Source organism: Cervus canadensis, chromosome 5, assembly GCF_019320065.1.
Source record: "Cervus canadensis isolate Bull #8, Minnesota chromosome 5, ASM1932006v1, whole genome shotgun sequence".
In the NCBI taxonomy this organism is placed as follows: domain Eukaryota; kingdom Metazoa; phylum Chordata; class Mammalia; order Artiodactyla; family Cervidae; genus Cervus; species Cervus canadensis.
Window position 1 is genome coordinate 99091398 of NC_057390.1, and position 216060 is coordinate 99307457.

Below are 216060 nucleotides of genomic sequence, written 5' to 3' on the forward strand. Positions count from 1 at the left end.
GGATGAGGCCTCTGATGGTCAGCGTGGGCTCGGTGGAGGTGAAGAGCAATGGTCTGAGTCCCCCCATCACAGCTGGCCTTGGGCACTTAGAGCTGAATGACCTTGAGTGATGGGGCCGCTGTTCATCTACAAGGTGGGGTGAAATCACTGAGCACCCAGAAGGCACCCTAATAACAGGAACTGCCTCTCAACCCTCACCCATAAGGGTGGTGGGCCCCCTCCTCCATGGGTCCTTCCAGGAAGACAGGGGGCCAGGACAGGGCCTAGACGAGGAGGGGTAGGGGCGGCCTGTCCTTTCTCTTGGAGTAGACATCCACTGCCGCTCCGGGTCCCCGGGCCGGCCACGCGCTGAGCTGGACCCCGGGATGGAGTCTGGCTGCCAGGACAGAGGGGTCGGGGGTGGTTATTAGGCGACTTTCCTCTCCCGACGATGGCAACCCAGCGCGCCAGCACCCTGCGGCCGGCCTGGCTGGGCCGGGGTGGTCCCAGGGCTCGGGAGACGCGGGGGCCGCAGAGCCGTTGGCTGGACTAGCTGCGCGGAGAGCCGTTGGCGTTGCGCAGGTGCAGCTGCGCGCGCGGCCCTCGGGCCGGTGTGCGCGCCCGGCCGTCGACACGAGGCCCGGCTGCCCGGCAGGCCGGCGGCGCGCGCGCCTCAGAGTGGGTCCCGCCACAGTCACCCAGGATGGAGACCCGGGACCGCGACCAGGCTGGGCTGGACTCACGCATTCTCATACCCAGACCCTCATGGGTCCGTGGGTCACTGCGGCCGCGAGAGGCAGGACTGGCCCCAGCCCAGGAGGTGGGCAGAGGGATTACTGCCCCCATTTCACTGATGGGGAAACTGAGGCTTAGAGAGAGACTTGCCCCCGTGCGCCCTACAGAATGACGGAGGCAGGATTTGACCCCAGTGCCTGTTAGACCCCTCGGGGCCCACCTGACATTCAAGCTGCATCCAGATGCTACAGGAGGGACCTCTGGGCTCTGCTGTCCCCTGAGCCGTTGGTCCTGGTGCCCAGAGAGGGAACCTCGTCCTCCGGTGGGGATGGGCTGGTCCGGGTACTGGGAGAGCCCGCAGAGCCCAGGACTGGTGGCCATTCCGCAGCGGTCACTGCCAGCCCCAGATAGAGGCGTGGCTCTGACCCCCGATTTCACAGGAAGCTCAAGGCTAGGAGGGTGTGGCCCCCAGGGAAGCCAGGACCCCTGAGCGCCAGGAGGCCCCCAGTGTGGGACCGCGGTCAGGAATGATACAAGTCGGGTAGGCGGAGTCCTGACTCCAGCTCAGCCTCTTTGTAGCTGGTGCCCCGGGCAAGGCTGAGCCTCAGTTGCCCTGTCTGTGAAATGGGGAAGTCACTGGGCCAGCCTGATGGGTTGTTGGGAGAACCATCCGAGAAATGATGTGTCGGGGCTCTTGCTCGGTGCCTGGAATGCAAGAGCCACCTGCAGGTGGCGCTAGTGGTCAAGAACTGCCTGACAATGCAGGCGTCATTAAGAGAGGCGGTCGGTCCACGGGTGGGGAAGATGCCCTGGAGGAGGGAATGGCAACCCACTCCAGTGTTCTTGCCTGCAGAATCTCACGGACGAGGAGCGTGGCGGGCTACAGTCCACGGGGTTGCACAGAGTCAGACACGCGCTCACGGTGGTCCCACAGGACACAGGGTCCAGGAAGCTCCTCCTCAGGGACCCCTCCTTGCAGCCCTGCCTCCAGGAACAGGCAGCATCACATGAAGAAGGTCCAGCAGGTCAGGACAGCGCAGGTGAAGGGGGCTCAGTGCTGGAAGGACAGCTGGAAGGCCTCCATGCCACCATCCAGGCCTGGCGCTGTGACCGCCCCCGCCTTGCCGGTCCTCACCTGGAGTAAAGGCTCCTTTAGGGTAGACTCCTGCCTCTGCGGCTTCACTCTCTCTCTTTCCTTCACTGAGCACATGTTACCTCGTCCCTGTCATGTTCCAGGCTTCATCAGTGAAGACCACCCTCCAGAATGGGGCTGGGCCGCATCCGGTCAGCTGAAGGCCGTTGAGAAAGCAGACAGAGGCCCCCTAGGAGGCGGGAGCTGTGCACCCAGAATGCCTTCAGACTCAAGCTGCAGCGTCAGCTCTTCTTGGGCTCCAGCCCGCTGGCCCACCTGCAGATTTGGGACCTGCCAGCCTCGAAAATCACATCACCTGATTCCTAAGAATGAATCTCTGTCCATAAATATGCATACCTTACTGGGTCTGTTTGTCTAGAGAACCCAAGTTAATACACACTTTCTACTTGGGTGGCTCTAGAGGAAGAGAATCTTAAGGGCGAGTTTACGGATTTGCTCTGGGATTTCAGGTAAGGTTCCTGAATCTGATTCGATGGAAATGCTCTGATGATTCCATTTCCAATAGTGAAGAAGCTCTGGCACGGTGATGGGCAAGCATGATGTACAAAACAGCCCACTGGGGCCCCAGTCATATCTGTGTAAGAGGCAAGTTCTGGATGATCATGCATTTGATCCTCTGGACATTTCTGTCAAACTATCAAGCATAATGAGGTTGGCCGGTGGCTCCTAATGGTGCTGGACAATGTGGGGAACACACGATGCGATCAGGGATCAGTGATCCTGGCTCACACGCTGCGTAAGTGACTGTGAGTGTCTATATTTGCACAGTCCTGCTGACTCCATGACTTCCAGACTTTACCCTTCAGAACTGTGAGGACGAATTTCTGTTGTTTTGGTGGTGGCTTAGTCACTAAGTCGAGTCCGACTCTTGTGATCCCACGGACTTTAGCTCACCAGGCTCCTCTGTCCGTGGAATTTCCCAGGCAAGAATACTGGAGTGGGTTGCCATTTCCTTCTCCATTGTTTTAAGGCACCCAATTGGTAGCACTTTGTTATGAAGTCCAGGGAACCGAATGGAATCCAAACATGTGGGATGCTCTAGCTGACAAACAGGAATTGTTTCCGTATTTTAATGACTATATAACTTACATACACCAAACACACCAAACGTGTTTGGCAATTGCAGCACACGCTTTAATCACCTATAATAGGATGAGAATGTGTCTGTCACCCCCCATATCTCCGCCGGCCCGTTTTCCAGGCAGCCACTGCCAGCTCGCTCGGGGCAGCCTCTGTCTGACGTCAGTCACCACACTGTGGGGCGCCATGTCCGAGAGCGGGGAAAACCACTCTGCGTTTCATTACCCACACAAAGTGTCAGGACCGCAAAGTGAGAACTGTGCTGCTCATTTCGTTCTTACTGTAAAACTATGAATCCAGAAGGGATTCCCCGCTGTCTCAGTGATCAAGAATCCCCTGCCAAGCAGGAGACGTGGGTTCGATCCCTGGGTTGGAAAGATCCCCTGGAGAAGGCAATGGTAACCTACTCCAGTGTTCTGGCCTGGAGAATCCTATGGACAGAGGAGCCTGGTGGGGCTAGTCCGTGGGGTCACAAAGAGTCAGACAGGAGTAAACAGCAACAATATATTGAGAAACAAAGAACTAAAGAGCAATGACAGGAAACAAGACTCCATACTTAACTCACAAATTTTTAATGAGTCTTCTAAATAACTTTAAATTACAATGGGAAAAAAAATCAGACTATTTCAAAGTGTGTGGTGTTTTGAACATTCTTTGTCATTGCCCTTCTTTGGGGTTGGAATGAAAACTGACATTTTCGAGGCATGTGGCCACTGCTGAGTGTTCCAGATTTGCTGGCATATTGATGCAGCACTTTAACAGCATCATCTTTTAGGAGTTTAAATAGCTCAGCTGGAATTCCATCACCTCGTCTATCTTTGTTTGCAGCAATGCTTCCTAAGGCCCACTTGACTTCACATTCTAGGATCTCTGGCTCTACGTGAGTGACCACACCATTATGACTATTTGGGTCACTAAGACCTATTTTTTATAGTTTTGTGTGTTCTTGCCACCCCTTCTTACTCTTCTCCTTCTGTTAGGTCCTTGCCACGTCTGTCCTTTTTTGTGCTCATTTTTGCATGAAATGTTCTCTTTTGAAATGAGTGACAATGCAGACCCTGGCTATAAAGGTCCCAGAGACAGAATTTATGCTCTCCTCAAATGGAAAGTTGAAACCATATGCTTTTCTTAGAAACAAGTATCATTCAAAATAAAGGACCCTGGTAACCAAGCACCCTACTCAAGAAGGGTACTAAAAAAAAAATAAAAATAAAGTTAAAGGAACAGATAAGCATAAAATCAAAACCACATGAAAGGTTTTCCAAGAAAATATAAAAGATCAAAATTGACTTGAGGTGGAAAACTTGAATAAATTACAACAGAAGGAATTGTAACCTAGAAGGAAATATAAAAGCTCATCAAATATTTGCCACCATACATCATACAAGCAAATACAAAGTCCCAGATTATTCAGATATCTCTGAGCCTAAAAATAATGAAGAGTCCTCAGTTCAGTCTACTAGGCTGTCTGGGGCTTCCCTGGTGGCTCAGACAGTGAAGAATCTGCCTGCGATGCGGGAGACCTGGCTTTGATTCCTGGGTCGGGAAGACCCCCCTGGAGAAGGGAATGGCAACCCACTTCAGTGTTCTTGCCTGGAGAATCCTGTGGACAGAGGAGCCTGGCGGGCTACAGTCCTTGGGGTCACAAAGAGTCAGACGTGACTGAGCAACTAACACTTTCACTTTCAGACTATATAGATCACAATAACAATCTTACTGGGACGATTCCAAAAGGGGACCACAAGTCAATCTTACTGGTGAATATGATATGAATAATAAATCAGTATGCTGAAATAATATACCATGGCCAAGTACAATTTACTTCACGTTTGTGAGGATAATTAAATTCAGAAATAATCTTTGGAATTCACTTATATTAATGCTATGAGAGAGAGAGAGAAATTATATATCACAGTAGATTACAAAACAACTTGACAAAACTCAAAATCCGTTATTAGGTTGGGCGGGGGGGAACCTGCAGTTAAGGAATTCTAAATTTAATAAAGAGAAGTTATCTTGAAACAACAACAGACTCTGGTTCCTATGATGAATCACCACTAACACCCCAGTTACAGTAAGAAATATGAGAAGGATGCCCCCGACCTGCACCCCAGCAGGGAAGTCCCGGAATTTCCCCACAGCAAACTCTTGTGGGTGACAGTCTGGTTGAAAGCAGTCTGAGGAGGTTGTTTTGAATCACAGTTTTATTTTTATTTAAGACCACGGGAAGGTACATTTTGCACATCAGAGCATGACAGACCCTTGGGACAATGTACTTCAAGGTATGTTGCTTAATTGCTAAGTTGTGTCTGACTTGTTTGTGACCCCGTGGACTGTAGCCTGCCAGGCTCCTCTGACCATGGGATTTACCAGGCAAGAGTACTAGAGTGGGTTGCCATTTCTTTCTCCTGGAGATCTTCTTGACCCAGGGATCAAACACGTGTCTCCCACATTGGTAGGTGGATTCTTTACCCTTGTGCCACCTAAGAAGCCCACTTCAAGGTACCAGAATAATGGAAAGAAAGAGGGAAACCACACTAAAAATGAAGGAAATGGTGAAGCTCAGATTTTTTTTTAAATCTCAAGAGAGGATTTGTTCATCAGGCTATTTTTTAAATTAATTTATTTATCTGGCTGCCCTAGGTTTTAGCAGTGGCACACAGGATCTTTGATCTTCATTACAGCATGCAGGATCTAGTTCCCTGACCAGGGATCGAACCCAGGACCCTTGCATTGGGCTCATGGAGTCTTAGCCACTGGACCACCAGGGAAGTCTCCATTGAGCTATTTTTGATAAAAGACTCTTCTGTGCTATAGTCCATGAATTCTTTCATGCTTGAGAAGGGGCGGACATGCACACAGTGAGGATACCACGCAAGGATGAAGGCAAAGGTGGGGGGGGGGGGGCGGTTCAACATCTGCAATCCAAGGAACCCCAAAGATCAGCAGCAAAACACTAGAAGCCAGGGAGAGGAATGGAGCAGAACTTGCTTGGTGGCCTCAGAGGGAACCAAACCACCCAACCAACAGTTCAATCTCAGAAGTCTAGCTTCCCAAGGTGATGAAACAATCTCGCTATTGTTTAAGCAACAGCAAAGCAGAGGGGGATACTTGAAGGATAGGGAGTCTTCCTCTCTTTTAGAATATGTTTATCTATTTTTGGCTGTGCTAGGACCCTGTTGCTACGCGGGCTTTTCTTTACTTGTGTTGGTCGGGGATTACTCTCTAGTTGCGGTGCGCGAGCCTCTCATTGCTGTGACTTCTCGTGGCGCGCGGGCTCTGTGCGCGCGGGCTCTACGCACGGTGGGTTCTGTGTGCGCGGCGGGCTCTGTGCGCGCGGGCTCTATGTGCGCGCAGGCTCTATGTGTGCGGCGGGCTCTATGTGCGCGGGCTTCAGGGACCGAGGCACGTGGGCTCAGTACTTGTGGCACACGGGCTTAGTCGCTCTGCTGCCCATGGGATCTTCCCGGGTCAGGGATCGAACCCGAGTCTCCCGCGTTGGCAGGAAGATTCTTTACCACTGAACCACCCGGGAAGCCCTGGGGAGTATTTCTTCTAACAGTCACTGCTCCGTGTTGCTCTGGACTTCCTGCAAGAACTAGGAAAAGGAAAAAGGAGGAGCAAAAGAAAAATAAACACTTGTGGGGAGTAAAATAAAGAATAACAGCAAGTACAATAGTAACTTAGAAATAAGTCGACTTAGTGTAAGTAAACTGAGGCTTATACACAGACACACACACACACACACACCAGAATCAACAGGTCAGGGACAATGAATAAATAGTTTAATCTGTTTATCACCAACTGGCTGGCGGGAGATGTCACCAAAGTGAACATAGAGCTCCTTACGTGATTCTGATCTCAGAGACACGCTGTTGTGTGTACACACCTCCTAGGAAACCAACCAGCGTGAGGACTCATGGTGCTGAACAAGCGATTAGACTAAAATGCAGCAAATCCAGAAATGAACAAGTGAAGGACTGCACCACAGTGAAACCAAACCACACCCCCCAAAATGGGGGAAAATCACTGTTCTGAATACCTTTGGGTCAAAGGAGGAAATAAAACCAGCCTGGTCAGAGATGTGGACCCTGGACACAGAAGCTTCGAGACGTGGCCCAGGACACCAAGCCCTTTCCCGTGGGGTGATGACGTGGTCACCCCACAGGAGGTGCTGCTGCCCAGGGAGGTCTTGGTGGAGGCAACACTGCGGGACCACCCAGAGATGGTACATGGGCGGATGTCCTGCGCAGAGAGGTGTGTGGAATCCAAGGAAGAGCGGCTTGGGGGCTGCACAAATCCCAGCATTCCTGTCGGAGGACGTCTGCGGAACAGCTGACCTGAGGACACATTTCTACCAACTTGTTACCAAACGGAGGAAACCAAGAAGAGGGAGTAAGAAGAAGCTCAGGGCCACGTGCCCTAAATGAGCCGGTCTCGCAGCACCGAGATCCAGATGGGGCGGACTGGTCTTCCTGTTTATCATGACCCTGAGAGCTGGCCAGGCGTCAGAAAGGAGTGAAAAGAGAAAGTCAACAGCACTACTAGAAGAAATAAAAGTATTATTTTTATTATTATTAACCACTGATGTGATGATCTGCCTAGAAAATTCAAGAGAATCAATTAGAAGAAAGCCTGCTAAGACTCAAAAAAAATTCAAATAATATAACCGGATGCATGATATAGACACCATATAATCATGAGTAGCTTTCTCACACACTGCACACCAGTAATAACTAACTGACAGATGTGATAGCAGAGACCAGCAAATTACGGCGTGTGGACTAAATGTATCCCACTGCCTGTTTTTAGAAATAAATTTTAATTTGAACACAGTGGCTCTCATTTATTTATGTACTTATGGATGCCTTTGCACTAAGTGCAGAGTTAAATTAGTTATGACAGGGGCTGAATGGCCCATAAGCCCTAAAACATTCACTATTTGGCCCTTCAGAGAAAAAGCTTGCTGACCCTGGCAATAGGAATAAAACCATTCACCAATAGGAACAAAACCACTTACCATTCACCATAGCCATAAAAACCATTAAATGCCTAGAAATGAAACTTACTAACCATGGGCAATATATATAAGAGAAAATTATGAGGTTCTGCTTTTAGTAGTGGGTGAGTAGTTCATAGACAACTCACCTTCTTGGACATGATAACTATAAACTTTGGCCAAAATATACATTTTTTACAAAACTACCTGAAGCCTTTAAAAAGTGATGAAAAGTGAAGATTTGGAAGGAAAATCTTCACTTGGAAAAAGAGATAACAGTTGGAGAGATTCCTTTAACTACAGCTGTTAGTCTGAAGCCACAAGCCCATCAGCAAAATACAGCTAAAACTCAATAAAGAAAAAAATTCACATCTTACTTGTTTGAAGAACAAGGAGACAAATCTGGGCTGACCACAGCAGCTGGAAACTACAAGGGAAAATACCAGAAATGAGAGAGTCACAGAGAAGGAGCCCTGAATTCTGTGTGTAACCTCAGCCCGAGTCTTTGGCTGATCTGTGAACAGGTCATGTGTAGGGTAGACATCACGCCACCAAGCTGACTCTAGAAGAGTAATCAAAGAATTGAGCTGTGGCCCACCCACCACAGAGGAGAGAGAGCCGGAAATTTGGAGACACCCAAGTTCCTATCTCCTACAACAAAAGTCCTTTTTGCTAAGGACTCTAAAAGAAACTCCACAATAAATGATCACAATGTCTAGGAGACAATGAAGAATGAGTAGACACATGAAGAAACAGGAAATGTATCTTCCTGAGTGGATGGGTGGATGAGGCATGAATAAACAGATGGATGACATATGTGAGTGGTACAATCACAGTACACAGCCAAACGTTAATGGTAGTATTTAGGCGATAGGTATGTGAATATTCACTGTACAATTTCTTACAATTTTTTGTGTGCTTAAAATTTTTCAAAATAAAATGTTGAGAAAAACAGATTTTAAAAACCTTGAAGTCTTTAAAGATTTTTAAATCTTTAAAAAAAAGATTTGGAAGACATTTATGGGGAAACCTATGAAATCATTGAAAGATATTAAAGAAGACCTAAATTAATGGAGAGATTTGTTCTTAGTTTGGGATATCCCAATTATTGAAAAGATATCAAATATCTTCAACATAATTCTGATTTTTAAAAAAAACCCAGAAGGCTCCTTTGTACAATTTGACAAAAGAGTTTAAAATTTAGATGGTAATGCAACAGGCCAAGAGCAGCCAAGATATTCTTGAGAAACCAGGTGGGAAGACTTGCCAAGTCACATACCAACATCTACATATAAACCTAGAGTGACTAAGATGATGTGTTTTTGACATAAGGACAGGCAAACAGACCAATGACACACAGACTAGAGAGCCTGCAAAAAACCCAGGCACATACGCGCACTTGATATCATGTGACCAATGATACTGCGAATCAGTAGGGAAGAGAGCTTTTCAATAAGTGGTGTTCAGATAATGATTACCCAGAGGAAGAAAAGTTAAAATGGGCCCTTACATTAAGATCACACACAAGTCAATTCCAGTAGATTAAGGACCTACGTCTTTAATCTTAGGTCTTCCCTGGTGGCTCAGCTGGTAAAGGGTTTGCCTGCAATGCGGGAGACCTGGGTTCGATCCCTGGGTTGGGAAGATGCCCTGGAGAAGGGACAGGCTACCCACTCCAGTATTCTGGCCTGGAGAATTCCATCATGGGTTCGCAAAGAGTCGGACACTGAGTGACTTTCACTTTCACTTTCAAAGACCTAAGTATGAGGCAAGAACATAAAAGCTTTTGGAGAATAACTAGAAGGCTATTTGGATGATTTCAAAGCAGGGGATGATTTCTCAAATTTACCTACATTAAAAGAGTTGAAATGGCAACCTAAACACTGGAAGAAGCTATTTTTAACATGTGTCTACTAAAAGTGCTAACATCCAAAATACTAACAGACACCTACAGATCAATAAGAAAAAGACAGACAGCCCAAAGCGACAAGCTACCAACACAAGCAAACCAAACCCAGAGGTGGTTTCAGGCTGGGTCTCTCTCACTGTCAGACAGCATGGCGAACTAGGCTTTCAGGAGTCCCTGACATTTAGGGAATTCCCCGGTGGTCCCGAAGTTAGGACTCCAAACTCTCACTGCCAAGGAATTGGAGTCAAGCCCTGATGGGAAGCTAAGATCCTGCAAACAGCAAAGTACAGCACTGCCCGCTCCCCCCCGCAAATTAGTTAAAAAAAAAAAAGAAGAGTTGCTCTGCTCAGGGTTATGTGGCAGCCTGGATGGGAGGAGGGTCTGGGGGGAAACAGATACATGTGTGTGTACCGCCGAGTCCCTTCCTTTTCACCTGAAACTACAACATCGTTAATCTGCTATACCCCAAACAAAATAAAAAATTTAAATAAAGTTTGGGGGGAAACAAGAAACTGCAAAACAAAGAGTTCCTTACATTTATGCATTCACTTTTAATTTAATTTTTTAATTAGTTTTTTGTTTTTTTAATTTATTGATTTATTTTTGACTGCACTGGGTCTTCCTTGTGGCACACAGACTCTTCCTTGCGGCACGTGGTCTTTGGGTCTTTCTCTAGTTGCAGCAAGTAGGGGTTACTCCTTTAGGCGGCTTCTCTTGTTAGCTCTGGAGCTGGCTCTAGCTGGCTCTAGAGCGCCAGCTCAGCAGTCGTGGCCCCACAAACATGTGGGATCTTAGCTTCTGGATCAGGGATCCAACTTGTGTCCGCAGCACTGGCAGGCAGCCTCTTAAACCACTGGGTGGGCACCCAGGAAGTCCTTTCCTTAAATTTAAATGTGAACAGTTTGGAAAGTCCCTGGGCATCAGGCACTGAGGTGCATACTGATGGACAGAAAGATGAAGACATCTTGACCTCCGAGCTCAGGATCTCACATTATAATGGGCAAGACCAATGGGTAAGGTAGGCAGAAAGGCAGACACAGCCAAAGGAGTACCCTTAGTGCTTTATGCAAATACAGTCGTTTCTGTTGTTGTTTTGTCAGAGGGAGGAGCAATTCCCTTCAAGGACTGGAAGAAGAGAGAACCAAAGAATGTGTCCTAGGAAGCTGACCTTGTCAAGTCCTTGGAGGACGAGTCACATTGGAAGAGAAGGCGGGATGAGGCGGGAATGAAGACTGCAGGGCTGGCTTTGTCCACTGAGTGGAGTTCCCTCCAGAAGAGGAAATAAGGCGATGGCATCACCCGCGCCAGCAAACCTTCGGCCAATCCCTTACCAAGACGGTAGAACCGCTGACACGCGCTGCGGCCTGACGCCCACGGCCTTTCTCGGGCAATAGTTCTCATCGGTTCCGAATCTCTGCGTGGTTCTTGGGCACGGCCACGTAGCGCAGCCTGCGGAGTAGGGGCGGCCTCTGCAGCATCCGCTCGTCCCACAGGTACTCGGGGGACAGCACCTTGCTGGGCTTGTGTGACAGCAGGTACCGATTCAGGTGGCTCTCGTCATGCCACACGGCCTCGATGCCCCGCGCCCGGTCGGCCGTCATGGCCTGGTGACAGGCCGTGGTGAGCCGGTAAACCTCGGGGACCGACCCCCCGAAAAAGCCTCCTGCGTAGTAAAAGTCACCCTCGTCTCTCGGGATGTAGGCTCGGGACAAGGGCCGGCGCTCGTAGGTGAAGGACTGGCGGTCGGCTGCGTAGAAACCAGGGTGCAGGGTCCCGAAGAGCGGCGCCAGGATCTCCACGCCCACGTGGTCGCTGAACTTCATGTCCACGTCCAGGCACACCAGGTAATCCACCTCGCGCAGGAAGCGCTGCCGGGAGAAATTGCTGATCATCTCCATCCGGTGCATGGAGACGTCCTGCCAGCGCCTGTAGCTCCCCACGTGGAGCACCACCACCTGCCTCCCGGCCTGCAGGGCGATCTGCGGCACGTCCGCCGGCCGGTCGGTGAAGACGTAGAAGGTGACCCTGTGTCCCACCATGAAGTACTTCTCCGCCGTCTCCAGGAAGAGCCGCAGGAAGACCACGTATCTAAATCCAGCAGGAAAGAGAGGGTGGGAGTTAACAGAACCAAACAGCCGGCGGAAGAATCCACTTGGGCAAAAACAGTTTATGAAACCTTAGCCATACCTTGAGGATGTTACCCTAAGTTGAAATAAACCAACCACAAAAAGTCAAGTATTCTAGATTCCACTTAGATGAGGTACCTAGAACAGGCAACCTCTTAGACACAGAAATAGAATGGCGTTTGCCAGACACTGGGGGAATGGGGAACCTGGAGCCAGTGTTTAATGGGCACAGAAATTTTAGTTTTGCAAGATGAGAACCGTTCTGGGGAGGGACAGTGGTGATGGTCGTACCACACCTTGAGTCTGTAACACTGCTGAAGTGTACACTTAAAAATAGTTAAGATGGTAAATTTTATATTATGTGCATTTTGTGAGTTATTATGTGAGTTGTGTGTGCTCAGTTGTGTCTTGACTCTTTGCAACCCCATGGACTGTAGCCCACCAGGCTTCTCTGTCCATGGAATTTTCCAGGTGAGAATACTGGAGTGGGTTGCCGTTTCCTCTTCCAAGGGATCTTCTCAATCCAGGGATCGAACCCAAGTCCTCGAGGCTCCTGCTCTTGAGGCTCCATTGATAAGTAGATTCTCTATCACTGCATCGCCTGGGAAGCCCTATGTGCATTTTACCAAAATGAAAAATCAGAAACAAAACCACAGCCATTCCACTAGCTAAACATAACAGTACCAGACCCTGACTGGCTAGTGAGAGGAGGGGTTCAGATTACTTGGTGTTGAGCAAATATTCACAACCATAAGATATTTGATTAATCCACAAGTTTGGCAAAAATTCAAATGATTGATAGTATCCAAATGACGGATGTCTCCCAGCTCAGGACCATCCAATGGCTTCTTGTCTTTTTTTTTTTAATTGAGATATAGTTGATTTACAATATTATATTAGTTTCAGGAGTACAAAATAGTCATTCCAAATTTATATAGATTATACTCCTTTTAAAGGTATTGTAAAATATTGGCTGTAAAATTGGATCATAAAAAAGGCTCAGCACCGAAGAACTGATGCTTTCAAATTGTGGTGCTGGAGAAGACTCTTGAGAGTTCCTTGGACAGCAAGGAGATCAAACCAATCAATCCTAAAGGAAATCAACTCTGAATATTCATTGGAAGGACTGATGCTGAAGCTCCAATACTTTGGCCACCTGATATGAAGAGCTGACTCATTGGAAAAGACCCTGATGCTGGGAAAGACTGAAGGCAGGAGGAGAAGGGCATCACTGACTCAATGGACATGAGCTTGAGCAAGCTCTAGGAGACAGTGAAGGACAGGGAAGCCTGGTGTGCTGCAGTCCACGGGGTCACAAAGAATCGGGCAAGACTTAGCAACTGAAGAACAACAACTTCCCTGTGGTGTTCAATATAAATAAAGCAAACAGATGAATATAAGACAACAGAGGCAGACTCACAGGTTCACACAACAAACGTGCTTCCAGTGGGGAGAGTGGTGAGGGGAAGGGCAAAACAGGGGCGGGGGCTAAGAGCTACAAACCACTAGGTATAAATAAATGGCTTCTGAGGCGCCCCTGGTGGTCCAGTGGTTAGAAATCCTCCTTCCAATGAAGGGCCCACGGGCTTGATCCCTGCCTGGGGAGCTAAGATTCCACATGCCACTCAGCCCGAGCCCTCTGGAGCCCACCCACCAAAGCAAGGAGCCTGCATGCCTCAACCTGGGCCTGACACAGCCAAACAAATAAATATTTTCCATCAAATACCATGGGGCTTTTTAAAAATAAATAAAATAAATGGCTTCTTCTCTTAAAAAAAGGCAATTCAAGATCCTGCAATGGTCTACCAGGCCCTACAAGATCTGCTCTGATTTGTCTTCTTCTCTCTCCTCCATCCTCTGTAGGGCAGGCCAGCTCCTTGATGTTCCTGACACATGCCATCCATCCTCCTCCAGGCGTCTGCACCTTCTTCTGCCTGGAATCCTTCCCCTGCAGAGTTCACCCTAGAGGGGCATTCCCTCCTCTGACTAATGCCCAGACTGGACACGCCCCGGGCTCATTCTGCTGACACTTACACCAGCACAGCCAGAGGTAAACTCCAGCAGGCTGTGCGCTTGAACATGCCCATCTGACCATGCGCAAATTATAGCTCAGGAAAAAGGGGCAGTGGTGGAATACTACTCAGCCATAAAAAGGAACGCATTTGAGTCAGTTCTAATGAGGTGGAGGGACCCAGAGCCTATTATACAGAGTGAAGCAAGTCAGAAAGAGAAAGATAAATATCGTGTTCTAATGCATATATACAGAATCTAGAAAAACGGTACTGAAGAATTTATTTACAGGACAGCAGTAGAGAAACAGACGTAGAGAATAGACTTATGGACATGGGGAGAGGGGAGGAGAGGGTGAGATGTGTGGAAAGAGTAACGTGGAAACTTACATTACCATATGGAAAGTAGAGAGCCAACGGGAATTTGCTCTATGTCTCAGGAAACTCAAACAGGGGCTCTGGGTCAACCCAGAGGGGTGGGGTGGGGAGGGAGATGGGAGGGAGCTTCAAAAGGGAGGGGACAGATGTGTACCTATGGCTGATTCATGTTGAGGTTTGACAGAAAACAACAAAATTCTGTAAAGCAATTACCCTTCAAGTAAAAAATAAATAAAAATAAAATAAATAAAAAGGAGCAAAAAACCATGAAAACAGATTACTCTCTATCCCCTTGCCCAAACTCAGTCATTTTCTAGAGCTCACATTGTCATCTGACATATTTTTTTTTTACACTCACACAATCTTTTTTTAAATATGTATGTATATGGTTGCTCCAGGTCTTAGAGGCAGCACACAGGATATTCACCACCTCATACTGGATCTTAGCTGCAGCACATGGGAAAATCGAATATTGACACACAGAAGAATGAAAACAGACCCCTGTCTTACACTACTCAGAAAGATTAACTTGAAATGGATTGAAGACTGACATGTAAGACCGAGACCATAAGATACTTAGTAGAAAACAGTGGGGAAGCTCTTGCATGTTGATCTTTGCAGTGACTTATTGGACATGACACCTAAACCACAAGTAACAAAAAATATGAGTGTCGCTACATCAAACTGGAAAGTTTCTGCCCAGCAAGAGAAATGATCAGCAGAATGAAAAGCTGACCTAGAAGATGGGAGAAGATAGCTACATGCAGCTGGCCTCCCAGGGTGACAGACTGGGGTAACGGGGCACCAGGGTCTGCGCTGTGGTGGGGTTGAGCCCCTGGCACAGTGGCTGGTACTGGAAGTGGTGAAGTGAGCTGCCCATCTCTAAAAGGTGGACAGTGACCTCTGGGGTGATGACTCTCAGCTGTGGGACTGCTGTCTTGAGCAGGCGTTCCCAGGTGGCGCCAGTGGTAAAGAACCTGCCTGCCGATGCAGAAGAAATAAGAGACAGGGGTTTGATCCCTGGGTGGGGAAGATCCCCTGGAGGAGGAAATGGCAACCCACTCCAGTATTCTTGCCTGGAGAATCCCAACACCCAAAGTCACTGGTGCCTCTGCACCCCCACCCACCCTGTGAGCTGAGCCCCTTGTCCGGGAAAACAGAGAGGAGCGCTGCCCTGCAGCTCAGGCCGGCTCCCTGGCTCACCCTGGGCGAGTGTCCCTCACTTACTTTTTAATGGCAAACACAGTCAGCCCAATGGTGGTGTTTCTGAATTGCGCATCCAAGATGGCAGAGTTGAAGGTCCCGTCCCAGATGATGGGAGCAAACCAGGGGGTCATGACCAGCACGTTCACTCTCCTGGGGAGAAGAGTCACAGCGCGTGAGAGCAGGTCATAGGGATGTGGGCCACAGAGAAGGATTTGTCCAAAGCTGCACAGTCCGCGAGCTGCAGAGCTAGGAGCAGACAGGACTCAGGACTCCCAACCCAGTGCTTTTGTCAGCATAAGCTTAGCACCCAGCACTCAACACTTCCATCCCTTCACTGCCCTCACTCAGAGTATCTCCTGAGTCCCAGCCATATGCTAGATCCCCTGAGACATCCTTTTATGAGGCCCCCTGTTTGCAGGAGGAGCACAGTCTCGAGGGAGGGCAAGCGCTAAGCCCTCCCTCAGCACGCGGGAGCTTTGCCGTAACAAGAAATAGACATTTGGTCTCTGGGACAGCCCTCCCTTTACCTGGCACTAGGCTTCTAGGACCCTTGGGAGGTCCTGGATTGTAGGAGCATCTTTTGTTCTGATGAGGTGACTCTGGGTGGGCTTGCGGGTAGTTCAGGATGGGGGCTGGTCACCAGAAAGACCAAGCCAGGATTAGAAACTTGGAACTTAGAACTTTCTGCCTCACATCCCTTCCTCCTGGGAAGGCAGTGGGGCTGAAGGTCAAGTTAACAATCAATCACGCCAGGGAGCTGAAGCCTCCATAAATATCCCTTCACTGTGGGGTTCGGAGTGCTTCCTGGTTGGTGAACACAGGGAGGTACTGGGAGGGAGGTGCTTGGGCGCTCCGTCCCTTCCCCATCCTGCCCTATTTACCTCTTCATCTGACTGTCCCTGAGCTGCATCCTTTATAACAAGCCAAGGATCTAGTAAGTAAACTGTCTTCTTGAGTTCTGGGACCATCCCAGCAAACCATCAAACCCAAGGAGCGGGTGGTGAGAAATGATTTACAGCCCGTCGGTCAGAAGCACAGATGACAACCTGGAGACTGCGACAAGGGTCTGAGTGGGGGCAGGCTGCGGGGCTGACCGTCCACCTGCGGCGTCTGTGCTGACTGCAGGGAGTGTCAGAATCGCCTGGTGTGGATAGCCCACATGCTTGCTGTGAGTAGACGGAACGAGGCTTGTTTTCAGAGGCAGAGCTGAGTTTCAAGCCCCCTCCCCTCACAGGGGCTCTTCGTGTCCTGTGATCTCTGCCCCTTCTCCATTCTCCAGCCGGCACGGACCCCTCTCACCTCCCCCCGACTCCTATTTCATGAGTGTTCATTCACTCGTTCATCACCCTGCCAGGACCCACCAAAAAAGTTCATGCCAACCTGCCCCTCCAGATGTGTGCTGACCCCTGGAAATGTATGCCACTAAAAATTGTCTGGGAGTCACAGAAAAGTAAGAGGAACCAGGCAAGATGACTGTTAATATGATAGACTTGGTTCAACTCAACATATCCAAAATATTATCATTTCAGTATGTAACTGATGTATTTATTGACGTCTAGTCAACTGACAATGCTGTGTTAGTTTCAAGTGTACAACAAAGTGGTTCAGTTACACATCTATACACATATATTCTTTTTCAAGTTCTTTTCCCATATAGGATATTACAAGATATTGAGTAGAGTCCCTGGGCTCTTCAGTGGGTCCTTGTTGTTTATCTATTTTATATACAGTAGTGTGTCTATGTTAATCCCAAGCTCCTAGCACACTTTTCATGTACTAAGTATTTGGCGTCCACGGTGCACCTCACACTGACAGCACAACTCATTCTGGAGCAGTCCTGTTTCAAGTGTTCAAGGCCACACGTGGCTGGCGGCTCTGGAAATTCAAGGAGGTGTGTGTGGGGGTTTCAGAAATGACAGTGAGCACCTCCAGGTCTCCTGGCAGGGACGTGGCAGGATGTGACAGAGGCCACTCAGCTTGCGTCCTGACCTGTCGCTCTGCAGTCGAGGGGCCTCAAGCAACCTCCTTCACTTCTCTGAGCCTCAGTTTCCCTGCCCATAAAACGGGGCTGATCGAAGTGGTCTCTGGGCGACTTCCTGTCCCGAAGCTCGGGGATCCAGGGCCTCAGTGACAGGCTGCCAGCACTCTCTCTCGGGCAGTGGGAGCAGGAGGTGTGGGCACAGGCAAGGAGACCCAGATTAGGAGACAGGCACTGGTATGTGGGGGGCAAGTTGGGACCATCAGCCCTCAGACATTCACACTCATGGAAAGGCCTCAGGCAGAACCCAGTCCAGACCCCAGCTTCCTTCCCTGAGCAGAAACTAGAGAAGTTTCCATGCCTGGGGTGGACCTCTGCACAGCTCCTGGTGACCACAAATTAGAGGCATCTTCCATTGGTCCTTCAACGTGTACCAAACCCACTGAAAACTAGCCCAGCCTCCCATAGAACAGACAGAAAGGAAAGCAAAAGGGCAAAAGAAAGACTGGAACCAGGGAGTGAGTGAGAGAAAGGCAACCACAGGGTAGGTGGTGGCAGGGAACCCACCGGTCGCAGCCACGGCAGAAACTCGTCTACTTACGAGGGCTTGAGCAGCTGGGCCTTGGGGTAAAGCAACCTGCGGACAAGACACGCGTGTGAGCAGACACTGACATCACCAACACCAGAGCTGCTAGGAGCCTCTTCCTGGTTCAGTGGGCAGCTCTGCCAGGAGGTGGCACTCAGCCACAGGGAATTCCTTCCTTCCATCCTCCCATCTTCCTTCATCCAGCTACCTCCCAACCCCTCCCCCAGCCCAGGGATGCCAGGGGCTTCCCCAGGGATAAACTGGCAGATAAACTGATGGGGTAGAAATGCGACGACGGGCTAGGAGGCTCTTTCCCATCTCATGCTCGGCTGAGGTTAGAGACCCTCCTGTGCTTTGTAAGTCCTCCTTGTGGTCTGTTTATGAGGAAGGTCTTCGTGTCCTGCTTTATTCAGGAGTGGGAAGCACAGGGGTGGCCTCTCCGACCCTGTCCACCGGCGGCATCCCGCCTGGAGCCACCTCATCGCCCCCCTCCGCTCTCCTGCTGACTCCTTCACCCTCTATGCCCTCCCTGGCAACCCTGTCAGTTTTCAACAAAGCTGAGAGCTTAGAAGCTACAGCTAGTCTGCCCCGGGTAAGACCGCTGAGCTGGGGCAGCCGAGAGTCCGAGGTCACAGGGGGCTCACCCGTGACCTCACCATCTGACGCCTGCTCCCCCTGCTCCCATCCTCTTCTGCCCCTCGGTACCCTCCTTCCCGCTTCCCTTGCTCCTTCCCTCCTGATAAATCTCACAATCAGGCTCAAAGGGGGTGTGACGGGGACAGTGGAGCGGGGAGACAGCAAGCTGACTTGCTTGGAAACAGGCCCAAAGATGTGGTCTCCAGTACCTGGGGACTTCAGGTATCCTGCAGGTGTCCGGGTGGCCATCACCTTCACTGAGGGAGGAAAACAGGGCGTTCAGAGCTGATGGCACTGGGAGAAGCACTGCTGTGTGGCCCGGCCAGGGCTCCTGAGGGCCACCCCGTTACAGCCCCGACTGAGGAGAGCTCCCCGTGGCTGCAGACCTCGGCCTTGTGGCCAGGTGAGAGGACCGGGGGCGGGAAGCTGGGCGAAGACACCTCGGACACGATGGCCGTGTCTGGGCGCCTGGTGCCCAGTCTGCCCGAAGCGATGCCACGCCCGATGGTGACAAACCAGCCTGGGGAGAGCCCCGCTCCGGAGGGGAGGAGCCATGGACGCCCAGGCCGGCCCTGCGATCCGAAGGGAAGCTCTGGCAACGGCCCCCTCAGCCCTGGGAGCCCAGCTGCCGCCCTACCTGGACTCCTTCTTCTCCAGCAGCATCCTCTGCAGAACCAGCCGTTTTCATCCTGGCTGCTGAGGGGACAGGCTCCCAGTCACTTCAGGAAAAAGGAGCGCCTTGCTAACTAAGCGCCCCTTTAAGAGGGGAGGGGGCTAACTAGGCAAAGACTAGGACTGCGTTCACTTCCCACAGCCCGGCCCTCCCTGCTAGCCCCGCCCTTTTCTACCAACCCCGCCTCTTTCTGCCAGCCCCGCCCTCCCCACACATCCCCGCCCTCTCTACCAACCCAGTCCCTCTCCAGAAACCCCGCCCCTTTCCACCAGCCCCGCCCTCTCAAGCCCCGCCCCTCACACCAGTCCCGCCCTCCTCACCTGCCCCGCCCTCTCCACCAGCCCCGCCCCTCATCAGCCCTGCCCCTTCCCACCAGGCCTGTCTCCTCCCCACCAATGAAGCTCGGAGGAGCCCAGCCGTCCCAGTCCAGAAGACCAAGCAAAGTCTCCAGCTGCTGGCAAGGCTCAGGAATGCCAACTTTTGTGGATAAAAAGGAGGTGAAAGTCATTACCTCAAAGGCAGGCTCTCCCGTTGGCCCTGCAGGTGGTGGGCCTCAGGGCTGCTGAGACAGAAAAGCCCGGTCAGCTCAACCCATTCATCCACCCTTCTACCCAGCAAGGATTTGCTGGGCCCCAAGGCCTCAACAGGGGAGGAGGCTGGGCCGGACTTGACTTCGAGGTCCTGCCTTGCGGGCTCCTTCAGGAGGCTGGTCAGGAGGGCTCACCTTATCTGTGGTCGGTCAGCCAGAGACTGACGATCGCGGAAGAATTAGCTCTGGGAGGAAAAATGAGCCTTTTCCCCTCTGGGTGCTAATGGGGTCAGAGGGCACCCTGTCACAGACTGGCCACTGGGGATGGCTTTACATGGAATCAACACTGGTCATTGGACTATAAAGAAAGCTGAGCACCGAAGAATTGATGCTTTTGAACTGTGGTGTTGGAGAAGACTCTTGAGAGTCCCTTGGACTGCAAGGAGATCCAACCAGTCCATCCTAAAGGAGATCAGTCCTGAATATTCATTGGAAGGACTGATGCTGAAACTGAAACTCCAATACTTTGGCCACCTGATGTGAAGAACTGACTCACTAGAAAAAACCCTGATGCTGGGAAAGATTGAGGGCAGGAGGAGAAGGGGATGGCAGAGGATGAGATGGTTGGATGGCATCACCGACTCAATGGACATGGGTTTGGGTAGACTCCGGCATTTGGTGATGGACAGGGAGGCCTGGCATGCTGCAGTCCATGGGGTCGCAAAGAGTCGGACATGACTGAGCAACTGAACTGAACTGAACTGAACGCTGGTCACTACTCATCCCCAATCTGGGCCTGGAGCTGCCGCCAGCCATAAAGGGGTCCTCTCCAACAAACAACAGGATTCTGTCTTTGTAGTTTTTTAGGTTTGAGAAAACATGGTAGAGAGAGGAACTCGGAATCAGCCAGGAACTGAGTGCCTCTTTCATTATAAGGACCTCCAATTCACTGCACATTCTATTTTTATTTCTGTTCTAGATCTTTCTATAAGGAACCACCTTGACTCCAAAGACCCATCCATTACCTTTGAGACTCTTCTGTCTGTCTTCTGGGGATCAGGCTGAACACGTTGCTGGGGGGACAAAAGAATGTGGAGTTGAGTCCTCACCAGACAGAGGAGAGCAGACAGGGTGGTTTCAAGGCTGAGACTTCAACACAGCATTCTGACCGTTTGGTCTCTGGCTCCTGAGAAAATAGATGTGGGGCCTGAGCGGAGCCAGTGGGACATCTCACAGGGGTGAAAGGAGAGAATGGGGTGCACAGGCAGATCCCCCTGGTGGTGCCCTAGTCCTCCCTTCCCCCATTCCACCCTATTTTAACCCCATGTCATCACCCTAACTAATAACTTGAGAAATATCAACAACCTCAGATATGCAGATGACACCTCCTTTATGGCAGAAAGCAAAGAACTAAAGAGCCTCTTGATGAAAGTGAAAGAGGAGAGTGAAAAAGCTGGCTTAAAACTCAACATTCATAAAATGAAGATCATGGCATCTGGCCCCATCACTTCATGGCAAGTTGATGGGGAAACAATGGAAACAGTGAGAGACTTTTTCTTGGGCTCTAAAATCACTGCAGATGGTGACTGCAGCCATGAAATTAAAAGACGCTTGCTCCTTGGAAGAAAAGCTGTGACAAACCTAGACAGCATATTCAAAAGCAGAGACATTACTTTGCCAACAAAGGTCCGTCTACTCAAAGCTACGGTTTTTTCCAGTAGTTGGGTATGGATGTGAGAGTTGGACCATAAAGAAAGCTAAGCACTGAAGAATGGATGCTTTTGAACTGTGGTGTTGGAGAAGAATTTTGAGAGTCCCTTGGACTGCAAGGAGACCAAACCAGTCCATCCTAAAGGAAATCAGTCCTAAATATTCTTTGGAAGGAATGATGCTGAAGCTGAAGTTCCAATACTTTGGCCACCTGATGCAAAGAACTGACTCATTTGAAAAGACCCTGATGCTGGGAAAGATTGAAGGTGGGAGGAGAAGGGGACGACAGGATGAGATGGTTGGATGGCATCACCGCCTCGATAGACTTGAGTTTGAGCAAGCTCCGGGAATTGGTGATGGACAGGGAAGCCTGGCGTGCTGCAGTCCACTGGGTTGCAAAGAGCTGAACACAACTGAGTGACTGAACTGAACTGAATAGCTTGTAAGTGCTCATGGCCTTGCTCTCTGTGGATAGGGGACCCCAGCATCAGAATCATCTGGGGAATTGTTTTTAGAGGCAAATCCAGACTTCCTGAATCCAAACCTGAGCAGTTAGGAGGTGTGTGTGTGTGTGTGTGTGTGTGGCAGGGGTGTGTATGTGTAGCAATCTCCATTTTTAACAGGTTCTCTAAGTGATCTGCATACACCCTAAAGTTGAGAGCCAGCCTCCTTTCTGTTTTACAGTGACCCTGCCACATAGAGTGCCACGCAGCATGTGGGGACCTTAGTTCCTTAACCAGGGATTGAACCTGCGCCCCTTGCATTGGAAGTCTGGAATCTTAACCACCGGAGTGCCAGGGATGTCCCTGGGAGCTTTTGAAGCTTGCTGGAAAGTGTTCATATTCAAACCAGGATTGAATTTTAAATTATATGCAAACAAAAAATGTAAAAATTCTACATCCATAAAAAATTATGAAAGGAATCTCTGAGGCAAAGTCCAATCTTTTAAAAACTTTGCTCTAGAAGAAAACTTATTTCAGAAGTCAGATGACTCTTTTCAGTCAATCAGTATCAGTTTAGTCACTCAGTTGTGTCCGACTCTGCGACCCCATGGACTGCAGCATGTCAGGCCTCCCGTCCATCACCAACTCGGGGTTTATTCAAACTCATGTCCATTGAATTGGTGATGCCATCCAACCATCTCATCCTCTGTCATCCCCTTCTCCTCCTGCCCTCAATCTTTCCCAGCATCAGGGTCTTTTCTAGTGAGTCAGTTCTTCACATCAGGGGGCCAAAGTATTGGAGTTTCAGTTTCAGCATCAGTCCTTCCAATGAATAGTCAGGACTGATTTCTTTTAGGATGGACTGGTTGGATCTCCTTGCAGTCCAAGGAACTCTCAAGAGTCTTCTCCAACACCACAGTTCAAGATGACTCTTTTGGATGTCAATATTTATCAGGTTTGTTTTTTCTTTTTTAAAAATAAAAGAGAAGATAAAACCTGCCAAAAATGAGGGGGTGGGGAGAAGATGAAATGAAATCTAACACATGATGAGCTTCCCCGATGACTCAGCAGGCAAAGAATCCGCCTGCAATGCAGGAGACACAGGAGACTTGGGTTTGATCCCTCCCCTGGAGAAGGAAATGGCAACCCACTCCAGTACTCTTGCCTGGGAAATCCCAGGGACAGAAGAGCTGGATAGTCTACAGTCCATGGGTCGCAAAGAGTCAGACACAACTGAAAACAAACACGAATAATATAGAAGAGGAGGCTGCTAGATGAAGAATCTAAAAAGGCTGCATAAAGATAAAGATAAAGAGGAGCAGTCAGGGACTTCTGTGGCAGTCCAGTGGTTAGGACTCGGAGCACCCACTAAAGGGACTTGAGTTCAATCCCTTGTCGGGGAAATAAGATCCTGTGTGCAACGCAGTTTGGCCAAAAACAACAAAAAAGAAGAGAGGTCAGACCCCAGACTCAACAGGCTGCCATAAAGTGCTGGGCGCTTTATGGTAATAGAGGGAGCCCAGTGGGAATGCGCCGTTTCAGACCTGAGTCACAGCGGGAAGCTGCAAGACACGGCCACGGGTGTCTCCAGACTCTTGAAGGCACCACCCGGAATGTGCCACACGGCTCTCCCAGAATCATCTCCCTGGGGTCCTTGTGTTATAAGGAAGACTATTTTTAGGCAATTCCAGCACTTGTTCTGGATGGGGAAACAGTGGCTGACTTTATTTTTGGGCACTCCAAAATCACTGCAGATGGTGATTGCAGCCATGAAATTAAAAGACGCTTACTCCTTGGAAGAAAAGTTATGACCAACCTAGATAGCATATTAAAAAGCAGAGACAGTACTTTACCAACAAAGGTCCATCTAGTCAAGGCTATGGTTCTTCCAGTAGTCATGTATGGATGTGAGAGTTGGACTATAAAGAAAGCTGAGCGCTGAAGAATTGATGCTTTTGAACTGTGGTGTTGGAGAAGACTCTTGAGAGTCACTTGGACTACAAGGAGATCCAACCAGTCCATCCAAAAGGAAATCAGTCCTGAATATTCGTTTGAAGGACTGATGTTGAAGCTGAAACTCCAATACTTTGGCCACCTGATGCGAAGAGCTGACTCATTTGAAAAGACCCTGACGTTGGGAAAGATTGAAGGCAGGAGGAGAAGGGGACAACAGAGGATGAGATGGTTAGATGATATCACTGACTCAATGGACATGAGTTTGGGTGAACTCCAAGAGTTGGTGATGGACAGGGAGGCCTGGCGTGCTGCAGTTCGTGGGGTCGCAGAGAGTCAGACACGACTGAGCGACTGAACTGAGCGCTTGTTCTAAGAATCAGATATGGGGACAGGCTGCTTGCAGAGAACTGAGCGCTCCTGCTGAGGGAAGATCAGATGGAGACTTGGTCACCTGCCAGTTGCGCTGCGGGACCAGCACGGCCCCGAGACCCACAGCACAACAGAGGCGGCTCTGGGACAGAGATGGGTACCCAGGGGGGCGCTGCAGCAATTCAGGAGGGACCCTGTGCATGCCAACAGCCCCCACACAAGGAATGTCACACCCTTCCCGACCCTGCACCAAATGTGTATGTGATGAACTTGTTTTGCTGCTCAGACAAGACTTGCTCCAGGAAACCCCAGTAAGTCCAATGCTGGCAGACCAAGGAAGGGTGGTCTCCCTCCCAGGAGTGCCAGGAAATCCTGTACCCACTCCTGTGATAGCCGGTCACCCGTAACTGCCTGGCACCTGTGTACTCCTCCTAACAGACCTGACATCCTTCAGAACGGGGAGCCATCTCGTGGACACTGGCATCCCAGTGCCCTCCAAACCACCAGGCTCAAAGCAGGTGCTCAGTAAACGCTCACGGAGGTGAACGTGTGGGCGTGTCCCACTGCGTGTGCGCTCCATTTTCCAAAGCCTGCAATGCCGAGGCCATCAGCCCTGAGACTGGATGCTCATCCTAGAGGACACTTTCCCTGAGGGACTTGGAAACCCTGGTTTGGAGTCTGGTGGAGGGGCTGGCACCCTGGCCTTGCCACTTCCCACCTTATGACTTTGGTCTCATTCCTTAACTTCTGGAGCCTCCTTTCCTGGGGTATAAAATGGGAATAGTAATGCCTGTCCTGGGCTTTCCTGGTGGCTCAGTGGTAAAGAATCTGCCTGCCAATGCAGGAGACTCGGGTTTGATCCCTGGGTCAGGAAGATCCCCTGGAGAAGGGAATGGCAACCCACTCCAGTATTCTTGCCTGGGAAATCCCATGGAATGGGGAGGCTGGTGGGCTACAGTCCATGGGGTCACAAAGGCGTTGGACATGACTGACTAAACAACAACAATAATGATTATCTTACAGGTTGGGGAGAGAGTCTAGAACACCCACCATGTGTTCCCCTCAAGGCATCACACAGAATACATATCCCACAAATGGAGGCTCTTTCTAACACATTTCTTTGCAAAAGCCATCAGTGACAAAGCGTATAGCTCTAACAACACAACTAAATGCATATGCAATCTGTAGTCTGAAATGGTAAATAAACATTTGGCACCCACTGCACAACTGAGTCTAGGGTTAATTGCACCCTCTTGTGGAATAAGAACCGAGTCCTGAGAGAGTATGACTAGCTTCTTTGAAGGGAATACAGTTTTAGAGCTGCCAGGTTTGTTTTAAAACATAAAATAACGTATCACAATGCAGTGAAAAGGTGTCATCTGTTCTCCATAAATCTGTGCAAATTGCGATGCGAGCCCCATGCACGCCTGTGTGCTCAGTCACTCCAGTCGCGTCCGACTCTTTGTGAACACGTGGACTGCAGCCCTCCAGGCTCCTCTGCCCATGGGGTTCTCCAGGCAAGAGTCCTGGAGTGGCTTGCCATGCCCTCCTCCAGGGGATCTTCCCAACCCAGGGGTCGAAACTGCATCTCTCACGTCTCCTGCTTTGGGAGGCAGGTTCTATACTGTGAGTGCCACCGGGGAAGCCCTGTGAGCCCCATATGTGGATGTAATTGGTGTTTCTAAAAAGCCGTAAGCACTGCCTTCTGAAGCTCCCCCCATCCACGTTCATGTTTACACTCACCTCCGGGATGAGCCCGTCACCTGCAGTTACATTAACGCCTGTAAATCACCTGGGAGCAGGGCAAGGTGCTGGCAGGGAACCGGCGTCTCAGCACAGTGGGAATTCTGACGTCATCACAGCGGCTCTGGTCACTCAGGTCATAAGTCCCCAGCTCCACAGGGCCCGGGCCGTCCCCTCCTCCTTACCTGTAGAAGCCCAGAAGTACGACGAAGAGCAGGATCAGACCCAGCCAGGACTTGGCGCTCTTCCCCCGGATCTCTGTGAAGAGGAGGCCTGGGTCACCTGGTGCCTGTCGAGGCCAAAGTCGGGCACTGGCCGGGGACGGCCTCTCCCTCCTTTCCGCTCGCGGGGAAGGGGGCTGGAACCTCTCCTGGAGCCGTAGTCCCACTGAGCCTCGCCCTGCAGTCCCTGGGCACCTGCCTGGGTGCCCCTGCTCACTGGCAGGCCCCAGGGGGCCAGGACCACTCCTACGCTCCGGAGAAGCAGGTGCAATGGCATGAACTGACCAGCAGGGTGTGTGACAAGACAGAGGACTGTGAGAGACAAAGGTCGCGCGGCCCCCTTGCCGAGGGGATTCCCAGCCTCCTAAACACCCGAATCCCCAGTGCGGTAGGAGCGCGCACCAGGGTTACCTGCAACAGAAACAGTCAGGCCTGGGAGGCCCTGCAAGGAGGCTGCACTCCAGGGAACTGCACGTTTGAAGGAAGCTGCCTCACGTGTGCTGACAAAACCTTGGCTGGAGGCTGTGGGTTTAGCAAGCCCCACGCTGGCGTGCTGCAGTCCATGGGGTTGCAAAGAGTCGGACACAACTGTGTGAGTGAACCACAGCATCCTGAATGAGCCCCCACCCACAGCCACCACACTGCTGGGTCTCAGACGCCCAAGTCTCACGTTGCAGCGGCCTGAGGGGCTCCCAAGTGTTGGACTAAGAAAACTATACACATCGGGTGCAGTCCAGAAACATTCACCAAAGAACTGCATTTGGTCAAGGATAGACACCTCTGTTTTCTTTGACTAGGTATGAAGATGGAAATGGTATGAAGATGAAAATTCTAGTCACACACATATAGCCAAGACACGGAAGCAACCTAAATGACCATCAAGAGATGAATGGAAAAAGAAGGTGTGGTGTGTAAAAATCAATATATACAGTGGAGCGTTACTCAACCATAAAAAGGAGTGAAGTAATGCCACTTGCCGCAACGTGGATACCTAGATATTATCATACTAAGTGAAGTACAGGACAGAAAAAGACAAATATCATATGGTATCACTTATATGTGGAATCTTAAAAAAAAAAAGGTCCACATGAGTAGAAATAGATCCACAGACAGAAAACAAGCTGATGGTTATCAAAAGGAAAAAGGGGGGAGAGGGATAAATTAGAAGTTTGGGATTAACATATACACACTATTATATATAAGATAGATAACCAACAAGAACTGGTTGTATAGCACAGAGATTTACTCAATATTATATAATAACCTATAAGGAAAAGGAATCTGAAAAAGAATATATATATATATGTATAAATATATAAAATAACGAATCACTTTCCTATACACCTGAAACAGCACAATATTGTAAATCAACTAAACCTCAATAAAAAAATAAAAATCAAAAACAAAACAAAAACTTGAGCTTATACAAGTTTACAATGAATTTGGTAACACTGTATTATATAACTTTGTATAAACTCTATGTGTCCCACATTTTAAATGCTTAAGGGAACTTGATATGCCCAATTTGGGTTTGATTTAATGGATGGACAAGATTTTCAAGTGGATAGGAACATTTTGTTGTACTTGAGAGTCTTCTGTTCCGTCTTGTGTGTCTGATTAATTCAGCTTACAGTCATAGTTTAAAACAAATCATGTGGCGTGGAAAAATCCAGATAGAAGCAAGTACTTCCTGGAAGATTCCATTTACATATGATTCTAGGAAATGCAAATCGATCTGTAGTGCCAGAAGCCAGAACAGCGGTTGCCTGGGGATGGTGGTGGGGAGAGCACGGCGGAGAGAAGTTGCGAATGGGCACAGGACTCTCTGGGGGTGAGAGTGACATTCATTTTCATAATTGTCATGATGGGTTTTGCAGGTGTACACATCAAAAGTTGTTAAATTCTATACTTTCTAAATTAATGTGTCATTTGTTACATGTCTGCTTTACCTCTATAAAGCTGCTTTAAAAAAAAAAGAAAAAGAAAAGAAATGCATCCAGATTGGAAAGGAAAAAGCAGATCTGTCTTTATTCCCATACTACATGTTCATCTCTGTAGAAAATCTGATGGAATCTATTTAAAAAAAAAACGAAACGTGTTAGAACTAACAAGTGAGCAGGTGAGTTTAGCAAAACTGCAGGATACAAGGTCAATATACAAAAATCAATTGTTATTATCAACAACCTCAGATATGTAGATGATACCACTCTAATGGCAGAAAGCAAAGAGAAGCTAAAGAGCCTCTTGATGAGGATGACAGAGGAGAGTGGAAAGCTAGCTTGAAACTCAACACTCAAAAAACTAAGATCTCGGCATGTGGTCCCACCACCTCATGGCAAAAAGGAGGGGAAAAAATGGAAGCCGTGACAGACTTTATTTTCTTGTGTACAGATTGGCAATCTGTACACAGAAATAATGAACTTCATTCCACATACAAACATTAACTGCAATGGATCATAGACAAAGCTATAAGGGCTGAAACTATAAAACATTTAGAAAAAAAAATACAACTTTTATGGCCTTGGATTAGGTAAAGATTTCTTAGATACAACACCAAAAGCCATATCCAGAGAAATTCATAAATTGGATTTAATCAAAATGAGTAACTTCTGCTCTGTTAATGACAGTTAGGAGAATAAAAAAGACAAATCAGCCAGGAAAAAATTATTTCCAAGTCACATATCTGATAAAGGAGCTGCATATAAAACCCAATTGTATGAAAATACACACATTTATATTGTTGCTGTTCAGTCCCCCAGTCGTGTCCAACTCTTTGTGACCCCAAGGACTGCAGCACACCAGGCCTCCCTGCCCCTCACCATCTCCCAAAGTTTGCCCAAGTTCATGTCCATTGCCTTGGTGGTGCCATCCAGCCATCTCATCCTCTGACACCCTCTTCCTTCTGCCCTCAATCTTTCCCAGGACTGAGGACTTTTCTAAAGAGTCAGCTTTTCACATCAGATGACCAAAACACTGGAGTTTCAACTTTAGCATCAGTCCTTCCAACGAGTATTCATGGTTGATTTCCCTTAAGATTGATGATTTTGATCTCCTTGCTGTCCAAGAGACTCTCAGGAGTCTTCTCCAGCACCACAGTTTGAAGGCATCAATTCTATACATAGGGTTAGCCAAAAAGCTCATTCAGGTTTTTTTTTTTTCATTCAGGTTTTGCAGTAAAATCTTACAGAAAAACCTTTGGCCAACCCAATACACATATGTATGATCTGAACACACTTGATTTCATTAAAGAAGATATAGAGATGGCAAAAAAAAGTTTATGAAAAATGTTCCTCATTCGTCATCAGAGAAATGTCCATTAAAATCACAGTGAAAGGCGAAAGATTTATACGATCTGAAGAGAAACCAGAGTATAGGATCTGAAGAGAAACCAGAGTATAAGATACTGTTATATATCCATTAGAATTTAAAAGGTCAATAATACCAGATGATGGAGAGGATATGAAGCAACCGAAACTCTCTGTGATAACCTAGAGGGTGGGAGATGGGAGAGAGGTTCAAGAGGGAAGGGACAAGCGTATACCTGTGGTTGATTCATGTTGGCGTATGGAAGGAACCAACACAATACTGGAAAGCAATTATCCTTCAATTAAAAATAAATACATTAAAAAAAAATTTTTAAAGAAATTCTCATATGCTTGTGTGGGGGGTTGTAGTATTACACAACCACTCTGAAAAACAGTTAGGCATTTCCTCCCAGATGACCCAGCCTTTTCAGGAGAAATGAAAGAGTGTCCACACAAAGATTCGCAGGACTGGTACAGCAGGTTCATTTGTCATAGCTAAGAATTCAAATATCCATCAACAGAGGAAAGGATAAGCAAACTGAGGTGTGGCCGCACCATAGCAGAAAGAATGAATTGGACACACAGGTCTGCGTTGAGGATTTGCAAAATACTGAGAGGCCAGATGAAAAGGAGTCATTACTGCAGTTTCCTTTATATGAAATTCTGGAAAACGCACAGTAGTCTATAGGGACAGAAAGGGTGTCTGCCCTCTGTGGCAGGGGTGGGGAAGGTGGGACGGGTCACAGAAGGGCAAGAGGAAGCTTTGAGGGTGACAGATTTGTTTGTTGTCCTGACTGTGGTGATAGCTTCATGGAGGTACACAGATGTTAACATTTACCCAACAGCACACTTTGAGTACGTGTAGCTTGTTGTTGCTGGCTTTTAGTCGCTAAGTCATGTCCGACTCTTTGGGACCCCATGGACTGTAGCCCGCCAGGCTCTTCTGTCCACAGAATTCTCCAGGCAAGAAAACTGGAGTGGGTTGCCATTTCCTTCTCTGGGGGATCTTCCGACGCAGGGATCGAACGCTCAATTATATGTCAATTATTCCTGAAGCTGTTTTAAAAATAAAAAACAATGAAGCCACAGGGAGATCCCATTTCTCACCAACAGATGGTGAAAGGGCCAGCGATGCTCTGCGGAGGGAGGGAGTGGACTGTGTGGACCGCGCCCGCCCACGCCTTGGGGTGGCTCTTTCTCAAGGCGGGGAACTGGCCGGGCGGGCGAGGAGGCATATCACCCCTAAGAGGGTGGAAACTGATCCTTGGGGTGCAAACCAACCTTGGACGTCAGTGATTGTGGCCTTCCAAAGCTTAACCTGACTCAGTAAGGTCTTCTAAAAGATCTCCCTTCACAGTGTCACAGGTGTGTGTGTGGGGGGGAGGGGGGTTAGCGAGAAACACCGCTGTAGAGAGTAGAAGAGGGTAGGACCCAAAACGAAGGACGATCAGACAGTGTCTACCCAGAGGCAGACTCAGCATCGGACCTTGCAGATTCACTGCGGAGCATCTACAGGGCAGAGGAAGCTACACACAAGTAGAATGACTGGTAGGCTTTGTATGTGAGAGCAAAAGACCGGTAACAACCCATGGGTTCGTCTGTGGCAGGGTTGGCGGGGGTGTGCCGATTAAATTGACTTTGGTGTGTCCAATAAAGCGTACTATACAGCCATTAAAAAAAATGCTGTTGGAATTTAAGAGTCATGTTTCAAGCAAAGTACAGAACAGTACAAGTAATATTCTACCCATGTGTGAGAAAAGAGGGTGGAAAGGACATATATTCATTTACTTTTACATTTTTTAAAAAACCTAAAAGGCAGCAGCAGAAGTAAATGCAAAGGTTGTGAATAAAGAGCAGGGGAGCAGTATTGGCAGTGACCAGTGGGCTTGACATGCAGTTTATCTCCTGAAGAGTCATTTTTATTTTTGAACCAGGTAATGTACAATGTGTTAGTCGCTCAGCCGTGTCGACTCTGCAATCCTATGGACTGCAGCCCGCCAGGCTTCCCTGTCTGTGGGATTCTCCAGGCAAGAATACTGGAGTGGGTTGCCATCTCCTTCTCCAAATGTACAATAATGACATTAAATAAATATGTAAATAAACCAGAATAACATGTCTCTTTTTAAATCTTGGAGAGAAGAAAAGCCTAAGTTTGACAAAAGGTTTTCTTAATAGTCCTAAATGGAGGCAAATAAATATGACCCAATGAAGTGCTATGCATGGCTAAAAAGAACAACAGACAAAGTCAAAAGAAACGAAAACAGGGAAAAAATGTTTACAACTCATGTCACAGAAAAACCCTAAGTCCCTTAATAATACCTCGTATGACTTAATAAATATGAACAGTTGTTGAATTTTTCTTAAGGGCAAAGTGTGTGAGATGACAATGCATGCTGAAAGGCATTCAACCTCAGGATAGGAAGGGTGGGCAGACAGAGATTGTTTGAGACTCCAGTTCTCACCCACCGGGCGGGCAGTGGGTTATTGGCCGTGCCCTGGTAATGAGGTGTGTGCGGGACCAGGTGAGCAGGAACATGGCCGTGACCAGAGCAGGGGTGCGGCAGAATGTGACGTCTGTACATCACTCACGTTCTTGCGACTTGTCTGCCTCCAGCGCCCCTCCCTTTTTGTCTGAGCATCCCTTTAGAGAAAATCTTGGAAAAGAAAATCCTCTATACCTGAGCCCTCCAACCCTTCTCCAGAGCCTTCTTAACCCTCACTAGCCAGCCTCTCACCCTGCGCCTCGCTGAAGCTTCCCTACGCAGAGCCTCCAAGAGTCTCAGCACCCCCAAGAGTCTCTGCACCCCCAAGAGTCTCCGCACCCTGACCCGATGTCTTTGTCCTTGTCTGAGTTGGCGCAGCAGCTGCAGTTGAACTCTTTGGGTTATTTCCCCTGGCTCTTCCTCCTGATGTAGCATGAGAACCGGAGGCTCCAGGCGTGGTCCTGGGCCCCCTCCTGCACCCGCACTCACCACCCGGGGGCTCCTAGCTTGTACTGGAGCATTAAATACCGTATCTATGCTGCTGACCCTCTGGTCACATCTGCAGCCTTCACCTCTCGTGGCCCTGCAGACCCGGAAACTGGAGTGGCCATCCCCACGGAGGGCACATCAGTTTTATCACGGCCAAACACGATGTGGGTCCCCATGACCACACCTTCAAGGGGCACTCTTCCTGTCTGAGGATAGGGCATCACCATGCACCTGAAGGTCCGAGGCTGAGACTTCCCTGGTGGTCTAGGGGTTCAGAATCCACCTTCCGATGCAGGGGACGGGGGTTCAGTCCGTGGCTGCAGAACTAAGGTCCCAGAGGTCATCATTGCTGTTTAGTCGCTAAGCTGTGTCTGACTCTTCTGCAACCCCAGGGACTGTAGCCCTCCAGGCTCCTCTGTCCATGGGATTTCCCAGGCAAGAATACTGGAGTGGATTGCCATTTCCTTCTGCAAGGGGTCTTCCCGATCGAGGGATTAAACCCACATCTCCCGCATTGGCAGGAAGATTCTTTACCACTGAGCCCCAGGGAAGCGCAAGACCCCACATGCTACAGGGCAGTTAAACCCATGAGTCCCAACTAGAGAGAAGCCCGCGCACCACAACGAAAGATCCCGCAGGCCACAAGGAAGACCCTGTGTGTCACAACTAAGACTCAACACAGCCAAAAATAAAATAAATAAACATTAAAAAAAAAATCTGAGGCTGGAAATTCCCCAACAATCCAGTGGTTAAGACTTGGAGCTATCACTGCTGGCACCAAGTACAAGCTCTGGTTGGCGGCCATAAAACAAAACAAAACAAAAAACTCCGAGGCATCTTTAACACTTCCTTTTCCTGAATTCAGTTCACCACCACACCGTGTCAGCTCCAACTCCCAAGATGTATTCCTGGTCACGAGGGAAAAGGTACGGCAGTTCTTCAAAAAATCAAACATATAATTCTTTATCATCCAGCAATTCTGCTCAGGGGCATACACCCAAAAAGAGGTAAAAGTAGAGACTCAAACAGATATTTGGACACTGGTGTGCACAGCAGAATTATTCACAAGAGCCAAAAAGAAGCAGCACCCCAACATCCATTGATGGATGATGGATAAAGAAATTGTGGGGCATCGTTACTGTGGAGTGTGAGTCAGCCTTATAAAGGCTTGTTGTGAGATGCAACAGGGTCTTCCCTGGTGGCTCAGATGGTAAAGAATCTGCCTGCAATGCAGGGGTCCCAGGTTCAATCCCAGGGTTGGGAAGATGCCCTGGAGATGGAAATGGCAACCCACTCCAGTATTCTTGCCTGGAAAATCCCATGGACAGAGGAGCCTGGTGGGCTATAGTGTGGGGTGGCAAAGAGTCGGACACGACTGAGCAACTAACACTTTCCCTTTCATGAGATACAACACGGATGGGCTTCAAGGACATCATGCCAAGGGGAGTAAGCCGGTCACCACGGGCAAATCCTGTAGTCTTCCACTTCTCTGAGGTCCCTAGAGGAGTCAAATCCTTAGAGGCAGAAAGCAGATGGTGGGGGTCAGGGGCTGGGGCTGGGACGGAGCACAGAGTTTCCACTTGGGAAGATGAACCGTTCTGGAGACGGTGGTGGTGATAGGTGCATAATGTACTCAACGCCGCTGGAATGTACACTGAAACGAGGTTTAGATGGTGAGTTTCTTGTTATGTATATTTTACTACAATAATTCTTAAAAAAAAAAAAGTAGGCCGACAAATGGGGTGGGCTTGCAGGCTCATTTCCAGCTGCTGATGGGGCTGACGGGAGAGTGGGCTGAAGGTGGGTTCCATCCAGCAAAGCCACATCCCGACCTTGAGGATCCCCGTTGGCAGCTCCCCCAGCCCCGTGCGGGATGGCTGGGGGCATCAGTACACGTTCCTGACTCTCCTCTGGCCCCCTCGCTCGATGGCGTTCAGCACACACATCTGGATGGAGTCTTCTTGGCCCACACTGTGTACTGCACAGCCGCCCCGTGGCTCAGAGCTGGAGGCTGGTCTGGGTTCCTGGCGCTTCCCAGCTGACTTCTGAGCCCCCCGACTCCTCACCCACCTCTGAAACAGAGCGGGCTGCACAGGTGAACCTCAAAAGACTGTTTGGAGGCAAAGTGCAAGGAGCTCTCCTGTATTCCCCCAAAGGCGCAGGGATAGCGGCCCAGGACGGGAAGTGAGCCCCGGGTGGGGAGCAGCGAGGTGAGCTGGACCAGAGAGAGGAGGGAGAGACAGGATGATGGAAGAGATCATGGAAAACTCCTGGCGTTGGAGGATCCAGGGAGACTGGAAGCTGGGCCGCCGGGCCCCAGGGTTGGACTGGACGTGGCAGTTGGGCACGACAAGCAGGTGCCATGGTGTTTGTCCTGAGTCAGCGTCCAGGGAGGGAGGGTGTGGGGATGGAGCAGGGAAGGGGTCACGAAGGCGGCACTTCCCTGACAGGTTCTTGAAATCTGTGTGCCCTGACACCACCAAACCACACCCAAAGGTGTCCCGGGGCTGCTGCTGACAGGTCGAGTGAAATGAACAGAGAACACTTTATCAACCACTAACCAAGGAAGTGACTTAAGCCAGGGATTTTTAATTTCAAATATTCAAAGCAAGATCAAACCAGTCAATCCTAAAGGAAAGCAATCCTGAATGTTCATTGGAAGGACTGATGCTCCAATACTTTGGAGCTGACTCATTGGAAAAGACCTCGATGCTAGGCAAGATTGAGGACAAGAGAAGGGGACAACAGAGAATGAGATGGTTGGATGGCATCACCGACTCGATGGACATGAGTTTGAGCAAGCTCCAGGAGGTGGTGAGGGACAGGGAGGCCTGGCAGGCTGCCATCCATGGGATCAAGAAGTCAGAAATGACTTAGTGACTGAACAACGACAACAATTCAAAGGGCCTCGGGTGTCTCCTAGGCCACCCTGATCTTCCTCCTTGGAAACAGTGCTCCTCTTTTCTTAGTGCTCAGGGGAGGGGAGGAAATAGAGGGCTCTGCAGAGGAGAGTGTGGGCATCATCGTCCCACAGGAATTCATTAGAGGAGCCCCAGCCAGGGAGGAACTTTGCATAGAAGGAACAGCTTTGCGCAAAGTCATGTAGAACCCACGGCAATGTCAGGGCTCAGATCCAGGCCAGGGTGACCACCTGCCTGGCTTGCATGAGACCAGTGGAGTCCCTGTTTAGGACTAAATGCCTAAGCCAGGAGTGAAAGAAAGTGAAAGTGTTAGTCACTCTGTTGTGTCGGACTCTTTGGGACCCCATGGACTGTAGCCCACCAGGCTCCTCCATCCATGGGCTTTTCCAGGCAAGAATACTGGAGCGGGTTGCCATTTCCTTCTCCAGGGGATCTTCCTGACCCAGGGATAGAACCCGGGCCTCCCGCACTGAGGGCAGACTCTTTACTGTCTGAGGCACCAGGGAATCCAAGGGAGAGTAGACGATGCCCCAAGTCTCACTAGGTAAGAAGGGAATTCAGAGGACACCCCGACCCTCTTCTGATAATAGCCTCCTGGTAAATGTCTCCAGGATGGATTTCATTTCTAGAAGCGTTCTTAGTTGCAGGTTAATCAACATGGAAGGATCCTCTTCTAAGTCAGAAGAAACAGGCCCTAACTCTGGCCTTTAACTTGGAAGAGTGCCCAAATAGTCTTATCTACTTGCTGTACCCTTGAGGAAAAACAGAGAATTTGGGCAGCAGCCCAGGGGCACACGGACCAGGCACCAACCCGAACGCTTTGTTATGGACGGAGACGCAGTCTCAAATCAGGAATCCCGAGGGTATTATAATTCCCAGGAGGGAACAAGAAGCCAGGGAGCACACTACAGTGTGTATTAGAAGGGGTGAGCAAGTGCATCAAGAAGCCAGTTAACTCTGAAAAGGTCAAAGGAGCAACCCAAGAAGAAAAAAGAAAATCCAGCCCTCTTTCAGGGATGGCTTGTGGTTTTTAAAAAAACCTACTGACCTCAATCCATCCATTCCTGAGGGTCAGTCCCTGCTGGGACAACATTTAATCAGCCATTCTGCCCCTGACAGCAGGCAGAAACTCCAAAAGTTACAATTCGGCCCAGAGACCCCAATGCCCCAACTCCTAGAGGAGACCTCTGGGGTATTTAATAATCCAGATCAAACCGAGGAGGAAGAGAGAAACTGACGTGCAAACAGGCTGGCCAGGGCTCAAGCTAAAGAGGACCATGGCTGTTAGCTATGCCTTGCAACCTCAGGACAACCCAAAGGGGCCATGGAAGTTTAACCATCCTCCTGGAGGTAAAACCAGCAGGGGGGAATGCTTCAAATATAAGTCAACCGGCCACTGGTCAAAAGTGCCAAAAAGAAGCCCCTGGTCCATGCCCAGTCTGCATACGGTCACTGGAGGTGGGACTATCCCCAGTCCCAAAGGGGAAGGGGGCTCCCACTCCCGAGGCAGCCGTGCTGGATGACTCAGGCTGCCTGGGGATTCTGGTGACCCCCCTCAGCGAGCTGTCCATCTCCATCAAGAAGCCCTGGGTGGTCCTTGACGTGGCAGGTAAGAAGACTGACTTATTAAATCAATACGGGAGCCACTTACTCTGTCCTTATTTCTCCCTCTGGACCTCTTTCCTCTAAAACCTGCACAGTAACTGCTGTTGATGGAAAAACCTGAAGCTGTTCCTTCCCCGGGCCTCTCACTTGCCAGCTGAACACACACCTCTGGAGCTGTGCCTGAGCTTCCTGCCCACTACCAGGACGTTTACTTGCTCAGTCGTGTCCGGCTCTCTGCGACCCCATGGACTGTAGCCCACCAGGCTCCTCCGTCCACGGGATTCTCCAGGCAAGAGCACTGGAGTGGGTTGCCACTTCCTTTCCCAGAGGATCTTCCCGACCCAGGGATCGAACCTGGGTCTCCCACATTGTAGGCAGACACTTTGCCATCTGAGCCACCAGGGAAGTTCTCACCACTACGGGGGAGAGACCATAATACGGCTCCCTCTCAGCCATATGACAATTAGGAGACCCCAGGCAGCCCCTGTTCTTGACTCTGAATGAGCAAGGTCCTATTCCCTGAAGTTTGGGGCAAAAGAATCCTTAGGAAGTCTATAAATATCCAACCTGTAAAAATTAACCTTAAGCCAGAAGCCACTTATCCTAACAAAACATAAAGTTGGGAGCAAAAAAAGTTTGCAAAACCCATCACAGATAAATTCTTAAAACAGGGCCTCTCAGTACCCCATCAGTCTCCATAGTGAACAAGTGTTAGTCTCTCAGTTGTGTCTGACTCTGCGACTCCATGGACGGTAGCCTGCCAGGCTCCTCTGTCCATGGAATTCTCCAGGCAAGAATGCTGGAGTGGGTAACCGCTCCCTTCTCCAGGGGATCTTCCCAACCCAGGGATCGAACTGGGGTCTCCTGCATTGCAGGCAGATTCTTCACTGTCTGAGCCACCAGGAAAGCCCCACGCAGTATCCTAATTCTGCCAGTTGTTAAGTCAATGGGGGAATATCGAATCACACAAGGCCTTAGAACTGTACCCAAGGTGGGGGTCCCTGTAAGTCCCCACGTGGCAAGTCCTTGCATTAGTCCAGATTCCTGGAGAAGCCAAGCGGTTTACTGTGCTTGCCCTCAGGAGTGCCCTCTTTTGAATCCCATTTTTCCCTCCTCTTAGGATCTGTTTGCCTTTGAGTGAACTAACCCCCAGTGGAGTCGAATGCGACAATATACCTGGACAGCACAGCCTCAGGGTTTTCAAGGCAGCCCACACTTGTTTGCCCAGGCCCTAGGAAGAGAACTGAGGGAAACACATCTAAAAGAAGAGGCTATTCTACACTATGTATTCAGCATATTAATATGTAATCCCACCATGGAGGCCTCAGATCAGAATACCACTGAAGTCCTTAATTTCCTTGAGACCTGGGTTCACAAGTTCTCCCAAATGAAGGCACAACTCTCAAAACAACAAGTCAAATATCTGAGATATGTTATAAACCCTGGAAGTAGACGGCTATCTCCAGATTGAAAACAAGCTATTTTAGGCCTAAGCCATGGGCAGCAAAACGAAAATTCTCAATTTATCCAAGGGAACAGCAAGGCAGATTGGGAGGCGAAAAAAACAGCTCTGAGGCCCATACCAGGGAGAAACCAACACTGGGAAAAGCCATTTGGCCTCAGCAGACAATCAATCACCAATCCTGTTACTCAATACAGGTGGGGAAACTGAAAACTGGTCTGCTTGTTTGTTCTCCTGGATCCTACAAGGTATAAAAAGCTTTCTGCCAGGAGGTTTTCATGTTTTCATAACCCTTTTCTTTTCAGTCAATGTTGATTTGTGCCATATTTCCTCTAGTGCTCCCTTGTCTTCCCAAGTGTCGAAAACTTGTGACTTTTCAGTCCAAGAAGGAGACCTGGAACCAACAGGGCCAGATCTCCCATTCTAAAAGTAGAGAAACATGTTCAATTTTAATCCTGATATAAACAAAAATATACACCCAAGCAGAATGACTTCATGGCACGGGTGACGTCATCCACCGACTGGTCAACAGTCAAGGGAGCCCTCTCAAAGTTCACCTGATTCCTTCCCCGTCCAGGCCCTTTTATTGTTGTTCTTCTTTCTAGCCCTTGTTTGTTTAGCCTTTTGATTAAGTTTGTGTCTACTAGGCTCCAAAGTTTGCAGTAAGGCTCATGATGACTCAAGGAGTTCAACCCATTCCCGTGGAGGGTGGTTCAGGTCCCTACAGGTCCTTGGAACAGTCAGCAAGGGACTTCTACACCTCTAGGGAAACCTAGGGTCTCCGGGAAGACCAGCAGGATGAAGTTTCAGAAGAAACCGTCAGTCCCTTACCCCTTAAGGATAAGGGTGTAGAGTCTCTCAGTGGCAAGTGAGACAGGCTGGGACTCTGGACCCTTTTCTGCAATACTTGCACCTGGACACACCTCTCCCCCAGCAACAAAACACAAAGAAACTCTATGGCACTAAAAATAACTCCATGCATGCACAGTTGGGGTAAATTCTGGACAAAAGATACAAAAAAAAAAAAAACCCACCAAACCACCCCTTAGTTATCACCTCGGAAAAGCCAGGAACAAAAGCAGGGGATTGGGAGCAAAAGCAGGGTAGCCCGCATGCGCACTGCTCACAATAGCACCTGAGGGGTGGGCAAACCACCCCTGCAGTCCCACGCCTGGACAACCCTACTCTCACCCCACATAAGGAACAAGCTTGCCCACCTCCCACCCTCCCAGTAAGCGAGCAAGCAGGGGAACCTGTTACTTCTCACTGCCCTCTGCTGCCGCAGAGCCCCAGTAAAACCTTGCCTGAACTGCTCCTCTGGCCTCTGGCCAGTCTCTGCTGTCGGGGCTCTGGTCAATTTCTGTTGGCTGGGAAAGGCCAAGAGTCCCGGGCCCCTGGCCCCCACGCAGCGCCCTCACAAGCGCCTCTCTGCTTTGGTCATGAAGAGCAGACTCTGAGGACACACGGCTTTAGGGAACCAGTACAAACTTGAACCAGTTGAGCTGGGAACACCCAGCATGTCCTTCCCAGTCTGTTTGGGAAAAGGATTTCTTCCGGGAGCCCTGCCCTGAGACCCAGCTGGAGCCAAGAGAACTTCTGTGTCAACTGTCAGAAAAAAGAGCCTGCCATGCACCCTGGTCTTCCGAGAGATGTGCGCCCCCAGGCACCCAGGGGCTCCCGTGAGCAGGCAGAGGGCTGGGTCCTGATCCCATGACCCCCTGAAGGGCGGCGGGAGTCCGTCTCCCGCTGCCGCCTCCTTGCCGGTGGTGGCAGGCACCCCCTACGGCCAGTCCCCCCACTCCCGTCCCTGGAGCCAGGAGGGCGCAGAGCAAGGGATCCAGGTGGGTGCTGGTCGCCTCTCCGACCCTCCCAGCTTCCTACCAGGGCCGCCTCCTCCTGCTCTGGGTTGGCGGGTGCCTGGGAGGGCAGGGGAGACTTCCTAGTTGTTTGGAAAGCCCAGAGCCCCCCGGGGCCCTCCTTACATTTCTCCACCGGTCAAGTAAGGGTAGGGTCCAGGGGCTGGGGTCTGACCTCAGCCCCGGCTGGTCCCTGGGAGGAGGGGACCGCAGAGCCGCCTTCCCATTCAGGCCTCCGACTGCCGCTCTGGCAGGTTCATCACCAGCGGGCCCCAGATGAGGTGCAGGAACGGTGCCTGGGCTGGCCCGGGACTCACGCACAGAGGGGTCAGGGCCTGGTGTCCTGGCCCGCCCCCAGGAGCGGCCCCGGCCGCAGGGTGCCCCCCGCTCCCCGCCCCAGCGCCCCGCCACCCCGCCTCGCACTGCGGGCGCTCGCTGAGCTGGGCTCTGTGAGGGGGGCACACGAATGCCCCCGTGCGGGGTCCTGAGGAGTCCAGGTGCCCGGCAGTCCACTTGCCCGCAGAGCCTGTGTTTCGCATGGGCAGTCACAGGGGCTGGGAGGGTGGGGGTGAGAGCAGGCGGTTCCCCCAGGGAGAGGAGTGGTTGCCAGGAAGCCACAAGGTGGGGCGGGAGGGGCCAGGCTGAGCCTCCACCCCCCACCCCGGAGCAACCCTTTCCTCCTCCGCTGCCCGCTCTTGTCCGCTCCCCTCTGCCTCTCCACCCCCAGCCTCACGGGTGACCTTGGTTGACGGTGGATGGGGTTCCGGCTGGGCTGGGTTCTGCCATCCAGGACGCAGCCTCTTTGCCCCTTGACCAGTTCCTCCTTCCCTCCCTCCCGGCTTCCTGCTCTGTCCCCGCCCCCACCAACCCCCCACTCCCCAGATGTCCTGGGTTCCAACTTCCCACACTGGCACTGGGACAGACTTTGACCCGGGAGGGGCTTTGACCAGGCAGTCTTCATAGCAGAAGGAAGTCCTTCAGTGACCACCTGCTCCCTCCTCCGGGGCCCAGACAAGTGGAGGAAAGAGAGAGCTCCAGAGATGTGGCTGTTGGGGATGATTCTACCTGGGGGAGACTTGGCCGTCGAATCAGGACAGCTGCCCTCAAGGGTCTGCCCTCCACCCTCCACCAACCTGGGCATGTCCAGGCTCCTCTGTCCATGGAGTTCCCCAGGCAAGCATACTGGAGTGGGTAGCCATTCCCTTCTCTAGGGGATCTTTCCTACCCAGGTACGGAACCCCGGTCTCCTGCAGGGCAGGTGGGTTTTTTATCGTCTGAGCCGCCAGGGAAGACCTCCTTCCCTGGGAGCCATCACCATTCTTGCCGGCGACCACCCACCACACATGCAAGGCCTTCTCTGAGCCCGTCTCCTGGTTCAGGACCACCGGCTCTAACCCCGCTGGGCACGCTGAGCCAGATGGTCAGATCCCTCAAGAGGTGCCCACAGCCCTGCTCCTGGAGCCCTTGGCCCTCCCCACTCACCTCTGGGATCCATGGCTCCTGAGAGGACCTGCAAGCCAGGTGCCTGGAGGCAGAGGCCGGGGATGGGAGGCTGAGGTCTGCGCAGCAGAAGCTGAAGGCAGCTCTGGCCTCAGGCTCAGAGCCAGAGCTGAGGACTTAGGGCCAGCCCCTTGCCCAGGGCCAATCCTGTCTGTCTGTTTGGGGTGGGAGGAGCCTCAGCAGCTCACCTGTTTGCCCAGATCTGCCCAGGGCCGCCAGCTGGGTCAGTCCCACGACTGGGTCAACCCAGACTTGTTGGCTGGATGCCCAAAGCTTGCTGCCCCCCGCAGCTCGGGGGCAGCGTCTTGCCCACACCTCGGATCACAGAGGGGCCCAGTGGGCTGCTCCGCCTGCTCACAAGGCCAAGCCCTGCCCCGCGCTCTGGCCCTCAAGCCCGGTGAGGGGGGCGGGTGGTAGACCCTGGCTTGCCCCCCTCTCCCCCCACCTACCCCCTGGGCCGTCTCTCCACCCTGTGGACTGCTTTTCTCAAACACCTGCCTCACCTGCCTGACTGCTGAACAGACCGGAGACCTGGACACTCGCTGGGCCCCGTCATTCTCTCTGGAAGGAAGCTTCTGGTCCCAGAGAATTCCAGCATTCGCGGGTAAAGAGCAGCTTTAGTGAAGTTGTCTCCCGTGTCTTCTGGGGAGGTCCATCTGGGGAGCGGGAACCTCAGGCTGGTGGGCCTCATTCAGAAATCCAACATGGCCCAGCTCACCAGCTCAGAGCGACAGAGGAGATGGCAGCCCTCTCTCTGCCCCCCTCCCCCAGCTCATGCTTCGTGCGCTGATCCTCCCCCACCCCCGCCCCCCACCGAGGGAGCAGGACGAGGGAACCAGGCTGGATGGGGAGCCGCCTCCTGAGCAGGGGCTCACGGGCTCATCCTACGACCTGGACGCTCTCTCCTCTCGAGCTTCCATCTCTGGGTGCCGGCCACTGGGGAAGGAGGAGGGGTCCTTCCACCCGCATCCCAAGGGCAGGTCCTCGCCTTTGCCACTGGGGAAGGGGGAGAGGGTCCTTCCACCCGCATCCCAAGGGCAGATCCTTGCCTTTGCCGAGCTGGGGCTGGGAGAGCCGCAGGACAAGAATGAAATCGTGCCATTTGCAGCAATGTAGATGGACCCAGAGATGATCATACTCAGTGAAGTAAGTCAGAGAAGGACAAATATCATATGATCTCACTTATATGTGGAATCTAAAAAACTGATACAGATGAACTTCTTTACAAAGCAGAAATAGACTCACAGACATAGAAAATAAATTTATGGTTACCAAAGGGGAAAGGATGGGAGAGGGATAAATTAGGAGTCTGAGACTAACATATACACACTACTGTACATAAAACAGAACCAACAAGGACTTCCTGTATCACAGGGAACTTGACTCAGTATCTTGTAGTAACCTATAATAGAAAAGAATCTAACATATATATACTGAATCCTAAAGATACCTGAAACTAACACATTGTAAATCAATTATATTTCAGTAAAAAAAAATTTTAAAGAGTTGAATGAAAATCAACTGCCACCTTTACCTCATACCATATACAAAAAAATTAAATCCATTTTTAGTTAATTTTTGTGAACCTAAATATAAGAGCTTATAATTAAAGCTCTTAGGGGAAAACAGAGGTTTCTTGACTTGGATTCAGTGATGGACTCTTAGATATGACTCCAGAAGCATAAGAAACAAAATTAAAAAAAAGTAAGTTGAGCTTTATCTGAATTTTAAACTTTTGTGCATCAAAGAACATTATTGAGAAAGGAACAGCAACCACAGGATCAAGGGGGGGATATTTGCAAATTGTATATCTGGTAAGTATCCAGCGTCCAGAACGTACAAGGAAACTTTAGGATGCAACAAACAACACTCAATTTCAAAATGGACGTTTCTCAAAATACACATCGCCAATAAGCACACGAAGAGATGCTTAGCCCCACTAGCCATCAAGGATACTTATACACATCAAAGTCACAATGAGACAACCCTTCACACCAAACAAAAAAAAAAAGGAAAATGACAAGCGATGTGAGGGTGTGGAGAAATTGGAACCCTCACGCTTTGCGTGGGAATGTAAAATGGTGCAGTTGCCATGGTGAACTGTTTGGCAGTTCCCTCAAAATGTAAACATAGAATTATTCTATGACCCTGCAATTCCACTCCTGGGTATAGACCAAAAGGAATTGAAAACAGATACAAAAATAAGTACACGCACCCAAACGTTCATAGCAACACTGTTCACAATAGCCGAAAGGTAGAAAGAACCCCAATGTCCATCAACAGATGAATGGTTAAATACAGTGTGGTCTGTTCACACCATGGAATGTTGTTCAGCCATAAAAAAGAATGAAGTATTGATACCTGCCACCTCGTGGATGGACCTCTAAAACAATGTGATCAGTTAAAGAAACGAGACGCAAAGGCCCAGATCACGTAATTCCGTTATACGAAGTATCCAGAAGAGGGGAATCTGTAGAGATGAACCCAGACTGGTGGTTGGCGGGGGGAGGAGGAGGAGGGAGTGGGGAGTGACTGTTCGCTGGGTCCTGGATCTTTTTAGGGCTCGATGAAAATGTTCTGGACAAAATTCAGATGGCTCCATAGGACTGTGAATGGACTAGGTGCCACTGGATCACACATTTTAAAATTATTAATGTTGTATGTGAACTTCCTCTTTTTTTTTTTCATTTATTTTTATTAGTTGGAGGCTAATTACTTTACAATATTGTAGTGGTTTTTGTCATACATTGACATGAATCAGCCATGGATTTACATGTATTCCCCATCCCGATTGTGAACTTCCTCTTAACACTTCTTTAAAAATCGACCGTGTTGTATTTTCTACCACAGGCTCATGATGAATAAATAAGGATATTTGCTTTTCCAGCAACTACGTCTCCCAGTTCCTGGGACTGGGTATTTCTTACCTGGAGAAGTTTGGGCTTTGCTGGGTCTGGCGGGGGCCGTGGGGAGAGGCAGAGGGAGGGTCTCCAGTGCTCGCCAAGCCTGGGATGGCCGGACATCTGCTGGGGGCACGTGCAAGAGTACCCGTGGGGCTGGACACTGCGATCGAGGCCTGGGGAACAGAGCACGGGACCCCTGCAGGCCCAGCCCGAGGTCAGGGCCGAGGATGACCATGTGGCCTCATATGGCTGAAGGAGCAGTGGTCACCACGCGGCCAGGAGAGAGAGGAGCGGGGCGCGCTCATGGGGTAATGACTCAAATTGGGTCGAAGTTCCAAATGCTAAGCACACAGGTGGGGCAGAGCCTGACTCAAGGGAAATTAAGGAAAAATAAAGGTGATGTTGCTCAAGCCCGGCTGGCAAGGAGCCCATCTGGCCAGGCTACAACCTCCCTACAGCTCCGGCTCTTTCCTCAAACATCCTTCCGCCCTGCCTTACCAAAGGGGGCACCCTGTGGGTCTTCTCTGCCTCTGTGCCCGGCCTGCAGGGCCCCTGCCCTCGGGGCTCTGTGGCCGTGCTCCCCGCGGCTGGCCCCAGCCTTGCCCCGAGCTGGTCTGGTCAATCCAATCTCCCCCGGCCGGGGCTCCTGGCACCTTATCTCCAGATTCTCGATACCCAGGACCATTTCCTTCTCGGCCGAGTAAACACCCCGCACCCCTCAGCCACCCAGCACCTGTGCGGCCAGGTCACCTTAGAGGGAAAGGCTTTGAACACAGGCCCACAGATCCAACGCGCCCCCCGCGTGCCCCACCCGCCCACCTTGGCTCCCCTGCTGCCTGAAGCCCACCAGAGCCAACTCCCTGTGGCCCCCCAGCAATCCTTCATCTCTCCCCCACCCCCACACCTGCCCCAGCACCCCTCCCCTCCGACTAGTTCTCCAGGCCCCGCTTAGGCACGCCCCCGCCCTGGGGCTCTCCCAGACTCCCCAGGCCTGCGAGCATCGGGCACTGCCCCAGGGAAGGCCTGCCCACACCACTGAACGGTGCTTCCTGTCCCCTGCAGAATGCGAGCCCCGAGGGCAGGCTGGCACGCATTTTATCACCGTGTCCCCAACAAGATGTTGCATGAAGGTTCATGTACTAGGTGGCTGCGGTTGTGGCCGGCTGCGCGGCAGACGCTGTCGGAGGTACCAGGTTCGGAGGCCTGGTGAAGAAAGGAGGGCAAGGACCCCCGCCCCTCTCTCTCCCCAGCACCGCAGTCTCCACCCAGCGCAGTGGCCTCGACCCCCTCCACCCCATCATAAGCTAGGTGCCCCCCAGATGTCTGCCTCCCCGTCCCTGCCTCCAGGAGCGCTGTGGGTGGAATCACCGGCTTGGACCGCGTGGCTTCAGCACGGGCACAGGCGTCCACCCTCCAAGGAGCCTCAGGGCTGCTCACAGGCCTGTCCCTCGTCCCTGCCCCTCCCCTGGCTGCCTTCATCTGTGCAGCTCTCTTTGCCCCCAGCGGACGATCCCGTCTCCTGGGGCACCCCAGGCTCGCCATGACTCCGTCTTGTCTCCTCCACAGGATCTGCAGGGACCCTCCACTCCAGCCAGTGACCCCTCCTCTTGCCTCCCATCTCCCACCCAAGCCTTGCTCCCTCTCCTCCCCCTGGCTGGACACAAGCTCTCCGACATCCGGTGTGTCTGCAGTGGCCCCTGCACCTAGCTATTTGTTTGATTTTTTTAAAATAAGGGAAATGCCTGTAACAGGTTCACAATGTTAAGAAGCAATAATAGTCAGATTCTGCTCCAAACTTTCTCCATCCCCAAGCTCCCCAGCCCCCAGAGGCCATTTCCATGTTGTTCCTGATCTTTCTTGACTTTGCATCCATATTTTAATAACTTGCATCTACATATTTTTTTATGAATCTATTTTGGGGTGTTTTTTATTTTCTCTTCCAGTTTTATGGAGATATAATTGACACACATCACTGTCTAAGTCCAAGATGTGCAGCATAATGAACTGATCATCACAGTAAGTTTCCTGAACATCCATCATCTTATATAAATACAATATTATTTTTATTTATTTATTTTTTAAATACAATATTAAAGAAGTAGAAAAAATTGTTCCTTGTGATGAGAACTATTAGGGTTTACTCATAACAATTTTCATATATAACATACAGCCATGTTAATTGTATTTATTATGTTGTGCATCAGATCCCCAGTATTTATCTTAGAACTGGAAGTCTGTACCTTTTCAATGCCTTCCTCCAATTCCCCCCTCCCTCCACCCTCTTCCTTCGGCAAACACAAGTCTGATCTCTTTTTCTATTAGCCTCTTTGTTTTTGACGTATAATTGACATCCAACACAGTTAGTTCCTATTACACAACATAATGATTTGGAATTTCTATGTATTTCAAAATGATTGCCATAAGTCTAGTTACAGCATCAGTTCAGTTCAGTCGCTCAGTTGTGTCTGACTCTTTGCAGCTTCATGGACTGTAGCCCGCCAGGCCTCCCTGTCCATCACCAACTCCCAGAGCTTATTCAAACTCATTTCCATCGAGTCAGTGATGCCATCCAACCATCTCATCCTCTTTCGTCCCCTTCTCCTCCTGCCTTCAATCTTTCCCAGCATCAGGGTCTTTTCTAGTGAGTCAGTTCTTCACATCAGGTGGCCAAACAATTGGAGTTTCAGTTTCAGCATCAGTCCTTCCAACGAATATTCAGGACTGATTTACTTTAGGATGGACTGGTTGGATCTCCATGCAATCCAAGTGACTCTCAAGAGTCTTCTCCAAGACCACAGTTAAAAGCATCAATTTTTCAGTGCTCAGCTTTCTTTATAGTCCAACTCTCACATTCATACATGACTACTGGAAAAAACATAGCTTTGAGTAGACGGACCTTTGTTGGCAAAGTAATGTCTCTGCTTTTTAATATGCTGTCTAGGTTGGTCATAGCTTTACTTCCAAGGAACAAGAGTCTTTTAATTTCATGGCTGCAGTCACCATCTGCAGTGATTTTGGAGCCCCAAAATAAAGTCTGTCACTGTTTCCACTGTTTACCCATCTGTTTGCCATGAAGTGATGGGACCAGATGCCATGATCTTAGTTTTCTGAATGTTGAGTTTTAAGCCAACTTTTTTACTCTCCTCTCTCACTTTCATCAAGAGGCTCTTTAGTTCCTTTTCTCTTTCTGCCATAAGGGTGGTGTTATCTGCATATATGAGATTATTGATATTTCTCCCAGCAATCTTGATTCCAGCTTGTGCTTCATCCAGCCTGGCATTTTGAAAGATGTACTCTGCATATAAGTAAAATAAGCAGGGTGACAATATGCAACCTTGACGTACTCCTTTCCCAATTTTGAACCAGTCTGTTGTTCCATATCCAGTTCTAACTGTTGCTTCTTGAGGAGCATACAGATTTCTCAGGAGGCAGGTCAGGTGGTCTGATATTTCCATTCAGAATTTTCCACAGTTTGTTGTGATCCACACAGTTAAAGGCTTTAGCGTAGTCAATGGAGCAGAAATATATATGTTTTTCTGGAATTCTCTTGCTTTTTCTCTGATCCAGTGGATGTTGGCAATTTGATCTCTGGTTCCTCTGCCTTTTCTAAATCCAGCTTGAACATCTGGAACTTGTCAGTTTATGTCCTGTTGAAGCCTGGCTTGGAGAATTTTGAGCATTACTTTGCTAGCATGTGAGATGAGTGCAATTTTGTGGTAGTTTGAACATTCTTTGGCATTACCTTTCTTTGGGATTGGAATGAAAACTGACCTTTTCCAGTCCTCTGGCCACTGCTGTTTTCCAAATTTGCTGGCATATTGAGCGCAGCACTTTCACAGAGTTATCTTTTAGGATTTGAAATAGCTCAACTGGAAGTCCATCACCTCCACTAGCTTTGTTTGTAGTGATGCTTCCTAAGGCCCACTTGACTTCTCACTCCAGGATGTCGGCTCTAGGTGAGTTATCACACCATCGTGGTTATCTGGATCTTTTTTGTATAGTTCTTCTGTGTATTCTTGCCACCTCTTCTTAATATCTTCTGCTTCTGTTGGGTCCACACCATTTCTGTTCTTTATTATGCCCATCTTTGCATGAAATGTTCCCTTGGTATCTCTAATTTTCTTTTTTTTTTTCCTTCAGGGAGGTTTATTCAGTTACAGTATATATATATATATATTTTTCCTTCAGGGAGGTTTATTCAGTTACAGTATATATATGTATATATATATATATTTTTTTTCCTTCAGGGAGGTTTATTCAGTTACAGTATATTTTTTTTTTCTCTAATTTTCTTGAAGAGATCTTTAGTCTTTCCCATTCTATTGTTTTCCTCTATTTCTCTGCATTGGTCACTGAGGAAGACTTTCTTATCTCTCCTTGCTATTCTTTGGAACTCTGTATTCAAATGGGAATATCTTTCCTTTTCTCCTTTGCTTTTCTCTTCTCTTCTCAGCTATTTGTAAGGCCTCCTCAGACAACCATTTTGCCTTTTTGCATTTCTTTTTCTTGGGGATGGTCTTAATCACTGCCTCCTGTACAATGTCACGAACCTCCGTCCATAGTTCTTCAGGCACTCTGTCTATCAGATCTAATCCCTTGAATCTATTTGTCACTTCCACTGTACAATCATAAGGGATTTGATTTAGGTCATACCTGAATGGTCTGGTGGTTTTCCCTACTTTCTTCAGTTTAATCTGAATTTGTCAATAAGGAGTTCGTGATCTGAGCCACAGTCAGCTCCCGGTCTTGTTTTTGCTGACTGTATAGAGCTTCTCCATCTTTGGCTGTAAAGAACAGAAACAATCTGATTTCAGTATTGACCATCTGGTGATGTCCATGTGTAGAGTCTTCTCTTGTGTTATTGGAAAAGGGTGTCAGCTATGACCAGTGCGTTCTCTTGGCAAAACCCTATTAGCCTTAGCCCTGCTTCATTCTGTACTCCAAGGCCAAATTTGCCTGTTACTCCAGGTGTTTCTTGACTTCCTACTTTTGCATTCCAGTCCCCCATAATGAAAAGGACATCTTTTTGGGGTGTTAGTTCTAGAAGGTCTTGTAGGTCTTCATAGAACCGTTCAACTTCAGCTTCTTCAGCGTTACTGGTTGGGGCATAGGCTTGGATTACTGTGATATTGAATGGTTTGCCTTTGAAAAGAACAGAGATCATTCTGTCATTTTTGAGATTGCATCCAAGTACTGCATTTCAGACTCTTTTGTTGACCATGATGGCTACTCCATTTCTTCTAAGGGATTCCTGCCCACAGTAGTAGATATAATGTTCATCTGAGTTAAATTCACCCATTCCAGTCCATTTTAGTTCGCTGATTCCTAAAATGTCTGTGTTTACTCTTGCCATCTCCTGTTTGACCACTTCCAATTTGTCTTGATTCATGGACCTAACATTCCAGGTTCCTATGCAATATTGCTCTTTACAGCATCAGACTTTACTTCCATCACCAGTCACATCCACAGCTGGGTGTTGTTTTTGCTTTGGCTCCGTCTCTTCATTCTTTCTGGAGTTATTTCTTCACTGATCTCCAGTAGCGTATTGGGCACCTCCTGACCTGAGGAGTTTATCTTTCAGTGTCCTGTCTTTTGCCTTTTCATACTGTTCATGGGATTCTCAAGGCAAGAATCCTGAAGTGGTTTGCCATTCCCTTCTCCAGTGGACCTCGTTCTGTCAGAACTCTCCACCATGACCCAATCTGTCTTGGGTGGCCTTACAAGGCATGGCTCATAGTTTCGTTGAGTTAGACAAGGCTGTGGTCCATGTGATCAGTTTGGTTAGTTTTCTGTGACTGTGGTTTTCATTCCGTCTGCCCTCTCATGGATAAGGATAAGAGGTTTATGGAAGCTTCCTGATGGGAGAGACTGACTGAGGGGAAAACTGGGTCTTGTTCTGACGGGTGGGGCCATGCTCAGTAAATCTTTAATCCAGATTCCTGTTGATAGATGGGGCTGTGTTCCCTCCCTGTTGTTTGACCTGAGGCCAAACTCTGGTGGAGGTGATGAAGATAATGGGACCTCCTTCCAAAGGCCCCATGCATGCGCTGCCTCACTCAGTGCCCCTAACCCTGCAGCAGGCCACCGCCGACCCACGCCTCCACCAGAGGCTCCTAGACACTCACGGCAAGTCTGGGTCAGTCTCTTGTGGGGCCACTGCTCCTTTCTCCTGGGTCCTGGGGTGCACAAGTTCTGTTTGTGCCCTCTAAGAGTCTGTTTCCACAGTCCTGTGTAAGTTCTGGTGGCTGTATGGTGGGGTTAATGGCAACCTCCTCCAAGAGGGCTTATGGCATACCCAGGTCTGCTGCACCCAGATCTGCCCCAGCGGCAGGCCACTGCTGACCTGTTCCCCTACAGGAGACACTCAGACACAGCTCTGGCTCAGTCTCTGTGGGGTCCTGGTGCGCACGAGGTTTGTCTGAGCCCTCCGAGCGTCTCTGGCGGGTATGGGGTTTGATTCTAAATGTGATTTCACCCCTCCTACCATCTTACTGGGGCTTCTCCTCTGCCCTTGGACATGGGGTATCTTTTTTTTGGTGGGACCCAACATTCTCCTGTCAATGGTTGTTCAGCAGCTAGTTGTAATTTTGGAGTTCTAGCAGGAGAAGATGAGAGTGAAGAAGGAATTCATAGGGCCTGGACTCCATCTCAGGCCTGTCTGTGCTGATCGTTCGTGGCCACCTCTCCAGTGGACTCTGAACTCTGTGCTTAGCGCCTGTGGGAATGACAATGGAAGGATAAGACCCCCCTCTGGGCAGGGGAATCTTAAAGAAGAGAAAACAGACACTAATCACCCCTGCCTCCGGACACTATCTATCAGAATGTAAGCATAGGCTTATCGGTTATTAACTATTTGGAATGTAACTGCGGGCTTATTGATTATTGACTGTTTGAACACATAACACGTGAATGATGGGGTTATTGTGGTTGTATTTACCCTTCCTTTGTTTATGTAAGTCTCAAGGGAATTGGGATAGTGGGTTTGGACACATACACATGGGGTATAAAAGATTTTCACAAATGCTGGTCGGGGTCCTTGGCTAAGAGGAGACTCTGCCTTGGGCCCACCGGTGTAATAAACTGCACTTCACTATCTGCATTGTCCTTCTGAGTGAGTCTGTTTCCCGGAAAGCGTGGCTATAACAAGAGCATGTCCTACTTTGCCATTTTGTAGCCCCATCAACATGCCACCATAAAAAAGATATTCCACAGTTATTTACTACATTCCCCCCCCCCCACACACACACATACATATATATACATTTGTTGTTGCTATTGTTGTTCAGTCACTAAGTCCTGTCCAATTCTTTGTGCACACATGGACTGCAGCACACCAGGCTTCCCTGTCCTTCATTATCACCCAGAGTTTGCTCAAACTCATGTCCATTGAGTTGGTGATGCCATCCAACCATCTCATCCTCTGTCCCCTTCTCCTCCTGCCCTCAATCTTTCTCAGCATCAGGGTCTTTTCCAACTAGTCAGCTCTTTGCATCAAGTGGGCAAAGTATTGGCGCTTCAGCATCAGTATTTCCAATGAATATTCAGGGTTGATTTCCTTTAGGATTGACTGATTTGATCTCCTTGCAGTCCAAGGGACTCTAAAGAGTCCTCTCTAACACCACAGTTCAAAAGCATCAATCCTTCAGGGCTCAGCCTTCTTTGTGATCCAACTCTCATATCTGTATATGACTACTGGAAAGACCATAGCTTTGTCTATACAGACTTTTGTTGGCAAAGTGACATCTCTGTTTTTTAATACACTGTCTAGGTTTGTCATAGCTTTTCTTCCAAGGAGCAAGCATCTTTTAATTTCATGGCTGCAGTCACTGTCTCAGTGATTTTGGAGCTCAAAAGAAGAAAATCTGTCACTGCTTCCATGTTTTCCCCTTCGATTTGCCATGAAGTGATGGGGCTGGATCCCATGATCTTACTTTTTTGAATGGTGAGTTTTAAGCCAGCTTTTTCACTCTCCTCTTTCACCCTCATCAAGAAGCTCTTTAGTTCCTCTCTGCTTTTTGCCATTAGAGTGGTATTATCTGCATATCTGAGGTTGTTGATTTCTCCCAGCAATCTTGATTCCAGCTTGTGAGAGGTCCAGCCTAGCATTTTGCATGATGTACTCTGCATATAAGTTACACAAGCAAGGTTCCAACATACAGCCTTGATGTACTCCTTTCCCAGTTTTGAACCAGTCTGTTGTTCCATACCCAGTTCTAACTGTTGTTTCTTGTTCTGCATACAGGTTTCTCAGGAGGCAGGTGAGGTGGTCTGGTGTTCCCTCCTCTTTAAGAGTTTTCCAGTTTGTTGTGATCCACACAGTCACAGGCTTTCATGTAGTCAGTGAAGCAGAAGTAAGTGTTTTCCTGGAAATCCCCTTGCTTTCTCTATGATCCAACAGATGTTGGCAATTTGATCTCTGGTTCCCCTGCCTTTTCTAAACCAGCTTGAACATCTGGAAGTTCTCAGTTCACATACTGCTGAAGCCTGGCTTGAAGGATTTTGAACATAACCTTACTAGCATTTTAACAACTCTTCCTTTTTACTATACCCACCCTCAGCATTTAGTTTTTGACATCTTTTGTGTGTGTGTGTGTATCCCTTAACTACTTATTTTGGATATAGATGAGTTTACTACTTTTATCTTTTAACCTTCCTACTATTGTTGACATATGTTTGCCTTTACCAAGGGGCTTTAGCTGTGGCCTTCTCTTTTCAACTTGGAGAAGTTCCTTTAACACTTCTTGTAAAGCTGGTTTGGTGGTGCTGACTCTTTCAGCTTTTGTCTGTAAAACTTTCAATCTTTCCATGAAATGTGAATAAAAGCCTTGCTGAGTATTCTTGGTTGTAGGTTTTTCCTTTTGATCACTTTAAGTATATCACACCACTCACTCTCTTCTGGCTTACAGAGTTTTTGCTGAAAAGTTAGCCTAATGGGAGTTACCTTGTATGTTGCTTTTCCCTTGCTGATTATAATATTCTCTCCTTATCTTTAATCTTTGCCCTTTTAATTACCATGTGTCTTGGTGTGACCTTCTTTGGGTTGATTCCCTTTGAGATTGTCTTTGCTTCCTGGACTGGATGTCTACTTCCATTCCCAGGTTAGGGGAGTTTTCAGCTATTATGTCTTCAAATATGCTCTCAGCCTCTTTCTTTCTGCCTTCTTCTTCTGGGAACCCTATAATCATGGCTTTTTTTTCCCCCTATGTCCCTTTCAGTGTTTTTAGCAGTGTTTATTCTTTCTCATATAGGCTTCCCTGGTGGCTCAGATGGTAAAGAATCTGCCTGCGATGTGGGAGACCTGGGTTCGATCCCTGGGTCAGGGAGATCCTCTGGAGAAGGGAATGGCAACCCACTCCAGAGTTCTTGCCTGGAGAATCCCATGGACAGAGGAGCCTGGGGGCTACAGTCCCCGGGGTCACAGAGAGTCGGACACGGCTGAGTGACTGACACGACGCAGCCAGCCAGCCTTTCGTGCGCTAGTTCTCATTTCACGTCACTTCTGTGGTTTCTCTTTTCCACTCCCTGACTTCGTCTCACTCGGGTTTTAAACCTTTTCCGTCGGCTGTTCCCTCCATAGGCTCATGTTTCTCTGGTTTGTGCTTTAGGGAGGAGGTTGCTTCACTGTTTGAAAATTCATCAGACAAAATTCCATCTCTTCTATAATTTTTTTTTTTTTTTTGGTGTGGCTTCTTCATTCTCCACAAGTTTCACCTTTTCTTCTTTTTAATCCTGTAATCTTATTACATAGGTCCTCTGCTGTTTCCATTTTGAAACTCATCCACAAATGAGGTATTTCCTGGCATAGATATTTGCACAAGTGTCATTGTGGGAGGGAACAAGATCATAATTAAGGGCAATAAGGATTTTTCCTTAATGTGGAAGTTCCTTTAGCCTTTACATCCCTGAGTCAGAGAGAAAAGGAAGCTTTAAGCTTGTTCCCAGTATATCGTCTCTCTAATCCTAGCCTCCAACACAGACAGTCCTGCAAATCAACCTTATCATGTAGGTCTTCATTCAATGCCCCACCCTCTGCTTCTCAGAAGCAAACATCCACGCATGCTCTTGACTGCTGCATTGCCCATGCCATCCTCATTGCTAGAGCAGGATTTTGTGTTTGCACCTTGGAGAAGGGGACTCAGCAATGCTTCCAGAGATTTGGAGCCAAGCACCACCCCTCCTCCCTTCATTTGGCTCTCCTGATGTATCTCTACTACTTTCCACACCCTATCCACTTCTTTATGGTCCAGGATATTAAACGCATCTTTACTTACCTCTAGGAGGTGGTTTCTTGTTTTTTTTTTTCTTTCTGAGTTGCTCTGTGGCACTTTCTGAAAGGAGAATAGAGGAATCTTCAAATTGGACTTGCCCTAATATCTTTTTAATAAATCCCCTTTCTGCTTAAATTAATTAATGCAATTAAATTAATTGCTTCTAAGAGTCCTGATTGACATAAAAATGTGTGCTGAGAGTGGCGGCAGGTGACATTTGCTCAGGAGGCATCAGGGCTCTTAAGAACATCCTTGCTCTCTCTCCAGGCCCTGGGAAGAGCTGCAGCCATGTGACTTGCTTCAGGCAGTGAAGAGTGACCAGAAGTGACACATCACACTTGCAGAGAAAAGCGTTCCATTTCAATGATCACTCTGTTTTTTTCAACCAATAAACTTTATTATTACTACTTTTTTGGCCATGGCAAGCAGCATGTGGGATCTTAATTCACTGACCAGGGACTGAAACCATGCCTCTTGCAGTGGAGGCATGAAGTCTTAACCACTGGACTGCAGGGCAGTCCCTAATTTTTTTTAAGAGCAGTTTTAGGTTCACGGCAAAATTGAGTGGAAAGCACAAACAGTTCCCATAAAACCTCTTGTCTCCACACACACAGCCTCCCCCACTACTGACATCGTGCACCACAGATGATGATCAGTGAACCTACACTGACACGGCATTATCACCCAGGTCCCGCTTACGTTAAGATTCACTCTCGGTGCTGTACATCCTTCAAAAGTGAAAAGTGAAAGCATTAGTTACTCAGTCGTGTCTGCCTCTTTGTGACCCCAAGGACTGTAGCCCGCCAGGCCCCTCTGCCCATGGAATTCTCCAGCCAAGAATACTGGAATGGGTATCCATTCCCTTCTCCAGGGGATCTTCCTGACCCAGGGATTGAACCCTGGTCTCACACATTGCAGGTGGGTTCTTTACCATCTGAGCCACCAGGGAAACCCCTGTATATCCTATGGGTTTTGACAAATGTATAATGACGTGTATCCACCATTACAGTATCATCCAGAGTTGTTTCACTGCCCTAAACCTCCTCTGTGCTCTGCCTTTTCATCCCTCCATCCCCCCTTCATCCATGCATCCACTGATCTTTCTACTGTCTGCATAGTTTTGCCTTTTCCAGCCTGTCATAAATAGTTGGAATCATTCAGTTTGTAGCCTTTTCAGATTGGGTTCTTTCACTTTGGTCTGAATGGACCAATATTTATTTATCTATTGGCCTCCTGAAGGACATCTTTTTTTTTTTTTTCTTTTTGAGGATAATTGCTTTCCAATATTGTGTTGGTTTCTGCCGTACATCAGCATGAATCAGTCCCAGGTACACCCATGTCGGCTCCCTCGTGAACGCCCCTCCCATCTCCCACCCCATCCCGCCCCTCTAGGTTGTCACAGGGCACCGGCTGACCTCCCGGGTCACACAGCTAACTCCCACATGCCTCTGTTTTACATACGGTAACGTGTACGTTCCCATACTACTCTCTCAGCTCACCCCACCCTCTCCTTCCCCTACTGTGTCCACAAGTCCACTCTCTCTGCATCTCCACTGCTGCCCTGCAAACAGGTTCATCAATACCATCTTTCTAGATTCCATACACGTGTGTTAATATACAGTATTTGTCTTTCTCTTTCTTACTTACTTCAATCTGTATAATAGGCTCTAGGTTCATCCACCTCATTAAGGCTGACTTGAATACATTCTTTTTTATAGTTGTGTGTGGATACTTGTGTGAATCACAACAAACTGTGGGAAATTCTTAAAGAGGTGGGAATATCAGCCCACCTTACTTGCCTCCTGAGAAATCTGTATGCAGGTCAAGAAGCAACAGTTAGAACCGGAAATGGAACAACAGACTGGTTTCAAGTCGGGAAAGGAGTACATCAAGGCTGTATATTGTCACCCTGCTTATTTAATGTATTTAACTTTCACAGAGTACACCATGTGAAACGCTGGGCTGGATGAAGCACAAGCTGGAATCAAGACTGCCAGGAGAAGTATCAATAACCTCAGATATGCAGATGACACCACCCTTATGGCAGAAAGTGAAGAAGAACTAAAGAGCCTCTTGATGAAAGTGAAAGAGGAGAGTGAAAAAGTTGGCTTAAAGTTCAACATTCAGAAAACTAAGATCACGACATCTGGTCCCGTTACTTCACAGCAAATACATGGGGAAACAGTGAGAGACTTTGTTTTGGGGGCTCCAAAATCATTGCAGATGGTGACTGCAGCCATGAAATTAAAACATGCTTGCTCCTTGGAAGAAAAGCTATGACCAATCTAGACAGCATATTCAAGCAGAGACATTACTTTGCCAACAAAGGTCCATCTACTCAAAGCTATGGTTTTTCCAGTAGTCATGTATGGATGTGAGAGTTGGACTATAAAGAAAGCTGACCACCGAAGAATTGATGCTTTTGAACTGTGGTGTTGGAGAAGACCCTTGAGAGTCCCTTGGACTGCAAGGAGATCAAGCCAGTCAATCCTAAAGGAAATCTGTCCTCAATAATCATTGGAAGGACTGATGCTGAAGCTGAAACTCCAATACTTTGGCCACCTGATGCGAAGAACTGATTCATTGGAAAAGACCCTGATGTTGGGAAAGACTGAAGGCAGGAGAAGGGGCCAAAAGAGGACAAGATGGTTGGATGGCATCACCGACTTAGTGGACATGGGTTTGAGCAAGCTCCGGGAGTTGGTGATGGACAGGGAAGCCTGGCGTGCTGCAGTTCATGGGGTCACAAAGAGTCACATGACTAAGCAACTGAACTTCTGACCTACTTCACTCTGTGTAATAGACTCTAGGTTCATCCACCTCATTAGGACTGACTTGAACATATTCTTTTTTATAGTTGAGTAACATTCCATTGTATATATGTACCACAATTTTTTTCTCTACTCATCTGTCAATGAACATCTAGGTTGCTCTGAAGGACATCTTGATTGCTTCTAAGTTTTGGCAATTGTAAATAAAGCTGTGATAAACATCCTTCTGCAGGATTTTGTATGGACATAAATTTTCACTTTATTTGGGTGAATACTAAGGAGTATGATTGCTGGGTCATATGGTAAGAGTTTGTTCCATTTCATAAAAAACTGCCAGTGTTTTTAACACAGCTGTATCATTTTGCATTCTGGCAGTGAATGAAACTGTACTGCTCCATTTTCTCACCAGAATTCAGCATTGTCAGTGTTCTGCATTTTGGCCATTTCTAACAGGTGTGTTAGTGATATCTAGTTGTTCTTTTGATTTGCCTTGCTCTAATGACATATATTGAGCATCTTTTCATGTGCTTATTTGCCACCTGAATCTCTTCCCTGTTATCTGTTCTTGTCTTTTGCCCATTTTGAATCACGTTCACTTTGTGATTGCTGAGTTTAAAGAGGGTTTTGTTTTTGTTTTGAATATTTTTGATAATGGTCCTTTATCAGTTGCATCCTTTGCAAATATTTCCTTCTAGTCTATCTTATGTCTATGGCTTAGAAGAATAAGTCTCTTCTTATTCCCTTGGTATTGTATTCCACAGAGCACAAGTGTTTAATGAAGTCATTCATATCAATTACTTCTTTCATGTATAATGCCTTTGATTTTGTCTCTAAAAAGTCATAACCAGGGTCACTTAGCTTTCTTAGTCATTGTCACTTTCAGTTTTATAGTTTTGCACTTTATGTTTAGAGCTATAATCCACTTTGAGTTAAGTTTTGTGTAAGGTGTAAGGTCTAGGCTGTTTGTCTGCAGGTTGACGTCCAGTTTTTCCTGCACCATCTGTTCAGGAGACGATCTTCACTCCACTGTATTCCTTTACTCTCTTTTCAGAGATCAGTTGACTACGTGTTTGTGGGTCTGTTTCTGGGTCCTCTTTTGCCAATACCATGCTGTCTTGATTACTGTAGCTTTATTACAGTCTTGAAGGTAGGTAGGGTCAGTCCTCCACCTGCATCCTTCTGAACCTTTAATATTGAGTCAGCAGTTCTGGGTCTTTTGTCTCTCCACATAAAGTTTAGAATAAGTCTGTCAATATCCAGAAACTAACTTGCTGGAAATGCAAGTAGATCAAGTTGGGGAGAAGTGACATCTTGACAACATCGAGTCTCCCTGTCCGTGAGCATAGAATCTCTCTCCATTTATTTAGTTCTTCTTTTGGTCTCTTTCATCAGAGTTTTGGTATATAGATCAAATATATAGCTTGTTAGACTTATTCCTAGTTACTTCATTTTGGGGAAGCTAATTGCTAACCTAAAGCAATAAGATAGCCAGTTATTTCACCACCAACAAAAAGGCGTATTCAGGAGCAGCAAATAATTGCAATTCAGGACATGCAACTATGGTGAACTGCATGCAAGTTCAGTAAAGAAAAGGAGACTTTTTTTTTTTTTTTTCCTGGCTCTTTCTGGGACTTTTATTTCTTTAAAATAATTCATACAAATGTTTTTTTTTTTTTTTTTGAAAAGGAGACTTTTTAAAAAACCTATTGGCTGCATCAGGTCTTAGTTGCAGCATGTAGGGTCTTCCTTGGATCTACGGGACCTTTTCCTCGCAGCACATGGACTCTCTAGCTGTGGTGCATGGGCTTGGGCATTCTTCCTTGTGGACTAAGGTGCCCTGTGGCATATGGAATCTCAGTTCCCTGACCAACGTTTGAACCCACTGACCCTGCATTGCAAGGCAGATTCTTTACCACTGGGCCACCACGGAAGTTGCAAGGAAACTCGTTTATAGAGCAGAAGGGGGAGTTGGGAAGGGCTACTAGAAATTAAGTGTCCATGTGAGTAAGCTAGGGTTTGACGCACAGTGGACTTCATTAGCTGAGCTGTGACAGCCAGACACTGAGCTATCACCAGGCAACGAGAAAGTCTCTCTTCCTCCTGCTGGCAGTAGTGGCGTCGTTCCTGCCCGAGAGGCAAGGCCCATCTCCTATGGACACTGTATTGAGTGATATGTGCGTGAGCGCGTCTGCTTCTGTCCTTTCAGCTCCACTTTAGCAAGGTTTCCTTTTACAGGCACACCTCCTCTTACTGCACATTGCCTTACTGAACATCAAAGATACTGCTTTTTTAAAAATTGAAGGTTGGTGCACCAAGCCTGCATCAAGCAAGTCTGTCAGCACCATTTTCCCAACAGCGTTTTCTTACTTCACGTCTCTATGTCCTATTTTGGCAACTCTCACAATACTGAAAGAAAACTTTACACTATTATTGTCTTTGTTCTAGTGATCTGTGATCTTTGATTTTAATACAACTCACTGAAGGTTCAGATGACAGCATTTTTCGGTAATATTTTCAAAATTAAAGTATGGGTATCTGCATTTTTTTAGACATGTTATTGCACACTTAATAACTGACCACAATATAGTGTAAACATAACTTTTACATGCTCTGGGAAACAAAAGAAAAAGGTGTGACTTTACTGCAATATTCACTTTATTGTGGTGGTCTGGCTATCTGCAATATCGGGACATTGCAATAAACTGCAATATATGTGGGGTATGCTTGTATCAATTTTCACATAGTGTAAATGATAATACATTATTGATTTCAAAGTCCACTTGTTCATTACTGGTATACAGGAAAGCAGCTGACTTTCACATGTTTACTTTGTACCCTGCAACCCTGATATAATCACTTATTAGTTTCAGGTTTTGTTGTCTTTTGGATGTTCATATAGATGATCATGTCATTTGCAAAGACAGGTTGACTTCTTCCTTCCCAGTCTGCGTGTTTTATTTTTCTTGTCTTGTTGCATGTGCTAGGACTTCTCGTGTGGCACTGAAAAGCAGCTGTGAGAAGCGACATTCTTGCCGTGCTCTTGATCTTGGCAAGAAAGCTCTGATGATGGTATTAAGGGTGATGGTATTTTTACACTTTTGGTAAACTTTTATCCAGTTGAGGACACTTTCCTCTATTCATAGTTGCTAAGACATATCCAGTTATCAGTGTGGCTTTAAACTACTAGTTTTGTTAAGAAGCACTTTTGTGAATGCAACATAACATGACCTGTCATGAATGAACTAGGGAAAATCTGGGATTTGTTATCTGGCTGGATTTTAGCTGTGTATGCTAAGGTGCTTCTGTCGTATTGACTCTTAGCAACGCTATCGACTGTAGCCCACCAGGCTCCTCTGCCCGTGGGATTCTCCAGGCAAGAATACCAGAGTGGGTTGCCATGCACTCCTCCAGAGGACCTTCCCAACCCAGGAACTGAACCCACATTTCTTACGTCTTCTGCATCGGCATGTGGAATCTTTACCACTAGTGCCACCTGGGAAGCCTATGATTTTAGCAGAGGGTAAATCTAGATGGCACCAAGGGAGGGGACCCTGGATATATTGACACACAGCTATAAAACAACTCATCTGGAGATGTGGACACCAGAGACAAATATCTTTTGAAGGCAAGACTTTGAGACTAGCTGACACCACCTTAAAAACAATGAGAAAGACTTGAGAAATTCAAGGACTACTCAAGGCAGTGGGTGGGGGGTGTGGAGGTCTCCTCTAACAGTGCTGGGTAGTCAGTAGACAATGACAGGCTCAAAGCCCTAAAGTTTTAGGCTAAGACAAGGGCTGAGGATCAGGAACTTTCTCTTACTTTGTAGAAGTATCTCTGAGTTTGCAACTGCCAAGACTGAATTAACGGAAAACCAAAGTTTTAGCTAGTTCACCAGCAAATCCTACCAACAGGTGAATTCACAACCTTACCAGAAGCTGGAGCACTCATCAGTCCTGGGAATTGAATTGGGGTATTTGGACAATCCTGGGTACCTCACGCACTCTGAATATCCAACCTACCAAGGACCACCTTGAGAAATCAGTCCCTGCCCTATCTAAAAACTCTCATCTGAGGCAGTTACTTCCAAGGTGAAGCCAGTTTCCTCCATTTCACCCCCATCTCACCTTGTCTCTACTGATACGTGAGTGAGATCTCAGTAGGACCCATGTGGTCAATTACCAAGTCAAAGTCAGAAGAGTTTGAGGGGCTTCCCTGGTGGCTCAGTGGTAGAGAATTTGCCTGGCAGTGCAGATGACATGGGTTCGGTCCCTGATCTGGGAGGATACCACATAGCAAAGAGCAACTAAGTCAGTGTCTCCCAACTACTGAGCCTGTGCTCCACAAGAGGACATTGAAATAAAGCCAATTTATTTATAGAGAGGTGCCCCCACTCACCACTAGAGAAAAGCCTGAGCAGTAACGAATACTCAGCACAGCCAAAAATAAATAAAATTGTTTTTTTTTTAAAGTTGAAGAGCTCCCTTAAAAAAAAAAAAAAAAAGTTTGAAAAAAAAAAATCAGAGAACTATGTGGGAACTGATTCTAGAAGTGCTTGGCCAAGTAAGGAGTGGTGGTTTCAGACGTGGTTCCTTCCAGAAGCAGGATCTAGTGGGCTGGCTAGGGAACTGGAAAGGATCCCATTACTTCCTTTGCTGCTCAGCCAAAACCTGGAACCCACAGTGGCCCATGCTAAGGTTAAGTGAACCTTACAGAAATCTCTAGGAATAACTTACAAGAGCTAAGAATTCTCAGTAGAGGGGCAGGCTTGTTGGAGGGTCTGAACTGTGTTACCTGCTCACCCACCTCATAGGTTGGGGAGCCTACAGAAGACTCATCCTCTCCCAAGGTCCTGGGAAAAGCATCAGAGAAGCACCACAGTGACTCTGAAGGCTGGATGGAATGCCACGGGAGACGCAGGGGTAGAACCAAGCTCCCAGGCCAGTGCAGACCCGGGGATCTGAGGGCAGCAGGGAACACACTGTGACATCGTTGTGTGCAGTTCAACTGCTGGCCAAGCCAGTGCGCGGTGCCGTGACCCAAACAAGCCCACTCGGGGGCCTGGGGGCGCTCTCTGCCCTCCGCACCTGGAGGCAGCTCTGGTGAACAGAAGCTTCACGTGAGCTACTCAGTCGCTTACAGCCCCTCGCTGAATTTCTAACCATGAGTTCACCCAAGTCCTGGAGCCCCCAAGTAGAAGGAAAGGCTGGCTGGGAGCTTCTTCCCAGCTTCACCCAAAGGGGGCCAGTGGGCTAAGACTACCCTGTCTTTGCAGGACTGTTGGAACCCCAGGTCCTGGTGAACCATAGCCCACGAACCTATCCTGGTTAGGGCTATTTTTATCCAACTCACTGGACAGACCCAGAGGGGGGCCTTCCCACCTGGAGACTCTTGCCATTTGGTTCTGAAAATGAGATAGGAGGCCTGTTGAGAGTTCTCTTTACTCTGCATTTCAGTTTCTGCACTCGAGGCACACAGCACCCGAGAAGTGGGCAGCAGGCTTCCTAGACTCAACCAGTAACGTTCTCTTCCCTGCAAGTGAGATGCTTCTGCTGCCCCAAATCCTGTGTGGCACGTCCTTGCTTCTGTGCACCATCAGCCCCCAGCCGTGGGTCGGGGAGGGGCGCAGGTGGCCCAGCCCGGGGCCACCAGCATTGTCCTCTGCACCAGGGCTGCAGCACTGTCCGCGTTTATACTTGGACACAGATGGTCTCCCACCAGGTGAATGCTCCATATTTCCTCACCCTTTCTTCCAATTCCTATCGTCCAAGGCAGCTTGATGCCACCTGCCACCAAAATGCACCATTTGCTGGCTTCGCACACCAGCTACATGAAACTAAGGCCACAGCAGCACTCTAGGTTGGAGGGGCATGCTCCTGGCAGTCCAGGCTTCAGGGGAAGGAGCGGAACACCCAATGACACACATCTGAGGCGCTGAGATGCTCCTGGCCGTCCAGGCCTCAGGGGAAGGAGCAGAACACCCAATGATACACATCCACCAGGCGCTGAGATGCTCCTGGCCGTCCAGGCCTCAGGGGAAGGAGTGGAACACCCAATGATACACATCCACCAGGCGCTGAGATGCTCCTGGCCGTCCAGGCCTCAGGGGAAGGAGCAGAACACCCAATGATACACATCCACCAGGCGCTGAGATGCTCCTGCGACTGCCACAGGGGGTTAAACTCTCCCAACTCTCCTGACTGCAACGTGTGGACATTAATTCGGAAGCAACTGCCAGGGGCAGAGTGGGTCAACGGAACCCAGGAATGAGGCTCTAGGTCAAGCAGGGAATTGTACTGCATGATGGAATCGCTTCCTAACATTTATAACCAAGGATACATAGAAGCACAGCTTTACGGCTATGAAGTGCTTTTTGCACTGCCTCAGCTGTGGCCCACAAATTTTAATGCACACCACTTCCATTATCTTCCAATCCTAAACAGTCTCTCACATCTATGAGGATTCTTTGACAGGTAGTTTAGAAGTGTGTTTTTAAATTTTCAAGTATGTAACAGTTACCTCTGAAATTTTAAAAATGTTTTATGGCACAATAACACACTTTGTACGATGCTGAAGTTTGAAATACGACTGGCTTTGTGGACTAGGTGATGGTCAGTTTTCACCACTGTCCCATGTGTGCTTGAGGTTGTTTTTTTTTAATTTCTTAAAAAAAAATGTTGGCTGCACCCTGCAGCATCTGGAATCTTAGTTTCCCAACCAGGGATTGAACCCATACCTCTGCACTGGAACAGAGTTCATCACCGACTTGATGGACATGAGTTTGAGCAAGCTCCAGGAGTTGGTGATGGACAGGAAAGCCTGGTGTGCTGCAGTCCACGGGATCGCCAAGAGTTGGCCGTGACTGAGTGACTGGACGGAACGGAACCACTGGACTGCTGGGGAAATCCCACACGCTTTTCTCAGAACGGCGGCTGCTGTGTGTCCATCAGACCGAGCTTATAAACACTCTAGGCTGAATCTTCCGTATCCATCTGATCTTGCCTACTTGATCATCAGTCCCCAGTACAGATGTTAAACATCTCCCACTGGGTTTGTGAACTGACTTCTCCTTGCAGTTGTGTCAGCTTCTGTTAGACAGATCTGAAGCTGTTTCTGGCGCAAGGCTGTTTTACCTTCCAGGTGATCTGAACCCGTTTCATTATTCAGTGACATCTTTTCTCTCTAGCAGTACCTTTTAAATTCTAGTAACACATCATCATCTAATGATACAGTCGTACCAGTTTTGTTTTGGTTGCCATCTGTTTCTTAACTGGAATTTAGTCTAAAGAATTTTACTAAGTCTTCCTGAAATACAATCCACATACCGTACAATTCATCTGCGTGCCTTCACTGTGACGGCCTGTGGGCCTGGACTTACCTCTCTCTGTCACTGTGTACCTTCCATTCACCCCACGTAGTTCTCCAGGTTTTACCCCTTCTCTCCCGCCTCCCCCTAGACTGATACTATTCATCCAGCTCCATTTTCTTTTCCCTCCTACTCCAATAACACTGTTTCTATCTTTTAGTAGTTAGAATTTTTAATAACCATCTTCACCTTAAATTCTCTTTACCCCCTTTACACATCAACTTGGTGTAACTCAGTTACAGGCAGCCTGGGGCCACCTGCTTTCTCCATTATCAAGCCCATCAACTCCACGTCAGCTCTGCTGCAGGAGCTGGTTTCCACCCTTTCCAAGTGAGCCTGGGGCTAACACCGCAGTCACAGAGGCCATGCCCTTCCTGCTCCTGTGACAATGAGGGGAAGAGGTGGCCAGCAAAGCCCTCCCTAGATGCCCACTCCCTCCTCACAGCTCCCTGGTCCACTGCCCCACAACCTGCAGGGAGCCTCTGGCCTAATAAGAGGCGGGTGGAGCTGGAGCTGGATCACCCCCTTCCCCGGATCTGAAGGCTCTTCTGCACGTGGGGCCTGAACCTGGGACAAGCCGGCAAGGGACACGTGGCAGAGTCCGCTTTCCGCCGGAGCCTGGCCCACCGGGGATGGGGTCGGGCAGCCCGAGCCTCAGGCCAGGCCGGCGCGCTCCAGGTCTTGGGGCAGGATGCGGCCCTTCTTGCGGGCCTTCTCCAGGCGCCGCTCGGCCCTGGCCACCTTCTTCTTGCGCAGGTTCTGCCGCCGCCGGTCCTGCCGCTGCTGCATCTTGCCCACCACGTGCGCCGTGCGCTTCTCCCAGGCGCGCAGGCGCTGTGCGCGCCGCCTCTCCTTGCGCTTCAGGGCCTCCTGCAGCAGGCGCTCGTCGTCGCGGATCCTCACGCCCTCGGCCTTGTACAGCAGGTTGGTCCAGCGCATCTTGGCCTCGAGCTCCTGGGCCTGCCCGGCGTCCCGGTCCCGCAGTTCCTCCAGCCGGGCCTGCCGCGCCTGCAGGCGCTCCAGCAGCTGCCGGTAGTTTCTGCCCGTCAGGGGTGTCAGGTTCCCCTTCAGCTTCTGCCTCTTCTCCTTCCGGCGCTGGGCCTTGCTGGCCGGCTCCTCCTCGGTCACCTCCACCTCGGGGGAGAGGGCGGCGCGAGCTGAGGGCTGCTCCCCGCCTGCCCCAGGGGCCCACTTCCGCCCGCCCGGCGGCAGCGCAGGGCACTCACCTTGTTTTTTTTTTTTTTTTTTGCACTCACCTTGTTGAAGAGCAGCCCCAGCTGGGCCTGCGTCTCCGCCCCAGGCACCCGAGGGCCCGGCTCGGCGGCCTCTGCCGCCTCCGGTGCCGCCGCAGCCTTCTCCTTTGCTCTCAGCTCCCTCCGCTTCCTCTTTTTCCGGTCGCGCTCCTGCTTCCTCCGGCGTCTTTTCTCCAAAACAGCGGCAGACAGCTCCTTGACGCTACCCTGCAAGGCAATCCCGCGCTCACTCACAAAGTTCTGGTAACGGGGCCCCAGCTTAGCACGTGCAATCAGGTCAGGAGAAGGGCCGGCGGAGCGCGGCGTTCCACCCCAAGATGACCTGGCCCCAGAGTGCACCCGAAACAAGGACGAGGGGACGCCGTGAGAACCACACCCTCCGGATTCCAGGCAGAGGCCACCTGCCAGGGCTCTTCCCCAGAAAGGGCCACTGTGTCTACCCAACGACCCGACAAGGGGCACACCGCCCCCATCCGGTCAGCCGGGCTCAGGGCAGGGCCGAGGCACCCCACCAGGCAGGGAGGCGGTCAGGAGGAGGCAGCGCTGCCTGTGCAGACCCCGGCGCTACTCTGAGCTCGCCCGGCAGACAAGCGTCAGGACCGCCGCAGGAAGGCAGGGCCCCCGGGCCTGTCCCCACAAGGCGAGAGGCCTGGGGAGGTCCCCAGGGAAAGGAGGGGGCGGCGACCCCATTCAGCGCTCCGCACTGAGGCTGGTTCACATCCTGGAGCGTCGGGCCTGTGGCGGTCCCCTCGGCCAGGTCGCCTCACCTCAGGCCCTGGCTCACCTCAGGGGCCGTCAGGACAATCAGAACAAACGCCTAGGAAATGCTGAGGGAGGGGCCCGAGCCTCTCAAAGGCCACAGCAGAGAAGAGCCAGCAGCTCCACAGGCGGGCTTAGCCTGCACCGCCCCCCCAGATGACGAGAGTGGCACCTGACCTCCCGCAGAACAGAGCTGCCAAGGCCCTCCTGGCAGGCCCGTGACGGCCGGCAGAGCAGGGAGCCGAGCTCGGAGAGCCCCGGGGTGGGGAAAGCCCTGCAGCACCAAGACCCCTGCCCGCCCCCCGCCCCCCACCTACCTGGCCCCGCGCCTCCTCAATCTTCTCATGCAGGCGCTGCCGCAGAACATCCAAGGCGAATAACGAGTCAGGCTCTGTGGCCAGGCCATCTGCAAAGGAGGATCAGAAATCCGAAAGGAGAGCCCCTCTCGACTTTCCTGTCCTGATTCAAAGCCTGAGCCTCTGTGTGCGGCCGCCGCCTCACACCCAGTGGCCACCCGCGGACCTGCAGGGCAGGCCCAGTGAGCTCTTCACCTCGTCACGCTGCACTGGCCCCCGGGTAGGGCTTGCTCGCGTAGCACAGGCCAAACCCATCTCTGGGTGCCGCCAACGCCTGAGGCACCCCGTGTACCTGATCGTGCTGCTACAACCAGAGAGGGCCGCATTTGCACCTATCCCAGATCCCGGGGGGCCCTGCCTGCCTGCCTGCCCCCCTCACCTGCCGGGGCCCTGGTGGAGCAGGCGGCTTCCTCCTCCTCCTCGGCTGCCACTGGCTTCCTGGCCTCAGACTTCTCCGCAGGGGCCTGGGCCTTGGGCTTTGCAGTCTTCTCCCGCTCCCGGGATTTCTTCTGCGCTTTCTTCCTCTTCTTTCTGGGGGGTGCAGCAGCTTCTGAGACTTGAGTTTTGCCAGCTGAAACAAGAAACAAGAAAGGGCTGCCACTTCAATCCCTGTGACCCAGTGAGTAGGTAAGAAGGTCCTGCAAAGATTTTGATTCCAGAAGGATGCCAAAAGCCAGTTGAGATGGGAGTTGTGGGGACCCTCATCCACTGAGCTCAGAACCACACACCTCCTGGAAAGCAGACTGGTCACACTCATCAATCCCTGAAAAACACCCACACGCTGACCCAGCGGTCTACTTGTGAAATTCATTCCTGGTGAGCAGATAGATCTGGCCTCAAAGATGTTCATCATAGTATCCTTTTTTGAGTGAAAAAGGAAAACCTAAATACCCATCCACAGGGACAATGATAGCACCTCCCACAACAAACTATGTAGCCATAAAAAATAACAACGTAAGCTTTCATTTTGGGCTTCCCAGGTGGTGCTAGTGGTAAAGAATCCACTTGCCAAAGAGATGCGGGTTTGATCCTTGTGCCAGCAAGATGCCCTGGAGTAGGAAATGGCAACCTACTCCGGTACTCTTGCCTGGAAAAATCCCATGGACAGGGGAGCCTGGCGGGCTATAGTACACAGGGCCTGCAGAATGGGACACAACTAAGCGACTGAACACACACACACACACACACACACACACACACACACACACTTCCATATTAACAGGTGGAAAGGGAATTCCCTGACAGTCCAGGCAAAATGACTGTCTGAGGAGGCCTTACAAACGGCTGAGAAAAGAAGAGAAGCAAAAGGCAAAGGAGATAAGGAAAGATATACCCACTTGAACGCAGAGTTCCAAAGAATGGCAAAGAAAGCCTTCCTAAGTGACCAATGCAAAGACATAGAGGAAAACAATAGAATGGGAAAGACTAGAGATCTCTTCAAGAAAATTAAGAGACACCACGGGAACATTTCATGCAAAGATGGGCATAATAAAGGACAGAAACAGTATGGACCTAACAGAAGCAGGAAATATTAAAAGAAGTGGTAGCACGGATACACAGAAAAACTATACCAAAAAGATCTTCAGGATCCAGATAACCACGATGGTGTGATCACTCACCTAGCGCCAGGCATCCCGGAGTACAAAGTCTAAGTGGGCCTTAGGAAGCATCATTACAAACAAAGCTAGGGGAGGTGATGGAATTCCAGCTGAGCTATTTCAAATCCTAAAAGATGATGCTGTGAAAGTGCTGCACTCAATATGCCAGCAAATTTGGAAAACTCAGCAGTGGCCAGAGGACTGGAAAAGGTCAATTTTCATTCTAATCCCAAAGAAAGGCAATGCCAAAGAATGTTCAAACTACCACACAATTGCACTCATCTCACCCACTAGTAAAGAAATGCTCAAAATTCTCAAAGCTAGGCTTCAACAGTACATAATAAGTTGACAAGTTTCAGATGTTCAAGTTGGTTTTAGAAAAGGCAGAGGAACCAGAGATCAAATTGCCAACATCAGCTGGATCACAGAGAAAGCAAGGTGATTTCCAGGTAAACACCTACATCTGCTTCATTGACTACACTAAAGTCTCTGACTGTGTGGATCACAACAAACTGTGGAAAATTTTTAAAGAGATGGGAATACCAGATCACCTTACCTGCCTCCTGAGAAATCTGTATGCAGGTCAAGAAGCAACAGTTAGAAACGGACATGGAAAAATGAACTGGTTCAAAATTGGGATACGTCAAGGCTGTATATTGTCACTCTGCTTATTTAACTTCTATGCAGAGTACATCATGCAAAATGCTGGACTGGATGAAGCACAAGCTGGAATCAAGATTGCCGGCAGAAATATCAATAACCTCAGATATGCAGGTGATACCACCCTTATGGCAGAAAGCGAAGAGGAACTAAAGAGCTTCTTGATGAAAGGGAAAGAGGAGAGTGAAAAAGCTGGCTTAAAACTCAACATTCAAAAAATGAAGACCATGGCTCCAGTCCCATCACTTCATGGCAAACAGATGGGGAAACAGTGGAAACAGTGACAGACTATTTTCTTGGGCTCCAAAATGACTGCAGCCATGAAATTAAAAGACACTCCTTGGAAGAAAAGTTATGACCAACCTAGACAGCCTATTAAAAAGCAGAGACATCACTTTGCAAACAAAGGTCCATATAGTCAAAGCTATGGTTTTTCCAGTAGTCATGTATGGATGTGAGATTTGGACCATAAAGCAGGCTGAGCAACAAAGAATTCACGTTTTTGAACTATGGTGTTGGAGAAGACTCCTGAGGGTCCCTTGGATTGTAAGGAGATCAAACCAGTCCGTCCTAAAGGAAATCAGTCCTGAATATTCATTGGGAAGACTAATGCTGAAGCTGAAACTCCAATAGTTTGGCCACCTGATGTGAAGAACTGACTCACTGAAAAAGACTCTGGGGCTGGGAAAGACTGAAGGCAGGAGAAGGAGACAGCAGAGGATGAGATGGTTGAATGGCATCACCAATCCGATGGACAGAAGTTTGAGTAAGCTCTTGGAGTTGGTGTCCCTTGGTCTGCAAGATCAAACTAGTCAGTCCTAAAGGAAATCAACACCAAATATTCATTGGAGATCCTGATTCTGGGAAAGAATGAAGGCAGGAGTAGAAGGAGTCAGGATGAGATGGGAGGGCTGACAGATGACGGGATGGCTGGATGGCATCATGGACTTGATGGACATGAGTTTGAGCAAACTCTGGGAGCTGGTGATGGACAGGGAAGCCTGGGGTGCCACAGTCCATGGGGTGGAAAAGACTCAGACACAACTGAACAACTGAACTGAACGGAATCAGTGGTTAGGACTCCATACTCCCACTGCCAAGGACCTGAGTTCAATGTGTGGTTGGGAAACTAAGATCCCATAAATGATGTGGAAAAGAAAAGATGGAGAAAATGTTTACATTTTAAAAGGAAAATGAGAAATGAGTGCACCAAGCAGGGACCTAATTGGTTCAGGGAGAAATACACAGGAACAGAACTAGAAAGACACATCTAACTTTTCACTGAGTGATGAGAAACTAACTTAACCTCTAGAGTGAACAGGTTTTCCTGGTATAAAGAAAGTCCGTTTCTCCTCTGGAAGGTCCACGCCCATCTCTGCCGCTCTCCCTCTCCTCCAAGGCTGGACAGGACTTACAAGCCCCGGCTCCCCACAAGGCAGTTTTTGTCTGCTTCGCCTATTTCTGTATATGAGGGGGCCCTGTGATCCCTGCCGTGTACGCTCCCATTGGCAGGAGCCATCTTCTTCCTCCCTTCTCCCCACAATACCCACAGTAATGGGCTGAACAAGTCATTTTTCTCATCAACGCTCACACCAGTCTTTCCACCCAATGTGGAGAGCTGGCCGAGCCTGTTCCACAGAGTCACCTCCACCAAACCCCGGCCGAGCTTCCTGCCTGCTGGGGCGCACGGCTGAGCCCCCTCGGACTCCGAGACAGGGGCCCCCAACGGGCCAGGGCAGTAGCGCGGCCCCGAAGCGTCTCTCACGGTATCTCCCCCTGGTACTTCGCAGACCTGCTTCACGCATCTGCGCCTCTACCCCGCCCGAAAACGGCTCAGGGGCGCTGCAGCGGAGTGGGGACGCGAGCGCCGCAAGGATGGACGGGGTCCCCCTTCCGAAGCCCTTTCCGCCCCGGCCCCACGGGCTGCGCTTTTACCCGATTTGCGCTTCTGCGGCTCGGCGCTGGGCTGGGAGCAGATCTTTTTGGCCAGGCCCTGCAGGTAAGCGTCCTTCGCTAGCAGAGAAGTCATGGCTGGAGGCTAGGGGATCGGCCGGGGTTCGCTCACCGTCCTGCTCGGGGCGAGGAAGGCCGGGGTACAGTGTTCCGGGCCGCCACCGGGCCGGCAGGACCCTCACCACAAGATAAGACCCTCACCACAAAATCCCGTCATGAGACCCTCTCACAAGACCCTCACCCGCCCAGCAACGGTCGCCGGAAATCACCACGTGCGCAGGCGCGGCTGGCCGAGCGCCGAGCCGCCAGCGCGCCGCGGCTCGATTAACCGGGCCTAGGTGCCGCCGGAAGAAGCCTTTGGGGCGGGAAACGCAAAGCACTGTGGGGCGAGACGCAAAGCATTGTGGGGCAGAGGCGGCTCCCCGTACACGGCGGGCCCCTGGTTACCTGGGGGCGGGGTCGGGGGAGGGCGACTGTAATAGACCCGCAGTAATTGGGGCCTGTTTGGAGCTCAGACCCCCAAGGGGAAGCTGGCGAGACCGCGTTCGTCCGGAAAGGACTTGCGTGCCAGGCAGGTTCTAAACCCCGGGCATGCAAGCGATGAAGAAAACACGCGGCGGTGGCCCCGTCGAGTGTGTGGTTCTTGGTGACTAGTGATAAATTCCGAGTATCGGAGGTGTCGGGTCGTGGGCTATCGTTTCCTCCGTACACTGGGACGCTGACCTCCCTCTTGGAAGGAGACAGGGCGCAGGGTTGACGTCCCGGCTCTTCTGGGTAACAGCCTCTGGGTAACAGTACCTGGCTCCAGGTACGGGGCCTCGTTCCACCTGGGTTGAGTCCTGACCCCTCTCAGGGTCACGGGGCACAACACTTCACCCCCTTTGGAGCCCACGGTCGGTCCTCCCTGACATGCCGGTAACCACAGCCCCGACTTGGGGGGGCAACCGGAGGTTCAAACTTCCGGGCCACATGACATGCAGTAACGGTAGCAGTTTCTGAATACATTCACTAAGTATTACTATCAAGGCCCTTCTAGATCCTAGCCAGCTGTCTCCAGGCAATGGAAATGCATCCATGATCCCCAGGCCGTTAGAGCCCCCCAGGGCCAGAAGGCTGACCTGAAGGCCAAGGTTGACTAGGCAGAGCCCAGGGGCTCTTTTCCGACAGCCACTGGGAGACTGAGTGGTCCAAAAACAAAAAAAGGAACCAACCGATGCAAAAGGGCAGAGGTGGTTTTATTCAACAGTCTTTTATTACAAAAATAACCAAATGTATGCAGCAACAGAATTAGGAAGCACTCTGCCTGACTTCCATGAGAGTGGGCAGTCCCCTTTCCCCACAGCCCTGCAGGGGCAGTCAGCTAGCAGAGGAGCCTCAGGATGAGGTAGTGGGCAGAGCTGTGCACGTCCCCCCTCCCCCCATGGTAAACAGCACGCACAGGTTAGGTTTCCCAACACTGGGCATCCTCCTGCCCTGCTGCCAGGTCCTCAGTGGGACAAACTCTCCTGGAAACTCCCTTCTAGCCAGCCCAGAAAGCAGCAAATAGGAAGGATGGGCCACCCTGGAATGGTGGGGGGCACTCCTTCCCCCCAACACTCCTAGGTGGGCTGTCCCTGGGCTGACAAGGTTCCCAAAGAAGCCACAGTGGCTCCCCAAGTGGGCACCAGGGCTGAAGGGAGTGGAGGCTGGGGTGGGCCCAGAGGGGAGGACTGGATTTCGTTCCTAAAATCCTAGGGGTCCGGGGCGGGGGGGGGGGAGCCCCAGGAGGCTCAGGTGTGCTCCGTGGGGCCGGGGCCACTAGTGTGGGAGTGGGCAGGGGCTGCAGCCTGCAGGGGGCCGCCAGCACTGGGCTCCGGGGATGCGAGCAGAGGGGCTGAGAGGCAGTCAGCGGAGTCTGTGTCCGGGTCCAGCCTCCAGTAAGCTTCGCACAGAGGCAGATCATTAGCTTCACATAGACTTGAGCTTTTCCACCACCAGAAACCAAGGGAGAGACAGGAGCAGGCAGAGATGAAGCCAGGGAAGGAAAGCAAGATAGAAGCAGTTAAGGAAACACAGATCACACCCCAGACCTGCATTCCCCTCCTCCCGTGTGCACGGGGAGCTGCGCCTGCTTCCGGGTCCTCCAGGGGCTCCTACAGGGACCCATTTGGGACCAGCCACTGGCAGGCTGTGTGACCTCGGCAGGTCCCTTCCACTGACCCATCCGTGTCCCTCCTGGCTCCGGCTGCCTTCCTCCTGCAGGGAGCTGCCAGCTCCACTCTCTAGCTGCAGGAACCAGCGTCCAGAGGTGGTCTCCACGGTCCCTGCACTTCTCAAGGGCCCTGGGGGCAGAGACCCTGTCTACTCTCTGGGCCTGGGACTCAGCCTGAATGGGGTGGCGGTTAGAAGCAGAGGCCCTGGCGTTCTGTCCTGCAGCCCTGCACCAGCTGTGTGACCTCAAACAGGACCCCAGCACCTTGAACTCAGGCTCCCGTCTCTAACACGGGGACAGTCTACGGCCACGCCACGCTGAACGCACCAGATCTTGTCTAGTGTGGGGACAGCACGGCTGGCCTCTTAGGGCAGGGATGCAGGTGAACAGAGCATGGCTCGTGGAGGCCGTCCAGGGGGCGAGTGGGGCATACGCCCATCCCCACACTTGTCCCACGGGCTTCCTCCCGAATCCTGCCTCTCGCTCCCGCCCCCAGCATCCAGCCTCAGAACCATCCTGGACACAGAGCAGAGTTTTGCGGAGAGTGGAGGGCGAGAGGCAGAGAAAGCAAATCGTGAGCAGAAAGCGGGGAAGCGAGCGTGTGGGCAGCGGAGACGCACACGGAGAACGGGCTGAGCGCTGGTGGCTGGGGCGGGGACACGCCGCCTGTGTAGGGGACAAGCAGGGAGGGGCCCACAGCCGGCTAGCCCTGACTCAGCTGAGCCCCGGCCACCACAGGCATTTACAGACGGAGGGCCTCAGCCTCTCGAAGACCCCAGGCTGGACTAGAAACCCCCCTGAGCCAGACTGACAGCCTGGAGCCAGGACAGGAGGAGCCTGGCTCTCAGGCGTTCCCCTTCAGCCCCCATTGCCCTCAATCTCAAGAGGCAGGGCTAAGCTCTCTCCTGCAGACATTCAGTCCATGGCCCTGGCCCATGGGGGCCACAAGGGGGCAAACACAAGGACATAAGGAGCAATGCCCCCAGCAGGGTCTGAACCCCCCCAGGGACCACTCTGGACCCCTCCCTGAAGGCTACTATGCAGGAGGCACTTGCTGTGTGTCTGCTGAGCCAGTAGGCATCAGGGATGAGAGGTGGCCGCAGAACCCTCTGGAAGAGTTTAAACCACTCCAACCGAGCAGTGACACTCGTCCCTTCCCACGAAGGTAAAGGCAGGAGGGACCGTGAGGGGTGGCACTGGAACGCACACAGAAATCAAGCCTCAGGCCACAGACACGCTGGCTCTGGGCATCTTTGGCCCCAGCCTGGCCACCACGGGACAGAAAGGAGCAATGAAAATTCATGACAGGAAAGACACGTTTATCCAGCAAGGGCGAGGGGGTGCCAACCCCGCGTCTGCTGGAGTGAGTCTTGATTTTTCCAAGCTAACGACGGATGTGCGAGGCCTCTCCAGCCTCAGCTTCCCCGTAAGTAAATTACACCTGGATTCTGATTTCCTGGGGTCCCTCCAGCTCAAACTGCCTTGGTTTCGGAATTGTAAGCAGGCCACGAGGGCTGGCGTCACACGCCTTGCCTATTGCTGTGATTGGGCCTAGAGCGCAGGAGGGCTGTGATCTGTGAATAATGCTGAGCTGAATGGGAACTCTGGTCCAAGTGCCCAGGCCTGGCGTTCAAGGCCACACTCCACTTGGATTTTCTCCTCCTCCTTCCCAGGAACCCCCACCCCGACACACACAGAGTGGGTGTTCGGTGACACCCATGGCGAATCACAACCCTGGGCAAGCACTGGGGTCCTGGACAGGGGCTGGGTAGCCAAGAGCGCTGGCCCCGCATGGCTGGGATGTTTAGACCTGGATTAGACGATTAAGACAGACAGATGGGCCCCCAGACAGAAACGCTGGCCTGGCCCTCCCAACCCTTGAGGCTCTGATTTTCATTCTGATGCCCGGGCCCCGGGAGGCAGCATCAGCTGTCTGTTGATCAGATGTTCTGACTCTGAGGTCTGCTCTGAAACCCAGACAAAGGGTTCTGTTGCCGAGACCAGGAAGGGTTTGGAAGCAAGGACCTTCGGGCTGCCGGGTGGGGCTGGGCCACCCCTGCTGGCCGGGCCCGGGTCCGCAGGTCCGCTGTGCACGGGGTCCAGCCCTATTTGTACCTGGACGAGTAATACTCCTCCTCCAGCTCGTACAGGTCGATGGAGACCTCGTCCCGCAGCGTGACGAGCTTCCGGTCACACTCCTCCTGCAGGGCACGCAGCTGCTGGCGGCGCTGGTCGATGGCCTCATTCACCGACGGGAAGTCATTGAGGATGAGGAACTGCTTGAGGTCAGACACCAGCTTCATCAGGGACTCGCCGGCTCGGACCTGCGGCCGTGGGGATCAAGCGGCATGGTGAGGGGCCGCCTGCCTCCGTGTGCCTGACGCTGGGTAGGCAATGGCAGCGGTGGCCTCACCCGCGAAGTGGGGCCGCGGCACTCACACAGGGCCATCGCCAGGAGTGAGGGTCTAGGAGGTGAGCGAGGGGAGGGCAGGGTCCCCGGCAGCCGCCGCAGGCACGTGAACTGCTGCCATGGCAGGTGCCAGCGGGCCTCTGGCTTCCACTCCTGCAGGTATGATGGCCGGTCGCACACTTTATTCAATCACGTATCCTGCTTCTGAAAACCTCAAACCCCAGACAAAACTGCCGTCCATTTAACCTGCCCTGTTCTTCCTCAGTCAGGGCCATCATACCTGCCAGTTGTGGGTCCTACCGTTTAGGACCCTGTGCTATGCATTTCCATCCTGGGTGTGTGGACCCATGGAAACGCTTGGTGGCTTTGCTTGTTCCGTGGCATTGAAAGGGATCAAGATGCCTGTCCTGTTTCATCTGGCCGTTTGCTTTTTGCATTTATAAAACCTTTACTTATAAGAAACCTTCGTGTATAGAGAACCTGCACTTACAGAGAATCTTCAGAGAGGAAGGGCTGACCTCTTTGTAACCCTGCCCAGCACTGGACAGAGTGGCCGCACCCACTACCTGCCAGCCCCTCCCTCAGCTGCCGAGGAAAGCCCTCCTCTCGAAGGGAGGTTTGCCCCTCTGCCCCCGGGAACCCCAGTAGACCACAGGCTTCTGGCGCCTGGACTGTCCCCTCCACCTGGTGACTCACGATGTTGGCGGCTCTCACGTGCATCTCGTAGTTGTCCTGCTCGCCCTGAGTGGCCCTCGACACCTGCGTCTCGTCCTCAACCTGGAGGGCAAGTGGGAAAGTCCGGCGTGGGCAGATGCCCCGGCCCACAGGTGCCCAGTGGCGGCGCTGGTGCACCCATACTCGTCACACCCTGTGGCCTGTCTTGCCCTCTGCACCAGGTGCTGCCCCCAGGCCTCAGGCCGCGTGCCCCAGCGCCCCCACCCCCCGCCCCATTCTAAGGAGGTGAGGGGCACCCTCACAGGACCAACAGATGCCCAAGTACAGGGCTGCTGGGCCAGGGCCAAGGAGGGGTTGGCCCCATCTTTTCAGCTCGTGCACTCAGCGACCTCCTGAATGGATGAAGAAAAGGACAGTGTATTTTTTTAAGTGACCATTTTCTAAGGATTTTCTGGATGCCAGGCACTGTGTAAAGCACTTGACCATCATCTTAGGAAACTCTCACTGAAGCCTGGACAATCTTCCCGGGGGGCAGACCTGAAGCCGGGACAGACCTGAGTGCACTCCAGGTGTCTCAGACGGTCAATGGAGGACCCAGGAGTCCTGCCCCACCTGTCCTGTCCAAGGTCCGGGCTATTAACTGTTCCAACCCACCCACCAGGCCAGGATGCAGGCAGGGGTCAGGGCACTCTAAGTGGTAGGGACCCCGATTTCCCAGGTCCCAATCCCAGCCCTGTTGGATATTCACAAAATATCCTGACTTGGGGCAGGATGCTAAAGCTTCTGAGTCTCTGTTCCCTCCTCTGAAAAGGAATTGGAGAGCAATGACCTGCCCTATAACATTCTCGTGACGATTGAATGGGACGGGACACACAGGGCCCTCACAGCTCAGCCTGACACTACGTGAGCACTAGATGTCACTGACAGCACTGACTGCCATCGTCACTACTACGGTTCAAGTGAGTTACAGGACTGGACAGTCATGCAGAGATGCATCCCACTGGTCAGTGGGCTTGCCTGCCCAGAACCGGCTGCTGACCCTCTCTCTGCCCACATGAGGGGCTTTCCCCAGCTTCTCTCCTGACCACATGCGCTCACAATAGTCCCAAGTGACTGCTTTAGGCCGATAAACTCATCCAGCCAGACAAGGACGCCATGCTGCAGGGGACACTGAGGCACTGAGAAGTGAAGACCTCATCCAACCCCCTGCTGCTAGTAAGTGACGCTGGATCCCGGCACTGTGGCTGGAGTCCCATACAAATGCCTCCCCAGGGCCTGTGATTGGCCGGGTGATTTACCTGTCTCCCTGTTTGCTGCGGTCACCCCCCTCCCCCACACCCCCACCCCCGGCCCTCTCAAACGTTCTCCCCATGGGGACGAGGGCCCTGCCTGGGGGCTCACTGCAGGATGGCCACCACCCGGCTGGGCGCACCCACGTGCAGTGGGTGCTGTTGAAAGCGGACGCCCCGACTCAGCTCTGCTCACTACTGTACTGGTCTTCAAGGGAGCCGGAGACCGGCGGCCCCACCCACCTTGGCGGTCTTGATGATCTCGGTGAAGTTGTCCATGATAGACTTGACGTCGTCCTTAAGCCGCTTGTTGTAAGACTGCAGCAGAGTCTCCTTGCTCTGCGGCAGGGCTCTCTGCTGGGCCATGGCGGGGCCTCAGGCAGCGCAGGACGGGGTGGGGGGCACCTGGAAGCGAGTCTGGGTGTGAGCAGGCCAGCTCCGGCCTCTCTCTCCGCTGCAGGCGCCAGCCTGGGTAGGCCCCTCGGGCAGGCTCTCCGGAGATGCCCTTTCCGCCAAACGCGCGCTACGGGCTCTCCTCTGGTCCGCGCCCCCTCGGCCGGACCCCGACGACCACTCGGCCGGCGCCGGCGTAGCCCTCTCGGAGGCCAGGCTGACGCACGTCCCCGCCGGCCCGCGCGGACCCGAGGAGCCGCTTGGGTCCTATCCCGACTCTGACTCCCCCGTCTCCACGCCGGGGGCCCTGGAGGGCCGCCCCACGAGGCGTCGGGGCTCCTCCGTCCCGGGACCGACAGCCCTCCCGCCCCGCGCCAGGTGCCTCCGGGCTGCGCGCGCGCTCCCGCGCGGCGAGGCTCCCCGACCGAACTCGCGGGGGAGTAAACCCCACCAGAAGGACGCCGACCGAGCCACGCCGCCCCAGCTCCCGCAGTGGGTCCGCAGAGCCGGGGCCCGCTGGGTACCTCGCTGGGGGCGGAGTGGGGGGGACAAGCGCGCGCCCCTCCGGGTCAGTCTCCGCGGTCCTTCCCTGGGGCTCCCACGGTTCTTCCTGCTCTAGGTACCGCCCCCGACCGAGCGGGAGGGAAAACGAAGTTCTTTCTCTTTAAATCCGAAATCTCGCGCCGGCACCAGTTCTCGCGATCTCCGAGGGCGCCTACAAATTACCCACAATTCCCCGTCCTTTCTCTCTACGCCAGCCCTTCAAGATGGTGAGTCTGTTTTCTGTTCGTCGTGCCGGTTCGGCTGCCTGAGCTCTATCCGCCGCCATCCTCCTCGGAGCGCGACCGCGCTTGGGTGCCTCCACTGCCCAGAGCGAGGGGCACCCTGCAGGGCCTCGCTCAGCGGCCTTGGGGCTGGATAAGACTCCCCGCCTTCGTCTGGCAGGGAGGGATGATGATCCGGGGAGAGCAGCGCCGCAGTGCGGGGCTCGGGGACGGACGGGGTCGGGGGTTGGGGGGGCTTCTCCATTTCTTAGGGGCCCGCTCAGGGGGTCTCGGCCCGCGCGGTGTCTTCTCTCGCCTCTACTGTTTGGAGCCTGCCTGTCCCCGAAGAGGGGGTCCGCTGTCCCCGTCGCGGGGAAGGGGCGGCGCCGCGGGTTCGCGGACCCGCCGCGCTCGTGCAGATGATGTGAAAGAATATTTGCTATCTGAGTGATGGTGAGGACCTTCCTGACCACCAAGATCGCTGATGTACGAGCCGGGGGCGGCCTCTGGGCCCGCGCGGCGCCTGACACACGAGGGGTCGGGCTCGCCCTCGGGGGTGGCTGGGTCGCCCGCCGTCCGCGCTCGTCTTCGGGGGGCGAGGCCCCCAGGACCCGCCCCTCTACAGAGAAACCGGCAGAGGCGAGGCGGTGGTGGCGAAAGCTAGTGTTTTTTCTCGCCCAGCCGAAGGGAAAGAAGGCCAAGGGGAAGAAGGTAGCCCCGGCCCCGGCCGTGGTGAAGAAGCAGGAGGCCAAGAAGGTGGTCAACCCCCTGTTTGAGAAGAGGCCCAAGAATTTTGGTATTGGTGAGTCAGAAACGGGAGATGTTGTGTTTTCACGTTATCCTCGATGGAGAAAAATAATAGTTCGTTGAACAGAAGGTCGTATCTTGTCCTAGATTTCACTGGGTTCGGAGTCGAGGCTTACTTGGATTGGAATTCTCACGTTTTGTCACTTTCTAACTAAATTGTGCTCGGCTCTTAATCTCTCGCTTTGCGAGGTGGGACAGTGACGGTCCTTTCTCAGTGGCCTCACTGTAAGCCCGAACATGAGTCACCGTGGAGCCCAGGTGCTGGCCTTTGGGGTTCTGCTTGGCCATCAAGAAACGGGCACTCCCAGCGCAGGGGTGATGGGGCTGACTGCACCTTGGCTGCTTGTGGAACCGGAGGTGGCGCTATAGTCTTCCCCTGTGTTCTTTGGTGTTTGTGTGCAAATGATGTAAAAATATCTGTTACCTGGAATCTGGTGATGACATTTTAAACCACCAAGATCGCTGATGCACCTACGTCCTTAAGTGTGTTTCTATACCTGAACTTGACAAGGAGTTTGAGCCTCACCTCATTACTTTTTACTTAACAGGACAGGACATCCAACCCAAGAGGGACCTCACCCGCTTTGTCAAATGGCCCCGCTACATCCGGCTGCAGCGGCAAAGGGCTATTCTCTATAAGCGGCTGAAGGTGCCTCCTGCAATTAACCAATTCACCCAGGCCTTGGACCGACAAACAGGTGAGGTTCTGTGGTCTAAAAACACCATTGGGAAGGGATTTCTTGGGCATGGTTGCCACCCTTTCTTGGACCTGCTAGAACTCAGGCTTTTGAAGGGGCAGTGTGTGTTTTTAATAGGCTGATTTATTAAAACTTAAAGATTCCTTGTCTGGTTCCAAAACATGACATACTGATGGGTTTATGAAGTGGGTCTGAGATCTCTTGGACTGTGGTTGTATCCAGGACTGATCTAGCATTTATTGTTAAGTGATAAATATTGCAACTTCAGATCTGAATTTTTTTTTTTTTTTTTTGGTCAGCTACTCAACTGCTTAAGCTGGCCCACAAGTACAGACCAGAGACAAAGCAGGAGAAGAAGCAGAGGCTGCTGGCCCGCGCTGAGAAGAAAGCCGCCGGCAAAGGCGACGTCCCCACCAAGAGGCCACCTGTCCTTAGAGCAGGTGAGTGCACCTTTCCTTGAAGGGGAGTTGTGGGGCAGGCTGCTGGCAGTGATGCGTGAATTTCTTCGCCTGGAATCGCTGTGGAGAGTAAAATCCGAGCTTTTTAACCCTGAGTCACAGCCAGGCTGCGTGGAACTGCTTTTGTGAGAACAGCAGCCCCACCCCGCCCTCATGCAAACTGGCTGTGTGTTCTAGGGGTCAACACTGTCACCACCCTGGTGGAGAACAAGAAGGCTCAGCTGGTGGTGATCGCTCACGATGTGGATCCCATCGAGGTATGTGTGGCTTGTTTGCCTGTGTCGACTGCTGGACTTAGATTGGTGGGTCCTTGTCTGTACCAGGAAGATAGTGCCGAACTAGATGCTGTGTCTGACAGGCCCTGGTGGAGTGACAAGAATTGTCAGCTTTTCATATAAGGAAGTCCTGACAAGGGATCCAGTTCCTGGCTTTTGCGATGATGTGAATTTCTGACTGATTTAAACCTTGAAGTGCAAACACATGAGCTTTTTAACCCTGAGCAATTGCTATCACATTAGCCTTTTTAAGTTACTGCTTTTGCTCCAGATAACTCTTAGAGCTAACGCTGTCTTCCAGCTCGTGGTCTTCCTGCCTGCCCTGTGCCGCAAGATGGGGGTTCCCTACTGCATCATCAAGGGCAAGGCCCGGCTGGGGCGCCTGGTCCACAGGAAGACATGCACCACCGTGGCCTTCACACAAGTCAACTCGTAAGTGCAGCGGAGCCCAGCATTCCCAAGTCATTAAGGGACCACCCTGCCCCCACTCCAAGGTCACATAATTTCTCAGGGTCTTACTTTAAAAAGTACATTTTCTGAATCTTTGCCAATGATGGTTATGAATTTCTTCACCTGAATAAGCCATGTGGTCATGCTATATCTGAGGCAAGAGGCTTCTGTTGGAGCTAAATTGATGTCATGTCTGCTTTGAGGGAGGTGGGTAACTTGACAGGCCAGTGACCTTAATTTCCCTCTCTGCCTTGTTAGGGAGGACAAGAGTGCTCTGGCTAAGCTGGTGGAAGCCATCAGAACCAATTACAACGACAGATACGATGAGGTAAGAAACACATTCATACAAAATATTGTCTTTGAAGCCTTTAGTCAAAGACTGGCTGCTCTTGGCTCTGAGCAGTTGTATATGCCAGTGAACTTGGAACAATGAAATAGAATTGCATGAACCAGCGTGGTTTGAAAGCCTTAGAAAATGACACAGCAGGCTGACTGTCTCTTCTCCCACAGATCCGTCGTCACTGGGGAGGCAATGTCCTGGGGCCGAAGTCAGTGGCTCGCATCGCCAAGCTGGAAAAGGCTAAGGCCAAAGAACTGGCCACCAAGCTGGGCTGAGTGTACACTATTGAGTTTTCTGTACTGTACATAAAAGTAATAAAAAGGCTGCTTCAGCTGGTATCAAGCATTCTGGGATGGTGACAAGTACTTTCATCAGTGTGCGTCCAGTTATGTGTGCCGGCGGGGGGCACCGTGCTTGGTTTTCATTTACTGCACAGGATTTCTTCCCTCATTTGTGGTGAGCAGGGGCTACTCTCAAGTTGTGCGTGGGCTTCTCATTGCCACCACGGAAGCCCTGTGTGTGTGTCCAGTTTCTTAAAAGGCTGTCTTAGGTGGTACATTGGAGTTTAGGTGGAAAGAAAGGCACTTTGTGTGGTGCAGAGATTTATTTATACCAAGAGCACATGATCAGCATAAAACCAAATCTCTTGAAGTGGCTTCAGTTGTTCAGGGACAGGGTGACTTCTGCTAACCTCACACACCAGGAGTCCAACTTAGGAACTTCTTGCACCACAGGTATGAGGTAGCCGCACAGAGTCCGTACCTCGGGTTGAAAGCAGGGAACACTGTCAGGGGGTGGGTGGGGGGAGGGAGCGGGCGAGGCCAGGCCCCGGCTTACCAGGTGATGATGTACTGCAGGTGCTCGTTCCGCAGGGAGACTCTGGTCTGCCCTCCAATGGGCCCACCAGGGACTGTGCTCTCTGCAGGGACATGGAAGTGTCCTCATGGTGTCTGGGGGGCACTCAGCCAAGTCGGGCACACTCCCACCCACCGACATACACGCTGGGGTGTAAAGGACAGGAGGAGAGGTGTATGGCCAGGGCTAAGAGGGAGGTATTGGGGTGTGCTGCTCGTAACATACTGAAGTCCGCATCGATGAAGATGGGCTCTGCGCCTGTGAGCCTGGCCATGGCCTCCAGGTCCCTGTAATGCCAGTGGTTCCGCTCCGGATTGTTCTCGGGGACAAAAGGCTTCCTGGTCTCTGTGAGCCTCACCATCCCCACCAGGTCCACCTCTCCCTCGATCTGTGAGGGAAGGTGAGAGATTCCGTGTCTCTGCAGAGCTGGGACAGCTCCTCCCAGAGGGGACAGTCCACGGCCCTCACCTGGCCTTTATGCCGCGTGTCTGGATTCACTTTCCTCCTGGGCACAAACCCTCTGTTCACCAGAATGGTGATTCTAGAGTAGCAAGAACATGCTATTTCAGGCAGGGAAGAGGTTCTGAATGCAGGTGATGAGTGGTCACTGGGTGCCTCAGGCAAAGACAGCACAAGGGAAAGACTGAAGTAGAGCGAGCTGGGGGTGGGGGCGCTCCAACCCCGGGAGTGTGGTGGGTTCATGCCCCCCCCACCGCCAACCTCTGCTGTTTCACCTGCTGCAACACAGCCAGTGGCGGACGTCTCCCCACTGCCTCTCCCTTCAACTCCTGCTTTCAGTTCCCTATCCTAGCCTAGCTGCAGCACAGGGGCCCATCCGCAGAAAACCAGAAGGCGAAGGCTGAGGCCCTGGGGTTTCCTCTCAGACTGATGCTCCAGTTTTGGGTCTTGGTGGTGGTGGGGGAAGCGGTGCTGCAGGGCTGGCACTGACTACATACCACGTCCTACTCAAACAGCCTCTTGGGAAGGCTCCCCTGACCCGAAACCCTCCACGCAAGGCTGGGGCTCCTCTGCTGGCCCTCCTGTTGCCCCATAATCACTAAGTGTCAGCCGCTGAATGGTTTCTCCAAAGAGGTCTATTTCATGCTCCTTCGCCTTCGGAGCTCAACAACGGAGACGAAGTTCAGTACTTAGCTGTCTTAATGACACCAGGATGACATTTCAAACTCTCCAAGGAGTTGAGCTGTCTGGGCAGCTTGGATTCCCCAGGGTTTGGGGCTGAGAAGGAACATGGGAACCAGTACCTCTGCCAGGCCACTCAGCACCCCTTCCCTGACATGCCACTCACCCCAGTTCAGTGCAGTGGAAGGGAGTGACCACGTAGGCACCGATCTCAGCCGCCGATGAGAGTTGGCCGGCTTCCCGGGCCTCCCGGGCAGGGTCTACCATTGTCCGCGGCATCATGTACAGCTCCTTGGAGTGGTCGAAGTGCCCCTTGACCTTCACGGGCCTGTACTCCAAGTTCTTCAGTTCCATTGGGCTATACAGGGCGGGAGAAGGGGAGCCGAGACCCACTTGAGGGTCTGCAGACCACGCCACCCACCGTGGCCTGAGCAGAAGATGCACGAGCACCATGGGGGCTACAGGGCTGCATGCTGTGCCCTCAAAGCGGGGCTGGGTCCCTGGGAAGCACGCAGAACGAGGATCTGTGCTGCCAAACGGTCCTAGTTTTCAAGAAAAGCTTAACGCTGTGGACTCCTGTGTGAACTCAGTAAAATACAGGGGCGAAAGCGACCATCTACAAGGCAAACATGACCCACTGTCTGCTCCCTTGAATGGGAAGGGTCATGACAACAGCTGTCCTTGTAGGCGAGTGCTTTTAAAGGAGGGAAGAAGGCAGGAGAATCACTAGGCACATTTTCAAAACACCACTCATGTCCAGACACGACAGACGTCTGCACTCCCGCCACCTAAGAACTACTGCTACGGGAGGCCGTCAGCACTGCGGGAGCCCTCATTACACTGGGCCTGGAAACGGGTGAAGCCCAAAGGCCTTTCTACACGTGTGTGTCAGGCAGCAGCTGCGTGTCAACAAGAAGCCGAGCAGGCCCATTGAGGAGTCAGGAAGGCAAGCTGCAGCCAGGCCCCACTGCTGACCGTGAGCGAGCCCAGCCCCAGCTGGGCAGCCGCACAAACTCACTCTGCGGGCAGTGGGATGGGCTCAGCCATAACTCTCGACTCTAGCTCTGCGATCAGCTGTAGCTTCCACTTCCGACGCTGGACCTGTGGGCGCAGGGTGTGAGCCCAAGTGGGCGGCAGCACAGTCAGGGGCTCAGGGCTAGGAGAGCCATGTCAGCCTTTACCTGCCACGTCCCCAGGCCAAAAGCAGTCACAGGAATAAGAAGCAGAAACCAGCGGAGGAAGGACTCATCTTCGCTTTTTGTGGCAGTTGCTTCGGCTGAAGAGCTGCCACACCTGCGGGGCCTCCAGGCCAACCCTAGGAGATGTCACAGCACGGGCATGGGGCCGGAAGCCCTGGAAAGAAGAACTGGAGCGGCCAATTCCTTGAAGCTGCCCTGACTGCCTGAGAGAACGTGGAACACAAGGAGGGCGGAGACCACGGGCAGTCGGAGCTAACCAGCAGCCCCTGCGCCCGGCCCAGCTCCTAACCCAGCGCAGGACCCCCACTCAACAGTCACCGGCTGAATGAGATCCAGCGATTAGGGCCTGGCTCTGCCACGCGCCATGACCCTGGGTAACTCATGGAACCACCTCATGGCTTTCCTGCAAAAACATGCTGACCTATCCTGTCACTTACACGCACGGACTGCCCATGCTCTGCAGAGACAGAATGTGATACACTTCAGGACAGTGGTTTACAGAGCTCTCAGAACGACTTTTCTTTTGAATCGCTCACAAATTTAAAGTTGGAAAAACGTACACAGGAGGTACCTTTAAGTTCTCAGAGCGTGAGTTCCATCAATGGAAAGCAACCTAGGTCTTAGGGACGGTTAAAAAAAGGCAGGCCGGGAGCAAACTTACAGCCGCCTTTCCAGGGCGCACAGCGCTCTATACACAAACACCCTTTGCTGAACCGCGGGGACCACACGAAAACTGTACAGACAAGCCATGCTTTCCTTTAGGATCCCAGACGGCTTCGGTCTCGGGTCGGCCCCGCCTCAGCTTGAGGCGGCCTCGGGCAGTGGCTGCACTTGTCTGCCAGGTGGAAACACGGAGAATAGCCCGCGCGCACCCAGGGCCCGACTCCCGAGGCTGGGGCGGCAGTTTCAGAGATTATCGCGACACTCTCGTCCCCCGGCAAAGTGAACGCACGGACTGAAAGGCTTTCCCGGGGCGCCTGGGGCGTCCCTGCAGGAGAACTCACCTGCGCGCGGGGCGATCCCCAGGACGCTCCTCCAGACGACGCTGGCTGAGGTCTGCGGAGACGCGAGAGGCCGGCTGAGCTCACCCACTCCGAGGGCGCGCCCGCCCGGCCGCACCCCCGCCCGGCCGCACCGCTCCGGTCCGCTCACCGTCCCCGCGCCCGCCGCGCACAGGAGAGGCCGCAGCCCCGCCGCGCGCAGCCCCAGCTGCAGCACCGCCGCCGCCATCGCCCCGCCCGCTCACTTCCGGGCCCTGGAGGCGTTTGCTTCCGGGACGTCGTTCGGCCCCGCCTCCGGCCCGACCCCCGACCCACGTGGTTCCGGCGAAGGTCGGCGCCCAGCTCCGCGCGCCGAGCCATGAACGAGCTGCCGGCCGACGTGCGCGCCTTTCTGCGCGAGCACCCGAGCCTGCGGCTGGAGCCCGGCGCCTGCAAGGTGGGAGCGGGGCGGGGGTGGGGTGCGGGAACCCCACGGTGGGCCCCGAGACCCCCAGCGCCCGGACCCCGTGACCGCGCCGCGCCCCCGCCCGCAGGTGCGGTGCGCTCTGACCGGCCACGAGCTGCCCTGTCGCCTGCCGGAGCTCCAGGTCTACACCCGCGGCAAGAAGTACCGGCGGCTGGTCCGCGCCTCCCCGGCCTTCGACTACGCCGAGTTCGAGCCGCACATCGTGCCCAGCACCAAGAACCCGTACGTGGCCGGGCCAGGGCGGGGCGGCCGGGCACTTCCCGGGGAGACCCGGGGAGGGACAGTTTCTAGTGCCGAGTCTGGCCGGGACGGGGTAGACTCCGGAGCCCCGAACCCTCTCCGCAGAGTGAGCGCTCTTCAGAGATGCGGCCAGTTTGGCAGCGCCCACCCTCCCGTCTGATAGGAGACCTGAGATGCAGGTGGGAGTTCTGGAGCTGTGAGTCACCTGGGACCCCAAGTGAGGCCCCCATCTCGCTCGTGTCTGTATGTGTGTGTGTTCAGTCGCTCAGTCGTGTCCGACTCTTTGCGACCCGGTGGGCTGTAGTGCACCAGGCCTTTCTGTCCTTCACCATCTCCTGGAGCTTGCTCAAATTCATGTCCATTGAGTCGGTGTTGCTAGCTAACCATCTCATCCTCTGTCGTCCCCTTCTCCCCTTGCTCTGAATCTTTCCCAACCTAAGGATCTTTTCCACTGAGTCGGCTCTTTGCATTAGGTAGCCAAAGTATTGGAGCTTCAGCTTCAGCATAAGTCCTTCCAGTGAACATTCAGGGTTGATTTCCTTTAGAAGTGATTGGTTTGATTTTGCTGAAGAAGGGATTCTCAAAGGTCTTCTCCAGCATCACAATTCAAAATCATCAGTTCTTCCGCACTCAGCTTTCTTTATGGTCCAGCTCTCACATTCATACATGACTACTGGATGGTAGTGCATTACAGTGGTACCGTCTGCATATCTGAAGTTAATATTTCGTTTTCTTTTTGTAAACACGAGGTTTGCCACCTGGCCTGTGTGCTTCGTAGAGTGTTGGCGCAATTGTGGTCTGTCACCTGAGGTTCTGAAGGCGGTCCTTTTCCTTCTTTAGTTTAAAGGAGAGCTTTGATTTAGCCGAGAGGGCATGGTTGACAGTAATAGTCAAGATGAAGGGGGAGGGGGGTGGCAGACAGTCCCACTGTCCAGCACTTTGTGAAGCGGTGGTTCACATGCCTCTCCTGCTGGAGCAGTCTGGGGAGGCTGGCCAGGCTGTCTAGGCCTGTTTTCTGGGTGGACGGTGAGGCTCTCTGGAGGAGTGGCAGGCTGCAGTTGCTTGGAAGAATCCTGATGCCTAAGCCACACGGCAGACCTCCCTCATCAGACTCTCTAGGGGTGATTCTAAGATGTGGCCGTGGTGGAGAGCTGTGGGTCTGGACCCTGGGTTGTGAACTGTCCCTTAGGCACCAGCTGTTCTGCAGACTCACCCTGCGACACATCAACAAGTCCCCGGAACACGTCCTGAGACACGCCCAGGGCCGGCGGTACCGGAGGGCGCTGCAGAAGTGTGAGTAGCCTCGGGGGACGTGGGTGTCTGGGTGCTTGTGTGCTCTCCCCAGGACCAGCACCCCTAGAAGGCAGAAGCGGCAGCCCAGTCAGCCTTTGGTGGCCCTTGGTGGATGCACCAGGCCCGGTCCCAGCACGGTGAGGAGAGGGTGATGGTAGAGACGGCCCAGAGCGAGCAGCAGACTCGGAGTGACGCGGGTTGGGTTAAGTGCTGTGAAGGAGATGGTGCTAAAGCATCCCCAGGTGGGCCTGCCTCACACAGGGGGCTCTCTGAGGGTTTCTCTTCAGACAGGACTTGAGGGGCTGCTGGGAGAGTGCTTGGCTTGGCCGTGGGGGGGCGGTTCTGTAGGATGGCTATTGTGCCACCATGCTAGTGGACTTGGAAAGGCAGGTGGGGACGAGACCACAGAGGGTCTTGGCAGCTGTGGATGGGAGTGCGCTGGAGGGCTAGAGCCGGGACTTCATGGAGCCCACCATCCAGGGAGGGTCCCAGCTGCTGTGCCTGAGCGGACCTCAGTCTCCGGGCGGCAGGCTGGCGTGGCTTCCTGGAAACCGGCTGGAGCCGAAGGAACGAGTGCTCCAGGCCTGTTTGGTCTCCGCTGGCCCACCCCTGGCCCGCACCCCCACACACCTGGCTGCTCTCCCCAGAGGAGCTGAGCTGAAGGCTCTCCTGCTGTTTCCCTGGGGAGGAGGGTGGCAGGGCCCGGGCCAAGCCCAGCTGTGTGCCGGAGGACGGTGGGGAGACACGAGGGAGCCAGGCAGCGTAGTGGTCTGTCTCACAGATGAGGAGTGTCAGGAGCGGGGCGTGGAGTTTGTGCCGGCCTGCCTCCTGCACAAGAGGAGGAGGGAAGACCAGCAGGACGGTGACGGGCCGCCTCGCCCTAGAGAAGCCTTCTGGGAGCCCCCGTCCAGCAATGACGGCGCTGCCTCAAGTGACAGTGATGACAGCATGACAGACCTGTACCCGCGTAAGCTCGAGTGCCCGGGATCCGGGTCACAGCTGTCCCCGCGGATTCCATCAGCGAGCCGCGAGCTGCTCCTGCATGTCCGCCTCTGGTCCTGGGCCTGGCTGACCCCTCAGCATAGGCGGTGCACTTGACCTGAGACAGCGCAAACCTCTACCCCTTGCAGCTGAGCTGTTCACCAAGAAGGACCTGGAAGCGACCGGGCCTGGGGACAGCACCGACGACTTTCTGACCGAGGATGAGGACGAGAGGCCGAGGGGCCCCCGAGAGACGGGCCCTGAAGACAGTGGGGCCCTGGGAGTGGGCCGGGAGCGCGTCCTCAAGCGCAGGAAGGTAGTGCTGTCTCCCAGGGTGCCAGCGCGGCAGCCGTTTCCTGTAGCCGTGGGTTTCAGCTTCTTTAGAAAAAATCAGATAGCTTTTTTTTTTTTACAACTGAAATTTCAAGCCAGCAGTGTACAAGACAGGTGCTGGCGGGGCTGCCTCCTGGTCTGCGCCTTCACAGAAGGGGCTGCATGGAGCAGGCTCAGGGCCCCAGCTCTAAGGCAGGGCGGCCCGGGCGCAGCACAGGAACCTTGAGAGGACTCGATCAGAGCCCCCGGAACCTCTGAGACTGGGGCAGGAAAGACGGTCCGTCAGTGATGCAGCACTGGGCTGGTAGAGGGCGGGGCAGGGCTGTGCGGTTGGGGTCCGAGTGCTGCCTTTAACTGCCCGCCGAGTCATCAGGGAAGCCGCAGGCAGAAAGCTGCCCAGGGGTTCCCACTGAAGTCCCTTCCTCCCTGCGGGCTGGGGTTGGGGGGCAGGCTCACAACACCCCGGCATCGCATCAGAATGCCCCTGCTGATGGGAGTTCTCTGTTTGTGCCACAGAAACGGTCCAGCTCCTTGAAAAAGAAGTCCAAAAGTCACCACCGCAAACCTAAGAGCTTCAGCTCTTTTAAACAGTCGGGTTAATGAAAGGTCGCTGGGGAAAATGCATCTTGAGAGAATTCTGAAAGTCCTCGGAAGTAGCCCGCCAGGGTCCCCACTGGTCCAGCCGGTGTCCCAAGACCTGCTCCACGCACTCCTCGCTTGCTGCCCCTGCACAGCTGAGGTCTGACCCCCACACCCAGGGAGCAGCGCGAACCCCAAAGGAAGACCTCCGTCTGGACACGGCCTCGGGCGACGCCTGGCGGGGGCACCCAGAGATCGCCCTGGCCAGGCCCCACCTGGCTGGCGGACACCAGAGGACCACACTGCGTACAACAAATGCCATTATTTATTTTGACGTGTCTCCAAAAATCAAAATGTTTTCAAACACAACTAAGATATAAAATACAGCATGAGATTTATACCTATTTCCCACAGAGAGCAAAAAAAAGTTTTTTGTTTTTTCTTCAGAAATTGTTTTTGCTCAAATCAATTCAGTAGGTCCTTTTTCCTCTCACATAAGCATCTACCCTGCCCTGAGTGTGGCCCACTCAGCGGCAGGGGCGGTGGAATGGTGACCACCAGGGGTCAGTCTGCTTTTACAAACCAAAACCTGCCACAGAGCAGCTGCAGCCTGGCCAAGCGCGCTGCTCCCTGGGGCCGGGAGGCTGGGTGACCGGGTGGTGTGCACAGAGGCCACCCTGCCCAGACTGACACCAAGTCTGACCCCCTGCGTGTGGGAGCGCCTGCGGGACGGAAGTAGAAAGTCCTCCATCCTTATAAATACTTGGGGAGCAGGGAAGTGGGCTCCTGGGGGTGGATGTAAGGAGCCTCTGCAGTGGTGGGGCTCGGGGGAGGGGGGGACACACGGGTGGTGCTGGAAAAGTGGCGATGCTCCCCTCGGGTTAGCTGGGTCCAGACCGTGGGAAAGGTTCTAGCAGCTCTGGTGGGTAAGAGCCAGCCTCCCCCTGCCCTGTGAAGCTGGCCAGGGGCTCGAGTGGGTCGGGGTCCGTGTGGATCCGGGCTCGGGACTGACCCCGGAAGCCCCAGGGAAGGCCCTCGGGTCAGGCTCGCACCCCCAGCAGACGAATCCAAAGAAGACGGGGCCTGCTCCAAGGCAAGGCTGTGAGACCGCGGAGGGCCTGGCCCCCAGGAGGGCCTGGGGGGGGCCCGGGGGTGGCGCAGGGCTGGTGGTCACCTCGTGGCCTCTGCTACCTGGTGGATGAGTGAAGAGCAGCGAGGAGAGCTCCCGGCCCCGCCCCCAAGAAGAGAAACACAGTATAAGGCAATGTTAGAAAACTTTAAATACAGGATCAAGATCCAATCGGTAAGGCATCACAAATCGTAAAAAGTAATTGGGGCTGCATTCAGCATAGCAAATAGACAATCTGAGCAAGCAGCGGCCTCATGAGGGCGGGGAGCGAGCGGGGCCGGGGGGTGCCAGGCCGGCTGCGGCTATGACTCTGGGACGGTCGGCCTGAGGTAACTGGTCTGAGTGCCCGCTCCGGCCCGGCCCAGCCCGCAGTGGCAGCTGCTCCCTGGCTGGGCACGCAGGTGCCGACGAGGCCCACGTGCTGCCAGGCCTGGGCTCCAGCCCCTGCGGGCTCCGGGCGGCCTTTCTGAGGGCCTTGTCCCCACCGTGAGCCCCTCGCACTCCCAGGCATCGCCCCGCGGAAACCGTACTGGCCCCAGCCGCTTCTCCGAGGAACGCCCTGGCCGCGAACCGCAGCCTCGGCTGCCGCTCCAATACTGCCTTATTCTTTGGGTCTGGGGTTTCTCCGAACGCTCTCACCAGCCCTTAAGAGGCTCACAGCGCAGGGCGGAGACCACGGGGAAGGCACTGGTGCGGGTCTGAACCAGTGTGTTGGTGTTGGGCTGGGCTACCCTGATCATTGAGTAGTTTTAGCAAAAAAGGTAAACTTCAAAAAAAAAAAAATAAGAGGGAGACTGCTCTGAATGATACACAAATGTATCTGCTCACAGTACGGCTTCCAGGTCCCCACCCCAAAAATGAAACAAAAAAACCGGGCTGACAGGCCACAGCCAAGCAAGATGCCCACTCCAAGAAGCCACAGCCCTGCCCTGGGGTGGGGGGCGCTGACCTCGGCCGGCCGGCTCCACGCGGTCAGATACCAGGCTGTGGGTCCATAGCAGGTTTAGCCATTAATTATCAGGTGTCTGCAAATAAAGTTCTCAAAACATCTGTGCCTTTACCAAGGGAGGGAAGGGAAGGGGGTACAGGAGATGCTGGCAGTTACTCGAATCCACCCTGAACCAGTCCTCGACGGCCGCGGGCCCCAGCCAGGCAGGGAGGACTCTGTTACCATTCTTTCTTCTTCTCGTCCATGGACACGCCCCCGGGGCCCAGGGCCACCACCAGGAGCAAGCCTCCAATCACCGACATGGTCTGGAAGAAGTCGTACTTGAGGAAGTCGTGCATGGGCTTATAGACGGGAATGGTCCAGAAGGCGTTGAAGTACACGTTGATGGCAAACAGCCAGACGACAAGAGTCAAGGCGGCCAGCTTGGTTTTAAAGCCGATGGCCACCAAAATCATCAGAGCCGTGCCCACGATGTTCTGGAGGATCTGCGTAGGTTGAAACGTTATGGAATGAGAATGCATGTGAAGAAGAGATGTGTCCCATTTGATATGAAGGCGAGTTCCAGCTGCCCGCATCCCCGCAGGCCCCACGCCAAGGTGGAGTACCTCAGCGTGTGCCGAGAGCCTCACAAGCAGGGAAGGAAAAGAGGTGCTTCCAAGGCGAGGGCAGCAGAGGCCGCCCCGGAGGGAGCGAGGTCTGCAGTTCACAGGCAGGGTTATTAGCGGGCTCACTCACGGCTGACCCTAGGAGCCCTGTTAGCTGGACCACACTCCCCGGGGCTGCTCAGGACCAACCGCCCCCTGCCCCCAGCGCCAGGAGCCCCTCCTGGGGACCCTGCCCAGACAGGGCCCCGGCTCTATAAGCTCCTAGGAGCCAAGGATGAAGCCTTCGACTCTGCAGCCCCAACCCCTGGCCTGCAAACAGGACACGCTGCAGGCGGGCATGCCCGGAAGGAGAGAGAAGCAGGTGTGCGTGCTGTGATCCTGCTTCCCCCACTGGAGGGGCCCTGTGATGAGGTCAGGGCAGGACGGCCCCTCGGCGGTGCACAGCGCGCAGAGAGGAGGGGGCAGTGCCTTCCAGAAGGCCGGGGGTCAGCCGGGAGACGTACCGAGAAGAAGCTGGCGTCGAAGTGGAGCAGCGTCATGAACATCAGCACCAGCAGGACGCGGCCCCCGAGCTGCATGTACTGCCGGGGGGAGCTCTCGCGCACGGTGGGCACGCCCGCGAACATGCTCTTGCCCTCGGAGCGGGACTCAGCCAGCAGCAGCAGCAAGCCGCCTCCCAGGGCCAGGTTCCTGCGGGGCACACCCCGCGGCGGTCACTCAGGGCCCCCAGGCCCCGCCCGTGCTGGGCGGGCCGGGTTGGAGGGCCCAGCAGGAAGGGGACTCCGCTGACCAGTGCCCCCCGGACCCTCAGCCCTCATGAGACGTGGGGTTCTCACCTGTGTTCTCGGGGTTCAGGGATGGGGAGGAAAAGGCCTCACCAACGTCCACTACAGAGTCTAAGCAGCACAGTTTTGACCCAGAGAAACTCACTTCACCCAGTCGCTACTGACTTCACAGACAGGAGGAGATACACTAGCCACCAACCAGGAGACACCTACCTCATCAAAAACTTCAAGTCCCACAAAATGCTGTAGGCGATCGTCTGAGGAACAGAGGAAAAAGAAACTGGAGTCTCAGCATTTCCAGACAAATTTGTGTTTCTACAGAATTAACAGCATCAGGCAACTCTTCCAACATACGTGAGAAATCTAAATACAAGACAGACGAAACCCTTTCGGGACACCAACAGCCCCAAACTCAGCGAGGGGCTCAGCGTCCCTCAGGGCGGGTGGTGGCCCAGACCTGTCAACGAGCCCCTGCTTCCTCAGAGCTGGGCCCAGTTTTGGAGGACATGGCGGTTCCAGGAACCGATCCGGATGAAATGTGAGCTAAACATTTCATGAGTAGCTATGTGTTCTCTGTGAAGTAGAGAACCCTGTGACCTGCTGCCTTGTCAGGAGGAACTCGGGGAAGTGGCCAACGGTGGAAGCCCGGAGCTTGGCCCCAGGCAGTTCCAGGCAGACACACGTGGCTGAAAGGGGAGTGGGGCTGAGTCCTCGGCTCTAAGCAGGGCGACAGGAGGGAGACCCGCTCACCTGCAGTGCGATGATGCCAAAGAGCCCGAAGCAGGCGTACTGCACGAAGTTCCTGCTCAGCACCAGGATGCAGCCGGCTGCAAGGAGGCTGAGGTCAGGGCTGCGGCCCCCCCACCCCGGCCGCTGGCACTGCGGCAGCCCAGCCACCCACCCCAAGCAGAAAGCAGTCTCTGGCGGGGGGCGGTCTCTACCTATCAAAAGCCCTGGTCCAGAAAGCAGACTCCTGGCTAGAGTCGCGTGTGTTAGAGGCAGCTCTGCTGGGAGCCGCAGTCCTGTCCTGTCCCTGACGGGCGGGCGGCGGGAGCTGGGCCCAAGGCCCACGCGGCCGCACTGGCGTCCGAGGCCCGCCCTTCTCCGTTTGCCGCTGTTTTCTTCTCCAGACCCCAGGTTCAGGGTTCCTTGGCTCCTCACTGGCCGCCCCCAGTCCCTTGAACCTCCTGCTCTGGGCACTGAACCCAGGGCCTCAAAGCAACGCAGCCAGGACTGTACACAGAGCAGCCAGCCAGGGGCCAGCAGGGCTCGCTCCCAGGCCCGCCCGGCGCCCTGGTGGGGGGAGCGGGGCGCAGGCCGCCGCCCGGGAGGCCCGCGGGGGCCCAGGCGCCACTCACTCAGCTGCCCGAGCAGGTTGAGGAAGACGAAGGAGGAGGCCAGCAGGTAGCCGCAGCCCCAGGTGGTGTCGATGTAGTCCCGCTGCTCGCCCCACTGGAACCACATGCGGATGCCGTCCTCCAGGAACGTGCTGATCAGGCAGAGGCGCGCCACGTGCGGCAGGTACTGCTTCGTGACGCGCAGGAACTGCGGGCCGGGAGAGCTGCGGTGAGGGGCGGCGGGGCGGAGCGGGGAGGCCGGCGCCCGCTCCCAGCACCGCCCAGGCGTCGGAGGGCAGGGGGCGTCCGGGCACCCTGCCTGGAGGCGAGGGAGACCTCAGTCCAGCCCCCGACCTCCTCCTCTGTCGTTTCAGCCGGCGCGTGCGTGTCAACTACGGTCATCACCCGTGGAACTGCTGCAGGACACCACGTCCACCCTCAGCCAAGGGCGTGAGAAGCCAGACGCCCACCACAGACTCAGCGGGCCCTCGGCGACGCCCTGGCCCAGGGTCTCCCTGCCGCAGCACTGCTGCCCCGGCACGCGCTGTGTCCATCACGGGCGTCCACGAAGGCCGTGAGAGCTGCCTGGCCTCGCTGCCCTTGTGCTGCTGGGGCAGCCCCGCCCCGCGCCGCCAGCTGGGGACACCTGCAGACAAGCTTCCTCCTGCCCTGTGCCCGCCAGGCCGTTCACGACAGCCGACCAGGAGACACACACGCACCTTGAAACCGAGGGACAAATGTCATTCGGGTGAACCACACGCACTCGAAGCGGAGGGACAAAGGGAAAGACACCCTGTGACACACGATAACAGCAGGAACCGGGGAGAAAGATCGGGTACCCGCCCACGTGACTGGTGTGTCAGCAGCCAGAGTCCAAAGGGCACCCGTGAGTCTGACCCCTCGAAGGGACATCGAGTGAGCGTCACAACCTCTGAGGCTGGCTAACCTGCTGCTGGAATAAACGAAGGTGTGCCTGGGACCGTTTTTGCCATTTCGGTGTTTTGAAAAGCTGACTGGAAGTCCTAGGCACTGCTAGAGCTGTCCACCATGGTTAGCAGGCTGCCAGCCGTTTAGACCAAGTTTTGGTTTCAGTTCTGGCTTAGCTGGCACAGAGACGCCTCCCCTCCCCCGGGCTCTGGGCCACAGCAGCCTGCCCTGAAGACAGAGGGGTGAAAGGCCAGGCATCCACGCTCTCCACGTCCCAGAGCCTAGACCCCGAGGTGTCGCTTGTGCGCGCGTCTGCTTGGCCTCTGACCCCCATGGAATCACGCCGGAGCCCCAGGGAGAGAGGGAGATGTGCAGACAGGCGAGTGGGCGGCCCAGGGCAGGAAGCCAGGGCTGGGGCTGACGGCTGGTGCTGTCACCCTGGCTCTGACCCCCTGACGGCCAGCGCACCGTGGATAAGCCGAGTGAATGCTTTGGTGGGGGCGGGGGGTCTCCACTATCCTACAAAGCGCGGACCAGTGGGTTAATAGTCGTGAAGATTCTTTCCAACCTTAATGAGCAGAGGAAAAAAGCGAAGGACAATGAACCTTGTCTTTAAAAGGAAAAAAAAAAAGAGGCCCCCAATACACCTACATGAAGTCTGGAGGCCACGTAGGTAGAAGCACTTCAGATCAGGAGCTGTGGGGACAGCGGACGCCACACACCCTCCCATTTCTGCCTCAGTGCCTGAATCAAAACGCCCAGCAGCAGGGTAATCACCCAGCCCGGGAGGCCCCGCCACCAGCCAAGAAGCCCTGGCGACAACACAGGCCTCAGCAGGGTGTCGACACCTGGGGAAAGCCGTATGAGGCTGGCACAGCCCACCAGGAGGGCAGTGTGGACTGAGAGTCCCAGGCAGGGGCCAACTCGCCTTCACTGGCCCCTAAACCGCAAGACGGAGGCAGTGTTTAAAGCCTCCATGACACGTCTGCACTCTTAATTTGAGTGTCTGGGTCAAGGGGATTAGAGAGCGGCGGAGAGAAGTTCTCTTCGGACAGGTAATTCACTCCTTCCAAGTGCAGACATGCCAAGACAGACATCTCTCTGCATTAGAAAAAACTGCAAACATTCAGGTATCTGCGCTCTAAACTAAGCACATCTCAGTGATAAAGAATCCGCCTGCCAATGCAGGAGACGTGGGTTTGATTCCTGGGTCATGAAGATCCTCTGGAGAAGGAAATGGCAACCCACTTCAGTATTCTTGCCTGGGAAATCCCATGGACAGAGGAGCCTGGCAGGCTACAGCCCATGGGGTCACAAAGAGTTGGACATGACCTAGCAGCTAAACAGCAATGTGGGCCAGGTTTCGGGCTATTTTACAAATCAGGCCACAGAGCCTCTCTGTAACCAGCCACGTCTAATGAGCACCTGTTTGGACTGAACACGGAGGAGGACGGCTAGGTGTGACAGCGTGAGACCAGCCCCAGTCTGAACCTCGCCTGCACACATCGCGGCCTCAGCGTCTGGCCCCTGGTCCCACACCGTGCTGCAGACAGCGAGCCCTCGGCGCAGCAGGGGAGCCCCTGAGGCAGCACCCAGAGGCCACTGGGCCAGCGCTCACACCAAGCTGGCCTCCTGCACACACCATGGGTCCCGAGGCCGGGGCTGCCTGCGGCCCATGCACTCAGAGTGGTCACCCATGCCGTGTGCCGGGCAGAGGGTCACAATGGGAAGGCCGGAGGGAGACGCTGAGTGGGCAGGGCCTGCAAGACAAGGGACAGGGTCTGTCACCCTCTGGGGGGCAGGCCTTTCGCAGGAAGCTCACGGTCAAGTGTAGCATATGGGTCCTAAGCAGGACCCCATCTGAGGGCTTACCTACAGAGCTGAAGTTTCTGTACAAGGGGCTGTGGTTTCTGAGTGGCAGGGATTTAAGCGGCAGCTGTACCCAAGCTGGGACGTGGCTCTGTGACACGGCCATCACATCACACAGCCACCTGCAGCTCCCAGAGAACACGGGGAAACCTACTCTCTCCGAGTGTTCAGGACAAAAGGGACTTGAGGAAAACAGGCTACAATTCTTGGTTCATGAGAACTTGCAGGCAGAGGCAAGAGGTGGGTCAGGCTTCCGTGCACCCTGAGAACTGGGGCTGCCCTTCTCCAGGGCCGCTCCGAGCCTGCACACCCCAGAAGATTAGAGCCTGCAGCCAGGGACCTCCGGCCCATCAGGCTGAGTCAGGGCTGGTACCTGAGGCCAGTGACTCACAGGGGCACATCCACCAGGACCCCGGACCCCCAGCGAGTCTCCCTGGGAGCTCTGTAAGGCCACGCAGCACCTGGAGATCCAGAAAGAGGTGGCGGTCGGCCCTGGGCTGGAGAGAGGGCCTGGCTTCCCTACTGAAAGCCCACACGGGACACAGCACCAGGAGAGAGGAGCAGGGCCAGGCTGCTCCTGACCTTCCGGGAGAAGCCCCGCCGCCGCCGCCGCCCCTGCCACCGCCCCCACCCCGCGCTCCACCCGCTACCCAAGAGGCAGGGAGGCAGGGCGCCTTCTCAGAACCGCCTGTCTGAGGTCGGAGCAGGGGAGAGTGAGTCAGCCGGCTCCTCTCTGCCCTCTCCCCGCTCTTTTGGTGTGAGGCCGGAAGCCCCTGTGGGGGAGGGATGACAAAGGAACGGAACACGAAGCCACCCAGCACCGTCCCAAACCCGACCCACACCGGGGCTCCACACGGGCTAAGGCACAGCCCGAGACCTGGGGGCTGCGGGGCCTGGCTCAGCGTCCCGCCAGGGCCGTCCCTGCTCCCCAGCGCTTGACCAGAGGCCAAAGGGAGCTCCTGGAGGTGAGAGCGCCCAGGACTGGCTCTGTCCTGCCAGAGGACAGGTGGAAATACCAAAGGCCACACGGACAGCAAGGCCTCATGCAGCTTATCTGTCACCTTGGTGACACAACCCATTAAGTGCTAATATTATTTACTGGGGCAAATGTGCTTGGGAGTCACAGCCTGCAGCCTGGCCGTGAGTCCCAGCGGCAGGGGATGGGCGTCATTTTGGATTGCCGAGTTGATGAGTCTCTGGCCCCTTCAGACCCAGGCTCAGATGGCTTCCGGATGCCAGCTTCCGCAGACAGCTCTCTCAGCACTTTCTCCAGCAGGAGGACGCTGTCCCTGCCACCCAGGGCAAGGAGCCTGATGCCAAAGAGGCAGCTGAGCCTGCTGGCCGCAAGCAGCCGGACCACTCACCCACACTCATGCCTCTGCAGGCCTAAAGGAAGGTTGCAGCTTGCCGACTCAATGTGGCGGCCCACCACGAGCCGTGCGAGACCACACAGACCTCCCTCTCTGCATCTGAAGAGGGAAGCACTGTGGCCCAAGCTCCCGGGACCCTGGGGCAACACAACGAGTGTGCACGGACAACTTGGCCCCATGCCGGAGCACTGGAGATTCCGGATTACCATCGTAGCTCTCAGGGGACACACAGCCCTTCTGAGACCCCGCTCACTTCTGGCCGACTTTCTGTCCCTTCATTTTTGCTTTTGTTTTCTGAAGATGAGGTTAGAAAAGACAGATATGTCATGTTTATATTTATCAGTCACATCAGTGACTTTCATGACATTTCCCCAATCCCTTCAAGGGAGATCATTTTCATCTTAAAAGCCCAGACTTTCTGCACCTTTACTGTTGGCAGCTGGTTTAGCACCATGTGGATCAACGTCAAAAAATAAAACCGCCAGCCCAGCTGGGCCAGACTCTGTCCATAGGAAGCCATCGCTTTTGCTCTGTGCCCCATCACCCATCCACGTCTTTCTCTCACACCAGGCCAGGTGGCAGAAGCAGCTCCTAACTTCGGTGGTGACAGCACAGCCTGGCCCCGCCCTCCCAAGTCGCCCACGGAAGGGCACGGAGGTGTCTGCGGACAGCTGTCACCACCAAGGTGGGCTCTGGCCCTCAAAAACTGACCGCAGGAGCCTGCCCTGCCCGGCAGATGCAGCCTTGTTTTCCCAGATTTTAGGCGGCGTGCTCTCTTATAGAAAAACACCAGGCATGAGAAGCATCTTGCGTGTGACACTGGGCTTTGCCCAGGGCCGTGGCCCCAGGAGCCTCAGCAGTGAAACCGGTACAGGTTGATCCTGTGCGCCCCTCGAGGGCCTTTTGGTTCCAAGATTCTGCTGCTTTCATTTAAAGCAAACAAAATGCATGGAGAAAAAAAAGAAAGGATTACGTAAAGAGAGTCTGATTTTTTTTTTTGGCAGGAGGAGGGTTTATCATTTGATAGTTGGCAGCAACTTGAGTGGAGACATTTTATCTAGATTCAGTTATGAAATTCACTTGCAAAACCAGGGTTTTTCCGGGCTGCAGAGAGAGTGTACGAGGCTCTTACGGCTACCATGGCTGCACGGAGCCGTCTCCTTAGGTGGCGGCTACTTGGGGAAACAAAACTGGGTCACTAAAATCATGTCAATGAAAGCGGACAAAGCCGGCTGGCTTGGTTTTTGAGAGCTTTCTATACAAATTGCTTTTGCAAGAAATACAATTTTTAGATTGTAAACACAAAATCATGACCTGAGGGAAAAACATTTCTTCAAGTTGACTGTTTTAGCCCCACACTGTTTGGTAACATAGGCAGCTCACAGGAAAGTGGGGCTGGGAGAACCCAAAGGGGAGGCCACGCTAGAGAGATCTCATCCGTCAGGGGAACGACAGGAAATCTTGTTCACCAATAACTGATTAGAAAACAGCTCACTTAACTATTGTTTAAAAATCTCTCTCTCACACACATACACACACACACACACACACCCCTTCCAGTGAGCCCAGCCTTGGAGTACGATGAATTATAACCACCCCCATAAAAACAGAAACTTAAACCTCACTACTTTTAACTCCGACGAAGCCACACACCCATGAAGTAACCAAAGACAGCATGGCGGTTGGGCCGGCCGCGGCTCTTCCTACAGGTCTGTAGACATAACGGGACACTTTCAGAAGTAAAAGGTGCACGGCTAAAGAACCACCGCCATGGTCTCCGGGCCAAGCTTGGTCGAAGGAGACGGTGGGAGGACCCTTTGCAGGACCTGGTTCTGTCCGTCTAGATTCCGAGCACCTTTAGCAGTGACTCAGTGGCCTGTTCCAAGGGCCCGCTTCCCTGTTGCTAGGAATGCCACCTGGACACTCCTGGTCTCCTCAAACAGGAAGGTAGGCGTCCCCCTCCCCCCAGCTGTGTGTACAGACAGATACCCATTCATTTCAACGCGGGGCAGAGTCCAGACAGGGAAGGAAGATGGAAGGGAAGGGTCAAAGGGACCCCGTGAACCCAACACGTCTGGGACAGAGCAAAGAAACAGTGCCGTGACTTTCTGCAGTGGGGGTGCCTACCAGGGCGCCCCCCTTTCCACCGGGAGGACCCCCTCAGGCCTCCAATCTGACCAACCCCCCTGCTCAGGATCCGCCCCCTAAGAATGCCCAGTGGAAGGACACGCGTGCAGGGACGACCCAGCGGTGCAGAAAGGCGAGGACGCTCCCCAAGCATCCCCCATCCCACCCCGGGGCCTCAGGCCCCTTCTCGGGAGGCGCGGAGACAGCCGCTGGCGCCCCTCGGCGTCTAGGACGAGCCGGGCCGATCAGGCAGGGAGGACAGGCCCACAGAGCTGGGCGCCCGAAGCCCGGGCCCGGCGAACACACCCAGGGCGCCCCGGCGCGCAGGCGGCGCAAGGGCGGGCTGGGCCCCCGAGGACGAGTTTGGGGGTGCCCCCGGCCCGGGCAGGCGGCGAGCCCGGGAAGCAGGGCCCCGGCTGGGGGAGGGGGAGCGAGCCCGGCGGGGTATCGAGGCGGGGGGGGCGCCCGGCCCAGGCCTCGGGGCGGCCCGGGGGCCGGCTCCGCGGGGCACGGGCGGGGCCCCGGGGGCACCCAGGCCGGGGGCCCGACAGGAGGGCCGGGGTTAGGGGGCGCCCCGGGCCGACGGGCCCGCAGGCCGCACCTGGTCGGCGAAGTCCTCGGCCGTGCCCATCAGGTCGTTCTGGCCCATGGCGGCGGCAGGAGGCTCGGCTCGCTCGGTCGCTCGCTCGCTCCCTCGGCGCTCGGCCCGTCGGCGCCCGCGCCCGCTGCGGCCTCCACAGGAAGTGCCCGGCGGCCGGCCTCGCTCCGCGTCCGCGGCTCCAGCGGCTGCCACGTAGGCCAACCCTTAAAGGGGCCGCGCCGCGGGGCCCGCCCCGGCCGCGCCTTAAAGGGGCCGCGCGCGGCCCGCCACACTCAGGCCCCGCCCTCCCCGCGCGAGGCCCCGCCCCTGAGGGCCGGCCTGCTGAAAGGACGCAGCAGCGGGCGCAGTTCATGCAGGGAGGGCCCGGGTCGGCAGGCAAGCTCCCGGGGGCTGATGGGTTACCCCCGAGTGGGGGATGGGCGCACACCGGACGCGGACCACACTGCGCATGCTCAGTCCGGGGTCCGACTGCGGCCTTGGCCAGAGGTGCACCCCAGCGCCCCGCAGAGGGACAGGGAGGCCGAGTCTTCCCCTCAAGACCCTATGGAAAAGTACCAGGTGCCGAGCGGTCCCCTGGCGAGGAGGTGGGGACGACGAGGGGCCGATGGTCAGGGCCGAGCCCAGGACCCGATCCTGCTGCCACTACCGCCCTCCCCACCGGTTTAACGGTCACAGTCCCTGTGGCCCCCAGGGCTTCCCTGGTGGCTCAGCTGGTCAAGAATCCGCCCCGCAGTGCGACAAACCCGGGTTCGATCCCTGGGTGGGGACGATCCCCTGGAGGAGGGCATGGACCCACTCCAGTATCCTTGCCTGGAGAATCCCATGGACAGAGGAGCCTGGCGGGCTACGGTCCATGGGGGCTGCAAAATGTCCGACACAACTGAGCGAGTAAGCACAGCACACCTGAAAAGCCGCCCTGCTTCCACGTCTGACCCCGGGGGAGGCAAGGTGCCCATGTTGGGCCAGCATTTGCCTCTAGCTCATAGGTGACCTCCTGGGTGTCCTTTGCCCCTTGGCATTGGATTTCCCCCTCTCTAAAATGAGGGATGAAATTAAGGCCTCTCCAGTCTGAATACAGGATGCTGGAAAACAACCTCATCCTTTTCCCCCCACAGGTCCATGTGCTTCAGCTCCTGCAACCCATAGAACATTCAGAATTCAACATCTGCAGCCCTCACGCTCCCAGACACTCCATCACTAGTCCCTAGCTGGGGGAAACTGGGCCTTTTCCAGGGCTTGTGAAAATGTTTAGGGCCTAAAAAATTCACAAAACAAAAGGAAGTTTGGAAAATAAAGAGAAATGACTGTTTCAGTTCAGTTCAGTTGCTCAGTCGTGTCCACCTCTTTGCGACCCCACGGACTGCAGCATGCCAGGCCTCCCTGTCCATCACCAACTTCCGGAGCTTGCTCAAACTCATGTCCATCGAGTTGGTGATGCCATCCAACCAACTCATCCTCTGTCGTCCACTTCTCCTGCCTTCAATCTTTCCCAGCATCAGGTCAGTTCTTCACATCAGGTGGCCAAAGTATTAGAGCTTCAGCTTCAGCTTCAGCATCAGTCCTTTCAATGAATATTCGGGACTGATCTCCTTTAGGATGGACTGGTTGGATCTCCTTTCAGTCCAAAGGACTCTCAAGAGTCTTCTCCAACATCACGGTTCAAAAGCATCACATCTTCGGTACTCAGCTTTCTTTAAGGTCCAACTCTCACATCCATACATGACTACTGGAAAAACCGTAGCTTTGACTAGATGGGGACTTCCCTGGTAGCTCAGCTGGTAAAGAATCTGCCTGCAATGAAGGAGACCCCGGTTCAATTCCTGGGTTGGAAAGATCTGCTGAAGAAGAAACAGGCTACCCACTCCAGTATTCTTGGGCTTCTCTGGTGGCTCAGCTGGTAAAGAATCCGGCTGCATTTCAGGAGATCTGGGTTCGACCCCTAGGTTGGGAAGATTCCCTGGAGAAGGGAAAGGCCACCCACTCCAGTGTTCTGGCCTGGAGAATTCCATGGACTGACTGTATAGTCCATGGGGTCGCAAAGAATCAGACATGACTGAGCAACTTTCACTTTCACTTTGACTAGATGGACTTTTGTCGGCAAAGTAATGTCTCCGCTTTTTAATATGCTGTCTAGGTTTGTCATAGCTTTTCTTCCAAGGAGCAAGCGTCTTTTAATTTCATGCCTGCAGTCACCAACTGTAGTGATTTTGGAGCCCAAGAAAATAAAGTCTCTCACTGTTTCTACTGTTTCCCTGTCTATTTGCCATGAAGTGATGGGACCAGATGCCATGATCTTAGTTTTCTGAAAGTTGAATTTTAAACCAATTTTTTCACTCTTCTCTTTCACTTTCATCAAGAGGCTCTTTAGTTCCGCTTAGCTTTCTGCCGTGAGGGTGGTGTCATCTGCATATCTGAGGCTATTGATATTTCTCCCGGCAATCTTGATTCCACCTTGTGCTTCTTCCAGCCCAGTGTTTCTCATGATGTAGTCTGCGTATAAGTTAAATAAGCAGGGTGACACTATACAGCCTTGATGTACTCCTTTCTCAATTTGGAACCAGTTCATTGTTCCAATCCGGTTCTAACTGTTGCTTCTTGACCTGCATAGATTTCTCAGGAGGCAGGTAAGGTGATCTGGTATTCCCATCTCTTTAAAAATTTTCCACAGTTTGTTGTGATCCACACAGTCAGAGACTTTAGTGTAGTCAATGAAGCAGATGTAGGTGTTTACCTGGAAATCACCTTGCTTTCTCTGTGATCCAGCTGATGTTGGCAATTTGATCTATGGTTCCTCTGCCTTTTCTAAATCCAGCTTGAACATCTGAAAGTTCTTGGTTCACATACTGTCGAAGCCTAGCTTGGAGAATTTTGAACATCACTTTGCTAGCGTGTGAGATAAATGCAGTTGTGTGGTAGTCTGAACATTCTTTGGCATTGCCTTGCTTTGGGATTGGAATGAGAACTGACCTTTTCCAGTCCTGTGGCCACTGCTGAGTTTTCCAAATTTGCTGGCATATTGAGTGCAGCACTTTCACAGCATCATCTTTTAGGATTTGAAATAGCTCAGCTGGAATTCCATCACCTCCACTAGCTTTGTTTGTAATGATGCTTCCTAAGGCCCACTTGACTTCGCATTCCAGGATGTCTGGCTCTAGATGAGTGATCACACCATTGTGGTTATCTGGGTCAATAAGATCTTTTTTGTGTAGTTCTTCTGTGTATTCTTGCCACCTTAATATCTTCTGCTTCTGTTAGGTCCATACAGTTTCTGTCCTATATTGTGCCCACCTTTGCATGAAGTGTTTGCTCGGTATCTCTCATTTTCTTGAAGAGATCTCCAGTCTTTCCCATTCTATTGTTTTCCTCTGTTTTCTTGCATTGATCAGTTGGGAAGGCTTTCTTCCTTCTCCTTGCTAGTGTTTGGAACTCTGCATTCCAATGGCTGTATCTTTCCCTTTTCTCCTTTCCCTTTTGCTTCTCTTCTTTTCACAGCTATTTGTAAGGCTTCCTCAGACAGCCATTTGAATGTTTACCAAATGTATTAAATGTCAACTTTATTAAATGTTAGAGTCAATCTTTGTAAAAAAGATTCGTTAATCTGACAGTGACTCATTACGTTAGGTTTTCCTTTGTGAGAATCCCCTTTGTGTGGGAGGGATGGGGAGGGGGTGTGGTGGGGAATGAGCCCATGGTAAAGCGGATGCACTTCTGGGTGACCAGAGAATTTTAAAAACTAGGTTACTTTTTAAGAGGGGAAAAAAAAAAAGCCTTGCTCTGAGACACCAGTGCATTTTACTGTTTCATTTGCCCCCTGAGCGTGCCTGAGTGTGAGCCTTCTTAAACGGGCATGATCCGGTCAGGTCTCCGCCCCTGTCACCCCCTGAGCAGGCTTCAGGCCACAAGTGCTGGGTTACAGAACCCTAAAACTTCTCTGGACTCTGAGGGTCCCTAGACTGAGGGCCCCACGGCCTGGACAACCTCCTCTGCATCCTGCAGCGCCCCTTCCTTCATCCTCTGATGAACGTACTTGTGTCACCCAGCCTCATGTGTTCATGCACCATCTCTGGAGTCAGACCCCCGACTTCCAGCCCAAGCCAGGCCCTCTGAGGTCTTAGTGCTGTAGCCTTGGGCTAGGACCCAGCTCCCGGTGTCTCAGTTTCCTCCAGTGGAAACGAGGAGATGGCAACAGTGCCAACTTGTGGGTGGCTGTAAAGTGCTTGGCACGTGCCAGGTTCCCATGGGGTCATGGCTTGTGATTGCACCAATTGTGGACCAGTTATGTTCTTATTTGGCGGCCCAGTTTGGAGGTGGCCGCTGAAGGTTGGGATCCTGAGGGGCTACAGTGAGTGAAGAAACCCTCTGCCCCGGGGAGGTGCTGGCTCTCAAACGCCTGGCTGGTCCTAACCACAGACTGGAGAAGGGGCCTGGGGTGGTGGACAGAGCTCCAGAGTTGGCCCCTGAGAGATGGGCTCAGGTTCTGCCTTTGCAGGCCTCCTCAGCCTTCTGGGTCACTTCCTTCTTTGCTAGCCCACGAAGAAAGTTAGGAGGACCAGAAAAGACACTGGAGGTGGGCACACTCTGGGAAGTGCAAAGATGTGTACGTTTTCCTGAAAGCTTCTCTTTTGCTGGTAGATCTTGGACTGGCTGAATCCTGGGGCTTTGGGGGTGAACCTGGTGGTAGAGGAGACAAAAACCAAAGCAAAACGCGTGATAAAGCAGGTAAGAGGCTGTGCCTGAGGCACTCCAGTGGGGCTACTGCCCCAAATGTACACGGATCTCCCCCACCCTAGAGGAAGGCTTTCTCATGTGACAGCTGGGTTCCTGTCTGCCAGCAGTTGGGGAGGCAGATCCAGGGGTTGCGAGGGGCTGCGGGGGGAGACGTGGGGGTGGTATGAGGCTCCTTGGGGTTCCCTGGAGACTCAACTCTTCCACCTTGAAGGGGAAGGAATGCTCATGATTATTCCACCAGCAACCACAACCATACTCCCCATTTACGTGGACATGGTGCCAGGCATAATTGTCATCTTATTTAACCGCCCACCAACTCAGCAAAGAGGGACCGATGACCCCTCTTTATAGCCAAGGATAAGGAGGCTGGATGGCATCACCGACTCAATGGACATGAGCCTGAGCAAGCTCCGGGAGTTGGCGATGGACAGGGAGGCCTGGTGTGCTGCAGTCCATGGGGTCGCAAAGAGTCGGACACGACTGAGGACTGGACTGAACTGAACTGAAGGAGGCTGGCCGGGGGGTGGGGGCAGGGACTTGCCCAAGGTCACACAAGTTTAAGGGCAGGACACCAACCCTGGGCCCTTCCTCCACCTCCTCAGCAGGGCTGGCACGGCAGGGTGGAGTGCGCACCTGCAGGGGATGTGTAGTGTGCACCTTGGCGTGTCCAAGCCCAGGTGGTCCAGAGGAGCAGAGGGTCTAGGCCAGAGCTTCGCTGCTGGCTGCTGCCAGCACCCTTCCGCTCTGCCGGGGCTCCTGTCTCTGCAGCAGTTCCCCTGAGGCAGCCAGGCCGGGAGTCCATACCAGCCTCCTGCTCCTTTGTGGACTGGCCTCGAGGACTGACGCCCCACCTATCCACTCGGGACAATAAGCGCAAAAATTTTCTTGATTTTCCCCTCTGTATAAGCAACTCTGATAGGGCTTCCCTGGTGACTCAGTGGTAAAGAATCCACCTTTACAGGAGACTCAAGTTTGATCCCTGGGTTGGGAAGATCCCCTGGAGGAGGAAATGGCTGCCCACTCCAGTATTCTTTCCTGGGAAATCCCATGGACAGAGGAGCCTGGCGGGCTCCATGGGGTCCATAGGGTCACAGAGAGTCAGAGACAACTTAGTGACTAAACAACAATAAGCAACTCTGATGAACAATCTTACGGTTAATTTTTTTGAGGATCCATGATCTCCTTGGGATAAATTCCTAGAGGTGGGATTTCCAGTTCAAAAAGAGGTGATAATTTTAAAGCTCTCAGTATGTTTTTGGCCAAAATGACTTAAGCACGAGCCCTGAAGAGAGGAAAGGAATGCACGGTGCACCTGTTTCAGGGGTCCTTACGTGGGTCTGGCAATCACCCACCAACTGCATGTTCATCTGTGATCAGCTGATTACAAGCGTTCTTCACTGGTAAATCTTAGGAGCAAAAGTTCTGGGTGAGGGTCTGGTAAGATGCGGTGATAGTGTGCCCCCACAGTCTTTGCTGCCAAGTACGGTGCAGAGTCAAAGTTGATGCTGCTCTGCCCACCACCCTCTCTCCCTCTGCACACGTTCCCCAGCACCCACGTTCAGCGCCGGGCACAGCCCTCCCGACCTGAGTGAGGAGTGAGCCATAAGGCTGGCACTGTGCCAGGCTCCTTGGCTCTGGAGGTGACACGCTGTTTTCTTCCCGGCTTTCGAGATGGTCTGAAAATGGTCAGTGATTCTCTGGGGTTTGTGTTAGGCTGTCCTAAACTTACCCTTGCAATAGGAGCAACGATGATCTCACTGCTTAAAGTCTTTCTGGATCCATCCCTTAGAACCTCTCCAGGCCCATCTGGTGCTGTGTGGTGGGTCCCGAATGATAGGAGCTTGGCACCCCTGGTGAATAATGGTGGTGGTGGTGATGATGGTAATAATGGTGGTGATGATGGTCGTGACTGGGATTTTGATGGTGATGGCGGTGATTATAGCGGTGGTGATGACGACGGTTGTGACTGGGATCTTGATGGTGGTGGTGAATTGTGGTGATGGTGATTTTGATGGTGGTGGTGATTATGGTGGTGATGATGACGGTCGTGACTGGGATCTTGATGGTGGAGGTGGTGATGGCGCTGGTGGTGATCTCGATGGGGGTGTCCACTGCGTGTTGACTGACCGAGCTCTCCTGTGCTCCTCTAGGTGGAGTGCATTGATGAGCATCAGGCCAACGAGGCCCTGGAGGAGGTAACTCTCTGGGGGACCACCTCTCCAGAGGACGTGATACAGGACACACAGTGCCTGTTCTGTACCCGCCTGTGGAGTGAAGGGTGGGAGCTGCTGGGGGCTTGGAGAGTCAGGACCAGCTCTTGGCTGGTGCCGTGGAGCCAGATGCCCCAGGTCACGAAGGGAGTCTGTGCCCCAAACATTTATTTCTAAATCCAGGTGCCGACAACTTAGAATATACATTTTCAAAGACGACTACCTTTAAATGTTGGCTAGGTCCCTAGGCTGTTCTACCAATAACCATCTTTTAAAAGGTCTTTTTCTTCAATTATGAAAGTATCAGTTACAACAGAAAATTTGGAAAATAGAGAATTGTTTAACAAAGAAAACATAAACTCTTTTACATTCCTTAGATCTGCCAGTCGGCACTGACGGTAACATCCTGATTTATAAGGGCAGAAACAGCCGCGTATACTTCAGTTTGCTGGGCAAAGGCTCTGAGTTGTTTTCTCTGCTCTTCTTGAATTTTACACGAAGCTAAATGTCTCCCCTTCCATCTAATGGCCACCCTTAGCTCTTCTTTCTGGAATCACGAGCTTTTTAAGCTTTACCAGCAGCTATTCTGTCCACAGTGTGTCTGAGGCACACTGATGGACCCAGGCCACATTCATGGAAGAAAGAAGTGGGGGGCCATCTTGTATCCCCCCAAGCATCATACTCCCCCCAACTCCCTCCCACATCCTGCTAGGCCACTGCCTTTCACACCCAACCCACCATCATGAGCAGCAGTCCATCTGGCTCCAAGTTGCTAAGGGAGCCACTTCTGCCGCCTAACTGTGTTTGTTTTCAAAGCACTTGGAGCTGAGGGCAGGGGCCTGGGACCTCTAGTGCCCACAGCCAGGAGGCCAGGGGGCCAGGGGGCCCAGGCACAGCAGTGCCCTCCTCCCTTTGGCCACACCCCCTTCTCCAGACATCCCGGACTCTGCTTGTTTCCGACCCCAGGCATTCTGCCTGCATCGGCCCACCTGGTCCTCCTGACACCCCACGAGGCAGACACCATGGCTACTGCTCTTTCCAGATGGGCTGGGCGGCTGAGAGGTGGAGGAGCCTGCCCTCCGTTATACAGCACAGCCAGCACATCCGGAAACAGGACTTACCCTGGGCCATCTGGCTCCTAACCTCCAGGCCGCCCACCCTCCCGGGACCCCCGCCCCTGCCTTGGACAGAGGAGCATGGCTGAGATGCGGTCTTCCCCACACCACCACCTCCTCTGCCCTTGTCCACAGCTGATGCCGCTGCTGAAGCTTCAGCATGCCCATATCTCCATCTACCAGGAGCTCTTCATCACGTGGAACAGTGAGGTGGGTCAGAGCCGACCCGCGGACTCAGCGGGCACAGAGGGCCCCCCACCCGGCTGGTTGTAACCCTGTGAACGCCAATGGCAGGACCTCTGTGAGGCTCCCCCTGGCTCTGCACCCTCCGGGCCATGCAGGGGCTTCTGGGTGGCATCTCGCCTGGGACCCTACAGCCTCTGCGTGGGGCTCATTATCCCACTTTCCAGGAGAAGGCTGGGAGAAACCAGCTGGCAACAACCCAGTGTCTCTCAGGTCTGGGCCTGGCAGCCCCTAAGCCCTGCGCTGGGTCCCAGTGGCCGTGTGACTCCTCGTCTCTCTAGGGACCCCGAGGCCTGCCTGCCGGTTACCCCAGACGGGGTTGAGCTGGGGGCTGCTGGGTCCCCTCAGGCAAGGCCCCTCAGGGAGGAGTGGGTCTCAGCTGAGCCCTAAGGGACGAAGGTGCCAGGGCCCCAGGCGCTGTGACCTGCATGTGCCGTGGTGGACGTATGCACCTTTAAGAAAAGCCCAAGGGGCTTCGTGTAGACACGAAGGGTGGGGCGGGAGCGGGGAGCCCAAGGGGTGGGGCGGGAGCGGGGAGCCACTCGTGATGGGCCGTGTCCACCCTGGGGGATGGGGGCAGTGCTGCCGTAGCCACCGCTGGTGGTGGCCCGGGGGAGGAAGGTCCTGGAGTGGTGATGGCCCAGGAGGTCCCAGGCCTGGGCTGCCAGGTGCCGGAACTCGGCATCTGGCTAAGGGGTCCAGGTGGGACCCGGCTAAGGGGCTGTGTCCCCAGCAGATCTCCTCTCTGTTCCTCTGCCTGGTGATGGAGTACCACAAGGAAAGCTTCCAGAATGTCATTGAGAAGAACAGGGCGGCAAAGACAGCCATGGACTCCGAGGTAAGACAGACTGTCAGGGATGCCAGGCCTGGGGCCCACCTGGACCGTGGGAGGCCCCACAGCGGGGGGCAGAGGGGCACCGGCGGGGGGGCTGGCACCACTGGAGCCCGGGCTCATTTCTTCTGACGCTTAGGAATGAAGGTATTTGCCTACCGTAACGTGCATAGATCTTTCTGTAGAGCGGGCTGCATTTTGCATGGGCGGACACTCCGTCCCTGCCTCCCGTGAGGTCCGAGTGCTCCTGGCCCTCCAGACGCCCCCAGCCGGTGCCCAGGCTCGACTGCCGCCTCCGGAGATCCCCTGCGTGTCCCTGAAGTTCCTGCAGATGGGCTCGGACAGTGTGACGTTCGCCTGTGTCTGGTTTCGCCTGTTCATCCTGGTGCTTTGAGATTTGCTCACCTGTGAGTGTCAGGTGACTCACGCCTGACTCATACCAGGTGATGCTTTTGAACTGTGGTGCTGGAGAAGACTCTTGAGAGTCCCTTGGAGATCAAACCAGTCAATCCTTAAGGAAATCAGTCCTGAATATTTACTGGAAGGACTGATGCTGAAGCTGAAGCTCCAATAAAATCAGTGCTGAATATTTATTAGAAGGACTGATGCTGAAGCTGAAGCTCCAGTACTTTGGCCACCTGATGCAAAGAACTGACCTGATGCTGGGAAAGATTGAGGGCAGGAGGAAAAGGGGACAACAGAAGATGAGATGGTTGGATGGCATCACTGACTTGATGGACATGAGTTTGAGCAAGCTCTGGGAGTTGGTGATGGACAGGGAGGCCTGTCGTGCTGCGGTCCACAGGGTCGCAAAGAGTCAGACACGACTTTGCGGCTGAACTGAACTGTGTCAGGAGACCGTGCCTGTCCACGGCCAGGTGCCGCTCCATCGGATGGCCGCACCTCCGTCGCGCAGCTGGTCCAGGGCAGTGAGCATCTGGATTGCTTCCAGTTTGGGGCTGTTGTGACCAAGGGCCACCACGAACACTGCGGGGCGTGTGTCTGATGGACCGAAACATCCGTTTCCTGGGGGAGTCCCTCGGCGTGGAGCCGCCGGGTCAGAGAGTGGCTGCGTGCACTGCTGTGGCCAGCGTCCCGGGCTTCCGGGATGGTTAGTCAACTTGGTGCTGACCCTCAAGCGGTGGCCCTCGGGCTGCGCGTCCGGCCCGCACTGCAGCGTCAGTCCTCCTCCTGTTAGTGTTTCTTCGTGTGGCTGCACCGGGTCTTCGTGGCAGCACGCAGGGTCTTCGGTCTTCACTACGGCACGCGGGATCTTTAGCTGTGGCGTGTGGGAGCTCGTTCCCGACCAGGGATCAAACCCACACCCCCAGCGCTGGGCGCACAGGGTCCTAACCACAGGACCGCCAGGGACATCCCAGACTTGTTAGTTTTAATTAAACATCACATTTCAGTTCGCTGATTTCCAGCATGGTCACGGTGAGCACCTTTTGGCTGATCAGGTATCTTCTGTGGTGTCTGTTCAGGCCCCGCCCCGTTTAAACGCGAGGTCGTCCGTCTTGTTGATTGACACGAGCTGTGTCTGTGCTCTGGACACGGTGTCCAGACGTCTCCTAGTCTGCGGCTGCCGGCTCACTTTCTCAGTTGTCACGAGCTGCGGCTCACCAGTGTCTGCTCTGTTGCTGCCTTCTGAGCCTTCAGGGAAGCTGTTCTTGGCCCAGGATTAGGACAATATTTTGCTCTGTCCTCCTCAGACTGGATCTATCTCGCTTTCACATTTAGGCCTGTGACCCACACCACGTGACTTTTGCTCTGAACACACCTCTGGTCTGCGGGCCTCTGGGAACCATCTCCCCGCTGGCGGTGGGTGGGTGGTGGTGGGTGTTCTGAGGGGCAGCCGGCTCCTCTCCCAAGGTGGGCCTGGAGACAGGCTCAGAGTGGGTTTCAAACTTTCTGTTTGTAGGAGAGCCCTGTCAAGCACAGGATGTTCTCAGAACCCCAGTAAGGAGAGCAGAGGCACTCTACTCGGGCCTGGGGTCAGTGGGAGGAGGAAGCCCAAGGTCCTGCCCCCTCAGCCCCTCTCCAGCACCCTGGGTGGGGTCTCTCAAGGAACACGGTGTGAAACTCACTGCCCTGGAAACTACATGGATCTTGTTGCTGACACAAACTGCTTCCAGAATGTTCTCAGGGCTCTTTTCACGCTAATGACCTGGGCAGGGAAGTCCAAGTGAGAAGTGAACACTCAGCATCTCTGGTACCCTCGAGGGGTAGGGTGCAGGTAGAGTAGGAACCCAGGGACAAGAGTGTGGGGCTGGAACCCAGGGCCTTGCAACTGACGAGGTCTTGCTGTCCTGAGGGTCCCCATGCAGCCTGCAGCAGAAGTTCCCGCACTGGCTCTGAGCTGTCGGCCACTGGCTTCAGGCCCATCTGGACCCACGGGGGGAATGGGCCGGACCCCATGGGCTGCACTGAGCGGCCCCGAGCTGCCTGTGAAGGGCGGGCGCTTTCCGGCCCCCCATCCTGGCGTCTCTTCCTCCCCAGTGGCTGCAGAACATGCTGGGCCAGGTGCTGGACGCGCTGGATTACCTGCACCACTTGGATCTCATCCACAGGTGAGCGGGTGGCCAGGCCCCTCCCGGGGGGTGGCGCCTCCCAGAGCAGCGTCCGCAGGGGGCAGGCCCACGGGAGGGAGGGGCAGCCGGACGAGGGTGGGCCCTGCTCCTCCAGGAGCACCTCCCAGACTCAGAGGGAGTGCCACCCCCTCCACGACCCTCCCCAGGCACACCAGGGGTGGGAGGTTCTAAAATGCAAGGAAAAAAGCAGACAGCAGCACCCGCGGCCTCCGGGCATGCCCAGGCCGAGCTGCTGACCCTGGGTGTCGCAGAAGCAGTGCAGCTGCACGCCGTAGAGCCCCCGTCAGAAGGAGAGAAAACCATGTGAACCGACGTAGGAAGGGAGCGCTCGCGATCCTGTTAAGGTCACTGATGGGACGCCGGGCCCCAAACGAGCTCTTGGCTGAGATCTGGAAGGCTGTCGGTGGAGGGACCGCGGGCCGATCACCAGGTTCCCTGCTTGTAGTTGCTTCGTTTTCCCTGTTTGAAGTGACAGTGTACTTAGCTTACAGGAAACAGTATTTTTAAAGTGGTCCCAATAGGGCATTTACTGAGGCGGGGGGAGAAGGGGTGGGGGCCCTAGGTGTGACAGGAATGGAGGGTCTGCAGAAGTGGCCCCACCGGGCAGCGGGTGGAAGGGCACGCCTCTCGGTTGCAGGAACCTCAAGCCCTCCAACATTGCCCTCGTCAGCAACGACCACTGCAAACTGCAGGATCTGAGCTCCAACACGCTCATGACCGACAAGGCCAAGTGGAACGTCCGGGCGGAGGAAGGTGGCTGGGAGCAGCGGGGGCCATTCCCTCAAGGGGGGGTCCAAGGGCAGGGGCCACTCTAGAAGCTGAAACAAGGCAACAGCAACCTCTCCTTGCTCAGAAGGGCCCCAGAGACCGCCCCCCACCCCAGGCTTCTGTGGACTCCACAGAGACCCCCTTGCCTGGGCTGTAACCGAGCGGGGTACAACCAAGGGGGGGCACACGCAGAGTCCCGAGGACACTCAGAAAATGCTCACCTTTGTGGAGGGGGAAGGGAGGTCTCCGCAGGAAGGAAGGGGAGAGAGGCGCCGGGGGAGGGCTGGTGGACGCCGGGCACTAGGTCGGCTGCGTTTCCTTATTTATGTGTGGCCGTGCGGGGTCTTCTTCGCTGCACGGGCTTTCTCTAGTTCCAGACAGCGGGGGCTGCTCTCCAGTTGCGGTGTGCTGGCCTCGCACTGCGGAGGCTTCTCTTGTTGCAGAGCACAGGCTCTAGGCACACGGGCTTCAGTAGTTTTGGCCTGCGGGCCCTGGAGCATGCAGGCTTCATGAGCTGCGACTCGCAGGCTCCAGACCTCGGGCTCTGTAGTGGTGGTACCCAGGCTTGGTTGCTCCGCAGCCTGTGGGGTCTTCCCGGACCAGAAATTGAACCGGTATCCCCAGCACTGGCAGGCTAGTTCTTATCCACTGCACCACCAGGGAAGCCCCTCGGGCTGGATTTCTTTACTGAGCCTCAGAATAACCCAGGAGATGGTAGAGGTGAGGAATCAGACAGACGTTTCCATTCTCTGAAAAGACCACAGGGCAAAGGGAACTGGGCTTCAAGCCTGACAGCCATCAGGGCTGTGAGAGGAGAGGGCGGCTCTCCACCGGACACGGCAGAGCCCTGGGCTGGCAGGTACTGGTGGCATGCTGCCCTTGCTGGAAGGGTAAACAGGTGGGTGGTGGACGGACATGCAGACAGATGGACAGGTGGATGGACGGATGGGTTGACAGATGAGTGGGTCGGGGGGTGGGTGGGTAGATGGACATGCAGACAGGTGGACAGGTGGATGGGTTGACAGATGAGTGGGTGAACGGTCCAGGTGGATGAATGGATGGGTGGGCGGGCAGGTGCATGAATGGGCGGGTCTGCTGGCGGCGTAGATGGCAGGGGTCCTTGGAGCCACCCCTGTTTGGGCAGTGTGGGTCCAGAGAGGGAGGGGTGCCTGAGGCGGGTCAGGCGCTGAGAGCTGGACGGGGATCCTGCTCTTCTGGCTCCCCGTTTGGGCTGCAAGTTGAGAAACTGGGGCAGGGCACCTAGAGCTTTGCCTCGAGGTCCGGACACGTAGAGGCAAGATGCTGAACGGGCACGCGGGTCTCAGCCTTCCTGGAAATGCCCCGTCCGCTTGTTCCTGCAGCCACCGTGAGACTCAGGGGCGCACACGGCCGGCCTGGTGGGCCCCAGCCTCACAGGCCAGGATCTTACTGACCCGGGGCCTCAGACAGCATGTCTCTCCCTCCCCCGAGGAGAGTGACCAAGGGCCCATTTTCAAGTTGCTTGCTTCCCCGGGGAGCCCAGGACTCATACATGCCCCACCTCGCTCCTGCCAACAGACCCCTTCCAGAAGTCCTGGATGGCCCCCGAAGCCCTCAGCTTCTCCTTCAGCCAGAAATCCGACATCTGGTCCCTGGGCTGCATCATCTTGGACATGGCCAGCTGCTCCTTCCTGGACGTGAGAGCCTCCTGCCTGCCCCCACCCCTCAGCCCCCAGGAGCCCACCTTGGCCCTGAGGGGGGCGCACACCCCCCATGGCATCTTCCTGCTGTGGGTGTGCCCCGTGTGAAGCCCCCTGCACTCCGCCCCGCTGGGCCCTTGTGTGGGGGCGATGTTGGTAACATGCCAACCCGCCCCCCACGGCAGCCCCTCGGGGACAAGATCCACCGAGTTAAGATGCGCTGACCGGCCCGCCGTGGGGTCCCGGCCGTGGGGGGAGGTTGTCCCCGACTCCCTCCGGCCAGTGAGATGGCCACGGGCTTTTCTCCAAACCTGCATTTCTTCTTTGGACCAGAACTCCGGGGCACGGGTGGTCTCCATGCCTTCCTGACAGCGGCGGCCACCTCAGCGCCCTCTGCCTCCTCCCTCCCGCTGGGAGAGTACACAGCGGCCCTCTCTCCTCCTAGACGCTGGAGGCCATGCACCTGCGGAAGAACATCCGGAGCTCCCCCGACAGCCTGAGCGGTGTCCTGAGGACCATGGAGGAGAGGAAGGTCCCCGACGCGGAAACCTTCCAGTCCCTCTTGCCTCTGATGCTCCAGGCCGACCCGGGGGAGCGAGTCACCGTCAGGTGAGCGCAGGCTCCGGGGCCCCATCTCGCTCTGGCTGTCACCATCTCCCCCTCTCAGTCTCTCAGCGGCCACAAAGCGCTTCATCCGCGGACAGTGGCTCCTCCAGGCTGGGCTGTCCCAAACTGTGGCCACGCCTCTGAGTCCTGGACCGACAGGGGCGGCGTGGCCCCGGGCCCAGGAGCATGTTTGAATTCTAAGGTATTTTAAAGTCAGAAGGACAAAATGATCCATCCTGCGTTCTGTTCACCTTTATTTCAACATAGCCGGGGACTGTGGGGGTTTTTTTGGTCTACATTATGGATGGAGGCGTCCACGCGGGTGCGAGTGCAGGGCCCCTCCTGGACGGGACGCGCTGGGGCGCCCGCTGTGAGGGGTGCTTGCAAAGTGGGCGCCCACAGAAGGTGGGGGTCCCGCAGCTGCCAGCGAGCGGGGCGCGGGCGCAGGCGGCGGCTCTCTGCTCCTCCCCAGGGATGTGATTCACTTGACCTTCGTGCGCAGCAACTTCCGGTCCTCCAGCATCGCCCTGGTGCTGCACCGGCAGGTGGTGCCTGAGTTCATCATCGACATGCTGCTCGACAGCAACGTGGCCAGCACCTTCGGTGACGACAGGGGCCCCAAGGGCCGGCGCGGGGGGGCCCCGGGACTGCTCCTCCCGTGCGGCCGGTGGGCTTGCCCCTCGTCCCTCCCGAGCGTGGCCCTGCTCAATAGACCCCTCCGCCTGCTCCTGCCGGGGCCACGCCTCTGCTCTCGGGTGGACCGTGGGTCTGCAGGTCACCTTCAGTTCAGGCCTGGCTCTGCCCTCCCACCCCCTGCCCCTGGTGTGGGTGGGCCCTTCACTCCCTCCTCCCCTTCAGTGGCCCCCCGCCTGGGCTACGATAAGGGACTCCCTCCCACCCACCCACCCCCAGCGGACCACCTCTGCCTCCCTTTCTGGGGAAGGGGCACCCCCTGGGTCCCAGCTGCCCAGTCTCCCCGTCTCGTGGTTATGGGCTTTGGAGGCGGACAGCTGGGTCCAGTTGAAGCCCATCACCCGCTGACTGAGTGGCCTGGAGGGAGTCACCCGAGTTGAACCTCCTGGGTGGGCGCTGAGGCTGACTCCGGACTTTGGCCCGGTGGCTCCGCCCAGGAGGTGGGGATAAGGTCACGTGTGTCTGTGTGGTGGGGGGCTCACAGATGGGCCTCGAGCCGAGGCCTCCCCGCGCTGCCCTGTCCCCTGCAGAGGTCATGCAGAACTTCTCCAGCCGCCCCGAAGTCCAGCACAGGGCCCTGAAGAGGCTCCTGAGGATGACTGATGACCAGCTGGGTAGAGCTCCCCACCCGCCCCCACGTCCCAGCTCCACCCCGCCCCCTCCAGCGCGCCTCGCCCGGACTCCGCACTCCTCTGCGGCCTGGCCCGTCAGCTTCCGCGGCTTCACCACCTGCTGGGAGCAGAAGCCGGGACTTCTTTTACTGAGCCGAGGGTGGTGGGTGGCTCGGGGTCAGAACCATCTCCTGTGCCCTCTTCCCACCTGCTTTTCATGGACGCTACACAGACACCCCACCTCTCCACCGTCCCTCTGGTCAGGCATCCGAGTGGCTGCTGATTTCCCAGTATCATAACCGAGGTCACACGGACCACCGGGGCGTTTGTGCGCTGTCCGTTTCTGCACAGTAAGACCCCAGATGTGCAGGCCTGAGTACTTCATGTTTTCACAGACGCTGCTCACTGCCTGCATAGATGCACCAACCTACCCACCTCTCAAGCGTGCATCTCCATCGATTATTAATACTAATAATACCATTAATTCTGCCAAAACATGGTTTTGGAAGATGTCTGCACTCAACCTGTCTCACCAGCCTGAATATTACATTCATGAACCCATCCACCCACCATCCATCCCTTCCATCCATTGTCCATTATCCCCCTCCATCCACCCACCATCCATCCCTTCCATCCATTGTCCATTATCCCCCTCCATCCACCCACCATCCATCCTTCTATAGTAGGCTGTCCCAGTGGCTGGGCTGCAGATATCATGGAGGCCGAGCCCCAGCCGGGTCATGAGGCCGCGGAGACCTCCCCTCGGTTGTTTCCCTTCCCTCCTCCCTCCCCACGATCCCATCGAGCTGGGCTGTGGCCAGGACAGAGTCCATGGGCAGGGAGAGTCTGCTCCCGGGGAAGGTGAGGGCAGTGCTGGGTCCCTTTTGAAGGGACCCACGGCCTCCCAGGCGCCAGCACCTCTGACCTTGGTCATTCTCACCACAAGGACACAGGCTGGGAGAGGGGACAGCAGTGGGAAGGGGCACAGCTGGGCCTGGACCCTGCCGCCACAGCCTGCTCCCCCCACCCCCGTGCTCGGCACAGGTCCCTGGCCGCTGAGCCGACAGTCTAAGGCACTGCAGACGTCCCCTCTGAGGGCAGCCACGGCCAAGGGCGCTGGCACTCTCTAGTCACACCACCTGGGTTCTCGTCTGTCAGCGGGAGGGCTGACCTTGTAGAGCTGCTGGGATAGGAAGCCAGCTACGGCGCACCTGACAGGTGGTGCCTGGTCACCCAGGGCCCACACGCGATGCCCCCGACTCCCAGCGGGGGCTGGTCCCTCGACTGGTCCACGCCCCTCCCCTCACCTGCTCCTGTCCCGCCCCAGGTCTGCCGTGGCCGGCGGAGCTGGTGGACGTGTTGCTCACCACCATGAAGCGGCACCAGAGGATGCTGGACATACAGCTGTGTGCCTGCGGCCTGCTGCTGCGGACCCTGGGCCAAGGTGGGCCCCCCGCCCCCCACGCCCACCCTGGGCCAAGGTGCGCTCCCCCCGCCCCCCACGCCCACCCTGGGCCAAGGTGGGCCCCCCGCCCTCCACGCCCACCCTGGGCCCGGGGCGCCCCCCACGCCCACCCTGGGCCAAGGTGGGCCCCCCGCCCTCCACGCCCACCCTGGGCCAAGGTGCGCTCCCCCCGCCCCCCACGCCCACCCTGGGCCCGGGGCGGCTCCCTCCCCCCCACCAGGTCTGGGCTTGGCATCCGACCCTCTGGGCATTCTGCCACCCAACCCCACCCCAGGATGGCACAGCGTGGCCAGGAGACTGGGGCAGCACCCGGGGCCTGCCTGTGACCTGCTCTGGGGCCCTGGGCCGGCTCCTCCCTGCTCTGGCTGGTCTCTAGGCACAAGAGGAGGAGCTGGATGGGGTGGAGGGGCTCTGTGGTGTGACCACCCACCCCCCAGGCAGGCTGGGCGGGGTCCTAGGTGTGGGCGTCCAGGGGGTCAGCTGAGGGGGCAGCGAGAGAGGCTGGAGCCGACGGTCTGGGCTGGAGCCGACGGTCTGGGCTCCTGGAGTCTTTAAAGAAAGCTTTAAATACCTGGTTTTTAAACTGGAAGTATTTCACTACTTTTCTGAACTTTACCATTTAGGTTGAATTCCCACATAACACTTTACATGTCCACTCTGTGATAAATGTCTACGCTGGCACGGGCTCCCAGGCCCACCTGACAGGGCCCCCAGCCCCTCAGTCCTTGACTTGGTCACACAAGCACTTGTGGGGACCCGCTCTGCACCCCGCCCTCAGCATCCTCCCCGCAACCACGGAGCCCTGGGTAAACCCTGCTCTCCTGTGGCCCACGCAGCGCTGGCCCAGGACCCGGGGGCCACAGTAGCGAACACCAGCACCGTCACCCCCGTGCTGCTGAGTGTCCTGCAGAGCTACCCCGCAGAGGAGCAGCTCCTGGTCATGGTCTACAGCCTGCTCACCATCGTGGCCAGCCAAGGTGGGTGCCACCCTTGGGCGCTGGGCACACGGCGGGGGCACCCAGCCCCTCCACGGGGGCACAGACACTGCTTCTGGTCGCCCCACGCCCACGTGCGTCCCTCTGCCCACAGACACGGGCCCTGCCAGGCAGCGGCACCGCCGTGGGCTTCAGGTTCCTGCCCTTGCTGCCCCTCAGGCCCCTCCGCCCCACCTCACAATGGCCACCTGCAAGTCCTGGCCGAGGGGTGGTGTGCAGGAGGGTCACCCCCCAGGGCCTTACCCGAGTTGACTCCTGTCCGACCACTCACCTCTGCAATAGGAAGCTGGGGCCCCAGAGAGCCCAGGGCCCTCACCTGGAGCCTGCCTGCACTAACCAGCCCACCCCAGTCCAGACCCCACGGCAGGGAGTGGAAAGGGCTGCCAGGTGCCCTCATGACGGGACGACAGGTGTTAAGTCAGGGCCACTTGGCCGCGTCCGCTCACCACCCGAGCGAAAACACCTTGGAAGCGAAGCCCTGGAGGCTGGTCCCAGCCCAGTAATGGGATGCAAGGTGCTGGAGTGGTGGCCCAGGGGGTGGTCCAATAGTACCCTTTTGTTTCCGAGTCCCACGCTGGGCGCGAGGCTGGCCCAGAGCAGGCTCTAGTAACTAAGCATGCATTGAGATCGTAGTGCCCGAGGTCAGGAGAGAAGGGAGGGGACCCCAGGGAAGGCTTCTTGAGGAGGGGCTCTCCGTGGCCTCACCCCAGGGCCCACCCACAGGACTGCCCACAGACGAGCTGCAGAGGGCCGGGCTGTTTGAGGACATCCTACAGCGCCTGGACAGCCTCCCCAGGAACAGGGACATCTGTATCCACGGCCTGAGCCTGCTCTGGGCCCTGCTGGCAGACGGTGAGTGAGCCCAGGGCTGGCTCCCTGACCACCCGAGAGCTGGGAGAAGGGAAGGGGCAGACCCCGACCCTGGGCCCCCACCCACCTGCCCACCCGCCCGGGAGGCCCTCTGCTCACCCATCAGGGGCTGCCCTGGTCTCACACGCGGGCTCCAGCACTGGGCGACCTCTCTGACTTTTGATTCAGAAATGGGGACCCTCGCCGGCTGAATGGCTCCCTCTCCAGGTGCCACTTGGCCCTCCAGCACCTGGACAGTCATTTTCCCAAGAAGAGATCTCCCGCCTTGGAGGCCCTGAGCACAGCTGGGTGCAAGACGCCCCAAGCCTCCCCCTGGGGTCCAATGCCTGCCCAGACTTGCTCAGCAGGCTGGAGTCGGCCCTCCCATCTCCCCATCTCGGATGGCAGACCTCGAACCCCGCGGCTCTTGCTGTCCCCATGGCATGCAGGGGTGGGGGCCACGCACACAGCAGGTACTTCTCCCCACACCGGGACACAGGCGAGCCCTCCTCACCCCATCCCGTTGCAGCTGTCATCGTGAACAAGGCACCCTTGGAGAGAGCCCCGGCTCTTGTCGCTGAGGTGCTGGCCACCTTCCCCCAGGATGCAGAGATGGCGGAAGCCGGCTGTTCGGTTCTGTGGCTGCTGTCCTTGCTGGGTGAGCAGCTGGGGGCCCAGGGCCGGGGGGCTGGCCAGGCCCCTGGACACAGGCGTGCGGGCCCCTCCGCAGGCTGCATCCAGGAGCAGGAGTGCGCGGAAGTGGCGGACCTGCTCCTGCGGAGCGTGCAGCTGTGCCAGGACCGAGTCCTGCTGCTGAACAATGCCTACCGCGGGCTGGCCAGCCTCGCCAAGGTGTCCGGTGAGCCTGGGCCCAACAGGGCTGCTGCTCGGAGGCGGGGGGCGGGCTTCCCAGTGAAGCCTGCTGGTGGCCCACAGACCAAAAGCACGCACACACTCAAAGCAGGGAAACACCCAGTCCCAGCATGCAGGCGTCCTCTGCACCCACATCACACTCGCTGGTGCAACCCTGTGTCGTGACCGCCTCCCCTGCCCAGCACGCTTGGTGTGAGCAGGGGTGCTCCTCCAGGTGTGGCTCTGAAGTCAGCAGAGCAGACAGGGTCTGAACCCCACCTGTCACTCAGCCCCCCGGCCAGGCTCTGCGCCCGACCCGGGACCACAGCCCTCTAGACTCTCGGGGCCTGGAGTCCACCAAGGCTGCCCGCCGCATCAGGGTGGTTCAGCCTGTGGGGTCCAGTCCCCTTGGGTGCACAGGCTAGACGGGGTGACCCCCACTCCTGGAGAAGCTCTGGAGTGGGGCAGGGTCTCCCCTCTCTGATGGAGACAACCTAGGCTGCAGGCCTGCCCCCACTCCCTCTGGGATCCCGTCAAACCGGGAGACAGGGCCTGGAGCCCGAGAGCAGAAGGCTGGAGGCGCAGCGCATGGGAGCCGGGTCGTCAGGACCCAGTGAGCCAGAGGCGAGTCAGAGTCTGGGGACAGCCTCGGCTTTGCCGCCTTCGAGGATCTATCGGCGCCTTGGGGTGTCCGCCTCCCTCAGGACTCCAGGGGACCTGATGACCACATGGCATCAGGAGCTGGGTCTAACCTGCCTTGACGGGCCTCCTTGCGTGGGGGCACACTCCCTCCTCCAGCCTGGGAGACGGCTGGGGTGGAGAGACAGGTGCCCTCTGCCGGAGAACACTCCAGAAGTGCAGAGTGGTCACGGCCTGACTGCTGAGTCCCCGAGGCCACCATGGTGTCCTCAGCTGGCCGACACTTGCTACCCACAGCGCTCTGGGCTCTCAACAACCCCACAAACTCAGCATGGCCGTCCCCCATCTGCTGGAGGACCCTCAGGCCCACCCATCAGGGAACAACCCCTACCTTCCCTCAGAGCTGGCGGCCCTGCAGGTGGTGATGCCTAGGGAGAGCGGCAGTGGCCTGGACCTCATCCTGGAGACGTACCAGCTGCACCGTGACGACCCGGAGGTGGTGGAGAGCATGTGCCTGCTGCTGGCCCACCTGGCCGCGTACAGTGAGGGCCCCGGCTTGTGGCCGTCTGGGGGGTGGGGGGGGAGGGCAGGAACACGCTGGGCCAAGCACTGAGCCCCGAAGGGTGGGGGCCTGGCCCTGTCGTGCTGGCCTCAGGACCCCCCTCTGCCCGCAGAGGAGATCCTGTCTGAGCTGGCGTGCAGCAGCATCCAGCCCCTGGTCGTGGAGATCCACGGACGCTTCACCTCCAGCCTGGTGAGCGCTGGTGGGCCCTCCCTGCCTCACTGCACGGCCCCCCGGGGCTGCAGGACACCCCACGGGGCAGGGGCGGTGCCCTCGGCGCACGCCCAGAGACCGTCCACAGCAGCCGACCGCCTTCTCCTTGCAGGAGCTTGTTTCTTACGCAGCCAGCGTGCTCCGCAGACTGGAGGCGGCCGCCCAGTCCAGCTTTGAGGGCAGCCGGTAGGCGCCACCCTGCCCTCCTCAACCTGTACCTTACGGGCGCCCAGTGCCACAGGCGTCTCCTGGGGGAGCGGGGTCAGAAGAGGTGGGACCCAGCCGTCCTCAGACACGGGCCTCCACAGGGTGCAGCTCAAGTAAAAACATGCGTTTATGTCACACAACCTTCGTGGTAGCTTTGGACTTTCCCCACGGCCGGCGGGGGCTCGGCACAGCCTGGGGTGCCGCACGCTCCCCTCAGCGAGCCCGCGCCCGGGCCGGGCGGAGTGCTGCAGGCGCCTACGCTCACACGTCTGTCCGGGTCGGGGGGCACCCACCTCCCGGAAAACCGCGCTGGGCAGCCCGAGCCCCCCTGCCTGCTGCGGGCTCTAACCTGGAATTTAAACATAGCGGGCGTGCACAGGTGGGGTGAGTGGAACCCCAACCTCAGATCCCCCCAAGTGTCCGGGTGGCAGAGAAAACCCCTCAACGAGGCTGCGCCGGGGCAACTGCGCGGTCCATGCGCGAGTCTGCGGAGTCCCTTTCTTTCCGTTGCCTCAGCAGCGAGGGGAAAGGCCCCCCTCAGAGACAGGTGACGAAGAGCCCCAGGGACAGCCGCCCGGCCCCTTGTGCAGGAGAGGCTCGGACGCCACAGCCAGCTCAGCGGCATGCATGCTATGCGCCTGTCTCTGAAAACTGCCCCCGGCTCTAGGAGCTCCATCCGTCGTCTGGCGTGGTCGCAGCTCCCGCAGGCGCGAGGGTGGCTCGGGGCGTGGTCCTGCTAGGCGTCCTGGCTGCCGGCCTCGGGGGCGGGGGGCCGCCTGTCCCCGGAGAGGCTCTCCCAGTCCCTCTTCACCAGGACGTACAGCCTCATTGCCGCCTGCGCGTCCTGGACCTGGGGGACGTGGGGCGTCACCACGGCCATCCTGCCGGTGACTGGTGTGGCCACCGCCCACCCCCCCATCCATCCCGCAGCTCCTGAGTCCTGCTGCCGGACGTGGGGCGACAATGACCAGAGATGACTGCAGGGATCCAGGGACGCAGCCCCCGCTGGCGGGGGCGGGGGAGGACCCCACAGATAGGGAGGGACGGGCGTGCTGGCTCACGAGGGGCCCCAGACGCCACACGACTTGGAAGGCAGACGGGAGGGCCGCAGACCCAGACTGACGCCCAGAGGGCCAGGCTCTTTGGGCCCAGAGCCTCCGCCTCAGCCCTAGGGGGCCTGCGATCTAGACGGGCCTTTCTCTCCAACTACAGCGCACCAGGAGCAGCCAGTGTGAAGTGCGTGCGCCAACATCAGGTGACGCTGCACCTTGCCCAGGAGCTCAGCACGGCCCCCAACCCGGAGGCCCATCACCCGTCACCCACCCGGCATCTGGAGGCCTGTCACCCAGGATGCACTTACCGAACAGTGCTCCGCCTGCTGCACCTGAATCCCCAGGATTCTCTCTGCAAGCAGCTTCAGAGATGGCCGTCCGCTCTGCCGGGGAGAGGGGAGCACGTCGTCACGTTTGGGTGGGGCCTGGGCAGGGGGGCGGCCTGCCGAGGACCCGGGAGGGACTGTGCATCGTTGGCCCTGGGTGGCCCTGCTCTCGGGAAGGGGGGCCTCTGCCTCTGGAACACACACAATGCGCCTTCCGACCCGCGGCTGGGGGTGTGATCAGAGGAGAGTGGACTCACTGCCCTCAGCAGCACGAACTTTGGGTTGGCCAAGTCTTTTTTCTCTAAGATACTTTTCCTTTTTAAATGTCTAATTCTCCTTGTGACTTTCGTTTATTTTTTCACTGTTTTTTTTTTCGGCTGAACCATGCAGCATGCAGGATCTCAGTTTCCTGACCAGGGACTGAACCTGGACCCCCAGCAATGGAAGCGCCACGTCCCAACCACTGGACAAGAAGGGAAGTCCCTCCTCTTAGTTTTAAAGGTTAAAAGGGAAAACCAAACCAAACCAAACCCAAACACCTTTAACCAGGAAGCCAGCCTCCAGGGACCAGAACCCATGATCAAGTGAACCAGGCTTTCAGAGCCGCGTGGTCTCAGGTACCTTCACTTGGGTCCTGAAAGGCTTATACTTCTGAGTGTCCCGGATCTTCCTCTTCGGGTGGCCCAGAAACAGTGCCTGGAGGAGGAAGGTATGACGGGTGCTTTGGTGTCTGTCTGCAGAAAGATGCCCCTTTCTGAGTCCCGCACCCAACACGCAGACAGGACGAGGCGCTGATGTGAGCCTGAGCTCCCGGGGGCGATCACCGCGGGGCAGGCGACGCGCAGCAGAGAACGCACGGACGGGAACAGCCTTAGAGGCGGGGAAGGCGGAGACTCAGTCACCAGGGAACCCGTGACCGTCTGTCCCGTGCTTGAGTTTGTGTCACATACACACAGGGTGTCAGGGATGAAACGGGTCCCCCCACGACCTTGAGACAGGCCCAGGAGGGTGGAGGGCAAGGCTGCCCAGGTTACCAGGGCGGGGAGGGCGCAGGCGCTGAAGGGGGAGCCTGAGCCCTGGGGCCTCCGAGCTGAGAGCACTTGCCACCCCAAGCTTCCCATCCCAACGAGCGGGCCACTGTGGCCCGCGGCAGAGACCCGCTGGGCACAGGCCGAGCCCCACCCTCGGGGACAGGAAGGGGCCCTGGGAGCTGGCCTGCCGCCCACCGTGCTGGCCGTCAGGGGCCAGCCTGTGAGACGGGGACTGCCTGGGGTTTCGAGGGAACAGGGACCGGGGTGCCCCCGCCTGGGGAGGGGCTCTGCCCTGAGGAGTGGGGGCTGTCGCCGGGCGGGGCGGCAGCCTCGGCCCCGGCTCTCACTGCGTGCGGCACCTCCAACGCCGTGGGGCACAGAGGCGCGGGCACACACCTTGAGGTCGTTGTGTAGCGCGTGTCCAACCAGAATCCGGCCCTTGAGCAGGTCCGCGACTTCCCTCTGAACAACTTCAAACTCTTCTCCTGGAGCCACACACAGAAGGGGTTTCAGCGGCATGCTGAGAGCGAGCGCTCCTGCCCCATCAGACCCGGGGCCCCGGGTGGGTCAGGCCCTCAGAAGGGGGCGCCAAGGGGAGGCGGCGCCAACCCTGCTTGTGCCCTGGGGCTGCCCACCCGGCCTAGGCAGCACTGGCAGAGCCTGCGGCTGAGCAGTGGCCGGGCGGCCTTGTGGGCCGTCCTCGAGGACCCGAGAGGCGTGGATGGCAGAGACCACACGCCCAGAGGAGGTGGTGGGGCCGCTGCCTCAAGCTCTTGCCCTCAGGATCCCTCCAGGCCCGATCTCAGGGCCCCCGAGCACAGCTCGTCCAAGGGCAGACTCTACAGACCAGCCCCCTGGGTGTGTCCCAAGACGGGACACCTCCGGCTCACCACCGCCTGCCCCCCCACCTCATTCCCAACGCTGCGGCCGTAGGGAACCTTAGGGAACCTTAGAGAACCCGCCCTGGCCAGGCCAGGCCAGGCCTCCCACTGCTCGCCTGTCCTCACAGAAGCCCCGGCCACCTGACCCGCCTCCCCAGGCCCGTCTGCGTCTCCCAGTGGCCTTCCTCCGACACCCGCTCCATCCCCGCTGCCCAGTGACACTGCAGTTGGGAACACTGGCCCGGCTGAAGGTCAGGTGACAGAAAGGCAGCCAGGCCAACATAAGGCGGGCCCACTCGGGAGGGCGGAGAGACCGCCGGGCTGCCGGGGCCATGCCCGGCTTAGCCACCCACCCTGCGCCAGGTCCGCGGGCCGGACCCCGCTGACCGCGGTCCTGTAGTCGGTCACTGGCTGGGCTGGCTTCACGTGCTTGTCGTACACGCACCTGCCGTGCTGGTTCACCAGGGACACGCGGGCCACGATGCTCTCCTCCCCCTTGGGGCCCACGCCCACCATCTCGCAGTCCATGGCTAAGGCTTTAGTCAGCCTGGGGGGGAACCAAGGCTCCAGGTTAACCCTGTGGGGCCTGGGACCCAGCTCCGCCACTCAGCAACATGCCGAGGACCGGGCTCAGCCAGACGCCAAGGCACCTGCCCTGAAGACCCCGCCGGCCCCCCAAGGCTGAGCGCGCCCCATGGGGCCTGCGTACCCGCCGAAGGCCCGCTCCTTCACCAGCGTGACACTGCTCTCGCCCTGACCCAGCTGCTTCCTCGCTATGCTGGCTGCCTCTGGGCCGATGGCCGCTTCGATGTCTGCTGGATCAACATCGTCAAACCAGATGTCGTCTCTAAAAGACAGGGGAGAACGGGCTGAGCGTGGTGGCGAGTGTGGCGCGCTCTGAGGGCGCTCAGGCCCATGTGCCTGGCCACTGGCCACAGTGATCACCTTGGCACTTACCCACCTAATTAAAAATGCACTCTATAGCTAGAACTCAGGAACCACAGAGCAACACAAAGAACAGGAAACAGAAATACACCTCCACCCCCACTCAGGTGTAACGGTTGCTTGAACTTTCTTCTCAATGACGGAACAAACAGCTACCAGGCATTTGGGAACCACGGATAAACACGCTGCCAGGAGAACGGAGACTCAGACACCCCTTGGTGCCCGTGGTGTCCCCGTGCCGAGCCCGCAGACAGGGACGCCCAGGCTGGGACGCACAGCCGCCGAGTCCTCTCCTCCCAGACGCACTGGCCGACCGGAAGGCCCTCTGGCCTCTGCCCCGACAGGCTCCGCCCTCGCGGGACTGATCCCGACCACACCGCGGGAATCACTGAAACAACTTTAGTGCGCGTTGTCCGTCCCCTCCTCTCGGCTGCCCCTTCTCGATGGAGGGCCCAGAGGGGACCGCTCTTTCCTAAGAGGGTGCCTGGCACTGGGACACACGGCAGGCCCTCAAACGCTGCTTCCTGAGACCTTCAGCCACTGTGTCCTTAACCCGGCGGCACGCAGCCAGGCGGACTTACAGACACGCCACCCCCTGCCCAGCCACTGAGAGGCAGCTGCTGACTGGGCTCCTGTGTGGGCGACACCCAGGCTTTGTTGAGTAAGCGCCTGGCACTGGGGCGGTGCGGGAGGGAGCCTCACAGGCCCAGCGCAGGTGACCACGCTATGGCTCAGGGCGCCTCAGGAACCTGCCCCAAACCACCCAGCTGGCAAGACACGGGCATCGATTTTGAACTCAAGTCTTTCTGGTTTTGGTGTTCATTCATTCCACAAGTCTTTCCTGGGGGCCCATGAGGTGCCAAGCCCTGTTCTTGGCCCTGGAGATATAGCAGCTATGGGACAGAGTCAGCCTCCGCTATGCCTATGTTCTAGCGGAATAGACCTACCCTAGGTTAATTCTAAATTACCTAAATTACCCACAAAGAAACCCACAGCCCCAGGGTAAGGTGACAGAGGGGCCACCAGCCTCAGCCTCCTTAGGGAGAGAGGCCTCAGTCGGGGAGGCCGTGTCCATCACCACATCCTGCGGTACTTACTCGGTGGGCGGGGCTGGAGGCATGGGGGCAGTCGGCTCCCTAGCTTTCCGCTTCTTCTGTTTGATGCTGCCTTGCTGTGGAGACACGTCACCACTGGTCCTTTTGCTGGCCCCTTTCTCCTTGGGCTGCGCCGGTATCTTCCTGCTCATGAGCAACCCCAAGGGCCCAGAGGACCCTTTGGCCTCGGGGTCTGTGTTTTCCATCCCCATCGCATCTCTCTTTGCTTTATCTGAAATCCAGTTTCTATTCTGTTGGACACGCTGGGGCTGCTTTTTGGAATCCGTTTGAGAGTGAAGTAGAGGCTCTTGTGGGGTCTGTGATCTTTGTTTCAGCAGCTAAGAGAACCCAAAACAAAATACATAACATTGTAATTTGGAAATCACACACTGAAGACTGAAAAAAAAGCGTGTATGTGTCTAAAAGCAACTTGTTCCCACATTCACAGTTATTTTAGAGTTAATTGCTTCAGAGTTGGCGCATGGGCGCCACCTCCTCAGTCAGATTTCTTGGTTTGCTCCTGCTGTGAGGGTCTCAGGAAGAAATGGTCATGTCCAATGACACAGGGTGGACAGCCATGCCTCTGCTCCTCTCCAGGGAGGGCTGAGGTCTCCCAGCCCTGCGTCCTCGGTTAGGACCCTGCTATGCGGCAACCAGCTGAGCGAGGAGGCGGTTCCTACCCACTTGTTCCCGTAATGTTTAAAGAACAGGAGAACTGCCTTTCTTGTATAAATTAGAGAAAACGTGGAGTTTCTTCTCACAATAAATATCCATTCCTCTGCTCGCTTCTTTTTGCTTTACTTTCTTGTGAGAAAGAGGCAGAATCACAGCTCAGGAAGTCCGAGATCCCTGGGCTTGCCCGAGGGAATTCCACGGTGTGTGTGTCAGGCCGGGAGAATGATCTGGACTCCCCCACTTAAGGCGCAGGCTAACAGTCTCAGAAGCCCTTCTCTGCTCTCCCCCGCACCCACTCTGAGGCTCCGGGAGAGCTCTCAGGAGCGGCTGCAGAGACACTGTGAGGGTCAGCAGCAGCACAGAGCGCCAAAGCCCGCCCAGCCCTGTGCAACTGCGGCCCAGGAGCCGGCTGTGTGACCCTGGGCCCCGTCCCTTGACCCCTCCCAGTCTCCTCATCCAGAAAACAGCAGAAACAGCAGCAGCCAACTCCGGCGGAGGTGGAGACAATTTACAAGTGAAGCACAGCCGACAAACAGGACTCAGGAGATACTGACCAGTAAGTAAACTGCAAGTAAGTCTTGGCCCACTGATGGCCCAGAAAGGCAAGGAAGTATAACGTGACATTAAAAGCAGGGAGTTGGTGGGGGGTTGGGGTGTGGGGCCTGACTCCTGGTTCTCCTGACCTGGCTGCAACCTACCTAACCTTTCGGACCCATTTCCTCATCTGTAAAATGCAGATGCTAAAAGATCTGAGTCGGTCTCAGGTTAAATATGAACACATACAGCTCACCTCATCCAGCAGTGTCTGAAGCACATTTGAAGTGCTCAGTGATCAGCGGCAGTGGTCACGGATTAAGGGCCCAGTGTTACCAGAATCTCATGGCAAATAGATGGGGTAATAGTGGAAACAGTGACAGATTTTATTTTTTGGAGCTCCAAAATCACTGCAGATGGTGACTGCAGACACAAAATTAAAAGACACTTACTCCTTGGAAGGAAAGCTATGACAAACCTAGATAGCATATTAAAGAGCAGAGATGTTACTTTACCTACAAATGTCCATATGGTCAGAGCTATGGTTTTTCCAGTATATGTGGATGTGAGAGTTGGACCACAAAGAAAGCTGAGCGCTGAAAAATGGATGCTTCTGAACTGTGGTGTTGGAGAAGACTCTTAAGAGTCCCTTGGACTGCAAGGAGATCCAACCAGTCCATCCTAAAGGAGATCAGTCCTGGGTGTTCATTGGAAGGACTGATGCTGAAGCTGAAGCTCCAGCACTTTGGCCACCTGACGCCAAAAACTGCCTCACTGGAAAAGACCCTGATGCTGGAAAAACTGAAGGCGGGAGGAGAAGGGGACGAAAGAGGATGAGATGGTTGGATGGCATCACCCACTGGATGGACATGAGTTTGAGTGAACTCCGGGAGTTGGTGATGGACAGGGAGGCCCGGTGTGCTGCAGTCCATGGGGTCGCGAAGAGTCGGACACGACTGAGGACTGAACTGAACTGTCAGCAGGACGCTGTGCAGAGCCTCTGCTGTTCCGCAGCCCACGCACTCCGGCCCCTGCGAACGACTCTGCTCCCCGCGTCCACTCCAGCCCGCGCCCCCCGGGACCCACACACCGTCCCCATCTCCGCCCGCAGGGCCCTCGCGGCCTTGCCTCCTGCAGCGCCTTCCAGTTTGGGGAAAAGTCCTCCGGGGCCTTTGGGGGCCGCACCGCGACCACTAAGGGGTCGTTCCCCGGCGTCCCGCCGGCTTCTCGCGCTTTGTTCCTCCAGACTCTTTTCTTCCGCTTCGGCTTCCTGACGGGCCCGGCCTCAGGCGCTGGGGCACGCGGGGCACGCGCGGCGACCGGCCGCCGCGCTTTCACCATCCCGGTCCCCGAACCCGGTTCTGCCCTCCCGGACCCCGGAAGCCGCCAGGCACGCGTCCCCCTCACGTGGGCGCCGGTTTCCAGGAAGTGCTCGCTCTCTACCCAGCCGGGCTGGAAACCGGGCCTTCGCCTCTGGTTCCGCACAGCCGGGAGCAGGGCGGGCCTCCTCGACTGCTAAGGAGAAGGGCCGCCGCCCTGGTGAGCAGCGTACGCGGCTGGAGGCCCCGGGTCGGGTTGGAAGAAGCCTGGAATGTCTCTGAGGGCCAGCCCGGGGCCGAGAAAGGCGAGCGCCGGAAGGGGAGCGAGGGGACCGCCGTTGGTGTAGCACCGAGGCCGGGCCGGCTGGGCGCCCGGCAGGTGGCCGCCAGGGGGCGCTGGGCGGCTGGACCCGGGAGCTGCGGGCGCGGAGCGGACGCCCGGTCCTGGGGGCTGCTGTCACCCGGCCGCTGTCCCCACCCCGGCCAGTCTTGCCTTCGCGGCGGGGGCACTGAGGCCCAGGGCCGGGAGGGAGGACGCCCGGCGGCACAGCCTGCTCTCCGCGGTTCAGCAGCATCCGGTAACAAGGATAAAGCTCTGCGACAAGTGGTGTCTGTTAGGTTCAGTTCAGTTCAGTTGCCCAGTCGCATTCAACTCTCTGTGACCCCATGGACTGCAGCACGCCAGGCCTCCCTGTCCATCACAAACTCCCGGAGTTTACTCAAACTCATGTCCATTGAGTCGGTGATGCCATCCAACCATCTCATCCTCTGTCAGCCCCTTCTCCACTTGCTTTCAATCTTAACCAGCATCAGGGTCTTTTCAAATGAGTCAGTTCTTCCCATCAGGTGGCCAAAATATTAGAGTTTCAGCTTCAACATCAGTCCTTCCAACGAACACCCAGGACTGATCTCCTTTGGGATGGACTGGTTGGATCTCCTTGCAGCCCAAGGGACTCTCAAGAGTCTTCTCCAACATCACAGATCAAAGCATCAATTCTTCGGCACTCAGCTTTCTTTATAGTCCAACTCTCACATCCATACATGACCACTGGAAAAACCATAGCTTTGACTAGGTGGACCTTTGTTGGCAAAGTAATGTCTCTGCTTTTGAATATGCTGTCTGGGTTGCTCATCACTTTCCTTCCGAGGAGAGAGAGTGTTGTATGTTATGTGACAACGGTGATGTCCCTCGCACCTCCTGCCTGGCTCTGACACCACCTGGAGGCCAGGCCTGCATTTCCCCAAAGCTCCCATCCCGCCTCTGTTCCTGTGCTGGGGGGCCTTCAGAGAAATTCAGATACCAAATCAGCAATTGTGTATCCTAGCAACTCCCACCAAGATGAGAAAATGAGATGCTGTGGTAGAGACCAAGGAGGGTTAAGGGTGCCAAAGAACGTGCAGGACGCCCAGAGAAACAGGAATTTCAGATAAAGAATAGTTTTTACTATAATATGTTCCACATAATAGCTGCAATACTGAGGGCATACTTGTTGTTTACTCGCTAGGTTGTGGCCCAACTCTTGCGACCCCGTAGACAGTAGCCCGCCAGGCTTCTCTTGTCCATGGGCTTTCCAAAGGCAAGAATACTGGAGTGGGTTGCCATTTCTTTCTCCAGAGGATCTTCCTGACTCAGGGATCCACCCACATCTCCTGCCTGGCAGGCAGATTCTTTATCACTGAGCCACCTGGGAAGCCCTGAGGGCATCGTTGTTGTTCAGTTGCTAAATCGGTCCAACTTTTTTCAACCCCATGGATTGCAGCACACCAGGCTGCCCTGTCCTACACCATCTCCCAGAGTTTGCTCAAACTCATATCTATTGAGTTGATGATGCCATCTGATCATCTCATCTGTCGTCCCCTTCTCCTCTTGCCCTCAATTTTTCCCAACATCAGGGTCTTTTCCAAGGAGTTGGCTCTTTGCATCAGGTGGCCAAATTATTGGAGCTTTAGCTTCAGCATCAGTCCTTCCAATGAACACCCAGGACTGATCTCCTTTAGGGTTGACTGGTTGGATCTCCTTGCAGTCCAAGGGACTCTCAAGAGTCTTCTCCAGCACCACAGTTTGAAACCATCAATTCTTTGGTGCTCAGACTTCTTTATGGTCCAACTCTCGCATCCTGTACATGACGACTGGAAAAACCATAGCTTTGACTCTATGGACCTTTGTCAGCAAAGTGATGTCTCTGCTTTTTAATATGCTGTCTGGGTTTGTCATAGCTTTCCTTCCAAGGATAAGCGTCTTTTAATTTCATGACTGCAGTTACCATCCACAGTGATTTTGGAGCCCAAGAAAATAAAATCTGTCACTGCTTCCACTTTTTCCCCTTCTATTTGCCATGGAGTGATGGGACTGGATGCCATAATCTTAGTTTTATTTTTTAATTTATTTTTTTAATTGAAGAATGATTGCTTTACAGAATTTTGTTGTCTTCTGTCAAACCTCAACATGAATCAGCCATAGGTATACATCTATCCCCTCCCTTTTGAACCTCCCTCCCATCTCCCTCCCCACCCCACCCCTCTAGGTTGACACAGAGCCCCTGTTTGAGTTTCCTGAGCCAGACAGCAAATTCCCGTTGGCTATCTGTTTTCCATATGGTAATGTAAGTTTCCATATTACTCTCTCCACACATCCTCTCCTCCCCCCTCCCCATGTCCATAAGTCTATTCTCTATGGCTGTTTCTCTGTTGCTGCCCTGCAAATAAATCATTCAGAACCATTTTTCTAGATTCTGTATATGTGCGTTAGAATACAATATTTATCTTTCTCTTTCTGACTCACTTCACCTGTTTAATAGGTTCTAGGTTCATCCCCTGCATCAGAACTGACTCAAATGCGTTCCTTTTTATGGCTGGGTAACATTCCGTTGTGTGTATGCACCACAATTTCTTTATCCATTCATCTGTCGATGGGCGTCTAGGTTGCTTCCATGTTCTGGCTGTTGTAAGCAGTGCTGCAATGAGCAATGGGGTACATGTGTGTTTTTAATCTTAGTTTTTTTTTGAATGTTGAATTTCAAGTCATCTTTTTCACTCTCCTCATTCACCCTCATCAACAGGTCCTTTAGTTCCTCTTATTTTCTGCTGTTAGAATGGTATCATCTGCATATCTGAGGTTGTTGATGTTTCTCCCAGCAATCTTGATTCCAGGTTGTGACTCATCCAGCCCAGCATTTTCCATGATGTACTCTGCATGTAAGTTAAATTAGCAGGGTGACAATATACAGCCTTGTTGTACTCCTTTCCCGATTTTGACCCAGTCCATTGTTTCATGTCTGGTTCTAACTGTTGCTTCTTGTCTTGCATACCAGTTTCTCAGGAGGCAGGTCAGGTGGCCTGATATTCTCATCTCTTTACAGATTTTCCAGTTTTTTGTGGCCCACACAGTCAAAGACTGTAGTGTAGTCAATAAAGCAGAACTCTCTTGCTCTTTCTATGATCCAACAGATGTTGGCGATTTGATCTCTGGTTTCTCTGCCTCTTCAAAACTCAGCTTGAACATCTGGAGTTCTCAGTTCACGTATTGCTGAAGCCTAGCTTGAGGGATTTTGAGTGTTACCTTGCTAGTGTGTGAGATAAGTGCAATTGTGTGGTAGTTTGAGCCTTCTTTGGCATTGCCTTTCTTTGGGACTGGAATGAAAACTGACCTTTTCTAGTCCTGTGGCCACTGCTGAGTTTTCCAAATTTGTTGGCATATTGACTGCAGCACTTTCACAGCATCATCTTTTACCATTTGAAATAGCTCAACTGGAATTCATCACCTCCACTAGATTTGTTCAGGGTGATGCTTCCTAAGGCCCACTTGACTTTGCATTCCAGGATGTCTGGTTCTAGGTGAGTGATCACACCATCGTGGTTATCTGGGTCATTAAGACCTTATTTACAGAACTTTTATACAGTGGAAGTGAGAAATAGATTTAAGGGACTAGATCTGATAGAATGCCTGATACTATGGACAGAGGTTTGTGGCGTTGTACAGGAGACAGGGATCAAGACCATCCCCAAGAAAAAGACATGCAAAAAAGCAAAAAGGCTGTCTGAGGAGGCCTTACAAATAGCTGTGAAAAGAAGAGAAGTGAAAAGCAAAGGAGAAAAGGAAAGATACAACCATTTGAATGCAGAGTTCCAGAGAATAGCAAGGAGAGATAAGAAAGCCTTCCTTAGTGATCAGTGCAAAGAAATAGAGGAAAACAATAGAATGGGAAAGACTAGAGATCTCTTCAAGAAAATTAGAGCTACCAAGGGAACATTTCATGCAAAGATAGGCTCAATAAAGGACAGAAATGGTATGGGCCTAACAGAAGCAAAAGATATTAAGAAGAGGTGGCAAGAATACACAGAACTATACAAAAAAGATCTTCACGACCCAGATAATCACGATGGTGTGATCACTCACCTAGAGCCAGACATCCTGGAGTGAGAAGTCAAGTGGGTCTTAGGAAGCATCACTGCAAACAAAGCTAGTGGAGGTGATGGAATTCCAGTCGAGCTATTTCAAATCCTAAAAGATGATGCTGTGAAAGTGCTGCAGTCAATATGCCAACAAATTTGGAAAACTCAGCAGTGGCCACAGGACTGGAAAAGGTCCGTTTTCATTCCAATCCCAAAGAAAGGCAATGCCAAAGAATGCTCAAACTAATGCACAATTGCACTCATCTCACACGCTACTAAAGTAATGCTCAAAATTCTCCAAGCCAGGCTTCAGTAATACGTGAACCAAGAACTTTCAGATGTTCAAGCTGGATTTAGAAAAGGCAGAGGAACCAGAGATCAAATTGCCAACATCCACTGGATCATTGAAAAAGCAGAAAAACATCTATTTCTGCTTTATTGACTATGCCAAAGCCTTTGACTGTGTGGATCACAATAAACTGTGGGAAATTCTGAAAGAGATGGGAATACCAGAGAAACCTGTATGCAGGTCAGGAAGCAACTGTTAGAACTGGACATGGAACAACAGACTGGTTCCAAATAGGAAAAGGAGTACGTCAAGGCTGTATACTGTCACCCTGCTTATTTAACTTATATGCAGAGTACATCATGAGAAAAGCTGGGCTGGATGAAGCACAAGCTGGAATCAAGATTGCCAGGAGAAATATCAATAACTTCAAATATACAGATGACACCACCCTTATGGCAGAAAGTGAAGAACTAAAGAGCCTCTTGATGAAAGTGAAAGAGGAGAGTGAAAAAGTTGGCTTAAATCTCAACATTCAGAAAACTAAGATCATGGCATCCGGTCCCATCACTTCCTGGCAAATAGATGGGGAAACAGTGGAAACAGTGGCTGACTTTATTTTTTGGGACTCCAAAATCAGTGCATATGGTGACTGCAGCCATGAAATTAAAAGACGCTTACTCCTTGGAAGGAAAGTTATGACCAACCTAGACAGCATATTAAAAAGCAGAGACATTACTTTGTCAACAAAGATCCGCCTAGTCAAGGCTGTGGTTTTTCTAGGAGTCATGTATGGATGTGAGAGTTGGACTATAAAGAAAGCTGAGCACCGAAGAATGGATGCTTTTGAACTGTGGTGTTGGAGAAGACTCTTGAGAGTCCCTTGGACAGCAAGGAGATCCAACCAGTCCATCCCAAAGGAGATCAGTCCTGGGTGTTCATTGGAAGGACTGATGCTGAAGCTGAAACTCCAGTACTTTGGCCACCTGATGGGAAGAACTGACTCATTTGAAAAGACCCTGATGCTGGGAAAGATTGAAGGCAAGAGGAGAAGGGGAGGACAGAGGATGAGATGGTTGGATGGCATCACCGACTCAATGGACATGAGTTTGAGTAAACTCCGGGAGTTTGTGATGAACAGGGAGGCCTGGCGTGCTGTGGTCCATGGGGTCACAAAGAGTCAGACTACTGAGTGAATGAACTGAACTGAAGACCTTTTTTATATAGTTATTCTGTGTATTTTTGTCACCTCTTCTTAATTTCTTCTGCTTTTGTTAGGTCCTTGCTGTTTCTGTTGTTTATTGAGCCCATCTTTGCATGAAATGTCCCCTTGGTAGCTCTCATTTTCTTGAGGAGATCTCTAGTCTTTCCCATTTTACCATTTTCTTTTATTACTTTGCATTGTTCACTTAAGAAGGCTTTCTTATCTCTCCTTGCTCTTCTCTGGAACTCTGCATTCATTTGGATAGATCTTTCCCTTTCTCCCTTGCCTTTTGCTTCTCTTTTCTCAGCTATCTGTAAGACATCCTTGGACAACCACTTTGCCTTCTTACATTTACTGTCACCCTTACACCAGAAAAAGAAAAAAATTCCATTGTTTATCTGAAATTCAAATTCCATTGCTGTCCTGACTTTTTTCCCCTAAATGTGGCACCCCTTGTGGGGGAAGGGGTATTTAGATGGTGCCTTAAAGAAGGTGACGTTTTAGCTGAAACTGGACTGGGAAGCCTACAGGTGAGAGGGAGGAGCAGAACACTGGAACTGTTTGAGGGATGGAAGGCAAGCTGGGGGTGGGGGGCGTGTAGTTAGAGGTCTGTGAGCACAGGGGGAGGGCTGGCAGGGGCCAGACTGCGAATCACAAGGCCTGGAGGCTCGGTGGACACGTCATCCTAAGGGCAGAGCTGGGCATGGAACCGGGGAGGAAGAGGCTGAGGGGCCAGGCGGGGAGCCCCGTCCAGATCCCAGCCCAGGTCGATGAGATGGCTGGACGAGCACCCTGTGTCAGTTTGGGTCTCGCGACACACTCCCAGAGATGGAGTCGGGCGTGCGCACCACCCACTGGGGTGGGATGCCCGTGGCAGATAGAGGGGGGAGGCTCAGACCACTCCTGACGCCTGTGACGGGAAGCGGACCGGCCCAGATGGATGGGCAGGTGCCCCCAGTGTAGTGGGACTCAGAGGGGCTGAGGTGGGCACGGACCGGGGCGGAGGGGGGACCCCACTCCCTCGTTGGCCTCTGGCTCAGCCGGGGAAGGCGTCCTGGAGGCGGGAGGGAGTGGGGCACACGTCCCTGAGAACCTCCCAGGGAGCCTGTGACGCTGGGGCCGGGTGTCCCCAGCCTGGTGCTGTGAGCCGAGGCCGCCGGGTGCAGACACAGGCCAGGCAGTGGCCGAGAGGGAGGGAATGAGATGCGGATGGGCGCGCAGGGTGTCCCTAGGGGAGCGGCAGTCACACCGCTGGGAGATGAATCCCACCGCCCCCCACCCCCCATCCCCGACCCCAGCCCTGAGTTCCCAGGGGCAGGCCGGGTGGCTGTCCTCTGAGTCAGGGCCCAGCCCCGCGCACGCACGGCCAGGAGGAGCCAGCAGGCCGCCCTGTCCCCCCAGCGCCTGCCCTCGAGTAAACCCAGCCTCCTGGCCCAGCCCCGCGGGCCGCCTGCCGGCACTCCAGGATCCCCGCAGATCATCGCAGACAGCATGGCTCCCTCCGCACGGGGGACCCTCACTTCTGCGCTCTTCTTCCTGACCTGCTGGGCGCTCCCTGATCCCCGGCAGGTGGGTGGGCCCGCGGGCCGCGGTGCTGGGGGAGCCCGGGAGCTGGGGATCCAGACTCTTCTGGGGCTGAGGGCTGGGTCCCCTGGGGGGCGAGGGTGTGCCCAACAGTGCTTGGGCAGAGGGGGAGGAAGTCTGAACTTGGGGTTCAGGGGATGAATTGGGCTTCCTGGAGATGGAGTTGGCCTCAGTGCTGTGTGCCCGATGGTGAGGGGCGGACGCCGTCCACGCCGGGCTGAGGGGCTTGTCCCCCCTCCATCCAGGGCCCCTCTCTCCCCGCTCAGCCTGCTCCTTGTCTTGCCTGGCCCCCACCTCCCCTCCCTGTGTCCCCTCACTCCTCACAGCAGTTTCTGCGGGCCCTGGAGCCAGGGGACGTGACCTCTCACTTTGGCCCCGATGCTGCCTTTGAAGGTATGTGCCCTGGCGGCCCCCTTGCAACGGGGGTTTCTCAGAGCCCACGGCGGGGGTGGGGGGAGGCAGGGGCGTCTCACCATTGAGTCAGGGGGCTGGCTCTTTGGAGGCTCTGCTGGGAGGAAGTCAGAGGCGCCACTGTCGCTCTTAATTAATTCTGGTCCTCTCTGCCAAGTTGATAAAGACTGGTCTGGGTGTTCCGGGCGAGCTGGGATTCTGACCCTGGGATTCTGTTCAGTATCTGGAGGCAACGCTCACTCATTAGCGGGTCTCTCCCGCCCCCGAGCCTTGCCTGGGCCTACCGGCTCAGGAAGTCTTGCGGGTTTCTGGCCAGGATGTAAACATTTATGTTTTCCGTGAGAAGCAAGATGGGCACAGGGTCGCGCTCCGGCCAGAGCCTTTTCCTGTTCTTCCTGGGCTGTGACTGTGGACATCTCTGTGCTGCCTGCCCCCTTTCTGATGAGGACCACTGGGGACTTTGATCCAGAGGCTGATGGGGACCAGGGGCAGGGCGGGCGAGTGGTCGGGGTGGGGGGGAGGATGGGGCAGAGAGTGAGGGGTGTCCCGCTCGTGACTGCTCTGGGATCGGGGTCAGGTGCCTGGCGCCGGGCTGATGGGCCAGTGGGGACCCCTGAGAGGACCTGGAGAGCCGAGCAGGGGTGAGCACGGGGCCTCCTGTCTCCCGCAGTGCCCCCATTCGACGTGGCCCCCCGGCCTGCGTCTGTGAGCACAAGGACGAGGGTGGGCCGGCGGGGCCGCCCTGCAGGGCCCCACGTGGCTCCCTGGCAGCCCTGGGCCGGCTCTCCTTCCGCTGCTGGCCTGAGCTGGGCCTGCTGGCCGCCTCCTTCACCAGCTAGCGCGTGGTCAGCGCCTCCCTGCGGCTGCTGAGGGGGCCTCCCCACCCCTGCCTCATGGGAAGCCGGGCCCTGCTGCCCCCGGACGCAGCGGCCAGGCTCACCTGCTACTCGGGCCTCGTGGTGAGTGGGCGCCCGGGCTGGCTGGGGGGACACTATGGGGCAAACGTGTCCCCCGGCCCCCAGATGCAAGAGCAAGACCGCTTGGATCTTAGCCAGACTCTGACCCAGTTGAGGGCCTGCTCCTCGGAGGCTCAGAGAAGCCGCTGATTTCCCTCGGGCCACCCAGCTAGCAGGGAACAGTGCTGAGTGCAGGCCCAGGGCACGGGGAATGGAAAGAGCGTGGGCTTTGCAGTCAGAGCTGAGTTCGGGCTCAGCTGTGCCCCTTTGTGCAGCTGACCCGCGGCCGGCCCCTCCGCTGAACCCGTGTTGTCATGGAGGCATGGTGAGGGCGGCACCAGCCTCCTGGGGGGCTGTGGGGCCGGGTGTCGTGCATTGTCACGAAGTCCCTCAGTGAGCAGAGCAACTGATATCACTACAAACCCCCGCCCCCCGCCGCCTGCCGCCCGCCGCCAGGTTCCCGGGCTGGGCGGTCCAGCCTGGGCTGAGACAGCGGGCACTCACGGTCCCCCTGGTGACAGGCAGCGCTGTCCGTTAGCACACGCCTAGCGCGGCCCTCGAGACCCCCTCCCTCCTTGCCTGTGGTCTTCACCAGGCCCTGCAGTCTGGGGCCTGAAGCCTGAGCAGGTGACGGGGAACGGGTACCTGGCCGTGGGGGCTGGCGGCAGGTGGCAGTCAGTGGGTGCAGCCCCAGAGGGCACGGGCCCCCTGCTGTCCCCCACAGATGGGCTCTTGGGCCTTGGACTTGGGGAGGAGTCCTGGGGAGACCCAGGGCCAGCCTGTGCCCAGTGCTGGGACGGCCCAGCGAGGCCCTTCCCTGCATGGGCAGGAGAAGGGCTGGTAGACCAGATGGCTGTCTGTCCTCCAGGAGGGTGACATCCTGGTGCGTGCAGACAGGTTCTACATCCAGCCATAGAGGAGGCAGCACCAGGCGCTGGTGCATCCCTGGGGGGGAGCACAGTCCCACCTGATCCACAGGCCCACCCCTGGGGCCCCCACCACTGCAGGTACAGCTCCTGGAAGGAGGAGGGGGCTGTGGGCAGGGTCGGCTCTAGGGGAGGGACCAGCTCTCCTGATGCCTGGGGTCGTGCGGAACGGCCGAGCTCCACGAGCCACCTTCATGAGCATGCAGGGTGTGCCCTGAGCCCACGGGACAGGCCAGGGGAGTGTATGGCCACCAGCCCTGCCCTCAGACCGTCTGCTCGGCGGACACGGAGACCTGCCTCTGAACAGCCGTTCACTGTCTACAAAGCGCGTTCACTGACGTGGGCCTTGGAGCCTTGGGCCCTGGGTCAGAGGTCACTGGTAGTTCCCACGCTGCAGATGGGAACCCAGAGGCCCAAAGATGAGAAGTGGCCGCTGCAAGCCTACGCAACGACTGTCGGGCACAGCCAGGGCGGGAGTTGGCCCTGTTGCCCCCAGGCCTGCTCATGCCTTCCCCAGGCTGCATCTGCTGCAAGCAGGGTGGGGTCCTGGGCTTTTCTTACCATCCCGGGGTGACCTCGTTCTCCAGTGCGCCCACCGTGGGGCTTTGGGGTGACCAGAAGGACGTAGAATCCACACCGTAGCTGACTCCTGGGCCTTGCACTGCCCTGCATGCCCGGTCAGCCCAGAGGGGTGGAATGAAGTATCTCCACCCGAGACAGCCGTCCTCCCAAGACCTGGCCACCTCTCTCCTGTGAGCCGGCCAAGCTGTCTGTTCTAACAGTCACAGCGTGAGTGACGTGTGAGAGCGTGGGGCCTCCCACTCCCTGCCCGAGGAGGGCAGAGATGTCCTAACTCAGTCGGTGGCTGTCCGAGGGAACAAAACCACGGGCGCTGAGAAGCCAGCTCTAGGAGGGCCAGTGTGGAACTGCTCACTAAGCCCTGCAAACAGGCTTACAGCTAGTAAAGGAGGAGAGGGGAGGAGTAGATCAGGAGCTTGGCATTAATAAATACACACTACTATATATAAAATGGTATAGTGGTAAAGAATCCGCCTGCCAGTGCAGGAGATGCAAGAGACTTGGGTTCTATCCCTGGGTTGGGAAGATCTCCTGGAGGAGGAAATGGCAACTCACTCCAGTATTCTTGCCTGGAAAATCTCATGGACAGAGGAACCTGGCAGGCTGCAGTCTGTGGGGTTGCAAAGGGTCAGACATGACTGAATACACACACACACATGCATACTAGATAAACAAGGTCCTACTTATAGCACAGGGAACTCTACTCAACTGTTAAATTTTTTTGTAATAACCTAAAAGGGAAATGAATCTGAAAAAGAACACATACACATGTGTGTGTGTTTATACATGGGCTTCTCAGGTGGCGCAGTGCTGAAGAATCCCCCTGCCAAGCAGGACACTCCAGTTCGATCACCGGGTCAGGAAGATCCCCTGGAGGAGGGCATAGCAACCCACTCCTGTGATCTTGCCTGGAGAATCCCATGGACAGAGGAGCCTGGCGGGCTACAGTCCGTGGGGCTGCAGAGTCCGGCATGGCTTAACAACTGAGCATGCACACACACGCACACACACGCACACACGCACTTAACTGCGTCACCGTGGGGTTCACCTGAAGCTAACACATTGTAAGTTACTATACGTCAGTTAATTAACTAACTAAAAAAATGCTTAGCAAATTAATGATTAGAAAAGAACTAGGCTCACTCAGTCTCCCTGTGCCAGAGGCAGCTCCTGGCGAGAAAGCTGAGGCTGGGTCCCCCCAACTCCCCCCTCCCCACCGTGGATGGCACAGGGGGGCTTCCCACCACCGCGTCTCCGAGCCCGGGAGCCCAGGGGGTGGCGAGGCCTGGCCATGGGGGGCCCTGAGGTCAGCTGACCAGAGCCCCATTTTACCCGCTTTCCGGGACCCTGGCTCTCAGCCCTGCCCACTCCTTCACCAGGCCGCCCCGCTGCCCCTCGCCTCCGGAGACAGGCTGCTGGGAACGTCCTGCACCTGGAGCTGCTGGTGGCCGCGGGTCCCGACGTCCACCAGGCACATGGGGAGGACACAGAGCGCTATGTGCTCACCAACCTCAACATGGTGAGACCTCGCAGGGCGGCGGGCACTGCGGGCAGTGCTGACCGGGGGCGGGCTCGGGGGCCTGGGGGGCAGCGGGCGCTGTGGGCAGTGCTGACCGGGGGCGGGCTCGGGGGCCTGGGGGGCGGCGGGCGCTGTGGGCAGTGCTGACCGGGGGCGGGCTCGGGGGCCTGGGGGGCGGCGGGCGCTGTGGGCAGTGCTGACCGGGGGCGGGCTCGGGGGCCTGGGGGGCGGCGGGCGCAGTGGGCAGTGCTGACCGGGGGCGGGCTCGGGGGCCTGGGGGGCGGCGGGCGCAGTGGGCAGTGCTGACCGGGGGCGGGCTCGGGGGCCTGGGGGGCGGCGGGCTCAGTGGGCAGTGCTGACCGGGGGCGGGCTCGGGGGCCTGGGGGGCGGCGGGCTCAGTGGGCAGTGCTGACCGGGGGCGGGCTCGGGGGCCTGGGGGGCAGCAGCTGTCCTTGGAGACCACCGCTGGCCCGTCCATGGGAGCCTGTGGACACAGCGTCCCACACCCGGGCTTGTGCACAATGTCCGTGGGCTGGCTTATCTGGTGGGTCGAACTCGGTGTAAGCCTGAGGCTGGGGTCACATCTGAGGCTCAGGGTCCTAGGATGGGGAGAGGTGTGATCTGTTCTTATCGCCCCCACAGCTGGGGAGTACAACCTCCAGCCTCTTGCTCCTGGGCCCTGTGCTCCGGGACCCTCAAGCCTGGCCTCTCCCCCAACGTCCCTTTGATCTGGGGGCACCTCAGCTCACATTGCCTAGTAGTGCGGCACCCTTCTTGCAGACATGCCCGTGTGGGACGGGCTCCCCTTCACTTGACTTCTGGGGTAACAGTGGGGGCGGGACGCACAGCTCCCACTGGTTATTATCTTGGAGACAAGAGGCAGCATAGAAACAGGTGGCCCAAAGCTGGTGATCACGTTCCCCCTGGGGCTGGGCCACGCCGGAGTGCATTTGCTTGTAAATACACAGAAACACACGTGTTCTAGGCAGCCAGGTACATTTCCACAAACCTTAGGAGATCAGTACCCCTGCTGGCAGCACCAGGGCCCGAGCTGCTCCCCTGGTAAGTGGGCCCTGGAGGGCGGGCAGCATCAGACAGTGGGGTCCTTGGCATCACCATGTTCCCAGCCTCAGGTGTGCCCAGCTGTCTTGGACCAAAGGAAAGGATTCTCCCACTCTCAGAGCCCCAGGCCCTCTGAGCCCTCTCTTCTCTCAGATGTTCTCTGGGGTTCCCACCCTGCAGGGAGGCTGGGTCCCAGGGGTCATACCCCTGGGGTCCCTACCCCCGGAGAAGCTGGTTCAGGTCCAGGACAAGCCAGCTTGGGTTTCCAACTGCCAGCCCCAGAGGTGGAAAATATTCCCTCTAAGTCACTTGAAAGCTCTGTTTTCAAGCTTTGGGTGGGGCGGGGTGGGGGGCTCTCCACCTTGAATATGCTGAAATTTGATAATCAAACCACGCTCCCTCTGGCCATTCCATGTGTTTTATGAGGCCCAGTGATGGTCAGGTAGTAGACTGCAGACTGGCTCCTTCCCAGATGGTGCTGGTCATGGTAGCGGCCAGCGTCATGCCGGGCACCCACCTGTGCCGACTGCATTGTTACTAAGTCTGCCAACAGCTATGGACGTGTTTCTCTGCCTCTTACGGAGGAGGGAACTGGGGCCCTGAGGTTGGTTAACAGGATCCTGAGGACTCAGGTAGGTAGGGGGAGAGCCTGGTTCAGACTCAGGTCAGCCGAGGCCAGTGGCGGCCACATCCTCTCTGCCGGACGCCACGTCTCTAGAGGACGAGCTCATGTGAATAGCCGCCGTGGAAGCTGACAACAGTCGGCATCTCGGCAGATGCACCGGGAGAGCTGGGAACCGGGTTTAGTAGGGCTCAATCGCTCAGTCGTGTCCAACTCTTTGTGACCCCCTGGACTGTAGCCCACTAGGCTCCTCTGCCCGTGGAAATTTCCAGGCAAGAATACTGGAGTAGGTTGCCATTTCTTTCTCTAGCGGGTCTTCCTGACCCCGGGATTGAACCCAGGTCTCCGGCACCGCAGGCAGACTCTTTACTGTCTGAACCACCAGAGAATCCTGTGTTTGAAGGAACATTCTAGATGGATGGCAGTTATTCACATCCCGTGGTTCCGGGGGTCTCTATGTTGGCTGGCCTTCCTGAGCCGTGAGCAGAGGGAGGGCCAGAGGACTGACTGTCCCTCTGGCTGGCTCCCAGCTGGAGGACTAGCACCTCCGGTTCCCGCCACGCTGATGGAGCACCCTCTCCAGGCACCCCACCCCCGCCCCTGGATCCCTGAAGTCGGCCGCGCCCGCCCTCACGTGTCACCTCTCCTGCCCGCCCTTCCGCAGGGGTCAGAGCTGCTGAGGGATCCATCCCTGGGGGCTCAGTTCCGAGTTCACCTGGTGAAGATGGTCATCCTCACCCAGCTTGAGGTAGGTGCTGAGCCGGGAGCCCAGTCCCTGGGAAACCTGTCTCTGCAGTCTTTAACCTCCGTCCATAAGATCTGCTGGAGAAGGGATAGGCTACCCACTCCGGTAGTGTTGGGCTTTCCTGGTGGCTCAGCTGGTGAAGAATCCACCCGCAATGCGGGAGACCTGGGTTTGATCCCTGGGTTGGGAAGATCCCCTGGAGAAGGGAAAGGCCACCCACTCCAGTATTCTGGCCTGGAGAATTCCATGGACCGCATAGTCCACGGGGTCGCAGAGAGTTAGACACGAGTGAGTGACTTGCACTTCACTTCTCCAGTGGAGGCACAGAGGGGGGATGTTTTCCTGCCCGCTGGCCCCGGCCCCGAGCTCCAGCCCTGCCCTGCCTGGCCTCGGGCCCCTCCTCTGTGCCCTGGATGGTGGTAGCATCGTCGTGAGGACTGAGGCTGCAGCAGCAGTCGGCACCCTGCTTGGGGTGGAGCCCCTAAATATGTGCTCTGTTACCGGCCTCTCAGGATGCTCCGAAGATCACAGCTAACATCACCGCGTCGCTGCTGAGCGTCTGTGAGTGGAGCAGGACGGTCAACCCCGAGGACGACACAGACCCCGCGCATGCTGACCTGGTCCTGTACATCACCAGGTAGCTGAGCCCCCCGCGGGCCTGCCAGCCTGCCCGGGAGCCGCTCCCATTCTCTGCCAGGGTGGCCCGCTGGCGGGCAGGCACCTCAGCGCTCCCGGGTGTCTGTTCTCTCCTCCTGAGGTTTGACCTGGAATTGCCCGATGGTAACCGGCAGGTTCGGGGGGTCACCCAGCTGGGGGGCGCCTGCTCCTCCTCCTGGAGCTGCCTTATCACTGAGGATACCGGCTTCGACCTGGGGCTCACCATCGCCCACGAGATTGGGCACAGGTAAGGGGCCCCATGCACTGGCCCCAAGCTCCAGGCAAGGACGTGACCTGGGGCCCCCAGGAGGGGCGGTCATGACTGGTGGTGGTCCCAGGAAGAGCCAGGTGGGAGGGGCCGCTACTCTTGACCCCAGTGGACTCGGGAGGGTGAGGGGCAAGGGCTGGGAAATCTGCTATTTCTTCATTACCAAATAATGAAAACAAAACATGTCCCCCCCCCAAAATATAAGCAAAACAAACTTAGGAGTTAAAAAGTGATTATTGTAGGAAACTCATGTAAAGGAAAACAAGGCTGTAAAAATCATCCCAAATCCCACCACTTAGAGAAAACATCCATCTTTTCTTTACACACGCACATACATCATTTTTATCCACAAAATTGGAATTATACTGTACGTTGGTTAACTGCCTTTTAAAAAAACTTTTCCACGTAACCATTTTTTTTATTAATTATCTCTGGCTGTGCTGGGTCTTCATTGCTCCTCTCGGGCAAGCTCTCGTTTCTACAAGTGGGGGCTCCCCTCCAGCAGGGGCGTGCGGGCTTCTCACTGCGGCGCTTCTCGCTACGGCGCGCAGGCTCTGGGGGTCGTGGGCTTCAGTAGCTGTGGTGTACTGGCTTAGTTGCTCCGAGGCGTGTGGGATCTTCCTGGACCAGGGATTGAACCTATGCCCCCTGAATCGGCAGGCGGATTCCTAGTCACTGGACCACCAGGGAAGCCAAGTTAACTGCCTTTTTATGTAAGAAAACATCCCAAACATTTCTCTCAAACGTCCTTTTACAATGTGTGTTGACTTTTTTGGTATGCACATATTTTACTTAACCCCTTCCCTAGTGTTAGATATTAGATGACTCTCAGACTTTTCCTCGTATGACGGTCACACGTTCTTTGGGCAACTCTGCTCCTCTGTGCTGTTTACCAAGCGTGGAGGGCATCTTGCTGTTTTGATTTTTAGTCTTTTCATTACGAAAGCAAATACCTGCTTTCTGTGAAAATTCAAATAGTACCGGAGACTCCTAAAGTGAAAAGTGAGTGTCTAACTTCCTCGCCCGCCGGCCTCGCACGCCCACACCCTGCCTGTTAGCCCCCTGCAAGCGCAGAGGGTTCCCACCCCCACCTCCAGGACAAAGGCTGGGCTCCTACCCACAGCCGCCACTTTTACCCTAGCTCTCTATCTCTGCCTGGCTTCTCCCCCCACCCAGCCATTAGAATTCCTCCATCTATCTTTTTTGTAAAAAATATTTATTCATTTACTTGGTTGCATGGGGTCTTAGTTGCCCCCCCCCACCCCCCGCCATGTGCGATCTCAGTTCCCCGGTGCTGGGATCCAACCCTCCACTGCATTGGAAAATGAATAATTCTCAACCACTGGACCGCCAGGGAAGTCCCTCCTCCATCTATCTTGTTTGGAGAAACAAACAGGAATTGCAAACCATCACCTTCCATTGGGAGCAGAAACCCTGGCCAGAGGCGTCTCCACTTCTCCATAATGCAGTTTTTACTGTGTTCACCCCACCGATCCACCCCTGGGGTGTGAAGAAGGCGAACAGCAGCAGGGCCTCGATGGCCCTCCCTGGAGCGTCGTCCTCCCAGATTTCAAACCCGGTGAAGAGTGTGGCCTGCACGGTTCTAAAGCCTTTAGATGTGTATCGGCTAAAAGAGGCCAGAGCTCCCTGGCCGGCCCAGCGCTCCCTCCCTCCGTGGGGGAACGGAGGCTGGGTGCTCCACCCGGGTTTAGCAGGTGGCCGGGCCAGGCGAGCCTGCGGGACGGAGGGTGGGGGGTTACCCCGGGTCAAGGACGCCCTCAGAGCTGCTTCCTCCGCAGCTTCGGCCTGGAGCACGACGGCGTGCCGGGCAGCGGCTGCGGGCCCAGCGGGCACGTGATGGCCTCGGACGGTGCGGCGCCCGCCCTCGCCCTCGGGGGCCCGGCGTGGTCCCCCTGCAGCCGCCGGCAGCTGCTGAGTCTGCTCAGGTAGCCGCGCCCCCGCCCCGCCCCTGCCTACGCCCCCATCTCCACTCCGCGCGCCCTGCTCCTCCGGCCCCGGCCCCAGCCCTCCCGCGGCCCTCCGCCCGGTGTCCGCTCCCGTCGGCCCCCAGTCCACCTCTCCTTGGGCTCGCAGCCCGTCTGGGGGAGGGCACCCTTCCGTCTCGGCTTCCCTCGCCCTCACCTCCGTCCCGCCCCCTCCCGGGGCCCACCCCCGGCCTGAACCGCGGCCTTGTCGCAGCGCAGGACGGGCGCGCTGCGTGTGGGACCCTCCGGGGCCGCGGTCCAGGCCCGCGGGGCAGCCTCTGGAGGCGCAGCCCGGCCTCTACTACGGCGCGGACGAGCAGTGCCGGATCGCCTTCGGCCCTACGGCGGTCGCCTGCACCTTCCGCGGGGAGCACCTGGTGAGTCTGGCCGTGGGGGACGCGCCTGCCATCCGCCCCTCCGAACCAGGGCCTCCCTCTGCCGGCTCATGCCCCCACTGCCCTTCTCCGCCCTCCTGCCCACTGGCCCAGACCCTCAGATGCCCCTGGAAGTTCTCAATTTCTAAACAAGGGCCCTCACCCTTTCCTTCTGAGGAAGCCCCACAAATTATGTAGAGCTGGCTCTGATAGAGCCCCTGAGCCCATGGACCTTGATCCTGCGCAGGCGGTTACCAACAGCTTCCAACCAATGGGAAGCTGGAGGGCTTCCTGGAGGAAGTGACCTCCAAGCTGACCCTTACAAGCAGGAGTCGGGGGGTGGGGGGGGGCTACCCTAAAGAGAGATTTCCTCCCAGGGCTGCACAGGACTTGCGGGCACTTTTGCTTCTGTGAGCCCCTTCTTGCTTACAAAATACTTGGAATTACAGCTTAGTGTTTTTGTAAAATATGTGATATTACAGGTGTTGTTATAAAACACAAATATATTCATGCTATATGTTAGGATATTCTATTTGATCTAAAAGACCGTCTTTTTTCCTTCCGATTTTAAAAGAAATGAAGACACTTTCTTGTGGGTCCCGGCCAGTGTTCCTGTTCCCGATAAAGGGGTCAGCCAGGCCCCCCTCCACCCTCCACTGCCCGGGGTGCTGGCTGCGTCACTGTCCGGTGGTCTGGGAGGGACAGGTGCGGCTGGACATGGACCCCACAGGCCCTGGGGGCCCCTCAACTGGCCGTGTGTCCCCCCTCTTAGGACATGTGCCAGGCTCTCTCCTGCCACACAGACCCCCTGGACCCAAGCAGCTGTAGCCGCCTACTTATTTCTCTCCTGGACGGGACAGAGTGTGGCGTGGGGAAGGTCAGCGGGGAGTGGAGGAGCATGTGCAAGTGTGTGTGTGTGTGTGCGCGCGTGCTCACACGTGCTCACCCAGATCTGCACCCTGCAGTCCTCCTCCGGGGGTGGAGATAGCAGGACCTCAGTAAATGGGGGCAGAGGGTGCCCGGGCCAGGAGACGTGGGGAGCCCAGTGCTCGCCCCACCCCCCCGGAGGTGGCTTTATTCCAGATTTACGGGACCCTCGCGACTCTGCTGGAGCAGGCAGGGGTCCAGGGCCCGCCTCTTGACCTCCTCACTGCCCCCAGGGAGCGCAGTGTACTCAGGCTGTCTGCTCCTGGGCCCGCTGTGGTGGCCTGCGGACAGGGATGTGTTGTCACCGGCCTCACAGGGGGCACGCGCCTCCGTGGGCCCTGCCGCGGTCACCTGTCCTCCAGCTCCCCAGCACGTCCCCTCTCCCTTGTATGGCCAGAACCTCCCTGCAGTCCCCGCACTGCGGGCTGCTGTCGGCTGTCCTCTGTTTAGCGTTGGCTCCTGAGCAGTATGGAGGTTGCAAGCATGTGTGTGTGTGTGTGTGTGTCTGTGTGTGTCTGTGTGTGTGAGGGGGTGTCCTGTGGGTGCAGGCGTGCCCTGGGTGTGGAGTGCCTGTGGGTGTGGGGGGTCCTGGGTGTAGGGGACCTGTGGGCGTAGGATGCTCTGGGTGTGCGGTACGTTTGAGTGTGGGTGCCTGTGGGTGTGGGATGCCCTGGGTGCAAAACACGGTCCCATCCTTCTCTTGCAGTGGTGCTCCAAGGGTCACTGCCTCTCGCTGGCGGAGCTGGCCCCCGTGGGGGTGGTGCACGGGCACTGGTCAGGCTGGGGGCCCGCCAGTCCTTGCTCCCGCTCCTGCGGAGGCGGCGTGATCACCAGGAGGCGGCGGTGCAACAACCCCAGGTACTGCGTGGAGGTGGCTGCTCCGTGCTCCCAGGCTCGGGGCCCTGGGTCACGTCTCACCTCGTCGTCTTGTGGGCATTTTCAGGCCTGCCTTTGGGGGGCGCGCGTGCGTAGGTTCTGACCTCCAGGCGGAGATGTGCAACACCCAGGTAGGCCTGCTTCCCTGGGCAGGGGAGGGGCTGCGGTCAGAGGCGGCACTGGCCTGGAAGAGCCCAAGGGTCAGGATGGCTGTGATTTGGGCCAGGGCACTTTCGAGAGCAAAAGTGGTTTTATTAATACCTGCCCCTGATGGCTCAGTTGGTAAAGAATCTGCCTGCAATGCAGGAGACCCTGGTTTGATTCCTGGGTTGGGAAGATCTGCTGGAGAAGGGATAGGCTACCCACTCCACTATTCTTGGGCTTTCCTTATGGCTCAGCTGGTAAAGAATCCGCGTGCAATGCAGGAGATCCCAGTTCGATCCCTGGGTTGGGAAGATCCCCTGGAGAAGGGAAGGGCTACCCACTCCAGTATTCTGGCCTGGAGAATTCCATGGACTGTATAGTCCACGGGGTCGCAAAGTCGGAAACGACTGAGCGACTTTCACTTTCTGGACCACAGCGCACAACCCAGGCCTGTCTGACCACTGAAAGCAGCACCCCCCCCCCGAAGTATCCCCCTGCTTACCCGGATTCCACCCTGGACTGAGAACACCCCTCCTTCCAGCAGCCAAGCCGGATACTGGGAGAGCATGGGTGATTCTTTTAGTTATAGTTCAGGTGACTTGCACACCCATAAAGTCAACCATGTGAAATCTTGTGGTTCGGTGTTATCTTCACAACACCATGCGACCACCACCTTTTTCTAGTTCCAAACAGTTCCCGTCACCCCAGAGCAAAACCCCAGCCCATTAAGCAGTCACTCCCATGCCGCCTCCCCCCCCAGCCCCTGCCAGTCACCAGTCCACTTTCTATCTCTGGGGGTTTATCTGCGCTGGACATCTCATATAAGGGGAATCATACAACGAGTGGCTTTTTGCATCTGGAATCTTCCTGGGTGCGTGGCGTTTTCATGTGTAGCAAGTATTTGAACTCCACTTCTCGTGGCTGAATAACCTTCCATTGGATGGGTGGACCGCGTTTTGCTCACCCATTCATCCGCTGTCCATTTGTCGATGAGTTTGGACTGTTTCCGTCTTTGGTTGTTGTGAATAGTGCTGCTATGAATATGTGTGTGTGTGGACTTTTTTGAGTACCAACTTTTCACTCTTTGGGGTGTGTACCTAAAAGCGGAATTGCTGGATCACGTGGTAATTCTACATTTAGCTCCTTGAGAACCTGCAAGGCATTTCCCGTGGCAGCTGAGCCGTTTGGCCTTCCCACCAGGAATGTGCGAGGGTTCCGCTATCTCCACATCCCTTCCAGCACTTACCTGTGTTTCCCGCGTGGCCATCATAGAGGGTGTGGAGGGCTAGGGAGACTCCTCCGGCATTGACCTAAGATCTGCATGTGGTGAGACCTTCCCTGCCCGCCTTCCCCAGGCGGGCTCAGCAGGCCCACTCTGATTCTTTTCCTCAGACTCCAGTGCAGAGCAGGCCAGGACACCAGCCCGCCTCGGCGGCCAGCTTCTTGTACAGAGGCCCTTTGCTCTCGACTCCTATGACTTTTCCAATACTGATACCTGCACAGACATAGTTCAGTTCAGTTGCTCAGTCCCGTCTGACTCTCTGTGATCCCATGGACTGCAGCACGCCAGGCCTCCCTGTTCATCACAAACTCCCGGAGTTTACCCAGACTCATGTCCATTGAGTTGGTAATGCCATCCAACCATCTCATCCTCTGTCCTCCCCTTCTCCTCCTGCCCTCAATCTTTCCCAGCATCAGGGTCTTTTCCAATGAGTCAGCTCTTCGCATCAGGTGGCCAATGTACTGGAGTTTCAGCTTCAGCATCAGTCCTTCCGATGAACACCCAGGACTGATCTCCTTTGGGATGGACGGGTTGGATCTCCTTGCTTCACCAGACCCATGACAGCCAAATAAACAAACCATGTCATTGATTAAAAAGGAGTGATAGTAACACTGAAAGTGTAGGCGCGAGGACCTCCTTGCAGTCCAAGGACTCTCAAGAGTCTTCTCCAACACCACAGTTCAAAAGCATCAATTTTTCGGTACTCAGCTTTCTTTATAGTCCAACCCTCACATCCACACATGACCACTGGAGAAACCGCAGCTCTGATTAGACGTCGCACAGACATGGTAGACGCACACAAACGGGGCTTCCCTTCTGCTGAGCTCTCTGCCCACTTTCTCTCCTCTTCGTTGCCGGGGACAGGCTCTGCCCCATGCCTTCCCAGATTCTTGTAGAATCCTCCTGCCAGCAGAGGGAGGCTCTCGACACCCCCACTCTCCAGGGCAGGGAACCGAGGTGCAGCCAGGAGCCAGGCTCAAACCCGCGTCTTCATCCTCGCGCTGCAGGGGCTCTTGCTGTCTCCCGGGGGCGAGGGTTCACTCCCGGAGCCCCCGGCCCCGGCCCCTCGTGTGCCCGTCCTCCGCCTCCTCCATCCAGGCCTGTGAGAAGACCCAGCTGGAGTTCATGTCCGAGCAGTGTGCGCAGACCGACAGCGAGCCCCTGCGCCTCTCCCCGGGGGGCAGCGCCGCCTTCTACCGCTGGGGGACGGCGGAGCAGTACAGCGAAGGTGGGCCTGGGTGGGGGGCCAGGCCCGAGACCCTGGGTGGGAGAGTCCCCGGGGGAGGCCCAGCGTCACTCTGATGCTGTTGGGAGCAGGCCCGGGCTCTGCATCCCACTGAGCATCCCACCCGCCCTGGCTCGGCCCCTGGCCGGCCGGTCAGCCCTGACCTCTCCTCCCTGACTCTCTGTCTGTAAAACGGAGATAAGAGGCGTAGCGTGATGCTGGAGAAACACCTGCCTCATAAGTGGGCACACTCATCACACGGTGATGCGATTGCTGCCTCGGGAGGCGGGGCGGGTGGGAAATAAAGCCCACCCCAACCCCAAATGCAAAGAGCACAGTGAGATTGTGCTTGGGGGGCAGCGAGGGCCCATTCGGATCCGGCTTCGCAGGGTCTCTGTCCCCGGCTCCCCGCACCCTCCCACCGGCCTCCTTATGCTTCTGCTTCTCCCCAGGGAACGCCTTGTGCAGACACGTGTGCCGGGCCGTCGGCGAGAGCTTCATGGTGCGGCGTGGGGACCGTTTCCTGGACGGCACGCGCTGTGTGCCGGGCGACCCTCAGGAGGACGGGGCCCTGAGCCTGTGTGTGTCCGGCAGCTGCAGGGTAGGCGTGTGTGCCCGCGGAGGTGCCCTTCTATCCTCTGTGGCCCCGAGGACTCTCCCCAGAGAAGCCAGGGCAGGAAGGGGCCTTCGAGGGGGTCAGGCGTGGTGCTGGGGAACAGGCCGAGCCTGGAGTCAAGAGCCTTGCCGTGACCTGGGGCAAGTCATCTAAGCTCGCCTCCCACACCAGAAATGGCAAAACAGCCGGTTTGGTTGTGTGAACCTCAAAGGCCAGCCCTGTCCGACCACACCGCCAGGCCTCACCTGCCACTCTGCTCTGCACAGACGTTCGGCTGTGACGGCAGGATGGACTCCGGGCAGGTGCGGGACGTGTGCCAGGTGTGCGGCGGGGACAACAGCACGTGCCGGCCGCAGAACGGCTCCTTCACAGCTGGAAGGGCCAGAGGTAGGGCCTCCCCGGGGGCAGAGGGCCCGGCTCCCCCCAGCCTCCAAGAAAACGCGCCAGCCCAGAGCCCGGGTGCCGGCTGCCTGGATGGTGGGGCCGCGTGCTCGCTCGGTCCTGGGCCCTCTCAGCGGGTCTCGGCCTCCCCAGGAGGCTCAGGCCGGTGATGAGGTGGCCCATCACTCACGGCTGCTCTCAGCATCTGTGACACAGGAAGAACACAGACGTGGGAAGCCTGCGGTGGGCTGTTCTCTCCTCTCCCGCTGGAGGCATCTGAGCACCGGGGATGCTGTGCTTGGGACAATCCTTGACTTTGATCTATTTATGCAAGAAGTCAGGTCTCTTGCAAAGTCAGTCGAGGAGCTGAGTCCCAGCTCCCTCGGGCGCTCCCGTTTCCTCCCTCTGACTGTGACCTCAGCGGCCTGAGATCACCCCCACCTCTGCTTCCTCCTAGAGTACGTCACGTTCCTGACCGTCACCCCCAACCTGACTAGCATCTACGTCGTCAACCGCAGGCCCCTCTTCACACACCTGGGTGAGCTGGCCACACTGTGAAGTGTGCGGGCACCGCCCCAGGGTGTCCCCACTTCCGACGCCACCTGCAAGTCTGAGGGTCCCTCCAGCGCCCTCAGTCGGGGGGTTCACCGGGTGGACCCCCAGAACTCCGAGCGCTGCTGCGCTCACGGTTACGGCTTACTCCAAGGGACAGCCGAAGGGAGAGGTGCCTAGACTGGCGCGGGGAGCATCCAGCCTCGAGAGCAGTCACACTCACGGTGCCCTGCCCCCCTGGGCGCTCTGCGGAGCTCACTGCCCGGGTGTCTCGGGGACTTCCTTATGTCGACGAGGTGGGGGGACTGACTGATCACGGTCTCAGTCTCCCGTTTGGCTCAGGCTTGCTGACTCACAGCCCCCACCCTAAATCATGTATCTGACCTTTCACCCTAAACAAAGACGGATCTCTTCGTGAGGCTGACCTCTTTACACCGTGGGTTTTTATGCCCAGAGGGTGCCCTTTGAATCTGGGTTGGGGTGCTCACCCTGAGGTCCTTGTGCCTGCACTCGGTGAGGGAGCAGGTCCACAGCGCTCCCCGGGTTCCGGGAGGATGTGGGGAAGCCTCCCTCGGTCAGACACCTGTGTGTCTCAGAGGGGAGCGTGCAGTACCAGGAAGGTCTGCTCCCCGGGAGGGCGGGGTCCCTGGGGCAGGTGAAGCCCTGGACGTTGTGTCGTGTCGGCCTAGTTGTCCCCTCTCCCTAAACAGGGCCATCTGTGGGAGGGGGCGGTTCTGGCTCCCAGGGTGGGGGGGCCCTGCGGTGCTGACGGCCCCTCCCCCCACAGCAGTGAGGGTGCATGGGCGCTACGTCGTGGCCGGAAATGGGAGCATCTCTGCCAGCACCACCTACCCCTCCCCCCTGGAGGACAGCCGCGTGGAGTACAGGGTGACCCTCAATGAGGACCGGCTGCCCCGCCGGGAGGAGATCCGCATCCAGGGCCCCACCCGGGGCGACATGGAGATCCAGGTGACCGCAGGGCCTCCTCTGGTGTCGGCCTATCCGTCGGCTCAGACCCACACCCGCTCCTTCAGCAGCCGCTGGGGGGCTGGCGCCCCGGGGCTCAGAGCCCACCGGAGCCCGTGGAGTCCTGAGAGTGGCTCAGAGGGAGAGCCCTGCAGAGGGGCCGGGGGCTTCCCGGGAGGCGGCCGTGCAGCTGAGGTCCGGAGGGCGAGCTGAGGCTGTGGGCGAGCAGGTGGGGAGGGGGACCCGGGCCTGCAGTGGAGGGGCGCTCAGGGGCGGGAGAAGGGAGCCCTCCGGTGAGGCTGCTGGAGGGCTGGGCAGACCTCGAGGGGCCGTGCTGGCCATGTGAGGGGTTCAGGCTTCCTCCTGGGGGCCTGGGAAGCTGCTGGGGGGGCCCTGGGCAGGTGCAGTGGGGACTGGGCCATGTCAGACCGAGCCTCGGTTTCCCCCATCTGCGAACTGAAACTGATCACCCCTAAATAAAGTAATTGGGAAGATTCATCTTTTTTTCCCAAGATACTGCACAGTAAGTGCTTGGCAGAGCGTTGGCGCCCCCCACGTGCACACGTCTGGCAACTCTACCTCCTAGGGTCATGGGCGGGCCTGGGGAGTGGACGCGTGCGTGTGCCAGGCAGTGCTGGCCGCAGGCCCCGCCCGGGGCAGCTCAGCTGGATGTGGGTCTTGCTGTCTCTCTGGGGCAGACGGAGCCCAGGCTGTGTCTGCACGGGTCCTTCCCGCTGGGATCTGGCCTGCGAGTGGCCAGGTGAGGAAGGTGCTTAGAGGGCTGGACAGGAAGCAGTGGAGGCTGAAATAGCCCCGGAGAACTTCGGGGTGGTCCGCATCTTGACGGCCCCTGGCTGGGTCTAGCAGCCCACCCCCTGCTCCCATAGCTGGGGAGACAGCTGGGGCTCCCCACAGAAGGCCAGGCCAGAGTGAGCCCCCGGGAGCAGTTAACCCCTTCCCTGCCTCCCTGTGTGTCCTATCTAGGTCACCCCCTCCCCGCCCCCAGGAGCCTACTTCCAAATGCTGGCTGTCGAGCAGTTCTGTTGGCATCCTTTGCGGTGCGGATAGAAACAGATTCGCAGGCCCTGTTCGGGGCCTCTGACCCAGGACCTGCTGGTGATGGATGGTGGGGGGTGGTGTGTGTGCCGAGAACCCACACGTTAGCAGAGGGCTGTGATGGGGGGGCAGGTGCTGGGACCCAGGAGACTCCTCCTGGCCTCCGCCCGCCAGGCTGGCCCCTCCCGGGACCCAGGGACCTTCCTGCAATACAGACAAGCCCAGCCTCCCTGCTGGACCCTCTTCCTTAACCCCCTGTGTCCTCAGGGCCAAGCCCAGACTGCCAGCTCCCCCCGGCTCCACCAGAGCCCCAGATCCAGCCCGTTCCTGCCCTCCTTGGGGCCTCACTTGTGCTGTAGAAGCCAGAGCTGTGGGCTTCTCGCCCCGGGCTGGGCCTGGAAGGCCCCTTCCGCGGCCTCCTGCCAGCTGCCCACCCTGCTCAGCCTCCTCGGGGCCCTTCTCTGCACTCCCTGGCCCCCTGGGCACACCCCTGTCTCTGTACCTGCCTGCAGCCCACCCTCCCCCAGCCTCCATGAGCTCCCGGAGCCGGGGGCAGTCCTGGCTGTGACGTGTGGCGTGGGCTCAGCATCAGTGGCGGCTTGCTGAGTGAAAGAACGTAAGGGGCAGGAAGGCAGGGTGGAAGGCTTCCTGAAGGAGGTGGCCGTGACAGCCCCGCTCTCCACGCAGGTTTACAGGCGCTACGGCCAGGAGTACGGCAGCGCCGCCCGCCCAGACATCACCTTCACCTACTTCCAGCCGGAGCAGCGGCAGGCCTGGGCGTGGGCCCCGGTGCGGGGGCCCTGCTCCGTGAGCTGCGGGGCAGGTGGGGCCCGGGGCGGGGCTCGCCTGGCAGCCTGGCGTGCCTCCCCGTGGAGGTGTCCCAGCCCACCCCGTTCCCCTCCAGGACTGCGCCCGGTGACCTACAGCTGTCGGGACCAGGCCAGGAGCGAGTGGGTGGAGGCTGCCCGCTGTGCGGGGAGCCGGCCCCCGGCCGCGTGGTCAGAGACCTGCGCCCCCGAGCCCTGCCCCCCGCAGTGAGTGCTGGCCGCGGCCCCCCGGGGGTGGGGGTGGCTCAGGGGCCCTCTTGGCACAGCTGACAGGGCCTGGGCATGTCCTTGATCAGCCCTTGCAGTGTCCCCAGGTGGCAGGTGAGGACAGTGAGACTCGGGCAGACCCGGGTGGCTGGTCAGCCTGGTGGGACCTGCTGCCCCCGTCTATGGGCAGCTCGCTCCCTCCCTGAGCTCAGGCGCCCACCGCACGGGGAGAGGCCCGCTCTGCCTGGGAGGGTTGTGGCGCTGGCTTGCGGAGGGACCACACCCCGGTGGGAGCACGACGCTAGGGACAAGGCCATCTGTGTTGGGTGCGGGGTGGGGGCAGCCAGCCGCGGGCACTTTCAAACGGATGTCCTCAGGCTCCGATGCGGCTCGGGGACACCTGGAGAGTGGGGGAGCTGGGCCGGCAGCCCCCCGGCACGGCGTCTAGGTCCCTGAAAGGACCCTGGGCCCCGCCCCAGCCGGGGAAGTGGTCTGACGGGTCACAGATGGATCTGCCCGGTGCCCTGTTCCTCTCCTCAGCTGGGCGGCTGGAGACTTCGGCCCCTGCAGCGCCTCGTGTGGGGGTGGCCTGCGGGAGCGGGAGGTGCGCTGCGTGGAGGCCTGGGGCGGCCTGCTGAGGACTGCGCCCCGCTCCCGGTGCAGAGCGCTGGCCCCGCAGCCGGCGGCCGTGGACACCTGCAATTCCCAGCCCTGCCCCCAGAGGTGAGCACGGGGTGAGGAGGGCCCCCCAAGGCCAGGTCCAGGCAGAACCTCCCTGGTGGGGCTGGTCCCCGCGCTGAGCCCTTCCTGAGACCTCTGGCCGGGCCCCACCACCCTCCCACCCAGGAGGCCCTGGACTGGCCAGTCCCCTCTCTTTGAACTATTTTTTGAACTTGTGAGGAACAAGCAAAGCCACAGATGTCCAGCCACAGACGTCACCTTGTCACTGCCGCCCCGCAGCATCCCAGCTTATCAGTCTGATTTGCCGCTGGCCGTCTGGGGGACCTGAGCCAGTCCCCTCCCTCTCTGGGTCCCAGATTTGTCACCTGGGTAGCGGGGAGGGGGGTGGCCTAGGCCGCTGGTGGTCCGCAGGTGGCTCTGGGCACCCTCCCTCTCCCCTGCACGCCGTGTGACCGTGGCAGACACAGAGGTCACTGCTCTCTCCTGCTGAGGGCTGAGCCTGCCCCAGGGTCCTCTCCACACGGCGCTCCAGGCCGGCTCCAGCTCTCAGGGCCAGCGCAGGAGACGCGTTAGCTGGCGAGCCACCTGCATCTGGCACGTGCCTCCCAGCACTGCTGGGTCTAGGTCGCGCAGAGCCACCCTCTTCTCTGGGTGGGGACCCGTCTTTGCCTCTGGAAGGCGGGAGGGTCAGGGCTGATCTCTGCGCCCTAGGTGCAGAGTGGAGGCCTGCAGCCATTCAGCCAGGCTTTGGGGAAAGGCCCCTGGTCTTGCCTCTTTGCGGGGGTCCCTCTCTGGATTCTTGGAGACTGGGCAGCAGGTTCACCGCCTCTCTGCACCAGGAGCTGGCTTGCCCCGACCGCCCGAAGGCAGAGGCAGGGCCTGACGGCTGTCGTGTCCCATCCTCAGGGAGGCAGACGCGTGCTCATCAGCCTGTGGAGCAGACCCGGCTGTGCAGAACACAACGTGTATGCTGGGGGCAGATGGCACAGGGCTGCCGGCAACTGCTGGGCCCTGCTCCGCAGACGAGAAGCCGCCTGCCCCGGAGCCCTGTGTCGAGGCGGCATGTCCTCCCGGCTGGGACCAGGTGAGCGTCCCGGGAGAAGGGGGAGCTCTGCTTACACTGGCCTCCTGGCCAGAGCTGGAAGACGGCACTCGTGCAGGGCTGCTGTCCTCGGGAGGCCCCTGGGCAGAGGGCAGGCTTCGACACAGAGCTCTGGGTGCTGGGATGCCTCCTCCCCACTGGTGAGTGGCCTGAAGCATCCAGAGCCTGATAGGACGGCGGCACTTTGCTGCCAGGCTCCCGCCGGCGTCCGTGGGCTCAGGCTGGGAGGTGTTGCTTTCAGACAAGCATGCCGGCCAATGCCCCCCACTCCCCTGGGCTGGGGCAGGCGGGGGTACTTCAGGGCCCGGCGTGTCTGTGGATCTGGCTTTCAAGGTCCAGCGCCGCCTTCCCCACGGTGACTGCTCACGCTGGTGTAGAGGTCAGGGTGGGGCCTGAAGGCACCGCCGGGGCCAGGAAGCCAGCTTCCTGGGAAAGCAGCCGCGGGGTGGGTGGCCTTTGGGTGCTGGTGACCATTTCTGTCCTCTCCTGAGGAGTGCAGTGGGTGGGAGTGGAGGGCCAGGTGCCCGAGGGTCTGGAGGTGGGAGGCCCAGACCCACCAGCTCGGTGCCTGGCCCCTGCAGCTGGACGTCCGGTCCCCGGGACAGGAGGCTGCATCCCCAGCGGGCAGCCCCAGGCTGGAGGCGCTTGCCGCACACGTGTGGATGCCCCTGGCGGGGCCATGCTCGGCCTCCTGCGGTCAAGGTGAGGCTCCTGGTGCTCCTGAGGGTCAGCTAACTCGAGAAAAGCGTTTGAGGTGGCGTACCTAGGGACATGACGTAATAAGCAAGGAGACTGGGGCCAGCCGAGTACAATGGCCAGGCGACCATGCTCGTTGATTGGCTGGAAGGTAGGAAGTGATCATAAAACCCAGCCGTGCTGGGACTCAACTTAGCTCCGAGCTTTCTGGTGGCCAATCCAGAGAAGCAAAAATTAATGTTAAGATACAGAGTGTTTTAAAGTAAAAACCCTGGGAATTCCGTGGTGGGCCAGTGGGTAGGACTCACTGCCGTGGCCCAAGTTCAATCCCTGGTCAGGGAACTAAGACCCTGCAAGCTGCGAGGCAAGGTTGAAAATAACTAACTAAACTAAAACCCTAATCACTTGCTCAGCTAAACCCCAGCACGTTTAGAACTGAGGCCAGAGATTTCTTTTGTGGATACTCCTAAAGGAGAGGTTCAAGGACACGGCCGTAATAACATCTTGGCGGTAGACACAGTGAGAGGTTTTAATGTAGCCACTCGTATAATGCCCCTCAACAGAAAAAGATCAGCCACCATTTTTGAGTGCCTACCATGTGCCAAGCACTTTCTGTGTGTGCGTGCATGCTCAGTAGCTCCATCATGTCCAACCCTTTGTGACCCCATGGACTGTAGCCCACCAGGCTCCTCTGTCCATGCAATTTTCCAGGTTAAGAATCCTGGAGTGGGTTGCCATTTCCTTCTTCCTGGGATCTTCTTGACCCAGGGATCAAACCTGTGTCTCTTGTGTCTCCTGAATTGGCAGGCAGATTCTTTACCACTGAGCCACCTGGGAAGCCCATCAAGCACTTTCTAGTCTCCTGGAAAAATCTTGATAAATATCCCTCCAAGTCAGGCACCATTAGATGAAAAATCTGAGGCTCAGAGAAGTTAAGTCACTTGTCCAAGGTCACACAGCTGGTAGGTGGCAGAAAGTGAAAAAATCACTCAGCTGTGTCCGACTCTTTGTGACCCCATGGACTACAGAGTCCATGGAATTCTCCAGGCCAGAATACTGGAGTGGGTAGCGTTTCCCTTCTCCAGGGGATCTTCCCAACCAAGGGATCGAACCCAGGTCCTCCCGCATTGCGGGCAGATTCTCTACCAGCTGAGCCACAAGGGAAGCCCAAGAATACTGGAGTGGGTAGCCTATCCCTTCTCCAGGGGATCTGCCCAACCCAGGAATTGAACTGGGGTCTCCTGCATTGCAGGCTGATTCTTTAATTGAGCTATGAGGGCAGCTGGGACTCAAATCCACGGAGACCTCATCTGCTAGAGCTGACCAGGGACGGGGCACCCGTGGTCCTTGCTGACCCCCTTCTCGGGGCGTGGGGTCCCTCCTTCCTCCCTGCAGGCCTGGCGGAGCTGCGTTTCGTGTGCATGGACCCTGCCCTCAGGACGCCCGTCCAGGAAGAGCTGTGTGACCTGGCCAGCAAGCCTGAGAGCCGGCGGGAGGCCTGCCAGGCTGCCCCGTGCCCGGCCAGGTGAGTCCGAGGGAGGGAGGCCGTGCAGAGGGGCAGCAGTCTGGGCCCCCCGGGGGGAAGGCGCTCCACCCTGGCTGCAGCTCCCTGCGGACCGCTGGCTTTCCCCCCCCACAGGTGGGAGACCCGGGCCTTGGCGCCGTGCCCGGTGACCTGCGGAGGCGGGCAGGTGCCACTGGCTGTTCGCTGTGTAAGGATGGACCGGGGCCGCCTCGTCTCCCTGCCTCACTCCAAGTGCTGGCCCGTGCCCCGGCCTCGGCCCCTGGAGGACTGCAGCCCGGAGCCCTGTCCCGCCAGGTCAGCCTCCCTCAGGAGGCAGGTGGTCCTCGGCCGGCGTCTTTGCAGAGTGGCGTCGTCATGTCCCAAGCCTTGGCGTCCTCACCCGCAGGAGAGGGTCATACTGGTGCAGAGAAGACAGGGGCGGGGGGGTTTGGAATGCCTTAGGCACTGCGGTTGGTGGCTCGTTTTTCATCACTTGCTCTTTACTGGGCTTCTATGCCCCGGTGCTGTGCTGTCACAGGCGGACCCCGCCGCTAACAAGGCAGTCAGGCGGCCATGGGCTCACGGGGCAGACGCTGGGGGCTGGGGGCAGGGGGACGGATGACAAAGAAGATTGAGGAGGACATATATGTATGTATGTGTATATATGCATAATCTGAGGGACGGTGTTGGTGTGACGTGGAACCAGTGTGAAAGAAGGTTGGGAGTCTTGGCGGGGGCGGGCCAGGATGATGGTGGGGCTGGGATTCCTGTTGGAGACCAATGTCTCTGCAGGGCCCCTTGGGTGCCCTACCCCTTCCCCATTGCTTTTCTGGACACATCTGCCCTCAACTTCCCCTTCTGTAAAATGGGGTCTTCTGAATATTCTCTGTCCACTGTGCTGAGCCTCTTGGTGGAGATGTAAAAGTGACTCCCCGGAGAGAGAACCTTTTGCAGGCCCTTTCTGGTCTGGGGTGGACGTGAGGGGAAGCCGGGCTCCCCCCGGGCGCCCGCCCCCTGACTCCCGTTTGCCCCAGGTGGCGGTACAAGCTGGCGGCCTGCAGCCTGAGCTGTGGGGGAGGGGTGGCACAGAGGATCCTGTACTGCGCCCGGGCCCACGGGGAGGACACGGATGAGGAGATCCTGCCGGATACCCAGTGCCAGGGGCTGCCCCGCCCGGAGCCGCAGGAGGCCTGCAGCCCGGAGCCCTGCCCGCCCAGGTCAGCAGCCCCAGCGTGGGCAGTAGGCAGCCTGAGCGCCTGGCGTGTGCCAACGTGGGGCTGGGCCCGTGGGGGTTACAGGGTGTCTCAGGGGCACCAGAAATAGGACCCCCACCCCCTCCCGGGAGGCTGCATCCGGTCGCAGCCTAGGTAGCAAACTAGGTAGCAAACTCAGTCGCGTCGGTCCTGATGGGGCTGGGGCTGGGGGCTTCCCGCTGGAAGAGGCAGCATCTGAGCAGAGCCCGAGGGCGGTCCACCTGGGGCTCAGCACCGCTGAAGCCACAGGGACAGCGCAGGTCCCACCAGGGGGGTCCAGAGACAGGTGGGAGCCCGATGGTGAAGTGCACACATTGACCTCCTTCCTCCCAGTGCTCCCGCGGCTTCCTCTTTGTAATTTTGCACTTTAAATAATGCAGTGCTCCTCTGTGTCACTCAGAAACATCCAGAAAAGAATGTAAGTCACCCACGTCCTACCACCAGATTTCATAGATGCTACCCTCTGTGTTTCCACCATCTATCTTCTTAAGTTTTAAAGAAGTACGCCACCACAGAGAGACTTCCCTTACACTTAAAGCTTTAAACTCATCTGTGATTTATCTGGGGTCGCTTGCAAAGTAGGGGGCTTCCCAGGTGGTGCTAGTGGTAAAGAGTCTGCCTGCCAATACAGAAGACATAATAGACTCAGGTTCGATCCCTGGGCTGGGAAGATCTCCTGGAGGAGGGCCTGGCAACCCATTCCAGTATTCTTACCTGGAGAATCCCATGGACAGAGGAACTTGGAGGGTGACAGGCTATAGGGTCACAAAGGGCCAGACACGACTGAAACAACTTAGCACACGTGCAAAGTAGGAGAGCAAACTATTTTTCCAAATCACTAGCTAGCGGCAACATTTGCTGCATTCCACTCCTCACCCCGCCAGGTGCCCCCTTTATTGCATCCTGACTTCTCCTGTGTGTTGGATCTGTGTTGAGGGCTTCCTACCAGGCTCTGTTGATTCATTCCCCCACCTACTGCCACCCTGAAATCAAATTGTTTTAATCACTGTAACTTTATGATCCATCTGCTATCCATACCTGTGTTTCTTGATTTTTTTGCTCATGCTAAAACGTGCACTCCATTTATTTTTGTGCATGATATTTGAGATGATCTGGGATTTTCTTAATGGGAATTTCGTGCACACAGGAGCTCTGCTTACCCCTGGAATGTCCCTGTGGCCACCCTGGCCTCCTTGATGTTCTGGAACATTCCAGGTGATGCTTGTGCACCTGCCTTCCTGTGGCTCTTGTATGTGTCTTCTCAGAAATCCCACTCTGAGGCTCTGCTCGAAGTGCCATCACAGGGAGGCAGGGGGTCCTCCCAGGGACACTGTCACAGCGCGGGGTGGGCGTGGGGTGCAATGCTCCTGGCGTCTAGTGGGTGGAGGCCAGCGGTGCCCCTAAACACACCCTCCACTGTACCGATGGCCCCACGACAAAGACCCATCTGGCCCCAAAAGTCGCGAGGTGGAGACCTGCTCCGAGACAGGTGGGGAGGACTGGGTCTTGTTCGTGGCCGTATCTCGGCGCCTAGAACAGCGCCAAGCCCGCAGAAGGCACGCGATCGGGAGGGGGCATCTCGGGTCTCAGGGCTGGGGCAGCCTAGTGTAGTGATTAGGACTCTAGGCCCCAGTGCAGCCTGCCGGCTTCAGCCCCGGCTCTGAAATGTACCAGTCGTCATCATTTGGTGAAAGATGATAAATCACCACGGGCTGGATTGAATGATGGGGACGGAGATCAGCTGTCCATCGTCCCAGGGCGCTGCTGCCCCGTCCCTGTTCTTGACCCAGCCAGCAGCTCGTGCCACGGGTGTTCTGTGACAAAGGGGACGGAAGGGGGGACCTTCTTAAGGAAATAGAGCTCTCCTTCCGGCAGAGCCTCCCCCGTGCCGCTCAGCCCCGTGATCAGCCAGGAGGGGCCCAGGGGCTGCGCTGCTGGACGCCCCCAGGGGCCCTGGAACCGGTCCTGGCTGGCCGTCTGAGGAGCTCCCCTGGGCAGCGCCACCTCTGGGGGAGCCGAGCCTCTCTCTGGGGTCTTCTCTTGCTGCAGGTGGAAAGTCACGTCCCTCGGCCCGTGCTCAGCCAGCTGTGGGCTTGGCACGGCCACACGCTCGGTGGCCTGTGTGCGGCTGGACAGCGGCAAGGACACGGAGGTGGACGGGGCGGCCTGTGCAGGTCTGGTGCGGCCGCAGGCCAGCATCCCTTGCGTCATCACTGACTGTGCTTACCGGTGGCACGTCAGCGCCTGGACGCAGGTAAGCACTGCAGCTGGGTCTGGCCGGCCAGTGCGTCGGCCGAGGGTCCTCACGCATGGGGACGTGGGGGGGCGGGTCGTGATCCCCTGAAAGGAGTGGGGAGAGCCAGGCCTGTTAGGGCACCCAGGGATGGAAGACACAGCAAGGCCTAGAGGTGTCAGGGGACAGGTAGGCCTTCAGAGGCCCGAGGTCTGGAGACGCCGGAAGAGGAAGGACTGATAACTCCGGAAGGTGAGCAGCTGCCATCCCGCACCCAGCACCTTGCAAGACCCTGGAGAGACAAAGGTAGACAGAGCCGGGTCCCTCCCCCTGGAGGGCTCGTTCACAGCGCGGAGGGGAGAAGAGGCGGAGCACACGGCCGCCAGGGGCGGCCCGAGGCGGGATGGCAGGGTGGACACTGTGCTGCATTGAGTGACGGAGGGCAGAAGGAGGAAGTCACCGGTGCCCACTCAGGGGGCCCGGAGGGCGACAGTGAGAGACCCGGGTTTGAATCTGTGCTCCTCCTCCCTCTATGACCCTGGCAGGGTGACCTCTCTGAGCCTCAGTCTTCTCATCTGGAGAATGGGCACATGTGCTCGCCTCCTGTATTGGGGAGAGATTATATCAACTCCCGCCTGGCCTCTGGTCAACCACTGTGTTCGTCTTGCCCCAGCAGGGTCAGCCTCACTCTGTCCCTCTTCCCTGGCAGTGCTCCGTCTCGTGTGGGGAGGGCATCCAGCGTCGGCATGACGCCTGCCTAGGACCCCGGGCCCGGGTGCCTGTGCCCGCAGACTTCTGCCAGCAGCTGCCCAAGCCTCTGACCGTGCGGGGCTGCTGGGCTGGGCCCTGCGCGGGGCAAGGGACGGCCAGCCCGGCACCCCACGAGGAAGCCGCCACTCCAGGCCAGACCACAGCTGCCCCAGCTGCGTCCCCGGAGTGGCCCCAGCCCCATGCCCGCCTCCTCTCCCCAGCTCAAGGACGCCTGCCCGGGCCCCAGGAAAGCCCAGTGGAGACCAGTTAGGTTCATTCCTTCTTTCTGTGTGGGGCGGCTGCAGGAGGGGTGGGCACAGGCATCTTCATCAGGGAGAGTCAGACCGCGCTCCTCGTGGGGACCTCCCGGAGTGGGGTAGACCAGTGGCTGCAGCACTCCAGACGCTGGGCCGAGCGCGGCTGAGCTAGAGGGGTGGCTTGGGAGGCTGGGCCCTCTGCCTCACTGGGAAAGTGCAAGCTCACTTTTATTATCATCGGGGAGAGGGACCCGAAGGTTGAGAAGAGTCAGAAGCCCTGCCCGTGTGACCCACTGGCGCACCAGGCCTGGCTCTGTGCCTGGGGTGGTGACGCTGTGACCCACGCAGCCCCCTTCTCACCCGAGAAGCCTTCCGATGGGGCCTGGGAGGACATGAGCCGCCCCAGCTCCCAAGCTCCTCCTGCGGCCCTGCCCTGCGGGTCGCCCCGCCTGGAAGCCCCGCTCACCTGCCCTCCTGCTGCTCCCTTGCCAGGTGTCTGTGGCCGGCAGCACCTTGAGCCAACGGGAATCATCGACATGCGAGGCATGGTGCGGGCGGACTGTGCGGTGGCCATCGGGCGGCCCCTGGGTGAAGTGGTGACCCTCCGGGTCCTGGAAGGTTCTCTCAACTGCAGTGCTGGTATGTCTGGGGCCACGGGAGCAGCTGTTGCCAGTGCTGGGGTCTGGGGATGCCAGTGAGGGTAACTCAAGGGTGCCCCATGCCTGGGGGCATGCTCCAAGTGCCTCCCCACGTGTAATCACTTCAGCCTGCTCAGGACTGGGATGTGGTTGTCCCTGTTTCACAGATGAGGAAACTGAGGCTAGCAGAGATTAAGTTACACGTGGAGTTCCTTAGTGTTGCATGGCCAGTAAGCGGGAGCGTCGGGACTTGAGCTCAGCTGAGTCTGCCCCAGGCCACTGGGCTGCCGCTGGACTGGGGGTGCTGGGTCCTCACTACACTGCCCCTTCCCAGGGGAGATGCTGCTGCTTTGGGGCCGGCTCGTGTGGAGGAAGATGTGCGGGAAGCCGGCTGGCATGGCTTTCAGCTCCCAAGCCAACACGCTGCTGGTGAGGCAGCGTCTCGTGCAGGCTGGAGGCGGAGTGCTGCTGCGGTATTCAAGCCAGCTTGCCCCGGGAGCCTTCCCCCGAGGTACGGCGAGGTGACGGAGCCTCCCCACCTGCCCAGAACCTGCCAACGGGGCCAGTCCTGATGGGCTGGTGGGCCAGGCAGACAGAGAACTGAGCTGTTGTTGTTCAGTTTCTCATTTCTGTCCGACTCTGCGACCCCATAGACTGCAGTACGCCAGGCTTCCCTGTCCTTCATTATTTTTGAGTTTGCTCAAAACTCATATCCATTGAGTCTGTGATGCCATCCAATCATCTCATCCTCTGTTGTCCCCTTCTCCCCTTGCCCTGAATCTTTCCCCACCTCAGGGTCTTTTCCACTGAGTCGGCTCTTTGCATCAGGTGGCCAGAGTATTAGAGCTTTAGTTTCAGCATCAGTCCTTCCAATGAATATTCAGGGTTGATTTTCTTTAGACTTGACTGGTTTGATCTTGCAGTCGAAGGGACTCTAGTCTTCTCCAACACCGCAGTTTGAAACCATCAATTCTTTGGTGCTCAGCTTTCTTTATAGCCCAACTCTCACATCCATACATGACTACTGGAAAAACTGTAGCTTTGACCAGACGGACCTTTGTCGGCAGAGTAATGAGCTGACTGCGAATGAAATGCGGTGCCTTCCAGGCCCCCGACACCTGCTCCCTGCACGTGTGGCTTCCCTTCCTCTTTGGCCCCCGCGGCACTCGGGCGCACACCCTCCCTCAGGCCACCGCAGCCCCACACCCTGGCCTGGCACTCAGGTCCCTCAGGATCCTTTAAGGGCCTTCTGCAAGCTGCCTTGCCCAGCCCCACTGAGTGCACTGTCCTCTCAGCTCATCCTCTGCAGAGCGGGGTGTGTGTGCACATGCACCTCGTGTGCAGGACAGTGGCCGGGAGCCCTGCAAGCCTGGGGCCCCAGCGCATCCATGGATAGCCCTCTGGCTTGCTTTGAGGGGGGGGGTGGGTCTTGCCCTCTTCCTGCAGCCCAAGCTGCTGGAAGGTGGCTTCCCCCGGGGTTCCAGGCACTTCTGGGTCCCCCAGACCTCAGGTGGGAAGTGGGACCCTGACCCCTCCTTCCTTGGCCTCTCAGCAAGAAGCACAGGCCCTGGCTGCTGGCCTGGTCATCGCTCCTCACTTCCCAGGCTCCTCATGCACAGGCACCTGCCTCGGGGGAGGCTTAGGAGGGCTGCCCCTGGGCCGGGTTCAGTGTGAAGCCCTTTTGCACGTGACTGCGCTGAGTCCTCTTAAAGTCTGCCCTGCCCAGTGTGTGCTGTTGTCCTCTTCACTTTACAGAAGGAACTGAAGCCCAGAGCATTTAAAGCCTTCATCAGGGTCACCCAGCCAGGAAGTGGTAGAGATGGGGTTCAGTGGGGTCTTCTGCTGGGGGGCCCTGATCCTGAGTGTGGTGCTGCACTGATCCCCACTGCTCCCCAGCTGTGAGCTGCCCTGGCCTCTGGCAAGAGCAGCCATTCCTGGGGCATCCTCTGTTTGTGAGACAGTCCACACCCAGTTTGTCCACCTGCTCTCCCCTTCAGGATGTGACACGCAGCTCTTTGGACCCCGGGGTGAAATCTCGAGCCCATTGATGAGTCCGGGTGGGAGGAACGTGGGGGGCTGTCGCATCTTCATCGACGTGGCCCCGCAGGCCCGGATTGCCATCCATGCCCTGACCGTGGACAGGGGCACCAGAGCCGAGGGAACTGATGCCAGCTACATCTTGGTGAGGCTGCTGGGATGGGGACAGGAAGGGGCTGACTTCTGCTATCATTCTGGACAGCCGTCCCTGGGGACAGGGAGCAGGGACTGGACTGGAGGGTTGCTGGGCCCACCGAGTTTACTTCAGACTAAAATCCTCAAAATCAATGAATGAGTGAGAGAAAAGTTTCTTCCACTTATTCACCAACAAATGTTTCTTGAACTCCCTACAAGAAGGAAATACAGGAACTGGCTGATGTAGACAGCCAGTTCACCCAGGACTGAAGCATAATTTTAGACCCTCAGATAATTTTACTAGAAGAGTAGGCCAAGCCCTTCCTCGATGAACTTTTGTGTGTGCTGGGAGAACTGGCCTCTGTAAGGTATCGGCTCCCTGCAGGAGGCTGTCTGGCCTCTGTACAAATCTGGGCTCAGACCCCAGCTCTGGCATTCTGGCTGTGTGTCCTTGAGGAAGGAGTACCACCTCTCTGAGCCTCAGTTGCTCAGGCAGAATAACAGTGTCTTCGTGACGGGCTGTTGTGTGACCTGGGTGTATGCTACTTTGTACATTAAGGGCTTGTGCTAATTATTACTTGTGGTTGGTCCTTTGGGCTGCCCCTTTCCTCACAGATCCGGGACATCCGCAGCCTGAGGACAATGGCGTTTCGTGGGCAGCAGACGCTTTACTGGGAGTCAGAGGGCAGCCAGGCAGAGATGGAGTTTAGCCAGGGCTTCCTGGAAGCACAGGCCAGCCTTCGGGGCCAGTACTGGGCCCTCCACACGAGAGCTCCTTAGCCGGCCGATCCCCTGCCTCAGCTTCCTCTCCAAGCGCATCCCTAAGTTGCCCAGTGGACCCAGTGGAACGCTTCCTCCCAGGCCCGGTAGGGAAAGGAAGGCGCCTGACAGTTATGAACACCTGGCAGGTGTCCGTCCAGCCCTGGAGAGCTGACTCTGGTGTCTGAGTGCCTCCTCCAATAGGCAGAACACTAGAGGGTGGGAGGCGGGACCCTCCCTGAAAGCCGGCTCCCAGCCCCTCGGGTACAAATAAACGGAGCGTTCCGTCTGAGTGGCGTTTTCTTTATCCAGCCTGCCCAAACACGGTTTGTAAACCCGGCCCACCGCACGACGGGAATTCCCTGGCCGCGGTCGGGCTCCACATCCACACCAGATTCCAGGAAACCCCCGGCCACCGCTAGCGGTCGTCGGTCTACCTGGGGAGGGAGGCTGGAATCCCGAGGCCCTGATGCCCGCGCGCCTGTCTCTTCCCTGCGACGCCCCACCCCTCTGCTAGTCTGGGTCTGGATGCTGACCGCCGGAGAGTCCCGCGGGGCAGGGCCCAGCCCTGCGACAGTAAGCGCGAGGGGGCCGGGCGCGCAGAGTCCAGGTACCCGCGGCCACGCCCCTGTGCTAATGATCAGGACGCCCCGCCTCTATGCTAATAAGCCCGGGCCTCTCGGCCGCATCTCGCCGCGGCCCCGCCCCCTAGCTAATAAGCGCGAGGCCCCCGGGCGCTCTCTGTTTAGGTCTCAGCGGGCCACGCCCCCGATGCTAATAAACACGAAGCCCCGCCTCTATGCTAATAAGCGTGAAGTCCCCGGGCGCTCTCCGTCCAGGTTCCGGAGGGCCTCGCCCCCTACGCTAATAACACGACGCCCCGCCCCTACGCTAATAAGTCCGGGCCTCCCGGGCGCCCTCCCTCCGCCCGGCCCCGCCAGCCCCGCCCCCTATGCTAATAAGCGGCCGCCTCTCCCACAAGGCCGCGCGCCGGGACGACGCGGCCGGCTCCGCGGCCCTTTGTGCGCGCGGCGGGCAGCGCCGAACGGCGGCACCATGAGCGGCGCGGGCGGAGCGGCGGTGGCGCCCGCGAGCTCGGCGCAGCCCGCGCAGGAGGAGGGCATGACGTGGTGGTACCGCTGGCTGTGTCGCCTGTCGGGAGTGTTAGGGGCAGTCTGTGAGTACCCGGCTCGGCCCCGCGCCCCCCACCCCGCGTGCCACCGGGAAGGGACCCGCTCGGGATGCAGTCTGCGGGGCGCGCGGGGCGCGCGGGAAGCGGGAGCTTCTGTGGTTGCCATGGTTACCGGCCGGCGGCCGGGGTTCCGGGGCGAGGAGCGTGACCGGCCCGGGGAGCTGCCGGCCCGACGTGGCCTCCCCGCCGCCCCTCCCCGCCGACGCGCCTGGCTGGAGGGCAGCCCCGCCTGCTGACTGCTGCGCGTGCGGACGGCGGTCGCCTTATCCTCTGGGCGAAGGTTGTTTACACGTGGGGCGGGTGCAGGTCTGGCCAGGTTTCCCGAGGGGCGGGTGGTGGTGTCAGGGAGCAGGTGATCCCCGAGGAAGGGAGGTGGCCCCTCCTCTGGGTCCTCGCTGTCCACTTGGAGACGGTGCGCTTCCTTTGATGTCAGCTCTGCCTCCGGCTGTCAACTCAGCCGCAGCAGCGCCTCGCATCGCCCTCCTCTGGTTCCCGGGACACAGGCTCGTCCTGGACACACCCCGAACCTCAAGTTTTGCGGGAAACCAGGCTCTTTTAGCACAGCCACCCCCAAAAGAGCCGGTATAGGAAGGCGGACCTGCTATTCAGTGAGAGAAAGATCTTGTGGCAGGTCTTCTGAGGCAAGCCTCAGTCTAGTTGAATGGTGCTGCTACCCACAGCCTTGTGAATTACTGGACTGGGGCGGGCACAGCCCGAGGTCTTGGAAAGGGAGTGTCTGTTTGTCCAGGCGTTCTCAGGATTTGAACAGTGAGTGCCTGGCACAGAGGGCCGGGGCCAGGCGGACCCTGATCAGATATGCCAGAAGGAGCTCCTCTTTAGGGTCCCTCCCAAGTGGGTGGAGGCCCGAAGAAAGCCCAGGAGTGCAGGTTAGGAGCGTGCCGCTCTCCAGGGGCCAGAGTGGGACAGGCCCTCTGCCAGTCACCAAAGGGCCTCTGAGTCCCTGTCACTACGATTCAGAAGTATGCTTTTGACTTTGTAGGAGAGACTGGTCAGGTCTTAAGTATGATCCTTCAGAGTTTGGGCAGCTGTTTCCCTGGCAGATCAAAGTGGGGCTGCTGTGGAACTGACACTGATGAGGCGTGGGGGGAGGGGGAGGGCCTGACTGTGTCCTGTGGCCGTCACCCTCCTCCCTCTGCCTCGGGGTCCTCAGCCCTGCCGGTAGCCCTCAGCTACCCAGACTCTGAAGGATCATACCTAAGACCCTGCTGGTGGTTTAGTCACTAAGTCTTGTCTGACTCTTGCGACCCTATGGACTGTGGACTGTAGCCTGCCAGGCTTCTCTGTCCATGGGATTCTCCAGGCAAGAATACTGGAGTGGGTTGCCATTTCCTTCTCCAGGGGATCTTTCCGACCCAGGAGTCGAGCCTGGGTCTCCTGTATCGCGGGCGGGCAGGCGCTTTACCAGCTGAGCCATGAGGCTGAGTCCCTTGTTAACCCTGGTATCCTATCCAGCTCTGTGCTTTTGAAGTAGGATACCTGGGCCGCTCCAGGAGTTCACGGTGTTGGGGTACTGACCCGTGAAGATGAAGAGAGACCTGTGGCTTCACCGTGAAATGTCACTTTCACCTGCAGGTTTGGGAACGTGATTGTCGTGTGGATCGCCAACATCATATAACACAGGGTAGATTGCAAAGCACAGAGGAGTCTCAAAGATGAGACTCGAGTTCAGACAAAGCTCCTGCTTCTGTGTGGTCGCTGTGCGGGAGCACCACCTTCCGCAGGTCGGGGGCCTTGGAGGGGCGTTTCCTCGGGGTCTTGATTGTCATCTGGAGGAGACAGGCTGGCCCTGGACACCTCCCTCACTTGGCAAGAGCATCGGAGGCCCCCGAGGGGACATCTTCCAGCCCTTGATGGTTAAAGGGCTCCTGGCTGGGTTGACACCTGGTCCTTCCGGAAGGTTGGCTGTTGGTAGACATGGGGGTAGAGGTGGAAGGCAGGACGAATGGGCCTCTGTCAGGTGAGACCAGGCACAGCGGACCGTCGGGCAGAAGCAGTGTCATGTTGTGGGCACTCATATCTGTGGCCCTGGGGAGCCCCGCTGCCTGAATGAGTGTGACGACCCAGGACAGGTGCCACCTTTAGTAAGGCAGAGCGCGTTTGTCACTGCAGGAGACCTTGGGCGGGGGCGGCGCACAGGGCGGTCCCCTTCACTTCACGTGGTTTCGTCTTCCATCGCTTGCTGTCTGTGTAGGGTTACATGGGAACACATCAGGAGGGTTCTAGGCCTTCTCAGGGATCAGGTACGGAGGGAGCTACTGCAAATTTAATGAACTGGTTGCTCATTGCTGCCTTGGTGGAGGGGGGCAGCTTCCTGCCCAGCAACTGGCTTCCTGGCCCAGCCTGGCAGGCTCCTGGAGTTCTTGGTGAAGCGGGCTGGGGCCCTGGGGACGGAGGGAGGCGAGTGCACAGACCCTGCCGTGGGAGGCTGTCGGGAGGGGTGAGCTGGCTCCACGTTTGGGGCCCCAGGGAAGCCACTTTCCGGGGTAGCAGAGGATGTCCCCTCCCTGCCGCAGGCCCTGGGTGTTTCCGGGTGGGCGGGCTGGGCTGGAGAGAAAACAGGCCTGGAAAGGTGAAAAAGACTGCACCTAGAGTCACTGGGCTGGGTTGTGGTCAGAGCGGGGATTGTGACCCAGGCTGACCTGGCCCCAGTTTCTGTTCCAAGAGGGGCAGCCCTGTCCGCACCCACACCCAGAGGGCTTCTCTCGCGGCCTGCGCCATGAGTGGTGCCGCCGGCCCTGCCCCGAGCCCTTGAGAGATGGTCTCTCTTTGATGCTGTGCACCTTGCCGGGTGGGTGTCGGGACAGCTGGGGCTCAGAAGGCAGGCTCCCCCAGGCCCGGAACAGAGAGAGGGCAGGATGCCCTCGGTAAGCCCTCGCTGAGCCCTTGAGCAAGCCAGCTCCGGGATCCAGCTGCGCTCTGGCCGTGGGGTCTGGGCAAACTGCTTCACCTGCCTGAGGCTGTCCTCACCGGTCTGTGGAGCTGTGTGCTGGCCTTGCTTGGGCCAGCTGTCTGAGGGGAGATGTTTGGGAGCTGTGAGGAGAGCCTGGGGCTGGGTCAGAAGGGCTTCTTGTGCCGTCTCGAGCCATCTCCCCTGGCGGCCTCCCCCGGCCGACTCTCGCTCGTGTGTCTCTCTTTACAGCTTGTGCGATCTCGGGCCTCTTCAACTGCATCACCATCCACCCTCTGAACATCGCGGCCGGCGTGTGGATGATGTGAGTAAGCGTGTGACGGTCCTGCCTGGGGGGTGGGGGTGTGTGCAGAGCCTCACCTCCCAGGAGGGCTGGGGGAGCCCCCGGGGGTCGAGCTGGGAGCACTGGTCCGTGAGGGTTGCCGGATGCTGGTGGTGTGCGGGGGACTCGGGCACCTGGGGGGGGTGTGAGTTGTGCAGAACAGTTCCTGCTCCGGGGCTCAGGGGGTTCTTGGGGCAAACGGGGGCCCTTTCCCTCCAGGCTGGGGGTGGATGGAAGGGCCCAGGGTCTGGTCACTGCGACTGGGCCCTGGGCTCCTCTGTGGGAGCCCCCTGAGGGGGGCCGTGGCAGCCCCCAGCCTCGGCTCTGCACTGGGCGCCCTGCTCCAGCCGTCCTGTTCTGGCTCGTCTCGGAGCCTGGTGGGATGAGCAGCCGGGAGCGGGAGGGGTGGCATCCCGGGGACACGGGCGCCAGGGCCCGCCAGCCTGGCCCGGTGTCAGCCTTCTCCTCTCCCCGGCCCTCCAGCATGAACGCCTCTGTCCTGCTGCTGTGCGAGGCCCCCTTCTGCTGCCAGTTCATGGAGTTTGCGAACGCCGTGGCGGCCAAGGCGGACCGGCTGCGCTCCTGGCAGAAGGCCGTCTTCTACTGCGGGTGAGGGGCTGCGGGCCGGGCGTGACTCGGCTCCCCCAGACCCTGCCTCTGCCCCACGCGGCGGTGTTGGCCGGGAGCGGGGAGGGGACGGCTGGCCACTACGGTGTCCTCCCCGTGGAGGTTTAGACGGGGATGGCCTTTGTGCCGTCACATGGTGGGCCCGCTCTACGAGGTGATCCAGCGGTTCTGCGTCCACAAGCCTCAGCTTCTGCACAGGCTTCAGACGTGAGGTCCGTACACCTTGCAGCATGGTGGGTAATAGCAGAAAGGAGACTCGCCTGGGCTGCTGGCCCATCCGTTCGGAGTTGTTGGGTAGATTCTGGTAGATCCTTGTGTCCCTCTGTGCAGCCTTTCAGGAGAGGGGCTGACCTAGGTGTCCTAACACAGAAGGGGGAAGAACAGGAAATAGGGCCTCCAAACACGCTTTTCTCGGATTTTCCCGCTTCTAGTGACAAGTTCAGCATCTGAGTCCTCGCGTTTGAACCCTGAGGTTGAACTAACTTCAGGATGTGTCTCATGCAGCTGCTAGAATAGCGGCTGGTATCTGGGAGGCTGTTAACAGCTCCCGGCAGCTGCAGGAGGAGTGGTTATCTGGATTATCCTTAGGCGTCAACATGGAGGCTTTTATTTCAAAGGTTTCTTCCCTTCCTGGAGGCCAGTGGTTGTGACAGTCTGAACACAAGATGTGTGTTCGGTTCTAGAGCTGCTTCCCCCTGTGTCTGATCACAGAGGAATATGAAATACCTGTAGGCATGTCCTTTGCCTTGATCTTTATTTTTTAAATGTATTTTAAAATGCTAACAGTAACGTATGTTTGTTAAAGATAACCTGGAAAAGAGAAAGTTGTTACTCAAAGCCCCACTACCTGTTACATTTTGATATGTGTTCTTTCAGTCTGTCTGCAGGCATTTTTAAAAACCGGTTTCTCACCCAGTTTTAACCATTGCAAGTAAATTTGTGTCCTGGTTTTTCCCCCTTAACATCATGGTAAAAACGTTTTCAGTTTTACCGCAAAGGCTTCATAAGATGACTTTTAGTGATAGAAATATTTATTCCACTGGATGTGTCGTGCTTCTCTTAATTTGTGAACTGAAGTACAGATCAGGCTGCGGTGAACATCTTGGTGCTAAAAATGTCTGTGTTTCTGATGATTTCCTTAGGATCTGTTTCCAGGTGTGGAGTTACTCAGTCAAAGATTATGATCGTTTAAATGATTCCAACGTGTGGCTAAATTGTTTTCCACAATTTGCAGAGGTTCCCTGGGTCTCTTTCTCCTTGCCCCTGGCCCTGGGCCATGTGCCGTTTACACGTTTGTATCTGTTAGCCAAGAGGTGAAGTCTTTTTCTCTATGCTTTTACTAATTGCATTTTCCTTTTTGGTAATTAATGGTCAAGTTTCCTTTTTACCCATTGACATCATAATGTCTTACTTAGTAAGTTGCATGTGTTTTCTATATTAAAGATTCCATCATCTTTTATTATGTTTCCTGTAAAAATATTTCCAGCCTGTTGTTTGCCTTTAATTTTGTTTTGACAGAAGATTTTTTCCCCAAGGTCTCTTTTCTCCTTCACAGTTTCTATTATTATTTTATCACTGGGAAATTTTATAACTCCAGTAAAACCTCATGACCACACATCCCGCCAGAATGCAAATGCAGATAGAATTCAGTTGGTCAAGCCCAAGGAGAGGCTGCAGTCTTGTCCTCATTGCGTGTAGTGTTAACCCAGATTGCTGCCACTGGTCCGGACGTCCCAGCCAGGACCCGGCACTGACCCCGTGGACACGTGAGCCAGAGCGGCCACCTTCCTCCCGGTGGCGCCCGCGGGACCAGACAGAGCAGGGGCTGCCTCACCGGTGATGCGCTCCGTGTGCGCCTCGCCACAGGGAAGCCCCGTGCAGTTTAACCTTTGGAACCTTCCTTGTTGAGATGTGGCTGATTTTACTGCGCCACCAAGAGCCTTAGTTTATTTACTGCTTATGCTGTTCCAGGCGTTAAGTAGTCAACACGCCTTGCCTGCTTCATCTCACAAACCTCTGAGATTTGATCCCACCTCACCATAGCAAGATTGGGCCTCAGTTGAATAACATGCCCTGAGTCACAAGGCCAGCACGGGCCTGACCTGACACTGGATTTTTCTCCTCTGCCTGTATCTATGCACACTGAGGGCTTGGACCATCTCAGCGCTGTTTCAACCCTTTTGGATCATGGACCCTTTCAAAAATCTTTTTTTTTTTTAAATAATTTTATCTGTGTTTCGGTTGTGCCAGGCCCTTGCTGCTCTGTCCAGGCTTCTCTAGTTGCAGCAGGGGGGCTGCTCTCCGGCCGTGGTCTGCAGGCTTCCTGTTGCGTGGCTCCCGCTGCAGAGCGCGGGCTCTCTAGAGCGGGAGCGCAGGAGTTGGGGCCCAGGGTTCCCTTGCTCAGTGGCGTGGGGGGTGACTGGGGATCACACCCATGTCTGCTTCATTGGCCGGGGGGTTCTTTACCACTGAGCCACCAGGGAGGTCTCCCCAGATTCCGGATGAACGCTTTGGGCTCTCTCCCCAGGGCGCAGAGTTTTGACAGGCTCAGGGGTGCTTGAGGCTCTATGAAGCCCGATCGTGAGCCTGTGTCCCGGCTCATGCCGGGGGACCCTTCCTGTGCCCGCTGTCCAGGAAGGGGCTGGGTGAGCCTGGGCAGCAGGAATGGGTGTCGTGGCCACGGGTGGGTGGGCATGCCCCTTGACCTCTGCTTCTCCCCTAGGATGGCGGTTGTTCCCATCGTCATCAGCCTGACCCTGACCACCCTGCTGGGCAACGCCATCGCCTTCGCCACCGGAGTGCTGTATGGGCTGTCCGCGCTGGGCAAAAAGTGCGTTTGCTGGTCCCGGCCCGGCTGCGGTGGGGGTGGGGGTGGGGGTGGTCTCTCCCTCCGGAGCCTCTCGGGGATGCAGGTCTGGGAGCGGCCCTGTTTCCCGCCATCAGTGACCCTCGTCAGCGTCTCCCGGGCGTCTGAGCTCTAAGGAGGCAGGAGAACTCACAGGACTCCTGGCGCGTAAAGATGGCAGGGACGTAGGGGCACAGCTCCTGGAGAGCCTCTGCCTGTAGAGTCCGCTCCCGGCTCGGTGTTCCCATGCCCCCCCCAGTCCCGCAGAGCCCAGCCTGAGGGTCCCAGTCCTCCTCAACTCACGTCCCCGGCAGCCCAGGCCACTCTCAGAGGCGACAGGATGGGTCTTTGCGATCCTCAGTGACAGGGTCTCGTCTCGGGAAAGCAGGGGGTGCGTCAGACGCTAGGCAGGCACCCCCAGGGCCCCAGGCCAGGAACGGGGCAGAGGCCGGGCGGCTGCGTGTCGGGTCTGTCCCCCGTGGGGTGCTGACTGCCCTGTCTCCCCAGGGGCGACGCGATCTCCTACGCCAGGATCCAGCAGCAGAGACAGCAGGTGGATGAGGAGAAGCTCACGGACGCCCTGGAGGGGGAGCTGTGAGGGGGTCGGGGGGCTCTCCTGCCCCCGCTCGCCCCCTGGTCTGTGTGAGCGTGTGCCGAGGAGCGTGGACCCCGAGGGGTCTGGGGAGGAGCCCGTGTCTGGTTCTCTCAGCCCCTCTCGCTTGTCCCCACGCCTGGAGTCCTCCTCTCTCTGCCCCCCTTGCCCCGCCCTTGGCATCACCCAGAGCTAAGCGCTGAGGGGCAGGGTGAGGGCCTCACCAGAGGCCGCAGGGCGAGCAGAAGGAGCCTCGGGTGACCAGCTGCAGGGCTCCGCACAGACAGCCCCCTGGCCCCGCTGTTCCCAGCTGGCCCGGCTTGGCCGGCCGCAGGCCATGGGGTGGGTTTCAAGACTTCCTGTGGCTGGCAGGACCACCCACTGTGACCGGCTGGAGGCCTGGGAGGAGCTGCTCCTGGGGACGTCGGTCCTGTCTCCAGGCGGGGGCACGTCCACTCGGGCCTCCTGGCCCCCAGGCAGGAGCGTACCCCATGAGCTGAGCTTCCTGGGCCGCTTCTGCCTGGCCGCCCCCGGCCTCCCACCACCACCCAGGCCCCACCAGTCTCCTCCGCGGGGACCCCCAGATGCCCCTCCAGTGCCCCCGCCGGCAGCCAGCCCTGGCAGCCTGACCGCTGGCCGGGGCGTGCTCCGGCCCCTGGTCCCGTCACCGTGGATGAGCGCAGGAGCAGGCCTCTCTGCTGGGCCTGGCCGGCCCGGGCCAGCCGTTCACGGCTCTGGGGCTCTGCCCCTGCTACCCCCAGGGCCCTGGGCAGCTGCTCCCGCCTTCTGGAGCCAGCCCCAGGGCGGCACCCAATCTTTGCTTCCAGATGGACTTTCATCTCTGGGGTTCGCTAGGGTTGGCGGCTGGGAGGCAGGCCCTGTCCCGGGGATAGCAGCGCGCCCCCCACCCAGCAGCTCTCCAGGGAGCCCGGCCAGGCTGAGCTCCGGGGAAACAGGGCCTACAGTGCGGCTGGCCCCGCGGGACACGTGCCTTCAGGGGTCCTCCGGGACCACCTTCCTTAGGCCAGCGCCGGGGTCAGAGGGCTATGAGCTGTAGGCCTCTCCAGGCCGGCAGGGTGTGCGCGTGTGTCTCCTGTGTGTGCCGTGGATCAGACTGTCTACCTCCCTGGAGGAGCGAGGGCCCTGCCCATCCTTCCTGGCTCATCCTTCCCCAGGAGGTGGGGCTCTGGGGTCACTCCTGCCTCTGCTGGGTCTCCCTGCTGATGTGGGGAGTCTCCTGCTGACTAGGGTCTCCCTGCTGACTGGGGTCTCCCTGTTGACAGGGTCTCCTTGCTGACAGGGCCTCCCTGCAGATGGGGGTCTCTCTTCTGACTGGGGTCTCCTTGCTTGCTGACCAGGGGTCTCCTGGCTGCGGGAGGGAAGAGCTGGCTCTGTGTGGAGCAGGGTTGTGTCTCTGGCCTCTGAGGAAGCTGGCGGGTGTTGGGCAGGCCGTCCAGCCCCCGGGTCACAGGCCAGAGTGGGCAGGTCACCCGCCGAGGTGGCCAGGGCTCGCCCGCCCTGGGGTCTGGGCTCTGTCCCCCCCGGCCCTTGTTGACTCTCCGTGTCTGCCTTGCGTTTTGAGCAATAAAGCCTGATGGCGGTCTGTGTGCTCTCTCCCGCGCTCTGCTCATTACCTTTCCCCTCTGGTCCGGAAGGGATGCCCCGACCCCAGAGCAGCTGAGCAGGGGCCCCCAGCCCCGGGGGAACCCGCCATGTCCTCAGGGTGCCGTGCGGCCTGCTCCCAGCGTCTCAGACGGCGCAGGTGGCTCTTCTAAGCACACAGCTAGGAGGAGCTGGAACCTCACGGCTGGGGACCCCCGGCTCTCACCCCTTTCTTCTGCCTCGCTGTGGGCAGACTGGGGTGGCCTAGGGAAGCAGGCCCTGGCAACCTCGGCTGAGTCTTGGGTCTGACCTGGCTGCTGGGGGGTCTCCCCCACCGGGAGTACTCCCCACGCCCTCCTCTCATTTATTGGTATAAATACGGTGAACACGACTCGCCCTCAAGCACTTCCTGTTCCGGAAGCGGGGTGGGTGTAGGAGGCAGAGTCCATGTTGGGTACTGTGCCCTGGCCGGTGGGCGTCCAGCGCGTCCCCTGTGGTGTCCACAGGCCTCACAGGTGCAGCTTCCTGTCCTGGTCCCTGCACGGCCGCCAGGCGATGGGAGCAGCCGGATGGGGGCCGTGTCCCTGTGCAGAGCCAGTCCACCAGCACCGGCCCGTCTGTCCTCAGCATGAGGTCTCCTAGCGAGGCCTTGTCCTGGCCTGGGGCTGTGTGATGGCCGCCTCTGCCGGCAGGTCCAGCGGATGGGTGTGTGAGGCCGCTGGCCGGCAGCGCTGCCTGCCCAGGGCCTGCTCAGGGCTGGCACATGTTCCAAGGGCTGTCAGGCCTCAGGGCCGCCCTCCTGTGCCTGCGTCGGTGGCGGGTTGCTGCTGCCTCCTGGATGCAGGGTGCAGGTTCGGGGCCAGAGCCCAGCTCCACCGCCCAGGGGTGTGGCCCTCTCCGGTGGGGACCCTCCCTAGTGCAGGAAGGACCTCCTCCCGGTGCGGAAGAAGGACTCAATCTGCTCCAGCGACCGGCCCTTGGTCTCAGGCACGCAGCAGCCGGTGAAGGCCAGGTTCACCAGGCATACGGCGGCGAAGAAGAAGAAGGGGGCCTGCAGGCCAAAGGCGTTCTGGTGGGGGAGAGCGCGCGGGTCACAGGGAGCCAGCGTCAGCTTCTGGCTCAGCTCGTGCTAGCCAGCCTGGGGTGCGGCGCTCCATCTCATTACCCGTCAGACACCCTGGGGCTCCCCACCGCCCGCAGGAAATCCAGCCGCTTTAGCAGGGTGTTCGAGGCCCTCCGGGGCTGCAGGCAGCCCTCCTCTGGTGCTGGGCCCTGGGACTGACCTCCTCCTCTGAGCTGGAGCCCACCCTGGCCCCAGATACCAGCCTCTCCCTGGTTCCAAAGCCCACCTTACCTCTCAGCCTTCCCACACGCCTGCCTGCAGCAGGCCCGCCACCACGGCACGGCTGGGGGTGTGCTCCTACTCTGCCTGCCGCCCCCTCCTCTCCACCATCGCTCTGCCTCCTGCTGGCACCTCTCTGGGTGCCCCCACGCTGCCCTGACCCACTGACTGCACCAGGACAGGCCCTGCCCAAGCTGTCTGCGTCAGAGCCTCCCACCTGGGCACTGGGGACTGCGGCTGGCTTCAGGGCCTGCTGGGAGTCTGAGCCAAGTTAGGACGGGGAAGCACTCGGCTGAGAGACCCGAGCTGCCCACCGGCGGGAAGACCACGCTCACTGCCCAGGAGGGTGCGGCAGGGCGGGCGGGCCTGGCTCTGTGGTCCCACCCCGGTCTGGGGGTCAGCTGCCTGACTTCTCCCAACAGTTCCCTGAGCCGAGTGTTTGCTGAACTGAAGGAGCCTTTGCTACGCTGTCACTTGGTCCCTGGCCTGGTGTGAAGGGAGCGTGTGCTGAGGCTGAGGGGACACAAGGAGACGCCCTCGCGTGGGCCAAGTACTCACCGTCACCAGCAGGAAGGACTTGGTGAGGGCGAAGGCAGTAAGCCAGCTGACCAGCACGCAGAGCCCTGAGGCCACGCCGCGGGCCCGCAGGGGCAGGATCTCCGACATGAGGAGCCAGGTGATGGGCCCCCAGCCCATGGCGTAGCCTGCCGGGAGTTGGGGGGGGGGGGAGGGCGCGCTCAAACCCCATCTGGGGGCCGGGGGAGGCCTTGGTGTCTCCCTGGAGCTGCTGGGAGACCCTCCCCAACCACCGAGACAGCAGCACCCCAGCCCATCCGAGCGCATGACGCTGGCCCACCCCCACCCCTCCACGGCCGCACCTACCCATGATGAAGAGCATGGTGGCCAGCAGGGGCACCAGGGTGAGGTAGCTGGTGGGCGTGGCCAGGGGCTGCTCCGTGCCCGCCAGGGCCGCACGCTCCAGGCCCACGGTGCTGTTGGGGGCCAGAGACTTGGGACCGAAATGCACGTACAGCCCCAGGGTCAGGTTGGCGGCAAACATGCCGGCCGCTGTGGATAGACCGGCGGCCCTCGGGGGGCCGGGATGCCGTGAGCCCGAGCCCCTTGGCGCCCTGCACCGCCCACTGCCCTCCAGGCCGCTCCCACCCCGCCGGCGTCTGGGCCGTCACACCCAGCGTGTGTCGCAGTCGGCCTGCTCGCTCCCGCGAGCCCCAGCAGGCCTTTCTGGATGTCCAGCTCTGCTGCGCCAGGCGCCGGGGAGACCCAAGTCCACCCGGCAGGGCAGCTGTGACCCAGGCCCCCGCTGATGCTCCCCCAAGAGGGCAGCAGCTGAAGGAGCAAAAGGAAGCGCAGGCAACCCACCCGCACTCACCCGAGATGAAGAGCAGGACCTTGCGGCCGGCCAAGTCCATGGTGAGGGCGGCGATCAGCACGGACAGGAGCCTCACGGCGCCCACGATGGCGGCGTCATCCTTGGGGGGCTGCAAGGAGGGGGCCCTGAGGCAGAGCGCCCCAGCCCCCAAGGCTCCGCAGGGGCAGGCCCCAGGTCCGCTGCTTTGTGCCAGGCAGCGGCACCAGTCGCCCAGCCCAGCTGGCGGGGGGTGCAACCGCCACGCCCACCGCTAAGCCCGGGGCTGCTACGGGCTCCTGGCACCACTGCCCCTAATCTCCACATCTCATCTCATCTCTGAGCCCAGGGTAGGCGGGTGAAGGCCCGCTGGCTATTATCTCCAGTTCGCAGAGGAGGAAGCTGAGGTTTGGGGCATGGGGACTGACTTCCTCAGCAAGTGACAGATGCTCTGAGCCTGGGATCTGCAGCTCCCAGGGGTCTGTTCTTCTAGAAGACTGGTCTCCCTCGTACTTCTGAGTATCTTATTTATAAAGCACGCAAGCTTTACTCACAAACGTTACTCTGAGGACAGGCGGGCGGAGCGGAAACAGTTAGGAGACGTGGGTGTGCCCCCGGCCCTGGACAGGGCGGGCGCTCAGCAGGCACGGCCTCCCTGGGCCCGGGGGCAGCGTGGGTGGGCTCTCACCAGCAGGACCGCGGTGCTGTCGAAGATGGACTGCAGGTAGACGAGGATGGGCGTGATGCCCGTCAGCTGCTGCAGGAAGCGCATCAGCAAGGCGATGACGATGGGGCGGTACATGTGGGGGTCCCGGGCCTCGGCCCACGACAGGTGGCTGCTCTGGAGACACGAGGCTGCCGCTGCAGGGGGCTGTGCTGGCCCCTCCGGCTGGAGCCACCCTGGCCTGGGGTGCCCAGGCTAGGCAGGAGGCTCCCTTCTTCCCTCTTCCAGGAAAGGTCCCTGCCACTGGGGCAGCCCTACCTCTGGGGACCCCCCAAGGGACCCAGGCTCCCGGGTCAGTGGGTGGGCTGAGGCAGGCCCCCCGATGGCAACATGGCCAGCCCCGGGCCTCCACGGCGTGGCGCACACACAGCCTGGGCCAGGCCCCGAGACGTCCCGCCCCCACCTCGTTCCTGGAGGTGGGAACTGCTCTCATCCCTGCTTTCCAGGAAAGGCAACCGAGGCTCACACCAGTGGTGTGAATGGCCCATGTCCCACAGCGCTGCAGGACACCCACCCTGCACACACCTGTCTCCGGACGGTGTCCTGGATCTGCTCGAACTCCCAACGGGTGTCGGCATCCGCCCCTCTCAACCAGGCCAGCGCCTGCAGCGCCTCCGCGTCCCTGCCCTTGGAGAGCAGGAAGCGAGGGGAGTTGGGCATACAGCTGAGCAGCAGGACCATGATGAGCACCGGCCCCTCCCCGGCCACGGCCAGCCAGCGCCAGGGCAGCAGCAGGCCTGTGGACAGGAGCTGTGAGGGGCTGGGGCGGGGCTGGACACAACCCCTCCCACCGGGGGCCTCTGAGCAGCCTCACTCGCCTTCAAGGGTTAGTCCCAGGGCCGCCTCCTACAGGAAGCCTACCCTGGTTTCTCCAAGCTGGGCTGCACTCTGATCACAAGGCCCAGGTCCTTGGAGGGCCCCAACGGTCACAGCAGAGTGACGGAGGAGTAGCCTGAGCAGCAAGGCCCTGGGGGCCTCTACCAGTAAACACTGACCACCCCCCACAGGCCGGCTGTACTACGAGCACTTTTCTCCCATCCAAGTACAAACCAGGCCCGGCCCAGCTTAGCTTCTGAGACCTGACAAGGTCGGGAGCATTCTGGGTGGTATGGCCGTAGATCTGATCACTTTTCTCTATGGACTTCCCACCTGAGACTAATTGCCAGAAACCATTCTGCTATTAAAAGACGGTTTACAAGACTGCCCGCCTAGGAGAACCCTCACGGCCCAGTTAGGGGTGGGGCCTCGTGACCAGAGAGGCGCAGGGAACTGCCCGGAGGCAGGCAGCACCATGGCGGCCCCCACCCCTGGCCTCCCAGCAGGGGGTCATTGTGGGCAGGTTTGTCCCTTTCTCTCGGGTTGGGCTTCCCTGGGTGGCTCAGACAGTAAAAAAGTTTACCTACAATGCAGGAAACCTGGGTTTGATCCCTGAATCTGGAAGATTCCCCTGGAGAAGGGCATGGCAACCCACCCCAGTATTCTTGCCTGCAGAATCCCATGGACAGAGGAGCCTGGCGGGCTGCAGTTCACGGGGTCACAAAGAATCGGACACGATTGAGTGACTCACACTTTCACTTTCTTTTGTCCCTTCCAGCCCCTGCTGCTCAGCGGCCCCGTCCCCCCACCCCCCAGCCTGCACACAGGAGGTGTTTCGTGTGCATCCGGATGATACTTGCCGAGGGCATAGAGGGACAGTGACCCAAACACTGCCATGAGCTGGGGTGTGGCGCCCAGGGCCCCGCGGACGCTGGGGGGAGCAATCTCAGACACATACACCTGCAAGACACAGGCCACCCGGCCTTTGCTGAGCACATGCCCCGGGCCTGGCTGGGGTGAGCGGGGTGGCCCAGTGAGCCCGGGGAGCGGGGAGCAGGGAGCGGGGGCTTCTGTGGGTTCTCGCCCTGGTCATGATCTCAGCAGGACCTCAGCTGCCCGAATGGTGAAGTGGGCAGAACCACTCAGCCCTGACATGGGGACGCGAGGCTGGGGGTGGAGGCCCGAAAGCACCCAGACTCTGGCCTCCGCTCCCCCGACCCGGGGCTTCGTGCCCAGCTGGGCCTGCCCAGCCCCAATGTGGGAGTGGTGGGCAACATGCGGGGTCCCAGGAGGGGTGCAGGGCAGGGACTTCCCCTTTCTTCCCGTTATGTTGCTCAATGTGGATTTTCTCTGATTGAGCAACGAGTCTGCCAGGCTTTGAGACAGGAAGTTTGGGGAGTCCAGAGTGGGGGCAGCTTGGGGCATGGTGTCACATTTCCCCCAGGTTAGCTGCCCTGGGGGTGCTGAGCTGAGGCTTCCTGGCAAACACATCCCCACAGATTGTGCGGGGGGCGGGCCCGAAGCCAGGAGCCCTCAGCTCATGGTGGTCAGTGCAAATACTGAGGCAGTGAGGAGCCGGGGCTGGGCAGTCCTGGCCTTACCGGGATGCAGGCAGCTGTGAGACCCCCTGCGAAGCCCGTCAGCATCCTTCCCAGAAGCAGCATCCAGAGGCCGTGGGCGCCTGCCATCAGCGCATAGCCGGCTGCCGAGGGCACAGCTGAGAACATGATGCTGAGCTTCCGGCCCAGGAGGTCATTGAGGACCATGGCGCTGAGTCCCCCGGCAGCTGCACCCAGGGTGAACACGGACTGCAGGGGAAGGATGCAGGGCAGGCATGCCTGGGCACCCAGCACCGCCACCCCCCCACCCCCCATCAGAGCCTAGAGACAGCTGCTCTCCCAGGCTGTCCTGGGAGCCTGGGCTGCAGGACTGGGGCTCTGGATGGTAGTGAGCCTCCTGTCCCCAGAGGGGTACAAGCAGCACGCGGACAGCTGTTTGTGAGGGAAGCCACAACAGGTGTCTGCCGTGGTTCTGTCCAGACTGGTGTTTAAATGCCTCGTACTGTCATATAGCAGACAGGAGGGTTCTTTGACTTGAAGCTCTTGGGATTTTAAGGTTTGGGGGTTCTCGGACTCCCTGCTGCGTATGTGGGGAGTTGGATCCAGTCAGCGACCTGGGCATCCTGCTGAGCCTGTCTGAGCCTCAGTTTTTGCAGCTGCGTTATGGGGATAGCAGTAGCACCCACCTCATAGCATTGGCCCCAGAGTGAACCAGCTCGAGTGGGAACTGCCGAGCAGGCCCGGCACAGACTAGGTGCACAGCGCGCCTTGGGTGTTATTATCTTAGCTAATGTGCCGTGGTTGCATATATAAGGGTACTAAGATGGCAGTTCCAGAATCTTGGGACTCCAAGGCCCCGTGCTCCTCCTACCCACACGCCCGCCATCTCTCCTGGCACCCTCGTGGCCCAGCAGTGCTCTTTCCATTAGTCCCAGAATGCCCTGCCTCCCCTTGTCCAGGGAGGTGCCTGCTCTGTTGTGACGGCCCAGCTCCAGGTGTGGGGGTGATCTGGGGAACCCTCAGCCCCACTGGGTAGAGATCTTAAGGGACACCTCCCCACCTGCTCCTTCCCACGCCTTCTCCATCAGCTTTCACTTCCCCCTTTCATTTCGGAGACATGGTCTGGCCTCACTACCCCTCACCCCTATTACCGACCTGGAGTGGATGGGGGAGGGGCAGACCAGGGCCCTGGAGGGGGTCCCGTGGCTGAGCTTGGCGGGGGGGTGGGTTCCTAGCTGGGGACAGAGCTCAGTGGGTCCCTGCCCCCCCTGCCCTGTCCCTTGTCAGCTCAGAGCGTGGCTCTTACCCCGAACCAGGATGCCTGGGTTTTGGTCAGATTCAGGTTTGGATCCGAGGAGTGCTCCAGGGCAGGAATGACAGGGGATGTGTAGACCAGAGCGTACCCGAAGCTGAAATTGCCCAGCACAGCAGCGAAGGTAGCCAGGAACACTCTCTTGTTCTGCAGGACCCTGGTGTTTGTGGGGGCGGTGCAGAGCCCTCAGGATCTTTGAGTCCACCCTCCCACCCCCCAACTGCTGTCTGGCCTGAGCACAATGGCTGCCTGCTCAGAGGGCCGTGCTGGGGACAGATGGGTCAAGAGCTGGTCAGACCTCCTGGGCCTGAGCACCGGCTCCCTTGTGGGAAACCCCCAGGGCATGAGGACAGCCCATTGCTGGGGCTGGGACACGGGTGCGGGGCGCCCTTCCCAGAATAGGAGCCCTGGCGGCTGCCCCCAGCTTTGCCATGCAAGGCTTGCTGCTTGACTTTAGGCAAACCCCTCACCATCTCTGGGCGTCCATGGCCCTATCTCTGCCAGCTTGGGGCTGGGCCTAGTACTCAGGGGGAACCAGGACTAGTGTGTCTGAACTAGGCGGCCCCTTGGTGGCCACTCCCCAACAGTCAGTGGAAGCCCAAGGTCGGGGAGCCAGCTGCCCACTGGAGGTTACCAGGCCATCAGCATCCTCCACCCGCAGACCCTACGCCCAGAGACTCTCACCCGACCCGCGTCCTCTCCCCTGGTGACGGGGGCGGCTTCTCGGGGAAGGTGTCATAGTCACGGCCTTCGGCTCCCAGCAGCGGCTCCTGCATGACCGGCTCCTCCCGCCCGGGCGCGCCGCAAGGGGCCGGGGCAGCTCTGTTCCGAGGCGCGTCGGGCCGCAGCGGATGGAATCATCCGGCGGAGCCCGGAGCCCCGCCTCCAGCCCGCGATTGGCTGCTGGGCGGCCCTGCAGAGCGGGCGTCGGCCAATGGGGCGGCCGCGAGTGGTGCGGATGCTGAGGATGCCGGAGCCGAGCTGGGTGGGGCGGCCGGGCTTTCCCCGGGAGTAACCCAAACCGGAAGGCAGAGTTTTCCCTGGACGCCGCAGGCCCCTCGTGCGCCCCTGGAGGCGGCAGGGCTCGCTAGGCGGATAGGAGCCCCTCACAGGGGGAGGCTCTTGGAAGTCGTGCGGGGCCTGGTCCAAGCTGGGTACCAGCCCTGGGGGCGTAGACCGCATCCCTGCATCCCACCCGGGGCCCATGTGGTATAAGCGGGAGGAAGCTGAAACCCAGAGAGGGGCCGCAAGGCGCCAGGGTCACCCAGTGGACATTTGTGCCCCTTCGAAGGAAGGCCGTGGGCTCCGCCTTGCGCTCGACTCCCCCCCTCCCTGCCACAATACGTCTGGAGTCACTGCAGTCCCCTAACGGGGTGAGACCCAGCTGGCTCGCCAGATCCAGGGCCGCCTCAGCCAGGGGGTGTGGCGTGAAGGCAGAGGGAGGAGGGGGTGGCGGTTCCCCCGGGCGAGACTTGCATGTTTTCCCATTTCTGACTGGGGGAGTAACCTGGCTTGTAGCAAATCATCCAGGTAATAAGATACAATTTACAAATAGGAAAAAGCAGAAACTGAAAATTCCCTGGAAGTCCAACCTAAAACCCCCCCAACCAACCAAACAAAAAAACCAACCCAACCCGCACACAAACACACACACCACACACCACACAACAGCGACAAAAAGTCTGGAGTTACTAGTGGCAACTCTCCCTTTGGACTTCTTCAGAGAGGAGAGAGGAAGATGAATCAGACCTTGTACTGAATGGACATCCACATATATTTTTAAAACCGATCCTTTGTTGTTGAGCATTTGGGTTATTTCCAAATTTTATCTGTCAAAATAGCAAAGAGTTTTTAAAAGTTGTTACAATTCTCTTTTATACTCATCGAAGTATAACCGTATGTATTAGAATAGAGAAAAGAGACGTGGGAAAACCACGCGCTCTGCCAACAGCCTCCCCTTCCCCTCTTTTCTCCACGTATCTGTTTGCATATTCATACACTGAATGTGCCTCAGATCGTGTGATACTTCACACTGTCTTTTAAGCATTTTCTTCTTACTATTAAGGACATCATATTTGGACTCAGCACATCCAGTAAGTGGCGATTCCTGCTACAGTCCTGCGTAGTCCTCATGACTGTAGTTTGAAAATTGAGATAGAAGACATTGACCCTGAGCAGGACCTGATGGGGCTTTCCCAGGACAGAACCCCACCCTGATGTCCTTCACTGCCTTCTGTCTATAGAAAAACATTAGCCATAGAATGAACTTATTCAGAGAAAGGGGGAAAAAATGCAGAAGCAAAGAAAAGCAAACAGGAAAAATAATAAAGTTTAGTCATTAAACAAAGTCAAGGACCTCTTAGTTCCTCCTCAAAGGCTATAGATAATACTCTGAGTAATCTCCTATGAGCTGTTGGCTGATACTGAAACTCCCATCAGGTGGAAGGAGTTAACTCTTTGATGACCAGACCGTAGGCATGACATGAGGTGCTCCATCACGCTCAGTTCCAAGAACTGGCCTCAAAGAAATGGACCCAAGCCAACTGTGGAACTGAAAATTAACTGTACTTAAGATGACGCTGATGAGACCACTGTGTGACCACTTTCGAGAGGATCACTGGAGCTGACTGTGCTGTTTCTGTAGGGAGCCCCCTCCCTCCACCTATGTGTGTGCGCTAAGTCGCTTCAGTTGTGTCCGAATCTTTGTGACCTTACGGACTGTAACCCGCCAGGCTTCTCTGTCCGTTGGATTCTCCAGGCAAAAATACTGGAGTGGTGACGGAGGAGTCAGGCTTGTGTCTCTTATGCCTCCTTCACTGGCAGGCCAGTTCTTTACCACTTGGGCTTCCCTGGGGGCTCAGATGGCAAAGAATCCGCCTGCAATGTGGGAGACCTGGGTTTGGTCCCTGGGTGCGGAAGGTCCCCTGGAGGAGGGCATGTCAACCCAGTCCAGCATTCTTGCCTGGAGAATCCCCATGGACAGAGGAGCCTGGTGGGCTACAGTCCACAGGGCCGCAAAGAGTCGGACACGACTGAGCGACTGACACAGGGCAGCACAGCGCCGCTTGGGAAGCCCTCCTTTACCTACGAGAACCCTGAACATCCCGAGTAGCAAGCGGAGTCAACTTTTAGACCCGAGTCGCCCTTCTCCCCCAGGTTGCTGGCCTCCTATAGAAAGCAAGCTTTCCTTTCTTACCAATACTTGTTTCTTGAGTATTGTATTTCAAGCTTCGAGCAGCCAAATCTGAGCTCAGTAGCAACATCTCAGACATAAGCTCAATGAATAAATCTCTGTGTGCCCCCCAGGAATTGCAGCTCAGATCACGAAAGAAGCTTCTGGGACTTCCTCGGTGGTCCAGTGGCTGAGGCTCTGAGCTCCTAACGCAGGAGGCCCGGCTTCGATCCTTAGTTGGGGACTAGATCCCACGTGCGCCAGTGAAGATCGAAGATCCTGCATACTGCAACTGAGGTTCAGTGCAGCCAAATACATACATTTTAAAAAGGAAGCTTCTGGTCACCCTCAGAGAGTCCCAAGTACCTCTTTCCAGTCATGTGCAGCCTCCTGAGGTCCCATCACTGACTTCTGTCCTTGTGGATTAGATTTCCCTACTCTTGAACCTCCTGAATGGACTCCTGCTCTTGTGTTTGGCTCTTCCCCCCAATTTTTTCCCATTAAAAACATTTTTTTTATGTGGGATCTTCCCAGATCAGGGGTTGAACCTGTGTCCCCTGCCTTGGCAGGCAGATTCTTAACCACTGGACCACCAAGGAAGTCCCCAGTTTTGTTTTGTTTGTTTTTTTCCTGTTACAGTCATCTTTATTGAGGGACAATCTACACACAGGAAAATAAACTCATTTTAAGTGTGTAGGTCAATGAGTGTTGACAACTGTATCACCCCGTGGCTCCTCAATCAACACAAACTTGCCATCCTCCAGAATCCCCCTTCCCAGTCAATATGCCCCCCTCCATCCCTAAGCAACTACTGATCATCCATCTCTGACTGTCGATTCCATTCATCTTTCCTAGAGTTTCATAGAAAGAGACCTTATAGTAAGTGCTTCCTCTGGCTGCCTTTGCACGCCACATCCATGAGACTCATCTGTGCTGCGTGCCCTAGTGGCTTACTCTCCGTTTACTGCTCTGCGTGTGAGTTCCATTCTTTTATGGGTGGTTGAGTTTCACGGGGCTCAGGGCAAGCCACCCTAAAATATGCCAAAGTGGCAGACACTGATTACTCTGAATTTAAGCTACTTGAGAAAAGCAGTGGATGCAAGAAGGAGACTCTGACCCTCCTCTCTGTCCCCTTGAAAGTAGGAAATAAATTTCCCATGTGGAAGCTAGCCTTCCTGCACCAGGAGGCAGAGAGTCAGGCTTATCCCCAGAGATGGGGAAATCAGGGCCTGAAGGCTGGTAACAAACCCTGCTGAGTTCCTTCACTAACTAGTACCCAAGCCTGAGTGTCTTTGTCTTGTCAGTTCTTGACAGATTTGTCGTTTCTTTGTCTAAATAACATAAAGGCTTCCTGCCTTTGGTCATTTCTTTGGGTCTTATGTCTATGAAAGCGCCGTATGTGTGAAATTCAATTTGTCTCTTTGGTTTTCCTCCTGTTGATCTGTCTTGTGTCCATTTAATTATTAGATAAGCTGAAATAACGAAGAAGGGTAGGGGGCAAGGTCCCCCTCCTGGACAGGCTATTTTCAGTTTTGAGCTAAAGGATAAATCTTGTATGACTCTCCTTGTTCACAGACCCCTCTTCTGGGGTTTTTAAGGTTCTTAAGTGGATGAAGCTGGAATTGCTCATTAATCTTTTTTCGTGGGCATTAAGGTTATTTCACACCTTTTTGCTTTTTTTCCCCTAAACTAATATGTTTATAAAAATATTTATTTATTTGAATGCACTGGATCTTAGTTGTGGCACGTGGGAACTACTTCCCTGACCGGGGTTCAAACCCAGGCCCTCAGCACTGGGAAAATGGTCTTAGCTACTGGACCACCAGGGAAGTCCTTAGCTTTCTTTGCTTTTAAAATTAGCAACGGGATGCACATCTTTGCCCGTAAGGGATAACTTCTTTCAGCAAAGATCACTTCTGTGGTCCTCTGGCCTCCGAACCCTCCCATCTTATCTCCTCCTGCTCCCCCCTCCCCGGGTCTGCCCCAGACGGGCTGCTCCAGAGCCTGGCCCTGGTGCTGGGGTGGGTCTATGCCCCCTCTTCCACTCACCCCCCTGCCTGGTACAGTACGGGCACACAGCCAGTGCCCAGAAGCCCCTTGCCAACTGGAATTTAGAGTCTGCCCCTTCTCCTTGGAGGAGGAAGTGGTTACCCACTCCAGTATTCTTGCCTGGGGAATCCCATGGATGGAGGAGCCTGGCGGGCTACAGTCCACGGGGTCGCAAAGAATCGGACGGAGCCTCTCTTCCCTCAGCTCCCCCAGCCCCCAGGCGGAAGCCTCAGTTTAGAGGGAGCAGAAAGCACTTCTGGGGGAAGAGGCACCTGGCTCCGCAGCTCCCGGAGGGCCCTGGACACACCCAGGTGGCGGTGGGAGGGGCTCACTCCTGGCTCCCAGCTCTTGCCACGCCCTGGGGGAAGCCCCGGAGCAGGTGGTTTCCTTAGAGGAGAGAGGAGGCCGCTGAGGTGATCATTCAGGCTGCCACCCACTGGCCCCTGTCCCTGGGGAACATGGCAGCTCTGGGGCAGGCTTCTCCTAGGACACGGGAGCCCCAGTGGCCAGAAGGTAACCGTCCTGCAGAACTGCAGGGCTGGGGGTTTGGGAGGGGCTTGGCAGAGACGCTCCGCGTCTCCTGGACCTCACTGGCTGATCTAGGGCCTGGAGCTTAACAAGCGACCTAGTCCAAAGCCAGTGCTCCCTGTGCGGGAGACTGAGGGTAGGGTCTCACGACCCTCTCTGCCAAACTCGGGGGCTTCTCGGGAATCCTGCTCCAGGAGGCACTGTGTTTACCGAGCCTCATTTTTCTCATCTGTGAGATGGACATAACCTGGTGCTCCTGTCCCTTGTTGCTGCCCCGTGGGCGGAGAGCAGCTGGTAGTCTTGTTGCAAATCCTTCTGCAGTGTGACAAGGGCCTTCCAGACAAGTCTGCTGGCTTCCAGTTGCCCAAGAAACTAACCGAGCTGCATTCCAGACTCCCTGGCACAGGGGGAAAGATCTCCGAGGAGGGGAGCAGTGGGGCTGAACCTGACCTCCAGCCCAATCGTCTTGAGGGAGAAGGTGGGAAGCTTGGCGGGACTGCAGGTGGCCCCTGGGGCCATTGCATCTGGTCCTTGTCCTCCCTCTGTGGTCTTCCGGGTCCCCATTTCGCAAAAGGAAAACCTTGAGGCTCAGGAGTCCCTGCCCGGGGGCACCTCCTGGCCCCTGGCTCCTGCTGTGATGGGGGGCTTCCCCAGGGAGGCAGCTGGGAGGGGCGGTGGGTGTGAGGGTGTGAGTTGGGCCCCTCGCAGAGCAAGTCCTGTCCCCCATCTTCTCCTCTCAGATGGGCCAGCCCGGGCCCCCCGGGGACAAGGTCTCTGACACTCAGCTGTCTGGCGCTCTGGCCGCCCCCGACCGTGCCCCAGCTGGCGTCATCCCCGGCCCTGAGGACTCGGACCTGGTGCCCTCTCTGAGCCTGGCTGCAGCCCTGGTCCTCCTGTTCCTTCTGTTCTCCGTCTGGCTGGGATGGGACCAGCCCCTCTGAGACTCCCGCTGATGTGGGTTCCTGAGCGGGGGTCAGGGTATCTATCCCTGGGCCGGGCGTGGCCCAGCCTCCCAGCTGCGTCCCGGGCCAAACCCTGCACCCAGAGGCTCAGCCCTTGCCTGTGGCAGCCCCAACGGGACCCCAGGAGGCCCCCAAGTGCCACCCCCCACTGGAAGACTGGAGTCCTGGACTCGGCTGCAGAAGGCCGCTGCTGGAGCCTCACCCCCGGGATGGCCGCGGAAGGTGGACTGCGGGGGTCCAGGCGGCCGCGAGTGCTCAGGCTGAGTGGGCTCAAGACTGGCTCATCCTGGCTTGCTGCAGGCCACAGCTGGGCGTGCGCCCTGGCCCTGCCGTCCTGAGGGCGGCAAGTGAAGCCAGGTGAGCCCTGGGTGTCTGTGGAGTGGGTTGGATCCAGCTGGGAGATGAGAGCTGCAGCTCAGACTCTGTCCATGCTGGGCGGTGCGAGGGTGGACAAGGCCCTGCTTCATCCCCGACCTGTTTCCCAGTCATCCAAAGAGGGTGGCAGTCCCTGCCCCTGGGCACTGTTGGGAGGGCCCACCAGTAGGGAGGTGTTCTGTGGTACCTCCACAGCTGACAGTCGCCCTGGCCTAACTCCTGGGACCCAGAAAACTCCTGGAGGAAGTCCCACGCCCTTCCCCCGCGCTGGGGCTCGTCAGAGTCGGGATGCGCTGGTCTTGGCCGCCATCTGGTGGCTGAAGTTGAGAATCACGCCGTTTGCTTTGAGAGCCCTTTGGGGTTTCCATCAGGGCCCAGGAGGTGAAGGTGTTTTATTTTTAAAAATTTGAGACTGTGGACAAGCATACATCTCATTACCCAGAGGGAACCTCTTTTACCATTTTCTATTTGCGTTCTTTCCCTCTGTTTCCATATCTATGATCTCCTGAAAAAGCATCGGGAGGGAGGCAGAGGGGGTGGGGAAGAACTGTGTGCAAGGTCTGGTGGGGGGCGGTGGGGGGCAGGAAGGGGGCATCTGCCCAGGGTTGCAGGGCCTTTCTGCCCCACAGCGGTCCTCCTTGGGCCTTGGTGGGGAAGATGTGCATTTCTGGGGATGGGCAGGCCGTGGAGACCTTCAGGTCGGGGCTGGAGGGCCCGGGACCCTCCCGACTCTCATTGAACAAGCACTTGTCAAGACTCCTCCTGAGGCGGAATCGTCCATCCTCCAGGGAGAAGCGGCCCCTCCAGACCTTGCCGAGGCCTAAGCCTTGGCCGCTGCCCTGCACAGGGTGAGGGCAGACTGTGTGTGGCCTCTTGCTTGTATTTCTGTCCAGCGCCCAGAAAAGGCCGCTTGGCTTCATCGCAGTTTCAGCGGCTGCCGCACAGCCTCCGGCCCACCGCTGTGGTTCTTCAGGCCGTGGAGCCCCCTCTGCACTCCCGCCCCCAGCCGGAGGCTGGCACAGGTGTCTGTCTGAAGCTGGCCCAGAAAGGAATTGCACCTGTGAGAGAAACATTGCTCTGTGTGATTCAGTGACCCATTTCATAAACACTGTGGTTCCCTTTGGGGTTTTGCTGCACCATCTCCCCTCTCTTCCAGCGGTGCTGGGGCATACCAGACGCCTGAGGCTGGGGAAGTCTGGTTTTTTGATGGGCTGGACGTTGCCAAGGGTGACAGGAAGGGCCGGGCCGGGGCTGGAGGCCTGCCCCTGGAGCCCTTTGGCAGAGAGGGGTCTGGGAGCTGGCAGCTTGTGTGTGAGTATGTATGTGCACATGTGTGTCTGCGTGTGCACATGTGTGCCCACGGGCTGCAAGCGTGCGCCGCACATGTACATGCACATAATGCACATGAACCTGTGGGTTTGAGTCTCTGTACACAGGCTCGTGTGTATGTGTGTGTGCCTGCACGTGTGCGTGAATGTGTGTGCACACCCATGCATGTATGTGAATATATGTGCACCGTGAACGTTTGTGTTTGAATGCATGCATGTACTTGTGTGGGCTTTCCTGGTGGCTCAGCGGTAAAAAAAAATCTGCCTGCAATGCAGGGGATCCAGGTTTGATCCCTGGGTCGGGAAGGTCCCCTGGAGGAGGGCCTGGCAACCCACTCCAGTATTCTTGCCTGGAGAATCCCCATGGATGGAGGAGCCAGCGGGCTACAGTCCATGGGGTTGCGAAGAATCAGACACAGCTGAAGCAACTTAGCATGCATGCATGCATGTACCTGTGTGTATACAAGCAGGCGCGTGTGCATGCACACGTGTGTGTGTGTTTGCTCTGTGGGGCCCTGCTACAGGAGGCTGGGATGGCATGGAGCTGGCCTCTTTCCCGGCAGCGTGGGTGTGAGCTTGTGGGTGTTGGCCAGGCAGGGTTCAAACGGCCCCCACGGCCTGGAGGCCCCACCCCGGGGGAGAGACTTTCCCATGGTTTCCTCCCCAGCAGGCTCTCTCCAGCTCCGGGGCCGTGGGCGAGCCCCAGACCGAGTCTCCTTTCCTCATCAGTCCGCGGGCCGGTGGGGCCACGCTGCTCCTCTACTCCATCCTGCATCCTTCCCAAGAGGGCCCTGGTGTGTCTGCGGCGGCAGCATGCCTACTAAACTCACAGGTCTTCCAGCCGCACTGCTGCTGGGGGGCCATGTGAGTCCGTTCTGGCCCGGGGGGTGGTTAGTCCAGAGTGTCCAGGGAGGGCCACCTTTCTGATTAGCAAGGCTTCGGGTCCTATCCCCTTCTTCCTGCCTGGAATTCAGTCATGTTGCCTGGTGACGCAGCAGCCCTCTTGCAACCAGGAGGTGGGAGCCCGGGCTAGGATGATGAGGAGCTGGGTTGAAGCAGGAGCTGGTTCTCTGGGGATGTGGAGACTGGGCACCTTGCTGTTTGAGCTGGTTTTCTGGGTGTCGCAGACTCAAGCACTGCTCACTGCTTCGGGCCATCCCTGTGGGAGTGGCCTGGAGACTGAAGTGGCGGGTGGTGGGTGTGCTCCAGACCCGGACCCCCTCTTCCCTCTGCGCTGGGCACCGGGGCACGGGGACGGTCCTCTCGCAGGGGAGAAGGACGAGGGTGCCGGACAGCTGGCCTGGCCTCCCACTGGGCCCGCGTCTCAGACCTGCTCCTGCGCTGCGTCCTTGGCGAGGTGAGAGTTAAAGAGGCGGGAGGCAGGTGATGGTGGAAGCCCCCCCCCAAGGGGCGGGGTCTGAGGGGCTGGCACCAAGGCGGGCGGGCAGAGCGGACAGCCAGCCTTCTCCACGGTGTGGGGTGGCCAGCCCCCAGAGCCTGGCCCTGGCTGGACCCCTCCGGTCTCCTTCTCACCACAGAGCCGGCCAGACAGCCCCCAGCAGACGCTTCTGGGGACGTTCTCGGGGTTCTGGCCGGGCACGCCACATGGGCAGGTGTGTCTTGCTTGGGGCACGACGAGGCAGCAGCGAAGGCCAGGGTGAGGCTGAGCGGCCTCCGTGCTGGCTGCCTGCCCCTGCTTGGCCCTGCGATGTGGACTTGGGTCAGGCCTGACTGGTGAAACGCGTTCCTTCCTGCTCTGGCCTTTGTGCTGGGAAGGGTCAGACCCAGGTCCCCCCCCGCCAGTCCTGCCCTCCGCCCTGGCCAGATGCGCCGTGACCCCGGTTCTCACCACTCTGGGGTTCACGCCCCTCCCCTGTGGCCAGTACTGGCCGGGCCTGGGGAGGGTGGGGCTGGGGCTGAGTGTGGCTGGCCAGCCTGGCGTTTTTTCCGCCTTTTCATGGACTCAGCCAACACCCTCTCCCGGGACGCAGCCAACTATTTGTGGGCCGCCGAGTCGCCCAGCAGCTGCTCCTCCTGCTCGAGTATGACATTACATTTTTTCGGCTGGCCAGATGCTCCCTGCTTTGCAGTGTTGGAAGCGACAGCCTCACTCTGTCCCCACTGCTCCCGTGTCCCTCCAGCCCAGCCTGCGCCCACCCTGCCCCACGACGGGGCCCCTCTCCAGCTCTCAGACGGAGCCCGCGGCTGCAGGTGGCCCGGGAACCCTCTCCTCGGTTATTTTTGGCCCCTGTGCTGGCCCAGGGGCTCTCTGCCAAAAGCAATTACTGAATTTTCATCTTGCTTTGCTGACGGCTTAGAATATGCCAACAATGTTCCGCCGGGGAGACCCGAGGGCACCTCAAGATGGGGGTGCGGAGGGGGCTTGGACGCCCCGTGGGGGTCCCCCGGGACTGGACCGCTGGCATCCCTGGCGAGGCAGAGGGGGAGGAGGGGTCAGGGAGGGCCGTCCCTTGCAGCTGCTGTCCGTCGGCGCCCGGGAGCGTGAGCCTGTGTGCAGACACTGACAGCCTGCTCCTGGTAACGCGGGACGGGGGGTGGGTCTGTCTTCCGAGGCTCAGAGCTGCCCTGCGACCGGCTGCGTCCCCATGCTGGGAGGTGGCTGCGGGGCTCGTGCCCGGGCTCTGCCCCCTGTTTGTGGGCAGTGGGCTCACCCTGTCCTGCAATGGGCAGGGCTTGGGGGCTCCAAAGAACAGGCAGGATCTGCCCCCAGGGGTCTCCCCCTTCCCCCATGCTGCACTCAGAGACACAGACCAGAGGCCAGGACAGCAGGCCAGGCCTGGCCATCTTCTCTGAAGCGGCTCTGTTGTGTGGCCCTGGGGTCTGCACCCCGGCTCCTCGACTCTAGCGTCTCCAGCAGGAACACCACGCTGTCCCGGGGAGGACCTCAGGGTCGCGTGAGGCTAGATTCTGCCTGGTGGGTTTCATCCCGGGCCCAGGCCACCTCCCACTCCCTGCCCAGCCCTCAGGAATGTCCACTGGCCAAGGGCACAGAGACAGAGGAAGGCTGCCGCGGCTCCGGTGCTGGGAGCTCGGCAGCCCGGACCTGGGGGTCTCCTGGTCCCGATCTGGGAGAAGGCGGGGGCGGGCTCACCGCCTGGGCTCAGGGCGAGCTTCAGACCCCAATCTCTCTACCAGCCTCAGCACCACCACCAGGGAGTTTCCAGAAGGGTCGGGAGTCGCTGGGGAGAGGAGCTGGGGTGGGAGCTGAGCGGGGGCTGGAGGCTGAGCACCCCAACGTCCAGGGACCGGGGCCATGTGCACGCCGAGGACGGCACCCTGGGGGCAGGGGTCCTCCCTGCTCAAGCTGGTGTCCGACCCTGGTTTCCCACCAGCTCTTCTTCTCAGGGTGCCCAGAATGCTCACTGCCCCCTGGGGGAGGGAGGCCGGGAGGCCAAGCCCACTGCACACGCACGGGTGGCTGGACATGCATGCACAAGTCTGTTTGTGTGTGTGTGTGTGTGTGCGCACCCCCGCCTCCTGTGGGACAGGCCGGCTGGGGGCCCTGGGCTTTGGGACACCGGCCACTCCATCATGTAGTACTGCTCATGCCCGGCTCCGGGCCGAGAGGTGGGGTCGGACCGTCCCTGCCCCATGGGGGTTCGGGGTCTGCTGAGGGAGACAGAAGCCTGGCAGGAGGGCACGTGGGAGGGGGCCCGGGACCCGGCCTGCATGGGGGCCACCCTCGCCTCCTGGCACAGATGGAGGGCGCCTGAGCTCAGCGTAAACGCACGAGTGGGGGGCCGGGTGCTGGGTTTTGGGGACAGGCCGGGTGCTCCTGAGGCCCCAGGGTGGGATCCGGGGTGTCTGGAGCCTCAGGTTGAGCAGGCTATCGAGGGACAGCCTTGGACATCAGGGCTGAGCCAGGAGTGGGGTGACCTCGTGGTGCCATGTGTGTGTTTTATGTCCACTGTCTCCCCAGCCGGGGCCTGGCTCCCAGCCTGTCTGTCGGCCTGGACGGCCCCATGCGTTTGGAATCGTGGCTGCGATCTCAGGGGAAGAAGCAGCCGGGGGGCCTGCCCTCCGCCGCCCCCAGCCTTTGGAGGCTCTGTCTGGGGAGATGCAGACCCTGGGGAGTGCAGCCCCCGGCGGGTCTGTGAGCCAGGAGCCCGGCGGAGGCCAGGGTCTCAGGGGCTGTCCGGCGTGGCAAGACTGAGGTCTCGGGGCTGACAGAGTAGCCGCCCCAGGAGAGGGCTCTTGGAGAAGCGTGGCTCTGGCTCACAGGTGAGGAGCGGGGTTTGCTTTCTGAGGCCTGGAGGATGGAGCTTGGGTCCCCGCGGTCCTTAAAGGGATGGCGCCATGGGCTTGCTTGCAGTGGAAGGTCCGGTGGTGGCAGAGGAGGAGGGGGCCGCTGGTTGTTGGGGTTGGATTCCCACTCTCTCTGGAATGTTCCCCAGGAGCAGGCCTGGCTGTGGGAGGGGCTGAGAGTGGGCTGGACGGCCCGGGGTCCTGGCCAGGCCCGGGCCTCCCCAGCATCCACCAGGTGGGCGGCCTATGTGCGTGGCTGACCGGCCTTCCTCCAGTTCAGCTCACCAGGGGCCGTGGCGACCGTCTCCTGGGGCCCTGGGAGCACGCCATCGGCAGAAGCGATGTGCTCCCGGCAGGAGTGTATTAATAGCAGGACGGCCCCGGAGCGGCCGGCCCACGGAGGCTGCAGACTGACAGGGTCCAGGCGCGTCCGCTGACTGTCGCCCCGTGGCCCCCGCTCTGCTCTGCAGGGTCCAGACGTGGCTTGGTTGCAGGACACGGCCCTGGCTTCTCTGCGTGTGCTGAGCGCACCGGTCCCCCTGGACTCTGCTGGGGCAACAGTCTCGTGATGCTTATACTGTCCATTGGACGGGACTTGCCAAGTGGGAAGTCCAGCTCACCTACGCCCCTCCCAGTGAGGGCAGGGGCGTGTCCTGTGACTGGAGCCCTCCCCGTCTCAGCCCGAGGTCGGGCAGCGCCCTCGCCGCGCGGATCCCTCCGCTGCTACCCCGACACTGGCGGGCCTGGACTGCAGCCTCGGAGACCTGGAACCAGCCCCTGGCCTCTGGGAGACTGCGCTGTAGTGGACTTGGCCTCTCCTCTGTCGGGAGCTGGACTTCTTGCCTCGGCCAGCGGAGGGGGCAGCCGGCCTGGCCTCGGGGAAGGGGTCCTGGGGCCCGGCTGTCCCCACAGGGCCCCCCCCAGAGCGCCTGTCCACTCTGTGAGGTGACAGACTTGAGAAATGACCCAGTGGCTGACCTACAAGCTGTTTCAGAGAGATGGGAGTGTGGTCAGAGGGACGGGGTGTGGTCAGAGGGATGACAGGGTGTGGTCAGACGGACGGGGTGTGGTCAGTGAGATGGGGTGTGGTCAGAGGGATGGGGGTGTGGTCAGAGAGATGGGGTGTGGTCAGAGAGATGGGGTGCGGTCAGAGGGACGGGGTGCAGTCAGAGGGACGACAGGGTGTGGTCAGAGGGACGGGGTGCAGTCAGAGGGACGACAGGATGTGGTCAGAGGGACGACGGGGTGTGGTCAGAGGGACGACAGGGTGTGGTCAGAGAGATGGGGTAGTCAGAGGGATGGTGTAGTCAGAGGGATGGGGGTGTGGTCAGAGGGATACGGGTGTGGTCAGAGGGACGGGATGTGGTCACAGGAGACACCGCAGGTGGTGTTCCCACCGCTTCCCAGCCATCCGCGCCCTTGACCCTTAACCTCGCACTTGGGTGCCCTCACTGTAACTCGTGATGAGAGCGGCCTTGCCCCTCAGGGTCGTCTGGGGATGGAGTGAGCTCTCCGGAGCAGACCTGGTCCCTCGGCACCACGCCAGCCCCCGTCTTCGGAGAAAAGTGCCTGCGACCTCAGGTACTTTGGACAGTCTTTTTGTTCACCACGTTTGAATTTGTCTACAACGATTGGAGTCATTATTTATTCATACTTTTTTGGCCTCATGTCTTGTGAAATCTTAGCTCTCCAACCAGGAAGTGACCCTGGGCCTTGGTGAGAGTGCAGAGTCCTAACCACTGGACCGCCAGGGAATTCCCATTTTGTAAGAGAGTTAAATGGTTGCTTTGACCAAACCTGTGCCTACCTGTGTGTTGCTTATGTGGTTAAACAAAAAAAAAGTAAAATGAAAAGGAATGAAAACACCAGGAAGCTCTCATCTATCGCTGGCTGACGGGCGGCAGCTGCTTGCAGGGCTGGGAGCTGAAGGCAGGCCAGGTCAGTGGGGGCGGGGGGTGTAGGGGTCTCAGGGGGTGATGCACACCTGGATGCAAGCACCCCAGGGAGGAGCGGCGGGGGGCGGGGTGATAGAAGGTGCGGTTTGGGAGGCATTCAGGGGAGAGGCAGGCGCTGACCCTGGTCTTGGGAGGCAGGCAGGATGAAAGCAGGTGGGGGGGGTGCAGAGGATCACACGGGGTGTACAGGTGCCGGGAAGATGACGTCCACCTCCCCTTCACTCTCCCCCACTCACCCCCATCTACTCGCCCTCACACCCACGTCCACCCCCAACTCAGCCCACTCACCTCCACCCCCCACCCCCCCACTCACCCCCACCTACTCACCCTCTCACCCACCCACTCAGATCCCCACCCAGCCACTCACCCCCACACCCACCCTCTCACCCCTTCCCCCACACCCACCCCTTCCCCCAACACACATCACAACTACACACGAATATCCACTCACCTCCCCCAACTTCCCAACGGAGGCATAAAGTGCTCTGGGGGTGAGGGTGGGCCGTGTGACCAGATGGAACGAGGGAGACGGTGAGGTCAGCCCCACCCCCACCCCGAGGCTGCAGGTCTGGCGGGCAGGGGGGTTTGACGCGGGGATTCCAGCTGGAGACGGACGGTGACCTGGTCCCATCACCACCGGGCTGGCTGGGCGGGGGTTTAGGAGGGCAGTGCCCCGTGGCCCATGGTGGCCTCTGTGCAGGATTCCCGGACAAGCTGCACCAGGCCCCCGGATCCCAGTGCTGGCCCCAGAGCAGGAGGGTGGGAGCCATAGCCCTGGGCTCTGGAAGCTCGGGTCAGCCCGCCATCCCCCCACCACTCCAGGGCCAGCACGCCGCCCTGCCCCTCAGACAGCGCCCAGCTCGGGGCGGCGGCTGCGGAGAGGAGGCGTGGAGAGGAGGCCGTGCGTTCCTCGGGTTTGGAGCTCTGCCCCCGCCGCTGCTGTTTCAGGCTGGGCCGGGGGCCAGCCCGCCCCCAGGACACGCCGTCCCTTGGCCTGGCTTGCTGGAGCGGGGCCATGCGGGGAATGAATGGCGTCTGACCCTGTGTTCCAGGCGCCCGGGGGCAGTGTCCTTGGGAGGCAGCTGTGCCCAGCTGTTCCGGGAGCACCACCGTCCATCCCAAGGGACACAGGTGTGGGGGCCCTTTCGGGGACCCAAGACTCTGGGGGGACAACAGGGTGGAGGCCGAGGCCTGCTTGGCCGGCCGAGCTGTGGGCGAGTGCCGACCCCCGAGTTCTCCCGGGAGCGTCAGAGCTGAGGTTTGTCTACAGCCCAGCCCCTGGGGTGTCCTTCCCCTGCAGGCAAAGGCGTCGGCCTTGTTAAACCAGGGGTGGCACCAGCTTCTGACAGAGTGGCCCGTGACTCCCGCATCGTGACCACCAGGGTCACCAGCAGAGGGAGGCCAGTCGACCGCTGTGGCCGCTGCCCTCCCTGGGCCCAGAGATGTCAGCCCAGAATCGCTCACCTGAATCCTGGTTGGAACTCTCACCTTGATGGAGATGGGTTGGAAAACCACAGGCTTGAGTTCAAGGCCAGCTCAGCCACGAACCCTGGGAAATCACAGAGGCGGCCTGGGCCTCGGGGTTCCCGAAGTCAGCGGGGTCACCTCCGCGGCCTCCCAGGGGCACGAGCGCTTAGAGGAGGGGTCCCAGACTTGAGGCCCAGCTGGAGTGGCCAGTGCGGGCCGAGGTCTCCGCGGAGGTGCAGAGCCTCTGACCGTCCCTGATGGCCTGTGGAATGTGAACTCTCTGGGGGCAGTGATGTCACCCTTCTCGGCCCCTACTGTGTCTTCAGGGCCTTAGACCACGCGGAAAATTGAAGAAGCTCGATGAATATTTGATGATGCATGAGTGAATGAACTCATCGATTACGGACTCATTTGTTGAGCACTTGCCTGCGCCTCTGCAAGCGAACGGCAGAGGTTAAGTGCATGGACCCCGAGGCAGGCTCTCAGGGTTCCGAGGTTACGGTCTGTGAATGATGAGTATCCCCAAGCCTGAGCTGGGCTTCCGAGATGGCTCAGTGATAAAGGATCCGCCTGCCAGTGCAGGAGACTCAGGTTCGATCCCTGCATCAGGAAGATCCCCTGGAGGAGGAAATGGCAACCCACGCCAGCACTCTTACCTGGAGGATCCCAGGACGGAGGAGCCCGGCGGGCTGCAGTCCATGGGGCTGCAGGCTCGGACAGGACTGCACATGCACTCCCACACTAAGCCTCAGTCTCCCTTCTGTAAAATAAAGGTAAAAGATGTCTGTTCCCATCACAACACCCAGTTAAGAACCTGTACAAACCCTGTCACTAGAAGCAGCTACACGTTCTGGGTAAAATAAGATATTCATCTTGAAAGCTGTCTTTTTTTTTTGGCCACACGCCACACAGCTTGTGAGATCTTAGTTCCCTGACCAGGGATTGAGTCCCAGCCCTAAGCAGTGAACAAGAGAGTCCTCACCACTGGACCATCAGGGAGGGACTTCTTGAACGCTGCCTTGAGATGGCTGCATGCGTATGTGCGTGTGTGTGCATGCACATGTGTGTGTGTGTGTGTGTGTGTGTGTGTGTGAGCAGTCACTCAGTCGTGTCTGACTCTTTGCGACCCCATGGACTGTAGCTCACCAGGCCCCTCTGTCCATGGAGTCATCCAGGCATGGATACTGGAATGGGTCGCCATGCCCTTCTCTAGGGGCTCTTCCGGACCCAGGGATCGAACCTGTGTCTCCTGTGGCTTCTGCCTCGGCAGGTGGATTCTTTCCCTCTGAGCCACTTGGGAAACTCTTTGAGCTGGCTAGGAAGTGCGGAGTCCTCAGGGCAGGCTGGCAAAAGTGGGGGCCCAGAGAGGAGCAGCCATGCCAAAACTGGCTCTGCTTTGAGGGGGTAACACGAGGCTGCTGCCCCCCATATGCGAGCAAAAGTGCTGAATGCGTTGATCGTTAGGATGGAGAGAGCCACGGTCGGAAGCCCAGGCACCCCTAGAATGTGTCCAGGGCTGCCGCCTGCCGGCCTGGCATAGAGTTTCAGGGAAGTGCGGCGTTCGGCCAGGAGGACTGTCAGAGGGGAGCGGGTACGGACTGGGTGGTCCTCAGCGAGGGGGTGCCGTTCCTGGGGTGTGACCCCCCACTGACCGGCTGACCGAAGCTGGTGGTCACCAACAGCTGGTTCTGCTGTTCACTGGCTATGATGAGAAGAACAACCTGTCTTCTCATTTTGAATTGGAAGAATCGAAACATCTCTATCTTTGGAGGTGAACCAGAGCATCGTTTTTTTGTTTGTTTTATTGTTTTTTGTTTTCTGACTCCCTTTGATCTCAGGGTCAGAAGACAGAGCACAGAGGGGCATACTGGGGCCCAGGGAAGACAAGGGAAGATCCCTCGATGCATCCAGGGCTCCCGAGGGCTCAACCTCATGGTCAGCTGTGCTGGGACCCCGCTGCCCTCCAGGTAGCCCGTCGGCTCTGCTGTCTCAGGCCTTGGGCTGAGGAGAGGAGGAACTGGGCTCTAAGAATCCACCCCCACAGAATCGCCCTCAGGGGTCTGGGCAGCCTGAATCCATCTTCTCTCAGTTATCCCCAAACTTCAAACAAGGGATTTTAGTTTAAAGGCTTCTCAGACTGCCAGCGCTTTCTTTTTTTAGAAAGAGCTGTGTATTTACTTTCCCACCCCTGGTCTTAGCTGCAGCACTCGGGACCTTCAATCTGCGCTGCCGCATGTGGGCGCTTTCAGCAGCGGCATGCCAACACTCAGGTGTGGCGCGTGGGCTCTTGTTCCCTGACCAGGGATCAAACCTGGGCCCCCTGCATTGGGAGTGCAGAGTCATAGCCACTGGACCCCCAGGGAAGTCCTGCAAGCACTTCCTAAAGGAACCCACCTTCATCTCAAGCTTCGGAGACATTTCACAGAGTCCCAGAGCCAATGAGCAACTCAGAGTAAAGGTTCACTACGTACACAAGCTCCCCTGGTGGCTCAGCTGGTAAAGAATCCACCTGCGATGCAGGAGACCTGGGTTTGACCCCTGGGTTGGGGAGATCCCCTGGAGAAGGGCAGGGCTACCCACTCCAGTATTCTTGCCTGGAGAATTCCGTGGACAGAGGAACCTGGCAGGCTACAGTCCGTGGGGTCGCAGAGTTGACACAGCTGAGAGACTAACACTTTCACTTTGACATACACAAGAAAACAAGGCACCATGAGCAAAAGCAGACAGAAATCGTAGGCGGTAGATTCAGAGTCCCAGGCGGGCTAGTGGTCAAGAATCTACCGCCAATGCAGGAGGCACAAGAGATGTGGGTTCAGTCCCTGGGTCAGGAAGATCCCCTGGAGAAGGAAATGGCAACCCACTCCAGTATTCTTGCCTGGGAAACCCCATGGACAGTGGAGCCGGGTGGGCTACAGTCCATGGGGTTGCAAAGAATCGGACATGACTGACTAAGCATGCATGCAGAGTCAGATCGGCAGAAAATTGCAGATACTAGAACTATCAGACCCAGAAAACAAAGTGAATGTGTTTTACAGAGGCAATAAAAGGGACTTGAATACATCAGTAAATAGCAAGCTGACTCCTAGAAGTGAAAAATATGTAACACTTGAAGTTAAAAATCAAAGGATAAATGTAACACAGCTTAGACACAACTGGAGAGAAATTAGCGACCTGAAGAATAAAGTCAAAGGAATTAGGAAAATCGCACCTGGGAAATATGAAAAAAACAATCAGAGGCTGGAGTGAGCAGGTAAATGTATTGCTAGCTGGAGCTCCAGAGAAAGAAGAGAGAAGCTGACAGGGACAGAGGCGGTGTTTGTAGAGGATTAAGGCTGAAACGGTTCCAAGTTTAATGAAAGAGAGCTGACCACAAGCATAAGAAGTCCAAGGAACCTCAAGCACCATGAGAACACGGGATCCACACCTCTTCACTTGAGAGTGAACATGCAGGACGCTGAGGCCAGAAGAAGCCCTGAGACAGAGGCAGAGAGGAGACGCAGGTCGCCTTCAAGGACTCTGATGTTGAGAGCCAACTTCTCAGTAGCAACAACGGGAACTTGAAAATAGAGAAGTGGTATCGTCAGAATGCCACAAGCGGAAGGCTCCCGGCCTAGAAGTCAACAGCGAAAAGCGGCCACGGGCAAAGGGAAACCAAGAAGGCGTCCCACGAGCAACTGCGCTTGAGGAAGTTTTACAGGACATACTTAAGGCAGAAGGAAAGTGACCGCAGATGGATAGCAGGAATGTTAGCGAGGGCGGAAGTCAAAGACATTGGTACGCATGTGGGCACATCGGGATAAACGGGGACAGCAAAAATGCTGTGTGGGATTTAAATGAAGACAGTGCAAAAATGCAAGGTGAGACTGGCCTTAAAGCTGCAGGGGTGGGGTGTGTGTGGTCAGTTGGAATGAAAAGGTTCTAAAAGAGAAAAAAAATATTAATTTGGAATTGATTTCAATAAACAATCACTCAAAGAATAGAAATAGTGCATAAATTCTAAACCAATGGAGAGGGAAGTAGGACAAAAAAGCTCGAGAATCCAGAAGACAGCAAAAAGAGAGAAAGCAAAACATAAAAAAGACAAAATATTAATAAGATGGTAGAAATCAGTCCAACTATATTGGCAATTACAATACATAGAAACTAATAGGATAGTTAAAAGTTATAGTGATGAGACTTTATGGTTTCGGGCCAGGTAAAAAGGATAAAATCCAGCTGACATTTGTAAGAAACTTATCTAAGACATAAAGATACAAAAAGATAGAAAGGAAGCATTTATGCAAATCCTAGGCCAGAGAATGTTGGAAAGACTCTCTTCACATCAGGAAAACACACTTTATCCTTCTCTGTTCACTTGAAACCACAGCATTGTTAATTGGCTATGGTGTTGTCCAGGTGCCCCGTCGTGTCCGACTCTTTGCGACCCCATGGACTGCAGCACGCCAGGCCTCCCTGTCCCTCTCCACCTCCCACGGTTTGCCCAAGTTCATGTCCATTGCTTCGGTGATGCTGTCCAGCCATCGCATCCTCTGATGCCCTCTTCCCCTTCTGCCCTCCATCTTCCCCAGTATCAGAGACTTTTCCAGTGAGTCAGTTGTTCGCATCAGATGACCAAAATACTAGAGTTTCAGCATTAGTACTTCCAATGAGTATTCGACTATAATCGGCTATACCCCAATACAAAATAAAAAATTTAAAGCTTGGGGGAAAAAAGGAAAAACACCCTGTAAGTCAAAAAGAACTACTAGAAAAAGTCATTCATTCCTTGCTTAATAATAAACAGAAATCAATTTATTGGGAAGATAGAACTGTTCTTCTTTCGAATGTACCTAATAACAAAACCTCAAGATATATTATAAAGCAAAATTTGGCAGAACTAGAAGGAGAAGCCACAAATCCACCATGTGGAATGGGAGAATTTTCGAAAAACGAGTTTAGATGTGCAATTTACATGCCATAAATCCACCCATATTAAGCTCAATGCTTTTGTAAATGTAACCCTCACTACGATCCAGTTTTTTTTGGTTGCACTGGGTCTTTGTGGTCGTGCCCGGGCTCCCTCTAGCTGCGGCAAGCGAGGGCTGCTCCTCATTGTGCCCCCAGGCTTCTGGGCCCAGAGCACAGGCTCCAGGGCGCGCGGGCTTCAGGAGCTGCAGCGCGTGGGCTCCGCAGGGGTGGTACACGGGGCTAGCGACCCTCCGCACCTGGGATCTTCCCGGACCAGAGCGTGAACTGATGTCCCCTGCGTTGGCAGGTGGACTCTGATCCACTGGACCACCAGGGAAGTCCTACAATCCAGTTTTTTTTTTTTTAAGTTTTTTTTTTTTTTTTTTATTAGTTGGAGGCTAATTACTTCACAACATTTCAGTGGGTTTTGTCATACATTGATATGAATCAGCCATAGATTTACACGTATTCCCCATCCCGATCCCCCCTCCCACCTCCCTCTCCACCCGATTCCTCTGGGTCTTCCCAGTGCACCAGGCCCGAGCACTTGTCTCATGCATCCCACCTGGGCTGGTGATCTGTTTCACCATAGATAGTATACATGCTGTTCTTTTGAAACATCCCACTCTCACCTTCTCCCACAGAGTTCAAAAGTCTGTTCTGTATTTCTGTGTCTCTTTTTCTGTTTTGCATATAGGGTTATCGTTACCATCTTTCTAAATTCCATATATATGTGTTAGTATGCTGTAATGTTCTTTATCTTTCTGGCTTACTTCACTCTGTATAAGGGGCTCCAGTTTCATCCATCTCATTAGGACTGGTTCAAATGAATTCTTTTTGACGGCTGAGTAATATTCCATGGTGTATATGTACCACAGCTTCCTTATCCATTCATCTGCTGATGGGCATCTAGGTTGCTTCCATGTCCTGGCTATTATAAACAGTGCTGCGATGAACAATCCAGTTTTAAGAAGCGTCCACCACCCTCCCCGCCAAATTCCCCGCCCATTTGTAGGCGAGTCCTGCTTCCCCACCCCCAGTCCTAGGCAGTCACCAATCAGCCTCTCTAGTTTTACTTCCCGTAGAAACTGGGTGATTCTGTCTACATGAAGGGATGTCTTTATGCTTACAGCCACCTTAGTGTGTGGGCAGTGGTGTCTCGTTGTTTGATTTGCGTTTCCCTGTTGACTTCTTTTCATTTCATTCGTTCATTCATTCAACATTTCCCTGTTGAGCCTCTTTTCATATGCTTATGGGCCATTCATAAATCTTTGGTGAAGTGTCTGTCGAAATCTTTTGCCCATTTTTTTACTTCAGTTGTCTGCCTTCTCATTGAGATTTAAAAGTTTATTTGTATGTTCTGGATGCAAGGCCTTTATTGTGTATACGTCCTTCAAATATTTCCAGTCTGTTGTCTTTTTTAATTTTCTTAATGATGCCTCTTGAAGGGCAAAAGCTTTAAATTTTGATACAGTCTAGTTTATTGATAGTTTTTGGATGGATTACACATTTGGTGTCATATCTTAGAAATCTTTGTCTCACCCAAGGTCACAAAGATTTTCTCTTATGTTTTCTGCTGGAAGCTCTCTGTTTTTTTGGGTTAATTTTTGGGACAGTGTGTGAGGTTTCTGACTATGGACATCCAACTGTTCTAGCATCCTGTGTTCTAAAGGCTGTGTGTCCCAGATCATGAGCTTTACAAACCCTCTAAATGGTGGCTTAGCAGTAAAGAATCTGCCTGCAATGCAGGACACCCGAGATCAGTCCCTGGATTGCGAAGATCCTCTGGAGAAGGAATGGCAACCCACTCCAGTATTCTTGCCTGGAGAATCCCATGGACAGAGGAGCCTGGTGGGTTGCAAAGGCCATAGGGTCACAAAGAGTCAGACACAACTGAGTGACCGCCAGACACAAACAACTGACGTCAACCACTTAATAAGGATGTAGGCGGTCTGAGCAAAACAACGGGCGCGCTGGCTCTGATGGACCCCTCCAGAGTGTGACCAGGCTCCCCTGGGGCCCCCAGGGCATCTGACCACACGCCCTCGGTCGTAAAGTGACCATAGCCCATTTTGAAGCATCAGCTGAACTCAGGACCAGTCAGAAATGAGTAATAATGACAACGGTAAAATAGCCTGAGAGTCCCCTTATCCACAAATTAATCAAGAAGACGTCTTCACGGAAATCAAAGTAAGGCGGCTCTCGGGGCTCGTCTTGGAGCTGGAGGGGCCAGGAGTCAGTTCGTATTAACACAAAGCCGCAAGCGCAAGCGTCCGGCAGGCGAGGTGTGGGCTACGTTCGTCCTTCGGCTCCTTCCGCCTCCTCTCCTTCCTGCTCCTTTTGTGATTCTTGCCCTGGGTTGTTTGCCGGGGTTGCCAGTTTGATCAGTCGTGCCCCAGACTTGGCGGCGGGTCGGGGGGGAGGGAGGAGGCTCCCTGGGACCCCTGGGCAGCTGGAGGGGGTCACCGCTGCACAGAGGCGGCCACGAACCCAGCAGCCAAGTTCCCAGAGCGCTCACGGCAGGGTGCAGCACCCAGTGGCCTAGTCAGTCCACAGTGAGGTTTCCGTGGAGACAGGAAACCCAGGGACGTCCGGGCTGGACGGGGAAACCCCACGCCAGATGGGGTAGCGTCTCAGATCTCTTGGTCTGAGATCCCAGACACACCCACACGCAGCCATCCGCATCTGTCAGTCTGTGCAGGGGGATGGCCAAGATGCGTGGGGACGAAGGGGCGATCACAGGTGTGCAAACCCCTTCCAGGCCTCGGAGTCTGACACCGGAGGGTGACGATGACCATCCCGAGGACAGAGGCGTCGGGAACCTCGTGCAGAAAAACAGGCGTTTGCAGCGGGGATGAGCCAGCCCTCGGCGCCTCTGAGGTCGCTGTTTGGGTCCTCCCGTGGTGTGATTTCTGGAACTTGAGGCCCGAGCCCAGTGACCCACGCCCCTGCCCGCCTCGCCCACCCCTGGACTCAGGGCTGTGAGTCTGGGGCCGGCAGGTTCCTGGAGTCCCAGCCGGCGGCGGGCGCTTATCAGCTGCAGCTCCGAGGCTGGCGGCTGTGGCGCGGGGGGCCCGGGGCTCTGCCAAACCTCTTCCAGATGTGGCCACAGCTGCCCGCTCGCCAGGCTCTGCCTGGGGCTCTCGGCCAATAGTCTCCCGTGAGGAGAACGAAACCCAGTGAAGGCGCGGGGGGCCCAGCTTCCCTGACGGGAGACAAGGCGGCGGGCAGGCTGGGCGTGCGGCTCCAGGCACACGCCAGCCCTTCCTTCTCCACGGCCCACTCAGCCTGGCCCTGGATGTGGGGTGGTCACAGCCGCCTCTGGTGCCTCCTGGCCTGGCCCCTAGTCTCTCCAGCTGTGGCCCGGCTCCCAGAAGGCTGGATGGAGCTGTTAGCTGCTGCTTCTCCTCTGGGCAGGGGGTTGGGTGGTAATCCACAGTATGGCGCCCCTTTGCCGGTGGAATGGGGTTCCCGTGTACCTCTGCAGGCCCTCCTGAGCCAGAGGAGGCGGTCTGCAGGGGAGGAGGGCATGGGGAGATAGCATTGGATGGCCCCAGCAGGATAAGCAGGGGTCCCTGTTTCTGGAGGTATTTAGAGCTGAAGGTCACCCAAGATTGTGTGGCTCCTGGGGGCTGGGCACTCCAGAGTCAGCCCCTTCCCCTTTCTCTGGCTTTTGTGAGGACAAGTCAGCAAGGGGTCAAAGCTAAAGCCTCTGAGGTCACAGGCCAGCCGTTTATCAAGTGTGGGCTCTTCCAGGATCTGTGAGCCAGCCCTCACCATAGCAGATAAGGAAAAGGGTGCCCGTTTACTGGTCTGGCCCACACTGGGTAAGTGTGACCCTCCAACTGAGCCCTCAGACTTCAGAGGGTCTCAGATGCCTCTTGGCCCCTCCGGGCATGACGTTGGCGTGGGTGGTACCTGCTGCCTGCTGGGCCAGCCGGTCCTCACCTCTCTCTCCTTCTCCCCACAATCTTATGCAGGAGGGCGAGGGACCAAGGACCCTGGGGCTGACCGTGATGCTACGCTACTTGACAAAACCAGCGGGCCATTAGGAAGCTTCGGATGACTTCCCTGGACTCCCAGAGCATGCAGACACACCTCCCTGGGGGCAGCCAGGGGAGCCAGCGGGCATTTGCCAGCCCGGTGCAAGCACCGCCTGCCCTCTTTCAGGGACACCCTCTCCACCACGCCCCCTTCCTCTGCCCTTGCCAGGCCCACCCGGGCCTCCTGCTGGGCGGCAGCCTCTGTTCCCTTCCCTGGACTTTGCCCCCCTTCTCACGGCAGTGGGATCTGACCCCCTAAAATCCCCCCACAGAGTGACAGCCTTTTGGGCCCTTGGGAGCCAGCCCACCCACTCTCCACCTTGCCCTGCCCACAGCCATCCACAGCCACTCAGAGCCTGCGGTTCCCAGATGCACCTGTTTGACCTTGCACCCTCTTCCCGGAGCTCTGCCCCGCCTCCTTGAGGTCAGTGAAGAGCAGTCCCTCTGCAGGGACGTTCCTGACCCCCAGCCCTCGCCTCTCGTTCCTGACTCTGCTGCCCCTGCTAGACCGTGGGAGTTGGAAGGTCTGTCTGGTTCCCGGTGAACCGAGGGGCCGGGGGACCGCTCAGCGCCCACCCGGGGCAGCTGGCTTCTTCCTCCTCCTCTAGACCCTGAGTCTCCAGACGAAATCACCTCTCTTGTTCTGGTGATGTGCAATTCTCTGTAACCCTGTGGACTGTAGCCCACCAGGTTCCTCTGTCCATGGGATTTCCCAGGCAAGAATACCGGACTGGGTTGCCATTTCCTTCTCTGGGGGATCTTCCCCACCCAGGGATCGAACGGCATGCCCCGTGTCTCCTGCCTCGGCAGGCAGATCCTTTACCACTGAGCCAGGAGGGAAGCCCAGTCCTGGTGTCAGGGACAGAGTGCAGGGTGATTAAACAGCTAATCCCACTGGGGGATTTTAAGTAAAGAAAAAACAGTACTGGAGACCCGTGGAAGTTAATGATCACTCAAGAAGGTAGGTTTGTGTAACCGCAAAACCACGCTGGCTCGCGGAGCAACAAAGCCGTGCGGCAGACGCAGGAGACGTGCCCCGGAACCATAAAACCGCGGTGCGTGAGCCCCACATCCTGCCCCGAGAGCTCAGCGAGTTAGTGACTCCTAGGACACGCGGCTCTGGGTACACTGGAAACAAGAGTGTAAGGCAAAGCTGGTGTCAGACGGAGACCTGAGACCATCTGCCATTTTCAGCGTGTGTCACCACCTTCTGCTCATTTCTGCAGTGCTGTGACCAGGGGCCCCCCTGCCTGACGTGGAGGAGGAGCTGCCGATGCAAGCATGATGTCTCCTCCAGAGAGAGGAGGAAGGTGGTCTTCTCCCCTCCACACTTCGCCCTTGATTATAAAACCGCAGCCCACTGGGTTCTCAGGGTGCGGCCCCCTCTCGCCCACCACTAGGAAGTCTCCTAAGCATCCTGTTCTCCTGAATCACCAGTCTCTCACTTTGCCTCTCGCTGAATTCTTTCCGAGCTGAGACATAATGAGCCGGCGCTCCTTGGAGCCCCCGAGAGGCATCTCGGCGATTTCCGTGGCACCCACGCCAGAGATGGGAGCAGGGACCATTCCCCTCTCGGCTGATGCGCCGTCTCCTTTGGGTAGCAGTGGTTTTCTCGCCGCTCTCGGGAAGGGTGCGGGAGCTCAGGGAGACGGTTAGACTCGGAGTGTGGAGCTGTGACGCCATCACCGGTGAGGCCCGAGAGCCCGGTGTGTGCAGGCCCGTGTGGTTTGGTCCACGTGGCATTTCTAGTTTCGGTCTCAAACCTGCCTCTTCCGGGCAGCCTGCCTTGCTTAATTCCTTCATGCATAATAGACACTTGTTTGAAGCATTGTGTTTCCTTGTCAAATGGGAGTGTTTGGGGGTGAACATCCCCCGAGGGTCAGGATCCTCTACTTACATTCTAGAGACTCCTTTGCTTGTTCGTGACCACTGATGATGAAGGTGACAATGACACCATTAAACAATGACGTTTAATGAAACACTCTGCTGGTGCTCTGTATTCAATGATCTCATTTAATCTTGGCAAAACCCACGTGAAGTGAGCGCTATTACAAATGGACGAATTCAGGCGGAGAGGACCGGGGGACTCAGTGGGCCTGCCTCGGGGTCGGGGACGTAGCGGGGAAACTACAGGTGGGACCCCGACTGCCTCCCAACCCCCCGGCCCCCACCTCCTGCCTCCTACTCCTGCCTTCTTCTCTTTATTCCCAAGACCTCTTCAGTCCAGCCAGCCTCTGACCTAATTCACCTAATTCACCCTCATGGGCCCGAGAGCTGGGCAGGGAGGGGCTGCCGCTCCCCGTCGAAGGTGGGGAAAGCAGGCGCGGGGATGGGAAGACCCACGCTCCAGGGCACAGAGCCTCAAGGTGGGTGGCCAGGTCCCCGGGGTCACGTGCCGTGTGTCTCTGCGGACCCGGCTCTCGGCTCTGTGTGCTAACCAGCTAAGCTGCAGGCCTGAGTTTTACACCCCGGGGCTTCCTGCCGACTCTGCAGAATCGTCTTGCCCACATACCTGGCCCTCCTCCCTGCAGCTCCTGCCGCCAAGACCCTGCGGCGGAGACCAGGGCGAATTCCTGCCACAGCACAGCACCCAGCAGGCCTCCCCTAACTACAATCGCAGCAGCTCGGAGCAGGAGGAGGAGGAACAGACCGGGATGCAGGAGATGGCGAGCCGTAAAGCCGGCTTTTAAAGGGGCAATAAAAGTTTTGGGTTTCAGATGGTCTTGCTGGGAAGAGAATAGCAGAGACAGGAAATCTCAGTAGCAGACGTGACAAAGGCCACAGCACTCAGACGAAAACACCTCCGCTTGTGCAAACAGCGGACGCCCTGGCGGGGGCCCGAGCCCTCCCCACGCCATGCCAACCTCACCCCAGCTCCGGGGGGAGGCG

At 56.3% G+C, this 216060-nt stretch overlaps 13 protein-coding genes, 2 long non-coding RNA genes and 5 other non-coding genes across 34 annotated transcripts; 11 read left to right on the top strand and 9 right to left on the bottom strand.

Annotated features, from left to right (window-relative positions):
- Nucleotides 1–10390: 10390 nt before the first annotated feature.
- LOC122442346 (histo-blood group ABO system transferase 1-like) lies at nucleotides 10391–42145 on the bottom strand. 4 transcript variants are annotated; one of them, XM_043470091.1, is made up of 9 exons: nucleotides 42022–42104; nucleotides 26198–26382; nucleotides 21002–21049; nucleotides 19959–20006; nucleotides 19412–19470; nucleotides 18984–19031; nucleotides 18154–18189; nucleotides 15596–15724; nucleotides 10391–11943 (listed from the first exon to the last, which is right to left on the bottom strand). In XM_043470091.1, the coding sequence occupies exons 5-9, from the start codon at nucleotides 19435–19437 to the stop codon at nucleotides 11253–11255; spliced, it is 930 nt and encodes a 309-aa protein (XP_043326026.1). In that variant the 5' UTR covers nucleotides 19438–19470; nucleotides 19959–20006; nucleotides 21002–21049; nucleotides 26198–26382; nucleotides 42022–42104; the 3' UTR covers nucleotides 10391–11252. The 4 variants fall into 4 exon arrangements, with proteins under 4 accessions (XP_043326026.1, XP_043326024.1, XP_043326025.1 ...); XM_043470089.1 differs by having other exon boundaries at nucleotides 19959–20009; XM_043470090.1 differs by having other exon boundaries at nucleotides 19959–20009; nucleotides 21002–21162.
- Nucleotides 42146–54541: 12396 nt separating this feature from the next.
- On the bottom strand, nucleotides 54542–56059 carry LOC122442365. The gene is made up of 2 exons (XR_006269642.1): nucleotides 55910–56059; nucleotides 54542–55270 (listed from the first exon to the last, which is right to left on the bottom strand). It is a non-coding gene; the product is annotated as an uncharacterized LOC122442365 (long non-coding RNA).
- Nucleotides 56060–65501: 9442 nt separating this feature from the next.
- SURF6 (surfeit 6) lies at nucleotides 65502–72272 on the bottom strand. Its single transcript, XM_043470088.1, has 5 exons — nucleotides 71909–72272; nucleotides 68095–68286; nucleotides 67677–67765; nucleotides 66604–66807; nucleotides 65502–66481 (listed from the first exon to the last, which is right to left on the bottom strand). Exons 1-5 carry the CDS (start codon nucleotides 72000–72002, stop codon nucleotides 66002–66004), a joined length of 1059 nt encoding a protein of 352 aa, XP_043326023.1. The 5' UTR covers nucleotides 72003–72272; the 3' UTR covers nucleotides 65502–66001.
- An 868-nt stretch (nucleotides 72273–73140) lies between these two features.
- On the bottom strand, nucleotides 73141–79529 carry MED22 (mediator complex subunit 22). 3 transcript variants are annotated; one of them, XM_043470113.1, is made up of 5 exons: nucleotides 79409–79529; nucleotides 78735–78896; nucleotides 77224–77304; nucleotides 76233–76441; nucleotides 73141–73888 (listed from the first exon to the last, which is right to left on the bottom strand). In XM_043470113.1, the coding sequence occupies exons 2-5, from the start codon at nucleotides 78855–78857 to the stop codon at nucleotides 73696–73698; spliced, it is 606 nt and encodes a 201-aa protein (XP_043326048.1). In that variant the 5' UTR covers nucleotides 78858–78896; nucleotides 79409–79529; the 3' UTR covers nucleotides 73141–73695. The 3 variants fall into 3 exon arrangements, with proteins under 3 accessions (XP_043326048.1, XP_043326047.1, XP_043326049.1); XM_043470112.1 differs by having other exon boundaries at nucleotides 77212–77304; nucleotides 79409–79524; XM_043470114.1 differs by lacking the exon at nucleotides 79409–79529 and adding an exon at nucleotides 79336–79400 and having other exon boundaries at nucleotides 73141–76441.
- Nucleotides 79530–79614: 85 nt separating this feature from the next.
- Nucleotides 79615–83021, top strand: RPL7A (ribosomal protein L7a). 2 transcript variants are annotated; one of them, XM_043470100.1, is made up of 8 exons: nucleotides 79615–79654; nucleotides 80330–80450; nucleotides 81004–81153; nucleotides 81453–81593; nucleotides 81789–81868; nucleotides 82188–82318; nucleotides 82595–82664; nucleotides 82847–83021. In XM_043470100.1, the coding sequence occupies exons 1-8, from the start codon at nucleotides 79652–79654 to the stop codon at nucleotides 82949–82951; spliced, it is 801 nt and encodes a 266-aa protein (XP_043326035.1). In that variant the 5' UTR covers nucleotides 79615–79651; the 3' UTR covers nucleotides 82952–83021. The 2 variants fall into 2 exon arrangements, with proteins under 2 accessions (XP_043326035.1, XP_043326034.1); XM_043470099.1 differs by having other exon boundaries at nucleotides 79617–79654; nucleotides 82158–82318.
- On the top strand, nucleotides 80063–80137 carry LOC122442763. The gene has a single exon (XR_006269753.1). It is a non-coding gene; the product is annotated as a small nucleolar RNA SNORD24 (small nucleolar RNA).
- LOC122442762 lies at nucleotides 80853–80925 on the top strand. The gene has a single exon (XR_006269752.1). It is a non-coding gene; the product is annotated as a small nucleolar RNA SNORD24 (small nucleolar RNA).
- Nucleotides 81637–81711, top strand: LOC122442759. Its single transcript, XR_006269749.1, has one exon. It is a non-coding gene; the product is annotated as a small nucleolar RNA SNORD36 (small nucleolar RNA).
- On the top strand, nucleotides 82043–82115 carry LOC122442758. The gene has a single exon (XR_006269748.1). It is a non-coding gene; the product is annotated as a small nucleolar RNA SNORD36 (small nucleolar RNA).
- LOC122442760 lies at nucleotides 82432–82496 on the top strand. Its single transcript, XR_006269750.1, has one exon. It is a non-coding gene; the product is annotated as a small nucleolar RNA SNORD36 (small nucleolar RNA).
- A 244-nt stretch (nucleotides 83022–83265) lies between the features above and the next one.
- On the bottom strand, nucleotides 83266–87120 carry LOC122442347 (surfeit locus protein 1). 4 transcript variants are annotated; one of them, XM_043470093.1, is made up of 9 exons: nucleotides 87023–87120; nucleotides 86875–86926; nucleotides 85853–85986; nucleotides 85690–85772; nucleotides 84838–85029; nucleotides 84000–84072; nucleotides 83757–83919; nucleotides 83514–83595; nucleotides 83266–83438 (listed from the first exon to the last, which is right to left on the bottom strand). In XM_043470093.1, the coding sequence occupies exons 1-9, from the start codon at nucleotides 87098–87100 to the stop codon at nucleotides 83369–83371; spliced, it is 927 nt and encodes a 308-aa protein (XP_043326028.1). In that variant the 5' UTR covers nucleotides 87101–87120; the 3' UTR covers nucleotides 83266–83368. The 4 variants fall into 4 exon arrangements, with proteins under 4 accessions (XP_043326028.1, XP_043326032.1, XP_043326031.1 ...); XM_043470097.1 differs by having other exon boundaries at nucleotides 85853–86037; nucleotides 87023–87086; XM_043470096.1 differs by having other exon boundaries at nucleotides 85853–86073; nucleotides 87023–87071.
- A 36-nt stretch (nucleotides 87121–87156) lies between these two features.
- Nucleotides 87157–91167, top strand: SURF2 (surfeit 2). Of its 2 annotated transcripts, none has more exons than XM_043470109.1 (6): nucleotides 87157–87307; nucleotides 87405–87559; nucleotides 88767–88870; nucleotides 89652–89837; nucleotides 90001–90167; nucleotides 90701–91167. In XM_043470109.1, exons 1-6 carry the CDS (start codon nucleotides 87230–87232, stop codon nucleotides 90782–90784), a joined length of 774 nt encoding a protein of 257 aa, XP_043326044.1. In that variant the 5' UTR covers nucleotides 87157–87229; the 3' UTR covers nucleotides 90785–91167. The 2 variants fall into 2 exon arrangements, with proteins under 2 accessions (XP_043326044.1, XP_043326045.1); XM_043470110.1 differs by having other exon boundaries at nucleotides 88785–88870.
- On the bottom strand, nucleotides 91071–102663 carry SURF4 (surfeit 4). The gene is made up of 6 exons (XM_043470105.1): nucleotides 102463–102663; nucleotides 95590–95776; nucleotides 94982–95058; nucleotides 94445–94488; nucleotides 93950–94136; nucleotides 91071–93326 (listed from the first exon to the last, which is right to left on the bottom strand). Exons 1-6 carry the CDS (start codon nucleotides 102508–102510, stop codon nucleotides 93060–93062), a joined length of 810 nt encoding a protein of 269 aa, XP_043326040.1. The 5' UTR covers nucleotides 102511–102663; the 3' UTR covers nucleotides 91071–93059.
- STKLD1 (serine/threonine kinase like domain containing 1) lies at nucleotides 102509–124303 on the top strand. Its single transcript, XM_043470387.1, is given in 20 exon segments — nucleotides 102509–102654; nucleotides 102774–103020; nucleotides 107095–107181; nucleotides 109341–109385; nucleotides 110651–110725; nucleotides 111495–111596; nucleotides 114090–114160; nucleotides 114819–114934; nucleotides 116507–116625; nucleotides 117074–117237; nucleotides 117707–117837; nucleotides 118458–118541; nucleotides 119866–119982; nucleotides 120840–120986; nucleotides 121722–121850; nucleotides 122377–122505; nucleotides 122578–122706; nucleotides 123740–123880; nucleotides 124013–124092; nucleotides 124226–124303. Coding segments are annotated over 20 exon segments (2337 nt in total).
- Nucleotides 124304–124429: 126 nt separating this feature from the next.
- On the bottom strand, nucleotides 124430–132273 carry REXO4 (REX4 homolog, 3'-5' exonuclease). Its single transcript, XM_043470087.1, has 8 exons — nucleotides 131987–132273; nucleotides 129653–129987; nucleotides 128320–128457; nucleotides 127964–128157; nucleotides 127126–127214; nucleotides 126320–126394; nucleotides 125681–125755; nucleotides 124430–125170 (listed from the first exon to the last, which is right to left on the bottom strand). The coding sequence occupies exons 1-8, from the start codon at nucleotides 132197–132199 to the stop codon at nucleotides 125057–125059; spliced, it is 1233 nt and encodes a 410-aa protein (XP_043326022.1). The 5' UTR covers nucleotides 132200–132273; the 3' UTR covers nucleotides 124430–125056.
- A 438-nt stretch (nucleotides 132274–132711) lies between these two features.
- Nucleotides 132712–171143, top strand: ADAMTS13 (ADAM metallopeptidase with thrombospondin type 1 motif 13). Its single transcript, XM_043470058.1, has 31 exons — nucleotides 132712–132755; nucleotides 139497–139628; nucleotides 139970–140036; nucleotides 143895–144034; nucleotides 146383–146466; nucleotides 146976–147100; nucleotides 147221–147367; nucleotides 149188–149334; nucleotides 149588–149750; nucleotides 150520–150624; nucleotides 151381–151532; nucleotides 151618–151681; nucleotides 154075–154204; nucleotides 154654–154802; nucleotides 155084–155204; nucleotides 155656–155736; nucleotides 156538–156719; nucleotides 158460–158595; nucleotides 158677–158806; nucleotides 159347–159529; nucleotides 160394–160571; nucleotides 161171–161291; nucleotides 162681–162810; nucleotides 162925–163104; nucleotides 163824–164006; nucleotides 166092–166296; nucleotides 166985–167291; nucleotides 167775–167921; nucleotides 168255–168431; nucleotides 169918–170102; nucleotides 170708–171143. Exons 2-31 carry the CDS (start codon nucleotides 139551–139553, stop codon nucleotides 170870–170872), a joined length of 4362 nt encoding a protein of 1453 aa, XP_043325993.1. The 5' UTR covers nucleotides 132712–132755; nucleotides 139497–139550; the 3' UTR covers nucleotides 170873–171143.
- A 680-nt stretch (nucleotides 171144–171823) lies between these two features.
- CACFD1 (calcium channel flower domain containing 1) lies at nucleotides 171824–180972 on the top strand. 3 transcript variants are annotated; one of them, XM_043470115.1, is made up of 5 exons: nucleotides 171830–172028; nucleotides 175204–175276; nucleotides 175778–175903; nucleotides 178644–178751; nucleotides 179274–180972. In XM_043470115.1, exons 1-5 carry the CDS (start codon nucleotides 171908–171910, stop codon nucleotides 179362–179364), a joined length of 519 nt encoding a protein of 172 aa, XP_043326050.1. In that variant the 5' UTR covers nucleotides 171830–171907; the 3' UTR covers nucleotides 179365–180972. The 3 variants fall into 3 exon arrangements, with proteins under 3 accessions (XP_043326052.1, XP_043326050.1, XP_043326051.1); XM_043470116.1 differs by lacking the exon at nucleotides 171830–172028 and adding an exon at nucleotides 173539–174304; XM_043470117.1 differs by lacking the exon at nucleotides 175778–175903 and having other exon boundaries at nucleotides 171824–172028.
- Nucleotides 180973–181264: 292 nt separating this feature from the next.
- On the bottom strand, nucleotides 181265–188944 carry SLC2A6 (solute carrier family 2 member 6). 2 transcript variants are annotated; one of them, XM_043470077.1, is made up of 10 exons: nucleotides 188764–188944; nucleotides 188074–188236; nucleotides 186810–187016; nucleotides 186069–186168; nucleotides 184918–185129; nucleotides 184357–184509; nucleotides 183693–183801; nucleotides 183185–183370; nucleotides 182861–183006; nucleotides 181265–182029 (listed from the first exon to the last, which is right to left on the bottom strand). In XM_043470077.1, the coding sequence occupies exons 1-10, from the start codon at nucleotides 188853–188855 to the stop codon at nucleotides 181874–181876; spliced, it is 1524 nt and encodes a 507-aa protein (XP_043326012.1). In that variant the 5' UTR covers nucleotides 188856–188944; the 3' UTR covers nucleotides 181265–181873. The 2 variants fall into 2 exon arrangements, with proteins under 2 accessions (XP_043326012.1, XP_043326013.1); XM_043470078.1 differs by lacking the exon at nucleotides 186810–187016.
- A 4744-nt stretch (nucleotides 188945–193688) lies between these two features.
- LOC122442364 lies at nucleotides 193689–195493 on the top strand. Its single transcript, XR_006269641.1, has 4 exons — nucleotides 193689–193813; nucleotides 194150–194306; nucleotides 194569–195147; nucleotides 195361–195493. It is a non-coding gene; the product is annotated as an uncharacterized LOC122442364 (long non-coding RNA).
- Nucleotides 195494–195503: 10 nt separating this feature from the next.
- On the bottom strand, nucleotides 195504–203592 carry LOC122442355. Of its 2 annotated transcripts, none has more exons than XR_006269636.1 (2): nucleotides 197324–197453; nucleotides 195504–196223 (listed from the first exon to the last, which is right to left on the bottom strand). XR_006269636.1 is itself a non-coding variant. In XM_043470111.1 (2 exons), the coding sequence occupies exons 1-2, from the start codon at nucleotides 203343–203345 to the stop codon at nucleotides 195630–195632; spliced, it is 774 nt and encodes a 257-aa protein (XP_043326046.1). In that variant the 5' UTR covers nucleotides 203346–203592; the 3' UTR covers nucleotides 195504–195629. The 2 variants fall into 2 exon arrangements, 1 of the variants encoding a protein (XP_043326046.1); XM_043470111.1 differs by lacking the exon at nucleotides 197324–197453 and adding an exon at nucleotides 203166–203592.
- Nucleotides 203593–216060: the final 12468 nt, after the last annotated feature.

Bases quoted from the DNA above. Each gene is read 5' to 3' on its own strand.
- LOC122442355 (XM_043470111.1), bottom strand. From the start codon at position 203,345: ATGGGACCAGGTCACCGTCCGTCTCCAGCTGGAATCCCCGCGTCAAAC. The intron at 196,224-203,165 runs GTGAGTGGATAT...TTTCTCTCACAG, and splicing joins CCGTTGGGAAGTTGGGGGAG to GTGCAATTCCTTTCTGGGCC.
- SURF6 (XM_043470088.1), bottom strand. From the start codon at position 72,002: ATGACTTCTCTGCTAGCGAAGGACGCTTACCTGCAGGGCCTGGCCAAA. The intron at 68,287-71,908 runs GTAAAAGCGCAG...TTCTTGTTTCAG, and splicing joins GCCGCAGAAGCGCAAATCGG to CTGGCAAAACTCAAGTCTCA. The intron at 66,482-66,603 runs GTGAGTGCAAAA...CTCTCCCCCGAG, and splicing joins TGGGGCTGCTCTTCAACAAG to GTGGAGGTGACCGAGGAGGA.
- SURF4 (XM_043470105.1), bottom strand. From the start codon at position 102,510: ATGGGCCAGAACGACCTGATGGGCACGGCCGAGGACTTCGCCGACCAG. The intron at 95,059-95,589 runs GTGAGTGGCGCC...GCCTCCTTGCAG, and splicing joins CAACCTGCTCGGGCAGCTGA to CCGGCTGCATCCTGGTGCTG. The intron at 94,137-94,444 runs GTAGGTGTCTCC...TGTGCCCCGCAG, and splicing joins GACTTGAAGTTTTTGATGAG to GAACCTGGCCCTGGGAGGCG.
- CACFD1 (XM_043470115.1), top strand. From the start codon at position 171,908: ATGAGCGGCGCGGGCGGAGCGGCGGTGGCGCCCGCGAGCTCGGCGCAG. The intron at 175,277-175,777 runs GTGAGTAAGCGT...CCGGCCCTCCAG, and splicing joins GCGGCCGGCGTGTGGATGAT to CATGAACGCCTCTGTCCTGC. The intron at 178,752-179,273 runs GTGCGTTTGCTG...CTGTCTCCCCAG, and splicing joins CTGTCCGCGCTGGGCAAAAA to GGGCGACGCGATCTCCTACG.
- RPL7A (XM_043470099.1), top strand. The intron at 81,594-81,788 runs GTGAGTGCACCT...TGTGTGTTCTAG, and splicing joins GCCACCTGTCCTTAGAGCAG to GGGTCAACACTGTCACCACC. The intron at 81,869-82,157 runs GTATGTGTGGCT...CTTTTGCTCCAG, and splicing joins ACGATGTGGATCCCATCGAG to ATAACTCTTAGAGCTAACGC.
- SLC2A6 (XM_043470077.1), bottom strand. From the start codon at position 188,855: ATGCAGGAGCCGCTGCTGGGAGCCGAAGGCCGTGACTATGACACCTTC. The intron at 188,237-188,763 runs GTGAGAGTCTCT...CACAAACACCAG, and splicing joins GGGGAGAGGACGCGGGTCGG to GGTCCTGCAGAACAAGAGAG. The intron at 185,130-186,068 runs GCAAGTATCATC...TCCTGTCCACAG, and splicing joins ACTGTCCCTCTATGCCCTCG to GCCTGCTGCTGCCCTGGCGC.
- REXO4 (XM_043470087.1), bottom strand. From the start codon at position 132,199: ATGGTGAAAGCGCGGCGGCCGGTCGCCGCGCGTGCCCCGCGTGCCCCA. The intron at 128,158-128,319 runs GTACGCAGGCCC...GTTCCCCCCCAG, and splicing joins AAGGAGCGGGCCTTCGGCGG to GCTGACTAAAGCCTTAGCCA. The intron at 125,756-126,319 runs GTACCTGAGACC...TCTCCCCGGCAG, and splicing joins CTTTCAGGACCCAAGTGAAG to AGCGGACGGCCATCTCTGAA.
- ADAMTS13 (XM_043470058.1), top strand. From the start codon at position 139,551: ATGGCTCCCTCCGCACGGGGGACCCTCACTTCTGCGCTCTTCTTCCTG. The intron at 151,533-151,617 runs GTACTGCGTGGA...GGGCATTTTCAG, and splicing joins CGGCGGTGCAACAACCCCAG to GCCTGCCTTTGGGGGGCGCG. The intron at 154,803-155,083 runs GTAGGCGTGTGT...TGCTCTGCACAG, and splicing joins GTGTGTCCGGCAGCTGCAGG to ACGTTCGGCTGTGACGGCAG.
- MED22 (XM_043470112.1), bottom strand. From the start codon at position 78,857: ATGGCCCAGCAGAGAGCCCTGCCGCAGAGCAAGGAGACTCTGCTGCAG. The intron at 77,305-78,734 runs GTGGGTGGGGCC...CTTGCCCTCCAG, and splicing joins AGATCATCAAGACCGCCAAG to GTTGAGGACGAGACGCAGGT. The intron at 76,442-77,211 runs GTGGAGGGGACA...CCACGGCCGCAG, and splicing joins CCAACATCGTGAGTCACCAG to GTCCGAGCCGGCGAGTCCCT.
- LOC122442347 (XM_043470093.1), bottom strand. From the start codon at position 87,100: ATGGCGGCGGCGGTGCTGCAGCTGGGGCTGCGCGCGGCGGGGCTGCGG. The intron at 85,987-86,874 runs GTGAGTTCTCCT...GACATCTCCTAG, and splicing joins GGGGATCGCCCCGCGCGCAG to GGTTGGCCTGGAGGCCCCGC. The intron at 83,596-83,756 runs GTATGTTACGAG...ATGTCCCTGCAG, and splicing joins CTTCATCGATGCGGACTTCA to AGAGCACAGTCCCTGGTGGG.
- SURF2 (XM_043470109.1), top strand. From the start codon at position 87,230: ATGAACGAGCTGCCGGCCGACGTGCGCGCCTTTCTGCGCGAGCACCCG. The intron at 89,838-90,000 runs GTAAGCTCGAGT...TACCCCTTGCAG, and splicing joins CATGACAGACCTGTACCCGC to CTGAGCTGTTCACCAAGAAG. The intron at 90,168-90,700 runs GTAGTGCTGTCT...TTTGTGCCACAG, and splicing joins GCGTCCTCAAGCGCAGGAAG to AAACGGTCCAGCTCCTTGAA.
- LOC122442346 (XM_043470092.1), bottom strand. The intron at 21,050-26,382 runs GTAAGGAGGAGG...TTGTCCCCCCAG, and splicing joins GTACTTCTGGGCTTCTACAG to CAACGTGTTCAGCCTGATCC. The intron at 20,010-21,001 runs GTAATGGATGGG...TTTCTGTCTCAG, and splicing joins CAGACAGAAGAGTCTCAAAG to CAGCCCTGAGGCCCACCACC.